At 53.5% G+C, this 207,750-nt stretch overlaps 9 protein-coding genes and 2 long non-coding RNA genes across 36 annotated transcripts; 4 read left to right on the top strand and 7 right to left on the bottom strand.

The window, feature by feature from the left end:
* Window positions 1-7,748: 7,748 nt before the first annotated feature.
* On the bottom strand, window positions 7,749-8,702 carry LOC128336833 (hemoglobin subunit alpha-D-like). Its single transcript, XM_053277094.1, has 3 exons — window positions 8,535-8,702; window positions 8,219-8,423; window positions 7,749-8,023 (listed from the first exon to the last, which is right to left on the bottom strand). The coding sequence occupies exons 1-3, from the start codon at window positions 8,627-8,629 to the stop codon at window positions 7,895-7,897; spliced, it is 429 nt and encodes a 142-aa protein (XP_053133069.1). The 5' UTR covers window positions 8,630-8,702; the 3' UTR covers window positions 7,749-7,894.
* A 3,130-nt stretch (window positions 8,703-11,832) lies between these two features.
* On the top strand, window positions 11,833-30,780 carry NPRL3 (NPR3 like, GATOR1 complex subunit). Of its 5 annotated transcripts, none has more exons than XM_053276331.1 (13): window positions 11,833-11,999; window positions 13,687-13,756; window positions 19,398-19,527; window positions 20,817-20,891; window positions 23,237-23,390; window positions 23,844-23,925; window positions 25,951-26,088; window positions 26,991-27,147; window positions 27,852-27,958; window positions 28,513-28,642; window positions 28,790-28,979; window positions 29,705-29,897; window positions 30,245-30,780. In XM_053276331.1, exons 1-13 carry the CDS (start codon window positions 11,882-11,884, stop codon window positions 30,408-30,410), a joined length of 1,710 nt encoding a protein of 569 aa, XP_053132306.1. In that variant the 5' UTR covers window positions 11,833-11,881; the 3' UTR covers window positions 30,411-30,780. The 5 variants fall into 5 exon arrangements, with proteins under 5 accessions (XP_053132306.1, XP_053132307.1, XP_053132308.1 ...); XM_053276332.1 differs by lacking the exon at window positions 11,833-11,999 and adding an exon at window positions 12,116-12,525; XM_053276333.1 differs by lacking the exon at window positions 11,833-11,999 and adding an exon at window positions 13,546-13,566.
* Window positions 30,781-32,080: 1,300 nt separating this feature from the next.
* On the bottom strand, window positions 32,081-38,568 carry MPG (N-methylpurine DNA glycosylase). Its single transcript, XM_053276336.1, has 4 exons — window positions 35,843-38,568; window positions 34,903-35,128; window positions 32,926-33,130; window positions 32,081-32,592 (listed from the first exon to the last, which is right to left on the bottom strand). The coding sequence occupies exons 2-4, from the start codon at window positions 35,104-35,106 to the stop codon at window positions 32,210-32,212; spliced, it is 792 nt and encodes a 263-aa protein (XP_053132311.1). The 5' UTR covers window positions 35,107-35,128; window positions 35,843-38,568; the 3' UTR covers window positions 32,081-32,209.
* Window positions 38,569-41,608: 3,040 nt separating this feature from the next.
* Window positions 41,609-67,050, top strand: RHBDF1 (rhomboid 5 homolog 1). Of its 6 annotated transcripts, none has more exons than XM_053276326.1 (19): window positions 41,609-41,918; window positions 52,713-52,854; window positions 53,824-53,954; window positions 55,897-56,001; window positions 58,030-58,243; window positions 59,677-59,883; window positions 60,593-60,715; window positions 60,814-60,977; window positions 62,418-62,672; window positions 62,777-62,888; window positions 63,190-63,264; window positions 63,381-63,542; window positions 63,733-63,833; window positions 64,501-64,564; window positions 64,715-64,809; window positions 64,985-65,060; window positions 65,149-65,249; window positions 65,703-65,856; window positions 66,375-67,050. In XM_053276326.1, exons 2-19 carry the CDS (start codon window positions 52,735-52,737, stop codon window positions 66,792-66,794), a joined length of 2,679 nt encoding a protein of 892 aa, XP_053132301.1. In that variant the 5' UTR covers window positions 41,609-41,918; window positions 52,713-52,734; the 3' UTR covers window positions 66,795-67,050. The 6 variants fall into 6 exon arrangements, with proteins under 6 accessions (XP_053132301.1, XP_053132302.1, XP_053132300.1 ...); XM_053276327.1 differs by lacking the exon at window positions 41,609-41,918 and adding an exon at window positions 42,889-43,444 and having other exon boundaries at window positions 55,900-56,001; XM_053276325.1 differs by lacking the exon at window positions 41,609-41,918 and adding an exon at window positions 42,889-43,444.
* Window positions 67,051-67,295: 245 nt separating this feature from the next.
* On the bottom strand, window positions 67,296-70,594 carry SNRNP25 (small nuclear ribonucleoprotein U11/U12 subunit 25). The gene is made up of 6 exons (XM_053276815.1): window positions 70,457-70,594; window positions 70,275-70,371; window positions 69,823-69,928; window positions 68,979-69,053; window positions 68,285-68,346; window positions 67,296-67,721 (listed from the first exon to the last, which is right to left on the bottom strand). Exons 1-5 carry the CDS (start codon window positions 70,592-70,594, stop codon window positions 68,292-68,294), a joined length of 471 nt encoding a protein of 156 aa, XP_053132790.1. The 3' UTR covers window positions 67,296-67,721; window positions 68,285-68,291.
* Window positions 70,595-70,641: 47 nt separating this feature from the next.
* Window positions 70,642-72,529, top strand: POLR3K (RNA polymerase III subunit K). Of its 2 annotated transcripts, XR_008312047.1 has the most exons (4): window positions 70,642-70,772; window positions 70,876-70,963; window positions 71,698-71,940; window positions 72,181-72,529. XR_008312047.1 is itself a non-coding variant. In XM_053276817.1 (3 exons), exons 1-3 carry the CDS (start codon window positions 70,662-70,664, stop codon window positions 71,823-71,825), a joined length of 327 nt encoding a protein of 108 aa, XP_053132792.1. In that variant the 5' UTR covers window positions 70,642-70,661; the 3' UTR covers window positions 71,826-72,529. The 2 variants fall into 2 exon arrangements, 1 of the variants encoding a protein (XP_053132792.1); XM_053276817.1 differs by having other exon boundaries at window positions 71,698-72,529.
* GTF3C1 (general transcription factor IIIC subunit 1) lies at window positions 72,506-100,746 on the bottom strand. Of its 5 annotated transcripts, none has more exons than XM_053276798.1 (37): window positions 100,480-100,744; window positions 99,820-100,029; window positions 98,601-98,774; window positions 98,136-98,279; window positions 97,749-97,845; window positions 96,358-96,481; window positions 95,381-95,539; window positions 94,217-94,332; window positions 93,769-94,069; window positions 93,001-93,197; window positions 91,769-91,908; window positions 90,749-90,902; window positions 89,120-89,217; window positions 88,123-88,310; window positions 87,691-87,969; window positions 86,637-86,782; window positions 86,130-86,227; window positions 85,178-85,274; window positions 84,706-84,883; window positions 84,398-84,539; window positions 83,957-84,092; window positions 83,428-83,509; window positions 82,511-82,696; window positions 82,078-82,235; window positions 81,733-81,875; window positions 81,144-81,225; window positions 79,954-80,066; window positions 79,652-79,714; window positions 78,397-78,490; window positions 77,026-77,198; window positions 76,408-76,692; window positions 75,753-76,006; window positions 75,199-75,485; window positions 74,469-75,069; window positions 74,053-74,092; window positions 73,452-73,647; window positions 72,506-72,796 (listed from the first exon to the last, which is right to left on the bottom strand). In XM_053276798.1, exons 1-37 carry the CDS (start codon window positions 100,701-100,703, stop codon window positions 72,575-72,577), a joined length of 6,381 nt encoding a protein of 2,126 aa, XP_053132773.1. In that variant the 5' UTR covers window positions 100,704-100,744; the 3' UTR covers window positions 72,506-72,574. The 5 variants fall into 5 exon arrangements, with proteins under 5 accessions (XP_053132773.1, XP_053132770.1, XP_053132772.1 ...); XM_053276795.1 differs by having other exon boundaries at window positions 91,769-91,911; window positions 100,480-100,743; XM_053276797.1 differs by having other exon boundaries at window positions 73,452-73,644; window positions 91,769-91,911; window positions 100,480-100,743.
* Window positions 100,747-100,776: 30 nt separating this feature from the next.
* On the top strand, window positions 100,777-133,752 carry KATNIP (katanin interacting protein). Of its 11 annotated transcripts, none has more exons than XM_053276805.1 (28): window positions 100,779-101,028; window positions 102,048-102,124; window positions 102,322-102,454; window positions 102,678-102,847; window positions 103,613-103,707; window positions 105,386-105,520; window positions 106,990-107,112; window positions 108,590-108,842; window positions 110,487-110,636; window positions 111,744-111,946; window positions 113,660-113,772; window positions 114,580-114,676; window positions 117,373-117,585; window positions 118,853-118,993; window positions 120,345-121,161; window positions 123,418-124,152; window positions 124,940-125,148; window positions 125,520-125,595; window positions 126,167-126,344; window positions 127,921-128,086; window positions 128,418-128,575; window positions 129,556-129,620; window positions 130,131-130,242; window positions 130,787-130,937; window positions 131,255-131,356; window positions 131,951-132,111; window positions 133,188-133,276; window positions 133,516-133,752. In XM_053276805.1, exons 4-28 carry the CDS (start codon window positions 102,709-102,711, stop codon window positions 133,572-133,574), a joined length of 4,740 nt encoding a protein of 1,579 aa, XP_053132780.1. In that variant the 5' UTR covers window positions 100,779-101,028; window positions 102,048-102,124; window positions 102,322-102,454; window positions 102,678-102,708; the 3' UTR covers window positions 133,575-133,752. The 11 variants fall into 11 exon arrangements, with proteins under 11 accessions (XP_053132786.1, XP_053132780.1, XP_053132781.1 ...); XM_053276806.1 differs by having other exon boundaries at window positions 102,277-102,428; XM_053276804.1 differs by having other exon boundaries at window positions 102,277-102,454.
* A 1,607-nt stretch (window positions 133,753-135,359) lies between these two features.
* LOC128336723 (uncharacterized) lies at window positions 135,360-157,237 on the bottom strand. 2 transcript variants are annotated; one of them, XM_053276814.1, is made up of 7 exons: window positions 156,216-157,237; window positions 148,744-148,791; window positions 147,357-147,509; window positions 144,701-144,812; window positions 142,942-143,109; window positions 137,373-137,900; window positions 135,360-136,093 (listed from the first exon to the last, which is right to left on the bottom strand). In XM_053276814.1, exons 1-7 carry the CDS (start codon window positions 156,667-156,669, stop codon window positions 135,682-135,684), a joined length of 1,875 nt encoding a protein of 624 aa, XP_053132789.1. In that variant the 5' UTR covers window positions 156,670-157,237; the 3' UTR covers window positions 135,360-135,681. The 2 variants fall into 2 exon arrangements, with proteins under 2 accessions (XP_053132789.1, XP_053132788.1); XM_053276813.1 differs by having other exon boundaries at window positions 135,360-136,096; window positions 156,216-157,229.
* A 16,632-nt stretch (window positions 157,238-173,869) lies between these two features.
* On the bottom strand, window positions 173,870-186,691 carry LOC128336727 (uncharacterized). Its single transcript, XR_008312049.1, has 5 exons — window positions 184,030-186,691; window positions 181,193-183,854; window positions 178,510-181,017; window positions 175,407-178,335; window positions 173,870-175,114 (listed from the first exon to the last, which is right to left on the bottom strand). It is a non-coding gene; the product is annotated as an uncharacterized LOC128336727 (long non-coding RNA).
* Window positions 186,692-187,160: 469 nt separating this feature from the next.
* LOC128336731 (uncharacterized) lies at window positions 187,161-188,987 on the bottom strand. Its single transcript, XR_008312053.1, has 2 exons — window positions 188,654-188,987; window positions 187,161-187,685 (listed from the first exon to the last, which is right to left on the bottom strand). It is a non-coding gene; the product is annotated as an uncharacterized LOC128336731 (long non-coding RNA).
* Between the last annotated feature and the right edge of the window lie 18,763 nt (window positions 188,988-207,750).

Here is a 207,750-nt window from a genome sequence, read left to right as displayed (position 1 = left end):
GAGAGGGCATGCCCTCAACTCCTGCCTGTAGGCTTCCAGTAGCATCTGGTGGGCCACTGTGTGAAACAGGATGCTGGACTAGATGGGCTGTTATCTCAGCTGCCCTCAGATCCATACTTTGAGCTTTGAGGGGTGAGCTAAAAAAGGCCCAGCCAAGGAAGTGGGGGACCAAGCCCAGGCTGCCGGCTGGGTCCAAGCAGAGAAGGGACATTGGAAGCTGCCTCCTACTGAGTCCATCTCGCTCAGTATTGTCTACACAGACTGGCAGCGGCTTCTCCGAGGTTGTAGGCAGGAGTCTGAATGAATGAATGAATTTATGGTTACAGTCAGTGACCAGCAAAACATAAAATGGAAAATAAAATTAAAGTAAAATGAAATAAAAAACAGGACTGGGTAATAGAGTATCAAAACATATACATACAGAGGTCTCAATGACAATTAATCAACTGCAGGAGTCTCTCTCTCAGCCCTTTCTTGGAGATGCTACCAGGGAGGGAACTTGGAACCTCAGATGCTCTTCCCAGAGCGGCCTCATCCCCTGAGGGGAAGACCTTCCAGGGCTCACACATGTAGCCCCATTCAAATGCAAACCAGGGTGGACCCTGCTTAGCAAAAGGCATGCTTGCTACCACTAGAGTGGCTCTCCTCCCCGAAGCTCTCCTGGACTCCTGGCTGTTTGCCAGGCAGGCGGTGGGGTGGTGGTGGTGGAGGAGTGTGTATGTGTGTGTGCGCATGTGTGTGCATAGAGGACTGTGCATGTGCATATCACTGCTTCCTTGTCCATGGTCTGCAGGTGTTTTGCTGGGGCCAGAACACTTGGGGTGGGAGGACACCCGCTAAATACTCTCTGCGCAGAGGGAAGCCCTCTGCTCTTTGACTTGTGTCTGCAGAGCAGTACTCAAGGGTTTATTAAACGGGTTATTTAACCCTTGATGAATAAAGGGTTTATTAGACCCTTTCTGGCTGGAGCTGCTTTTGCCCTGTCTTCCTGCAGAGGACTTGTGGGTGGGTTCACCACTGGCATGCACGTGACCCCCAATCACATGGGGGGGTTTCTTGGGGGGGGCTCCCACTCCAGCTGGGCATCTCCACTCAAGGCAGAAGGAGGCACTTTGGCCCTGCTTTTGCAGGCAGGGGCAGTCCTCCTCCCTCCCTGCCCACCCCGCCTTCCTTTCAAGCCCTCACAGGAGCCACACCCTCGCTCCTCCATATTCCCCCTGTAAGTGGGGTGGAAGGTTTCAGGCAACTCTGCCTGCTTATCCCTCGCCCCGGCCAGGCCCAGCCCGCCCTGAGGCGTTGCTGGGTCTCTCCGCCTGTGCCTGTCCCGTGCAGATATGGAGGGAGGCCCGTCCCCCCCCAAGCTCCCCCCCCCTGCAACGCCCAGCGTGTCCTGGCTGGTCACCCTGATAAGAGGGAGCTGGTGCAGATCCCAGATCCCCCCCCCCACGAAACAGAGGAAGGCAAGCCATTAGGCAAGCCCTTCGGAAGACTTGGCTGGCTAGAAGCACGTTTGGGCAGTGGACAGTGACTTGTCTGCCCACCCCCAGTGCCTCCTGTGCATGCACGGAGATCACACACACACCCGCCCGCCCGCCCTCCCCACCACCACCACCATGGCATTGTCCCTCCCATGTTTTGGTGTGTTTGGCCAGGGTCCCTCAGCTGCTGCTCTGCTGGGGGATGGGGGGGGGGCAGAAGAAGACCCAAATAATCCCAGTGGTAATTGGCGCCCTGGGTGCAGTCCCAAAAGACCTTGAAGAGCACCTCAACACCATCGGGGCCACAGAAATCACCATCAGCCAGTTACAAAAAGCAGCTTTACTGGGAACAGCTTATATTCTGCGACGATATCTATAACAACAGCAACAACATTGACAATAAAATTCAGCCATCCTAGGTCCTTGGGAAGGACTCAATGTCTGGATAAAACAAACCAGTCAATAACACCTGCCTGACTGTGTAAATAAATAAATAATAATAGCATTTATATCCCGCTCTTCCTCCAAGGAGCCCAGAGCAGTGGTACTACATACTTAGGTTTCTCCTCACAACAACACTGTGAAGTAGGCTAGGCTGAGAGAGAAGTGACTGGCCCAGAGTCACCCAGCAAGTCTCATGGCTGAATAGGGATTTGAACTCGGGTCTCCCCAGTCCTAGTGCAGCACTCTAACCACTACACCATGCTGGCTCTGAATTAAGCATCATCATCAGACCAAAGAGAGTTTGGGGGGCCGCTGGGGCTGTGAAGGCCCTGAACTTTGGCCCCGAAGACCAGGGGTAAGAGCGCCTCTGCAGAGACCTCCTCGCAACGGAGGTGGTGCAGCCAGCACCACAGACCCCCCCGGAGCCCTCCGCCCACTAGTCCCCCAAAGGGAAGAGGAGAGGGCCTCCAGCCAGGCAGCCCACTCAAGGTCAAGAGGTTTACTCCGGGGAGGGGTTACTGGGGGGTGTGGGGAGAAAGAGCGGAGGCGAGGAGGACTCCCTGGCCGGACGGCCGCTCAGGCTGCTTGGCCACCAGCACAGGCCCTTGGTAGCGGCCCCCAGGGCTCGCCTAGTGTTCAAGCAGCACCCCGGAACTGGAGGAGCCTTGCCTTCTCAAGGAGAGCTGGGCCCTGGCTGGTAGAAGCTGTGGCTGCTGCCAGTCTGCCCGTGAGGGAGGTGGTGGGCTCTGGCCCGCAGCGGCTTCTCTTCTGACTGCAGAGACTCAGAGGCTCCAGTCCAGAGGAGCCTGGGTGGCCTGAGGGGCTGAGGAGGAGAGCAGCCTGCCTGGGCCCTCTTGCAGCCAGGGGGAACTGCCTGAGAGCAGACCACATGCAGAGCTTGGCCAGGCAGGCAACACTTCATCTCCACAAAGGCCTCACGTTGGCCTTGGGGCTACAAACAGCGCCGGGGCATAACTATAATACGGCAAGGGGAGAGAGTTGTCTGGGGACCACTGCCTTGGGGCCCCCCCAGAGGCAAGTCACATGACTGACTCCCCCAGCCACGCCCCCGCCCGGGCTTCCTTCCCTTGTATTCATCCTCCGAAGCTGATGTGAGTGTGAAGCCCTGGAGCTACCAGAACAGCAGGTCTTTCTCGAGGACCATTCAATGTCTTGCACCGTCCACAGTTTACAAAACCATTTACAACATAATTTAGGGTGAGAATTTCACTCTGCTTTTTGTTACCACTATTGAGCCTCATTCAAGATTCCTTTACTTCATGAGCTGAACTTCGGTGGGGCGGGGGGGGGGGGCATTTTAACATCTTGTCTCTGGGCCCACTCCAACCTTGCTACGCCCCTGGACAGCGCCCAGGCAGCTTTTCTCCAGGGAATCGGTGGACCATCCCCAGTACTGCCGCTCTCTGGGCACCTCGTGGGGGCGGCAGGGGCGAGAACAGTGCCCACAGGCGGGACTCCCTCTGCAGAGTCTGTGAACGCCCTCACCCAGACTATGTCTGCAAAGCAAACTGTCCATGTGTGGCTGGCAGTCAATGACTATTGCCTTTGGACCCCCCTGACCCCTCCGTCTCATATCTCTGGAGCAACAGCCAGGAGGAAGAAGCCGAACAAGGGTTTAGAGGGGTTTAGAGTCGATTTCGACTCCTGGCGACCACTGAGCCCTGTGGCTGTCTTTGGCGGAATACAGGAGGGGTTGACCGTTGCCATCTCCCGTGCAGTATGAGATGATGCCTTTCAGAATCTTCCTAGATCGCTGCTGCCCGATATAGTAGCAGTGGGGATTCCAACCGGCAACCTTCTGCTTATTAGTCGAGCAGTTCCCCGCCACGCCACTTGCCTCATCCTAACGAGCCAAGGAGATGCCAAAGGAGGCGCAGCTGTCTCTGGTTCCCAGCAGCAAAATTTGCACCTCTTTCTCCCATCCCACCCAGCCCGGGTGTTAGAGAGAGCTGCGCTGCCTGCAGGCTGGCCATCCGTCAGGTACAGCTACAGAGCTCTCCCTGATGAATGTTCAGCCTGAAAGCATCACAGCTCCCGTGGCTGGACGAGTAGCAACTAGATGCATGCAAAAGTTGTAGGAAGCTAAATGATGCAAACTGTGACTGATAAGAGCCTGCTGGGGAAAGTACAGCGCCTTGTTCAGGCTGCCCTAGACGCCTCCAGCCCTGAGAAGCGTCTCCCCAACACCTGCCAAAGAGGCTTCCTGCAGACTCCACCAGTGCTCCCTCTCACAGGGATTCCCAGATGTGGTGGACTACAACTCCCAGAATCCCCAGCTGCAATGGCTTTTGCCTGGGGATGATGGGAGTTGTAGTCAGCAACATCGGGGAATCCCTGTTTGAGGGAGCACTGGACCCCACTGCTCCTCCCCACAGAGGGCCCCCTTCTGCAATAGTCCCATCCAAGGCCCAGTGCGATGTGGGCCTCTGTATGTCATGGAGGGGGCCTCTGGACAACCAAGCCCCTGGGCACAGGCAGACCAGGGCAAGGCACAGACAGGTTCCGTGCGTCTGGTGGGCACAGGTCACAAGGCGACCTGCACTCTCATCCCAGCCTGCACTCATTTATTCTATTACTTATTTTAACATATTTTATGCCACCCAGAACTCTGAGTGGTTTACGATAAAACAACACAAAGAACAGAAAAAGTTAAAAGTAAAAACATGTTAAAACATGGTTTTAGCATTTTTTTCTTAAAGTAACAACTTAATTTTTTAAACAATGCTAAAACCATTAAAACAGTCCTTAATTAAAAGCCTGAGTGAACAGGTGTGTTTTTAAGGACTTAAAAAGTTGCCAGAGATGGAGAACATAGTTACATAGGAAGCTGCCATATATACTGAGTCAGACCATTGGTCCTATCTAGCTCACTATAGTCTTCACAGACTGGCAGTGGCTTTTCCAAGGTTGCAGGCAGGAATCTCTCTCAGCCCTGTCTTGGAAGTCCCAGAAAGAAACCTTCAAGGAAACGCGGGTGCCCTCATACTAGGGATTTGGAATGTTGCCCTTCTTGTAACCAGGTTAGTAAACCTGTATGTCATTTATGCAATGCTCCTGCATAGGGTTAGGGAGGGAAGATGTGACCGAGAGGTTCACGCGGATGAGACAGTAAATTTCTTCTGGAAAAGTTAGTATGGTTATGTGCAAAAAGGCAAGAGTATCTCTTCCAAACAGCAATGGGACAAATTGTGGAAATGGACGTTGGACATAACCCCCCTGATTACCTGATGCCTTGTAATCCCCCATCCCCGAGTTACAGTACTGCCTGCATATACTTTATAACCCTGTGGGTTACCAAATCCTTGTTTGTAAATCTTTGTAGATATATGATGTACAAACAACCACTTTGTATATAATTGGCTTTGGTAATGTACTGTATGCTTTGGTAGTTTGTTGGTTCAATAAAGAAATCTTGTCCTATTTAAAAAAAAAAAAAAGAATATTGTCTTTTCTTGGAGATGCTCTCAGAGAGGGGACTTGGAACCTAGATGCTCTTCCCAGAGCGGCTCCATCCCCTGAAGGGAAGATCTTCCAGGGCTCACACTTTCTTCTAGTCTCCCTTTCATATGCAACCAGGGCAGACCCTGCTTAGCCAAGGGGGCAAGTCATGCTGGCTACCACAAGACCAGCAGCTCTCCTCTCCTTTACTGAGCTAGAACGCAGGCTCTTCTTTCAGCTAGGAGCCATTCCAAGGCTTCGGGGCAGCAGTGGAGAAGGGTCGTCTGGAGTAGCCACCATGGGAGCTGGTGGCAACCACAGAGGGACCTCTCCTGGTGATCACAATGGGCAGTGGGTTTCATTGGCGAAGCAGACGGTCTCTTTTCACATCTCTGTCCCTCCCAGGAGCCCAGTACGTGGTTGATATTTATCTCCACAACAACCCTGTGAGGTAGGTTAGCCAGGGACTGAAATGGCTGCCCAGTGAAGTTCCTTGCTGAGGGGGGATTGGAACTTGGCTTTCGTAATCCAGGCTGCTCCTGTGGGCCAGGAGGGTGCGGGGCACACCTAGGCCTGAACCTTCAGCTCCTCGGGCTGTCCTGAACCAGAGCCCCCGCCCCCGCCAACAGCCTGGGCTTCCTTTTCCGCTCCTCCTCCCCCAGACAGAGAGGACCCCCCCACACCACACCCCTATACTGCTCCAGAGTCGCAGCTGAGGCCGGCTCTCCAACACGGAGAGAATATTGCACGGGGTGGGGCTGAGGTGTACTGGAGGGCTCCCCGCCACCCATGATGCCTGGAAGGGTCTTTCCTGATGATGCCTCCTCCTCCTCCTCCCCGTAACCCAAGGAGCGGGGGGAGGGAGCCCCCCCTTTGTCTGCTGATCCTCCCAGCGGCACCTTTTGGAGGGGGGCAGCAAAGGCTTTTCATGCTGTTGGGGGCTGTCCTGGATCTGTGAGGGGGAGGCGGGAGTGGTGCCTCTGAGCAGCTGCAGAGCGCCGGCCGCTCTCCCTGGAGGTGTAGGGGGAAGGCGGCTGGGCTGGTGGTGATCCGCGTAGGCTCTCCCTTTGGATATGGAGGAGGAGCCTCAGCAGCAGCAGGGGCATAAGGGGCAGTGGGGGGCCCCACCAACACTTCCTCCCGGCCCGACGGCAGCCACAGAAGAGCGACTGTCTCGCCTGAAAGGGACGCCGCCTCTGCCTCCCCCCCCCTTTGTGTGGGACAGGCAGCCCCACTTTCACTCCCTCCCTCCCCCTCCCGGGGCAGACGTGTGTGTGTGGCGCTTGTCAAGGCAGAAGGCGGGGGGGGGCCCTCTTCTGGTCTTGTGGTAGCAAGCATGAATTGCCCCCTTTGCTAAGCAGGGTCCACCCGGGTTTGCATATGAATGGGAGGCTACATGTGTGAGTGCTGTAAGACATTCCCCTTGGGGGATGGGGCTCTCTGGGAAGAGCACCTGCTTGCTTGCACGCAGGAGGTCCCAAGTTCCCTCCCTGGCAGCATCTCCAAGATCGGGCTGAGAGAGACTCCTGCCTGCAACCTTGGAGAAGTGGCTGCTAGTCTGTGAAGGCAGTAATGAGCTAGATAGACCAAGGGTCTGACTCGGTATATGGCGGCAGCTTCTTATGTTAAGGGAGGAAAGTTGGTCCTGTGGTAGCAAGCACGAATTGCTCCCTTTGCTAAGCAGGGTCCACCCTGGCTTACATTTGAATGGGAGAACTACAGGTGTGAGCACGGTAAGATATTCCCCTCAGGGGATGGGGCCCCTCTGGGAAGAGCACCTGCATACTTGCATGCAGACCAAGCTCCCTCCCTGGCAGCGTCTCTATCTGAAAGAGACTCCTGCCTGCCACCTTGGAGAAGTCGCTGCCAGTCTGGGTAGACAATACAGAGCTAGATGGTCTGACTCGGTAGAAGGCAGCTGCTTATCTTCCTATGGCGTTGGCCCCCTCCCCAGGCTCCTCTTTAAGCCTCCTCCCGGTCCATGCTCCGCCTTCTCCCCCACCTGCACTTGCTCCAACTAGCAGCAGCACTGCCTGCCCTTGAAAGGGGCTCAAAGGTAGCTAGCCACCCCCCTCCTCTTCCTTTTGGGACGGGGCCCTGGCAAGGAGGCTTGCGGGGCACGCTAGGCTGCTGCTCTGAAGAGGGTCGAGGCGGGACGGGTCCTGCCACTCTTTTGCAAGGGGGCCCTTCCTCGCAAAACTCCCTTGGGAGAGCCCCCCGCCCCGCCCTTCCTCGACAGCGTGCAGCACCTGTAGGGCCTGTCCCACCCCCACCCCCCAGCCCCCCAGCCCCACAGAGGGGCTCCGCGGACTCGGAGACTAGTGCGCTGATCACGGGACCAAGGAACGGAAGAAGGAAGGCTCGGAGAGCGGTTCAGGCACTTTATTGCTGCTCGGTGTCAGTTTCACAGCACAAGAGCGCAAAGCGCGCGGCGGCACCCCGACTCCAGCGGCGACTCCCGGGAGCGGCGGAGAGCCAGCAGCCCGGCGGGCGGTGGGCGGGTGCGGGGGGGCTCATCTGTATTTCTCGCAGAGCACCTCCCCCATGCACTCCATAAACTTATCCCAGGCGAGGTAGTTCATCGGGGTGAATTCGGCTCGGAGGTAGGTGGCCAGCTCCACCAACAAGCATTTCGCCAGCAGCTGCAAGGAAAGAGAGGAGACGGACCAAAGGGTCAGCGGGGTGGGGGCGCCTGGGAGGAGAGGGGGCCCAGCGGGGCAGGGCGCCTGGGAAGAGAGGGGGCAGGGGGCCACCCACTCCCGCCCGAGAGAGGCCGGGCGCCCGTCCCGTCGTTGGCCAGGGTCCGCCCAGAGCGCGAAGCCGCGGCGCTGACTTGCCTTGAAGTTGACGGGGTCCACGCGCAGGTTGTAGGCGTGCAGGTCGCTGAGTTCGGCCAAGCAGCCGCGGAGGTTGTCGGTGTGCTTGAGGGCGTTCTCGATGGCCCTGATCACCTTCCGGCCGTGGTTCTTGATGTCTTGGGAGCCTTGAGACAGGTCGAAGTGCGGGAAGTAGGTCTTGGTCACCGGGTACACAGTGAACATCCTGAAACACGGAGAAGAGGAAGGAAGGGCAGGCAGGGGCCCGTCAGGGACAGCCGGGTGGCAGGCCGGGCCGCCCCCGCCCCGCCCCTCCCGGTTTGCCGTCCATCCCTACCTGAAGAGGGTGTCGGCGCCCAGGCAGTCGATATGGCCCTGCACCTTCTGCCAGGTGCTCTGGAGGAGTTTGCATTCTGCAGCGGTCAGCACCATGGCGGCGGTTGTCGAGTGGGCTCAGTGGGTCGTTCGCTGGGTGTGGAGGAGGACTCGGAGTTGCGAGCCGCGCTCGGGCCGGGGCTTTTATAGCGGCGGCCGCCGCCCGCTTCCCACGGGCCCGCCCCACGGGGCTCTTCTGCAGCCCTCCTTATCTTATCGCCGCCGCCGGAGCGCTGCGGACCGGACGGGGCTGAGGGAGGGACCTGACCTGGAGAGGCCAAGCAAGCCCACAAGGGATGGGAGGGGACATGGGCGCCACGCCGCGCCACCCGCCACCCCCGACTCTGGCCTCAGCCACTGGCCCCCACCGTGCATGGGGGCTCCACGTCGCTGAGCCGCAGTGGGGGCCCCTCAGTCCAGAGCAAGTTCAGGAACCCCAGGCCAGGACTTCAGTGCGGGGCCCTGATGCGCCCGATGGAGGGGGAGCGAAGAAGCGGGGCATAGCAGTGGGGCACAGGCGCCGGCACCCTAGACGTGCCCTACCTGGACTTCTACCAAGTCCCTCGGGCCTGCCCTAGGCTGCAGGGTAACCGTCCGAGGAGCATTTGAGACGCGCGGGGGACCGCGGCTCTTGGGGATGGTTTGGAGTGGCGACAGGGCAGGAATGGGGAGAGAGAGGCAGAGGCGTATCTAGGGAAAATAGCGCCTAGGGCAAGCACTGAAATTGCGCCCCCTGTCCAAGCATCTGACACCCATCTTTCAGATAACTTTACCATAATATCAGCTGAAAAATACAAGTCAGGCTCGTTAATCTTTTAATCTTTCAAAAACTATTTTAGCAGTGGATGTAGCCAGACCAAAAAATGCTGGAAAATTACAAATTTCAGTCTGCTGGGGCTCATGAAATACCCAAATACTATGTGGAGGTGTACTTGGAAAACTAAACATAAGTGCCTGTCTAATTCTCTACTATGTATTGTAGCATCACCATTACATAAGTTTTAAAAATCAATGGAGAATTTGACTTTTCCCAGATACTCTGAAAATAATTAAAGGATATGCAGAGTAAACTGTGTCACTGTTTGGAATATATTCTAGTCTTTCAGAAAGACAGTTAAAATGAGAGAAAGAGAGCAAGAAACTCCCAGTGGGCCTTAATATTAAGGATTTCACACTGATTCAAAGACAAATTCAGCATGAATAGCCATATTAGCAAGACATCACATTTAACTCACTTATCACAAGAAGCAAAGTAATAATAATAATAATAATAATAATTCAATTTCAATAATTCAAGTAAGAGCAAATGAATACAATCCTAGCTCATAAGCATCAGCTCAGTATTCACAAGCCCTGATTCTCTGTACATAGTGACAATCTGAATATGTGTACAGTGACTTATATTATATATTATTATTATTTTACCTGTAGCCCCTTCGGGGGGCTTCCTAAAGGCTGGGGGGTTTGCAAAGGTTCCTCCTCCCCCCATTGGCCTCGCAGGGACCATTTGACCATATGCAGTGGCCATTTTTAAAAATCTTTTTTTAAATGGCCACTGAAAACAAAATGGCCACAGTGCATGCTCAAATGGCCTCTGCAAGGCCTGGCATGACCTAGGGGCTCACAGAGGCCATTTGAGCATGCACGGTGGCCATTTTGTTTTTGGCAGCCTTTAAAAAAATAATAATAATTTTACAAAATGGCCCCCCCTTCAAGTGGCGCCCAGGGCACGTGCCCTGCCTGCCCTACCCCTAGATACACCCCTGGAGAGAGGTCTCCGCCGCTGCTCCAAATCATCCCAATCATGGGTCATCCCTCCACCCTGCCCGTTTCAAATTCAAATGCACCCCGATGGCCTCCTTCAGAAGGCCCCAGGTTTCATTCCCAGCAGCATCTCCAGGTAGGACTCTACGGCTTTGTAGAGAAGTTACACCAGCATGGTGTAGTGGTTAGAGCATTGGAGACCCAAGTTCAAATCCTTTTCAATAGAGTTCTCAATCAATCAGTCACGTTCCCACCCTGTCCTCAAAGGGCTCACAGTCTAAAAAGAAACACAAGGGAGACACCAGCAACATTCTGGAAGGATGCTGTGCAACCAATAGGGCCAGTTGCTCTCCCACTGTTAAATAGAAAATAACCACAATTTAAAAGGCGCCCTTTTGCTCAGTTAGCAGGGTTTAGGGTATCTCCAGCTGCCACTTTGCGTTCCTCTTTCAGGCAGAAAAGGGAGTAGATGTTCATAAGCAAAAACTGACTTTTTCTCTTTTTTAAGCAGAGCAGTCATGCTTTGCTGATTGTACATCACGTTCCTGGTCTGGCTTTCACCTTGTTGCCTTTTCACTGGGATGCCTGGGCAGTGGCAAGTTCTTGCAGGCCTCCCTAAAAGCAAGGGACAGAGAACCATGCTCCACGCAAATGCCTATTCTGGTGGCCTTTGCAAACTGGCCAGGGTGCAAATTGGCAAAGCAATTTTTTCTTGCTGCAAATTGGAAAGGGTGGGGGGATTTTGCATGTGGACTTCACTCTCCCCCACCCCCCCGCCTGCAAGCCCCCAATGCTTGTGCTCTCCACCCCTACGAATGTCCCACAAGGGCCTCTGGGTTGGCATCAGTTCTGCAGGCACACCTGAACCCACCCAAGTGCCCTCTGTGGAACCGGTCTCTAGCCCAGCGAGTAGCTCTGGCAGTTCCAAGAGTACTAGAGGGGGCCGGAAGCTGCTCCAGGCAGACGGCTCATGGCGGGGGGACTTCTCCCAGGGGTTGCTTGCCTGCCTGACCGGGCAGGCCCTCCAAGCTCCCTCTCCCCCAACATTGTTATTATTAGGGAGCTCCATTCGGGTTGGAAACGGGCGGGGGATCAGCACAGCCAGGCTCAGCCCTGACTGAGCGGATCAAGAACGAGGCGCCAAAGACTCTCCGGCGCTTCTCCCCCTGCCTGGGGTCTGAAAAGGCAGGAAAAGGGGGCACACAGAAGCAGCAGGTGCAGGTTGGGGCCAGAGGAGGGGCGGCCGGATGGCAGATCCAGCAGTCTTTCTCCTGCTCGCCGTCGCTGCTTTGCCCGGTAGCCTTTTATGAGTGCTTATGGTTTTCACACTTTTACGTAAACCGCTGAGAGACGCCGTCTGAAAAGGCTACTTGTACTGCCTTTGCGGGCAGAGACCCTGCGTCCAAAAAACCCTTATAAACTACAACCCGCGCTGAGCATGCGCAGAGTACTGCCGCCGCCCGCGGGAGCAGGGACAAGAGCGCAGGCGCGGCGCTGGAGTCCACCCCTCTAGCCGTCGGGTCTCTATGGTGGTACGCGGCGAGGATGGGGGAGAGCTCGAGCCCCATTAGCGTTATCCTGGTCAGCTCCGGCAGCCGCGGCAACAAGCTTCTCTTCCGTTTTCCCTTCCAGCGGGGCCCCGGCAGCCCGGCCGCACAGACCGGTGAGGGAGGGTATCAGGGACGGCCTACGCGAGCGAGTGCCTCAGCCTGGGCTAGGCCAGGCCACGCCCTCTGCGGCCGGAAGGAAGCAATGGCGAGAGCCAGGCTCTGTTGCTATGGAGACGCCCGCTTGGCGTGGCCCCGGTGGGGGGGGGAGGGCTCGAGGTGTTGTCGGAGTGCGTTCGCGCGTGTCCTCCACGCCCCCTCAACACGCAAGGCGGGGGAGGAGAGAGAACTGGGGAGTACCACCTACAGGGAAACGGGAAAGATCCCTGCATGCTTCCCCTGAAATCATTTTCAGAGAAAGCTCACCGAAGTAGACAGGCCGACTTGGAAGGCCCTCCCTGCCGGGTTCGGGGGTGGACTGCGCTCCCCAGTAGGGTGCAGCCCCAGCCGGCGGGAGGCCCCCCTCTTGGGATATTCTGTTCCCTTAAAATACACGTCTCGAATATTGGTGCCCGAGCCTCGAGGACAACGAATAAACAGCATGAAATGGGTCCACTCTGGCCTCACCCTGGTTGCTAAAAGGCAGGTCTCCCCCCCCCCCCCACGTGTTCCCTCTAACAGGGATTCCCAGAGGTTGTTGACTTGATTAAGTGCCCTCAGGTTGGTGTCGACTCTTAGATTCTCTCCAGGATGATCCGTATTCAACTTGGCCTTTAAGGTCTCTCAGTGGTTCATTCATTACTGTCATAATCGTGTTCATCCACCTTGCAGCTGGTCGTCCTCTTATTTCCTTCCACTTTTCCCAGCATTATGGACTTCTCAAGGGAGCTGGGTCTTCTCATATGTGTCTGAAGTATGATAGTTTGAGCCTGGTCATTTGTGCCTGGAGTGAAAATCCTATGATTTGTTTTATGATCCATTCGTTTGTTTTCCTGGCTGTCCATGGTCTCAAAAGTCTTCTCCAGCACCAAAGTTCAGAAGCGTCAATGCTTTTTTTATCTTGCTCCTTCAAAGTCCAGCTTTCGCATCTATAGAGTGTCATGGGAAAAACCATTGTCCGAACGATTCTAATCTTTGTAGGGGTAGACATGTCACAGCATCTAAATATCCTTTCCATGGTTGTTGACTACAACTCCCATAATCCCCAAGCAAAAGCCATCGCAGCTGGGGATTCTGGGAGTTGTAGTCAACAACACCTGGGAATCCTTGTTAGAGGGAGCACTGACCCACACCCCCATGGATGAAGGCTGCAACCAAGGCTGTATCTCAGGCCTCAACCTCCCTGTGACTCAAGGCTTTTGGGGGTGATCATGTTATTTTTAGGGCAGCTGTTTTAGGTGTTCTGGCATTGGTCAAAGACCACAATAAAGACTGACTGACTAGGGCAGTTGGTTGCAATTTGAGATGTCCCTGGGACCCCAGTTTGAAAGTCCATGGGAAAGTACCACAGTGTCAAGAGATAGGGACCTGCTATCCCTATCTCTTGACACAGCCTTGCCTTTCAAACTGTGAGCAATCTCAGGTGATCCCAAGGGTTACCGTGAAGCACTAGGAAGATACAGAGGGCCCAAGATATGTTACAGGCCCTAGAGGTCAAAAGCAGCACCTTGAACTGTGTCTGAGGTAATGTTGTATAAATGGTTTGTTCAGATTTAACAGCAGATGGAAGAGAAATTGGGTTGAGGGCTGGGAGATAAATCCCACACCCCTCCAGCCTTTCTGAAAGTTTTCCATTTCTTCTAGGAAAACCGAGGAGTAGGTATGCTGTGAACAGTATTGGTGACCATGTGGAAGACCCCGATGGAGACTCCAGGTATGTAGGGCTGCTCAAAAAGCCCCTTCTGTTTAGCTGAATGAGGAGATCCGTTGGCCCTAGCAAAGAATGTAAGCTCAGATCCTTTTGCATGGAGTGTGCTGAGCTTTATGCTTTGCTTAAAACACAAAAGAGCTTTGGGCACCTTTGTAAGATAATCACACGCGGATTGTGAAAGTGCAGCAGCCAGAGCCTCATTTTAAATGTCCAAAGCGTGTTCCGGCAAAGCAGCTGGAGGAGAGTCTTCAGGGCTGGACATTTTAGGCAGAAATAAAATCTTTTGGCTGGTTCCCATCCCAAGCAGCCTGGGACCTGGGAGAGTCCCTAAGAAAAGGAACTCTCTTGCACTACCTGAGCTGTCCTCTTGTCTGGTTGGAGAGTTCTTTGCTAGAGTGATGCAGCTTCCCCTTAGGAGCAGTGTTCCCTGTAACTGATTTCCAGATGCTGTTTACTGCAACTCCCAGAATCCCCAGCTACAGTGGTCTTTGTCTGGGGATTATGGAAGTTGTAGTCAACATCTGGAAATCTTTGTTGCAGGGAACACTGTTCAGGAGCACATTTCTGCAAACAAGTTTCAGATGCAAGACAGAGTTCAGGGAAGATGACTGGAAAATGTGCCCTATCGACTAACCAGAAGAGATCTGTCTGCTGTCCCTCTGATGGTTTATTTCTCTGTGATGTCTCCCTCCTGCCTCTCTTCCATGGTGGAAGTCAACATGGGGCTCCAGTCAGACTTCCACCTGAGCACCAGCCCAACCAACCTGCTTTCCTTTGGTGAGGCTGTGCGGCCTGCATTGATTTAGGCCTCCCCAACCTGGCACAGGGAGCAGGAAGGAGGCAGGGCCTCCTGCTGTGTACCCTTGAATAACAGCCAGCCTTGGCACTTTCCTGGTTTACTTGAGAACTGCACAGGGCTTTGTGGGCATTGGCTGGCTTCTGTGTCAATGGGCTGGCAGGCCTCTAGGCAGAAAGGTTGTCTTGTCCCTTGAAGCCGCTGCTCCGAAGCTGAGCCTGGACTACTGCCTGCCAGCTTTCCAAATGAGGAGGGTAAGCAGGTTCTTCTTCTCTCTTGCACTGAGAAATGCTCTGCAAGGCAAGCTATGGGCCTGGCCAAGGTGTCCACCTTGCCCCTTTGTTGCCAGCTTGACTTGCCAGTCTGCCCACGGGGGCAGTGGGCAGACCAGGAGCAGCTTACTGTGACTGGGTCTGAACTCTAGCATCCAGTTCATCCTCCATTCTCATTAGGCTGCTTGAATCCACAGCTAAGTACTGTAGGTCTCGGTGAGCATGAGTCCTGGAGCCCTCTGGAAATCAGCAGCTTGCCTGGCTTGGACTGGGTAGGTCGTTGCCATTGTGAGAGACTCTGTATCTGTCCTCCTGTTGCTCACAGGCTGGATTTGGACATAGGAAGCTGCCTTCGGCTTAGGCCCTTGGTCCTCCTTGTTCAGAATTATCTGCATTATCCCAGGGTTCATCAAGGCCAAGATTCTGGCTCCAGCAGCATGTGGCCTGCCACATGCCCCACAGAACTCACAGGGAGGTCCTGGAGGTGCTGGCCATCCCTTGTTGATTATCCCAAACGCGGGTATTAGGTGGTTCTGTTGAGCTAGTGGGGCTGGTGACCATTGCTAGCTCTCTTCTCCACAAATGTGCTAAATCCTCCTGTATGGTTTCGATGGTGCCTGTTTGCATGGTGAGCAAGCCCTCCTTGCAGGGCGGGTCTCTCGCTTGACAAGCTCCAAAGGGGGAGGGGTGTTTCCTCTCTTAATATAGGGACAGATTTGTAACCTTGAGCCATCCCATTAGACAGAGTGTGTGTTAGCAGGAATTTTGTTCCTTTGCCTGGTTGATTCTTCTCTTCTGTTTTTGAGTGGTGCTTATGGTTCCCGTTCCTGTTTCAGAGAGCCATGTCCTCTCACTGATGAGCAGGTGGTGTCGGGGTAAGACCAAACGTTCGGAACCAGCAGCGCCTCTCTCTCGAATGGCTTCCCTTTCTCACCATCTTCTTGCGCTTCGTCTCTGAGCTCTGTTTCCCACCAAGCTGCAAATTCATTGAGTGACAGGCTAGAATGCAGTGAGGTAGCCGAGGTTCTGGGTAATGAAGGCAGACACATCAGCCCTGGAGGCCACAAGGCAAGGAGGATGGCGGTGTCCTTCCTGGGGGCCTCTCCAACCCACAGTCTCCGGGCAGGATAGACAGTTGTGTTGCATTTCACACGTGTTTCGTTTTCTCTTGTTTGGGGGCAGTAACTAAAAGCTTGCTGGTCGGCTTCAGTTCTTCAGGATGCAGCATTCTGTGCAGTACTCAGACCATCTATGGCCACCACAGTCTCCCTCTCCTGCCTGCCTGTGAGAGAAATGTACATGACTACCCCCCTGAGCCTCGTGCTCCTGCACGCTTTCCCTGTGCCTGAGTTTTGGGGAAACTGCACAATTCTGGATCTTCTAATGCAAGCTGGGAATGGCTGAGGTCATATTTTCCATACTGGGGAGGGGCCAGAAGGTGGTCTCATTCCCACGGGGCAGAAAGTGAAAAAGCCTCCACCTCTACCAGGGAATTAGTAAGCAAAAACATTAGCATTAGTAGTAGCAAAAACCTTGGAATTTGTGCACATCTTCCCTTAGAGAATCTCTCAGAACGGCAGCACATTTCAGACAGAAATTCCCAATGTTATCTGGAGTAATGATTGCACAGGGGAGAATTGCTGTTGCTATGGGGCGGCCTTTCCCCCTCTTCCTAAGGTGGGGCACTCTGTGATAGTCTGGTGGAGCTGGCTTCAGCAGAGACCTTTAGGAACTGTGCTGAAGGTTCAAGGCCTGAGCTGCTTCTCGGACACCTCAAAGTTCTGTTGTAGCTGTCTCACATTAGTATCTGCTTTGAGTATTTTTTATTTAAAATACTATGGATTCAAAACATTTTTATCCTGCTTTTCCATAGTTGCTCAAGATAACTCTCAAGGCTATTAAAATAAACTTGCCAGAAATAGTGATTAAAAGAACAGTTGAAGTCGTTGGGGAAACCCATTTTCAACATTCTCTCTCCACAGACCCTTCATGAACCCAGCAAAGATGTCTTTAAATTGGCGGGGGGGGGGGGAGAATGGGGAGATAGAAAGCAATGTTCTTTTTACTTGCAACCAGACAAACCCTTGTCTATGCTTAGCTACTATTGTTTCCTGTTTTCAGAGAGAGATTTGGGGTGAGACAAGAGTCTCGGATGTTTCTGTCCTTAGTGCCAACTTCTGTTCCAATGGGAAGTACATTGGAACAGGGTTGACTCAGCCTTCCATCCTTCCGAGGTCGGTAAAATGAGTACCCAGAAATGTTGGGGGGCAATATGCTAAATCATTGTAAACCGCTTAGAGAGCTTCCAGCTATAGAGCGGTATATAAATGTAAGTGCTATTGCTGCTATTGCTACATTGGCTGGCCCGAATTTGGACTTCCAAGTGCAAGAATAGAAGACCGGAAGGAATTTACATATTTCTGGTTCTTAAAAGTTTAGCTTCAAGAACCAAGTGTCCTCACATGGCAATTTCATTCCCTCCCCATCATCCATGATCCCTTACAGTGAAGAGGAGGCCCTTACACCTGGCAGGATTCCTCAGTGCTGCCAGGGAGCTTGAAATGAGCATCACCAGCTTTTCTGGGAGGGGAGGCTGCAGACCTCTTCTCGTACTCTACTTGGCTTCATTATCTGACAAGCAGCTGCCTCCTGCCTTTGCTGCTGAAGCTGATATACCAGCAATCTCCCTGAACCACATTTCGAGAAGCTTTGGAGTCCTGCTTAGTGGAGGGACCATTTTCCCTTTCTGCATGAAGGTTAATATAATGTTGAGAAAAGCATGCCACCTGGTTAGAGTGATGCCTCACTTTCTCCCAGATCCCAAGGGTCTGGAAGTTGGTCTCACATGTAATGTGGAATCGACTTCCTCCTGAAATGGATGGCAAATCTGCCATTGATTTTAGCATTTGTGGATTGTAGTGAAAGGCACAGGTATAGCCCTTCTCACCTCCTATACTAGGCATTTTGTTTTCTGACATGTGTTAACTGCTAAGTTAGAAAACAGGTCCTCCTCCAGATTCTCATGCCATTTCTTTCAGGACAACTCTTGGAACAGATTCTGAGCATGTTATAATAGCCTTTCTGAATCCAGAGCCTTTTGGCATAGACAGGGCGATCAAGTCATAGAAAGGGCAATAAAGTCTTTTTAAAAAATGCTTGTGCTGTGAGCTTAGTGGAGGGCAAATAAATGTGTTCCTTCTACTACTGGTCAGTTCAAGGATGGCCTCAGAGATGTGACCAATTAGGCAGTTCCTGGGTCTTCCCTGGAAACCGTCTTTTAGAATGGAAAGCTAAAGAGATCTGGGTAGGGAGGAGATGGCAGGTAGATGAGACTGTAAAATCAGGCATATGAGAGAGAAAAATAGGGGTCTTGGAAGAGGGTTGGAAGAAGAGTGCTTAGAGTGATGAAAAGAAGAACCCAGAATTCCAGGCATTTTGTGTAATCTCCCTTTATATTAAAAAAAAATATCCATAAATAAACAAACAAATAAATGTTTTATACTGCCTCACCCAGATGGTGCTAGGCAGTTCACAAATATAAAAACAGATGATAAACAAATAACTCATTAAAACTAGTTTAAAATCATTTCAGTACTCACTCCTGAACTACAGTACTGGGCAAAATCATTTGCCCAGGAGACAAAGGAAACTCTGTGAATTATTGTCCAGATACTCTTTCCCACCATCTCTGAGCTCAGCAAGGCACAACTGTCTAGAAGATTGACTCCTGTTAGTATCTTTGGGGAAATGGGGAGGCAGTTTTGGCCCAATAAAATCCTGCCTTTTGGGGAACTCCAGGAGCTTTCTGGGAACTTGAGGCACAACATCTGTCTTCGTGACACTGTACAAATTACAATAAATGCTGATTTTCCTACATGGAGATTATTTCCATGGAGGAAAATTAGGCCTCCATGAGATGGCCAGTGCAGGGAGAGAGGAAAGATGTGGAACTTCTGTGGGTGGCTCTCAAAGGGGAACTGGGCCTTTCTGAGGCGTGGCTTGGCCACTGGCCTGGACTGCGCTGTGGCCACCAGGTGCAATGGGGCGGTTTCTCCTGCCCCAGAAGCAAAAGCTCCAGCTTTGAGGGCAGGGGAGCTGAAGGCCGCCCTCTCTCCACCTGATGGAACAGGAAGAAGTCTCAAGCCCTCTCAGTCCTCCTTGTGGGGAGGGCCTTGCCATTCAAGCACCCCAGTGGCTGTGTTCAGACGATCTGCTTGAACTGCCGCAACTCCTTGTTGCTTAGCGAGCGACTCAACCTGTAGTGAAATCCAGGGACAAGCAGCTGAAGGGACTCGCGCCTAATCTTTCCATGTCCTTCCAAGAGCATGTCCTTAATGACAGACGCATGCGCCCCTCCATCTCTGCCTTTGATGCTTCTCCTTTTGATAATTCTGGTGATTTGAGAGACGTGATCTTTACAGCATCTTAATTTTCCTAACTGATGGAATCCAAGGTGTTCACGTACGTGTGTGTGTGTGTGTGTGTGTGTGTGTGTAAATGTAAAAAAATTGCAGTCGAGCTCTGGGTCACTTTTAGGGCAGGATGAGTGCAGTGACGACTGCTTCCACTCTTGAAGGTTTTCCGATGTCATCCTGGCAACAATTCTGGCTACCAAATCGGACATGTGTGGCAAAAAGTTTGAGCTGAAGATTGATAACGTCCGTTTTGTGGGACACCCGACTCTGCTGCAGCATGCCTTTGGGCAGGTATGGTAAGAGTGCCATTCTCTGGGTGGCCCCTGGAAGTCCTTTTTTTTTACTGGGTCACCAGTCAGGCTGAGCTGGGTTCACTGCAGGACACAGACACAGACACACACAGACACACACACACACCCTTGCCATGAACAAAGTCTTTCTGCTGAATCGGGATGGGAAGGTGTGGCTTCTAAATTAAATGCTTGAATCCAGGAGACACACACACACACACACCCCCTTGCCATGAACAAAGTCTTTCTGCTGAATCGGGATGGGAAGGTGTGGCTTCTAAATTAAATGCTTGAATCCAGAGGACACACACACACACACACACACACACCAATAATTTTCACTAGACATCAGCAGGGAAAGCTTGGGCAGGTCCCCTCTGGCTCTGCTCAGTTAGGCCTGGCTTGTCCTTCGGGCTCTCCTGCTCCTTCTAGTGGTGACACGTGGCCCCTGCAGGAATTGAAAGGCTATGTGTCTTGGTGTTCTGTACTGCTTGTCTTTCCCTTCAGCTTGGAAAGCCCAAAGTCCTTCAGAATGTTCTCTGGCCTGGAAGTGATGTCCCACAGTCCCTGCGGGGTGAGGTCTGGAGGGAGGTAGTGCTGAGGGGGAAGTGCTCTGCATGTGCTCAGCTGCACTCTTCCTTCCTCATGTCCCTGGCCTAAGCACTGCTGTTTGGAACAGGTTTGGGGTAAGAAAGTGCACATGATGAGTTCTTTGTGCAAACATGACATTTCTCTCCTTCCCCTTCTGTGGAGGGAAGAATGGCAGCCTTTTCTCAAGGGTTTTCAAGTCCCTTGTGGTTCCTCAACAGCAGAAGTTCAGTGATGGCAGACACGCTGGCCTGAAAGGCAGTTGGCCTGTCCATTGCATGGATCTTCCCTTGCCACGTGCAGCCGCAGGGGGGACTGAGCATCTTCCAGGGCACTGTTTCCATTCATATGGGGTGCTGATGAGACCCATGAGGTATCTCATGCGCCACCGCATGGGCACTAGACAAAAGGCATGGCCTGCCCTTGACAGAGGTTTCCAGCCCAGTCTCTCCCTCCCGTTCCAGGCTCCTATCCCTCCCACAGTGGTAGCGGCCTTGTAGCATGGATTGTTAGGCCTGCCCTTGCCTTTCGCCTAATGAGCTGTCATGTGCTGTGGCCTCCTGCCGCCTCAGCTGCCCTCCGGTCCTCTTAGTCTTCCTTTCTCTAAGCGGAGCAGATTAAGCCCTGCTCTCTTCTTTGCGCCTGTTCCATTTTTTTCTTTTGCTGCTGCAGCATGTTTTAATGTTCTTGTTTACTTTGCAGATCTCCAAGACGGACCCCTCCCCGAAGAGGGAGATGCCCACCATGATCCTCTTTAACGTGGTTTTTGCCTTAAGGGTAAGAGCATCCTGGGATGAATACTGTGGGGCCAGGTTGCATCTGACACTTCACCAGTGTCTGTGTTCCATAACGGGATGGGGGGGTCAGCAGCAAGAGCCAAGACCGTTGGCCATTGCAGCCTGTCTCCTGAGCTCTTCATGCTTGTGGCACAGGCAATGGGGCTGCTGTCCCGTTCACAGCTCCCAGTGGCAACCCCATGTGTCTTGTGAAGTTGGCCACTGCAGAGGTTCCTGGAAGTGACTCAACAATTTGGTTAAAGATGGGAGCTGTGGGTCATCTGGCCATCTTCGGCCAGCTGCTTTGGGGACTGTGTGCCAGTTCCCTTGGTGTTTCTGAGGGAGCTTGCAACACCTGCCTTGCCTTTTCGAATGAGGCTGCTGAAAGCTCCGAGGCCAGAGGGGCTTAGAACATAAGAAAAGCCCTGCTGGATTATTTTTATTTTTATTTATTCATTCATTCAATACATTTCTATACCGTGCAAAACGCAAGTTCTAGAAGTTAGGCTTTTCTAGTCCAGCTAGAACCACCTAGTCCAGCATCCTGCTTCACACAGTGGCACACCAGATGCCTCTGGGAAGCCCACAGGCAAAAGCTGAGGGCATACCCTCTCTCCTACTGCTGCTCCCCTGCGACTGAGATTTGGAGGCATCTTGCCTCTGAGGAACATAGGAAGCTGCCATATACTGAGTCAAACCATTGGTCTATCTAGCTCAGTATTGGCTTCACAGACTGGCAGCGGCTTCTCCAAGGTTGCAGGCAGGAATCTTTCTCAGTCCTGTCTTGGAGAAGCCAGGGAGGGAACTGGGAACCTTCTGCTGTTCCCAGAGTGGCTCCATCCCCTGAGAGGAATATCTTACAGTGCTCACACTTCTAGTCTCCCATTCATATGCAACCAGGGTGGACCCTGCTTAGCTAAGGGGACCAGTCATGCTTGCTACCACCAGACCAGCTCTCCTTTCCTGAGGCTTGCGGTGGCCTATAGCTCTCGGACTAGTAGCCATTGATAGACCTGACTTGTCACCCCTCCAGTAAGTAAGGCAAGGGAAAGGCCTTTGCTTGTGTTGGCCTCTGCTGCCTGCATGTCCAGGCATTGGGTGGAGCTCCTCCGCAGCAGGCGGGTGGAGCAGGCAAAGGCCCAAAGGCTGCAATCAGCATGCAGGCAGCTGCTCTGAAGCCTTGGGGTCCCGCACAGTTCTGTGACTCAGCAAGAATGCTGGTGCTCTGGAGTGCTGAGTCATCGTTTGTGAGCTGAGGTGGCAAATCTTATCAGCTGCGGGGCCTTAGCATCTTAACTGGTGCTCAGCAGATGCTCGCGGCACCCCTGCACTTGCCTGTGGAGCCGCACCTTGATAGCTGCCTGTGGCTGATAGCAGGGAGCAAGCAGCCTCTTGGAGCCACTGACTTGTTTTGGCATAAAATCTTCCAGCGTGGAAAGCGCCTTGGGCTGCTAGCCCTGGTGGGTGCCAACGAGTGAGATGCCCAGTGCTCTGGGCACGTGTTCTAGCCCCTGCCTCTCCAAAGGCGCAGTGAAGACTGTGGCCCCAGGCTTGGGCCTGGTTTTGCCCAAAGGCCCCCTGTGGCTCTCCATGGCTAAGAAGGGAAACATGGGCCCAGGGAGCAGGCGTTGCAGAAGCAAGGCAATGGCAGGCCTGGGTGCCGGCCTCGCTGGGAGACTGCTGAGCCCCACAGAGTGGCGGAGGGTGTCTGCCGTGTGCACATGTTTTTAAAAGGGGGCAGGCAGTATGTCCAAAGGGGGTCTCAAACTTGGGTCCCCAGGTGTTGCTGGACTACAACTCCCATCATCCCTAGCCCCAATGGCAACCCACGTTTGAGAGCCCCTGGGTTAATTCTTAGTGGTAGCCCTGTTTGTTGCAGCAAAGTCCGCAAAGACTCTTGAGCGTTGGCTGGAGGCAGCGTGGTGTAGTGGTCAGTGTGTTGGACTAAGTCCGAGGAAACCAGGTTCAGCTCCCCACTCCTCCACAAAGCTTACCGAGAGACCCTGAGCCAGTGATTTTCTCTCTCAGCATTACCTACCTTGCTGGGTGGTTGTGAGGATAAAATGGGAGGGGAATGGATTATGCTGCTCTTTGGAGGAAGCCCTGAGACGCAGCCCTGGTCAGACTTCCCTCAGGCTCTTCTTACAGAGCAGCCGCCTTCCCGGGGCTGAGCAACAGGCTCCAGCGATGGGGAGGGGAGGCTGAGGTCAGTCTGTGGAGAAGTGTGCCTTTGAGCGGCCTCCTCTGGTCTTGGACAGAGCACCCTGGCTGGACCCTTGTGGAGTCTTGGCTCTCTCTGCCCCCTCCAGGCACATAGGGGGCTGACCGCTTGCTCTTGCCCCACAGGCGACTGCAGACCCCTCAGTGATCAGCTGCCTGCATAACCTCTCACGCCGCATCGCCATCGTCCTCCAGCACGAGGAGCGCCGCTGCCAGTACCTCACCAGAGAGGCCAAGCTCATCCTGGCCATCCAAGACGAGGTCTCCGCCATGTCCGAGAGTGAGCATGAGGCACCCCGTGCTTGTCTTTGCCCAGCCCCTCTCAGGCCATGGCTCCTCTGGGGCTCGGCACTGGCGAGCGCTTGGGAGGAAGGCGCAGGCCCAGAAGGGCCACCTCCAGGAGCCAAGAGGCTGCGCCGGAGCCCAGCCCTTTGAGAGGCCTCCTTCTCCAGGTGGCAGGCACCCATGCGCCCCTCTCAGGAATTGCCTCCTCTGCCACCTGCGTCTGGCCTGCTGCTGCTGCCACCTCAGGAAAAGGGCAGAGCTGAGCTTTCACCGGGCCAAGTGGCATCTCTGCAGCTTGGTGCCTGCCTGCCTGCCTGCCTGCGGTGGGTGGTGGCTCCCAGGGGCACTTTAAAAGGGTGGTGGGTGAGGTTCTCTGTTCGGTCTGACTGAAGGAGTGTCTCTGAAGTGGGCTGAATGCTCCAGAAATGATGGGCCTTCTCTTCCTCAGCAACGGAAGGCCCCCAGTCGCCTTTCCTCCACATCCTTCCGAAGTGCAAGCTGGCCAGAGACCTCAAGGAGGCTTATGACAGGTAAGATGACAGCCCTCTGGAGGCCTGTGTGAAGCGCATCTAACTTCTTTGTCCTGGTTGGAGGCTCAAACCTGCCTCTTCCGGAAGGAGGAAGCAGCCTTGGCATCCCTGGCCTCTCTCCCTGCCACCACCTCTCTGCCTCCCAAAGGGTTAGGAGGAACGTGGCCTAGTTTCATGTCAAGGAACCTGTTACTGCCCATCTCCCTTAACCTCAACCAGATCTCTCTCTCTCTCTTTCTCTCTCTCTCTCGGCAAACATTCCCTTCCAGAGCATATCTAACACCAGTAGGTCACATAAAAACTAGCAATCTATCTATCTAAACTAGCAATCTCTCCCTACTGCAGTGGGAGAGCACATGTCGGCTCTAACTGCCCACCTCCTCGCAAGGAGGATGGCTGAACAAGCGGCGGCATGGGGGGCGAGGGGTGCAGATGCTCTGCGCCAGGTCAGCTAGTTCTGTTTTATTACTATAACAGGAACAAGGGCAAATGGGAGGAAATATTTAAGTACAGCAAGGTTGGGGGGAACCCAACATAACTAAAATAGAAAATTGGCAACACTGTCATCTGTCTTATAGCTAATACTGGCTAATTTGATACTAGTTAACAGTTCCGCAGGAACTTGGCAGGAACTGACAGGCTGCTGGGTTTGATGCTGTGGCCTAGAGCCCCGGTTGCACCCAAGCATTCTGGCGGGATATGAATCCCTTCGTGCCTCAACTCCAGAGGGCTCTCTACTCCTTCATCTTCCGCTGGTGGGCTCCCCAGTGGCATCTGGGCGGCCACCATGGGAAGCAGCAGGATGCTGGACGAGAGAGGCCTTGGGTCTGATCCAGCAGCCAGGCTCTTTTTAGCTTCTTATAGCCATAGCTGCTTCTTATGTTGGAGAGATTTCCTTTGCCTTCCCTCAGCCTGGCAGCAGTGACGGGCCTGAAAGCAAGTCTGCCATCTAGTGGGGAGCAGTCGCCCTCCCTCGGGCTGCTGCTGGAACTGCTTGTTGCTGGCGTTGCAGCAGGACAGCCAGCTACTGCTCAGCTCCCAGCTGCCATCAGAGGTGGGGGAGGATGGCCAAGCTGGGGTGGGAGAGTACTGAGGGCCGCCTGTGCAGGCCAGATGGGAAGCCCCAGCTTGGCCGTCCTCCTCGCGAGGAGACTCAGCAAGGCGTCAGAGTCCAGTGGTTGGGGCTGAGGGAGTCAGTGATGCCGCGGCTCTTTCTTCGGCCCTCCTGCTCCCCGGCGGCAGCTGCCCCTCCATCTGCTCCTCAGCCACCGCCTCCGCGCGCTCTCCCTCTCCCTCTTTCTCTCTCTGTCGTTAGAACTCTCCCGAGATATGCCACATGCCACGGGATTTGTTGCATACGTCCTCAGGCTTTTCAATATAAAGAAGATAACAATAAAACGTTTAGATACTGCTTTTCAGGGTCCTGCTCTGTCCCCCTTGGCCACAAGGGGGCACTGGATATCCTGAGTTGCCCTGTGAGGCTCCCAGCCAGGGCTGGAATCGGAACTGAATGTTTCATTCACACCACCCTAATATTTCTGATCTTACACCACTCTGCCTGCACCTTGAATTCCCTGAGAGAAGGAATCACGGAGGAAGGGAAGCCGGGCAAGAGCAGAGGGCTGCCGGGGCTCTGTGGGTGTTCAGCCCTGGCAGCCGGTGGAGAACAGGGAGCTCTTGGGCCAGCATCCCAGGAGGGGGTGGAGCGGAGTGCCCCCCTCTGTCTTCCTTCAAGGGGACCCCAGCCTCTTTCACCTGCCCTCTTTGCTGCATCCCCTGTTTGCAGGAGTCCCTTTCTCCCCTTGGCAGCTGAGTCTAGCATGCCATTAGCCGCAAGAGTGGCTGACGGGAGCTGGCCCAGCCCTGCTACAGGGTGTGTCTCCTGGGCTTGGCCACCCTTATTGCCCAGGCCCCTTGCAGCTGTCGGAGGCCTTCCTTCAGGACCCCTCGGCCGCCCCGAGCTTTGAGGCATGGGAGCTTGGAGGGCAGTGCTGACTCTGTCCTCATCGCTTCTCCCCCTCCTAGCCTCTGCACCACCGGAGTGGTCCGGCTGCATATCAACAACTGGCTGGAAGTGAGCTTCTGCCTGCCGCACAAGATCCATTACGTCGCCTCCCACTTTATCCCCCCGGAAGCCATCGAGAGGAGCCTGAAAGCCATTCGGTAAAGATCCTCCTGGGGCGTCTCTTAATGGTAATTTTGCTGGTGCTTTCCAGGCTCAGAGTGCTTTAGGATTCTCTCCTTGTAACAGGTAGGTGAGGTTAGGCTTATCCAGGGCTGCCCAGGAAGCCACAAGACTGGGGGTGGTCCTGAGAAGAGCCCCCCTCCCCCACCAGGCCCTACTCCCCTGCCCATGAAGGGGACCATTCAGAACCATTTGCAAGAGACTGTTGCCCAGTTATGTCCAAATAGGACCTTTGCCAATATTTATTTGGTGTACTTTCCAGAGTATCCTTCTGAGTCTTGAAAAAAATTCCATCTCATTATTGTCAACACAGCTACAAGTCTTCCACTCCAGGGGCTTGCTGTGACCCTCACATTTAACAGAGGTGCTTTGGAAAGGAAGTCAGAGGCACTCGGGAGAAGTTATGGCCTTGGGCCTGGTTCCTCTTCCCAGCAGACCTTCTGCGAGGCTCCCCTCCTCTAGGTCTTGGCTGCCTTAATGGCCTTGGACAGTTGGGAGCGAAGTTTACTGCAAGCCTAGTTCCTGTTGGCTTGACCCTTCACTGCTTGTTTGCTCTGTCCAGCCCTGCTTGTAAGCTTCAGGTGTGAGGAGGAGGGTCCCAGCTCTTTCGGTAGTGGGGTGGGGATGTGAGTGGGACGCACCTTCTTGATCTCCTGGGAATCTTGCTGGTGGTGTGAGAAGTGCCCTGACAAGTCCTGTGAGATCTGTTGGCATGTCAAATTGGCTCATTTGTGCCAGGCTGTTCTTGGTTCCACAAAGAATTACTGAGCAGAGCTGCAGTCCTTTGGGGCTTCCTGCACCTGCCTGGGGAGGCTGTGCTGGTTCTGTGCTGGGATCTGATGCCCCGGCTCTCCTGGGGGTCCACTCTGTCTTCTTGCAGACCTTACCACGCCCTGCTGCTGGTCAGGGATGAGAAATGCCTCCTCGGCGAGCTCCCCTTGGACTGCTCCCCTGCCCTGGTGCGTGTGATCAGGACCACCTCTGCTGTGAAGAACCTTCAGCAGCTGGCACAGGATGCGGACCTCGCCCTGCTCCAGGTACTTCCTCAGCCCGAGAGGAGCCAACTGGGTGCCCCATTTGCCCCCAGCACGTATTGCCTGAGCATAGATCTTCAAATGTGCTCTATGTTGCAATCTGTTGGATTCGAGTCAAGTCTTCCTCCACTTGCGCTCCAGTTGTCTACCTCGCTGCTTCAGCCCCCGTAATTCTTCCATATATCAATGGGCCAGTTTTGAAGCGGGTTGGAAAGGACGATCATGTCTATTGCCCCGGTGAGTTTGCTGTTCCAGTTCTCCACCAGGGCATCAACAGGATCGCTGGCAGAGCTGACACTAAATCCCTCCAAAGCTTCTTGAAATCCTGTTAGATCCAATAACCTTGGGCAGACCATCCTAATAGCAATAGCAATAGCACTTACATTTATATACCGCTCTATAGCCGGAGCTCTCTAAGCGGTTTACAATGATTTTAGCATATTGCCCCCAACATTCTGGGTACTCATTTTACCGACCTCGGAAGGATGGAAGGCTGAGTCAACCTTGAGCCCCTGGTCAGGATCGAACTTGCAACCTTCTGGTTACAGGGCGGCAGTTTTTTACCACTGCGCCACCAGGGCAGGTCCCTCACCCCTGCGAAGGTGCTTCTTCACACCGTCTTGGCCCAAGGTGGCACGCAAGGTTCACACGCCTCTTAGAGGTGCTGCTGCTGAGCGATGCTGTCTGTCTTCTCTCCCTCATGGCAGGTGTTCCAGCTGGCTGCACACCTGGTGTACTGGGGGAAAGCCATCATCGTCTACCCCCTGTGCGAGAACAATGTCTACATGCTGTCCCCCAACGCCAGTGTTTGCCTGTAAGTGTCTTGCTGTTCAGCACTCTGCCCTAGTTTGCATTTGAATGGGAGGCTACATGTGTGAGCACCGTAAGATATTCCTATTAAGGGATAAGGCCGCTCTGGGAAGAACATCTTCATGCTTGCATGCAGGAGGTTCCAGGTTCCCTCTCTGACAGCTTCTCCAAGATAGGGTGGAGAGAGATTCCATGGAGAAGCCTCTGCCAGTCTGTGTAGACAGTACTGAGCTGGGTCTGAGCAATACTGAGCAAGGGTCTGATTTGGTGGAAGGCAGCTCCCTGTGTTCCTAGCCCTTTGGGAAACGCAAAGCCCCTGGTGCCATCCCAGACAGACTCCTTGCTGCTTCCGTAGGGTGGTGTAGCGGCTGCAGTGTTTGGCCCTGGACGTCGCTGTCTCTTGGCCTCACCTACCTCGCAGGGTGGTTGTGAGGATTAAAATGGGCAGCCCCCCCTCCCCCCACAATGCCATTCTGAGCTCCTTGTAGGTCAGGCACAATATGCACACGAGAGAGGAAGAATGAATGAATGTGATCCCTCATATGCTCTCTTCTGTAGTTATTCCCCTTTGGCGGATGAATTTTCCTGTCAGTTTCCTGGCCACGATCTGCCTTCTGTCCTGTCCAAGTTCTCCTTGCCCATTTCCTTATCGGAGTTTAAGAGCCCGCTTGCACCCCCAGTGCAGGAGGTAAGTTGGGCTCTGTGCATCGGAGGCTCTGGGCCCCATCCTTGGCTTCCTGGGTCTCTGCAAAGCGGCCCCTGAGATGCCCCTTGCACCACCACCACCACCACCACTAAGTGCCTCTTTTCTTTCTTTCTCTCCACCCGCTCCAAGACGCAGCTGATCCAGATGGTGGTCTGGATGCTCCAGCACCGGCTTCTCATCCAGCTCCACACCTACGCTTGCCTGATGGTTCCCCCGAAGGAAGAGGACATCCGAGCCCGAGCAGAAGAGCTGCCCTTTGCTGCTCGCGTGGGCAGCCGGAGCCTCAGCACTCCCAATGCGCTCAGCTTTGGCTCTCCAAGTATGAAAGGGCTCCTTGGTCTCCAGGGAGGGGCCTGGCGGGGGCGGGGTGGGGCTGTGCTTGGGCCTGGGGAGTGCTAAGTGGGCTCTGGTGCCCAGAACCTGGGGCAAGCCCCATTTCTTAAAAGGGGCCACTGTTTGGATCCATGGGGTAGCCTTTCTCCAGGATCAGAGTTTGCCCCGATGGTGTGATACACCCCCAAGTGTCGGGCTGGAGTGCAAGATCCTGTAAGTCTGTGCAGAATAGATCAGGCGAGGGTGGAATGGGGGTTAGAGCCATATCTGTCCCCACCTCCGTCTGTGGAAGAAATGTCCCCGTGCTGCCCTGCAGGAGAAGAGTGTGGAGGAGGAGAGTGCAGAATGCCTTCAAAGTCCCAGGGTAGCACTCCCCCACCCCACCCCACCCCTCCGGCAAGCCCGTCTTCCCTCTGGCTGCGGTCCAGAAGTCCTTTGGCTCCTGGGCACTCTGCGCTGAGGACAAGGGAGACTCCACAGTATATGCAGTAGAACTGTTTGGAGCTCCTTTTTCCATGCCAGATGGAGGACAAGAGCAGGAAGTGGTGAAGTTGTCCTGGCGGGTAGAAGTCCCGGCAGCCTCCTCTCTGTGCCGGGCGGACAGCCGCTGACTCTTTCCTGCCCCTTGGAGGAGGCAGGCAGGCCCAGCAGGCTGAGTCCAGGTGGGCTGACTCGTCCCCCCCCCCCGCCGTGGCTCTCTCTGCCCTGCAGCCAGCAGCGATGACATGACCCTCACGAGCCCCAGCATGGACAACTCCAGCGCAGAGCTGCTTCCGGGGGCTGACTCGCCCGTCAACAAGCGCATGACGGAGAATCTCCTGACCAGCCTCTCGGAGCACGAGCGGGAAGCCATTCTCAGTGCCCCAGCAGCCCACAACCCAGAAGACCTGCGTATGTTTGCAAGGTAAGGCGGGTGGGGGGCAGCGGCAAGGGGCGGGCAGGCTGGCTGCCTTTCTGGCTCAGCCCCACAGACCCCCTTGCAGGACGGTGGGGGTGTTCAAGATTTCCAGGATATGGTGCAAACCTGCCTCTTGGTGTGGGGATGGGGACAGGCAGGGCTGAGCAGGAGAGCACCCCATGGGTGTCTCCTTGCAGCTCACGGTCCCTCCTCCGGCCTCTCTCCCGAAAGGGAGAGAGTTCGTTTCCGTGACCTTTGGCTTTCCACCACTCTGTCCTGGCTGCAGAGCCTCAAGGGCCAGGACCCAGGCTCCCCTGCCCTGCCGGCTCACCCTCCTCCCTCCTGCCCTGCAGGCTCCTGCATTACTTCCGGGGACGTCATCACGTGGAGGAGATCATGTACAACGAGAACATCCGCCGCTCCCACCTGCTGATGCTCTTGGACAAGTTCCGAAGCGTGCTGGTGGTGACCAACCACGAGGACCCAGTCATCTCCGTCTTCCAGTCCCTCCAGAAGTGAGGAGACCCTGCCTGCTGTCCTGGATCCCGCCCCAGAACATGGGGGCAGGAGCCCTGGCCGTCTCTGGGCCGTCCCTGGCCTTGCTGCTACTCCCCCTCTCCGAGACCTGTGTGAGGCATTGTGGGGGCCCTTTTTCAGAGGAGGAGGCGGGCAGCGCTGCCCAGGCTGTGCCCATAAACAGCCTCCATTGCCTGAGCCCAGGCAGAAAGTGTTCTGCCCCTGCTCCTGCTAGCGTTGTGGGCAGGGGGAGACCCGGTGCCCCCCAGCAGGAGTCTGAAAACAGGTGAGCCAGGAGGGCCTTCTCGCGGGCTTCATATCACTGTAGATGCTGCCAGCCTGCTGGTGTACAATTAAAACACGTTGGGAAGTATTTGTTACATTTTATATAGAGATGAAAGTTTGGGCAGTATGGAAATGTGATGAATGAAGGAATGAATATCCTGCTCTTCCCAAAAGGTTCAGAGCAGCTCACAGCATTCCTTAGACTTAATGATCCTGTCCCAAAAGGACTTGCAATCTTTTTTTTTTTTTAATCAAAAGTTAAAGGGGGTGGGATGGGGCCAGATAACTGTTGGTTCTGCTCAGGCCGATGCTGCTTGCCTCGCCTCGCCTCACCCTCTGCTGCAGCAGAATGCAAATATGGCCCTGTGTCTCCAAGCCAGGAAAGTTAATTGGCCTGTGTGGAGAATACCCAGCCAATCGCCACCTCCAGCAGCTGGATGGAGGAGGGTCAACAAACAGCATTTCATCTGCGCCTGCCGCCGCCCACCCCTGGCAGCACAACTGCCCTTTCTCTAGCGGCTTCTGTCGGTTCAAGTGAGCATCCTGTCCCGCTCTTGAAGGATCAGGCTCTGTAACAAAGTGGGGGGGTGTATTTAAAGGGCGATGGCTTGAAGACCTTCACAGCAGCGGCACTGCAGCTCGCTCCCCAAATGATGCCGGGGGGGGGGGCAGCGTTGTCCTGCTACTGTTGCTTTTTAACTAGTGGTGTGCGCGCGCACAGGAATGCCCAGCCTCCAGAGAGAGGGGAGCCGGTCCCCCACGCAATGCTGCTGTATTCTTCCCCACTGCTGAGCAGCATCCCCTGTTCCATGCTCACATGACGCTGAGCCAGGCATCACTGCCTCTCGATGCCCCCTAAGCCCCCCCCCCGTCTTCTCTCTGATTCCTTCCACTCCTGGCAGCCAGTTCTAGTTGCTGCAACACAAAAAGTGACTCTCTCCCCAACCTGCCTTCCTGGCAAGCCTATGCCCACAACCGCTCCCTTGGCTTGGTGCCGGGGGTGGGGCTGGGCACCCCCCTGCCAACCACTCTCCCCATCTGCTAGCAGAAAGGCCGCTCCGGGACTTTCCTTCCGCCTGAGGAGAGCCGGACTGAGCAGGAACTGCAGGGCTTGCCTTGGCTTGCGTCTGGACGGGTGCCCACACGTGAGTGCTGCCTGCTGGAAGAGATCCCCCTTACGGGGTGGGGCCGCAGTTCACGAGAAGAGCACCTGCCTGCTTGCACGCAGAAGGTCATGCTTCAATCTCTGGCAGGACTGGGAAAGACGCCTGCCTGAATAAACCCAGGAGGAGAGCCACTGCCAGTCCGTGCAGGAGATATTGAGCGAGGTGGAGCAGGGGCCTGACTCGGTATGTGGCAGCTTCCGATGTTCCCGAGCAATCCATCCGTTGGGCAAAGCAAAATTCATTTATTATTATTTTTTTAAAAACCCGTAAAAGTGCCAGTCTCTCTCCCCGCCCCCCGCTGCCGTGAGTGTTCGTTTCATGTGCCGACTCTCGTGCCCGCCCTCACGGCGGCTAGGCTCTGCGCTGGCCCTCTGCCTTCTTGTCCGCGACGCTCACGCACTTGTTGCCCCAGAGGTAGAAGCGGAGAGGCTGCTGGGCCCACTCGCCGCTGATGCCGACGCGGGTGGTGCAGACCACCCTGTCCTCCTCCTCCTCCTCCTCCGCGGGCGGGTCCGGGCTGGGCTCCAGCCACAGGGCTGCGTTGCAGGCCAGGTCCTGCTGGTCGAAGCGCTTGTCGATGGCCAGAGCCTGGCAGAGCTTGGAGGGCCCGTTGCACAGCTGCCAGTCCTTGAGGGCCCGGGCCGGGCCTTTCCGGTGGGCGAGGCGCAGCTCCTGCATCGTGTCCAGGCCTTGCAGAGGCTCCAGGGAGCGCAGCAGGACCGCAGCGCCTTCTCCTGCCAAGAGGGAGGGGTGGGTCGCAGTGGGGCCCGAGCTGCTACCTACCAGGAGCCGTCCCTGGCTGCGTGCTCACCAGGGCCCCTAGGGAAGTCTGTCTGGATGGGCAGGAGGTGCTGAAAGGGGGCAGCACAGCTCCTGGGCCACAGCCTTTCCCAGCCCCTTCCGGGTGCCAGAGGGAGCCGGAGCCGCCTCGGGTGGGAGCTTGTGCTACAGCTTTAAGAAGAGAGACCGGGCTGAGGGCAGGTGCTCCGTCCAGGCTTCCTGCCCCAGAGCTCGCACCAAAGAGCAGCCTGGGCCCGAGAGGGCTTTCTGCCGCTCCATCTACTCACCCTGGCTGGAGACGTTCATGCAGAAGTAGACCCCGTAGATCTGGTAGACGTACAGAGTGCCCGGCGTCATGAACATGGCAGCGTTCCTTGCTGTCTGCCTCCCGCCGCTGGAATGGGAAGCAGTGTCTTCCCCTCCCAAATAAGCCTCCGTTTCCACAATCCGTCCCCGGAGCTCTCTACCATCTGGGAGCTTCCGAACTAGGATCTGAACAGCAGATCAAAGAAACAGCACTAGTCAACTCTTCAGCCAGGGGTCCATCAGATCCAGGGCCCCCCACCACACGCTCCCCCTTGAGGACACTGGGTGACTGCTATTCTAATGGGAAGAGACCTGCCCTGGTTCAGGCTCCCCTTGCTTGACAGGGCATGGGAGGTTAGGGGAGCTGGGTGTTCTTTTGGAAGAATACAGGAGGGGTTTGCCATTGCCGCCTCCCACACAGTGTGAGATGATGCCTTTCAGCATCTTCTCTCTCTCTCTCTCATTCATTCTTAAGCCTGCCTAGGGCTTGAGCAAGAATCCACATCTCTTTCAGGCAGTCAAACATTTCTTGAGAGATTCTTTTCCAAATGCGTTGGAATATATATGTTTTTCGTCAGCTGGCTTTGCATTGTTGTTGGAACCATCCCAGCTGTTGTTGATCCTTTATTTCCTTCTGCTCTCCTCCAGTTAGCCTGAATGCTGGAGAACTTGGGGCTCCCCCCCAGTCTGGCCTGCCACCTGCCAATCCTTCAGCGCAGCTGCTGGCTGGCATTCGTCTTGGCTTTCTGAACTGCAGCAGGTTGCCTCCTGTGGCGGATTGTGGTAACCATTCCCAAACCACCTCCTCCATAATTGCCACTCTGGGAAAGCAGAGAGAGACCTCCAGGGTGGCTGCCAAGGGTAGGCAGCCTCTCCAAGTACAGAAGAATTGCTGGCTGGCTCTGAGGACGTTCTCAAGCTTTCCTTGGAATTGGAGGCAGAGAATGCCGGGAGCAGAAAGCCCAAGAAATGAGGGCTGGGAGGGATGCTCAGACAGCTGAGATCTCGAAGACCTTGTCTCAGTTCTGGGGAGGGAGAAAGCAGGCCCAAAGCTTGCAAGAAACATCCCACTCAGGCTAAACACAAGGCCAAGAGCCAGCTGTGCCTTCGTCCCAGAGGCCTCTGGTTCTCACAGGAGCTTGGCTCAGAAGGCGCACGAAACGCGATTCGGAAACAGAATTGCGGCATATCCCTTTAAAACAAAGGAATTGCACATCCCCTTTAACACGGAGGAGAGCAGTTCCATACCTGCTCGCCACCACTTCCGTAACAGTGGCGCTCCCACAGCTTTGCTCCTGGGCTGGCAGGGCATCTCCCAGCTACCCCTGTGTGATGCCGACACACACATGGCCTCCGTGCCTCCACTTAGAGGGATGTGCCGCAATTCGGTTTCCAAACCACATTTTGTGCGCAGCCCTAAGTCAGGCTAGAGAAGTGTTAACCAGGGTTCATAACATTGATTTAAAAAATAAAAATGGATTTTTAAATTTAAATCAGATTTTAAAAATTTAAATCAGCTTCAATTTTAAATGGATTTTTAAAAACTGAAATTGGATTTTAATTTTTTTAAGTTTATAAGAGAACCTAGGTCAGAGATCATCATGAATATTAATCATAAATTCTAATTTGTATTTTATGAACCTGTTAAGAGCAGTATATGGGGAAGAGAGAAAACTGACCCGATCAATCCTATTCAAATACTGCAACGCCTGGTTGCCCAAATGAAATAGCACTATGAGAAGTGTGTGCCTAGCTTCTAAAAAAAGAAACCTACACCTCTCTCTGAATACATATTAAGGTTATATCAGACAACAAGAATATACTTTTACAAGAAAGTGCTGATGAAAGAGGATCTTCCTGACTCGGGATTTAAATAATTAAAACAGAGTCATCCAATGAAGCGATCAGAATCATTCTTTAAATCGATTTGCTGTAAATCAAATCAAGCCTGGCGTTACCTGTCCTAGGAAGGCCTTGGCCAGGCTGACACAGGGCTGGTCAAAGTATTCTGGGCCCAGGTGGGGTGACGGGCTGCCCTGGGCTGAGCAAAAATACTTGCTGCTTCTGGGCAGGGAGTGCTGTTCCGGTGGTGGTGACGTGATCTCAGAGATGGCCGATGCAAAGGTCGCCTCTGGAGGAAGCCCCCGCCGTTTCCCTGGCATGGCTGCTGCTTGCCCAAGGAATCTGCCAGGGAAGAAGGAAAGAGAAAGTAATCGGGGTGGGGCATGGGGGCAGAGACTGAACATTTGGATAATCATCCAGGGCCCGGGGTCGGGAGGGGTTGGCCAGCCAGTGCAGTACTTGTGGGGTGGGGGAGTGGGCCTAACCCGCTTCGTTTTTGCTTTTAAAAGGGTGGGCAGGGGGCATTTTGCTCTGTGGCTTCGCAGGCCAGGAATTACAGGGCTGGCTCCAAACATTTGTTGTTTGTTTGTTTGTTTATTTATAACTGTTATTTATTTATTATTAAAACTTTTATACCAGCCTTCCAAAAGGCTCAAGGTGGTTTACATTAGAACTGTGCATTAATGTTCAACTTCCTTTGATTGCCGGGATTCTCAACCGTGGATCCCTAGCTGCTGTTGTACTACAAATCCCATCATCCCATGGCCACAGGATGATGGGAGTTGTAGCCCAACATCATCTGAGGACCTCAAGGTCGAGAACCATTTGCGTTAGCCATTTAAAAGCAGAGAGAGCCCAGATAAACCAAGACTGCATCCCAAAGGCAAGGCATGGGATGCCTTGAAACCCATCCAAGGCTTTGCAACCCAGTCAGCGCCCTTCGCTTCACGCCGCAAATTCTGCAGGCGCCCATCAAAGGGGGTGGGGTGAAATCCGGCAAAGATTTCTTTGCGGGAAATCTTCTGCAGCACCCGGGTGGTGGTTGGTTTTTTTTACCTGATAAGAATGGCTCGGAGAAGGAAGCCGCTCGCTTAAAAGGCAAACAGACCCGACAGGAATGCAATCGCCAGAACGTCAGCGACGCGGTGCAACGTAAGAATAATCAGCGAATGCCGTGAACGAGACGCCCCACCCCGGGGCCAGGGGGAGAAGCGGCGGCGGCGGCGGCGGCTCAGAGAGAGCTGAGCATGAGCAACCCGAGGAGGGGGAGGAGAGCCGGTGCGGGCCGCCCCACGCCGAAGAGGCCGCCCCATCGCCTTCCCGGGGAGGGCGTGCCTTGGCTGCAAGCCGCCCCCGCCGCGGAAAAGGAGGAGGCGGCGGTGGCCTGCAGCAGTCGCCCGCGCCCGCCGCCGACCCAAGAAACCGGGATTTCTCCCTAGCCCCTCCAGCTGTTGTTGGGCTGGACTTGGACTACAACCCCCATCCACCCCCCCCCCCGTTAGGCTCCTGCTAGCTGGGCCAAGAGGCGACCTTTTGCGGGGTGGTGGTGGTGTCTCTTCTTTTTATACGAATACGATAAATTTGTATACCGCTTTCCAACCAAAGTTCCCAAAGCGGTTTGCATTCAGAAATTGATTGATTGATTGATTGATTGATCAATCCTTGATCACACCTTGTAGCAGGTGTGGTTTGGGGGCAGGTGTGTAGTACAATATGTGGGTCCCTCCAGGTTTGAGACAGGATGCTTCTGAATATCAGCTGCAGGGGATATTCAACAGTAGGAAAGTGGGGTCTGCCTGCATCTGGTGGGCCACTGTGAGAAACAGGATGCTGGACTAGATGGGCCTGACCCAGTAAGGCTGTTCTTATGGGTGAACCTTCACAGGAATGACGTCAGCCACCAGCCTAACCCTACACGAAGCATGGCTCTTATCATTGGAGCCTCTGTGATCCCAGACATGGCCATCTCTTTGTTTCCTGGGGCTGGAGAGATGCTGTCCTGCTTGCTTCTCCTCTCAACAGCCACGAAGTTGACCCTGAGCATGTGCAAAGTGCTTCCAAAGCCCACCAGCCTCTTTGCACAAGGCCTGCTTCCTACTTTTGTGCAGGCCTGGATTCCTGTGGTTGGATGAGCAGCCCAGAGGACCCACGCTCTTTCCAGCTCAGAGCATTCCTGGCAAAAAAAACCAAGGGGCTCCCAGCAGCGGGGGTGGGGGTGGGTGGGTGGACTACAAGTCGGGTGCGGCTGTGGCTGTGCTGTGCCTGTGGAATGTTCCTTCCTGGCCGGGCAGGTCAAAAGCAGAAAGGCAACGCGAGCTCTTGACGAGATGCCGGTCACGGCAAAGGAGAAAACATGGAGACACGAGGGGATGCCCCCAAGGAGGCAAATGTGTGTTCAGGCCCAGCACCAAAAGGAGCATCAAGGCCCAGCAGCTGCTGCTGCTCTGCACACCCTGGCTGTTAAGCTGGAAGTCATGAAATGATGTCATGAGAGCTAAATATAGCTGGAATGGAAACCACCCATCACCACCTTCACACCAGGCAATGTGCACACATCTGGGGTGGTGGTGGGCGATGTTTCCTGGCTGCTTCCCTCAGAAACGCGCCCTGCAAGTGGAGGCTGCCTTTCCCTCCAGCTGCATTTATGGAGTCCCTCGAGCCTGATTTCTCGCCCTCCTCTGCACTGGAAAGCCTGGGACTGCTCACTGCTGTCTCCTCCAAGCAGACCGACTGGAGCCAAGCAAGAGGCAGCCTGACGTCTGATCGGGAAGCGGCTGCCTCTTGGGAGATGCTCAAGTTCCATCCTCTTCAGCTGCAAGCGTGGGTGCCTTGTGGCTTCTTCTTGTGCCAGGACGGTGCCCTCCCTCCTTACGGCAACTCAGGCCTCTGGGAAGAGAAGCCCAAAGGATGCTTCTCGCCCCCTCCCAACATTGGCCTCACTCCTGAGAATGCCGACGCACACCCCAAGAAGTGACTCCAAAGCATATTCTAACTTGGCAACCCCTGCTAACTTGGCAAAGAGGCACCTTTTAACGTGGTGATTCTCTGTATTTAGCAGGGGGAGAGTAACTGGCCCTATCCACCCCCAGCACAGGACCTCCAGTGACTGTTGCTGGTGTTTATCTTATGTTTCTTTTCTGATTGTGAGCCCTTTGGGGACAGGGAGCCATCTTATTTATTTGTTATTTCTCTGTGTAAACCGCCCTGAGCCATTTTGGGAAAGGCGGTATAGAAACTGAATAAATAAAATAAAATATTCCAGATATGGGGCACTACAGCCATTTCCCTGCCAGGCACGCCTCACTTCATGGAGCCAATAATTGCATCTGTCTGATATTACCGATCTCTGCCTTGAGCCAGGATGGACCACAAATAGCAATCAAGGCAGGACCACCTAGAAGACCCTGTCCCTTGACAGGTCGATAAAAGCCTCCACTATTTCCAGAGGAGGACAACAATGGGTCCAACAGCTGGCATTAAATTCATTCCATGGGGAGAAATGAGTGCTCCCCCCTTGCTGGACCAGAAAAGCTCATGGGGGGGGTGGCGATGGTACATCCGTCTGCCTCCCTCCCTCTGAAGAGCTTGTGCCAGAAAAGAGCCACCTGGAGAGGAAAGGAGAGCTGGTCTTGTGGTCGCCAGCATGACCAGGGTCTGCCCGGGTTGCATATGAATGGGAGACTTGATGTGTGAGCGCTGTAAGAGATTCCCCTTAGTAAGGGATGGAGCCACTCTGGGAAGAGCATCTAGCTTCCAGGTTCCCTCCCTGGCAGCATCTCCAAGATAGGGCCGAGAGAGATTCCTGCCTGCAACCTTGGAGAAGCTGCTGCCAGTCTGTGAAGACAATACTGAGTTAGATAGACCAAGGGTCTGACTCAGTATATGGCAGCTTCCTATGTTCCTATGGATAGAGCAGTTCAATCAGGGGCTGGGGGCGTAGGGGCTCCGACATGTCCCAGCCCACTGGTCGAGGCATGCAGGCCAGCTACCCTCCCTGCTATTGAGACAGCTCTCTAAAAATGCACAAGGATAAAAATGTCCCTGGAGTGCCGTGGAAGCCTCTCCCTTGCTGCAGTTAATAGCCCAGGATGCCAGGCCCTGCTGGCAGCCAGGGAATGCCAGCCGAACATGGGGACTGGAATGCTTAGCAGGCAGGGACTTCAACCCTGCTGCAGTCTGGTTCTGGCTTGCAGGTTCCTGCCTGGCACCCCATGGGCGGCTGCTGTGGCCCTCTTGCCCTGAAGGTCCCCCACGCTCCCGACTGCTGTTCTCGGCCATCATTCTTCAGAGCATGATGAGCATGAGCCCAGATGACTTACTTTTGCACACAAGAGTTGCAGGTAACTGTGGTGCAGAGAGAAAAAGAACCCCCCCCTCCCAAAAAAAACCCCAGCCTTAGGATAATATATTTCTCTCCAGCGTGACACCTTTTCCAGCAGTTTTTTGCTTGTGCATCTTGTGTCCTTTAGCCTTGTTCTTTTTAAACAAGGCGGTGAGCCCCTTTGGGACAGGCAACTATTAGAAAACAAAAACCCCTTGCTACGTTAACGACTTTGTGAACATGTCTGTTGAAAAGTGATTTATAAATAATTATTTCGTTTGCCTTTTCCCTCCCTTTCCCAATGGCTGCTTTCCCACCCCGTTTCTATCTGGCTCTATCAAACCTGCATGTTCTCCCGCCCCAGAGACGCAGGGTGACGCCCCACCTAAGCAAACGAGCCCCGCCCCTGCTACCATGATGGGGTCAGCAGAGAGTGACAGGGGTGTGGCCAAGGGGTAAACCAGCATAGCATAGTGGTTAGTGTTGGACTAGGACTGGGAAGCCCCAAGTTCAAATCCCCATTCAGTCATGAAACTCACTGGGTGATCCCGGGCCAGTCATGTGTATCTCTCAGGCTAACCTACCTCACAGGGTTGTTTTGAGGGGAACAAATAAGCATGTACTCGGAGCTCCTTGGAGGAAGAGCGGGATATAAATATAATAAATAATAAAAAATAAGCCCTAGAAGACACACACACACACACACACACACACACACCTACCTGGTTTTTCTCTCTCACCTTGAAAGGTGTCTTGGGGTGTCAGGGTCACTTGGGGCCTTGCAAGGGCTTTTTTGGGGGGTGGGGGTGGGGAGTGAGGACCCACAAAGCAGCGGCAAATGTCTACAGGCTGCAGCCGTGAGCACCAGGGGGGAGGCCGAGAAACAGCCCGCATTCTCTGCACTGCCTGCCCTCTCTAGAGCCTTTGCTGGATTGAGGGAGAGACTGAGGTGCAGGAAAGGGGTCCCGGGAGGATAAGGGGAGGGAACCAGCACCACCAGCAGCACCTTCTCTGCTGCAAAGGCTGGCCGCTCTCCATGGGCCATGCTGGACATTTCCACGACCTCGTGGACAGGAAGAGGGTCCTCTGCAAGGACAGGAGTCGCAGCTCAACAGGTCTCTCTGGAGACTCTGCCTGGGTTGTGCATCTGCAGAGCCCCGGCAGGCTTGGCTCAGCTCCTTTGTCGGCATACGAGGGGGTGACCTCTCCCATGCCGTGGGGGAAATGGCCCCCGAGGGGATCCTTGCTGCAGAGGCTCTGTGAGTCCTGGGATTCACAGGCCATAGGCAGCTAGGAATAGCCTTCCCTGCCCAGGGTTTTAAAATAGCCTGCCACAAATGCTGGTCTGCTCAGAAGGGAGCTGCCACTCAGAGGGGGCTATTCTGGTCTTCCCAGCGTGCTCGGGAGCTGGTCTCCCGTGAGGAAGGAGGACCAAGTCCTCCTGAGGTTGGCTTGGTCCGTCCCACAGAAGGGGCTGGGAGGGTGACCAGTCTCCTTGGTTCCTGGGTCGGGGCTTGTCTCTGCTTTCCCTTGGCCAGGCTCCACTGAACGGTCTGGCCAGGGCTAGCCACGCCTTGCAGAGTGAACCAGTTGCTTGTGGGCCAGCTGGCCAGGCCAGGAGGTCTTTGGCTACATACAGGCAAGCATTCAAGGGATTTGCCTCAGGGAAGGATAATGCCTTCCTTCCCTTCCACATCTGATGGCAGGCCAGGCCCCAAGGCAAGCAGGATGACTACCCTGGGCCCCTGCTCCTTTAATCCCCATCAAAATCAGCTAGAAGCCCCCCACCACGGCCACCACACACTGGCTGGTTTGCCCCAGGCTCCACAAGACCCCTCCAGGGCTCTCTAAGGACACACCTGCCCGGACTCATCCTGGGGAGCCTTTTAAGAAGCGCCCCTTCCCCTCCAAGAAGTCCCCACTTTCCATGCACTCCTTCCTGTCCCCTTCGCTTCCTCTTTCCCAACCCCAAGTCTCTTGCCTCTTGACCTCAAGAGGTCACTCTCGTGGGGACTGGAAAGGAGTGGGGCGTGGATCACGCAAGGAGGACTCCTGCCTACTGTGGCAGTGTGTGTGTGTGTGTGCGCACACAACCCAGAGCTGGTTGGAAAGCACTAGCAGAGGGGCAGAACCAAGCCAGGCAGGTCCCACAGCGCACAGAGCAAGCCTCTTGAGTGATGGGTCACACTGCTGAAATTGGGCATAGTAGCCACCCTGGGAGGGAGGGAGGAAAGAAAAAGAAAGAAAGAAAGAAAGAAAGAAAGAAAGAAAGAAAGAAAGAAAGAAAGAAAGAAAGAAAGAAAAGCAAGCAGGCTGTCCCATCTCTCCTCTTCCAGGAGAGGGAGAGGCCTCGCCCCTTGTAAAAGGGCAGCTGACGCCACTCTCAATGGCGACATTCTTGCGCTTGTCACTGGGCCTCTGTCAGTGACCGCCGTGGTCACAAAGGGGCATTCAAGCCGCTTTCCTTCCTCTGCATTCATCGGCTGGAACCCAGCGAGGGCAAAGCCCCCAGAGGACTGCAGCAGCAGCTGGCTGCCAGCTTCCTGTTGACAAAGCAACCGGAGGGTCTCGGCACGTCCGCAGGGGAGCACGGCAGTGGCGCTGCCCAGGCAGGCAGACCCTGCTTCGCGTTGCTGCCACATGGAGAACCAGCAGGTCTCAGGAGGCTGCCAGCAGCTCAGCCGGGCGGCCTCGTGACCAGGACGGCAGGGGAGCACCTGCGGAGCCAAGGACCAGCTCTGATGGACAGCCCGGCCCCAGCAGCAGGCATCGGGCAGTCCCTGGCCTAGGGACAGGCTGGCGAGGAAGCAGGTGGGCTTCCCCAGCGGCTCCCTTGGCCCGGCCCCCCTGCCCCTGGCTTCCTGGGCCAGGATCGGGCTGGGCCCTTGGGCAAGGCTCCCTCCTCCTGGCGGCAACGGCCAGCAGCCCCCACCTCCCCCAGCGGCACAGCCGGCTCTAGCTGGCATTCTGCACAGCTGTTCTCAAGGCCAGCAAGGTGCCAGGAGAGCCTGTGCCACGGGGGGAGCGGGTGCAGGCGCCGCAGGAGAGCAGCCGGGCCCAGGCCCCAGTGAGGCTCGAGGGCCAGCAGACTTGGCTTGGGCCACTGGGGCCTGGCTGCCTGCTCCTCTCTCGGCTGTTCCCCAGGCGTAGGCCTGCCACCGTCAGGAGGGGAGCGCTGGCCTGGAGACCTCTCAGATGCGCCTAATCCGGAGGCACGGGGACCCCAGGCCAGGCCCAGGGGCTTCAGCTGCGGATGCTCACCAGGCCCCGGGGTTGGGGGGTGGGAGGACAGCAGGTTGGAAGGCGCCTCTTGGCGCTACCGTGGCCTCCAACAGGGACTGCAGAAGGTCCCAAGCTCCCTCCTTGGCAACATCTCCAAGACAGGGCTGGGAGAGACTCCTGCCTGCAGCCTGGGAGAAGCCGCTGCCCGTCTGGGTAGACCGTGAGATGACCAATGGTCGGATTCAGTATATGGCAGCTTCCTAGGTTCCTAGGGCCTCCACTGCCGAAGGGCCATCAGGATCCCGGACCATAAAGCGAGTTTCCCCGAGAGAGGCCGTCTCCACCGTGGAGGCGAGTGACCAGAGAGCGGTGAAGACTGATGGCACCCGAGCCTGAGCCAGGCAAGGCGGGCACGGGCTGCGGCTCCCTCCCTCCCTCCCTCCCTCCCTCCCATCCCAAGCTCCAGCAGGAGGACGGGGACCACCCTGCCGGGCTCCACTGCAGGGTCGAGGGAGAGGTTTGGCCTCGACCCAGACCCGCCGCCCCCGCCCCCGCCAGCCCACACGGCTCGGAGTGGCCGATGCCTCTCGCGGCCCTGAGCGCGCGGAAGGCGCCCGGGCCAGCTCCGCTCAATGCGAGGGGACGGTCCGCTCCGTCCCTTCTCCGGGCGCCGCTAGCAAGAAGGGAGGATCTTGGAAGCGAAGCCGCTCGGCGTTGCGGAAAGGCCCTCGCGGGCGGGCGGGCGGGCGGGCGGGCGAGCCGGCAGGCAGCCCCCGCCGCTGTCTCGGAGGTGAGGCCGGGCGGCGGTAACCTGCCGCGGAGAGGCACGAAGAGGGAGCCCCGCCGGCCCGGCCATGGGCTCCGGCAGTGCGCCGCCGCGCCGCGCTCCCGCCTGGCTCTTCCGAGGGCGCATTCCTGAGGCCTGAGTCAGCGCCCTGCCCGCCTTCCAAGCCGGGCCGCCCTTCGGTCTCCAGGCCGGGCCGCGCCGAGCCCGGCCCCCTCTTGAATGGCCGCCCGGCCAGCGCTCGCTGTTCGTCTCCACTCGGCTTGCACCCTGGACGGCAGCGGCGGCGGCGGCAGCAGCACCAGTCGCAGCGGAGCGCCTCAGCCCCGCGGTGAGTTAGCGGAGGAGGGACGCGGGCAAGGCCGGGCAGGCCCGGCCAGTCCCCTTGGCGGAGCCCCGCTCTCCTCGGCCCGCGCAAAGGGCGCTCCCGGGAGCGAGGCCCGCCGCCCTCGGGGGCTGGGGGCGGGGTGTGCGAATGCGCCTCGGCCGTGGGTCCCTGTCGCCGGCGGGCAGCGCTCCCGGCTAGCCTGCTGGGCTCCTCCCGGTTCCAGGGCTTCGCATCCGAGGGGCCTGCGGGCGGAAGAAGGGACCCGTTCGGGGGTCTTGTCGCGCCTCTCGGGCTGCGGGAGGGTGAGCCAGGCGCTCCCCGGGCCAGGCGCTCGCGTGTCGGCTTCGCGAAGGGCTGCTCCCTGCCTGCCGCTGCTGCTGCTGCTCCCAAGTCCCCCAAGTGAGCCGAGCAGGGAGCCCGCTCCTCCGCCCTAGCACGGCCGCCGGGTGGGGATGTGCTCTTGAGGCGAGCCTGACCGGGCGCACCTGGCTGGCTGGCTAGCTCGCGAAGGCAGGTCGGGTCAGATGCAGGAGGATGGGCTGGCGGGGGGGGGCGGGTGCGAGAGGAAAGCGAGGCCAAGGGGGGCACTAGATAGGAAGGAGGGCTGCGGTTCTCTGGGGGCCTCTCAGGACTCTTTTGGTTCCCGGGCGCGGGGTGGGGGGAGGAACAGGTGGGTGGGGCGGGCTCTGTTTCTTCTCCTGTCTTCTGCTGGAAATGGGGACTTCCTAGGGAGCCTGTCCCATCCTGGCTCTGACCAGCCTCAGCAGCTTAGCTTCACCCAGGCCTCATGTGTGGTGTAGTGGCGAGAGTGCTGGACTAGGACTGGGGAGACCCGAGTTCAAATCCCCCTTCAGCCATGAGAATTGCTGGGTGGCTCTGGGCCAGTCACTTCTCTCTCAGCCTAGCCTACTTCACAGGGTTGTTGTGAAAGAGAAACTCAAGTATGGAGTACACTGCTCTGGGCTCCTTGGAGGAAGAGCGGGATAGAAATGTAGTAATAATAATAATAATAATAATAAACCCATCCCGATACCAGCTGACTTGACATTTGACCTCTTTAATGGTCAGCAATAACAACTATCTATTCACCACTTTTCAACCAAAAAAAGTTTCCAAAGCAGTTTACATAGAGAAATAACAAACAAACAAATAGATAAATAAATAAAAGGGATCCCTGTCCCCGAAGGGCTCACAATCTAAAAAGAAACAACAGCAACAGTCACTGGTGCAATTTAAGTATGTAGTACACCACATACTGGGTTCCTTGGAGGAAGAGCGCGATATAAATGTAAAATAAAATAAATAAACAGTTAGCAGGGGGTGCATTTATCTATGTATTAAAACATTTCTATCAGGCAGTCCTAAAAACAGAAGATTATTCCAGAGCAGATTGCTCCTGAGGTGCAACTGAACCATACTGTGTTTAGTGGGCACCTGAAGGGCACAGAGAGAAAGGGGCACCCAATCAAAAACAGGTGGGGCTCCAGGGACCAGTTTCCTCCCTCCAGCTGCCCACCTGACCCTTTATAGCCCAGCTCAGCCAATCAGGGGGCAGCGGGAAGGAGCGTGTGGTCCGGTAATCCATTGCCCAGATTCATGTCAGTTACTGCCTTGCGCGCAATGCTTTCTGTAAGGCAAGCTGCAAATGGCTTCCCCCAGCCTTTTATTTTTCTTTCACCATGCCACTTGGCTGATGCTAACTCCCACTGAATATAGTGACACTTACTTCCTAGTAAGAGCATGTAGGACTGCAGCTTTAATCTGTTGACCCAGCACCAGCAGATTGAGCCATTTCCTTCCCAGCTCCTCCTACCAATGTTTATTCTTTTGCACTTCTTGTAGTTGTGAATTCTGATTTTCTCCTTCATGAGCTTTGCAGCTCTTCCTCCTTGAGGAACATTTCATGCAGATTTCATGAGCTTCACCTAAGCCAGGGCTGGGCAAACTTGTCCCTCCAGATGTGGTTGAACTATGATGTCCATCATCCCCAGCCTCAGTTGTGCCAAGGTAGTTCAACAAGATCTGGAGGGACAAGTTTGCCCAGCTCTGCTCTCAGCCATTCATGAAGTGTGACTCCTGTGGATGACCACTTGTTAACTCCTCCTAGCCTGACAGCACAACAGTTTGGGGGTGTGGTTCCCTGCCACTAGTGCCTTACAAGGGCACTGCCTGACGTATGGGATTGCACCCAAAAGGCCTGATATAAATCGAGAGGGCTCCATTTGAACCTCAGGAAAAGCTGCCGCCTCCTCCTCCTGTGTGATTGGTTTTGATAGTGACAGCAGGCCCATTCACACATTATGTCCAGCCCTTGTATGACGAGTGTACAGTGTGCACAAGGGCAGATCTGTACACTGGTACCGTCATTCACATGTTATGCTGAACCCAGGCACAGAAGTACACTTCCCATTGGAAGGGCCTGTATTCAGATTCACTGTTCAAAGGGACACAGGTGCAGTCATTCACACAAACACGTGTATGAGCATATAGACATCTGTACGCTTGTACAGCGTAATGTCTGAATGGGGCCAGTGGTAGGGCTGAAAGGTTCTGGAATGCTTTGGGGTCAGGAAGCCTTCTTCCTCCCCCCATCCCCATGATACAGCTTTTTGCTTGGTTTCCTCTGGGTATGCTGCCGGCCCCTCCCTGCTACCCACCCACCCACCCCACCATGCTGCCCTCCTCAATGCAGACCACCGTTTGGCCACTTCCCACTCCGTTCCTAAGTACTGGCAAAGAGAATGTTGACACCCACATATGGAATTAGGCTAGCAGCCCCTCCTAACGTGCCCCCCCATGATTCCAGAAAGCCCGAGGGCAGGGGGTGTATTTGCTAGTTGTAGAGTTGGATGTGGCCACCACGTGGAACTCCTCCCAGGATGAAGCGCTAGTGTGGTCAGGCAGCTAGGGACAGCCCCATAGCCTTTGCCACTTGGCAGCTTTGCCATATTCTGGCTTTCCAAATCCGGGTGCGTAATTTGCATATTATGTAAATTGGATGGAGAATAATTTTTGAGCAGAATAGTGACCACACGTTTTGTTCCATAACTCCGCTTCTACAAAGGCTAGAGCTTAGCTTAAAAAAAAATGAAAGCTGAAATCCAGGCAAATCTGGGTGGGCTAAACAATCTGGGGTAAGATGCTTAAAATGCAGGTAAAACCTGGAATTTGGGGGCGCATGGCAACTCTACCCCTCGGCCTTCTTTGCTGTTCCTTGACTCTGATCCTTTAATGAGAAGAGCTCTGCTTTTCTAGCCCAGCAACCTGCTTCTCCACACAATGGCCCACCGGATGTCCTGGTGCAAAACCCAGCAGCAGGAGATGAAGGTAGACCCTTTTAGTGTTTCCTCTAACAGAGATTCCCAGATGTTGTGGAGCACAACTCCCAGAATCCCTAAGCAAAAGCCATTGCAGCTGGGGATTCTGGGAATTGTAGTCCACAACATCTGGGAATCCCTGTTAGAGGGAACACTGCTCCCTTTCCTGCCCTGCTCTCCTGAAAGAGACAATCGGGCAATTCTTGCCACTGGACCTGGAGCCGCTGAGGCACGTGTGTCCTTCACGGACTTCTCGAATCCCCTTGGAGAGCCATCTGGGCTTGTGGTCCCTACCACATCTTGGCTCTTGTCTGTCCTCAGTTCCTTACCAGTCCATTTCGTTGAGTAGCCTCTGGTTCATGTGTTGTGATGGGGAGAAAGCTTCTCTCTGTCTGCTTTCTCCACCCCCGGCACAGTTTGGTGAACCTCTTTCATTTCTCCCCGTCAGTCACCTTTTTCTAAACCCTTCGTTTGGGCACAACATGGATTTTCCTTCTTGCTTTCTCTGGCTTCCTTCTCGACTTCTTAGCCAAGCTGGCATCTTCTGGTAATCCCTTTCCTGCCTGTGACGTATATTCTACCTGAGCTTCTGGTGCTGGGGTTAGAAATAGCCGCCACACATCCGGGGAGATTTGCCCCTCTGGACCTTATGGCAAGGAGAGCTGGTCTTGTGGTAGCAAGCATGACTTGTCCACTTAGCTAAGCAAGGTCTGCCCTGGCTGCATATGAATGGGAGACTAGAAGTGTGAGCACTGCAAGATATTCCCCTCGGTAGGGGATGGAGCTGCTCTGGGAAGAGCAGAAGGTTCCAAGTTCCTTCCCTGGCAGAATCTCCAAGATAGGGCTGAGAGAGATTTCTGCCTGCAACCTTGGAGAAGCTGCTGCCAGTCTGGGTAGACAATACAGAGCTAGATGGACCAAGGATCTGATTCAGTATATGGCAGCTTCCTATGTTCCTATGACCTTCTCTTTCCGCTTCCTTTTGGCTCGTCCCTTCATTTTTGAGACAGGTCTCCCTTTAAAGGACCTTGCCAGCAGGGACACTCCTTCTGCGCCCGATCCCGCCAGCTCCAGCCCCCAGCAGCCTTTCTAGTTTCTTCGGGGGTGGTGTCTGGCCAGGATGGGCATGGGGAGGGGCAGAAAAGTGGCTTCCAGCAGAACCAGCCAGGGCTGCCTCCACATCAGGCGATGCGGCAGACAGGAAGTCTGCTCCTTTCTTCCCGCGCTTGTCCCTGTGGCTGTGGTCTTCCTCTGGCAGGAAATGCTCCTGGCCAGCAATCTGAGAACAGGACGGAGCTTACTTAGGGGAAGAGCCAGATCCTGAGGTTGCTCTGAACTGCTCGTCTTCAGCATTTCCCGACACAGTTGCAGGGGGGTTGGGACTCTGGGCAGCCGAGCGAGGCCCACAGCAAATCCCTCCTGCACTCTGCCTGGCCTCGGGCAGTGACCCATGGCCCTCCCCTCTCCTCTGAATCCTGCACGCTGCAGAAGCCCCGGAGCTGCCCCCTGCCACAATGGAGAAGGCCTTGAGAGAGAGCTTTCAGGCTTGCTGCCAGGATCCAGCCCCAGGGAGCTCTTGCCAGCCTGGAGGCTGCTGAACAATTCCGCCCTGCCAGGGAGAGGGACTTTCCAGCACCAGCTGTGTGTGCCATCGAGGCATGCAGCACATCTCCTGGCCTCTCTGGGAGGCAGAAGAGCTGGGTCAAGTGGCCTGGGAACAGAGTGAGCCGTCGCAATGGGTTCCCGTTGTGGGACAGTGAGCTGTATCCCTTTGGTCTGCTGCCCCTCGGCACCTGCTCTGTGGAGATCGTTCAACTTGGACTCTGTCTGAAACCCTGCTGTGCTGTTCTGGGTATTTGGCCTCCCCCTGTACAAAGCTTTCCCCCCTGGAGGTGGGGACCGGGTCCATCTGAAGCAAGCGGGTTGGGGGGAGAAAAATGACACAGCACCAACAAATCGGAAGCAAAAAGGGCAGGGAGAGAAAAAGGTGCTGATGAATTATTTATTTATTTATTTATTTATGTATTTATTTATTTATTTATTTATTATTCAACAGTCGGACAGGTGTTATTGACTGGTTTGCTTTATCCAAACATCGAGTCCTTCCCAAGGACCGGGGATGGCTGAATTTTATTATCAATATTGTTGCTGTTATTATTATAGATATCGTGGCAGAATATAGGCTGTTCCCAGTAAAGTTGCTTTTTGTAATTGACCGATGGTGATTTCTGTGGCCCCCTGTGGTGTTGAGGTGCTCTTCAAGATCTTTTGGAACTGCACCCAGGGCGCCAATTACCACTGGGATTATTTTAGTCTTTTTCTGCCACAGCCTTTCAATTTCAGTTTGTAGATCTTTGTAGATTATTATTATTATTATTATTATTATTATTAATTCGCTTTCTATACCGCCCTTCCAAAACTGGCTCAGGGCGGTTTACACAGAGAAATAGCAAATAAATAAGATGGATCCCTGTCCCCCAAAGGTTCACAATCTAAAAGGGACATAAGATAGACACCAACAACAGTCCCTGGAGGTACTGTGCTGGGGGTGGATAGGAAAACATATTTTCTCAATATGTTTTTATGGGTACACTTTCATAAAATTGGTTCAGTGTTGCCTTATGTGTTTCGAGGCAATGTTCTTCCCCAGAGGCCATTCTTGGGTAGATAAAATTAGCAGGAAAACAAACATTGTGAATAATTGTATCCACCCAAGAATTGCCTCTGAAGAAGAGCATTGCCTCAAAGCATGTAAGGCAACACTGAACCGATTTTATGAACGTGTACCAATAGAAACCTACTGAGAAAATCCATCAGCACCTTGGGAGTTCTTCTTGGCTTCCGTTTAGGGTGCCTGCAGGTAGTTGTCACATCAGTCTGCTGGGCAATAATCGCCCTTTGTCTTGTTCTGGGCCTTTCTTTGTGATGCAACTGCAGCTGGGGAACAACGGGGTGGGGGGAGACGAGGTGCCGGGGAGGACGCAGAAGGCCTCGCCTCCAGGCAGCAGTCACAGCTTCCCACAACTCAGCACTTCCATCCACAGGTGTCTGTGCAGAGAGAGAATTCTCCTCTGGAGCAGGAAAGGCAGGTGCCTCCGGCTGGGAGCCAAGGCCTGGTCTGCTTTCGGGAAGAGGAGCTGACAGGCCTGCCCGCCCCATTCCTGCTCGGTGTCATCCAGGGCTCCATGGGGCTCTCCGTAGCCAGGATGCCTGTGGGAACATTTGCATTCCAAACCGGCTTTTCTGGTCCCAGATGAAGGCTGGGGATGCCGGTTCTTAGGAATGTCTCCTCTTTGCAGGCGGCTCCCTTGTGGGCAGCTGCTCTGAAAGGGAGAGGAAGCAGCGACTGTGCTGCTGGGGGCAGGGGGTGGGCAGGGAAGAGGCTGGCCCCCTGCCCGCCCCCTTCTAGCCCCCTGCTAGCTTCGGTGCCTGTCTTGCTTCAAACAGTGGCCTGGCTGTCCTGTGCTGAGATGCTGCTCTGGAGGGCTCTGCCTGTGCCGGCTGCTGGTTTGGTCCGAGGGGATCAGGCCCCTCGGCCCTGGTGCCAGCTTGTGCTTTCCCCCTCCCAAGCGCAGGCCTGTGGGCAGGAATGGTGCGTGCGCCCTGCGGGCCTCCTAGGCCAGAGGCAGAGGGGTTGTGGCACCTCAGCACACCTGCAAAGGCCTTCCCCAGGGTGCCTCCCAGGAAGAATCCCGGCCACTGGCTTTGGGTTGTGCAGAACTGTGGCGTGATCAGCGCTGAACCACGGAGGGAACCGGCCGCGCCCCGGTGCAGCTGGGAGGAAGAGTCGTGTCTCTAGCCAGCAGAGGCTGCCAAGGATTCCCACCCGCTTCTCAAGGAAGAGGGGAATGGGTAGGGGGGGAACCCGTCAGGAAGCCAGAAACTCCCACGACAAGGAGGGGCAGGGAACAGTGGGTGGAAGTGGGCTTCTCTTCTTCCCCAGGAGCTGGCTTCCCTTTCCCACCAGTCTGGGCTCAGCCAGCCTAGAGAGCTGGGGCTAGAAGCTCCCCAAGAGGCATCGTGTGGCAGAGAGATGGCTTGTGTGGAAGGCCAGCTGACGGCCTGCCAAGCCCTCTGCTCTCCCGCTGTCTCCGTCTGCTCCAGGCCTTCTGGTTCCTTGTTTGGGGCAGCTCCAGCTTCCGCTCGCTTGTTCCTCTGCATGTGCAGAAAGCAAAGCAGAAATACCTTGCTTGTCTGTCCGGCTGTGGCTTGTTCCAGCCCCCAAAGTCCTGTGCACAAGTGCTTTTTGTGTAGGAATGTTGTCATGCGTAAATCAGCCGGAATTGACAGGAGGTCCGGCCAAGAAGGGCTGCCCGGGGTGGCACCACCACCAGCAGCAGCAAGCAGCAGCAGGAGGGCCTGGGGAAAAGGGCCCCATAGAGGTGGCTGTTCGAGCCACAGATGTGGGTCTGGGTTAATAGGGTTGCCTTATTCTGGCTTTCCAAATCTGGGTGCTTAATTTGCATATGGTGTAAATTGGCTTGAAAATAATTTTTGAACAGGAGAGTGATGGCACGTTTTGCTCCATAACTCCGCTTCTACAAGGGCCAGAGCTTAGCTTATGCATGCACACACACGCGCGCGCACACACACACACACACACACACACGCTGAAATCCAGGTTAATCTGGGCAGGTGAAGCAATCTGGGTGAGATGCTTAAAATCCAGGTGAAACCTGAAATGCCAGGGGGCATGGCAACTCTAGTCTGGGAGGAGAAGCTTGCAGGCCTTGGCTTCAGCGTGGGATGGGAGGAGTCCAAGGGGACTGGGAGGCGTCCGGCCATGGGCACGTTCATGCTGGAAGAGACAGACAGATGCGGGCTGGACCACAGTTGGGAGGCTAAAAATAGAAGTGGGAGTCATCAGGGTGGAGGGAGCAGCAGAAGCTGTAAGAGCACCCAGAGAGCACACATATGCAAACTGGGAGTCCCAGAATGAACCGCTGTGGGGAGCAGGAATTCCCCTCCCTCCTCTCCCCTGTCACTGAGGCCAGTCTCCTCTGAGTGAGTTTGCTGCCGAGGAGATCCTTGGCAGAATATTGCAGACAGTGTGGTGGGGACTCCAGTCTTGGGGGCAGGACTAGCTGCAGAGTCCTGGTCTCTGTGTGATGGAGTGCCACTTGCTTTCTCTCTGGACATGCAGAGGGCAATTTGGGCTTTCAGGCAAATTCTGGCTGGCCCAAGCAGGCAGCCCAGGGCCTGACAGCCCCAGTGGCAGATGCTTTGGTTTGGCCTGGATGGCCGGAGAGGGAAGGCTGGCCCTGTGGCTGGAAGCACCGCAGCTTGGCTCTTGGGGCAGGCGGCCTCGGCCTCGGCCTCTTGGCCAGCGAGGGGCTCCCCTCCCCTTCCCAGGTTCCTCTTGCTCGGCCAGAACAGTGGGAGGCCTTCCTGGCTGGCCGCCTCCCCTCCATCCGGCCAGCTCGGTTGCTGCCCTTCCATTGGGAGGCCTCGATGGCTTCTCCAGGGCTCTGGATGAGGCCCGGGCCACCGGTGCCAAAATCCCACCGTGGAGGCTGCAAAGCTCCTGTGCAGAGCAAAACGGGCTTGTGGCAGGCAGCCACTTCTGAGGCTGAGTCAGCTGCCAGGATCTGGCCATTGCGGGCGGCGGCAGGGCAGGGCAGGGCAGAGCCGCCAACTCCAGGTCTGCGGAGGGCTATCCAGCAGACACGTCCCCTTGTCCTGGTGTGTGCTCTTGGCTTGAGGACAGGGCAGAGCTAAAATTGAACTGGGGGAGTGGGGAATGCCCCGGGCCCCTGAGGGAGATGGGGCTGCCAGTTGAGTGACCGCTTGTTCTCCCTGCTCTTCTCCCCCCCAGGCCCTCAGAAGAAGAAGAGGGGTGGGGTGTGGGTGGGTGGGGGTGGGGGACATCTCGTGGGTGGGGCGCTTGCTGCAGGGAGTGCTTCGTCCTGCCAGCCTGCCTGCCTCTGAGCTGCGCTCTCTGTCCTCCCCTCCAGGCCCAACAGCTGAGCCTCAAGGATGTCCGAGGAGCGCCGGGACAGCACCAGCAGCCTGCAGAAGAAGAAGCCGCCTTGGCTGAAGCTGGACATCCCCGTCCCCATGTCCGCTACTGCCACTGAAGAGCTGTCCTGGGCACAGGTAGTGGGCTGGGCCACAGGGAGGGGGGCTCGGGGCAAAGGCTCGCCGGCCTCCTTGATTTGCCGGGGGGGGGGGGCTTGCTCCCTAAAGCAGCTGCGGGGGCTGTGCAGTGCTCCCTCTGACCGGGTGTCAGAGGGAGCACTGCACAGCCCCCGCAGCTGCTTTGGGGAGCAAGCCCCCCCCCGGCAAATCAAGGAGGCCAGGATGGAAGAGATTTGTAGGGCTGGGTGGAAGGAGTGCTTGTTGACCTCCGGCAGCCTAGCGGAGACCTTTGCTGTCACCCGAGTTGGCGGGGACCCTTCTGAGCTCTGAGCCCGGTGCTTGCGCCGGCCCCCTTCTTAGCTGGCTGCAGGGCTCCAAGCTGCTTTTTGACTTCTCCACTCAGAGGCGCTCTTCCCCCTGGACTTCCGGGCCGAAGTCCAGGGCCTCCACACCCACTGGGGTCCTTCCAATCCTCCTTAGGAGAGGAGAGCTGGCTTTGTGGTAGTAAGCGTGACTTGTCCCCTTAGCTAAGCAGGGTCCGCCCTGGTTGCACATGAATGGGAGACGAGAAGTGTGAGCACTGCAAGATATTCCCCTCAAGGGATGGAGCCACTCTGGGAAGAGCATCTAGGTTCCAAGTTCCCTCCCTGGCAGCATCTCCAAGATAAGGGCTGAGAGAGATTCCTGCCTGCAACCATGGAGAAGCCACTGCCAGTCTGTGAAGACAACACTGAGCGAGATGGACCAATGGTCTGACTCAGTATATGGCAGCTTCCTATGTTCCTGGTCTGTCCTGAGTGGTGCTGGCCTGCTACTGTGCCCGGCGGTCACGATTGTAACCTCTGCTTTAAAGACAGAGCGGGAGTGGGGAAAGAAATATGCGTGGCGGGGATACTGCGTGTGTCATGGTGTGGGTCTGCATGAGGCCTCCACGGGCCTTTTGGTCCAGGCTCCAGAATGACCTAGGGGCACCCCTGTCTCCACCAGCCCTTGAGGCGCCAGACCTTCCTGCGGAGCGTGAGCATGCCTGCGGAGAACACCCGCTTCCCGTCCCCCCACAACGAGCTGCGGCGGCCGGTCCTCCAGAGGCAGATGTCCATCACCCAGACCATCCGGAGGTGAGACTCCGCACCCGCAGCAGCTTGGCCTGATCCTGTCCTGCTGTGGCCCTTGTTCAGGAAGGGGTGGCAGAGCCCATCAGCCAGGCCCTTCTCAGTCTTCCCAGCTGCAGCCCCCTCCGCTTGCATGGCAGGGCTGCCCTTGCTGCCAGGCTTGCCGGGTGACCCCACCGGGGTTCCCCAAGTGGCAATGGGCTGGTTTCTTTGGAAATGTAAATCCTGATTGATGGAGTGAATACTGGTGGGGTTAGGACTGGGGGGAGGCGGTGCAGCTTCGTGGGGTTTCCAGGGATGGGGTCACCAAGGCCCTGGCCAGGGTAGGAGCCATCACTGCCCCCCCTCCAATGGTCATTGCTGTATATGTAGATGATGCTAATGGTCAGCTTTGTTCACCCAGCCCACCTAGGGGATGCTAGTGCCCTTAAAGGGTCTGGATGAAGCAGAGGTGTTACAGGGCTGATGCACAGGGTCTTTGAAGATTAGGTATTTTGAGGCCACGCAGCCCCTTTAGTGCAGAAAAAACTCCAGGGGGCTGCAGGATCAGGCCTTTGGATCAGGGCTGCAAGTAGGGCGGGGGGGGGGGGGTCTCTTGTCAAGAGTGCTCACATCCCCACCCTCAGCCTGCTGCCTTGTTTCAGACAATATTCATGTCAGCAGTTCGGTTTAACAAACATCCAGTGCTGTTAAATGCTTCAGAAGTGGATTTAAATGAGGAGGGGGTGGAGGGTGGGGCGTGCAAGACCCTGCTCGTCCACATGAAGATTGCCAGGGTGGGGGCCAGTGTTCCCTCTAACAAGGATTCCCAGATGTGGTTGACTACAACTCCTAGAATCCCCAGCTGCAATGGCTTTTGCTTGGGGATTCTGGGAGTTGTAGTCAACCACATCTGGGAATCCCTGTTGGAGGGAACACTTGGTGGGGGCCTCCCTATCCCTGCGCCACGGAGAGGGAAGGACTGTGTTCTTCCTGAACAGGATAGTGGCCTCTGGGGTCTCTTCCCCTGGCGTCACCGGAAGTGGCTGCTCTGGTGAAGGAACAGGGGGTGAATGTGCTCTTGGGTGTCAAAGTGTGTGTGTGACCAGTGAGATGTGCACTCCCAGCTGCCGTGTGCAGCTTAGGTGCCCCTGTCCTGGGCCCGGGGACCTATGAGGCTGCCCCCCAAGGCCACTTGGTCGCCTTGGTCCACCCCTCCTGCTGTTGGATTCCCCCCCACCCCAGCCCCCGAATGAGCCAGGCCACTCTGCTTCTCAGCCTTCCCCACAGCAGAGGGGTGCTGTGCCCTCCTGCTGCATGGTGCCTTCACAGGTGTGCCTCAAGCCACCCTCTGGCTTGGCGGTGCCAGCGCTTCTGCATCGAGGAAGAAAGTGTGTGTGTGTGTGTGTGCGTGTGCTGGGGGCAGGAGCTTGCCAGTCCTGGAGGCATTCATTGGGTGCCAGGCCATGCCATCGGGCCTGCTCTCCACCCCTCCAGAAGTCCCAGAGGCTCCCCAAGCCCTTCCCAGACGGAAACTGAGTTCCCGCGGGAGAGACGGGCTCTCAGCTTCCATCCCTGACCCCATTTCCAAGGAGCAGGACCTTTCTCTGCCTGGAAGCCTGCAGAGCGGCTGCTAGTCAGTGCAGACCCTCCGGCATTAGGTCAACCCAAGGCCTGACTCCGCAGAAGGCGGCTTCCTATTTTCACCGCTCTGCAGAAGAGCCTCTGCTTTGCATGGTCCTCAGTTGTCTCCAGGCGGGGCTGGGAAAGACTGAGACTCCGGAGGGATGCTGTACGGAGCGGTGGCCTGAGGGTCTGGCTCAGTAGAAGGCAGCTTCCGGGGTTCCAGGCTGTTCCAGCTGTGGGCGGCGGCGGCGGCAGCAGCAGCGGCGGGACCTCCTGCTTGCCTGGCCTTTCCCTCTCCCCGTCACCCGCCTGGTGCCTGCCCTCAGCTCTCTCTCCTTTGCAGCAGGCAGGTGCGTTTTGAGAGGACTCAGACCCTGCCCATTCAGGGGCGCCAGGTGGGCAGGAGGCCCCTGAGAAAGCGCCAGTCACTGCCCAGGACGCTCTTCAGGTACCTGCAGTGCTGGTGTGACTCCCTCCCTCCCTTGCCAGTGCATGCGTGTGAGGTGCATGAAAGACCCGGCAGCGATAGCGGCCCCCCCCCCCGCCCTGCTCCAGTGGGTAGCCCTCCTTGCCACGACTGCACTCCCCACACGCCCCTCAAAGCCCTCCAACACAGGGCCCCTTATTTCCAAGTGGCAGCCTCTCTGGCCTGCATGAGCTCAGCCTGCCTTTTCTTCCCAGTGCCCTGCCGTGTTGCCCGTAACAGGGATGCCCAGATGTTGTTGACTACACCTCCCAGCATCCCCAGCTGCAATGGCCTTTGGCTGGGGATTATGGGAGTTGCGGTCAACAACGCCTGGGAATCTCTGTTACAGGGAACACTGGTGCCTTGGGCCAGCTGGAGGCAGGGATGGATCCAGGCAAGGGCCCCGGCTGCAGAGCCATCCCCGGCGGCTCCGCTTCTGATCCTGTGGTGGGACCCCCCATGGCTCACCCTCCCTGTGTCCCGATGGGGCTCACCCGCTCTGTGTCCTCTGGCCCTGGAGAGGGAGAAAGGAAGACTATAAAGACTCTGCCTACCCAGCGAGAAAGCACAGCTCTGTAGCAGCACACTCTCTCTTCCGCTCTCTCACACACGCTCTGGTATTTGCTGGCCTGAAATCCTTCTCAGGCTAGGGGATCGTGCTGTCTCATGTCCCATATTTTCTTGCATAGTCCCCTCCCACGACAGGAGCCCATACGTGCCCGGAGCCCTCCGTTCATTAGCTTCCCTGTTCTATTTCAATTAGAAAGCGTGCACCCAGCTGCACCTGCACATTGAAAACCCGCACATTCATCTACTTGCTGCACTTGCTGCTTGCTGAGAAGTCAACGGGTGAGAGGGCTGCTGCTCCCTACAGGGCGAGAGAGCAATTTACCTGCCTCCTCGCACCTGTGTGATCCAGGGATGCGCTAAACATTTTCCAGTATCCCCCCCAAGGAAAAGTGCTCGACAGCCAGCAACAGTCTCTGTGAATGTCTTTCTAGGAAGCCTGCACTAAGTCGCTGCAACCCCCTCTCCCATTGGCAAAAAAATGGATAACCCGTGGGTTCTTGGTGAGAAAATACGGTATATACTTGGCAAAGATTAAAACGGAACTCAAGATCCCAGAGTCTAACTTATCTGCACCAAATTTCTCATCCAGGATCCGACTTCTGTTTTGAGATTTTATTTCTGTACAGATTTATAAATTCAATAATTATGTGGCCATATGTGTATATTTTTTTCCTATCAAAAAACCTGCTTTATAGTCTCTCCCCCGCTTTCGCCTTTATTTTTCAACCAGTTAATATAAAGCTCGAAGTTTAGTCATAATGTGAGGCCTTAAGCCAGGGGTTCCCAACCAGGGTTCCTCCAGATGTTGCCAATCTACAACTCCCAGCACCCCCAGCCACAATTCATTGTAGCTGGGGATGCTGGGAGTTGTAGTTCAACAACATCTGGAGGAACCCTGGTTGGGAACCACTGCTCAAGCTGTAAACCCAGCACTAAATCCAGTGCTGGGTTTAGCACTGTGCCTAAACCCAGCACTCAGAAAGGTTGTCCCTCCCGGCCCCTCCCAACATGGCCGCCTCTGCCTCCAGCCTTGTGAGCTGTCTGCATCCCTCCGTGTTGTGAATAACCGCCACTAACAAGGGCTCTCCCACGACTAGGCTCTCCTGTCACAGGGGCCACTAACAGCAGTCGCTCTCCGGCTAATCCCCCTGCTCCTGACTAGGCCGGGGCCTTGGCGGCCATCTTGGGGCCTGTTGCTATGGTTCCTCCAGGCTCCATCCTGGGCCCGGCTTGGCCACGCTGCTGGGTCAGGCGGCAGCGGGTCTGGCACGAGGAGCGTGAGGCCACGTGGGGGAGAATTCAGGTGGGTTTTGCAGCAGCTGCGAGGTGGTTGTGGAGGGCCAAGATGCGGGGTTGTTTGCGGAGGGGTGGGGCCCAGCCCTGGAAATGGCTTTTCTCTGCCTGACTGCGGGCTCTCGCCCTTGTGCTTGCTCTCCTCAGGGGCACGGCCGACTGGTTCGGAGTCAGCAAGGAAAGTGATGCCACGCAGAAGTGGCAGCGGAAGAGCCTGCGCCATTGCAGCATGCGCTACGGGAAACTGAAGCCTCAGGTCATCCGTGAGCTGGACCTCCCGAGCCAGGACAACATCTCCTTGACCAGCACGGAAACCCCACCGCCTCTCTACGTGCCCCCTTGCCAGCTGGGCATGCAGAGGGTGAGCTGGGAGCCCTGGCGGGGCCAGGAGGAGGACCCGGGGAGGGAGATGCTTCGTAGCATTTGGCCTGGCCCACAGTCCCCCAGATGTGGTTGACTGCAACTCCCATAATCCCCAAGCCAAAGTCATTGCAGCTGGGGATGCTGGGAGTCGTAGTCAACAGCGTCCGGGAGTCCCTGTTAGAGGGAAAACTGGTCCACATGTGCAGTGGAATGAAGTGGCTGGATCCTGAGGGGTAGAAAGAGGATGGTGGGGAGGTTATGTCAAGTTTTGCATGTCCCCCCGCCCCCCAATGTTCCCTCTAAGGTGTGCGCGTGTGCATGCGCTCACACATTTTCTGACGTCCGCTCAGTTCATTTTAGATCCCGCTCAGGTTGAACCAGGAAGGCCCCACTCTGAATGCAGGTGCGCACACAGTGCCTGGATACTGCCGCCTAGAACAAAACTCATTCCACACAGAGATGAAGAAAATGAGAGAGAACACCGCCCCCCCCCATAAGAAAGGATCCCCTGTAAAAGTTTAAAAACCTAGAGCGGTCCTTGGCAGGCCATTGTGTACATGTGGGAGCCAAGGTGGTACCTGCAACCTGAAGCTGTGCAGCCTGCCTTGTGCTGCTGTGTGTGGACGTTTGCCTGGAGTGTCTGGGGTACAGATGGCAAGGGAGGGACAAGGCGGTGGCTTATAAATGGCGGAAGCTGCCTTCTAGCGAGTCAGACCCTTGGTCCATCTAACTGACCCTGGCAACATCTACCTGGAGATGCTGGGATTTTCTGTGTGTAAAGCAGGAGTCATGGGCATCTTCAGGACGTTTTCTAGGGGTGGGGTGAAGTGGAGGCAAAGCCAGCAATCCAATATCCTCCTCCCTGGGAATATGCCCCACTGAATTCAATGGGAACTGGCTCAATCTGGGGGCAGGGGCAACTGCCCCCTCTTGTCTCACACTCTGGGTACTCATGGCAGGGGCTCTGCCAGTGGTCTATGGCTGCTCCTGATGAACACGGTAAGCTGCCATGCCGAGTCAAGCTCCTGGTCCATCGAGCTCAGTATTGCTTGCACTGACTGCCAGTAGTCTCAGGCAGGGACTCTTTCCAAGTCCTGTCTAGAGATGCTGCCAGGTGTGTCATGGCGTTAGCTGCCCTGAAGTTGGTTTAAAACAAAGTAGAAGGAAGACTATAACGACATCGTATTGGGCCTGGGCCCTTTTGCATGCAAAGCTGCTACGGGCTTCCGGATCCTCCTCTAACCCTTTATGAAATTCATTTTGCAACATATGGCAGGAGGGGGGCATCTCCTTTGGGGCTCCTCTGTGGCTTCATGGGCTCCTCTCCTCTCCTGTCCCTGTCCGCTCCTGAGGCCAGGCAGCCTCCCAATCCTTGCAGGGCTGCGTGGCCTTGAGGAGCGCCCCCTGACCAGAGGCCTCTCCTTGTGGCAGATCATCGACCCCTTGGCTCGAGGCCGGGCTTTCCGGATGGCCGAGGAGAGTGACGGCTGCAGCATGCCACACACGCCAGTCACGCCGGGGGCCACCTCCCTGTGCTCCTTTACCAGCTCCCGGTCGGGCTTTGGCCGCTGGCCCCGGCGGCGGAAAAGGGAGTCTGTGGCCAAGATGAGTTTCCGGGCAGCAGCAGCTCTGGTGAAGGTAATTGCTGGCTGTGTCTGTGTCAGTGTGCACGCATTTGTACAGAGTGAGGAGACTCTGCTTGTGAAGAAAAGCAGTAGGTGCAGGGTTTAGGGGCCACCAGTGAGGGAGGGGGACTTTGATTTCCTGTCCTTTTTGGTAGAGTCCTTTGCTGCTCTGCCCAGGGACCACCTTCAGGTGGGGAAAAGCGTCCCATCTTTCTTGGGAGGTGGAGGGTGGTGGTGAAGAATCTGCCTCTCTGCGAAGGACCCCCTGCCCCAGCTGTTTTCGATCTGGAGGAAAATGGTCGCTTCCCTAGGTCTGTTTTGCTTCTCTTCTGCCGGCACGGCCTTTTTCCCCACGGAGAAGCCCATGTGCTACATGTTGTGCCCGAACTGGATCTCTCCTGCCCCAAGGATAGGCTCCTTGGCTTTCCAGGGGCGAGCTGATCTTGGCAACAGGAGTGTCTCAGCCATTTGGGGTGGAGAGAGCATCCTGTGCCACTGCTCACCTGTATCCCATGACAAATGGACCATGTGGTTTTATTCTTTGCCGTCTTCCTTTCCTCCACAAAGTGGCCTGGAGCCTGTGCCTCCCTCTGCTGGCCTTTCACAAGGCCCCCTCAGGCATCTGTGCTGCTGGCCTGCAGGCCGGGCACATGGAGGGGCTTCTGTCCCCCTGCTCCTCTGGGGGTTCCCAGGCTCTCGCAAGCTGCATTCTCTCCTGGCAGGGCCGTTCGGTGAAGGACAGCACCTTGAGGAGGGCCCAGAGGCGCAGCTTCACCCCGGCGAGTTTTCTGGAAGAGGACACGGTGGACTTCCCGGAGGAATTGGACACTTCCTTCTTTGCTCGGGTAAGCAGAGCCCAGCAGCTTCTTTGCAATCCAGGCGGGAGGCCGGAACACCGTCACTTCTGGGGCCCCAGCTGATGGGCCTTCCCTTTCTTGCCTAGGAAGGAGTCCTCCATGAAGAACTCTCCACGTATCCCGATGAAGTCTTTGAGTCGCCCTCGGAAGCTGCCATCAAGGAGATGGAGGCGAAGCCCCAGCAGTCTCAGCCGGGCCTCACTGGGGGCGCCCTGGACAGAAGCGAGCTGGAGAGGAGCCACCTGATGCTGTGAGTCCAATGGGGATGCAGGGAACACAGAACTCTGCACATTCTGCTGTTCTCCTGGGTTTGGCATCATTTTGCCTGCCGTTCTGGCTACCCTGCATAATCTTCTGGCTGGCCAGGTGAGTGGCCAGGAGCAAAGCTGTTCCCTGAAGCCCTCCCAGAGCCCCCGTGGCTCTCTGGTCTGGACACATCCAAACTCACTTTTGTCACCCAAAGGGGCTGAGAAAAAATGCTCTTCTTGTCTCAAATGAAAGTGCAGCTGCTCAGGCAATGGAGGATGCCTGTGGGCCTCTCACAGAGGACTTTTACTATGACCCGTTTCGCTCATCACCATTTTGTCTGCGAGTTGCTTTTCCCTTTGGTCGAGGGAAGGCATCTTGCTGCTGCCTCTGCTCTCCTCCTCACCTAGTTGCTCCAGTCACAGCAGCCAGCCTGGGTGGAGCCCTCGTCTGGCCAGCAGGAGCCAATCCAGGGAGGCTTTCAGTAGTCTGGGCCTGCTGGGTGCTACGATACGATATGATACGATACAATACGATACGATACGATGAATATTTATATGCTGCTTTTCAACAAAAGTTTCCAAAGCAGTTTACGTAGATATAAATTAAATTAAATTAAATTGCTCCCTGTCCCCAAAGGGCTCATAATCTTTAAAAAAAAAAAAAAACCCCAGAAAACATAGCAACAGCCCCTGGAGAGATTCTGTGCTGGGGCTGGACAGGTTGCTCTCCTGCTGCTCAGTAAAGAGAACCACCATTTTTAAAAGGTGCCTCTTGTTCAGTAAACAGGGCACTCCTCCTGCTGTGCCATCCAGCTCCCAGGGCTCACCCGGGCTCTCCGGCAGAGGGGCAGCTGAGGAACCAAGGCGGCAGGGGGGTCTGTCAAGCACCTGGGGGGTTATCAGCAGACCTGGAGGGGCCTCTGGGGCCTGCGGAGGATGGAGGGAGGTCGCTCAGCCGGCTGGCAGGGAGAACCCTTCCCTTAAGAGCCCAGCGGCCTCTCCTGAGGACAGGCTGCTTGCTTCCAAGCAAGCCCACAGGCGGGCGGGCGGGCGGGCACCGCGGCCAGAGCCAAATGCCGGCCTGGCTGCCTTGGCTTCCCAGGGCTCATCTGTTTGCCTCCCAGGCTTGGCCACCCTGCAGTCAGTTGGAGGCCGAGCCTGGCAGCAGTGCACGCCCAGGCAAGGGTCTCCCCAGGGTAGGGGAGGGAGCCACGGGCCATGACAGCGCAGGCTGGGGAGGGAAGGGAAGGGAAACCAGCATTGGCCCAGAGTGGCTTCCGCGCTTGCCGGGGCCACATCCTTCCCACAATTCACGCCAAGCAAGAATGCCTCTGTGTGTGTGTGTGTGTATTGCAGGGGGAGACTGCGCCCCCCCCACCGCCCCGCACTCTGCTTGCCAGGCAGGCTACGTCACGCCCTGTCCCTCCCCCCTTGCCTTGCAGCCCCCTGGAGCGCGGCTGGCGCAAGCAGAAGGAGGGAGCCGTGGGGCTGCAGCCCAAGGTGCGTCTGCGGCAAGAGGTGGTCAGCATGGGGCTGCAGCGGCGGGGCCAGCGCATCACGGTGCCTGTGCGCAAGTTCTTTGCCAAGGAGAAGCGCCCCTACGGCCTGGGCATGGTGGGCCGCCTGACCAACCGCACCTACCGCAAGCGCATCGACAGCCACGTGAAGCAGCAGATCGAGGACATGGACGACCACAGGTGGGTGCCAGAGGGAGGGCTGGCCCCGGGCCAAGGCTGGGTGCCACAAGCTGTCCAGCGGCCATGCCCTCCCTCGCCTCGGGCTTCTCCCTCTCTCTGCACAGGCCCTTCTTCACCTATTGGGTCACCTTCGTGCACTCGCTCATCACCGTCCTGGCCGTGTCCATCTACGGCATTGCCCCTGTGGGGTTTGCGCAGCACGAGACCGTCGATTCGGTGAGTGGGGCAAAGTTGCTCCCTGGGGTCCCTTCAGCAGCATTTGTGCCCCCGTCTCTGGGCTAGCCCGCCCCCCGACTGCTCCCCTTTGAGAGAGCAGGGGCATGGTGGGGGGCAGGCCTTCCTGCTGACACCTCTGCCCAGCTGGGCCCATCCCCTCTCTCTCAGCTTAAGCTACCTCACAGGGCTGTTGTGAGGATAAACATAGCCACACATACTGCTCTGGGCTCCATGGGGGAAGAGCGGGACAGAAATGTCTAAACCAGTCAATCGAAGTCGGCCTTGGCTCCCTCTCCGGCAGGTCTTGAGAAACCGCGCGGTTTACGAAAATGTGAAATACGTCCAGCAGGAGAACTTCTGGATTGGGCCCAGCTCCGTGAGTGCCCGCTGTGCTTTTGGCAAGCTTTGGGGAGGGGGACTATCTCCGGGCGGGGAGGCTGGGGTGCCCAGCGGGCCTGCAGAAGCTTGAGGTTGCTGTTGGTCCCCCTGCAGGAAGCCCTCATCCACCTGGGGGCCAAGTTCTCCCCTTGCATGCGGCAAGACCAGCAGGTGCACAGCTTTATCAGTGCCGCCCGCGAGAAGGAGAAGCACTCGGCCTGCTGCGTGCGCAACGACAAGTCCGGCTGTGTGCAGACGGCTGAGGAGGAATGCTCTGTGAGTCCCAGCTGCTGCTGGCGGGCGGCCCAGCCCCGCTTCCACCTCTTGGGGGCAGCACCCCCCCACCCCAGTTCTGCCACACACACCCCTCCCTATCCCCACCGCCTGCTTCTGGGCAGGAGGACTCCTGTGCCCCCTCCCTGGGGGAGGCTGTGCCCCCTCTCACCTGTGCCCCTCTCCTTTGCAGTCCACCCTGGCCGTGTGGGTGAAATGGCCGCAGGACCCCAGCGCCCCCCTGCTGGCAGGAGAGAAGCGGCAGTTTGGCTCTGTATGTCACCAAGACCCCAGGTAAGTGCTGCCTGGGGGGGGGGGGCTAGACTGTCTCCACTGGGCAAAATGCCCAGGTGACCTGCCTTCCTGGCCCTCCTCTCCCCTGAGCCTGCTCGCCTATGAATTATATTGCCTATGAATGGGAGACTTGATGTGTGAGCACTGGAAGATATCCCCCTCAGGGGAAGGAGCCGCTCTGGGAAGAGCAGAAGGTTTCAAGTTGCCTCCCTGGCTTCTCCAAAGATAGGGCTGAGAGAGATTCTGAGAGAGATGCCTGCTGCCTTGGAGAAGCCGCTGCCAGTCTGTGAAGACAATACTGAGCTAGATAGACCAAGGGTCTGACTCAGTATATGGCAGTTTCCTATGTTCCTAAGTGCCTGCTCTTTTGTGTTTCTGCCTTATCAAGCTGTAGGTAGCCTCAAGTATCCTGGAGTTGGGCACCAAATATGTTGTTGATCATTATTTGAGGACTACTGCTCTGAACACAATCATGCAGTTGTAGTACTTTAATTATTACTACTAAAGCAAAGTAACATCTCAATGCAGTATGGCAGGGCTTCCCCCCTGACATCATCAAAGCTGTCATGCATTTAAGCCTCACATAGTCGGTGCCCTCTCTGGGGCCGCCCCACAGCTTCTGCCCCTGCCCCTTCCTCTGAGCACAACTGGGCTCTTCCTTCCGCAGGGTGTGTGAGCAGCCGGCCTCCACGGATCCCCATGAGTGGCCAGATGACATCACCAAGTGGCCGGTATGTCTGCCAGAGGGGTCGGGCTGCAACCCTCCCCGGCTGGCCAGCTCAGGGCCTGAGGGCGAGGTGGTGTCGGGCTGAGGGGCCACGTGCGCCAGACTGCTGTGGAAGGATGAAAGCCCCAAGCCCTGTCCCTCTCCTTCCTTCCAGATCTGCACCAAAAACAGTGCCGGGAACCACACCAACCATCTGCACATGGACTGCGCCATCACGGGCCGCCCCTGCTGCATCGGCACCAAGGGGAGGTAGGGGGGGCAGCCAGATGCCGTGGGGCTTGGGGCAGTGGCGGGACCCATGGCTGCTGAGAGACAGCGGCACCTTTCCTGCACACAGATGGGATGGCCTGTCTTGGCTCCCCACCCAGCTGCCCCCAGTGTGCCTCCCATCACCTTCCCTGATCTCTGACCTCTTTTCTCCCAGGTGTGAGATCACCTCGCGAGAGTACTGCACCTTCATGCACGGCTACTTCCATGAGGAAGCCACTCTCTGCTCTCAGGTACCTCACTAACATTTGGGAGCTCCTTGGAGGGCTGGGCCAGGCCAGAGTCCTGCTGGTGCTGAACGCAGATGCTTTGTCTTGTCAGGTGCATTGCATGGATGATGTCTGTGGACTCCTCCCCTTCCTGAACCCAGAGGTCCCAGACCAGGTCTATCGGCTCTGGCTCTCACTCTTCCTCCATGCAGGGTAAGGTGGCTGCTGCTAAATGGGGGATGGCAGAGACCCAGGGCAGATCAGCATGCTTGGGTGGGCTGCCACAGGGCCTGTAGCTCAGTGGCAGAGGCCCTGCTTTGCACGAAGAAGGCCCCAGCTTCAGACCCTGGCAGCAACTCCAAGAAGGGCTGGGAAAGATCCTTCTCCGTCTGAAAGCCTGGAGAGCTGTTCCCAGTCAGTGTAGATCAGGGCTGCTCAACTTCGGCCCTCCTGCAGATGTTGACCTACCAAGGGTCTGACTTGGTAGAAGGCAGTTTCCCGTGTTCCCAAATAGGAAGGCAGTTCTTTTCTCCCTCCCCCACTTTCCTTGCTAAGACCCCCGAGTCTCCTTGGCCTATGCCCCAGGGTTTTGTTTCTGGGACAGGCTCACAGTGCTCCCCACCCCCCCAGGGCTTGGTGTCACAGCCCTCTTTCTCCTGCTGGCAGGATTCTCCACTGTCTGGTGTCAGTGTGTTTCCAGATGACCATCTTGCGCGACCTGGAGAAGCTGGCCGGCTGGCACCGCATCTCCATCATCTACCTGCTCAGTGGAGTGACGGGCAACCTGGCCAGTGCCATCTTCTTGCCCTACCGGGCTGAGGTATACCTTGCTGGGAGCTGGTCTTGCCGATAGGCTCAGCCAGGATGGAATGGGGCCTCCATCCACAGCCTGCTCTGGGGCCAACCCACTCACGGCTCCGTGGCCCCGAGACACGGAGGCAAGAGTCCTGCTTGCCCTCCATCCCAGACTAGCCCTTCTTCCCCTTTCAGCCTCCTGCAGTCTGTTCACTTCAGCGGTGCTAGAGGCCCTCCGCCTCCCTCCACTCTCTGGAGACCCCTCTGCATGTTGGGCCAGGGGCTTTCTTGGCCAGCCCCCCCTCTCCTAGGCATTCCATCACAACCTGCCAAAGATGGATCTTGGCAACAAGCATTCAGGCTAAGCACGTGCCTTGCAAGGCCTTTTACAAGGAGTGAACAGTACCTCCCCCCACGTCTGCAGGAGTCTGGCCCAGGCAGGGAGGCCACCCCAGAGTAGAAAGAGAGAAGGGGCTGGTGGGAGGAGAGGGGAGGGCAGATCCATGCCGTCTGACTCACAGAAGTGTCTTCCCACCATCTCAGGTCGGCCCGGCAGGCTCCCAGTTCGGCATCCTGGCCTGCCTCTTCGTGGAGCTCTTCCAGAGCTGGCAGATCCTGGCTCGGCCCTGGAGGGCCTTCTTCAAGCTCCTGGCGGTGGTGCTCTTCCTTTTTGCCTTCGGCCTCCTGCCTTGGATCGACAACTTTGCCCACGTCTGTGGCTTCATCAGCGGCCTCTTTCTCTCCTTCGCCTTCCTGCCCTACATCAGCTTTGGCAGGTTTGATCTCTACCGGAAACGCTGCCAGATCATCATCTTCCAGCTCGTCTTTGTTGGCCTCCTCTCCGGCCTGGTGGTTTTGTTCTACTTCTACCCCATCCGCTGCGAGTGGTGCGAATTCCTCACCTGCATCCCCTTCACAGACAAGTTCTGCGAGAAATATGACTTGGATGCACAGCTCCACTGAGGAGTTCGGGCGGCGGCGGCAGTGGCTTCCTCCTCTTCCCCTCCGGAGCCTCCAGCATAAATCTTGCCCCACCTTAGCCCAGCAGCTGGGACATTTTCTGCACACACATCTGTGCCTTGTTCAATTTTTCTGAAACTTTTTCTGCTGCCATGTTTTTATTACGCTAGTTTCAAAATGGCCTTTTTAACGAGATTTATTACTTGTTGCCCTGGTGGTGATTAAACACACAGGTAGCGTTTTAGCTACATTTTCAAAACCTCTTGGGAATTTCTGGCTGTCCAGGGTTGTGCGGTCCAAGGTAGGGGAGAGTAGATCTCTAGCAAATTCAATGCTACACAGCTCATTCAAAAGCCCAGGAAACTTCAGGGCTACAGTTAAAGTTTAGGGATACTTGGTATCGGGAACACATCTACCAGTAGATAGTGTGTGCTTTCAAACTTGTTTTCCTCTAGAACTTGTAGTGTTTAGGCTGGGGCAGGGACAGGACAACACAACAGCCTCTTACCAGACTCAACACTTTATTGGAAAGCCAATGGTTACAAAACGGCACCTTCGGTATTGTCAAGTTAAGGCTAAAAACTGACTGCTTGGAGGCTTGGGCTGCTTCTCACGTTTCTCCAGTGCTGCTACCCACGTCTATTGCTCTCCAGGCAACCAATCCCTTTCTAGATGCCATTTCTCCAGTTCTACTCAGGGAGGGCTGGTGGTTTACACCTGCATAGGCTTGGGGTATGTCTCTATACCCCCCCGTTTCTGACAAAAGCCTAGTGGTTAACTCAAGATCCTGCCAGTAGAGAGCCAGGGCAGGCTTGCAGTGCCTCTACGCTCCCTTCTTTGCAGCGGTGTCTGTCAAGAGATGGGCCTCCTTCCAACTGGAAATGCAAAGCAGGGCCAGATTGGTCCTCCAAAGGCCACAACGACCATCACCTGTAAGCAAAATCATGCCACTTATAGACAGAGTCATGGCCAAAGACTCCCAAATGCAACCCCTCTCTTCCCAGGCACAGGCAGCCACCACCTGTTGCTACAGAGGCCAGCAAAGCCTTCTGGCCTCAAAAAGGCCGCCAAGTGTTCATTCAAACTACGACAAAAAGGCCTCCTACTTTGGGCTTGGGAAGCTATCCTAGTGGTCTCCTTTTGGCAAGGTGGTCCTGCATCTCTCAGGTGGTCCTGCATCTCCCTGGTATTTTCTCTGCTCTGCCCACCAGGAGGCAGGCTTGGCAGGGGTGGGAGTAGGAGGCTCCTCGCACTTCCCCTCTGGGATCCAAGGATACTGGCCTTCTTGCAAAGCAGAGCTCTGGCACCAGGCTGCCACAGGGGAACTCTGTCTAGCTCAACTACTTTCCTCTGCCCAATCACCTTCTCAGTGAAGAAGAGGGCAGGTAGCCAAGGGGGAGGCAGCTGTCTCCTGCCCATAGCTGAGAGTTGGAGAGGGCAGCCAAGAGTGAGGCCAGATCTGGCTACGGGAAGACCCAGACAGGAAGACTTGCCTGCAGCTCACTTCCGAAGCTTTTTTACGAAGCTGACTTCATCCCGATTACGGATGCCGTACCTAAAAGGAGCACAGCAGATATTGCATGTCTGACACACTTCGTAGCAGCTCGCCTTTCTAGCTGACCCCTGGGCCAAGGGCCTGCCGTATGCTGCTCCCCAACTCCTTCCTCCTCCCCAGGCCACAGCCTGTGCCAGGTCCACCCTCTCAGCTTCCCAGAAGAGTTTCTTCCCAACAGGATGCCTCTGAGTACCAGTTGCAGGGGAGTAACAGCAGCCTGTAGGCTTCCAGCAGCATCTGGTGGGCCACTGTGGGAAACAGGATGCTGCACCAGATAGGCCTTGGGCCTGATCCAGCAGGGCTGCTCTTATTTTCTTATGAGAGTCCTAGGTGGCTGTTACGCCACATTTGAGTTATTTACAGATCTCTATCCTGCCCTTCAAGTAAAAGTTTCCAGGGTGGCCCTCATCATAAAAAACCAAGTAAAGGGGAAACCGCAGTTTTGGGCTGTGTCCTGCAATGAGGCAGTTTTTGCTCACCAAGCCTCAACGTGGCTGGTTTTCAGCCCCCTGCCCTCTCACAGTGCCCCACACCGCCCACATAGATCCCAGTTGTTGAGTTGCCCTGGAGGATCTGCTCCAAACTGGCACACTTAGGCTACTGAAACTAGTCAAAGCCTGCTGGTAACTCACTCTCTCAGCTTCTTCTGATCATCTGTCAGCTTCTCTCCACCAAAGGTTAAGCTGTATGTCCGCCACACGTACTTCCTGCAAGCGTTGTGATATGAGGTATACAAATACAAATATGAACATGCTTTTTAGCAAGTGTGCCCAAAGCGGCTTACATAGATATAAATAAATAAAAATAGCTCCCTGCCCCCAAAGGGCTCACAATCTAAAAGAGAAACAAAAGATAAATCCCAGCAACAGCCACTGTAGGAATGTTGGGCTGGGGGGTGGATAGGGCCAGTTACTCCCCCCTGCTAAGTAGAGAATCACTACTGTAAAAAGGTACTTCTTTGCTTAGTTAGTAGGGGAGAGAAAGAGCAGAACTGCTGCCCTTCCCTCTGCTCTCAACCCCGAGGCCATGAAGCTCAGACCAGTTCCATCCAAAGTGTGGCGTTTCAGCAGAGACATTCCTTGGGCTGCCTGCTAAGGGCTGCCCTGTTGCCCTTAGCCTCAGGGGAGGTTGGGGGTACATAGGAAAATAAGAAGCTGCCATATGCCAAGTCAGACCATTGTTGCATCTAGCTCAGGATTGTCTACACAGACTGGCAGTGGCTTCTCCAAGGTCACAGGCAGGAGTCTCTCTTAGCCCTATCTGGAGATGCTGCCAGCGAGGGAACTTGGAACTGTCTATGTGCAAGCAGGCAGATACTCTTCCCAGTGCTGACTGGCCCGCTTCTTATAGTACTGACACATGTAATCTCCCATTCAAATGCAAACCAGGGCACCCCCTGATTAGCAAAGGGGACAATTCATGCTTGCTGCCACAAGTCCAGTGCTCCTCCCCTAGGGTGGGAACTGCTTGACTTACCAGCTGATATGCTGGATGCCCCCTTCTCGCTCCTGCTTCAGCTGCACAAACCGCTGGATGGCTTTCTTCAAGTCCAGGACACTGGCGTTCTGCACCACCACCACAGCTGAGAGAAAAGGAGACGGCAACCACTGTCATGGCTGCCTTGTGCCATCCCCCACCCAGCAATGGCCTACCAGGACAAACACGGTCACTCCTCTGCCATGAGCAACCACAGCAAGCTGTGTTCAGAGGAGCAGGAACCCCAAGGAGATGGGGGGGAGACAAGGAAGCCTAGTGCGTGTCCCCTAGGGAGTCTATTGGAGGCTTGGCCGCCAACTGGCCGCCGCCACAGCACCCTTTGCCTGCACTGAGCGCAGGGGTGCAGCACTAGTCCATTCAGAGCAGGAGAGAGAGAGGGAGAAAGGGCGCCCTCTGCACGCGCTCAGGAGCCTCCGCCTCCGTCCACTCACGCCTGGGCGCCTGGGGGGCGTCTCCTCTGCGCACGCGCACCGTCATGGCCTGGCCGTACTCCAGGGCCACCTGCGAGCTGATCTCCTCGGGGGTCACCTGTGGGCGGGAACCGCAGAATGAGACAGTGAGCGGCCGCCCCGCCCCCAGCCCCGCCCCCTCTCGCCTTCCCGGCCACACCCACCTGGGCGGGGAGATCGCAGAGCAGCGGATCCCTCACGAGCCGCGCCAGCGCCGCCTGCCACCGCGCCAGCACTTCCGCGTGCGCCTCCTCCTGATCCTGATCCTCCTCCTCCTCCTGCGTCACCGCCTCCTCCGCCATCTTGCGCAGAGAGCCCGAAGCGGAGAGAGGGTCTCGGTCCTCCGGAGGAGGAAGCTGCGGCGCAGCGATGCTGCTCTTCTGCCCAGCCTGCGGGAACGTGCTGGTGGCCGAGGAGGGCGCGCGGTGCCACCGCTTCGCCTGCACCACCTGCCCCTACGTGCGCAACGTCACGCGCAAGGTGCGTAGGGCCGCTGGCATCACTTCCGGCCCCTTCCTACTGCCGCTTCCGGTCTCCGGCTCGCTCAGCTCTCTCTCTCTCTCTCTCTCTCTCCCGTTGCCAGGTGACCAGCAGGCGCTACCCGGCGCTGAAGGAGGTGGACGACGTGCTGGGCGGAGCCGCCGCCTGGGAAAACGTGGACTCTACTGCAGGTCTGTCCCGGCCGCCGGGCTGCCCCGGGTGGCGCTGTCCCCGCTTCCCGGTGCTCCACGGACTCCTCTCGCCCGCGTGCCGCCTGCAGGCTGTCCACTCGTCAGGTAGAGCTTGGCCGCACAGCTCTACCTGACCAGTGGACAGCCTGCAGGCAGCGCGGCTCCCATGGACTTTTCGGGAGGTAGAGGTCCCGCAGGCGGGCGGCGGAAGTGACGGCATCAGCAGCCTCCCCAGGGGAAGCGAGGGAGGGCGTTTGCTGGGGTGGGCGTGGCCCGGTTGCTTGCCGGAGGAGCAGCAGCGCAAGGGGGGCCCATAGAGGACTTTTCCTGTACCTGGCTGCGGGAGGGTAGCAGAACTGGCCTGCCAGCAGCAAGTAGCGCGAGTGGCCCCTTTTGCTAAGCAGTGTCCACCCTTGTTTGAATTTGCAATTGCCTTTGCTTGGGGATTATGGGAGTTGTAGTCCACAGCATCTGGGAATCCCTGTTAGAGGGAATACAGGAGACTACATGTGAGTACTATAAGATATTCTCCTTTGGGGATGGAGCTGTAGTTCAGTGGAAGAGCACCTTCCTGTTTGCGTCCCAGGTTCACTCCTTGGCAGTGCCTCCAGATAGGGCTGGGAGAGCTGCTGCCAGTCAGCTTAAGCGATATTCAAGTAGATGGTCTGCCTCGGTAAAAGGCAGCTCCCTGTGTGCTGGTGAGAGGGACCAACCTGGCCTTCCTTCCCTTCCAGAGCCGTGTCCCAAGTGCGAGCATCCGCGAGCCTACTTCATGCAGCTGCAGACACGCTCGGCTGATGAGCCCATGACCACCTTCTACAAGTGCTGCAGCCTCCAGTGTGGACACCGTTGGAGGGACTGAGTCACCAGTGACCAGGAGGGAGAAGGTGGTAGCCATCACCCTGTCTGCTTACCTGGCAGGGTGGTAGGGCTTAGACCTGGTCAAGGGAGCTGAGCCCGACTGCCCCACATTTAAGGTGTGTGGTGAAAATCACAAAATTAAGTCATAGGCCAGATCTGTAGTGAAAAGAGAGTTGGGGGCAGTACCAAGGGAATGCCGCTTCTTCTCTTCCCAACCAGAAAACCAAAAGTCAGCCGAACTGGTTAAGGCCTATGTAAGACCCTTTCTCCCAGGGTGGACTAGCTATCTAGTGGCAGGGAGGAAGAGAGCGTGTGGTTTTCTTTACATATGCTAATATGATGCTTGCCATTTGTAGCCCAAAGCTCTGCAGTGTTTTACCACCACCTGCTCCAGGGGCAGGACTCAGCTGGACTCCAGTAGCAGCTGAAAAAGAAGCCAAGGCTAAGAGGAAGCAGCAGTCACTAGGATTTCCCTCCATTAATCTCCATGTCTTTGTACAGCTTATTACACAGCCCTTGAGCTAGCATTGCGCCGTCTTTCCATATACCTAGCCTTTTGGCTTTGTGGCTTACTTCATGGCAGCTCCACACTTGGATGTGAGGCACAGAAGAGGCCATGCAGGTTGCCCCAGGAGCTGTGGGTGCTCAGCTGGTCCATACAGAAAAGACTGAGCCAGGAGATAAATAAACTTAATTTTATTTTAACCAAGTGGCATAAATGCATTAATCACTACTGTACAAGGAGCATATTCACAAGGGAGCCATTTGCACCCACTTGTTCCAGTTCAGTTCATAGGGAAAGACTCTGCTCATCTTCAGGGCGCAGTCAAGGGTTGGCTCATAGAATACTGTTGGGGTGTCACTCAGCTTGGGGCTGCTTATTTCCTCCTCAAGGACAGGCGGTGAGAAGAGAGACGTTGGACTCTGCTTCTTCAAGTAGTATCTCTTGATGCAGCCCAGAGCTTCGAGGCCCTGTAAAGGAGAAACAAATCACACAATGGATTCCAGAAAACTCTTCTAGGCATGAGAAATTGGGCGTGATCTCCATTTGAAGCAGTTGCCTTTAAAATACTTTTATTAGATTTGCCCATGATGCAAGAAAACACCAGCAGCTAATTTACAGTGGGGGTGGCAGGGGGAATTCCACATGCTTTTGCAATGCGGTAAATAGGGCTGTGGCTCATCTCTGAGCAGAGAGTGCCAGCTCCTCCCACAGTAGGCCAAGGGGAGGCTCGCTGCTTGGACTCTGCACTGGCTGGCTGAGGGAGCCTCATCTCACATCTGGCCTGCACCTCTTATGGAAGCAGAAAAGTCTATAAAGGCATCGGATATAGAATGCCATCTCTGAAGTAGAATGGGCATGGAGATGCCAAAAAGCCTGTGTCTTTTTCAGTCAAGGGGGAGGGGTCAGGAGGGAAACTAAATAGATGAGCTCTCCTATTTTAAGACTGGGACTAGAACTGACAAACCCACCCACCCCCCAAAATCTCCATAGGTGGAGGGCATTCAGTGTGGGTTCCCTCCTTCCTTCCACTTGTTCCAGATACTGCCCTGAGACCTCATCCCTCCAGATAAACTTTTACAGCAGGCAGGCCAAATCTGCCTTGACCTAAGAGGCCCAAGATACCTGCAGTATCTCCAGGAGAGCTACCGGCTGGAGGACGCCAGTGTAATGATGATACAGAGCTGCTTCTGTTATGCCAGGCTTGGTCATGATGTGGCAGAGCACCCCCTCCATGATGCCCTTGCAGACTGGCTTGTTCAGACTGCCATCCACGATCCGCCATGGCCGCCCAACAAAGCAAATGTTTGCGCTGGCTCTGCTTTGGGGAGACAAGGGGTTCAGTGAGAGCATCTGTACAGCAGGATAAGGCCACTCCTTGTGCCAGCAAAGCACAGTGGCACACATTCTCTTCAGAACAACCTATTGCTATCTCCATTTGGTGGCAGCTTGTTCACACCCTAGCCAGGGCCATGCAAGCCTCCTGACTGACTTAGGAAGAAGCCACTCTGAGCAGATCTTGTGGGGAACAAGACCCAGGCTATGAAGCCTCAGTTTTGACTCTTCCATCCATATTCCACAACAAAAAAAGCAGAAGGTGGCAGGCTGCGTTGCATGGAAATGGGGAATTTTGTCGTTCTGCTAGGCATAGGAATGGGTAGATAGCAGGGCCCAGAAACACCCCCCCACCCCACAGGCTCAAATTTGAAAAGTCCTGCACACTCACCTGTCTTGATCAGGCTGCAATATTTTCCCAGTGGAACATTCTAGAGAAGAGAACAGTAAATCTGAACAGCAGAACACCCGCTTTCCCCAAGACTGCTCGACTGCATGATCATTGCAGCTGCCACTGAACATCTCAGCTGATCAGCAGAGCACCCCCCACCAAAGCCCCCACAAGTGAAAGTGCTATGTGGAGACCAAGAGGAGCACGACACTGTGATGGCCATCAGAAGAGAGCAGGCCTACAGCGTGAGAGAGCACTGCCGAGGCCAGGTCAAGGTGGCATATGAACTGGGTGCTGTCTTTGCTTATGCAGGACCCTGCAGGCTGGGTTTGGCTAGGTGGTCTTTCGTATCCCCTTGGGCAGTATGAGCTGGAACAGGGGTCTTGGTCCCTCTCAGTGAAGCGCCTCACACTTACCAGTGTTGCTGCCAGGGCCTTCCTCCAGTAGCAAGTCCTCCCGGCATGGCTCCTTGACAGGAGCTCCACTGTCCAGTCCTTCCTGGCAGCTCAGCACAGCTGCCTCTTCCCCAGAGGTATGGCTTCCCTCCTCTTCCGCCACAGAGTCTGCAGCACATTCTCGTGTGGAGCCCAGCTCTTGTGCAGCGTTTCCTTCCTGTGCCACGGGAAGAAGGCATGGCTTCCCTTCTCTTTCCCCACCGCAACACTTTGTGTGGAACCCAGCTTTTGTACAGGATTTCATTCCTGTTCCACCAGCCTCCAGAACTTGGCTGCCAGCTCCCTTCACTGGCAGGCTCTGGGGAACAGTATTTGTAGCCGGACTCCCTTCCTCCCTCTTTTGCCTTTTTCTTGCTGGTTCTTCCTCTGCTAAAGCAGGTGAGGTGGGGGGTTCCTTGGGCTCCAGCTCCTCTAGCTCAGCAGTGCCTTTGTCTTTCATACTTCCGCTGACCTCCTCCCTGTGACACACAGAATGCAGTAGCCATGGGTTGGCAAACCTCCTTGCCACCAGCCGGGGGCTGTGGCCTCCTACTTCCAACACCTGCTCCAAATCAAGAAGGTCCTAAGGGGGAAACACACACCACACCTGAGCCTGTGGATGCACAAGATCCTCAAAGCGGCACCATTTGCAGAGAGATGGTGCGCCAAACAGCTAAACTGATCTGGATCCACTCCCTGCCCATGCACTGACCTGAAGGTACCGCTGCAGTCCTTGGGTGTACTTCGCACCAGGCTCTTCGTAATTCTGGAACTGTCTGGCAAGTTCAACCTTGTCCACCCCAAAGTGGGAAGCTGCCTCAATGGCACTGTGGATTTCAAGGACAGCGGCAGCATCTCCAGGGCTGGTACAGTAACGCTCTAGGGACTGCAGGAGAAGCTGGCCTGTGTGGTGATCTTCTTCGTGTACACTGAGACGTCTGGTGAAGGAGCTGGGGAGGCAGGAAGCTCCAACTGGCAGGCTCTCCAGATCGAGTGGTTCTGCAGATGCAAAACAGACAGCAATTCAACTGCCTGACAGGTCCAGCCCTTCTGCTCTGCAAAGACTGAGCAAGCCCCAAGAAGCCACAGCCAGCTGTTGCTCTGCATAGAGGCAGCCAGCATCCTTCTCCTGCTTCTTGGCTCAGGTGCAGGCAGGCAGGGTCAGAGGAGCACATGAAGGCCCCATCCTGCACATGGGAAAGGCAAGGATGAACGCCTTTGGAGCCTCCAGCTCAGGGGCTGCCACACCCAAAGCAATGGATTGACCTTGAGTCCGGAGGCCTTCCGGGGTAGGGGTCTCTCTCAGCTTCACCCTCACTTGACAGGAATTGACAACAATGTTGTCTGTGGGACTCAGGTTGCGTGTGCTGACGATGCCTGGTGCGTAATAGCCTCTCATCAGCAAGTAGTTGGTGTGTGAAGCCTGGCGGGCCTTCACCTCTATCCGGCGCTTATCTGTTCCATTGTCCTCAAGGTCATCGTCGTCCTCTTCCTCCTCCTCCAGACCTTCCTTCCCCAGGCTGCAAGAAGCAGATGGGAGGCTGTCAGGATCTGCTCTGCCCAAGGAGCAGGCAGGTGGCCCACAGGACGGCCCACACGGAAGCTGCTGACCAGCCCAAACACCCGACAGCAAGAGGCAGAGTAGCTGCCAGGATGGTTTTGTTTCCCAGACAAGCATCTGAAGCGTCCTGTCAGCAGATGACAAACCTTGTTGCTGCTGGAGAGGTGAAAGGCCCCCCACCACAAGCCTCTCCCTGTTTTCATTCAAGCTGATCAGTCAGGACAAGCCAGTATCAAAGTGAGGAGAGGCTCTGGCCCTTCCCCAAGGCCTTGCACAGGTGGCTACATCGGGGAAAGGCCCACCACTTGCACCCTGGAATACTCTGCCTCCACCCGCTCCCTTCCACGGCCTTTTCTGTACCTTTTGGTGACTTCGTTCTCCACCAAGGTGCTGTCCACTACCACAATCTGCTCTGGGATCGTCACGTCCACAGAAACCATGCCAAGGGAGAAGAGGGCCAGGATAGCTGAGCAGTAGCCACCGGGCCCATCCAAGGGAAACGTCACCATGTCCGAGGCAGGAGAGTAGTCTTGGTCTCGGAAAGAAAAGCTGGTCGCCTGGTCCTGCTTCCCAGCCTCCTTGAGCTTCAGAAGAAACTGGTACGATTCGCTGCAGAGCGTGCTGGGAAAACGCCACGTGAACAGCCTAGGGAGAGAAAGAAGGGAGCTTTGAGTGCCTCATGGCTGGACCTCCATTCACTGCAGCAGAGGAACAGGTGAAGTCCCTGCTCGCCGCCTGCATCGGGCCAGGGCTGGGTCTCGGCACAGAGGTGCAGGCTGATGACCGGCATGGGCAGCTCCCATAAGGCCACCGGCTGCCGGGTTTCTGGCACCCGCCACTTTGGCAAAGTGAAACGGCAAGGAGGCTTCTCTGCAAGTCCCCAGGGCTCCTACTCTCCAGCCTCCCTGGAGACAGACAGTTGTGCTTGCTCTCTTCGCGGGCTTGGGTCGGAGGGAGGCACCCAGCCAGGGCACTCACCGGTAATAGCTCTGAGAGAGCTGATAGGACATGGGCACAAAGGGCAGGGCCCGGTACTTCTTGGGGCCAAGGCAGTGGTTGACCCGGCGGCGGTTCACCAAGCTTTTCCTCTGACAGTCCAAGAAAGCCTTCACAAGGATGTCGTCCTGATACTCCCGGTAGAGACGGAAGGTCTGGATGCAGACACACACGCACACACAACATACAGATATTAATTTGACTGGGTAAAGATTGTAAAGGCAGGAGAAAGGTAGCTTGGTCTGAAAGCCAATTTATTTATTCTTTCTCTGTGTAAACTGCTTTGGAAACCTTTGTTGAAAAGTGGTATTTAAAGATTTGTTGTTGTTGGGGAGAACTAATGATCTCTGCCTGGTTATATTCCATTAACACCAATATTTCACGTGCAAGCCTACACATGGTGAGAAAACTGATAGCTGCTGAATGTTTGAGGACGTGTTTGCACCAGAGAAATCCTCCTTCGGCCCCCACTTTTCCTGGGTTAAAAACCAACTTGGAGATCCATGTAAAAAAGAAAACTAAAAAAAGTTTTATTCAATTACTACAGACTACTTCCATCTGAGGCTTTCTCAGCTTTTAGATACAGTTAAGAATACTTAGTAGGATTACAAAAATAGGTTGTATTAATGCACACTTAAATGTTTATAGTCTTTTGCAACACCCTAAGTAGGATAGGCATAGGCAAGTGTTTATTTTAATTACATTACAGGTAAACAATAATAGAACAGTATCCAGAATATGCAGAGCACGTGTGTACACACAACAATATAACATCCCTAATGCCCAGTCTGACTAAACAAACTGTTCCCTATGCTAAACTTCCCAAAACCATAAGCCCTGGCTCCTTGCCTTGAACACACCAAACACCTGATGAAAATGCAAGCTTCCTGTCCTCCTGTCTTTCAAGGATCTGCAAAGTTATTCTCCTGCAGCCAGTCTCCATGGCCACATGTCTTCCTATGCACCTCCAGCCTAGCTTCTTCTGACAAAGAACTTTCTTCCTGGCAACAGCTCTCTAGGTCCCACCCACCTGGTGTGCTGATTGGCTGAGCCCTGGAGTTTATCAGCCTGTCTGTCAAGACAGGGCTAATTTTCTGCCAACTCTTTAGAGGGAGGGGAGGCTGATCACTACAAGTATTAGCTAATGAGTACAGTTGAGAGCAGATTATAAAGTGAAATGCATTGATAATCCTCAGTTTTTTGGTTCCTTAATTTTGTAATTTGAAAATGCTTGTTCCTCAAAAGGTTTTTTTTTAGAAACCAAAATAAAAAAGTTTGGGGGGGGGACCACAGGATGAGGATAGGAGAGGTTATACACTTTTCAGCAAGCAGATTAGCCAGGATTCCTCCTACCTGGAAGGACTGGCAGGACTTCATCTGGCTGTCTGAGAGGGCCAAGGTGCTCTGGATCAGATTCTGCAGCACCAGGAAGTGGATGTCAGCGATGCTGAAAGGAAGAGGATCCTGTTAGCTTGGAGGGAGGCCATGAGAGAGGAGAATGGAGCACTGGCCACTTACCATGAAGGCTTCTTCTGGTTGCTGCAGTCAAGGCATCTCTGTGGGTTATTCCCGTCACTGCTCCTGGGCAGGACTATGTAAAATAGCTAACAGAAAGCCTTTTAGAGCCCAACGGGGATGACCTCGCCCAGTTCTTATAGTCCTGTGTTGCTCCTGGCAGGTTCTTTCATCACTCGCTGTGGTTAGATCTTTATTATCTCTCCTTCTTTGCCTTTTCTGTCTCTTTTCACATATCTCCCTTACTCTTATCTCATCCTTGTCATCAATTTTTTTAAAAAATTGTCTCTTGCCGTTTTGTGTGTTGTCCCCCACCCCCCGTTCTCCCACTTCCCTGCCCATCTGTTCGTCCTTCTGTGTATGGAGCACGCAGGGAGTGTGGTAAACGTTTTTGTCCCGAAGGGCACAAGGGGTCATCCCCATCGGGCTCTAAAAGGCTTTCTATTAGCTATTTTACATAGTCCTGCCCAGGAGCACGTGACAGGGATAACCCAGAGAGATGCCTTGACTGCAGCAACCGAGAAGCAGCTTCCTTCTGGAGCTCTTCTGAGTCCTCCCTAAGCCTTGAGGCCCCCACAGCACCTGCACTCAAAAGGATGCTGCACTGCCATCCAAAGGCAGACTTGCTTTGTAAAAGGCCAATGCATTTAGTGCCAAAGGGACACAAGATGGAGCAACATGAGTTCTTGAATCCTGACTCTGGCTGTCTCACTCACACCCAAAAAGCTAATTTCCAAGTGACTGGTGGGGTTTGTCTAAGGGGATTCCATTACTGGGGTGGTGAAAGCAGATGAGTGAAGTAGCAGGTGGAATTCTGGGATGTGTCTCTTTCAAGGAGACTTGTTTTTTTAAAGGCAAGTTAATAAAAAATGTGGATGTTGAGATTGTGATGGCAGCACCTCCCACCGTTAAGATGCATCACAGATCACATCTCTCCAGCCAAGCAAGGGAAGCAAAGTGATGAGGGTGAGTTAAGGAAGGGGGATTTTTTGTAGGGCAAAATGCTGAAAATGGAGGATGACACAAGGGGAAAGGGAGGGAAGGGGGAAAAACCCCTTCAGGAGGCCTCCTGCACAGACCATCTGGGCCTCACCTGTTGAGCACGTCCTCCTTCTTGCTTTGGCTGGTTTCGTTTCCAATGGCCAGAACGCGGAACCTGGGCAAGGGGAAGGAAAATGCCTTTGGGAATCCTTGCCACCATCCATCCATCCCACATGACTCTGGGCTGAGGCTTTGCCCAAGAAGTCAGTCCACTCCCCTCTTTGGGCTGGGTTTTGGTAGGAGAGCTGCAGCTAGAGGAGATGGGACCGCTCCCACAATTTCCCATGAAAGAGCAGAGGGAGAGAGGAAGGAGGCTGTGGCCTGGAGGGTGGAGTGGGGAAGGAGGAAGTATACCTGAGGAAAAGCTCCTCCAGTGTGTCCGGAATCAGAGGCCTGGGAGTTCCTAGTGTGGAGCTGAACTTTTCCTTAATCCTCTCCACAAAGTCCTTAAACTCTTCTGCACAAACCTTTGAAAAACAGGCCAGGTCACATCACGCTTTGAATGTAACAGTTCTAGGAGCCCACAAGGAAGAGAAAGCAACACAGCTGCACCTTCACACAGCACCAGAGAGATACTTCCCTAGAGGGTCTCTTTAGCAGATCACTTGCCTGGATGGTTGAGCAGGCTAACTGCCCCCGCCCCCCCTGGCCAAATGTCCTCTGTCTCTAGCACATGCATGCTAGCTTCAACGTCTCCTGAAAACATGCAGGGCGTGGACAGGAGGCCTCCGGGTGGCGGGGGGGTGGTGGTCATATACTGTGAGCCCTTTCAGGACAGGGAGCCAGCTTCTTATTTATTATTCTATGTATACCACTTTGGGAATTTTTGTTGAGAAGTGGTACAAGAGGTCCAAGGCCCACCTCCTCTGAGCCTCAGCAGTTCCCTTGGGTCAGACACACACTATGCTGGGACCAGTTCAGCCCTGTTGGGGCCCAAAGGAGAGATGCCACCACTGAAGGCTGCCGTGCCCCAGGAGATCCCGTCGTGGGCAAGGCAGACTCCTCTTCCTCCCCTGCTTGTATCACGCCCCACTTGCTAGCAGGGCAGAAGGGACCAGGGCACCGGCAGAAATGCCGCACTTGGGCCACATTTCAGAAGGAAGCACGCAGGGCAGGGCCAGGTAGGTGCTTCAGAAGGATAACTGTAAACTGCCCTGAGCCATTTTGGAATGGCGGTATAAAAATAAAATAAATAAATAAAATAAAATAAAAAAATATCAGGAGACAGACAGCCAGTGTAGGGCAGAGGTCAGAGTGTTGGACTAGGACCGGGGAGACCAGAGTTCAAATCCCCATTCAGCCATGAAACTCAACTGGGTGACTCTGGGCCAGTCACGTATCTCTCAGCCTAATCTACCTCACAGGGATGTTGTGAGGACAAACATAACCATGTACACTGCTTTGGGCTCCTTGGAGGAAGAGTGGGATATAAATGTAAAAATATATCCCAGCTCATGTGCAGGAGGAAAACAAAGGCAAGGCCCAGGAAAGCCTGTATGGAGCCCCAGTCCTGCCCCTTCCTGCTCCTTGGGGGAACCTCTCACCTTGGGGTCTTGGTAGTTCCTCTTCCTGCTCATGAAGTCATCGATGAGGGCTTTGTCTTGGTAGACTTCAGCCAGGCAAACCCTGCAGAACACAGTCCCGAGTTCAGCCTTGCAGCAGAGTCTCCACAGAGAGAATGTCAGCTTCTAGAGGGACCCTTCCCGGCCCCTGGACTCCAGGCTCATCTCCTCCCAGCAGAGAAGAGAGAGGTGTACTCAAGGAGGGGCATTTTGCTGCCTCCACTTGGCGCCACGCATATGGCCCTGCCTCTTCTCCTCAAGGAGGGGTAGTAACCCCACGCGGAAATTGCCTGCTCTCTTCTGCGAAGATGGGGAAATCATTTATGGATCTTGTGGGTCTGGAGTTCTCAGACCGTCACCCCAGAAGACAGGCCTTTGGGAGAGCAGCTCTGAACTCTTCCTCCTCAGCACATTCAGCTGGGGAGGGGAATCCCTGGGCAGGGAAATGGGGACAAAGCAGAGGACGGGCAAGGACCAAGCAGGGGCATGCTGGCCATCCTGTGCCACTCGCCACAGGCCCCCTGCAAGCAGAGCAGTCACTTCTACACTCAAGAAAATGAGACCATCTCACTTGTAATTGAGGTACGTTTGTGGGTTTTTGACAATGTAGCGAGCTCTCCTCCCAACGGAATGAGACGTCTTGTCCAACGACTCCTCAAAGCTGGCATGCATGATATCTCTGACCACCTGCCATGGGACAAATGGCCCCTTCACCTGCACAGGAGTAGGACAGGGGAATCTCAGACAGAGCTCGGCTTCTGGGGCACACCCCCACTCCCTCCCTCTGCGCATTAACACACAATTGCATCATAGTTGCGGTTCCCCTCCACCAAAGAGGCCACCTCTTCCTTCCCCACTCAGGTATACTTCCAGAGCACCAACGTGTCATCTTCCTCCCAAGAGTGGCTCTCTTCACCTTGGCGTTGAGGACGTTGCTAGCAATCCGGCACAGCATCAGCAGGCTGTCCTCCTGGACGGTCCACATGACCCGTAGGCGGGTCATTCTCTGCAGGGCACTCTGGTCTGCTTCGTCGTGGTAGCGTGGCCTTTTGCTCTTTTCTCCAGGCCTCACCTCTTCACAGCCACCAAAGGGGGAGACAGAGAAAGCAGACAACATTTCTTTAGTGGGACCATTTGTGGCTCCATTTCACTTGGGGGTTCCTTGGCCAGAGATCACACACAGCCTCACAAGGGGTTCCAGGCTGTGCTGGGTATTAAAACCTCACCCAGGTGGGCAACTTCACCACGGACAGCAATTCTGGCCTCCCTGTGTCTGGAAACAGCCATCAGCCCTCAGCTCCCACGTGGTGGCCTGCCACCCTGCCCCAAGAACAGGGCCAGTTCCTTACCCTTCTTTCTTTTTTTCTTTGTCTTCTTCATGGTGTCCTTCTTCAGCCGCCGCCTCTTCTGGCTCTTCCCACCCTTCACTCTCTCGGTTCTGTTCAGTGTGGCTTCTTTTTCAACCTCCAAGTCCTCCTTCCGGACAGAAGGGTCGAGCGCCACCGGTGCATCTCCCCAAAGCGTGGTGTTGCTGCCTGAGACACCGAGGGCAGTTCCAAATCAGTGCAGAACAGACAGGAGCAGCACAACGCAAGACCTGCCCAGCATGCAATTGTTTATGTTGTAAGGTGCTTTGAAATTTCTGATGAAAGGCGGTATGGAAGTTTAATAACAACTAAATGAAATAGATTTCCTATCCAAGAAAGACACCCTGGCCCCAGGAAGCACTGGAGAGAGGACTGTGAGGTTCTCTGGCTGAAGCCCACAGGTGGCACTCTGAATTGTGGGACGGAAGAGATTCCCTCCCCCTGCAGGACCCCGCGTGGCTAAACATGCGTCCATGTTTTCCTTGATTCTAGCACTTGACAGCTTCTGAGAAAACCGGAGTAAGCCATGTCAAATTACTGGATGGTTCAGAGTCACAAAGATGGACTGTTCCAAGTCCCTGATCTTTAAAAATAAATAAAATTAAAAAAAGACTACAGAGATCCGCTATAGGTTCAGGTGATTTGGAAAAGCAGCCATGCAGAAAACCTGCACCTAATCCAGTCTGCACAGCCCAGATGTGTCAAATGCTTTTCTGTTTGCCCAGAAAGCAATTCTCACTAGATCTGCACAAGTGTTTCGTGATGGCTGCCCGCGCCCACTGCTTCATGTATTCAGTGAGGGCCACGGGAAAGCTGCCCCCGCCCCCAGTAAAAACCAAGGTCATTCCTGCTGGCTGAACTGGGGGCGGGGGTGGGGGCGCCCTGCTTCATCCTATTACCTCTAGTGCCAAGCGGCAGAGGGTGCTTCCTCAGCATGGTCTGTAGCCTGACAGCGTGCCGAGCCTCGGAAATGGCGGTCTCCTAAGCAGGAAGGCAAACATTATCAGCAGTGGAAAGACAAAGGCTGTGCAGGTGACCCAAGCCCAGACTGGGGGGTGGGATCTCTTGTTGCTCAAAAGGGTTTTCATCACAGCTGAAATGGGCAGCATCCGAAAGTGCCTTCCAACTGGGAAGCCAGAGCTTGACACCCTGGGCCCAGCCAAGCAACCAGGTTCCCAGTTCCCTCCTTGGCAGCATCTCCAAGATAGGGCTGGGAGAGACTCCTGCTTCTAACCTTGGAGAAGCTGCTGCCAGTCTGGGTAGACAATGCTGAGCTAGATGGACTAATGGTCTGACTCGGTAGATGGCAGCTTCCTATGAAGAAAAGCAGCTAAACAGATTTCTATGAATTGTTGAATTTCTCTCTTCTCTAAAGATAGTCAAAGCAACAACACATTTACCAGAAAATGCTGTTTTAAGAGTACTCACCTTCCTTGTCTTATTAATAATATAGCTTGTCCAAATCCAGTTGCGTTTTAAATGGCCATAGAAGCTGGAATCCAGACCTCCTGCACCCAGACCGTCCCCAGGAATCGAACCATCATTGTCCACCTCCCAGCAGCCTCTAAGGAAAAAGAAGAAAGAAAACCCTCAAAAGAGCAGCTCTGGTAACAGGCAAGAAGGGTTCGACCACACCCCTCTTCTCTTGAAGCGTAGAGGTTGGATTCAGCATAGTGACCACATTACAGAGAGTCTCAGACCAGCAGCCCCACTTCCTCAAAAGAGGCAGGGCAAACCCAGAGAAACCTTCCAACCTTGGGGAAGCCTGGAGCCACGACAAGCCCTGCTTCCAGGGGAAGCCAGGAGAGGCAACGGCATACCCTTGCCACACAAGACACATTCCGGCCCCAAGCAGGGAAGGAGACCTACGTCGTGTACTCCAGCATGGCGCACTTGCGCTCCAGGTTGTGCTTGTGCACTGCCGATTCTTGCTCCAGCGTTTCATCCAAGGCAGCGCCAGCCTCATCAGCTTTAGCTCCACTCCGCCTGGCACGGGGATGGCGCACAATTCCTGAAAGCACCAGGGGAACCGGTCAGCAGCAGCAGCAGCCCTAACAAGGGTTGGATCTGGCAAACGTTGGCAGCGGCAGCAGCAGAAAGCAGCAGGGGACAGAGAGGCAAGGGGACAAAGGCAGCAGAATAGAAGGGAGGGAGGCCAGCGGCCAGCAGCCTCATACCGAGGGGGGTGTTGAGGCAGACACACTGCAGATCAAACCAGAAATTCTCCACGTCTTGCAGGGTGCTCAGAGCATACAGGCGCCTGTCAAAGGGGCGGCTGCCCTGGGCCAGATTGTAGTGGGGCTCACACGCTGTGGTGTCCACAATCATCGCCTTTTTCTTCACATAGACAAACACCTGCAAGAGAGAGACACAAGGCTCAGGCGAAAGGCCTCTGCCAGAGTTGCTGTGTCAGGACAGGAAGGCTCACACTTGTGCTTTCGGAGGGCACACAAGGGGGCACAAGCCCCAAAGCTTTACTCCTCAGGAAAGCCAGAGGAGCCGCTTGGCTCAGGCAAGACACCGTACCCAGTGCATCTGAGCACCATCAACCTGCAGAGCTCCTTTTCACCATGTGTTACCCCCGAGGAGTGCTGGGAGAGGAGAAGGGTCAGCTAGAAATCGAAATAATAATAATAATAATTGCTGTACCTGATCTTTCTCCTGGAATTTCTCTGTGGGGCCAAACTGCACCAGCCCCATGTAACACAACCGCTGCAGATTTTCCACCACGGAGAAGATGTACCTCCTGCAGTGAAGGATTCAGGTCTTAATGTAATACAAAGGGATGACTGTGCCAGTTAGCTTCAGAGGGGCACCGTGGGCAGGTTCGGGTTGAACGCTCAGCCATGGCTTGGGATACCTGATATATCCTGGCTTGTTACACTGTGGTTAGTCCGAGCTGAGATGTGCCAGGCTCAGATGCAACGGCAAGCCATGGTGGGTTCCAAACCATGAGCAGTATCTACCCCCTCCCCCCGCAAAATCTGGTCATTACTGTAACACGAAACATTTCATGACGTGCCCCACATTCAGACAAATCCAGCTGCACCAGAGGGTACCGAGGACCCTTCGCAGCCAGGACTCAGGCCAGGCCCTAACATTTATTTATTTATTTATTTTATTCGATTTCTGTACCGCCCTTCCAAAAATGGCTCAGGGCGGTTTACACAGAGAAATAATAAATAAATAAGATGGATCCTTGTCCCCAAAGGGCTCACAATCTAAAAAGAAACATAAGATAGACACCAGCAACTGGAGGGAAGCTGTGCTGGGGGTAGGTAGGGCCAGTTGCTCTCCCCCTGCTAAATAAAAGAGAATCACCACGTTAAAAGGTGCCTCTTTGCCAAGTTAGCAGGGACAAATGAAGTTTTCTTGGCAAAAATGGCTATTATTATTAATAATATCGCACTGAATGTTAGCAGTGATTTCCCCCTCATCCTTAGGAAATCGATTGTCTAATTTTGCCCAGGTGCTGCTGTCAAGTACCTGGCTTTTACGTACCTGGTGTTCACCAATCTCAGTGTTCTTCAGTTTTAAAATTAGGCATTCTTTAGGACTCCAGAACTAAGCTCTCAAATAAAAGGTCAAGAGGAATCCTCACCTCTTATAAAGGAGCTTCTGTCGAATTGGTCTTGGAAGGTATCGGATCAGCATGTGTTTCTTTAGAGGATCATTTAAATAATCTTCCAGGTTATCCACCTAAAAGTCCAGATATATGGGGTTGAGTTTCAATGTCACACAAGAGTGGCTCACCCTCTAGTCAGGCTGATAAGAGCCCTGGCAACTTCCTCTGGAAACTGACCGACGGCAACCAAGACGGCAACCAAGGGGGCAGGAGAGGGAAACTGGCCACAAGCCACCTGGAAGAGGTTAGCTGTGCCTCCACAGCTTGTGGCAACTAGCACGTCAATGCCTTGACCAGTAGCAGCTGCCAGCAGATGGTCCCTCTTCCACCACCAAAGGTTTTTAAAACACCAAAACAAAGGCACCCCCCCACCCCCCAAGGCTTGGGTGCCATCTTGTGGCCACAGTACAGGAGAAAGCTCAACTGCCTCCACCCCCTGCACCAAGAGGCCATTCTGTGGCAGCCGGAGCCAGCGTCCCCCACCTTGTAGCTGACTTGCACTATCTGGACAAAGATGGAGAGGGGCAGGCAGAGGAGGATGTCGCTCACGAGGGCCCAGCCGCGGCCAAGCTCCCTGTGGATGGGGAGGGGAGGGATGTGGCGCATCCACGAGGCTTCGTTCACGTACACTGCAGAGAGAGAGAGGGAGGGAGAGACACTTTGTCCTCACTGTTGCCACAGATCAAAGACATTGTGGCTTGGCACCATCTCTGTCCTTTCGCTCGCTGGCGTTGGCCATCACAAGTCTACAGAAGGAGGTTTGCCCTGTGCTACACTGTACTAATCTAAGCTAGTCTAGAGAGGAGAGCTGGTCTTGTGGTAACAAGCATGACTGGTCCCCTTAGCTAAGGGTTGCATATGAATGGAGACTAGAAGTATGAGCACTGGAAGCTATTCCCCTTAGCAGGGGATGGAGCCGCTCTGGGAAGAGCATCAAGGTTCCAAGTTCCCTCCCTGGCAGCATCTCCAAGATAGGGCTGAGAGAGATTCCTGCCTGCAACCTTGGAGAAGCCGCTGCCACTCTGCGAAGACAATACAGAGCTAGATGGACCAAGGGTCTGACTCAGTATACGGCTGCTTCCTATGTTCAAACTGCCAGTGCTAGAGGAGGATAGGAATGTCCAGGTTGATGCCACTTCCCAGACATCACCAGTCCAAGAGAGCAGCTCAGGGAGGGAGGGAGAGGGAGAAAGTAGCAGAGTGGCCTTCTCCCTTGGTACCAATGGAGGGAAGAGTCCACAAGGAAGCTCTGGGGTGCCCTCTTGCCTCTAATTCTGCTGTGTGAACGGGCCTAGGTTGTGGAGGGGTCCGGCTCCAAGACGAGGGCACTCTGGCTACACAGGCAAGCCCAGAGTCTGCAGCCTGCTTCCCCTTGCTGAGCTGAGCTCCGCCTGAGGAGATGCCTGTGGTGGAGGGCCTCCAGGGATGCTTTCCCAGTGGTCTGCAGCCTTCTAAAGGACAAGCACACTTCACCTGCCCCATCTCTTCCCACCCAGCAGTGAGCAATCCGACCGGACCCTTGTCGCCAAACCCTGACCTGTTTGCTCGCCAGGCTCCGTTTCGACGTCCTGTACGGGGCCCTCAGGACTCCCCAAGCGGGCCATGTTAGGCTCCTCTTCTCCTGCTGTGCCAGGTGGGGCCCCAGGGGTGGTACAGCCTGCGTCAAGGTCTGGCATGCTACTGTCGGGACTGCAACTGGCCTTCTCCTGCAGAACATTGAGTGGATGCCCATAGGCCAAGTACCAGAGGAAATGGTGGGCGATCTTCAAGCGAGGCATTTTGGGAAGGAAGCCCAGGGAGCGCCCAAGACCTGGCACTGGGGGAAGAGAGAGAAAGGGGGGCAGAGGAGCTGACGTCAGGAAACACCCAGAAGCCTCTCTTGCTCCCTCTGCGAAATGCAGAAGCGCCTCCCTCCTCTCAGTCTGCAAGTCAGAAGGGCAAAGCAAAAGCAGGAGAGGCCCTTCTTTACCTGTGATGGGGTGGTAGTTGAATTTCGTGATGCGCACCTTCGCCCCGGGCTCCCTCCCCCTGCCAGCCGCCTCCATTTTGCAAGGAGAGGAGCGGCCTTCCATTTCCCTCAAGGCAGGCCCAACACCTGACTCATGGCTCCCTTCATCCAGGTGCTCCTGGGATTTGGGGGTCTGCGGAATTTTAATCCTGTAGTTAGAGAGATGGGGGGGAGGGAAGAAAGTATACTTCAGGAATATGGAAGGGCTGCGCAATACCTTGACAGTTTAGGAGACTGTAAGGGCTGCAGAATACAGTCTGCGATGCGCCATTCCAAGGGAACCCACACTTAAAGTGCACCACCAGCTAGGAGCCCAGCCCTCTCCCATTCTGCCCTGGAAGCTGCACAGTCAGGGCTCTAAGGGGCTGCCAAAGGGGGATGTTTGGGGGCCTGACAGGGGGAATGGGAAGAGTCTCACAAAGCCCCAAGTGAGCAGTGTCCTCCTGGAGAAAAGGCCAGGCAACTTGAGGAGAGCTGGTCTTGCGGACCAAGCTTGAATTGTCCCCTTTGCTAAGCAGGGTCCACCCTGGTTTGCATCTGAATAGGATACTATATGTGAGCACTGCCAAATCTTCCCCTTCGGGGATGGGGCCGCTCTGGGAAGGGCACCTGCCTGCTTGCATGCAGAAGGTTCCAAGTTTCCCTCCCTGGTGCCATCTCCAAGATAGGGCTGAGAAAGACTCCTGCCTGCAACCTTGGAGAAGCCACTGCCAGTCTACGTAGACAATAGTGAGCTAGATGGACCCATGGTCTGACTCCGTAGAAGGCAAGCTCCCTATGAAGAGGCAGAGGACTCCACTGGCTGGGCTTCTGCTGAAACTGTGGGAGGAGACAGCGAGCTGCACAGCTCTGGAACTCCCTCTGGAAGCCAGCCAGAGGCGGAGCCAGACCACCCCCAGGAAGCCTGGAAGCCATCACTCTGCTTCCCATCCCACCCAATGGCCACCCTGCAGCTTGCCTGATGCTGGAGTTGGAGATGCGGAAGCGCACTTGCTCAATGGCGCTCTTCACCAGTGGGTCACTGGGATTCACAGATGGATCGACGACAAACTCAACCTGCCCACAAAACAACAACAGACAAGGACACTGTGAGGTGCTGGCGGGGTGGGAGGAAGAGGTGTGTCCCACTGTTCCTTCTAACAGGGATTCCCAGATGTTGACTACAGCTTCCAGCATCCCCAGCCACAGTAGCCATTAGCTGGGGATTATGGGAGTTGTAGTCAACAACATCTGGGAAACCCTGTTAGAGGGAACACTAGTGTGTTCCTGGCCTTTCTTGAACCTGGAATCACAGGATGGGAACAGAAGGTCAACCTCAGAGAAGGCCAGGGAAGGGGGTTACTTCATCACCTCAGCCCTCCTCCTGGCTTGCTACATCCAACCGGCTCCCTTTCCATGGAACTTCTGACTCTCATGCCCAAGAGCAGTCCTCATCGTTGGCTGCCTTGGCTTTAAATGCCCCAGTACACAGCTGACAGGGCTTAAAGCAGGGCTGCTCAATTTAGGCCCTTCTGCAGATTTTGGTCTACAGTTCTCATAATCCCTGGCTAATGACTGCTGTGGCTGGGGATAATGGGAGCTGCAGTCCAAAAACAGCTGGAGGACCAAAGTTGAGCAGCCCTGGCTTAAAGCCAACTCTAAGCCCCACCCCCTCCCTGGCCTCATTTCCTGCTTCCTGCCACGCCCAACATGGCTGCCCCACTGGAGCTGTTCCCTGCAGCTCTCCCTGCCTAGAGTTGCCATACCCCCTGAAATTCCGGGTTGCACCCAGATTTTAAGCATCTCAACCAGATTCGCCTGGATTTCAGCTTTCATTATTTTAAAAAAAAAAAAAAAAGCTAAGCTCTTGCCCTTGGAGAACCTGAGTTATTGAGCAAAACATGCAGTCACTATCCTGCTCAAAAATTATTTTCAAGCCAATTTACATCATATGCAAATTAGACACTCGGATTTGGAAAGCCAGAATATGGCAACCCTATCCCTGCCTCTCCTGCTCAACCCCCACCAGGACCCGACCGACCTGGAACCATTTCGCCCCCGCTCCCTTTGGGGGAAGGCAGAAGCCCCAAAGGAGGGATGCCGCACTCTCAGCTGGACTCCACACGGCCACAGAGGCAACCAGGTAAGGTGGCATCCTGACAGACACTGAGCGAGAGGCTGGCCACAAAGCAGCATTTAGGCATTCGGAGTGGTCGTTTCCCACTCCCACTTGCAGATACAGGCAAACTCTTCTTGCTACAACACTAGTCTTCAGGCAGATTTTTGGGCAGGGCCCAGCACTACCCCTTGATCTCCCAGGAAGGCCAAAGGCTCCGAGAACAAACTGTGTGAAAATGCAGGTGCTGAGCAGCAGGGCAAGTCCTCAGAGGAGGGCCCTTAGGATGCCAATTCAAAAGTGTCGATGTGTACACAATATAGCACGCACGCACACACACACGGACACGGCTCATGTCTTTGAAAGGGCCTCACTTCAGCATCCTGGTGAATGAGGAAAGCTAGCATGCCAGGGAGAACACCCATCCTTTCCACCTGCAGGGAGATTCAACCCCAGCATTCTTGACAAGTGGGGCTTGTGGGTCTGAGTCACCTTTCTGCTGATGCCGTCCTGGATCACGGTGGTGCGGAAGAGGCGAAGGAGCCCTTCCTGGGAGAGCTTCTGCACTATACGGACGATGGACTTCTTGCAGCATCTGGTGGAGACCCCTTCTTGCTTCTCCTGATCCATGATCATTTTCTGAAGCCTGGAAAAAAGGAACACGCTGCATCAGGCTTCTCTGCAGTGGGAGGAGAGGAGAGCTGGCCTTGTGGTAGTGAACATGAATTGTCACCTTTGCTAAGCAGGGTCTGTCCTAGTTTGCATTTGAATGGGAGACTACATGTGTGAGCACTACAAGATATTTCCCTCAGGGGATGGAGCTGCTCTGGGAAGAGCAGAAGGTTCCAAGTTCCCTCCCTGGCAGCATCTCCAAGATAGGGCTGATAGAGTCTCCTGCCTGCAACATTGGAGAAGCCACTGCCAGTCTGTGTAGACAATACTGAGCTAGATGGACCAAGGGTCTGACTCGGTATAAGCTTCCTGTGTTTCTGTGAGGAGGAGTCTCGATTGTTTAGCATTCCACTAAGCATCGTATCATGGAGAGACCAGGCAGGTTTTCACCTGCCTAGAAGCAGGTGAAATGAATGGCCTACAAGCCGGTAGAGGCAACACAAAAGGAAGGCTAGAGAAGAAAAACTCCTCTGGGTTCATTAAAGTTACATCACAAAATGGTGATTCCAGCCTTAAGGAGCTGGTCATTGAACCCAAGCGGCCTTTTTGGAATGTTATGAGCAGAGGCTGGAAAAAGTGATACCAAGAACACCAACTAGAAGACGGGATCCGCAGCTATGAAGCAGCCTGGTGACCTGCCAATGGAATCCCTTTCTTTGGTTCAACCCCCAAGCTCTAGTTTGACCAGCTAATGATGAAATATTGGGTGAGAAGGGGCGAGCAAGGGACATTCCCAGGCAGAGCTGGAAGACTCTAATTCAGCAAACTCTGCACTCTGGGCAACCCGCCAGGGCCAGTCGGGGAAGGAGCTGACCAGCCTCCTGCAGCCCTGCCACTTACGCAAACAAGCTTTCGATCAAGCGGAGGTTCCGGACAGCCTCTATGATGAGGTTTCGGCGCTTCAGCAGGCGGTAGGTCTCGTGTGATCGCTCACTCACCAAGGCTCGTGAGCACTTCTCCTTCCTCTTTTCATCACTGCTCTTCTGGGACAGAGTTACAAACGTGCCTGTCAGAGGCGGGGCGGGGAGCTGCGAAGGCAGACACTGCTCCTCCTCACTCAGGACAAGGAGCCCACAAAAGGTGCCCCAAATGGCAACCCAGAGGCCAGGCAGGAAGATTCCCCCAACACTCCCCAACAACCTCCGCCACATCTATCTGACATCCACGGAAAACCCTCCCAGCCGCCCCTCAGGAGTGAGAGAGGCAGCTGCAGCAGTAGCTGAGGCCTTCCATGAGGGGCGGTTCACAGCTGAGGGACCAGGAAGCCTCCGCAACAGTAATATCGCGGTCATTGGCATTGCCAAGATGTATGCCAATGCAAGCTTTCCCAGCGTGGGACTACCCCAAGCAGCATCCTGTCAACTGCCAACTGTCCCAAGCAGCATCCTGCAAATAGCCCACTGATCCTACCCAATTCTTTCTACAGGCTCCAACCCATTTAACTCCAGGCCAAGGGCCAGAGGGGCACTTCTGGGAGCTCCAGCAGGCATCGTGCCCGGCTGCAGGAGAACAGACGGCTACCCTGCCGCCTCCCAATACCAGATTCACAGGCCAAGGGAAGCCCTCTGGAGCCCACAACTGCTTCATCCCCCTGTTCGCTGGTGCCAGACCAGTGGAGCTGGGCTCCACCATCCTTCTGAGAGGGGAGTCAACCAACATGCTGTTGTGGGTGGCGGAGAAGAGACAGCAAGTCCTGCAGGACACCTGCAAGAGCAGGGGTAGGCAAACCTGGCCCTCCAGCTGCTGCTGAACTACAACTCCCATCATCCCTGGCCACAATGTCTAGTGGCTGGAAATGACAGGAGCTGCAACAACAGCTGGAGGATGATGGGAGTTCAACACTGTGGCTGGGGGTGATGGGAGTTGTAGTTCAACAACAGCTGGGGGGCCAAATTTGCCAACTCCTGCACAGGAGCATCCGCAAGGGAGGCAGGGGCTGAGCCAAGTATCAGTGGCATCACGCACCACTGCTCCAGCCCAATGAGATCTCTGGAACGAGATCCCCGGAGCCCCACCCACCCCGCAACTGTGCCGAGACATGCACACCAGGCGTGACGATGCAGGATCCGTACTTTGGGCGTTTCGAGCCTGACTTCCTCCACCAGAGCCACATTGCCAGTGGCATCTGTAAAATGGGCGCACGTTGAGAGGCCGGTCTCCTCCTCCACCACCTCCAAAGTCGAGTCGTTGCCTGCCAAGTGATCCGCAAGCTCTTCTGGGGACTCAAGCAGCCTCCACCCCGGGGTTCTTGCGGCTGGCGCTCTGTCGGCTAGTTTAACAAGAAACACACACACACACCCCAGCTGGTCAGCCACACTGTGGAGCAGCTCCTGAAGTCCTGGCGACAGCACAAGCCCCATAGCAGACGACTGGAGCCCCGTCCAGAGCACCCCTGAGCTGGACGCCTGCACTTTCCAGCCCCCCAGTTGTGCAGCAGATGGCACAGGGGGCCTCCCCTCACCATTGGCAGAGAAGCCTCCGAGCAGCCCCCTCCTTGGGCCATCTCCCAGCTCCAGAAGCACAACAGCAGGCAGTCCCCACCATGGCACCCACCTGGCTTCGTGATGCGAAGGGGAGCAGGCCCAGGAGCCCAGCCAAGCATTAACATGCAGGAGGGTGGGGCGGGGAGGAGCTGCAGGCTCCCGGTGCAGTGTGGACGTGTCAAAGGGGGCTCCTCTCAAAGGCAGGAGGGGGCCAAGCACGGTAAACAGAGAGAGTGGTCCCGGGAGACACAAGGCTTCCTACAAAAGAAGCCGCAGCAGCCACATGGTCTGCCTTGGCCATGCTCTTGCCACCCTCCTGGGCAACCTCTACGCAGCCTGCCACAACCCGCTCTGCACCTTTCGTGGGCGTCGACTGGCACGGGTCTCTCTGTGGCAATCTGGGGCTGGCCTTCCTGGGCCGCACACCTTCTTTCTCCTCTTCCTCATTCTCCGACTCGGAGAGCAGAATCTCTTCCTCCAGCAGAGAGAGCTCTTCCCCAGGCAATGAATCCTCGTGGGCAGCAGCCACACCGGCCAAGGCCAGCTGCTCGCTCCGGGCCTTCTCCCTCCTAAGCTGCTGGTTCAAGTCACTCTCTTCCACGTACGCACACGTCATATACTTGGTGGTCCGCTGTCTGCCTTCGTCTTCCATGAACCCCTAAGAGCAAGGACAACAACCGTCATCCTCTCTGCATGGCCAGCACTTGACCGGCCCCTTGCTCCAGCTCTGTACTTGGGCCGACTCCCTTGTACTCTCGGAGCCAGGAGTCGCAGTGGGGCCTGGATTGGACGTCAGGAGCCTCACCTTGACCACTTTGTATCTCTCCAAGAGGCGACACAGCATCCGAGCTTCCAGCTTGCCCACGTTCATAGCCGCTCGGAGTTCAGCCTGAGAGATGCCTTTGGTCCCCCAGCTTTCAACTGAGGGGGAAGGGGAAGGAGGGGGCCTAAGTTCACAAGTCACGCTACAGCAGGCCTGCTCAACTTTAGCCTCCTAGCTATTTTTGGACTACAGCTCCCATAATCCCCAGCCTCGGTGGCCCGTAGCTAGGGATTATAGGAGTTGTAGGCCAACATCTGCAGGAGGGTCGAAGCTGAGCAAGCCTGCTTTGCAGTACACAACAGGGATGTGCACAGAACCAGAAGGGGGTGGTTCAAAGACAGGGGTGGGTGGGTCACACTTTAAGGGCAGGGGAGGGTGCACCTATCACTCCCTCTACCAGCGCTCCATTATTCAATGCTTCTTCAGGGCGGCACCATACCTCCAGGTCGCCACGTTCCCTCTTTGCCCGGAAGTACCTGGTGTGCACAACAGGGCTTGGATGCATGTGCTGGCACCACAGGGAGGGTGACAGACCACATTGCCAAATGCCAGAGGACCCTGCCAGGAAGTGCCTCCTTCAGGCCTGCTGCTTTATTTGCAGAGGAGTGGCTCTTCTGAGGTTCAGAAGTTGATCCTTGCACAGAGCACACCCCCTGGAATCCGAAGGGACAGGCGACGGGGCATGCAGCAGAACCCAAACTGACAGACACACACACCTGCTCTGCTGCCTCTGCTCTCACATACACCCTGGAACCAAAGCAAGGTCAGGGGTGCTCTGCTGCCGAGGATCCTGCAGCAGCTGGACATGCAGCCTTCAAGTCCCTGGCTTAGTCACTAGGAACTTGTGGTCCTCGTCAGACGAGGTGGAGGCTGAGGAGAGACTCGGCTCCATTTGGAAGGAGTCAGTCTGTCTCCCAAATACAAACTCTGAAATCATCTCAGTCTCCCACAAGCCTTAAATGGAACACAAAACTGAACGTGAAACAGGGCCAGATTTCTCTTGTCTGCGGGCAGTTAGAAGAGGCCTGGATCCTCACAGCCCAGCTGCTCAAAGCGCTTCTGCCAGGCAAAGCTGTTTGCTCCAGAGAAGAACAACCCCATGGGGAAGGGGCTGCAGCCCAGGCCCAGTCTGGCCGCATCACCTACTCAGCTCATACGTCTGCGTCAGCATATCCTTCTCGAAGACAATGTCCACCGGCTGCACAGTCTTGGTGATCATCTCCTCGTCGTCGTCATCATGGTAATCGTCCACCTTCTTCCGGAATTCCTTCACTAACTTCATGCAGCGGACCATGATGTCGGTTCCTGGGAGCAAAGGAACACACGAGCCACTCTGTCAAAGTGCCAAGAGACACCAGCTATGTGGGAAAGTGGCAGCTGAAGAGGAAGTGCAGAGAATGGGTCAGTCCCCACAAGGAACTTGCTGCAGTTTGTTGGGCTCGGGAATGTAACCTGAAGGCAGGCCTGCTTTTTGAGCAGGGCAGTCGCCCCAAGCCCCGCGGCCAGACCCAACCACCCCCGCAGACGCCATCAGCTGCCAATCCTCACCCACCCTGCTGAGTATCCAGCAGCCCAGTGCACTAAGGAGTTTGATCGCCTTCCTCCTCGTTCCAGCAAGGAGAGTATCTACCAAACTCCCTACAAGCTGACTACTCCTGGGAGATATGGTCGGCAGCGGCTTTGCCTTGAAGATGGAAGTTCTGCCTACGAGGGTGAAGGAGGAGTGAGTGGAATAGAGCAGGGTGCAGGGAAGCATCCCAGGGATGTTTTGAAGCACGGAGCACAGGGAGGGACGGGGTTTGCCAAGACAGACTGAAGCCTTGGGAACGCAGTGCTGGCTTCTCCTCTAGGCAACCCATCACCATCCTCGCGGGGCTCTAGCCTCTGGGGGTCTAGCACCTTGGCTTCCTCTCAACCTATTCAGCAGTGGTTTCCTGGCTCTGACGACTGGCCGTGACACTGGCCCTCCCCATCATTATTCCACTCACCCAGGGGGCCCTCCAGGGATGCAGTGGCAGGCCTGGATCCAGAGGAGAGCTCTTAGAGATGGGAGAGGAGGCGATGTGGTCTTGGCTCTGCTCAGAAATGATGCTGCCCTAGAGTTATGGCAAGAACACCCTCACCTTTCTTGGTCTTGAAGGGGCCTCTGTCGGGGTGAACGTCCTGTAGTGGAACAGTGACGATCTTGCCCAAGCCAGCATTCAGCATATACTGATAGAGGCGCTTGAATGTTTTCTCACAGAGACCCTGCAGTGCAGTGGGAGAGACAGAGCGAGCAGCTTTAACTCTTCTGGCCCAAGAGCTGCAGGACAGGCCTTGACTGGCAAGACAAATCAACTCAGTTAGCCCTTTCCCTCCTGCAAAGACACCTGTCCTGTGTTTCGGCCTCTCCAACCTTTCCATCTTCCCACCTACTCCGAGAACATCTTGTCTGTGACTTGATTCAGAGCAGTCCCTCAAGCACACATCAGCCCCTTCCAGCCAACTGTGAAATGCACGGGGAGCCAGTCTGTGGCCCCAGGAGTGAATCTTTGCATGCACTCCTTTTATAGGCTTCCATCCAACCACACAGCTCCAGAGAGCCCTCAAGGAGGCAGATCAGGTTTGCCTCAGTGGCTCTGTTTTGTCTTGCTTCCCTACTGCCCTCTCTGTTCCAAGGTCTTCTGGGTCCCTTTGGATTCCCTGGCCCGGGTTTAGCTGTTGCGGTGCCAGCTTAATCAAGATTCTGGGCGGCTAACCTTCCCACCGCCCTCACCGCTGGGCCTCCCATGGAGCACTGCCTGGTCAGAGCATGAATTAAGGGAAGATGCCTCAGGGAGAGAAGGTGGCCATTTGGTGGCTTGCTCCCGGCTGCTAGACCTGTGCAGGCCTGGCCCACGGGCAAGTGAACGGAAGCCAGGCTGCCCAGACAACTCTGCTCGTCGGGGACAGGCTCCTGGAAGCAACCCCCACCCCGTTACAGGCTGGTCCGTCCCCAAGGAAAGCCAGTGAGAGAAAGCAAGGACTGTTGTTTCGGCTTAGCAGAGAGGCTCATGCTGCAGTTCCAGGACCAAACGGACAGGGAAGAGAGCTGCTCTTGTGACAGCAAGCATGAATTGTCCCCCTTTGCTAAGCAGGGTCTGCCCTGGTTTGCATTTGAATAGGAATATACATGTGTCAGCACTGTAAGATGTTCCTCTTAGGGGATGGGGCTGCTCTGGGAAGAGCACCTGCAGGCTTGCATGTGTGCATGGCTCACATCCAGTTCCATCCTGGGCAACTCCAAGATAAGGCTGAGAGAGACTCCTTGGAAGCTGCTGCCAGTCTGTGCAGACAGGTCTGAGCTAGACGGACTAACGGTTGGACTCTGCAGATGGCAGCTTCCTATGTTCCTAAAGCCAGGCACCTCTAAATGCTGAGAAGAGTCTGTCGGAAGGAACGAGGGCTTCCAACAATGGTCAGGCAGCAGACACTCCGATATGCCAAACCCAAGTGGATGTGAGGCTGATGTGAGGAAGATCAGCAGGAGGCTCACCAGTTCCTCCCGTATGTGGCCCAACGTGTCCATCTGACCCGGCCGAGTGCTCAGTATACCAGAGAGCTTCTCCATCAGGATGTCATATTTGCTCCTCCTAAATCTCAGGAAGAGGCAACAGTGAGTGAACAGCAAACACCTCTTCATACCTCCAGAAACACAATGGAATGCCTGTAGCTGGCCTGCATCACAAACTAACAACGATGCTGGGGAAAGGGGAAGCAGTAGGGGAAGAAAGTGTCCAACACCCTCTTCTCCCGGCACCATTTCCACAGTCACAATAGCAGCTTCCCTAACCCACTGGCAGTTAAAAACACAAACCCCAGGGAGCTCCCGATTGCGGTTCTCCCGCCTCACAGCCAGCCAGGCCCTCTGTCCAGAACACACCTGTCAATATGGAAGCGGGTCAGCAGCAGAAGGATGGAGTGTTGCTGGGCCCCCGTGGGCAGCCTGATGACATGGGACTGCATGGAGATGAGCCCGTTTCGGTCCAGCACCCGGCGGTGATAGTGAAGCTTCCCAGCATCCACTCTACAAAACAACAACAACAGGCAAGCGTTCCAGAGTGCTTGCTAGAAGAGGAAACAAACCCTGCCAGGAGGATCAAAGCCTAGAGAAGACAATTCAGAACGTGCATTTCTGGCATTACACTGGGAACCAATCAGGTGTCTTAAGAGGATGTACTTCAAGCCTGCTTAGAAGTTTTAAAAACCTCTTTATAATAAGGCGGCCATATGCCACCCCCCACAGCAGCACAAGGCCACACATGACAATATGATAGCCAGCAGGAATGGCTATTGGGGCCACCACTATTTGTGAACAAGTGCGCAACACAGAAGTCCCGATACTTACTTAAAAGCCACACTGAGGTCTCTCTGGAGCTCCCCCTGCCATCGAGCACGCCCTAGCCGCTCCAAAATACAGTAGGAGAAGTCAGGAAGTTTTAAGTCCGGATCCCCTTCCCAACCGACCAGAGTTCTGTGGCGAAGCATCTGGGAGGCCACAATGACCAGCTTCTCTCCCCACCTGCAAAGCAAGAAGCAGAGTGCCACATGCCACTTCTTCGAGGGTACTTGGTTTGACTCGTATTTAGAGAAGCCTGGCAAGATCCCCCCAGCCGCACAAGCCTAATGGGTATGCGCCTTTGCATTATCTTGCCCCATTGTGGTATCAAAACAGAAAACAACAGGACAGCACAGCCAATCAGTTACTTGATCAATAGCATGGATGAGGGGTGTGCACAAACCACTGTTCAAGCACTTTTTGGGAGTGGGAACTTGAAGAGAGAGGTAAGCAGGTTCCTACCTGCTCTCTGCCACCCCATGCAACTTCCTGCTGGAGTGGCACACATCTCAAGAAGCCTCGTGCGGCATCAGCATGCACATGGTTTGGTCAACACCATGCTGACCACGCAAATGGCGCATGCATGGATGTCATGTGTGTGCTGGTGCTGCAGGGGGTACTTGGGGTGTGTGTTGCCCCAGCTAGGGATGTGCACAAACCTGTTTGGAGGCCCTTTTATGGGCAGGTTCAAACACTGGGAGGTTGGGAGGCGGGGTGTGTGTTGGACTTTAAGGGTGGGGGAGGGTGCACTTTCCCCTCCCTCCACTTTCCCCCCACTGGTGCTCCATTATGCAAGGCTCCTTTGGGGTGGCAACATACCTCCCTGCCGCCCTGTAGGAGCCTTAACGTCCAACACCCCCTGCCTTCGAACCACCCCCGCCCGGTTCGGTGCACATCCCCAGCAGGAAGCTGTACGAGGTGCTGCAGGGGGTACTTGGGGTGTGTGTTGCTCCAGCTAGGGATATGCTAGGGATGTCCTTTCCTGCTCTCCTCTTTCTTAAAGCTCCCACTCCCAAAAGGTGCTTGAACTGTGGTTCTTGTACACCCCTAACATAGATGATCTCCAGCATCAGGGACAAGAGGCTGTTTTCCAGGTTCCCCAAATGAGCTGCCCAGCTGGATCAGAATTGCCACCAGGCCAGGTTTTTCCTCTTGCCCATTCTAAATTCCAATGACATCCCGCTGGCATCGGAAAGGGAGGAACATTCAGCAGCAATAAGTTACTCACTTGTCATAGGCCTCTGAATATGTGAAACAGGGCTGCAGATTTTTTGTCCTGACCTGATCAGTAATATCCAACCTCTCTTTAAAATATTGGCATGAACCCTGAACGCCATTGCTGTCATCCAAAACCATGTGCACAGGATAAATATCATCCAAAGGAACAGGATCTCGCTTGGTCTCCAGAATGCCTGTTTCAAGATCAATTTCTTCATACCTGAAACAAAAGTAAGAGCGTGAGCTCTACTGAGCCAGGCTCTGCCTGGGATTTGCAGCTTTTAAAATGCACACTGCTCCTGTAGTCAAGTGAGATGCAGATGCACAGAGGGCTCCAAAGTATGTTTGCTCAGACTTGCCTCCTGGTGTGTGTGTGTGAACAGTGAATCACACTCAGGCTGAACCCAAGCCAAAATACAAAAGTGGTTCAGAGAGGTTTTTTACTGAGCTAGACGGATCAAGGGTCTGACTCAGTATATGGCAGCCTATGTTCCTATCTCACCCTATAACAAATACCTTCAGACTTTCATTTATATGTAGATTTTAATTGTTTGTAACTGTTTCAGTTGTTTTTAGATTTTAGTTTTATGTAAGTAGCCTAGAGACGTTTTATTAGGCGGTTTATAAAGGCAATAAGCCAATAAATAAACCCATCGATCACGTCCCTCACCGGTCATAGAGGCGCAGCGGGGGCCGGGGCTCCTCCGGGAGCAGGTAGAAGCGGAGTTCGGCATGGCCGGCGAGGGCGGCCCAGAGGAGCTGCCGGACGGCGGGCTCCAGAGGCAGCGGGAAGGGCGGGATGCGGCTGGCCAGTCGCTCCCAAAGGGCTCCGGGCGCGACACCATCCAGGCCCTCTAGAGCCACCTCGTCCAAGGCAGCCCACAGCGCCTCCATGGGAACCGCTGAGCCACGGCGCAGGCGCGCTCCGAGGGAGGAAAGAGACGGCGGTGCGCCGGAAGTGACGATGAAGGCTGCGCCAGCTTCCCTGCCCGTAGGGTAACCACGGCAACGGCTCAACAGGGAGAGGCGGTGACCGCCTGCAGCGATGTTGACGACGGAGTAGGCAGGCGAGCGAGCCCCGGAAAGGGCCCGGAAAGCGCTCTCCGCCTGCCTCGTTGCATCGGATAGAGCTGTCCGGAAAACGGCGGCGGCGGCCCTGGGGAGGGGAAGACGGTGCTCGGCGGGAGCCTCCGCGTCCCCTGGGAGACGCCTTAGCTAGGTGCTGAGACGATGCTGGGTTCGGCTGGCCTGCTGGCAAGCCAAGGCGCTAGCGAGTCGGGAAAAAGGCCGCAGGGCAAGCCCAGGCCCCGGTGGGAGCCCCGCAGAAAGAGAGTCAGGGTTTGGGCGGCCCCTGGGTCGGCGCGGCCGACGAAGAGCCTGTGGGTGGGAACGCGGAGGCAGCAGCTTCTCCGCCAGGACTTGCAGAGGCTGGGCGGCCGGGAGCCTCTCCTGTTCCCGCGCTGGGTGGCGCGGCGGTTTCCTAACTGGAGCATAAGAAGCTGCCCTATACTGAGTCAGGCCATTGGTCTTTCGAGCTCAATATTGTCTACACTGACTGGCAGCAGCTTCTCCAAGTTTGCAGGCAGGAATCTCTCTCAGCCTCTATCTTGGAGATGCTGCCAGGGAGGGAACTTGGAACCTAGATGCTCTTCCCAGAGTGGACCCATCCCCTGAAGGGAAGATCTTCTAGTGCTCACACATCAAGTCTCCCATTCATATGCAACCAGGGTGGATCCTGCTTAGCTAAGGGGACAAGTCAGGCTTGCTACCAGAGTCTACAGCTGAGATGCTTGTTGCTGCAGCACATTCAGGTTGAAGAGGAGCCTGGCAGCCCAGTTGGACACCTGTCTCAGCCCATTCACTTCCATTCATCTGAGCTGCTTGGCAGCTTTTGAATCATCTTGCTCTGGTTCCTTAAATGGGCACCTCCCGCAAGGTGTCCTTAGATCACAGCTGCCTAACAGCTTAGCTTCAGCAACATTTTTCCAGTTTGCAAAGTAGCTGATATTTTATCAGGAGCTCTGCTTTGATCTAATGCCTTGAGTTCAGCAAAACATGTTGCAGTCCAAGAGCTAAGATTCCTTGCTGAAGGCTGCAATCCTAACCACTTTCTAGGGAGTAAGCTCTGTTGAATTCAGTGGGAGGTACTTCTGAATAATTATGGTTAGGATTCTGCTTTAGCACTTTTCCAGCACAGCTCAGCTTGCCTGCAAAGCTTATTTCTTCTTTTTGTTTCAGACTTGATTTAAGGACATGGTGACAGACTTTGATGAGAAACATGATGAACATATAGTATTACTTCAACAGAGAAACAGGTAGGCAGAGAGATGACTGGCAGGTCAGATGTTGTGGGCCGTTGGTTCTGGTTTTGAAGTCTGTTGGAGCTTCAAACACCAGATCAGTCTCTGATAGGAAGGGATCTGCCTTAGATCTTGAGGGCTCATTGAGTTTTCTTGCGTCTCTTTAGGCAAGGATCCTCTACCTAAGCATTCCTATTTTTCCTTTCATGAAGGCAAGGCAGTGAACTTGATATTGGAGTATAAGAGCCATGGAAGGTGGTATGAAGCTGCTTTAGAAGGAAAAGCAGCTTGCATGTGTAAACCTCAGTAAAATAACAGGGTACGAATCCATGATCAGATAGAAAAGTAAGTAGATCAGTGTACTCAGCTGCTCATGTTAGCCTTTCCTGGCACTGACACTTTACTCAGTGTGGAACCCATCTGCAGTCCCATTCTAAACAAGAATCTTGTCATCCTCCCATTTCCATGCAAGTTATTAGTTTCATTGCTGAGTATGGCATTTCTTATTTGTAAAAAATGAGATCTCCAGGGAAACCCCTAGAAGAAATGGGTATGCTTTCTGTTCTAGGATATTGAGACAACTCAGAAGAAAAGACCCTATGCATATCAGGTTGGAGCAGCTGGAACAAGGATTTATTTTGTATGTTAATGGAGCCAACTCAGAGAAAAATAACTATCGCAAGAAAGCTGGCGCTCTCAGCATTTTCAGAAGTGGCACGCGCACAGCAAGAACAAATTGTGAGTTCAGGTCTTTCTTCCTCATAACTGTAACTAAAGGCTCTTGGGTAACTGATGGGTCAGTTGGGTACCCCATACCTGCTGCCATGGGAATTTTCACAAAGCATTCTGGGCAAAATGGACCTGACCTGATCCAGTCAAGCACTTGCTGATCCAGCAGTTTTCTTCAGCAGAAGTGCATTCTCAGGGGCACCTAACACAACAGAGCATGTTTCCAGGGAGGGGAGAGGAAGGCCAGAAGTGATTCCTGCCAGCGGAGTCCCCTCTTGCAAACTGGGGGTCAGAAAGTAGCAGGGGAGGACATGGCAAGCTGCTTCTCCAAGGCTCTCCTGAGCTAGACCTCACAGCCGGGCATGGCAGTGTTGAAGAGGGAAATGAGGAGAGGAACTCCCCTGTGTGCATACATACCACCATTTTGCAAACACACAGCACTACTGTTGATGCACAGCATGCTTTTTTTGCATAGTGTATGGCCAGGGACTCAGACACCATATGGCCCAAAGGTTTGCCTCTCTAGCCTTGCTTGCTTGGCTTGGGTGTCTCTTCTTCACTCCCTTCCCCTAGCTAGTCCAAAGTATGGCATTGCCTGAACCATTTGGCATCCTGTTTAGCATTTGGCACCTTGTTCCCCATCTGATCTGTGCTTAACAGGAGATGAGCTGTAAGCAGCTGGTGTGTGTGGGGGTGGTCTACTTTAGGGCAGGGGGTGGGGATGCGCTTGTCTTTGGGCTCTTCTAGTCACTGATCACCCCCATTTTCTTTCAGATGCTCGTACAAGAGCCCTGTTAACAGGAGAAGACTCACAAGGCAGAAGCACACAGAGTGCGCCCAGTAAAATCCAGCGCAGAGAATGGTTCCAGGTAGGGAAAGCCAGAAGGGGCTGCATATCTGTTGCCCCAACTTCAATTTCCTCTTTCTCTCCTACCCCCATATTTGGGGCAGCAGAGCTAGACAAGGCCTCTCTCATCCTTGCACCCTGGAGAGCTGAGTTTAAGACCAGCTGCCAAGCAGAGTGGACAGCATCATGCTCAGCACAAAGCAGCTCAGTGCCTTTTGGAGTCTGACTCCTAGCCTGACAAGGAACAGGAGTGCCTTTTCTGACTTTCCCCACAGCACTGAGGGCAAATGATTTGTCTGAGTGGATGGGCTGTTCTATCGTCTGTCCCAGGAGGGATGGCCATTTGTGGCCATTTCCAGGGCTAATTGCTCAGTTCCCTTTGTTTGCTTTCTGAGTGCAACAGCCACTTTCTGATTCCTTCTTATGGCTACCACTTTTGCTGCTGTGTTTGCCTAAAAGAAACACAAATATACATTTCCTTGGGAAGGTGCCATGAGTGATGTTTTTCACCTACATAGTAATGGTGAGTGAGAATGATTAATGGTTGAATAAAATGAAGCTGAGGAACAGAGCAGCTAATGATGAATTTGTGTTCAGGCGCTGGTTTTATCAGCATACAGGGTGTCCTTGCCTTCATCTTTGATGATGGTGTGGTGCTCAGCAATGACTGGACAGTGATGCCAGGTCTGGGGAATATGTTGAGACCCTGGGTATCTTTGGGAATGGACTGGAGCGTGTCTGCCAGGAATGTAGTGGTATTGCTGACTTCTGGTGCATGCTGGTCAGTGGGACAACGAGATGATCTGCCATTAGGCTGGTGATGTGTTGATTTTGAAATACAGGCTGACATACTGGCCGGCTGCTGCAGGCATCTAAAACCAAGCTGGTGTGGTTGCATAAGGGTGCTTTTGGGTTAATATAGAAAATGGTGCAATTGGACTTTCACAGTGCTATGGCCATGGTTTCCAATGAGCATAGCATTGCACAAGCATGATTGCACAGTTGCCTGTATTGGCGACACAAGAGTGCTCTTATGCAACAGCACTGGCTTTGTATTAGATGCCCACAGCAGTGCAGACCTGCCTGTGCTACACTGCGTGGCATGTCGGCCATTGACTGTATCCCACCTTTTCCCCAAGGTATAGCTTGCCTGGGAGGGAGCCCATTTGGACTTCACAACAGCCCCCTTAAGTCAGTTATGCTGTGATCCCGCTGCTTGGTCCAAGGTTACTTAGTCTGCCAGCTAGATGTTGTTCATATGCCACACTGGCTTTGTAGTGCACGTAAAGCATTGTGTAGCAGTGGTATACTGGAGGGGCAGGGTAGAAATATTTTAAAAAAATAAACACAAACTATATCACATGTAAAACATTGCTAGGCTGTTGGGTTGCCTTTGGGGGTTCAGCCAGTTAACACAGGCATAATAAGACCCTGAGAGACAGAAACTGGCACTTAACAAAGGCAGGCAAGAGAGAAGATAAAAGCCATGGAAATGGGTGCCTCTAGGCATGGATCAAGTGATCCCAGAACGAAGAGGGAAGCACAGACCAGACGTCGAGATCACCCAGAGAAATGCTGGTCAGGTGGCCTTGGATTTGCCCACATAATGGCTGTAAGCTAGTTTGTTGGTTCGAAATACTATTCATTCCCCAAGATAGACTCGCTAACACGCTTGATGGACTTTCCCTCCCTTTTTCTAGAAAGCTGTGCAGATCAAAACAGAAAGCGGATCAAGGCTCTGCATTGCTCCTCCTTCTGAGTACTCTGATGACTTTGAATCCGATGAAAGTCTAAACTTGGAGCCTAGTGACTGTGAGCAGAATGACACTTCGCAGGTGTGTTTCTCTTCTGGCTTGTTTGTCAAAGCAGGAGGCCAGTGCAGAGGGCAGCAGGAAACTCTTTCCACCATCCAGAAAGGAGCGTAGGAGATGGTTCCTTGTTTCTCCTCCAGCCCAGAAGCTGAGACTTCATTTGCCAAGGCCTTCCAGCAGTTCTTCAGAACTGGCTTAAAGTAGTGATTTTACTGCTTCTGCTGGTTTTATTGCTCTGTGGTGCTTTTTGCTGGTTTGGCTGATTTACTGTTGAGTTTTATTGTATTTTATGTTGGTTTGTGAATCACCATGTAGATTTTGTAAATTGAAGGGCAACGGGTCTGTGTATTTTAAATAAATGACGGCTCATGTACTTTTGTACTGGCAGTCCTATAAGACATTTGGCGTAAGCTTATCTCCTCATATATTAGCATATATCCAGGCTGTACTTAATCTTTTTATCTTAATTTCCTCTTGACAGATCAGAATGACTTTAGATCCTGTAATGTGGCCAAGTTCTGCCTCAAAGCAAGCAAAATTCATTTAGAGTTTAATAAGAACTAAACACTTTAGCGCCTGTATGTATGTTGTGTCCATTTGTTGGATATGCTGATGCCATACATAGTATAGAATACAATATGGAATGAGATTTAACACCATTCTGTATTAGGCACACAATTTTGCTGTCTTGCTCTCTTTATACTAGGTATCATTCTGATACCAGTGTTGATTAATTTTTACATATAGTTTTATGTTCATAGTCTTAACTTTTAGCTTCTTCTACTCACTATACTAATTTTTAGGTAATTTTATAGAGATCCCTATTACTTTGTAGGAGTAGATTGTCTTAACTATTTTTGTTTTGTTTTGCTGTTATGCTAGTCAAAGACCGAAATAAAAACTATGCCTATGCCTACATTTCTAGGCAGTGTACAAAATTTAAAAACAATATAAAAGTTACTTATTAGAATCTAAAACCACAATAAAAACAATAGTATAAAAGCTATGAGAACAAATTATTAAAATAAATCTGTATGTATATATTTTAAATAAACAAATCCCTTTGCATTATTTATCTCCTCTCAGAGCAAAGGGCAGCTGTGAAACTGACTATACTTCTCCCCTCCTCTGCAGTGAGACCAGAGAAACTCATTCACTGTCCTGGTGAAATGGACAGTGTTATGTCTGTTCTTAGTAGTTTTGCCACAGACTCCAAGCTTGCATAAGATATCGCACAGCATTGCCTCTGCGTGTAGCACATGCAAACAGTTTGCATATCCAGCCATATATTCCCTGACAGAAACTGAATCCAATACAACTGGACATAAGAGGGTCTGGCATTTTTATCCACACCAGTAGAATCACAGTATCCATGCTAGAAAAGGCACCTGGTGATTCCAGCAGCACTTCTGCTTTTCATCTGTGGCTGTTTTTCTACTTAAAAGAGGCATCCCTAAGTGGACTTGCAGTGAAGACTGTCTCTTTGTTTCCAGAGCCTCCAGTCTCCTGAAAGTGCCATCCCCAGTGACGACACTTTATCGGATGCAGAGGCGGAGCTAAGCGTATGTGATGATGCTGAAAAAGAAAGAATGCTTCTCAGCATGGATGACGTAAAGGTGTGGTGCAGCTCTCCCTTTGAGAGTGGTAAACAACTGATGGACAACAGCATAGAAAACCAGCCTTTAATGCAAATCTGCTTAGTTAATGGTCATGATTCCAATTTAAGATATTATAAATGTAGACTTGTTTGTGTTAAATTCAGGTTTTGTTTTAAACAAAAAATATTTTTTAGATCAGTAGCACAGACTTTGAGCCCTTCAGAGTAGATCCCTCCTGTTTTTGTCCTGTCAGCTCTCAAGATGGGCACTTCATGGAGCTTGCTCCACATTCGGGCCTTCAAGGCTTGCCTACCTTATAATTTTTAAATTGCTTTTCCTCCCTGTCTCTGGGGCCATGGGCAAGAACATCATTGTGGGGGGGGGGATGTTACTTTGAACTAGAATTCCTCAAACTGCCATCTCAGAAAGCCAAGGCCAATGATGATGATGATTAATAATTAATAACAACTTTATTTGTTAGCCGCACCATAATAAAGTGTTCTCTGGGCGGCGTACAACACAGCATTAAAACATGAGATTAAAAACACGCAACAGATTAAATCATAACAGAACATAAAAGGTACAAAATGCAATACAAATCATCATACTTTATTTCGATCATTGACCAGAAACATTATCACACGCAACAGAACGTAATTTACATAAGATATAACAAAATTTAGCCACTGTATTGGAATATTTATAATTAAAATTTGACAATAAAATTTTTAAGAGAGACTCATCTGAATAACCAGGAAACATCACAAGATAAGGCAAAATAAGTGTTGATCGATCATCCTTGTAGAGGTCACAATGTAAAATAGCATGTTCAGTAGTCTCGATATCACCAGACCCACAAGGGCAAAGTCGGGATGCATAAGGAACCCCTCTAAACCTCCCTTGAAGCACCACTATAGGGAGCGCATTTAATTGAGCTAAACATAGCGCCCGCCTGAACTTGGGAAAGGAAATATTATTTAGGTATACAGCGGATTTTGTGTTAAAAAGCTGATCTCCAAGGTAAACACCTTTTGGGATTTTGGCAACTTCTAACTGTAAATCAGTGTCAGAAATACATTGTTTAATAGACTTCCTAGCACGATCATAGCCCAAACTAATAAGCATATCCAGCGAAAACATTTGCATACAAATCAGTTTAAAACATTTTTTAAAAATTGGTTAAAATCAGATCAAAATTAAAAGGCCTAGGTGAACAAAAAGGTCTTCAACTGGCATCTAAAATAACAAAGTGATGAAACCAAGCAAGCCTTACTAAGGCTATTCCATAAATGGGGTTCAATCACTGAGAAGGCCCTCTCCCTAGTAACCACCCACCTCACCTCGTTTGGAAGGGGCATGGACATACTTGTCAAAATACTGCCTCTTTTTGTTGCTCTACCTGAGAGGGTCATGTTGGATATAAAGCAATGCTGAATTATTTTTTCAAAGCCGGTGTGAGACTATTGACCTGCCTTTCTGGCATGTGTGCTTCCAGGAACTCCGGCGGAGCTTGGAGTTCAGTGTGAGTCAGAGAAGGATAGAGGAGGAAAGCTCTGATGGGGAGGACTCTGACACTGTCGAAGAGGATGTCCCTGCAGAGCACTCTGAGATGGAAGAGCCCCTGGAACCTGCCAGAGAGCGCACCGAGCCATTCCTTAGGGATGCGGTCGCCTCTCCACCAGTGGAAGGATGCTGCAGTCGGTCTGCTGGGTCTCTTGTCGTGCTGGAATTCAAGCCAAACTGCCCAAGTAAGTCTGACATTGCCCTAGCTCTCTAGCAGCACAGCACATTTCTTGAGAGAGGACCTCAGACTCTGAGGCTTCTTGCAAAAGCTTCTAGATTGGTTTCGGATAGAAAAGAGAGTGCTTGTTTTTATGTGGCTGGCAGATGAGCCTGCAGCTTTGTCTTGAGGTTCAGGTAGTTTTAGAAAAATTAAACACGATTAACATTTTTGCCTCTTGTTTATTGGGAATTTTATGGTGGCCGCATGCTGGGCTCTGCAGTTAGAGGGTGACCACCACTGAAGAGACTCTGAGAGTCCTCTGCTCACTCCAGTGAGGACTCTGATCAGGAGTCTAGGCCATCCAGATTATCTCGGGGGGGAAATGGAGGCACCCATCCTCAAGCCTTTCCAACCCCCTCCCCTTGGAAAAAAGATGGGGAAATCCTCAATTACAGAAGTCTCAACAGTGACACTGCTGTAACAAGGTCTGCAGGTAGAGGACGACTGCCTCTCCAGAAAAGCAGAGAGGCCTCTGTTCACGTCTATGATCAGGGATCACCCCAGCTGTTTCGGCTGCTCAGATGACCCAGAGGCACCCACCCTCTCTCCTCAAGGCTCTCCAGCCTCCAGAGGCCCATCCTTTTCTCCTAAGGGTTTCCCAGCCCCTAGGGCGCCACTCTAGCCTGATCATATTGCTCTCTCCCATCACAGGGAGGCTTCAGACAATTCCTCTTCAGGCATGGAGGAGGGTGAGCTATGCGAGGAGGAAGCTGGCCCGGCACATTTTCTTCCAGGGAGATTTTGCCGGGTTACTGCACAAGGCCCACAGGACCCTCAGTCTAGAAGGGCAAGGGGCCTTCTCCACCTACAGAACCAGAGGGTAGCCAGATGGTCTTTCCACTGAGGATACTATCCCATGCCCACAGCTTTTTACACAGATCATCCATTCAGAATGGTCTAACCCGGACACGGGCAGGGGCCCTTCAGGTACCATGAAATGCTTTTATCTGGCCCCTAATGTGATCATAGACATGCTGGGGGTTCTTTTGGTCGAGGTGCCCATGGCTGCCTCGGTTAATGGCCAGGTGCCGCCCTAGGTACCTTAAGTGGCATGTAAGTGCCCTACCTTAAGTGGTGCAGTGGGGAAATGCTTGACTAACAAGCAGAAGGTTGACAGTTTGAATCCCTGCTGGTACTCTATTGGGCAGCAGCGATATAGTAAGATGCTGGTAGTGAGGCCCCAGAGGAGAGGGAGGCCCTCACACTGTGCGGGAGGAGGCAATGGTAAACCCCTCCTGTATCCTACCAAAGAAAACCATAGGGCTCTGTGGGCGCCAGGAGTTGAAATCGACTTGACAGCACACTTTACCTTTTTACTGCCCTGGGAGGGGAACAAATTATGGGGGCGGGGGAATCCAGACCTTTGCAATGGTCTGGATTCCCCCAGGCAACTCCAAACTGAGACAAAGGTTGAACAAATTGGGCAAAAAGCTACTGCCTTCATTGCAGATGCTACACTGGATGCCATGTAGATTTCTGCCAGAGCCCTGGCATGCAATGTGGCTATTAGGAGACCCTTAAGCCTCAAGAGTTGTCGATCAGAAGTCTCATTCCAACTTGGCTTTTGGTAGCTGAACGTGTCCTCTCTTGCTTATTTGTTTTTCTGCAGGTGTGAAGAAGGAGCGGATTCTCTCTGCAAGAAGGAAAGGCAATGCTGAAACATTCATCCCTACCAAGCCTGTGATGGTGAAAAGCCCAGTAGGAAGGCCCATCTCTGCAGGGTCACTGCACCAGGAGGATCAGGAAAGAGCCTCCTCTAGTAAGGGGGAGGAAGGGTTTCTCTGTGGTAGCAGCTCCTAAGGGCTCAAGGGAAGGCAGAAGCTGAGCTAAGACCTGCTGGACTGATGAGAAGGGGAAGTGGATATGGTGGGCATCTTTCCGGTTTCCTCAGTGGGAACTGGCTGGGGATGCTGTTTGCTCAGGTCGAGATTGGGGTTGTCTTGTGTTACTCTCCGGGGCCAGCAACCTCTTGGGATCTCATTAGCAAGGCATGCCAAGATTCCTGCAGAGAGAAGGGGATGGTGGCTTGCCCGTACCTTCCCTGCTGGTGTGTCTCTGAAGCAATCACACGTCTTTCTCTTCTGACATGTCACGTCCATGCATTGCAAGGCTCAGATGTGTCACTCGCTGGAGAAGCAGCCTCCCACCACCCAGAGCTGCCATCTTGCTTGGACCTCCCTTCAGACTGTTCTTCCACAGTCTTAGTCAGCTCTTCCTAGCCTCTTGATGACTCCTGCTTCTCTTGCCTTTCTCTTCTCTCAACTTTCTCCCCATGTATCCACTATTGTCCAAGAAAAGGCAGCTGGACTCCACGTGCCTCTCCATCTTGAAAACTTCCTGAGTGGCTTCTTCGTTGTTTTTATTTCCATTCTCTGCCTGTCATTTCCCTCTAGCTGGCTTTGGCCCACTGAATCACTGCTGCCTCAAATGGCTGCACCTTCCTCTGTCTGCTTGATCTTCTACTGCTGTCTCTACCTGGATGCATCCTCAGGGTCTCGTTTGCCAGCTCTTTCCCCCCTGTGCAGAGATGACATGGGACTCTTGCCTTACTCTGCTGCTGTGTGGCCCTTGCTCCCTGATCGATCGGGGCCAGGTCCTCGCATGCTGCAGCCTTTTACTTAGTGGTGTGTGTGGCTAATGTCAGGTAGTCATTGCTTCTCAGGGGCTGGAGGCTTGCACCAGGGAAAAGGTTGCTCCTCCTGTTATGTGGGGAATGAATGTTCCTCTTTTGCATCACAAATAAGTCTCTGCCCCCCACCCCTAAGTTGTTTCAGCCTCAGTTTGCGGATGTCTGGATTAGACTGGCTTGCGCTTTGAGCCTTTATAAGGAGGTCACCAGATATTTTCTGCTTCTTTTGGATGTCAGGGCCAATCAGCCGATCAGAAAGGCCGCTCTCGGCAACTCGAAAGAACGTGTGTGAGAAGAAGGACCCTGAGCGCTCTGCTTCCATTGTCCTGAAAGCCATGCAAGCAGAAAACGAGACCCTCCAGAAGGAGATTCTCTGGAGACAGCTGGAGGCCTCTGCTGGCTCCCACAGCACTGAGCTGGAGCAAGCAGCCTCTGCAGAGGTCAGTAGCAGCAGCAGCAGACGTTTCTCTTCCCACCAAGCAGAGGCAACAAGTCACTGCTCCCCTGGTCTGCCCGTTGCAAGCTCTGCCTGTCAGACTGATGGCCAGTGTGAAGCTTGGAGCCCCTCCCTGTCCTGAGACCCACTCCCTGAGGAGGGGGTGCTAGTGGGAGAACGGAGCCTGAGTGCTTCGGCAAGAAGCAGGGCTGCTCAGCTTTGGCCCTCCTGCAGATGTCGGCCTAGAACTCCCATAATCTCTGGCTCTTGGCCACTGTGGCTGGGGATTATGGAAGTTGTAGTCCAGAAACAGCTGGAGGGCCCAAGTTGAGCAGACCTGAGCAAGAGGGACCCAGGCTCTGCTGGCTGAAGGGAACAAGCTGCTGCTCATTCTTGGGAAGGTGCAGTCAGGAAACCGAGATGAGCAGGTTCCAGCAATGGGTGGGGAGCACTTCCACAGTCAAAGGTTGATTTCATCGGATGCACTGGAATGGGAGTTAGAGAACACGGGGATATTTTGTGGGGACTGCTGGATAAATATCTGCCAGCGTTTCTGAGGCCGTCCTGTCTTGGACTGGCTGACCCACAGAGGGGACTGCTTCTCCAGCAGTGAGGAAGCAGCTGCCTGCTTCTTCCAGCAGCACACGTGCCAGTTCATCCATAAACCTGGGGAGCACTCTTCCCTGCTTAGGCAGGCCCACCTTTCATCACAGAAGGGGTCTGAGAGACCCAGATGGCTCTGCTGAAGCCTTGCTTTGCAAACATTGGTCTCGGAATGGGCGGAGAATGTGCCATAGCTTTTCTATTGAGGGTCTCTCTTCTCTAGCATTGGGGTTCTGCTCATTCTCGTAGCAGATTCTTCTCTCGGGCTGCCTCATGCCTTTTTGCGTTTCCTTGCTCACACCTTTGCTCATTTAAACTCTGGTCAGCATAAGGTGAAACTCTGCAGAAATGGCTTCTACAAGCCCAAGGATGACAGGCGCTCTTCCTGGAATGTTAATGGCTCTGCTTTCATCCTGTCTGTTGGATGGTGCTCAAGTCTCTTGGTGACTGGAGCCAGATAAGACACTGCTTTTCAAGTGGAGCCTTCATGGAGCATCAGCCATTGGGAAGGAAAGTGCCTAAGATGATGGGCAGGGAATAACTAGTGTTCAGAATAATGGGCCTTCACTGTCCATTTGGAAAGCGGGGTTTGTGCAACAGGAAAACAGCCCCATTTAGCTGCCAGATTCCTTGGTAAGCTGAATGTGAGGAAAGTGTTGCCTGAGCTCTTGAGTGCCCTGGGGTACTTTCTGGGCCTTTCCAGTTGTGACTGCAGTGAGATTCCCTGGGGTGTCCAGTGCACTTCAAATACATGAATGGGTTTTTTTGTTTTGTTTTTAAATCTACATTTCTGTCCTGCCCTTCTTCCAAGCAACTCAGGGAAGTGTATGAGATACTCACTGCACCTACACATACTTTATCTTCTCACAACCCTCTGAGATAGGCTAGGCTGAAAGAGAGTGAGTGAGTGAGGGGCCCAGAGTCACCAGATTTGAACCCGGGTCTCCCCAGGCCTTATCTGACACAGTAACCAGTACACCGCCTGACACAGGTTGCCATCCTGGATGCCTGTCTGATCAGAGCGTGGCCCAGGCTCCCAGTCCTTGCAAAGCCATGCGGGAGACCCTGGGGATCTGAGTGTGACAGGGCTCTTTTCTTTCCCCCTCTTGCACAGCTGCCATTGTTGTCGCTGTCAGCTTCTGCAACAGCTGAACCTTCCAGAAAGCAGCAGGAGGGAACAGGCCCAGCCGCTGCAGCCATTGAAAGGATTGGCCTTCTGGGAAACAGGTGGCTGTCCAGGTTTCCTTGCATCCATTCTTGCTTATATAAAGGGTGGCTCTGTGGGTGGTGCATCCCTCCCGATGGGTCTCCGTGCCACTTAGGGCACACACAGTCCCATGACACTTGTTCTGGTCTGCTGGAAACATTTAACCTGGGAATTCTACCCCTGTAGTGGCAGCTAGGAGGTGGGAGTCTGAAGGGCTGTTGCTAAGGCTTCCTCTAAAACCTGTGGGGAGAGGGATGTGCTTATGAGCTTGGAGGTCAGGTGAGTGCTTGGACCATGGGCTCCCTCCTGAAAGTCCAACAGGGTGTTGAGGGTGGGGGCTGGGCTATGTGGTCTGAGGACTGGTGATGGCTACTTGTGTAAAGCCCTGAGTCAGAATGCCAGTAGCTGGGCTGCGGGGAGGAGGGGGGAGCTTGGTGCTCTGCTTAGGGTCTCCTCCCTGCGGGTAAAAATGTCAGAGGCTCTCTTGAAACAGGCCTGGAATGACAGCTTAATTCAAGAGAACATTCCATGTTTATTTTTTGTGCGACAGCATGGGGCTTGCCACTCAGTTGAACCAGCAGAGCTGTAGCGCCAGTGGCTGGATGGCCCATGTCTTGGCCTCAAGGGTCAAGGCAGACAATTGTGTCCAGTTGCTGAGGATGCAGGAACCCCCATCGGCTCTGCCCCCTCCTTGGGCTCTTGCACTGTTCGTCCAGGGTTTCATACAGCTTGCATGAATTTGAAGGCTGTGTCTTCACTCTGTGGACTTCGTTTGCACCCTCTCTGGGTTGCCTGTGGTTTCCTCAGCATCCAACTCCTTCTTTCAGGCAACAGAAGAAGCTCTTGAAAGTGCTGCAAGCAATTGAGAGCCAGTCTGCCTGCCGGGGCCCTAGAACTTTGGAACAGCCAGAGGCTCCCATTCTGGTAGGAAATGTGGCTTTCAGGAACTATAGACATCCTGTGCTTGAGTTATGGGGGTAGAGATGTAGGGGGCCCCACCATGAAATCTATAAGCCCCACCTCTGATTTTCCCCACCCATGATAGCCAAACCATAGCCTCTTCCAGGCTTGCTGAAGGCTTCGGCCACCAGGCTAAGCAGCAGCAGGACCATCCATGTGTTGAGAGGCCTTGAGCCAGGAATGTTGGGGATGAGTTTTCTGGCCAGAGGAACTGCTCTCTTGGAAAGGAAACCCAGTTCAACCAATCTTTATTTCGGTCATAGACCAGCATAAAGTATAAGGGTGATTACACGTTAAAAGTGAGAATCGGTAAAAAGTGATCACATATAAAACGATACATATTAATACTAAAAGTAGTAGATAATACACCAAAAGCCTGAGAATAGTAAAAGTAATAAAAACGCATGAAAGGCATAAAAAAGGAGGTGGGGGGAGGCATAAAAATGGATGTAATAAAGTTAAGACATGAGAAGACAGAAATACATAAAAGCCTGATCAATAAAACTGGAAAATAGCCAGATTAAAGGTTATAAGGAACAGTAAAAAGGGAGACGCGTGAGCAATTACAGGGTCTGCCCAGAATCACCGAGGGTCAGATTAAGGCTGATAGGACTCACTGCCTGTCATCCGCCGACGAATGCTGATTGTAGCCTCACAGTACCTGGCAATGCTATATGTGATGGCAGGCCTAGAGTCAGAGAGTAGCAAGGAGCTGTAGAATTGGCTTGGACGACCTGGATACTTGCTTAGTGCAAATGTCTCTACAGAACAAGCAGCAGAGGAGAACGTGCTCTGTAGTTTTGATCTGCCCTAGGCCACAGGGGCATAGTTGCTCTGCAAATGGGGTCCTTTTATAACAGCCTTCTAGCACTACTGAAGGGAGGCCATGACAGAGAGCCAAAGTGAATGCCCTTCTGTGCTTTGGAACCTCCAGATGGGTGAGGTATCCTGCTGGAGAAGCAGAATTTCTCGGTTGCTGCTATCAGGGACATCTCATGGTGAATATCTAAGCAGAATATCTACGCCCGTCACTGAAATGAAATTTTGGGACCCTGCTGAGATCAGTTTGGCGCTCAATGTCTATAATGTGCTGCTTGATTATTGCGTCTGTTTGATCACAGCCCATGCTGAGCAAGGTCAAGGGGGAAAGGCCCAGGATATCTATTTTTGTCTGAATCCAGCTAGATTGGTGATCATTGCATAGGGTTAGGGGGGGCAAGATAAAGGATAGTCTGAGCCAATAACAGAGGATGGCCATCCACACCCTAGTCTCCAACTTGATCAGGCCTGTCTCCAGGCACAGAATGGCATTGGAGACACATCTCGATACTTGGAGCGCTGCCTGCAGGAATTTAGATTGTACAAGTTCCAGTCTCACAATGTTGGAGCTCCAGTTGAGCATCATAGAGGAGCTGAGCTAGCGACTTGGCCGCCTGTAGCCCTATTGGCCACGAACCTGTCTGCCGAGGGGCTGGATCTTTTTGTGTCGGCAGCGGCCACTTCCCAGCCACCCATCCTGACCGCCTCCGGGGCCGTGTCAGGTCTCCCTCCCTTGGGCTGCAAGACCTGCGCTTCTTTGGCCCGTCGTCCCAAGCTACATGGGGAAGAGACGATAGCCTTCGAGGAGTGCTTCAGAAGGCTCCCTTTTGCCAACGACCCCCCCCCCCGACTTCTGAGGAAATTAGGCGGATCAGTGAACTGGCTTGCAGCGTGGTCGGCATGGCAGCAGCTTCACCGGCTGCCACTTTGACTCCCAAGATGGTGCCCGCAGCAAAACAGCCTGCCATTTGGCCTGAGGGGACGGGTAAAGTACTGCAATCCATAAAAGGGTGCGGTAAGGCTGGGACTAAGGGGATTAGCCAGCAGAGGGAGGGTTCTGTGGCCTCCAGTCCTAAATCTGCTAACTTACCCAAGACTGTGCCCCTTGAGTGGCAGGCAGAGACCTGCATAATTTGAGCTTTGGTCCTTTGAAAGGTGAGTAAGAGGGAGCCCATCTGCCTCAGGGCTGGGTGGATAAACCCTCTGTTGAGTGTATCAAGTATGATCATCAGGACAAAGCCTAGCACTTAAATTACCACCCATCACCACATTTGCACCAGGAATGGAGAGGAGGAGGTCTGCTATGTATTTCAAGTTCAGCCCACACTGATTTGACCTATAGCTTTCTCCATTGTGGAGGGAGAGAAATATTAATTATAAACAGTTCGCAGCAGCTGAATTGAATCAAAACTGCCATAGCATATTCTTGAGTGGTGGAAGCAGTTTTGAGGATGTGCGTAGAGAGGTAGCAACAAGCACACCCAGGCCTCCTTTGCATCTGCCACGACCTGCCCCAGGTACAGCTCCAACTGTATATGAATGAAATCCATTGAGTAAATAACTCCCCGGTTGTCCAGGATTCCTGGATCTGAAACCCAGTTCGTGTATTTGTAACCCAGGAGTGCCGGTTAACTCCATGTGTGGTGCCAGGTGGAGATGCAAGGAGAGCAGGGTTTTCCTCTTGACCTATGGGAAGCAGAAGGGCCCATGTGCTCAGCCTTCTCCTTGGGGACGTGCAGCCAAGACCCAAGTGGGTGACTGCAGCTCCGCTCCACCTCTTGCTCACGTGTTGTGCTGCTCCCTGGGTGTTCTACGGTTGGTGTCTCTCGTTTTCCCTCTAGGGCCAGCTGGAATTCAAGCGATACGTTCGAGATGCCATTTATATCACCATGGAGATCCTCTCCAACTGGGGACACGCCACGAGGGTGGGCCTGAATGAAGTGGAGTTCTTTGACCTGCACCATGGGAAAGTGTTTGTGTCTCCTCACGATGTGGACATCAGACACGCCGACTCACCGGGAGACCTGCGCTGCTTGGTCAACAGGACCCTGACTGTAAGCCTCCCACTGCTGTTCTGGGTGTGGCCGTCTAGCTTCCAGCTTCTCGTTGCACCTCCACCTCCTAACCAGTGTCTGTTCCACTGCAAGGGAGGCCGGTTTTACTGACCTAGGAAACCTCTAAGTGGTTTCCTCCAAATGGGCAACTTCCTTAAGGAAGATGGTTGACCTGGGATTCTGTCTTTGCCGTGTGTTGGCACTCCTCTGGGCCTTGTTGTGGGGCAGGATGAGGAGCTTTGAAACACGTGTTTGCCCGATCTAGTGAAACGCTCGGCTGTGGAAAGTGGTGGCGAAGGTGGTTAGAGCGAACCTCCTTGGGTCCTTGAAGGGGCTGTTGTGAATGGCCAAGGTGGCAGCAGCACCCACTGCTGGAGGAGGCAGGGCTGGAGTGTGGTGTGGCATGGCGAAGAGCCCTTCTGGGTTCAGTTCCAAGTGGGTTCCTCCAGACCAGCATCCAGTGGCCAATTAGGAGCCCCAATAGTGGGAGCCGCCAAGCAGGGCCCCAAGGCGTAATGGACCCTCTCCTGCCCTTTCCTCCCCTGCAACTAGCACTCAGAAGTATTCTGCCTTTGAACCTGGAGGGCACATCTAGCTAGTGTGACGGGCAGTGCTGGATCTGGGTTTGCCACCTCCTTTCCACGTGGCCCTCTCCCCACAAGCAGCTTAGTGACCTTCAGGTCGGACTGTTGACCGGGGCCCATGGAGCAGGCGCAGGTGAGGAAGTTGTACCCTGAGGGGATGCGTGTTTGACCTCCAGCAGTGAATGTGAGAAACCCTTGAAAAGCAGCTCCGGGGGTGGGAGGGCGAGTGACAGGTTTTTCTCACCACTCGAAGTGCCGCAATCTAAAAGCCCTTCAGTGTTTAATGCTCTGCTTAAGAACCCTTTGGATTCCCGCCAGGTGGCCTGATTGCCTCCTTCTGATCTCTCGAAGGAGGCGCTCTGCTGTGCCAGCCTCTCTCGGAGATTCGCCCAGCTAATCTGCATGGCAGTGCCCTGTTGGGACCCTGACAGGCTGGAAAGCTGATTAATTTGATTAGAGGGAAGCAGCCCTGGGTCTGCCCTGCCTGTTGCTCTTCAAGGCAGCATCCCGTGGCTGTAAGGAGGCAGCAGCTTCCTCACAAGCAGAGACCGGCTGGGGCTCCCTTGGGGGCAGTTAGGAGCAGGGTGGGTGGGGCTGGCTTCTTTCTTCTCTCTGCTCTCCCAGCGGGGTCAAGGCAAAGGGAGGGAGAGGCCTGGTGAAGCAGCTGCTTCTCCTTGTTGCAGGTCAGCAAGAGCCATTGCCCCTGGACATGCTCCTTCCAGCCTCCGGTGCAGCTGTACTTTGTGGTCCGAAATCCCAGCCTGTCAGATGACTTTGGTCTCTCCCGGATCAGGATCTGGAATTACGACACGCCTGTCCTTGGAGTGAGTGGCTGTTTCTCTCTCTCTGATCCCTGCAGGGTCTTCCTTTGCTATCAAGTCACTTTGACTGGTGGGAAGGAGCGGGGAGGGCAGCAGGGTGCCTGGGGAGGGATTAAATGCCTTTTGTGCTTGTCGTTGTTGGTCCTTTAGTTCTCTGCTGCAGAGAGGCATCTTTGAAACAAGACCAGAGTTGTCCTTGAAACTTGGTGGTGCCTTCCCAGTGGTGGAGGGTGCAAGCAGAGCTTTTCGGCAGGGTTCCTGGAAGTGAGTGTTGTGTGGCTTTAGGTCCTGTTCTCTTTGGACTCTCCCCGCCCCCCACACAAGATCAGGCTTTGGTGCATGCTCCCTCTATTCAAAGCTACGCGAGGGCTTTTATGTTGGCTGTTTGGCCGCAAGTGGGAAGAGAATGCTGGGAAGGCAGCTTGGCTTCTTCCTGCACACATGGACTTGGTCACACACTAATCCGACATGCGTAACAGTGCTGTCAAATATTTGGTGTAACACAAGCCACAGCCCACAGCAGATGGCAGCCCCTTCCTGGTTCTGAAATGCTCTGTGAAAATTGCTCTAGAGAGTCTGGGGGACAGATCTGTGCAGAATGGCTGCAGGTACTGAAGCAAAGAGGATTTTCTCTTCTGGATTAGAGACGAGCTAAGCTTGATCCTTTCGGATGTGTTCTCATCTGTGCTCCTGTGGAGGTGCTCATATGGCAGCACAAACGATCTTGTCTGCTGGGGAAACCAAGAGAAATGGGGACATCTCAGGCAGTTTTCTGAGCTTTCAAAGCAGACTGCAAGCTGGGGAATAAGACCCAGAAGCTTCCCCTCAGTGGCATATGGCATGTCACAGCAGCAGTACCGGTGGTGGTGGTGGTGGTTGTCCTGGCTTGGCAGGACCCCTTTATAGGTTGGCTGGTCAATCAGGTGAACAGGCCCTTCAGTCCAGATGGACAAATGCTAAGAGAGATCATGCTAAGAGACATCTCTGATGCCAAGAGAGATCATGCAAAACAAAACTGATAAGTTTAAGGAAGTCCACATCAGAAGGCAAGGCGGGGGGTAAGAACACTTGGCCAGTAGAGATCACAGAAAAACAGCCCAAAGGTCACAGTGCCATGTGCATAACTCTTCAGCATTTCGAATATTTGATTCCCAGGGAGATCTGACCAGGAACCTGAAGAAATGTTGGAACTGAAATGTTTTTAGCATTCTATTGATTGGATGTGTCTCTCTGCACAGTGTAATTTGGGCTTCCTAAGGAGGAAGGAAATAAGTGTTATAGACAATCAAACATTTCTGGTGTTTGCCCGCCCCCCCCAAATGACGGTCCCTATTTTGTTTCTCTGTTGCTTCAGGATCTTGACCTAGGAGCCCGAAACATCATTGTCTATGTTGACGGGAATCTTGTCTTTGCTGGTGAGCTGCAGAAAGGCTGTGGCAGTGCTGGTACTGATGGCAGCAGCTGCATTGTCATTGACCTCCAGGAGAGCAGCTCCCTTCCTCCAAAGGGAACGGGCTGGCCCCCTGTGGACCAGATCCAGGAGCCAAGCAGGGGGCCATTAGATTGGAAACCTTCCCCAGAAGATAGCTGCCCGGAGGAAAAGGCCAGCAAAGTCAGTCTCATCCAGGTAGAAGAAGGTCTCCAAGCAACATCGAACTGTGTTTCAACGGAAATTTCTCAGAGCACCCTCCCAGTGGAGGCTGCAGAGTTTGTCCAGCCTGAAGATGAATGTTCTCTGAATGAGCAAATGGAAAAACTCTCTGGCAGAAAACTGTCTCAGTTGCCCAGTTTAACTCCCCCCTGGATTCTGCCCCCTCCCTGTGCAAAGGAAAAGAGTAAGATCACCTCTGTGAAGCACAAGCCGCCCCCATGGCTTGGATCCGAGACCTCTTCAGAGCTGAGAGCTGAGAGCTTTGGGAGAGACTCTCTGGGAGGAGCTGGTGGGAGCCCCCGTCTCCCACTCACTGACCTCGAGAGATCCAGCAGTGCAGATGAGAAACTGTCTCCAGGAGCAAGGAAGGAGCCCGCCACCAATTTAGACTTCTTAACTCCCCTGTCTGACAACTACAGTTGCACTCCTGAGCATCTGTCCCTTGGGAGAAGTATTGGAAGCAGACCAAAAGAAGAGTTTGGCAGTGTCTCTTTCGAGGAAGAAACTCCACTTGACAAAGGTGATTGGGTGTGTTTGATTCAGTTTTTATCTTGGCCTTCCTCTAGAGAGCTCAGGGCTACCCTTTGAGGTAGAGTGAACTGCGAGGGGGTGACTGGATCAAGGTCAGTACCCCATGAGCTTCATGGCCGAGGGAGGGATTTGAAACCCAAACTCCCTGGTCTGTATCCAACATCCCCTCACCACATGGGCTCTAGAAGTAGTCACATGTGCCTCGCTTGGAGCTGGCCTGCATCACCTGGCTGGCCGGCCAGCCCTTCACTTCTTGGAACTGAGTGATCCTTATTGACTGTTAGTCCTCGACTGCCAGCCACGTTCCCTCTCACTCTGCAGGCGATTGAGGGGGCTCTCTTCCTCTGGTAGCCACACAGTCTTAGATAGCCTCCATCTATTCCGCAAGAGTCAGCTGCTCGTGACCACACGCCAGCCCTTCTAAGGTATACCTCTGTGTGTGGCTGACGAAGAGCTGGAGTGCACGTGGCTCCCGCTGAGGAACGTCTCCACACCACATTCCCTCAGTGGGAGCTTGGCAGTGGCTCTGTGTCACCACTGCAGGGATGGTGAACATGAGGGCACTGGCTTTAATAAGTCTTCTGGCTCTAAGGCAGAGGTTCCCAAGGGCCATGGTGGCTGGGAATGGCAGAATGTGTAGTTCCATATATTGGGAGACCTACAGTTGGGAACCCCTGCCCTGTGGGATGGCATACCTATGTTGACCCATGGGTGTGTGGATTGAACCTTCTTGAACTGCTAGATAGGCAGGCCTCCAGCCCTTGATTTGGTCCCTGCTGTATGCAGGGATCCAGGAAGTGTGTCTTCTTCCTTCTGCTTCTGGTTGCTGGCTGTGGCTTCCAGGAGGGTTGAGAGGGACTGATCCCATAGGCACAACCGTTGGAGGAGCAACTTGAGCTGTGCTGCCTTTGTTGCTGAAATGTCAGAGGAGCACAGAAGGGAAGGAGGAAGCAGCCGTTTAGCATGGCTGTTGGTACTTTCACGAGACCAAGCTGGTTCTCCTGGATCAGATGCGCAGCCCTAGGAATCCCATGACATGAAATGTACACATATATTCTCTCTCTCTCTCTCTCTCTCATTCACACACACACACACACCTCTCTCTGTGCTATATTTCCAGAGACTTGTAGGACAGTGATGTTTGGAGGGGTGGGGGCTTTTGCTTGGAGGGGGGCACAGGATGGGACTAAGCTCTCAGTCGCATTGAGCAGTGGTGTTTGTTGTCATGAGCTCCAATCGGAGAAGTGTGTAAGTAAGAACACTCTATATTTGGAGGCCGTAAAGCTCTCTTCATTTTCTGTCCTTAAATTCTTTTTGTTTAGTTCAAGGATGTATTTTATCCTATATAAATCCTTTAATGAGATTCCGTCATCTTGCGAGGAATTGAAACCCGCTGGTCCTGGGCGCATTCATCCCTTTAGCTCAGGGGATGTGACCATATGAGACCAAATTGACGTCCCTGCCCAGTTTGTACCAGGGGCTTGTAAAGCTTCTGTGATTGGATTTCCTGCTGTTCACGAAGCATCTCTTAAAACCTTGTCCAGATGTGAGTTTTACGCCGAAGCAGTTGGCCAACTGTGTCACTGTGTGGCTGTCAAGTCTTGACCTGAGCAGAAACGCACTGTGGGCTTAGGAGTCAGAAGCGCTATAGAAAATAAAACCTCCTGGTGTTGTTTAAACTGTATCATCCCGGCTCATTTGCCACAAAACCCAACCTTGTCTCAGTCTCAGTCTTTATTGTTACGGTCACTGACCAGAACCAGAAATCAGCAAAAAAAAATATTAAAAAATAGTTAAAATACAATGTATCAATAACAATAAAATAGATAATATTTTTAATAATATTATTAAATAATAATATTATTATTAGATAATAATAAACCTTGGAAAACATCAGTTCATTTTGACACATGACTTTCAAAAACCTGTGAGAGTCCTTGTCGTAGTTCAATCCAGCATGACCCAGAGTCACTGAAGGCCGGGCTTCCCCTTTGCCTTTTGGGCCCGCCTCCCAAAATGAGAGCAAGGCTTTGGCTATAGCTAGTGAGTTTCCTGGGTCCCCAGAGGCACAACTTCCTGTGTTCCCCAACTGAGCACCTGGGCTAAGCACTTGGCAGTTGTGTGGAGTGGAAGTTGTGGTGTTTGGGAGCCACAACACTAACTCTAGGCTACTGCAGGAAATCCCCACAAGATGAGCCCAGGCCAGTGACCAAGGGTGAAAGCTCCTCTCTGGTTTCCTTTTCAGACAAGGCTCCTCCCACCAAGGCCACAAGGCCCTCCCGTGCCAAGTGGGGCAGTTCTCAGGAGCACGCCCTGCAGGAGTCCTGGAATTCTCTCCTGAAGTTCAACCATTCGCACCGTGGCCGCATCTCCAACCTGGAGTTCCAAGGTGACATCTTTGACGAGTTTCTCCATCAGCAGAAGATCAGCCGGCAAGGGGATCAGCCACTCAGGGCAAAGGATGGGGCGCAAGCACTACCCAGGCGCCAGGAGGGCGAGACTAGCCTGGAGATAGAGGATGGGAGTGACTTCAAGATCCCTGTCTTGCCTTATGGACAGCACTTGAAAATCAACCTCTGGTCCACGTGGGGCGACAGGCACTATGTGGGTCTGAACGGAATTGAAATCTTTAGCTCCAATGGAGAGCCTGTGGAGATTGCCAGGATCCAAGCCGACCCACCGGATATCAACATCTTGTCTGCCTATGGCAAAGACCCCCGAGTGGTGGCCAACTTGCTGGATGGGGTGAACAGGACGCAGGATGACATGCACCTCTGGCTGGCTCCCTTCACCCCTGGGAAGGCCCACTGCATCTCGCTGGACTTTGTGAAGCCCTGCGAGGTGGCCATGATCCGGGTGTGGAACTATAACAAGTCTCGCATCCACTCCTTCCGGGGCGTGAAGGACCTCTCCATGCTTCTGGACGAGCAGTGCATCTTCCGAGGGGAGATTGCCAAGGCTTCGGGGACCCTTGCAGGAGGTGCGGCCGGCTTTACGTTCCTGCTCTTCTCTTGGATGGGGAAGGGGACTGCCACGTCCTGATCTAGTCACCTGCCGCTCTGGCTTGCCTTGGGCCCTGGGAGCCCTTACTTGTGAATGCACAGGTTCCTTGGGAACAGGGAGGGCAGACGAGAGGCACCGCAGAGTCACTTACGGTAGTTGGTCCCCCTCCATTGGACAGTGCTGGGCCTTCAGGGCAAAGCAGCTTGCAAAGATGTCAGCAGCAGCAGCTCTGTTTCCGAGGCCTTGTGTCCTGCAGCCCCTTGACTGGGGTTTCCCCACCCCACACCCCCACTTCTTGAACGTAGGCTGTGTGTCTTGTGTATTTTGCCCTTCCTTGCTCTTGCTCCTTGCTACTTGTAGTTCTTGAGGGCTCTCTGCAGCCGTATGGTTTCCCTCTCCATTGGCCAGCTTTGCCCCAGGCCTGTTGCCCACCTCAAATGCATCAGTGCTGTGTTGGACAAAGCATCTCCTGATGCTGTTGCTATTGCCTCCTCATCTTCTGAGTGCGTTCTGTTAGCTTTGGATTGACACACTCTTCACCTGCCTGCTTCTGCCATTGGTGTATTGCCTGCTATGTCATGTAGAGTTAACTCTGTTAGAAAAAGGGACGGCCCAGGGCTCTCTGTTTCCAGCAGTGGCTGCGTGTGAGCCCATCCTCATAGGAGCAGGGAGGTGTTGCTTGCAGAGCAAAGTGCATGGCGGGAGGCTTAACATTTCAGGTTTGGGGCTTGAGCATCTGATCACCCTAGAGTTGACCATTTCAGCTCCAGAGCAGTTTGGAGACATCATTTTGTTCACGACGGACGATGATATTCTGGAGGCCATCTTCTGTTACGACGAGTCCTACGATGAGGACGTAGAAAGCGTGTGCAGCCTGAGGCATGAGGAAGAGCTGAAGAGGCCGAGGACCGCAGATGGGGAGGGGGACGAGAGGCCCTTCACACAAGCTGGTTCCAGGGTGGAAGAGAAGCAGGTATAAGAGGGATTTTCTCTAGCTGGAGAAGGGAGTCAGGGGGTCCATGTATCCCTCTGAGCCAAATGCTGTGGAAATGTATCTTTAAACATACCAAGAGGGAAATGGCGGGGATGCTGAGGAGGGGCTTTCCTTGTGCCAACCACAGCAGCCCTGCTTTCGCCTCCAATTGCTTTTTCATCTCATGGCTGGGGGCTGAATGGGCAGCCCACGAGGTTTCCTGCACCTTAGAGAGAAGGAGCACCTGCAGGAGCAGTTTCCCTCCCTCCCTGGCACACAGAGGTCTGCATGCAAGCAGTCCTCAAAGGGCTCTAGTTCTTGTGGGGTGGGGTCGCCTTCATTTTGCTTACTGCAAACCTGACCTTTTCCAGATGCAGGAACAAGCAACTGGGCCGGATTCTGTCCCTGAGAGGGTGACCAAGGAGCCCGGCATCTATACTGGAAAGTGTAAGTCACATCTCTCTTCTGTTCCCCAAAAGTGCCCCATGTTGCTGTCGACCACATGCCACAGTCGCCACAAAGCTGATCTTCTCGGAGTATGATGAGGAAAGCCATGAAGCTCACTGGGTGCCTCTGGGCCAGTCACTCTCTCCCGGCCTGACTTATCTCACAGGGGTATTGTGAAGATAAATGTGGGGGTGGGAAGAATAAAGCACATGCTCTGAGCGTCTCGAAGGAAGGGTGGGAGGAAAAAACTAAATGCCCACCCTTGCTGATCCCTTGGAGCACTGATCCATCTCCGTCGTGCCAGGAGGTTTTGGTGTTCCCTCTGCTGCTTTCTGCTCAGTTGGTTGCTCCTGCACATTGCCCAGCAGGCTGCTCTGTCACTCCTTGGGGTGCAAGTGGAAAGGGAGAGGCTTTTGAATGCTTTAGGTCCCAGCTGGCACGGGCTAATGGCCCCACTTCCCCAAGAGTGGAGGATTTATGAAGGTGCCGCAGTTGCGGCCAGCCCCTGCAGCCAGCCAGGAACACCTTCTCTGACAGTAGCTGATACCTTCCCATGTCTGCCTCCGTTTAGGCCTTCTGCTGAACTTCACTACTTCCTGGGGAGACGCACATTATCTTGGGCTGACGGGGCTTGAAGTGGTTGGAAAAGATGGCCAGCCAATTCTGTTCTCTGTGGACCAGCTCTCGGCCTCTCCTCGTGATCTGAATGACCTGGTGGAATACACGGATGATTCCAGGACATTGGATAAGTGAGTGCTGCTGGGAGGACAGCAGAGACTGCTGGTGAGAGGGTGGGCGATGCTCCTATGTCTTCAGCATGGCTGCTTCTGGCATCGGAGGTGAATGGGTCCCTAGAGAAGGACCAGAGGAACGCTCAGATGCAAGACCCTGAGGCTTATGGCACCAGAAGGTTGGTCCTAAGAAACAAGTTTGTGAGGGATTCAGGAGAAGAACGATGAGCTTGAGCTCACTGACTCAGAATATGGGAGCAGAGCTGGTCTTGTGGTAGCAAGCATGAATTGCACCCTTTACTAAGCAGGGTCCACCCTGGTTACATTTGAATAAGAGACTGCATGTGAGCACTGTAAGATATTCCCCTTAGGGGATGGGGCTGCTCTGAGAAGAGCACCTGCATATAGAAGGTTCCAAATTCCCTCCCTCTCATCTCCAAGACAGGACTGAACGAGACTCTTGCCTGCAACCTTGGAAAAGCTGCTGCCAGTCTGTGTAGAACATGGGTTCTCAACCTTGGGTCCCCAGATGTCGTTGGACTTCAACTCCCATAATCCCCAACAGAAGGCCGCTGGGGCTGGGGATTATGGGAGCTGAAGTCCAGTAACTTCTGGGGACCCAAGGTTGAGAAACCCTGGTGTAGAAGATACCGAGCTAGATGGACCAGTGGTCTGACTCAATATATGGCAGCTTCCTATGTTCCCTAATTTCTGTCCCATCTTATTGTTGCACCAATGATTTGGGATCAGAGCAAGGCCAATCTCCTTTCCCTCCAAAAATCAACTGTCAAAATGCTAAACCAAAAGTGAAACTACAGAAAAACAAGAAAGCTTTTGACCCTGTCATCCTTCTCCATAAACAGAGATTTGCAAACACAGAAATCCTATTTACAATACTGCAGAGCTTTTATGAATATAACATAACACAATTCATTTATCAGGGCTTATTTACAAGTAGAGGTTTGGGAAGATTAATACATGATACAGTACAGGGGCTTATTTACAGAAACCCAGGAGGTCTAGGCCTCGTTCCTTCACACCTTCCATTGCAGGAGACCCTCAGGCACCTGAGCTTCCTGTCTCGCGGTGGTCCTGCTGGTGAGATGCCACGACAGATGGGTAAAGCTGCTGGCTGTGGCACAGGAGTGGCGAAAGGCCTCTTGCAGCCTTTTCCAAAGGCCAAAGCAGATGGCCTGTGGGTGAGAAAAACAAGTCCCCTCCTGGGATTTTGAAAACCAGACAGAAATTTAACTGCCGCAGGGAGGAGGCGGTTTGGGGGTGTTTGCAATTGTAATTGCCGAATGCTGAAGAGCAAGCAGATGCCCACTGAAGCTGGCCAAATGGAAATCAGCATCTGAGCAAAAACCAGGGATGAGGCCAACAAATTAGCCTGCTGAAGTAAGAGGCTCTGTCATCTTCCGTTGGAATGTTAATACATTTTTCCATAGATGCTTAATGTAAATACATCTGTTTTCCTCCTCTCTGAAGTGACAACACTTCATTTATTCAGAATGTCCTTTTCTGGGCTCTTTTGGGCTGACGTTTCCTGCTTGCCAAGCCTGTCTCTGAGGAGTTTGCTGTGTTTTTTTCTCAGATTAATCGATGGGACCAACATCACGATGGAAGATGAGCACATGTGGCTCATTCCCTTCAGCCCTGGAGAAGATCACATCGTCACCATCCATTTCACTCAAGCAGAAACCATTGCAGGCCTTCGTATCTGGAACTATAATAAATCTCCAGAGGACACGTACCGAGGGGTAAGCAGAGAAAATAGGCAGCCTCACAGGAAGCATCAAACTCTCCATATGCAATCAGGGCTAATGAGTTTCACACCCAGCAAATAAAGAGAAAAGAGTAGCTAAATTTGCCCGTTGTCTCACCACTACTCTCTGAGGGTCCTCTGAAGACATGCACCCTGGCACTGCAAGGTCTCTGGAAAAACCAGGTCTTTATGGCTGCACTTCCATCAAGGTCAGGTGAAGGCCCCAGCTGAGGAGTGGTCCTCCCTTTTCTTAGTGGCCTTCAGCCATCTCCTCCAAGGGAGCTGGTTTGCACACAGGGCCAAGTCTCCCTTCTCTTTTTCCCCAGGCAAAGGTGGTTCACCTCTCGCTGGATGGCTGCTGCATCTCACCCCCTGGAGGCTTCCTCATCCGCAAGGGGCCCGGCAACTGTCACTTTGACTTTGCACAAGAAATCCTCTTTGTGGACTACCTGAAGGACCCAGCAGTGGCACGAGCACCAGAGCGGTAAGGAGGCTGGAGGAGGAGGAGGAGCTGGAGCTCCTCTCGTCTCTGCCTTTAAGGAACTCTGTGGGAAGCTTCCTTGGACCAAATCAGACCATTGGGCCATCAAGCACAGTATTGTTAACACCAGAGGTTCCCAACCAGTTGGTGCAGTTTAGCAACATCTGGAATACCACTGGTTGGGAGCCCTGGTCTATACTGACTGGCAACGGCTCTCCAAGGTTTTGGGCATGAGTCTTTCCCATCCCTACCTGGAGACACTGCCACAGAGTGAATCTGGGACCTTCTGTATGCAAGCAGGTGTCCTTCCACTGAGCCAAGACCCCATCCCATGAGGAGGATATGTCACAGTAGTCAGTGCTCATGTGCAGTTGCCAACTAAATGCAAAACAATGTGAATCGTGCTTAGCAAAGGGAACAATGCTTGTTTGTTACCGCAAGACCAGCTCTCTAGCCCTTAACTTCCCTCCTGGAGTTAGTTCTATTCCCAGGAAGATGTGCTCTGTTCTGGTGATCTTCCATGTTCAGGACTTGAAGGGCCCAAATGGAAAGGAGAGAGATTAAATTCAAGTGGGGAAGATAGGCTAGAGCAGGAGTCAGGCTGAGATATCCAGCAAAGGGGTGTGCAGGAAGGGACCAGGTTGGCAGATAGGAACATAGGAAGCTGCCTTCTCCCAAGTCAGACTATTGGTCCATCTAGCTTGGTATTGTCTACACTGACTGGCAGAGGCTATCTAAGGTTTCAGACAGGAGTCTTTCCAGCCCTACCTGGAGGTGCTGCCAGGGACTGAACCTGGGACCTTCTGCATGCAAAGCAGATGCTCTGCCACTGAGCTATGCCCTAAGGGGGATATCTCACAGTGCTCACCAGAGCAGGCCCTGCTTATCAGAGTGGGCAGTTCAGGCTCCTCCCCACAATCCGAGTGCCTATGGAAGATGCCTGTCTCAGGATGCTGTTTTTTGTGGGCTTCATATTTTGGCAGAACGAAAGCAAAGAAGACTGAACAAGCTAGCATGGACTACGAAGCACCATTAATGCCCTGCGGCTGTATCCTTGGGGGGCCTTTTCTTCAGGGCCATGTACATGTCCTGCGCTTTCCATTTTCACCTCAGTGGGCAGTCTTAGTGAGTTGACATGGCATCTGCAATAGCCTTGGACTGAACCGGCCCCTTAGTCTGGTCAGCCCAGCCCTGTTTGCACTGACACAGTGGCTCTCCGGGGTTCGGGCAGCAGGTCTTTCCCGGGGATGGAACTTGGGGGCTGCTGCTGGCAAAGCAGGGGCTCCACTGCCAAGCTATGGCCTTACCCAGTGTGCTCCCCCAGAACAAGGCGGACCTGTAGATTGGCGCTCCCAGCAAGGGAGGCCTGTGCCACCCTTCCTCACTGGCTACCTCACCGAGCTGCAAACACATTTCTTCCAGCAGGTATAATCCATTGTTTCACATTCTTGTTGCAATTATTGTTTTACATCTGTAACCCATCTAAAGAGGCCAAGGATTGGAAGGCAGGATAGCAATGTTCTTCATCCACAAATATTTCCTTAAGATTCTCCTTCAGTCATCTTCCAGTTCCAGCTTCTAACAAGTTGGGGTGATCCGTACTACATCGGTTTGAATGGACTGGAGCTGTATAATGACCACGGAGAGAAGATTTTTCTCAATGAGAATAGTATCCTTTCCAGAAAGCAGCTGAAGTCAGGCAAAAGAGGAGGTTGTTCCACAAATGGGCCACCTAGGCTGTTGGCCTGCTAGCCTTCCCGCCCCGCCCCGCCCGCAAGGCAAGCCAGCCACTCATGGTCCCAACTCCAAGACCATCAGCTGTCACCCGATTGCCTGCAGCATCAAATCTCCTTGTGGATTCAGGAGAAGGGAGGGTCTGCCATGGCCCAGAATGGCCACCCCCATCCCTGAAGCCACTGCTCTTGACTTGGTGTCTTCCTCACCTGCTAACCCTTGGATGGCACCCTCTTTCTGAGAGGCTCCACAGCCAGCAGCTTTGCATGGCTGTTCTTTCTCTCATTACTTCCTGGGCTTTGCAGGAAGAAGCGTTTGTAAAACAGCCAGCTAGAGCATCCTACTGGCTAGGAAGCAAGCCCCATTGAAATCTGTGAGGCTTCTTTCTGAATAAACATGATGAAGACCCAACAGAGGGAGGGTGGATTGCAGAACATGTTGGCATGCTGTGTGGCGGTTCATGGGTTATGCTTGACATGGCTGCGCACCAGACATTGCTGCTTTCCCAGACAGCGTCAACATCTTAGAGGGTGGCCGTGGCGATATCCGAACGCCAGACAAGCTAATTGATGCAGTGAACGACACCCATGACGGGAGGCACATGTGGCTCGCCCCAATTCTTCCTGGCTTGGTAAGGACCCTGGGGGGTGCTTCCTGTGCTTGTGGCACATAAGAACAGCTCTGCTGGATCAGGCCCAATGAGGCCCATCTAGTCCAGCATCCTGTTTCACACAGTGGCCCACCAGATGCCGCTGGAAGCCACAAGCAGGAATTGAGGGCATGCCCCTTCCCCTGCTGTTACTCCCCTGCAGCTGGTACTTGGAGGCCTTCTGCTTTTGAGGCTGAAGGTGGCCCACAGCCCACAGATGTGAAGACCTCTGAGCTGTGGATATTTATTACAGTTAGAGGCATTCAGCACTCACCTGATTTTCTTTGTTTTGATGGCAGGTGAATCGAGTGTATGTGATCTTTGACCTGCCCACTACAGTCTCCATGATCAAGCTGTGGAATTACACAAAAACTCCCCAAAGAGGAGTCAAAGAATTTGGAGTAAGTGTCTGTAAACTGCTCTTGTGAAACCTTATTTTCTTGCTTCCATCTTGGAAAGAGATCTCCTGTTAAGCTGCCTTCTACAGAGTCAGACGCTTGGCCTGTCTGCCTACTACTACTACTGCTACTATTACTACTTCTGCTTATATACTGCTCAAAAGTTCCCAAAGCGGTTTATGTAGAAAAATAAGACTGTTCCCTGTCCCAAAAGGGCTCACAACCTAAAATAAACCTATGGTTGATACCAGCAACAGCCACTGGAAGGATGCTGTGCTGGGGCTGGATAGGGCCAGTTGCTCTCCCCCTATTTATTATATCCACCACTTTAAAAGTGCCTCAGAGTATTGTCTGCTTTGATTGACAGCAGCTCCCCAAGGCTTAAAGCAGAGGGAGACCTTTTCCATCATCCCCTACCTGATCCTTTGAGTGGGAGATGCTGCCAGGGATTGAACCTGGAACCTTCTAAATGCAAAGCAAAAATGCAAAGACTTCAGTCCCACCTGGAGTTTTACAAAAGATGTAGACTCAGAGCCATCCTTCAGGGTGATGGACAGTAACACTGGAGCCTTTCTTTCTTTCTTTGTCCATGTCCAGCTCCTCGTTGATGACCTGCTTGTGTACAATGGCATTCTGGACATGGTGACCCACCTCGTCCAAGGCATCCTTCCGACCTGTGAGCCTTCAGTCCCCTATCACACCATTCTCTTCACAGACGATGAAAAGGTTTGCCGACAAGAGAGGAACACCATTATCAGGTAGGTAGGGGTGGGTGTGTGTGTGCATGCGTGCACACACGTACACGTTCCTGCTTTGTTGGCCAGGCATTGAAGACCCTCGATTTGTGAGGTAGATGAAAGAAAGCCTCCGTGAGCTCAAAGCAATCTCCTCCACCCACTGTTCAGCCCCAGAGCACAGCTGCTTCATCCTGCCCAATCCTCTAGGAGTCCTGAGCTGCATTAACTGCCTCAGTAGCACTCCCTGGGTCTGAAGATACACCCTTGGTGGCATCCCTCCAGTGTTAAAGCTCTGAGCAGAACTGCTTTTCAGCCAGTTCCACACCTGACTGCTTCTCCTGTGGAGGGAGTCATTTCTTGCTGAGTTTCATTCAAATCCTTTGGCAAGATGGCTGAGCACAGCCATCTCTGCCTCATGTCCAGTACTGTGTTCATCCATATCTTTAGTAGTTAATATTAAATAATAATTAATAATAATGTCATCATCAATAATAATAATAGTCCTCCTCTCCATCTCTGGACCATCTAAAGGCTAATGTTGCTGAAAGCAGAGCTTTAGTAAAGGCATTTGTACCTGGAAGAAGAGAATAAAAAATAAAATCCTTTCTGACAAAGGTCAAATGAAAGCAAATGACAAGGAATAATCTAATTTGACAAGCGTGTTTTGAAGAGAGCTCTGCATTGAGCATCTCTGGGGCCAGATAATCCTCTGCTTATGCAGGCACAGAAAGGATGTCATGGCCTGTGGCAAAGAACAGCCGGGGAGGGACCCTAAACACCAACCCACACCCATGGAAGCAGGCCCATTTCACATGTTTACTGGCCAAATACTGTATTAAAGGTCCAAGCTGTTTTTATTGTATTGAAATCACCAAGCTGTGGGATGTGATGCCAAAAGGGGAAGGATAGGACAGGCAGGTGGTAGGAACTGGACCATCCTTCATGGAAAAAGAAACTGGGTTTAGGGTGAGAGGAAGAAGAGTGTCTCCTAGTTTCTCTTAATGGGCAGACAGGCAGATCCTCCCAGGCCTGACATGGTCCAAACGGTTCCTGTCCTGGACATCAGCTGACCTCCCCACTCTTTTATGGCTCAACAGCAACCACATCGAAGATCAGGACGTACGGATGATGAACGAGAACCAGATCATTTCCTATTCCAAGAAGAAACAGGTGCCTGCTGACCCAGGTGGGTTCCACTCTGCTACTCCCACTTCCTTTAAATACAACTTTGGGGTGGCAGGGATGGGGGAGAAGTGGATGCTTTTCAGAGAACAGGATAAACCCCTTGTGCCAGGCAGTAGAGGTGCCTCACTGCAGGATCCTGCAGTCTTTGTTGGCCTTCTTTTCTGGAAGGAAGGAGCAAGAGGCTCTCCCCACCCCCGACCCATGCATCAGGATCTGACTGTCTTCCTCTTCTCCCAACAGCGCTTCGTCCCAAGACGTGCATTCGGGAGAAGGCACTGTTGCGGCGGATGAGGCAGTGATAGGAGGCGGTGGCAGCGGCAGCCACCGGCTCCTTCTCTTGCAGGTAGCCCAGCCTTCAGCCACAGGCTACCTGAGCAACCAGCAGATTTCCCAAGAGGCTTGAGGGTAACTCTTTGGGCCTCCTGCATACAGAAGCCCCTTTTCTCAGTTGCAGATCTATTAAATCTATTCACAGGAGGAGCTGCCTTGCCTGGTGAGGACTTGGAATCCTGGGTTAGCTCAGAGACCGCTCTGTGGCGGTTTTCCCTGGCAGGAGGGAGACACTTGCAGGCAGCTCAGGGTGCTGCTGCTCTGAGGTAGTGGGGAGGCTCTGCCCACTTGTAACTACAGTGCCCCCACCCTCTGTCTTGTGTTCTGACCTTAGAGCTCTAACCAGAGAGTGGGTGGGGTGGGTTTGCATAGCTGGAGTCCTTGCTGTGGCCACACACTCTGAATGGAAAGAGGCCTTCAGCACCAGGCGCCCGCCCCTTGTTCTGCCCTTCCTCTTGGCTCCCCCCTCCCCTGCTCGCACAAGTAGATGAGAGGGAAAGCCCAGGGCTGGCTCAAGAGCCCTCCTCAGCAAGCAGTGGGGCTCATCTAACCCCCCTACACTCCATTGCCATGATGAAGCTCTAAGCCTGTGCTGCTGAAGGGGTCCCTGCTTGCTCGAGGCTCCCTGGAGCAGGGTGCATAAAAACTACACGGGAAGCAGAGCCAGCATGGTTTGGTGATTAAAAAGCAAGCCCGGGTTGAGGCTTGCTGTGCTGTGTTAGGGGAGCAGGCAGGGCGGTGTCCATGTATTTCCCCCTCCACCTTTTCAGGACACCTTCCTGCTGCTGCAGACCCCAGCCAGAGAAGCAAGGCCACCCTCTGGCAGGAAGCAGCTGCCTCCTTCCCCCAAAGGTGTGTGCGCGCATGTGTGCAGGCTGGGTCTGGAGGGTCAAAAGCCCTCCTCCCTCTCCCCCTCTAAGCTGGGGAAATGAATCAAGCTGACATTTCCATTCCCCGCTGGAGAGCAGGCCGTGACCATAATTCACGGGGGAAGGAAATGAGCCCAGGAATATGTGGTTCATTTAGGGCTGCCAGGGAAACGAAATTGTGTCCTCTGAGCCATATCCAGGAGACAAGGCCGCCTCCCTCTATCAGCGCAGCTCCAGAGCGGCTGCCCCCATGGCCTTGCCTGTCTCCTCGCTGAAAGACATGAATTGTGAACCTGAGAACAGCAGCCAAGGGCTGGGTGGCCTGCAGAGACGCACACGCCTCCCCCCAGTGCCTGAAGCAGCTTATACAGTTAACAGGCAAGAGAGTCCTCAAAGCCAGTCCTGGGTGGCGGGGGGGGGGGGGAGAGACTAGCTGAGCCTTATGGCTGGTGTTTCACACCAGTAGCAGCTCATCTTAATGAGCCAGGGGGCTCCTCCTCCATGCTGCCTACAGACTGGCCATTCGTCAGGTAGCTCTACCTGATGAATTGTCAGCCTACAAGCAGCACAGCTCTCAGGCAGGGTGGGGGGAGCGAGAGAGGAGCCACCCACGTTGCTGCAGGGAAGTTGAGGCCATGCTGTCTCCCTGGGGGCTTGTGAGGACAAGCTGGTGCTACTTCTTCACCCAGAACACACACAACCCTGCCTTGCAGCCTCTCCAGAAAAACAAGCAGCTGCCACCAAGGTCCACTCTACACAGCAGCTTGGCAGAAGAGAGTCTGTCTGAGCAGGACACCACCCAGGAAGCAAGCCATCATCCTGTTAAAGCCCTGAAATGCTGAATAAATCCCAAGAGCTCAGAAGCCAAGAAACAAACTTTACACCCCCCAAAAAACATGTATTTTTTATTTTTTTAAAAAGGCTACACTTTGTATGCCAGTCTTTTCAGGACGTGTGGGGCTGGCCCTCCCTAGTCCTCCGGGCGCATTAGGGGCCTCCTTCCACGCGTGCCGCCCCCTGGAAATGCTCCTGCTGTCTTCTGGCAGCTGCAGCAGAAGGGATCTGTGGAGGAGGAGAGGCCCACTGGTCCTGGGCCAGAGAGTTTCCTCCCTGAGAAACGTGGGATCCCTCCAGAGCACCTGCCTGCTGCTCCAGGTGATGGACACCTGTGGGCTTGCACAGACAGGACCTGTTCCTGCATCTCTTTCTACACCTGCTGCTGCTGGGTCCTCTCTGGCAGGGCTTGGCTGCTGCTGCTGCTCCCAGGGAAGATGCTCTGCAGGATGTCACAGTACACAGTGTACAGCTCTGGGTCAATCTTGGGCCTGGGGGGGCTCTTGGAATTGCAGGCCTGCTCACCCACCGACTGCTGCAGCAGATAGACGTCGCTGAAGAGGGCCTTGAGGATCTTGTGGGCAGCTTTGTAGGGGTCCTTCTCAAACTGCACCATGGCCTTCAGCTCAGTCAAGGTGTAGCCATTGTAGCGCTTGCTCTCCTCCGCCAGGGGCTGCACCGTCTCGCCAATGTGCCGCACCTTCCACTTCAGGCACTTGAGCTCCTCTCGGACTTCCTCCAGCTCTCTCTCCACAGCCAGGAACTCCTGCCGGCTCACAAAACCCCTGCTGAGGAAGGAGAGGGGGTGGGAAGCCATCAGCAAGGCACCACAACAACTCCTTGCATTCAGATTCGGAGGAGCTGCAGGGGCTTGCCCCTCTTTCTTCTCACAACAATCCTGCCAGGTAGGCTAGAGCAAGAGAGCAACCAGCTTGAACCTGGGGCTCTCTCCATTTGCCCCTCTAGCACGATTGATGAGCAGGTCAACCAGATGAGGGCAAGAGTGGCTCTCTGTAGTACAAGGCGGGGGCAGGCACGCAGGGAGGCAAAGGGACATCCCCCCTGCCAGGAGCAGAGACACCATTACATGAACAGGTTCAAAGAACCCGGGCCACCACCCTTCAGGGGCCGCACCTCACTTTAAAAAGGCAGGGAGAGCCACTCCCGGGCATGCTGCGAATGCAGCGCTGGCTGATCTAAACTATGCCCCCATGTCTGATGTCAGATGCAGGGGGCGTGGCTAACCTTTGCTCCCGGCATCTGTCCCTGCAGCTTAGGGGGTTGCAGTGGTGGGCTGAACCCGGGTCACTGCTGGCCTCCCTCCACGCCTGCCTCCTCTACCGACATGTGAACCTGCAGCCTGCCCTACAAGATGATGACGACTGAGTTCCTGGATGGTATTAGACTAGTCCAGTCACAAAAGAGAGTTGGGCTGGGTCCTAGGGGGACCCTGGCAGGGTCAAGACAACTGCTTAGCTCAGGGTGTGTTTGGTGGTGGTCCTGGGGCCCTCTTGTGCCAGATGAGGGTCGTAAGAACAGGCCTGCTAGATCAGGACCAAGGCCTTTCTAGTCCAGCAACCTGTTTCCCACACCAGATCCCTCAGAAAGCAAGAGCTGAGGGCATGCCCTCTCTCCTGCTGTTGCTCCCCTGCAACTGCTATTGAGAAGCATCGTGTCCCTGAGGCTGGTGGTGACCTTTAGCCACCAGACTAGGAGCCACTGACAGACCTGTCCTCCATGAATTTGTCTGAGCCCCTTTCAAAGCCATCCAAGCTAGTGGCCATCACCACATCCTGGGGCAGAGAGTTCCATTGATTACAAAAAGTACTTCCTTCTCTGAGTCCTGGCAGTCAGTTTCATGGGACGGCCCCTGGTCCTAGTGGGGAAACTCACTCTCGCAGTCATGCATGGAGGTGCCTGGAATCTCTTGTGAATGCTCCCAGAAGCATTCCTTGTTTCAGGACCAAATTAAGCCTGCTCCTCTATGGCTACTGACACTTGAGTGGTGACCGTCTGAACACAAACAGACGAACACACACACACAGACACACACACACACCCTACCTCTTTAAGTCCTTCTCCTGAGTCCATCCAAAATCCTCTTCTGCAAGCTTGGCATGCCCATCAGGCTGGTAGGTGCTGCCCGGTTCTTCCAGCTGGGTGCATCTTCGGCTCAGTGTGTCGCCCACCGGGGCAGCCGGAAGCTCTTGGCTTGTGGGAGGCTTGTGTGCCCTGCGAGAGGGCAATGTGGCTCTGAGTGCCGGGTTCTCCAAACCGGGTGCCAGGTGTGGTCTGGGGGCAGCTGGGTGAAATGCTGGCCTTAACCTCGGGTGAGGAGCCGGGCGTCTGGGCCCAGCTGCCGCCGCCATGTGTGAATTCAGGGCCTCCGTCAACCGGTGGCCAGGGGCCCCTCGAGGAGCAGCTGTTGGGTGCCGGGCTTCAGGGGAGGAGATCTGGCTGGGGGGGCCCGACGAAAGCAGTGAGGAGTGGGCTGTGTTGGTGGAGGAGCTCGACAGAGACAAGGAGAAGGGCTTGTGCCCGTCGGGGCCCTTGGCGTTGCTCTGAGGCTTCACAGCTGGGTATTGCGCAGCCCTGCAAGAGAGAGAGCATCAGTCTCCTCCTGGCCTGGAAACCCGCTGATGCCCAGGCCGGGCTCTGGCTGTGGAGGGCAAGGGGGTGTCCAGCCCCTGCCAATTCAGTATGCACGGCTTCCAGCCAAACGCCGCATGCCCTCCTCTCCAAGCTTGCTGTGATGACAGCAGAGGAAGCCATCCGAGTTTCCAGCTTCCCTTTTGCTGGGGGCCACCAAGGAAGCGCAGCAGCCGCCCTGGAGAGTGCCCAAAGCTCAGCCAGTCTCTGGCAGATGCTCTGGAAGCTCAGGGCTCCCACAGGGAACAAAAACAGCACGGCTGCTCGAGAGAGAACGAGAACCAGCAGCCTTTTGGTTCTGCTTCCAGCAAAGTCTGGGCGACAACAAATATTTATATACCACTTTTCAACAAACGTTTCCAAAGCGGTTTACATAAATAAGTAGGATAGATTTACAGACGCTCCGCCTGCCTGCTCTGGACAAGGTCAGCAGGCCCAACAAGCTCTCACCTGTGGAGCCAGAGAACCATCAACAAAGCATCAGCTGAGGTTTGCAAGCAGTCCCAGATAATTCCCTGCTATGGCCCATCTTTTTTTAGGTGAGAAACAAGGCAGGAAGGGCAGCACAACGGGGGCTCCTTCCTCTCTGAGGAGCAGCCTGCTCCCCACTGGTGTTCCCTGTAACAGGGATTCCCAGATGTTGACTACAACTCCCATCATGCCCAGCTGCAATGGCCTTTGATTGGGGTTGATGGGAGTTATGGTCAACATCTGGTAATCCCTGTTACAGGGAACACTGGTCCCCACCCCGAAGAGGAAGCACACAGCACTACCTCACCAGGATGTGGGGGCAGTTGTGCCAGGCCCTGCAGGGGCAAAGGAGGGATGTCCATTTTCTCGCAAGGCTGCGTTCTGCCCGCAGGCAGCCTGGAGAAGCATCAGATACAAGCAGCATATGGTGATGCAGGACGCAGACAGCAAGACAAGAAACTAAGTGCAGGCGGAAGTTTATAGCAGCAGCTCAGGAAAGAGAAAAGGCGGCAGAGTTCATGGTTCCCATTTGGAAGCAGCTCATTTGGGGGTGACTATTAAACAGATAGCTTAATAGCTGCGCAGCAGGGAAGTAACCTGCCTAGAGAGCAGGAGGCTGTTGGCGTGAATCCCCGCTAGTGTGTCGCCCAGGATATGGGAAACTCCTATATTGGGCAGCAGTGATCTAGGAAGATGCTGAAAGGCATCCTCTCATACTGTGCGGGAGGAGGCCAATGGGAACTGCCTTGGGATTGTTTTAAAAAATTAAAATAACCTCCCTCCAGAATTCTACCAAAGAAAACCACAGGGCTCTCTGGGTACCAGACGGCACAATTTTTGCTTTATTAAGCAAATTATCCTCATTGCCAGAGCAGCTGAGGAAGTGAAAAACATCCGCCCCACAGAAAACAAGAGCCTCTCCCCCCACCACTCACACTGGACCCCACTGGCCCTGAGGGAGTCAGCTGACCTCTTAGTCACCTGATGCTCTTTCTGCCTCCCTTTATGGCCAGTACCAGACACACCTCTGTGCGGCAGGGACAGGAATGCTTGGGGCTGATGCTGGTTGAATCTCTCATACTGCTCGGGTGGACCAAGGGAGCCCCTGAACATATGCACAGAACTCTGCTGGATCATGAAAGGAAGTCAGTCTGAGGACTCCTCATCCTAGAACTTCCTAACCCAATTAAAATTCATTTATGGAACTCAGTGCCACAAGAAATGGTGATGGCCACCAGCTCAGATGGCTTTCAAAAAGGCGATCAGACAAATGCATGGAGGCCTCCACCCTCTGAATACCAAATGCTGGTGGCAGACACGACGACAGCTGCCATCTTCACATCCAGAAGCCCGTGTTGGAAATGGGATGCTGGACCTGGGCCTAATCCAGCAGAGCTTCTCCAAGGGTTGGATCAGCTCCTTCTTCACAGAATCTTCAGCCCCACAGCTCATCTGTGGTTCCCCAGACTTCCTTACCACACAGCAAGCACCCTCCTCCCCCGCACCCTGCGGCCACCATCAGCTGGCCAAAGAGGGCTTTGCAGTGGGCAGCAAAACCCAGTAAGCAGAAGTTTGCACAGCCAGCCCTGCTCAAGTTGTGGCAGAGAGATCCTGGACAACATCTGCCTCAATGGGGTCAAAAAGCAGGCAGCGAAACAAGAACGATGACGAGGTAACCAAGAGGGCGAGGAGGAGGACAGGGCCACAGAGGGCCCGGCAGCAACGGGACAGCCACACTGCACAAGATGGAAGCCGATGCTGTGCAGGGCCATGTTTCTCAGGGCGCCGATTCAGCTAAGCTTTGCACAACCTGATCAGCAAGATCAGAGGAGGACTCCTTGGCTTTACTGATCCTGAGCTGACCTAGAGAGCTGCTCCCTGCCTCACTGGCAAGCTGAGCAGAAGGCACTGCACCACAATTCAGATACACACACACACACACAGCAGGAGCGGCAGCAGCATAAGGAGACAGACGACACTCTTGGCCAGCAGGCCTTTGTAATGGCTTTTCACTCGGAGCAACAGAAGACAACCCTCAGTACACACACACACGCATATGCACAAACAGGTTGCTGAAGCTTTACTTTTAGTCCAACATGGGTCCAAGGAACAACCGAGACCCCCCTCTCTCAGAGAGCGACATGCAGGCACACCAGTAAAAGGCTGTGGGGGGGTAGGCTCTGCCCCTTAAGAGGTTTGCTCAGTCAGATTAAAAGAGCCTCCAGCCAGGGGCCTAGGAGCGAAAGTGAAGGCACAGCCCCACCACCCCTTCACCTGTGGTTGTCATGCAAGAGAGAGAGAGTCGGAGACTCATGCAAGAGAGAGAGAGAGAGAGTCAGAGACGGGGGTTCACTTACTCTTGGAGGAGTACCCCTGGAGGCACTCTAACCTCACGTCCCCAGCCTCATCCCTCTCCTCCTCCAGCCTGGAAAAGAGAATATACAAGTCGCACCTTGCAGAGGCTGCTCCTCACCACGCAGAAGCTCAAGGCCACACTTCAGCAAGAGCACCGCCAGCCGCCAGCCAGGGAGAAAGGGAAAGCCCTGCCTGCCTCACTTCTCTTTCGAACAGAGGTGGGCAGAGAGCCTTTTCCCCCACTCCGTCCCTCACGAAGCAAAGGGTTGGTTTACCCTCCTCACTCACTCTCACACGCTTTTGAACCTTGGCAGGCAACATGGGAAAGCAGATCCATCCGAGACAGTATGCCCATTCACACGTTACGTTCAGTGCTCGTACAATGTGTCTACACAGCATACACCGGTAGAGATCTGTACACAGGTACAGCCATACACACATTATGTTGAACACAGGGACAGAAGTCCACTTCCTGTCTGTACCATGCATTTGAAGGGCCTGGATCCAGGTTCACTTGTAAAATGAACACAGGTACAACCACACAAACACCTGTATGAATGTACAGGCATCTCTACACTCGGACAGCGTAGTGTCTGAATCAGGCTAGTTAGAGCTCCACTTGTCGTGTGACAAGAGAGCAGCCACAGACTAGCCCCTTCCAGTACTGGGCTGGCCTACCTGTTCCTAGGGCAGGGAGTGGGGCGGGTTGCAGTTGGGAAAAGGAGACCACTGGGACAAGCCTTCGGGATCCACTATTACCAGGAAGTGTGGCCACGAGGCTATACTTCCTCCTCATTCATAGATGGTGATAGTCCACCCACCGTCAGCATGGGAAGATCCACTAGGAACAGCCAATTGTGGGACGCAGTTCACCAGCGGCTCCCACAAAGAAGGGCAAGTGAAAGATCTCTGTAACAACTCATCCTATAAAGGCATTTTCCTTATAAGTAACACCAGTCCCTAGATCAGGAGTGGGGAGGGGGGGATCATGCTGCACGGTCAGCTGAAGCCATTCGAAAACAGAGCACTGGATGCCCAACTGAGAGTCCCCTGGCCAAAAGTCATTGTGGCTGGGAATGAAGGGGTTTGCAATCCACAAACATCTGGAGACCCACAATGGGGAACCCCAGCCATAAGGCATAGAAGCCGTTTAGGTCCGCAAGTAGAGCTTCTCCATGCCTGCAAGAGGACAAGACAAAGACGCAGAACTGCACAGCAACAATGCTGCTAAAGGCAAAAGATCTCGGAGCCCCCAGGCCAGAACGTCCCACTGGGTCGCAGCGCAGGAGGAAAATCTTTGCTTTGCTAAATGTATTCACCAGAGACGTTCTGAACACCTGGAAGCCGACAAAAGATTCCTAGGCGTTCAAAGATGGAGGGACAACCCAAAGTGCCATTTTTTTGCCAGACTTCCAGCCAGCAGAAGTGATCTCCGGTCACATGCTGTGATCTCTGGTCACCAGAGCAAGAATTGGGGTGGGTGGGGAAGCCACTGACTGAAAAATGGGCCGGGGCGTCTGCAGGGATCCCCCATGCAGTGCCCCCACCCCACCCCATACTATCTTCCAAGTCTCTTCCACCATGCTTGACCCTCGACCAGCGGGATCAAGAGTGCAGAGCAGGCGTTGCCAGAGTGACCGGGCTCACCTGCCCCTGCCCACCCCTCAAGCCAACCCCACACTGTTCAGGGACCAGCCCTCCATGCAGCCTTCTGACCACCCCACACGCTCCGTGCATTGAGACAAGCCAGATATCTCATTTTGTCAGCTAACTAGACCAGCTAGCCTGGTCTCAGGCACTGCAAGCCAGCAGCCTTCCTGCTGGTGCACGGGAACAGGAGCCTTTGGTTGACCTCTGCCCAGGAGCATCACTGGGTTCTGCTGCCCCCTGACTGGGACTGCCAACAAGTAAAACTGTTATAGGAGGTTCCCTCCAATAAAATAGAATCCTCACACTACAATCAAGCCATTTAAATCTCCTGGATTGCTCTCGTCACCAGGAGGATCAGTTTCGGTTCAGGCAGATTCCAGACTCATCCACCTTGGGTCCGGCCACCTTGCTCCCAGCTACAGGGCAGGGGAGACTTGCGCGGCAGTTCCAAACCAAGGATGTATGCTCGCCAGCTCCCCACAGAGCCCCCCAGCACCATTGCACTGACCTTTCCCGGAAGTACTTGATGGGCTCATGGTCGGCGTAGACGGGGTCTTCCTGGAAGCCCTGCTCAAAGACTTTCCGCTTGTGCCGGAACTCAATGACTGTCTTGGTGTAGGAGTTCAAGGTGGTGACGGAGGCAGCCATGCAGCAGGTAAAGGAACCCCAGGCCAGGCTGTGGAAAGGAGGAGGGACCCAGTGGAGTGGTTGTTCAGCCAGCATTACGCCTTATCCCAAACACTGCCAATGAGACAGCGCCCCTCCTGGACAGTCAGGCTGGAGATTGAGCAGAGACCCCTTTCCTGGAAGCCACCTAATGGCGCAGTGGGGAAATTGGGTAGCAAGCCAGAGGCTGCCGGTTCGAATCCCTGCTGGCATGCTTCCCAGACTATATCGGGCAGCTGCGATACTGGAAGATGCTGAAAGGCATCACTGAAAGATGCAAGATGCTGAAAGGCATCATACTGCACGGGAGAAGGCAATGGTCAACCCCTCCCGCATTCTACCAAAGACAACCACAGGGCTCTGTGGGCACCAGGAGTCTACACCGACTCCATGGACCTTTACCGTGTACCCCAATACAAGATGATGCTGTATTTAAGATGAGCCCCTTTAAAAAAAATTAGAAGTTAACGATATTTACATATACCACTTTTCAACAAAAGTTCCCAAAGTGGTTTACACATAAATAAATAAATAAAACTGCTCCCTGTCCCCAAAAGGCTCACAATCTTAAAATACAGGTTATATCTATATTTACCCAAAGGGAAGAAGACTCTGAATTTAAGATAACCCCTCAATCTCTAACATCAAGGAACTTGGGGAAAACCTAGTCTTGTATTCAGGTAAATACAGTATGAACAGTAATTTTCTCAATAAACCTTTACAAGTATTTTGGATCTTAAAATGTCTGTCTCAAGAGACTTTTAAAGGTCTTGGTTCTTCTCACACACTTAGTTACTCTGTATAACTCGGTTCAATGAAATCCCTTTCCTACAACAGGGTGTTCCATGTTTTCTGCCTGGAACAGCAAGATCTCTTGTTCAGACTGGCTCTGGTTTTCTACCCTGAAAAATCTGGCCCAAAACAGGAAGGCCAACCAGTGGAAATCCTCAATAAGGGGGATAGGGGAAGACCTTTTCACTGAAAGAGCTCTCTCCAGCCAGAGATTTCCTAAGCCTCTTTTATGCAGCCCCACAAGCTAAGCACCAGTGTGGTGGAGGGCTTGAGCACTGGATTAAGCCCAGGCGGTTCTTGGGTTGACCCTCTCCCTCCTTGGTTTTAGACGTCTCGTGAAGACGGTCCTGTTTAGACAAGCTTTGATCTGGTGGGCTGACTGCTTTTGTTTTTATCTCTCAAGGACTGAGGACAAAATGACATTTGCAAAGATTAAAACCCACTCCCATTTCATTCTATATCTATTCTGGTAAAATGCACACCTTCTGTCGAACTTTACTCGCTATTAAACAAAACCAAGCGACATTTAGAAAGATATCATATCATTCAACTGCTAAAAGGCAATTAACATCTCTCTCTCAAGGATTGTTTGGGATTTTATCTTTGCATTGTTGATCAGTGGTTTTTTTTAGATTTTTTAAAAAAAGAAATATTGGTACTGTTTTATTGATAGTTAATATTGTTAGCCGCTCTGGTACTCTTTTGTGAAGGAGTGGCATATACATTTTCTGAACAAACCAGCTCTGTAACGGGATTGGGACAGCTGCCATAAGCAACCATCTTTGACCAGACACCCCCCAATGACTCACCAGAAGGACCAGCCGTAGTCCCAGGAGTGAGGCCTCCAGTCCTCCGGCCCAAGGCTGACGGTCACCTGGAACACTTGCGTGTACATCATGTGGGCCACCATGCCCAAGAGCCCTGAAAGACACAGACCCAGCGGTCACACGACCTGGAAAGGTGGCTGTCCAAAGCCCCGGATGGGGAAGAGCCTTCCCATCTTCTGCCATCCAAGACCCCCCAAGAGATTGCTTTATTTTTTCTTATAAATATACCACCTAATGTACACTTCTCTAAGTGGTTTATAAAAGTTTTTTTTTTTTAAGTTAAACACATAGGCAGCTGCCTTCTACAGAGTCAGACCATTAGTCCATCTAGCTCAATATTGTATATACAGATTGGCAGAGGCTTCTCCAAGGCTGCAGGCAGGAGTCTCTCCCAACCCTATCTTGGAGATGCCACCAGAGAGGGAACCTGGAATCATCGGCATGCAAGCAGGCAGGTGCTCTTCCCAGAGTGGCCCCATCCCCCAAGGGGAATATCTTGCAGTGCTCACACATGGAATTTCCCATTCAAATGCAAACCAGGGCAGACCCTGCTTAGCAAAGGGAACAAGTCTTGCTTGCTACTGTAAGACCAGCTCTCCTCCCATGAGAGTAAAGCTACACATAAGAGTAAAATGATTTAAAATGTAAGTGAAAGCCTGAATCGACAGGTGTGTCTTGAGGAATTTTTTCAAGACAGGCAGAGATGGGGAAGCAGAGCAGGCAAAGAAAAGATTTCAGCTTGGCTGGTGCAGAGAAACTGGGCAGAGGGACCACAAGGGCCTTCCCAGTTGTGGAATAGGAACAGGTGTGGGGCAGGGTGGTGGCAGAATGACACTGCACCAGAAAACCAGCGGGGAAAGGGACTCAAAGCTACTGAATCAGTTGATAACTTTATTCTATAAAGCCTGATGGTTTCGAGTATTTTACAGTTGCCTCTTCAGAGGCAACTGTAAAAGCATATTACATGTATGAATAATCATGACCAAAACTTATATAATTATAAAATCCATAAGGTGCAAAACTACAATCCTCAGGTACAGGACATAATTCCCAGTAAGAGAAGAAGAAAATAAGTAGATTTATGATTATTGGTAATTACTTTTCTTATTTTTAGTTTCCGTTTTCCATCCTTTTGATTCTAGAAAGGCTGGTGTGCCATTGGATGGTTAAGAACGTAAGAACAGTCCTGCTGGATCAGGCCCATCTAGTCCAGCATCCTGTTTCCCACAGTGGCCCACCAGATGCCTCTGGGGAGCCTATGGGCAAGAGGGGAGGGCATGCCCTCTCTCCTGCTGCTGCTGCTCCCCTGCAACTGGTATTTAGAGGCATCTTTCCTCTGAGGCTGGAGGTGGCCTACAGCCACCGGACTAGAAGACAGTGATAGACCTGACCTCCATGAATCTGTTTATTTATATACCGCTTTTCGTTGCTTTTTTTTTTTTTTTTTTTTTGCATCGCCGACATAGCGACTTATACCACTTTTCAACCAAAGTTCCCAAAGCAGTTTACATAGATAGAAATAAATACATAAAATGGCTCCCTGTCCCAAAGGGGTTCAGTCACAATCTAAAAAAGAAACGTAAGATGTACACCAGCAACAACCACTGGAGGGATGCTGTGCTCTAACTCAATAAAGAGAACCACCATTTTTAAAAGGTGCCTCTTTGCTCAGTTAGCAGGGATAAAGTTTTTATCAACTTATTCAGCACCTTTGGGTTCTCCTTCCCTGCTTTTGTTTCTGGCCTTCCTAATTGCCCCAGGCACTATAATAGCACAGGGGCCCAGACCACGTGCACGGATTGGGGTGTGCATCCAACAGAGCTACCAGGGAGACAGAGCGCAGATCCTCCTTATTTTATTTTATTTATTTATTATTATTGTTATTAATTAGATTTCTATACCACCCTTCCAAAAATGGCTCCGGGCGGTTTACACAGAGAAATAATAAATAAATAAGATGGCTCCCTGTCCCCAAAGGGCTCACAATCAGAAAAGAAACATAAGATAGACTCCAGCAACAGTCACTGGAGGTACTGCGCTGGGGAAGGATAGAGCCAGTTACTCTCCCCCTGCTAAATAAAGAGAATCACCACGTTAAAAGGCGCCTCTTTGCCAAGTTAGCAAAGGTCCAACATTAGCATTTTCCAACATTAACCGACTGCTCCATTTGCGGCTAGCTCACATCCTGCTATTAGTACGTGGAATGCTGTGGAAACAGTTGCTTAATAGGTTCATCGTTAATTAAAAAAGAGAATCTTTTAAAAGAGAATCTTTCAGGGTCAGTCTACCAGACCCTGAAAGAAAACAAGCCCCAAAGCCGAGCTAGAGAGCTGCTTCTGCCTCTTCCCAGCACAAGGAACTAAGCGGCTCAGCTATTTCCTGGACTGTTACAAATACAGCCATGCTACCCCACCCTTCCCTCCCTCCACCCCGCCACACTTTTGCCAAAGGAGGGCAGGAATGAGGCCACCCACCCACCAGTGTTCCCGCCAACAGGGATCCCCAGATGTTGTTGCCTACAACTCCCAAGCGCCCCAAGCAAAAGCCATTGCAGCTGGGGATTCTGGGAGTTGTAGTCAACCACATCTGGGAATCCCTGTTAGAGGGCACCCGGCCGCCCGCCGCCCACGGCTGTTACCTGACAACACTGTGAAGACAGCTGCAAACGCGTTGAGCTTGAGCCCATCGATCACGCTGTTGGAGTGGACCAGCTCCAGGCACATGAGGCTGAATCCGATGACCAGCAAAACGATGTAGAGCACTTCTGACACCACGGACAGCCACAACACTCCTGGAAACAGGAAAGGAGGCAACCGTCAGCACTGGCACGCCTCCCCATCCCAGCACTAAGGCACCCGAAAGTGAGGGGGGCTGCTAAGAATGAGGGACAGTGGTTGCCATGGCGACTATGGATGGTATGGGGGGGTCCATCTCCTTGCCTGAGCTGCTGGGCCGATTCCAGTTCAAACAAAGCCGCCGCTCCCAGAACAATGGACCTGACACTCAAGGACGTGGCAGCAGACAGGCCCCCCGTCCACCCATCTTGCAGACGTCTTGGCTGCCCTTTAGGCTCGTAAGATGATGCACGATCTATCTAGATTGATTGCCATGGTTTAAAGAGGAGCTGGATGTCCGAGGGTAATTTGTTCTGGTTGTTTTTTTTTAGTGAACTGCACATAAGAGCCGTTGGGACCGAGATGTGACGCAAACGTTTGCCTCTTAGAAAGATATCATTTGTGCGTCACGTAGAAAGTCTAAGACTTCCATTCTTTGGATGCACCCCTGAATATGCTGCTTCTATGAATAAATATGCTGCTTCTATGTGTTTCACTTGCGTATAGTTTTTATGTTTGTATTTTATAGATTTTAAATTAGATTGGTTTTATATTTTTAGCTTATTTTGATTGTCATTTTGATTGTATGTTTTTAAAACTTTTGTAAACCGCCTTGAGATTGTTTGTAATGTTTGATTGTAATGGGTAAGCCGGGTGGTTTTATAGGACTTACAACAGGGAGGTCAGGGTGCCGCCCCCCACCCCCGCAGTCCCCGCAGTCTTCTTGACTCAAGCAGATTTCTAGAGGTCTGCAGAGAAGGGAGAAAGGAGAAGGGAGAGTCCCCACATTCAACACAGGCAGGCCAGGCAACAGCCCTGGGGGGCTGAGCTGCAGGTTCCCTCCTTAAGCATCCTTAAGCTGGTTACAGGCACACACACCCTCCCCGCCACCCCAAGACCACCCCCTGTAAAGGAATCACTCAAAGCCATGATTCTGCCTCTCTCGGAAACCCCAGCTGTTTTGCAACTGCCGTAGAAAGGGGTATGCTTGTTTTGCTCTCAAGGAGGACACAGGAGTCTGCCAGGGCAGTAGCAACAGCAACCGTGCTGCTCTCTCCTGGATCTGCTCTGAATGGAGACGGTCCACGTTCCAAGAGCCAGAAAGAGACGGATGCCCGCCCACCCCACCCCCCGCCTCTCCAGACGTGGCTGACGTCATGGGGAAACAGGTGACACAGTGCGCAGCCTTACCTCTCTCAGAAGCTGGAGCAAGGTCAATAAAGCTTCTGCATTTTTCGCCTTTAAAAGAACAAGACAAAAAGAGATTATTGAGAGACCCGGAGCTTTGCTGCAGGCCTCCTCTTCCTCCTCCTCCACCCCTGCCTGCAACATCCTGGGTTCCTCCTATTGAGGGCTCTTCTTGCCCTCACCCCCTATTCCTTGGGAGCTTCCCTGGCCCACCAGGGGCAATAGAGTGCCCATTCGCAAGTGGCACCATCCAGCCTTCTCGGCACAGAGCACTTGCCCAGTACCCAGGCCAGGCCACCTCTCCCCTGCCCTGGAATGCCCATCAGCACTTTCCGATATGGCTGCTCCAGGAAGGAAGGCACCACGAGGCACCAGGAGGTGGTAGGCCGGCTGCTGGTCCTGCTCCCACAGTCACCTCTCCCCTCCTCTTGGCTTCAGTTCAGTGTTTTCCACCATGGGGCACATCTATCAATGGGACATGTGCAGAGGCAATTGCTCAGCAGAAGAGCTGAGCACCTGCTTGCCATGCTGAAAGTCTCAGGTCTAACATCCCTCCTGCCTTCAGCTAACAGGCAATTCCCCTGGGACAGATTCCAGCCGGAGGCAGGCGGTGAGCATTGTGATCAGGGTGGATTTGATTTAAATCAAATCGATTTCAATCACGAGAGTTAAATCACTAGTCAGTAAGACTAGATTTAAATCATAGTTTTTTACATAAAGACTCATTCTTGCTGGTATAATCTTAATATTTAATAAACCAGATGAAGGTTTCATTTTTGGTCCTCTTCTCGATAGAAAAATTGCCCTAAATAATCTTACAGAAACCTCTGGAAGAGCATGACATTGTGAAGGGATTAATGGAATTTAAACATTGCATATATTAATAATAATAATAATTCAATTTTTATATCGCCCTTCCAAAAATGGCTCAGGGCAGTTTACACAGAGAAATAATATAAAAATAAGATGGAACCCTGTCCCCAAAGGGCTCACAATCTAAAAAGAAACATAAGATAGACACCAGCAACAGTCACTGGAGGTACTGTGCTGGGGGTGGATAGAGCCAATTACTCCCTCCCTGCTAAAGAAAGAGAATCAGCACATTAAAATTAAAAGGTTTCTCTTTACCAGGTTAGCAGAGGTATAACCAAGTTATACAGCCTCATGCTACACAGTTAAAAACTAATCCGTATTTCATGACAAATACCTTTAGAAATAGAAAACTAGACAGAGTTTTTCCTCAAAAAGCATTTTATTTTTTAAAAATCCAATTTAAATTTGATTTAAAATTGATTTTTCTCCACCCTGATTGTGATTGATTGATTGGATTGACTGAGTGCCGTCAAGTCAGTCGACTCTTAGCAACCACATAGAAAGATCCGCTCCAGGATGATCCGTCTTCAACTTAGATTTTAAGGTCTCTCAGTCAACACTGTAGTGGCCAGTATCCCTCATGCATGCTCTCCCCCCACCAGAAACTTACTTCTGTGCTTTGTCTGCTCCTGAAATGGAGGAAACAAAAGCACAAAAGTTTAAAGAGACCGACCAGCTGACAGTGCTTAATGCTGGTGTGGGGCAGCGCTGAATGCCTCCAGGAAGGTGGTGATCAGTGTGGGGATTCGAACCCAGAGGCAAGTCCAGTGGCTGGAGCCATGGCCAGTGATGTGGGGGTCAGAGCCTGGGCTGATGTGAGCTAGTGAGTGAGCCCCACTCCTCTAGACCTGCTGAAGATTTGGCACACCACGTTCAGAAGTGGCTGCTGGCCTGTACTCTTGATGGGCAAACGGTCTGGCTCAGCAGAAGGCCGTTTCATATGTTTCCACGGACTTCACAGAAACATCGCTTGCCTTCAGGCCAGAAGTTCCCAACCTTGGGTCCCCAGGTGCTGCTGGACTATGACTCCCACCACCCCGCACAACAGCCTTTGGGAGTTGTAGTCCCACGCGGGGCCTGCACTGAGGATGGGGAAGCCACACAGATCTATCCACTGAGCCCCCAGGCCGTGCTGCCGTCGCCAACTGGCTGCGGGCAAATGAGGCCACGCCCTACTTCTAGACCGCTCTGCTGCACATCTGGACTGCCTGCCAATCTTCCAGGACTCTGACTGCTCCCATAAAGGCTGACGTTTCCCAGCAATCCAGCCTCTTAACCACCAACAACACAGCACACAATGCAAAATTATGTAAGCATGAATAATTCCATATTGCAGAGTTATATAACAAAGTTATTCATGCTGTTATTAAGAGTTTATGCTATTCATAGAGAGATAATAATAGTAGAAAAGGGAGCAAGATGGACCAGCATTCATCTCCCCCGCTCCGTCCCCCTCACTAAAAAAATCCCAAGAGGCAGAATCGCATGTCTACATGAAAGGACAGGAATAAATAAAGAGTCCCTAATCCTGGCATTTTGCTACCATGATCTTATCCATTGGTCAGAGGCAGGCTCAAAAGGCACAGCAGCATCAGACTGAATGCAGAGGCACGCACCATCCCGATTCAGTGGGGCTTCGCTTTGCTGCTCCACATCAAAAGAGCCGCTCCGAATTCCATGGCACATCCATGCAAGCCAAGGAGCCAATTCCCAGCGGCAAAGTGGCCAGAGCAAAGGACGGCCTTGCCTTTGGCCAAGCAGCACACGTGAGCTTGCCTTCTGTAGCCGGACAGGGCGGCTTCCCTTGGCTGCCTGTTGAATTGACAGCCACCTGCCGTCCTGCAATCATAACATGGCAAGCAACAACAGAGAAACACAGCTAAACATCTACAACAGGGAGTCATCAGGAGAGACCCTTTTGAGCCACAAAAGAGATGCTGTCCTGCCTTGCCTCGCTGATGTCCTTGACCAATTGGGAATGGAAGCATGGCACGGCTATGACAAAAGCACCTTTTACCCCAGATTTCTGCTTGAGTTTCAGATCAAGGACCCCCAGCTGGATGGGCACTATCCCACCTACTACTGCTGAAGCCACAGCATGCCCAGGCTCCAAAATTAAAATTACCTATGTCCTGTTGGGGCCCCTGGAAAAAGCTCCTCTACAAAACCCACGTCTGGGGACCACCAGGCCCTGCTTGTGGGTGGCCTCCTACCGCAGATTGCAATGCCACCCCCAGAGTCCTACTCCCTGAACCTCCTTAGCTAGCATCTAGCAAGCCAATCAATCCATCTTTATTTCAGTCAATGACCAGCAAAACAAAGCAACAACAAAATAGTAAAACAGACTATACAAGCCGTCAAAAAAACCCAAACACTATTGTATGTTTGATCTAAGATCGTAAATAAACAACTAACTAACCCCAAACACTAACATCTCATTTCCCCTCTGCTTACTGAGTGAAAAGGCAGCTTTTAAAAGTGCTGATTCACTTTACTGAGCAGGGGGAGAGCAACTGGCCCTATCCATCCCCCGCACAGCATCACTCCAGTGGTTGTTGCTGGGGTCTCTCTCATGTTCCTTTTTTAAAGATCGTGAGCCCTTTTTGGGGGACAGGGAGCCATTTCATTTATTTATTTCTGTGTAAACCACTTTAGGAACTTTTGTTGAAAAGCAGTATATAAATATTCATCATATTTGTCATATATCTGTAAACAGGATTAAAATGTCCTGTTATTCAAACATTCAAAACTTTAACCAAAACCTGTAAACTTACAACCAGCAAGTCTTCATCTCCTTTGCATCTTCCTGTAAAGTGCCTGACTGAGCCCCCCGAGAGGAAGGCAGGAAAGACCAAGAAACAATTGCCCCCAGCCCCTAAAAAGACCACCAGTGCCCTGAGAGACCAACACTGCTTTTTACATCTGTTATAACATGCCTATTTTTTAAAAAATATTACAAATTTAAATACTACATGTGGCCTGGAGTACCTGGAGCAGGGAGGAGAGCTCGTCTTGAGGTAGCAAGCAGGAATCGTCCCCTTTGCTAAGCAGGGTCCACCCTGGTTTGCATTTGAAAGGGAGACCACAATGTGTGAGTAATGTACGCTCTTCCCCTCAGGGAATGGGGCTGCTCTGGGAAGAACACCTGCATGCAAGAGGTTCCAAGTCCCCTCCCTGGCTTCTAGGGCTGGGAGAGACTCCTGCCTGCAACCTTGGAGAAGCCGCTGCCAGTCTGTATAGACAATACTGAGCTAGCTGGACCAATGGTCTGACTCAGTATATGGCAGCTTCCTATGTTCCTATAGGGCTGAGAGATTTTCCTGCCCGCAACCTTGGAGAAGCCGCTGCCAGTCTGTGAAGTCAATACTAAGCTAGATGGACCAATGGTCTGACTCAGTATATGGCAGCTTCCTATGTACCTTGTTCAAGGCAGAAAGGCGAGATAGACGCACAACAAAGTGAAGTCCCTCTGAAGCTGCAAATCTGCCCCGGCGTAAAAATGCACCCAGACACAGCACCACGCCTTTGCTTCCCCTTCGCCGCTTAGGATTTATTCCTGCTATTTTCGAACATATTGTATAACTGATCTTCTAAGCTTTTTAGATTTAATTTCAGACTTGGCACGGGTTCCGGGCTGCTGCATGTCCTTTTCCAGTTCCACCTACATTTGAACTTGGAGAGAGTCCACGGGCACCGACAAGCAGCCCACAGTTGACTCTGCTGGCCTCTTCTCACGCTCCCTGGCCTCGCTCCTGCCGGAGTGGGGGGCGGGGGGGCAGAGGCTCCGGGAGGAGCACAGTTGCCATGAAAAAGGAGACAGAGGAAAAACTGCACAGGGTTTGTGTGTATGTGGGGTGTGGAGGAATAGCTTGCTTACCAGCCTTGCTTGTAGTGCCTGCTTCTTTACCTCCCAATGCAGACACGTCTGCAAGAGAAAGACGCACAAGAGGACGCAGAAGCTAATGGCTGGCATGACTGATTGTCAGCCTGTCTTGCCTGTGGCAGAGGAAGGAAGCTGGTCTTGCGGTAGCCAGCATGACTGGTCCCCTTAGCTAAGCAGGGTCCACCCTGGTTGCATATGAATGGGAGACTAGAAGTGTGAGCACTGCAAGATATTCCCCTCAGTAGGGGATGGAGCCGCTCTGGGAAGACCAAGATATGGCTGAGAGAGATTCCTGCCTGCAACCTTGGAGAAGCTGCTGCCAGTCTGAGCAAGATGGATGAAGGGTCTTACTCAGTAGAAAGCAGCTTCCTATGTCCCTATGAAGAGAGACCCATGCCTGGTCTCAAGCCTACAGAGTACAGCGTTACAGAGCCAGAGAGGGGTTTCCCTGTCACACAAACATGGTGAATATTTATATACCGCTTTTCAACAAACGTTCCCAAGGCGGTTTACACAGATATAAATAAAGAGGCTCCCTATCCCCCAAAGGGCTCACAATCTTCAGGAAGAAACAAAAGACAGACACCAGCAGCCACTGGAGGAATGCCGTGCTGGGGATGGACAGGGCCAGTTGCTCTCCCCCTGCTAAACAGAAGCATCTCCCCTTTTTAAAAGGTGCCTCTTTGCCCAGTTAGCAGGGACCATGCCAGGGCAGTGACCCTTGGCTCCCTTTCTCAGACGTTCCTAGCTCAAGCCTTGGATCCTCACACTTGCACTGAGGAAGCTTGACAGCAAAGACACTGAGCAAAACCAGTGTGATTCTGAATGAAGAGAACCCTTCTTAAGAAGCACAATCGAACAAGCAGAACGCCCTGGAAACTGCAACTCCTCAGAAGAGAGCTGCTAAGAGATGCCACTCTTGATGAGACAGGAGTGACAAGCAATACCCAGCAATGTTCTACATGGTGAAAATGCCTCTCAAGGGCAGAGACATTGGAGCAGCTGGGGACATTTCTGTGCCAGAAGTCATCACGGGCAGGCTCTTGCCTGGGTCTGGGAGAGCACCGATCTGCCATGTAAAAGGTCCCCAGTCCAGTCACTCCCTGGCATCTCCCGTAGTAGGGCTGGGAACAACCATTCTTTGCCCGAGAAGTTCAGTTGCCGCTGCCAGTCAGAGTAGGCAATACTGGCTTAGACAGATCATGAGTCACCTCCTGATTACATCGGGATGCTTCATAACCACCCAGATGGGGAAATTGCTATGCCTGATGATCTTGGCTTTGTGATTTGAAGTGAGGACTAGGGCAGACCCACCAGGCGGCTCTGAAAAGGGTTTCTAGCCCCAAGGGACATTTAAGAAGAAAAACCTGATCTCCCACAAAGTGACCGCTTTACCAAGAGCCAGGGCTGAGTTATGGGGTGGGGAAGGGGGGGAACAGCCCCATGGCTTGGCATACAAGGAGAGGACAGAGGCTGGAGGGAGACAGACCCCAGGGCTGGAGAGCCCCCCCCCCCCCCGAAGAAGCAAGCAGATTCCTGCTCTGGGGTGGCTCTCCAGAGTTGGAGGCTTGCCTAAGGAGGGGGCCGGCCGGCCAAGGCATTTGGCTGGCAGAGAAGAGCAACAGGTGTCCCTAGCAGCTCCGGTCCCTGCCCCTGCCCCCTCCCTGCCACAGGAGCCCAAGCAAGGGAGACCATGGATGTAAACTGCTGGGCACAGGGAGCCCACAGCAGTGGTCCGCTGGAGGGAGAGGGCCTGACGACAACTACCATGAATATTTACATACTGCTCTTCAACCAAAGGTCTCAACACAGTTTACACAGAAACATCCACAAAGAAGGTGGTCTGTTCCCCAAAGGGCTCACAATCTAAAAAAAAAAAGAAACACAAGGCAAATACCACCAGCAGCCACTGGAGGGATGCTGTGCTGGGGCTGGATAGGGCCAGTTGCTCTCCCCCTGCTACATAAAAGAGAACCGCCACTTTTAAAAGTGCCTGATTAGTTATGGGGGGGGGCATAGTGAAGCCTCCCCCTCCTGCCGCTAGCCTTTCAGAAGGGAGCCCAGGATGGGACGCCTCCCTGACTGGCCTGACCCAGGAGTAGTAGCACTAGCCAAACCACGGTGTGCGGGACCCAAGGCACGATCCTCCAGGCAGCGCAAGAGGAACGTAGCTCCCTGGGGATCTGGCCCACTTACCGGGCGATGCCCTTGCAGTCTTCTGCCCCCTGCCCAACGGCCAGGATCGGCTCCGAGTCGGACTTGGTCAAGCAAGCAGGAGCGTTCGAGAACGGAGTGGGGGTAGAAATGTACCTGGGCCCTGATGGATGAGTCCTCCCCCCTGGCTGAGTGGCAGCTTTCCCCTTGCGCCTCTCTGGAGGAGGCGGCCGGCGGGGTGGGGTGGGGTGGGGGGCAATCTTCGCTTTTGATCCCAGGGTGGTCCACGGCATCCTTGCTGCGCCAAGCCAAAGCAGTTTCACGGCCCCAGCCCGCCCCGCCAGCCCTGAAAAGGACACTCTCTCCCCTCCGGCCGGCCGTGCTTCAGCCGGGGCGGAGGAGAGAGCCAGCCCCCTCCGCTCCAAGCCTCTGGGGGGGGGGTCTGCGCGCCTGGTCACGGACTCCACCAACCCCGCTTCTCCAGCTTGAGCCGTGCAGACCGAGGGAGCCGTCGGGTGTGGGGCCGGGACGGAGGGCTGGTTGGCCGGCGGGCGGCCGGACTCACCGGGCGTGTTGATGTTCTCCTCGCAGGAGTACCAGATGCCGGCGTGGAAGTACCTGAAGAGGAAGCGGTCGTCGCCCGTCTCCCAGCTGTAGTGCACCACGTTGGAAGAGGCGGCGGCCGAGGAGGAGCTGTTGCCCGCGGCCGCAGTCTCGTTGGCGGCGGGCTCGTAGCCGTAGTCGAGGCAGTTGGTGCGCTTGTGGGGCCCGCAGGTGGGCTTGGGCACCCGCTGCGTCCCCTCGCACCAGTGCGTGGTGCCGAAGGCCGTGGCCGAGAAGAGCAGCGCCAGCAGGTTCAGCCCCACCGCCAGCAGCGCCCGCGCCCGGCGGCCCCCCAGGCCCCCCGACGCCAGCCGCCCCTCCGCGCCGTCCCCGGGAGCCTCCTTCATCCTGGCCCGCAGCGGTGGCGGCCTCCCATGGCGCGGCGCCTCCAGCACAGCCGGCGCCCCACTGCCCATCTGCCGCCTCTGCCGGGAGTGGGGGCGGCGGCGGCGGAGGAGGAGGAGCGGGAAGCCGGCTCGCCCGCCCACCCCTCGGCGTGATGCTGCTGCTGCTGCTGCTTGTTGTTGCCAAGGAGAACTGGGGCGGGAGGAGCCCGGAGAAGATGGTCCGCGGGCCGGGAGCTTGGCTTGGCCTCCCTCTCCGCCAGCCCGGAGGAAAGACTGCGCCACTTGGCGAGTGGGATAAGGCTTACTCGCCCACCCGCTGCCAGCCTGGGAAAGAGAGCGTGGCGAGCCTTGGGCCGGGCGGGCAGCACCAGTGCCTTTGACGCTCTCTCTCCTGCGGCGCTGTGTGGCCCAGAGCGCCTGCTGCAACCCCGGCTCTCTCTAGCACGCCCCGCTGGGCATCCTGGGAGACCAGTTGGGCACGCTCAGGAAGGAACCCTCCCGCCGCAAAGCGCCGCTGGCCCCGATCCCAGCCCCTCCTCTGTGTGAGGAAGCCCGAAACTGCTGTTCTCAGTCACTGTCTTTCAAGCAGGCGTAGTAATCCTGTCCTTTCCTCCTTCATCGTTTCCCCAAGTGTCTCTCAGTAGCAGGCCTGCCCAGCGTAGACCGTCTGGCTCTGCCCTAGCTTCCCAAAAGCGTGCAATGCCCAGTGGGACACCCGGAGCACGCCCTGCTTGGCTGCCACCGGTCTGAGCGCCTCGCAGATGAGGAGGAATTTCCTCCCTTGTCGCCTTTGTGTATCGTGCGCTTTACACAGAGGGAGTGGATACGGCTGATGCCACAACAACAGTATTGTTTAGTAACCGAATAATAAAAAGATGAGTTTTCATAGCTTTAGAAAATGTAAAGGGATTGAAGATTGCCTGATTAGGCTGGGCTTAGTCCTAATCTCCACCCAAGTCATAGTTTGAATAGCTTTCCCCCACCCCTATAACATACACACACACACTCAGGCACCTTGGAGAGACAAGCCTTTTTTTAACCATTAGTCTCTGGGGGCTTTTGAGGCTTGGCACAGACATTGGGACCCAAGGGAGAGTTCTGCCACAGATCTCCTGGACCTTTGCCTTCTCAGCTGCATGAAGTCTTCAGTCTGGTTCTCCACACCATTGCTGGGCAGTTAACCACTTAACTGCCAAGCTCCCAGAAGATGAGCTGTCTTCACTAGCCAGCTGCTGTGTAGAGATATTTACTTCATTCATTCATTCATTCATTCATTCATTCATTCATTCCATTTATAGACTGCACCACCCAAGTGTCCTAGTGGCCAGCTCTCCTCCCTGGGCTGGCTGCCTTCTTCCTCCAGAGCTCTCTAACACCCCAGCCTTCTTCGGCCCTTTGGAATGTTGAGGTAGGCCTGACTAGCTCCATCTGGCATGTTTCCTGCTTCTGGTGTATTTAAAGAAGTTTGTGTTATTCCCCTTGATGCTTTTTAGCTAATTAGCAATAGCAATAGCACTTACATTTATATACCGCTCTATAGCTGGAAGCTCTCTAAGCGGTTTACAATGATTTAGCATATTGCCCCCCAACATTCTGGGTACTCATTTTACCAACCTCGGAAGGATGGAAGGCTGAGTCAACCTTAAGCCCCTGGTCAGGATCAAACTTACAGGGCGGCAGTTTTACCACTGTGCCACCAGTGTTCCTCAGACTCTCTTTTCACCTCCCTTATTGTCTCCTTCCATTTCCTTAGCCAGAGTTTGCGTTTCTTTCCATTCTCTTCATTTGGGCAGGCCTTCCAATTTCTGAAAGAATTCTTCTTCCCCTACAGCTTCCTTGACTTTGCAGCCATGCTGGCATCCTCCTAGATTTGGTTATACCTTTCCTCCTTTTCAGTATACATTCTAACTGGGCTTCCGTTATTGTGGTTTTAAATAAACTCCATGCATTCTGAAGCAAAGTGACTCTCTTGAGATTCCCTTTCAGGTTTCTTTTAACCAGACTCCTCATTTTAGAGAAGTTTCCTCTTCTGAAGTTCAAAGTGTCTGTAGTAGACTTCCTTGGATCCCTTTTTTGGAACATCTGTGCTCCTGCAATGTCAGCCGAGTTGAAGCCACCAATCACATCCTTCTGCTCATTCTACAGAGCAGTACCAGCAATACCCTCATTCTTCCATTATTCATCAGGCTGCCAGGACCTTCTGGCCAATTTTATATCTTCCTCTTATTCTCTGATTGTAACTCATTCATAACACATGATGTCAAGTTCTGCATGGCAGCATGCAAAATCTGTCAAGGTTAGCAAGAGTTAACTTGACCTGACACAGTGCATACCTGTACTGTTGCCTAATTTCCAGTTACTTAGTATGATCACCTTTCCTGTTACAGCCTATCTAGCTTCTGCTGCTATAGTTTATCTTTTTAGTTTTTTAGAAGCACAGCGAGCATCATCCTATTATTACACTTTATTACTTCTGTTATAGCTAATGGTACTCTTGTTATAGCTTGTTATTGTTCTAATTTCACAGCCTTTCGTAGGTTTTCTCAGATGTTAGTTTTAGGGCCATTTTAATAGTTCTTATGCTACCACCTTTTAATTCTAAAGTGATTGTTTCCATAGCCTCAGGCAGAGGTTTTACTGTTTTTAATATCATCCTTGTTTATAGCTTCTCTGTTCCCTCTATGTTATGTTATCAAAGACCAAAATAAAGATACGGATTGATTGACATCCTTGGCGATTCTCTCTTAACATATATGCTGAATTTGATCACCCTATGGTCACTGTTCCCTAAAGGTTCCACAACACAAACATCACATACCAGGTCCTGGGCACCACTCAGGATTCAGTTCAAGACCACCTTCCCTCACTTGGTTCCATGACCAACTGTTCTAGGGCACAGTTGTTCAGCATTATGAAAGCTGAGAATCTGGGGGGAAATTTAATGAAAGCTGGGAATCTGGGGGAATTAATAGGACAGATGCAAATCTCAAATCGATTCAAATCTAATCAGGCGTGATTTGATTTGTACCCGAATCAATTTGCACATCCCTACCATCCAGTCCATTTTCCAGGCTAGTTTTCTCTTCCTGCCGCCTCCTCCTCATCTACCAAATATAACATGCTGGAGAACATGTGGCAGGAAGGTCTGGGGTGGGGAGAGAGGCCAGTGCCAGGCCAGCTGAAATCTGAAGGCAGAGGACTCTATAACCCCCCGTAGACATGGTCTTGCTCAGCCCACTTCCTGGCCAGGACGGAAGCCAAGGGGTTGGCCCAGCTCCTGGGAGGCTGCAGGAGTCTCTTCCCTACCTGGCTGCACTGGCACAGAAGAGCGACTGTCTCGCCTGGAAGGGATGCCGGCTCCCCCCCCTTTGCATGGGACAGGCAGCCCCACTTTCCTGTTGGAGACTCTGTTGCCAGATTTGGCTTTTTTAAAGGCAAATTTTGGGTTACGGCCCATTTGACTCATGAGTACCCTTTAGGTCCTGGCCACACTGGACTTGGAGATGAACTTCCAGTGCATCGACCTTTTGCACCAACTGTCCGAATGACCACTAGGGGCACTGGGAGTAGAGACAGTGAGTCAGGGTCTCCCTATCTGTCCCTACTCTATGACCCCTGAACGGACTCTGCAGCACTTCCTGTGCTGAGTCACAATCCTTCCTTTCCTCCTAGCGAGTCAGCAGATGGAAACATCTCTCTTTCCTTACCTATCCATTATGTAGATATAGGTCTTTCCTATCCAAGTGTATTTAACCAATAAATATTTAGTGTTTAGTCATACAAGGATCTCCATGTGTTTTCTTTAAATAGCTGCAATATCCAAACCATCCTCTGCTACCTACTCTGTAACTGGAGTGTGTGCTCATTCCTTAGTGCTCTGCTGTTTTACCTACTGTGGGTAAAAATCAACAACCTCTAACATTTCACTCACTCACTCCCCCTCCCGGGGAGGACCACTCTGTGTGTGTGTGTGTGTGTGTGTGTGTGTGTGTGTGTGTGTGGCGCGCTTGTCAAGGCAGAAGGTGGGGGCTTCTCTGCTCGTGGTAGGAAGGAAGCATGAATTGCCCCCTTTGCTAAGCAGGGTCCACCCGGGTTTGCATATGAATGGGAGGCTACATGTGTGAGTGCTGTAAGACATTTCCCTGGGGGACGGAGCCCTCTGGGAAGAGCAACTACCTGCTTGCATGCAGAAGGTCCCAAGCAGGGGCGTAACTACCATTAAGCAAGGGGAGGCGGCTGACTGGGGCACCCACGGCTGGAGGGGCCCCCCAGAGGCAAGTCACATGAGGCAAGTCACATGACTATATATTGTGAAGTGTGTGTGTGCATCAGCGAGGGGGACCACCCTAGTCCCAAGTTCCCTCCCTGGCAGCATCTCCAAGATGGGGCTGAGAGAGACTCCTGCCTGCCACCTTGAAGAAGCTGCTGCCAATCTGAGTAGACAATACAGAGCTAGATAGACCAATGGTCTGACTCGGTATATAGCAGCTGCTTATGTTCCTTTGGCGTTGGCCCCCTCCCCAGGCTCCTCTTTAAGCCTCCTCCCGGTCCATGCTCCGCCTTCTCCCCCACCTGCACTTGCTCCAACTAGCAGCAGCACTGCCTGCCCTTGAAAGGGGCTCAAAGGTAGCTAGCCACCCCCCTCCTCTTCCTTTTGGGACGGGGCCCTGGCAAGGAGGCTTGCGGGGCACGCTAGGCTGCTGCTCTGAAGAGGGTCGAGGCGGGACGGGTCCTGCCACTCTTTTGCAAGGGGGCCCTCCCTCGCAAAAATCCCTTGGGAAAGCCCCCCCTCCCTCGACAGCGTGCAGCACCTGTAGGGCCTGTCCCACCCCCACCCAGGGGCTCCGCGGACTCGGAGACTAGTGCGCTGATCCCGGGACCAAGGAACGGAAGAAGGAAGGCTCGGAGAGCGGTTCAGGCTCTTTATTGCTGCTCGCTGTCAGTTTCACCGCACAAGAGCGCAAAGCGCGCGGCGGCACCCCGACGGCAGCGGCGACTCCCGGGAGCGGCGGGGAGCCAGCAGCCCGGCGGGCGGTGGGGACAAGGAGGGCTCATCTGTATTTCTCGGAGAGCGTCTCCCCGATGTCCTCCGTAAACCTGTCCCAGGCGAGGTAGTCCAGTGGTACGGCTGGGAGGTCCACCAACATGCCGCCACCTTCCTCGAGCAGCAGCTGCAAGGAAAGAGAGAAGAGGGGCCGAAGGTCAGCGGGTCGGGGCGCCTGCGAGGAGCGCGGCCGAGAGTTCCAACACGCACCGTAACATATTCCCACCCCGCTTCTTTCTTTCCCGGCTCCCCGCTGCTCCCGACACAGGTCACAGTCACACTCAGCTGGCCGGGCCAGCAGCAGCTACAGCACCCAGGAGAGACCCAGGAGGAGCATTTGGGGTCCCCAGGCTGTGTGGAGGCCCTGGACTCCAAGCCCCCAAATCCAGGGCGAAGAGCGCCCCTCCCCCCAACCACCAGGGGGGTTGGGGGCGCCCCTCCCCCCCACCTGAGACTTGCCTGCTGGATCAAGTTGGAGATGCTGTTGTTGAGGCTGGTGGAGGAACTGGCCAGAGGCCTGATGAACATCACCATCATGGTCGCCATCCTGTGGTGGGGGGCGAGAGCAAAGAAGCCGGCGCTCAGAGGAGCCGACAAGCTGCCGCTGCCGAGGAAACTGAGCCGCCCGAGAGAGCCCAGGAGCCGTCGGGGAGGGCGGGCGTGCGGGCGGACAGAGCTCACCTGGGCGGGAGGGCAGAGCTGCTGCTCCGGAGGGCCACGTGGTCGTCGGTTGCTCTGGCAGCCTTCTTGGCAGTTGGGAGTCCCCGGTGGTGCCGCCGAGGATGGAGCCCGACAGCAGCAGCAGCAGCCCTTTTATCCCGCCGGGGAGGCTCGGCGCCCCGCCTCCTTCGCCACCCCCGCCGCGTCCGTTGGAGGCTGGCGGGAGGGCGGGGAGGGCCAAGCAGGCCGGCGGCAGGATGACGCCCCGCCTCCCGGGAATGTCCCGGCCCGGGAAGGCGTCCGCCTGGCCTGGATCCTGCTCCCACGCCTCGGCCGTCGGCCCCTTCGGGCTTCCCCTAGGCTTGCTGCCACGCCGCGTCTAACAGGCGCCTGCTGCCTGCCATACTCGCGTCAGGAGGGAGGATGAGTGCCGAGCTGGCTTTGGCTGGCCGGCGGGGCATCCAGCACCACCGCTGCTGCAGCCTGGACGGCAAGAAGGTCGCCCGACCGGGAGCGTGACTTGGGGGGAGCAGAGGTGGCCAGCGACTCACCCGCCCCCTGCCCTGCCTTGCCCTGCTGCTGTGGGACCCCTTGCCAGCCAGGAACGGGGCTTCTTCCTGCCCAGGCTCGTCGCGCGTCAGGCCCTCTGCCGGGGACCCTCCGCCTGCAAGAAGTTGGCGGAGGACAGCCCGACCCTCACCACGATGGGTGGTGCCCAGAGTTCAGATCCGAGGAGGGCCCGCAGCAGGGCCGCAGCACCTTGGAGTGGGCCCAGAGACAAGATTTCAAAATGCCCCCCCCCCCCACTGAAGCTCAGCTCATGAAGTAAAGAAATCTTAAATGAGGCTGAATAGTGCTAACAAAAAGCAAAGTGAAATTTATATATTTATATATCTCCTATGTGCTGCAATAGAACATCATCCTAAATTATTTTTTTAAAGGTTTTGTAAATCGTGGACGATGCAAGTCATTGAATGGTCCTAGAGAAAGACCTGCTGTTCTGGTAGCTCCAGGGCTTAACACTCACATCAGTTTCGGAGGATGAATACAACTGAAGGAAGCCCGGGCGGGTGCGTGGCTGGGGGAGTCAGTCATGTGACTTGCCTCTAGGGGGCCCCCCAAAGCAGTGGGTCCCCAGACAACTCTCTCCCCTTATGGCGCTGCTGCCTTCAGCGGGGCTGTGGGCTTCCTCCTCCCCTGTTCAGCGCCATCCCTGCCGCAGAGCTGGAAAGCACTCCCTGCTTCGAAGGGTGGCTGGTTTCAAGCAGGGCTGCTCCACTTCTCTGCCCCCCCCACCTCCTGCAGATATCGGCCTCCAAGTCCCATCATCCCTGGCTTTTGGCCACTATGGCTGAGGACTATGGGAGCTGTGGTTCCAAAAGAGCTGGGGGGGCCTAAGTTGAGCAGGTCTGGCTTAGAGCCCTTGGACCAGCGAACTTCCATATCCTTCAGTCAAGTTGGAAATGGACTGGGCAAAAGCAGACTGATTCCTCTGTGTGTGTGTGCGCGCACACACACACACACACACATATGCCTCTGTGCATGTGCATGGCTGTGCACACACACACACACCACCAGGAGAGAAGACAGTGGTGCCTGCGCCAGCATTTCTGGAAGCAGAAGAAGCCACCTCTGCCATTGGCTCATCCTGCCCCTTCTAGGAAGGAAGGAAGCCCTTCACATTGAACGCTTTGCTGGTGTGCAAAGGTGCTTCCTGCGCATGATCTGGATGCAGGCCCGACAATCAGCCTCTGCCACTTAGTTATTTATACTCTTCCTAAGTTGCAGTTGGGGGGGGGGGGTGAGGTGTAGCTGAGAGGGAGGGGTGTTTCTCAGGCCAGCTGGTCAGAGGTGAGGCTCAGCTAGCAGGCTGAGTTCTGGGCAACTACACGTGACACCGCACTGGCCACCTAGGAGGAGGTGGGACATGCCTCTGGGAGATGCCAACCTGCTTTGCTCCCTTCAGTGGAAATGGCCAGAAATTGCAGGCATCTATCAACATGTTTCTCCTGCAAAAGGCAGCAGGAGACGGAAGGCATCCGAGCACTGTGGTTGTGAAGCCAACATCCAAGCTGAAGGCAGAGATGTCTGTTTGGAGAGCTGTACAGACAGATATACCAGGAAATTAACAAATAAATGGAAATGCAAGACAAGAGAGATTCATCAGCAAGGAAATTCACAGCTCACATTCCCTTCTTAACTGGGAGTTGTAGTGCAGCTGGGTCTGCAGAGTCAAGATTCAAAATAGAGAGTCAAAACAGCTTGGGCCATGGGTATTTAAGAGAACTTCTTAAATACCGTCATGAATACTTTGTCATGAACCCCACCGCCCACTGAGATCATCAGGAGATTTCCATCTGCTTTTGCCACCGGCTGGTCTGGCAGCTACTCAGGGAGGACAGACCTTCCCCAATGTGCTCCCTAGTGAAATAAGAGCCTCCTCATCTCTGACAATCTATATATTTAATTCTCTTGGCACATGATTTGGCGGCGGAACTCTCAAAACACGCTGCGAGAGTTCCAAAGTGAGGACTGAGGAGGAGAGGGGGAAGAAAGTGTCGGGAGGGCAAGGGGGGGAGAGAAAGGTGGTGGCAGGCAGTGGGCAGGGGAGAGAAAGGCAGCAGCGGGCAGGGGGGAGGGAAAGGCGGCAGTGGGCAGCAGGCAGTCAGGAGGGAGAAAAAACTGGCCCTTCTTGGTCCCTTGGTGTGGGGGGAGGAACGGGAGGGGTGGAGGGCTGGAGAGCACAGCCGGAGGGAAGGGGAAGAGGGAAGAGAGGAGAGACCGGGACAGGAGGAAGAGGGAAGGGGAAACAGCCAGCCCCAAAGCGCCACACAGATGCTCTGTGCAGGGGTTGGCTAGTTTTTAAAAAGTCTTTAAAGAAATGTGCTCAACCAGGCTTTTAACTGATATTGTTTTAATTGTTTTAATGTTGTTTTTAGAATATCGTTTTTAAAAATTGTTTTTTTGTTTTGTTTGTTTCTAACTAACGTTTTATCTTTGTTTTTAATCTGGTGGTAAACCACCCAGAGATGTATGTTTTTGGCGGTATAAAATATGTTAAACAAACAAACAAACAAACAAACAAACAAACAAACAAGATGGCCTCTCCCTGCTCTAAAGTGTGAAACAGGAAGTAGAAGACGCAAAGGAGGTTTCTATTGGTCAGCTGTTCACACACATCCGTAGAAACAACATCGCTGTCTGACAAGCAGAGAATAAAGCCATGGTCTTCTTGTGGTCCCCTTTGCTAAGCAGGGTCCAATGGGAGACTACATGGCACTACTGTAAGATCTTCCCCTTAGGGGATGGAGCAGCCCGGGGAAGAGCACCTGGAAAGCCAGGGAGCTTTCCTTCCATCACTTGCATCCATGGATGGAAATCAACAAGGCTTGACGCACCCTTAATCACATGTACCAGGTCACTTCCCTATGACTGAGGGCTTCTTCCACACAGGAGATAATAAGTGGAAATGTGGCTCCCAGAGCACCAGCTGTTCCTGGAGCTGGGCGGGGTGTGTGCCATTAAGGCCTTTGCCGAGGATGCCTTCTCCTTCTGTAATAGAGACAGGTCGCCCTTGCCATGAGTGGCTATGAGGCCATGAGGGTGGGGAGGCGCACCCTGGCACCTGTGGGCATTGGTCTCCTCTTAGCAACACTTGGTTGGAGTCTTGCCATGTTCAGTCATTTAAGCTGAAACCCTCTGGGGGCTCCAGCAATTCTGGGCTCCATTTCCATACAAGCACAGGTGTCCACTTGTCAACTTGCAGTCTGTTCTGTCTTCGCCTCAGTCTGCATCCATGTATCCCACTCGTTGGGGATTGCTGCTCGCTGGAATCTCCCATACATAGTGTGCACTGTGCAGTACCTTTTAGGTCTCTTCTCAGTCTTTTGACTGCTATCCAAACCTCGTTGGTTGGTGCACTTACTTTTCTGCTCCCAATTCCCACTGCTGAGGCAATATCTGGCCTTGTCACTGTGGCTATGGAAAGCAGCTTTCCAATTGCCTTTTGGTATTGATTGTTGGTTGGTAAAAAGGCTCACTGTCTCCATCTTGCTTCCAGAAATGAGCATCCATTGGTGTACTGACGATTGTTGGCATCTGTCAGTCCCAGGCATTCTAGAAGTTCCTTGATCTTTTGCTTCTGCTTGAGAAGGAATGTCCCTTTCTCTCCTCTTTCTATTTGGATGGCAAGGTAATAATAGGAGATGCTTCTGAGTTCCTCCCCCTCGATTTCCTTGTTCAGGTGCTCTACAATATCATGACTGTATTGCTTTCCCCCATGTGCAAGAATCAAGTCATTAACCTAAGTCAGGATGGAAGTCCATCTATTGTCTCTGGATCTTGACTATAAGCAGGGCTCAGTTTTTCCTGGCATGAACCCCTCCTTAAGCAGCAGTGGGTTCAGCTTCTCATCCCATGCTCTGGCTGCTTGCTTTAAGCTCTAGATGCTCTTCTGTAATTTGCATACTCTCCCCTTCTTTCCAGGTTCCTCAAAGCCTGGTGGCTGCTGCATGAAAATGTCTTCCTCAATTTCCCCTTTAAGACAAGGAGAGTCACTCCGGCCCCACTGCCAATGCAGTGCGGGCCGATTTCGGCTCGAAACAGTGCCACGCAGACCTGGTTGGGACAGAAATAACGCCCCCGCGTCTGATGTCAGACACTGGGGGCATGTCTGGGGCAGCACTCGCGGCCCCTGATTGGTGGCGGCCCGGGTTCTTTGAACCCGTTCGCCCAATGGTGGTGCCACCACTGGTCTCCAAACTATGAAGAAAAACTCATTTGATCCAAACTATGAGGAAAACTAGAAGCCTCATGGATTGACTGGCACCTGCAATGCTTCATAGTCTGCATAATGACACATCCCTGAAAGATAGATGCAACCCTCAAGGAAACTGATCTAACGCCATCCCAACCCATAAGAGCGTCAAACAACATTGTGCACGTACTTCTCTCCTGTTCAACTTCTACATTAACAAATGTTCTTGAAGAAAAATACAGGGAGATCCCTTTCCTGGAACCTCTGTGCCCCTGCGACTTGGGACAAGTTGAAATTATTCAGCATCTCCTACTTCACTGCCTGTTCTACAGAGACGTATGAAACGCCCTTATTCTCCCACGGCTTGACAGATCGCCAAGACACTCAGACCAATACTATGCCTCCTTATTACTGTAATCCATCAATAACATCTTAGAGAGCACCTTCTTCTACATGATCCCCACCGCACGTTAAGGTCATCTGAGGAGGTCCATCTCTAGTTACCACTGGTTCATTTGGTGGCGACTCAGAGGCGGGCTGTGGAACGCGCTCCCAGCAGAAATTCGCAACCTTAATTCCTTACTGACGTTCAAAAGAGCCCTTAAAACCCATCCGTTTAGCCTGGCCTTTCAGGGTTTTTAATTAGTTTTAATTGTTTTAATGCTAACCTGGTTTTCAGGGTTTTAATTGTTCTGATAGTTTAATTGTTTTTTAAGATGTTTTAATAGTTAATTGGTGTTCATATTTATATTTCTGTTTTAATTGTTGTTGGTTTTATGGTTTCTGTTTTAATTGTAAACTGCCCTGAGCCGTTTTGGAAGGGCGGTATGAAAACTGAGTAAGTAAATAAATAATGTACAGTGTTGCCAAGTTCTGCACGGCAGCAGACAGCATTCTCCAGGCCCTAACCACCAGCAAGAACTAACTTCTTAAATCATTCAGCCCTACTGCTTTTCAAGTCTGGTGTGTGTGTGTTTACATAGCTTATAGCATGTACGCTTCAATATCATCTCATGGATCTTGGCCCTACCATGACTCCGTAGCCACATGCTTTTGTTCTACCAGTTTTATAGTTCCTTTATCGCTCTTTACAGACCTTTGTCATTTTTAATCTTATAGTAATTTGTTTCATACAGTCTCTATACAAATAGGCACAGATTCTATCACTTTTGTCAGCTTTGAACTCCTGCATGCTAAGGATAGATGGAAAGAGCATGGCGGTCTCAGTGGTGTCCAAAAAAAGGAAAGGAAATGTTGGGCTTTGGTGACAAATGGCTCTTATGAGCACTGCTCCCCGCCTGACGCTCATGTTCCTGCAGAGACATGGGTCCATCATTTCTCAGCTATATACAGTCATTCTCAGAGAAACTTGTAGACTAACACCAAAGACCTAGCCTCAAGAGGTCAGTGATTTACCTGTATGGCCAGCTGTCACAGTGACCGAGTACAATCAGCTTATTGCTACTCTGTCCCTTGGAAAGGCTCCTGGCAAGGATATGGTGCCACCTGAAGTGCATAAACTGAATGCTCATTGGTGGTCTCCAATCATAGGAACATAGGAAGCTGCCATATACTGAGTCAGACCATAGGTCCATCTGGCTCAGTATTGTCTACACAGACTTGCAGAGGCTTCCCCAAGGTTTCAGGCAGGAAGCCCTGTCTGGAGATGCCAGAGAAGGAACTTGGAACTGAGATGCTCTTCCCAGAGTGGCTCTATCCCCTAAGGGGAATATTTTGCAGTGCTTACGCTTCCAGTCCCCCATTCATATGCAACCAGGGTGGACCAGAATTAGCAAATCCTGATTAAAGGAAGAGAAGGCACATACTAACCCCCTCACAACCCTAAGCAACTCTGCTGGATGTGAACTCTCAGAGGCAATATGGGCAGAAAAGAACTGCTTCTTTGCTGCACGTATTGCCCGAGCATAGATCTTTAGATGTGCTCTATGTCATAATCTGTCAGATTCAAGTCACATCTTTCCCCATTTGTGCTCCAGTCACCTACCTTGCCACTTCTGCCCCCGTAGATCTTCGGTATACCACGGGGTCAATCAGGAGCATAGCAAGGTTGGAGTGGGCCCAGAGACAAGATTTTAAAATGGGTCCCCCGCTGACTGAAGCTCAGCTCATAAAGTAAAGATATAGCTTTACTATATAGCCCCATCCATTCCAAGCTTCCTAAGAGCTCTGTGGACACAACCACTGCCACTGAACTGCAGGAATCTAACCATGTGCTGCTAAGAGGCACCAAATGTCTGCACATCCCCAACCCAATCCCTTATTGTTGAGACAGCCAGAGAACAAGCTGTAATGGGATGCCCAACAAATCAAGATGATCATTAAGTAAATGCCCAACGCAACCGAATAGCCACTAATTGCATGGTCTGCTTGATTGCATTGCAGCTCTGTGGACATACAGCCACTGCCATTAACTTAGCTCCTCATCATCTGAATGACTGAAAACAGCATCTAACCAAGGGGTGCTAAGAGGCTCCTAAGAGGCCAGTGTCACACATCCCCAAGTTAATCTTCTTAATATAGTGTTCTTGGAGTGTCACTCCCAACTTAATCTTCTTAATATACTGTAATATAACATCTGTTTACCCAGGCTTTTAATTAAATACCATTTTAATATTCACCTTGCCCAGCTAGGAGAGGCCAAATTAGTTAGGGCAACACAGCTGAAAGGAGCCAAAGCCCTTCCACCCCCCACCCACTACTCCCTCCCTCACCCATCCCTCTGGATGGAAAGGATGTCCACTCCACAGGGCTCAAGGAACTGCCAGGGGATGCCGAACGCTTCCTAAGAGCTCTGTGGACACAACCACTGCCACTGAACTGCAGGAATCTAACCATGTGCTGCTAAGAGGCACCAAATGTCTGCACATCCCCAACCCAATCCCTTATTGTTGAGACAGCCAGAGAACAAGCTGTAATGGGATGCCCAACAAATCAAGACGATCATTACGTAAATGCCCAATGCAACCTAATAGCCACTAATTGCATGGTCTGCTTGATTGCATTGCAGCTCTGTGGACATACAGCCACTGCCATTAACTTAACTCCTCATCATCTGAATGACTGAAAACAGCATCTAACCAAGGGGTGCTAAGAGGCTCCTAAGAGGCCAGTGTCACACATCCCCAAGTTAATCTTCTTAATATAGTGTTCTTGGAGTGTCACTCCCAACTTAATCTTCTTAATATACTGTAATATAACATCTGTTTACCCAGGCTTTTAATTAAATACCATTTTAATATTCACCTTGCCCAGCTAGCAGAGGCCAAATTAGTTAGGGCAACACTGCTGAAAGGAGCCAAAGCCCTTCCGCCCCCCCCCCACTGCACCCTCCCTCACCCATCCCTCTGGATGGAAAGGATGTCCACTCCACAGGGCTCAAGGAACTGCCAGGGGATGCCGAACGCTTCCTAAGAGCTCTGTGGACACAACCACTGCCATTGAATTGCAGGAATCTAACCATGTGCTGCTAAGAGGCACCAACTGTCTGCACATCTCCAACCCCATAAATTTTTATTGAGCCAGCCAGAGAACAAGTTGTAATGGGATGTCCAACAAATAAAGTGTATCATTCAATAAATCCACAACGCAACCTAATAGCCACTAATTGTATGGTCTGCTTGATTGCATTGCAGGAGAAGGCATCATTCCCCTTAATGGGACACAGCCACCCCCTGCTTGTAGGGACAGCTGATACTGTGGGAGTCATATTTTAACTTACTTTCTGCCTGTGAGAAAAAAGCCCTAAATACTTAGAGGGCCCAGTACCTGTCTTTAAATTTGCTTCAAGCCTTGTTGATCTCCACGGGTGCAAGTGATGGAATGAAAACTCCTTGACTGTCTTTAAGGACAGAGCCTTTTCAGTTTGATCTCAGCCCTTCTATAATTCAGTGATGAGGAAAAAGTAAGGTCTTCTCCATTACTCATCTTTAGAGTTTTGTTTTGTTCTGAAGATGGAAGGGACCATGGAGGCCTTCTGCATGGGGCCTGCCAGAAAACCTATCCTGCTCCCTTTCTCTCTCATTCGCTGTTCCTAATACATTGATTTCTGGCAAGGGGAAAAGGGAGACCAGGGACAGATTAGGAAAGCTCAATCACATTTCAAGTTCATTTCCTCTGGCTGAAGGAGTTCAAAACCTAAACAATCATTTCCACCCTTTCCTGTGATGCAGTTGTAGAGATTACACCCCAAAAGAAAGAAAGAAAAAAGGCAGTGGGTGGGGGATAAACAGGCCTGCTTGTCAGTCAGCAAGCTTTTACTCGAGTATGAAGGAAGGCCTGGCAAGAATATTCTCCAATACATTTAACAGAATGGGTAGAATAATCCTCCAAAATACTCTCTTCTGTTCCAAAGAGTGCAGAGTATTGCAACTCTGAGTATTACAACCTTACAATAGGCTGAGGTTGCCCAACTCTACAGCAGAAAGCCAGCCAGAGAGTGGCCCTTCCAAATGGCCAGAGGAACGCCTTGCCACTGCTTGCAGTGTTCCAACCTAAAGTGAGACCTGCAGAGTAGCGTGCGCAGCCCCCTCCCCCGCATGGCTCTGCGGGGCCAAAGCCCATCCCTGCAGCAGGACAGGAGGAGCCCTTCAGAGCAGAGGGACCAGCAGCAAACCTGCAGAGCAGGGGAGCGGAGAGCATCGTTCGACGCCTTCCTGCGCCGATCCTGCGGGGGCCGGCCTTCCAGCCTGCCGGAGGGAGCGGGCTGCTGCTCTCGCCCTCCCCGCCTCCCGCAGCAGACGCCCGGAGGCAGCAGGGATGGGCGGGGCGCCTCCGGCCGAAGGAGGAGCGGCGATCGAGGCGCGGCCTCCCATCCCAGATATAAGGGCTGCTGGTGGGGCTCGCTCGGCATCGGAGTCTGAGACCAACTGCCAAGATGTCTCTGATCGCTGCCGACATGCTCAGCCCGCTGCGAGTGGACCCGACCAACTTTGGGGTGAGTCGCCTCTCTCCCTCCCGGGGCCAAGCGCTGCCCTCTGCACTGTCCCTCCTCCTGGGCTCCCCGGAGGGCGCGGGGCGGGGGCGGTGTTCCTGGCCGTCCTGCTGCTGCTGGCTCCGTCTGGCCGGACGACGCTCCCTTGTCCGCCTTCGCTGCCTGCCTGCCTGGCCTCCCCCCCCCCCCAGCAGACAGTCCGGCAGTCGCTCTGGGGCCAAGCCTGGACGGCGCGGGGCGAGGCATTCGTGGCCGTCCTGCTGTGCTGGCCCCGTAGGGCGGAGAGGCGTCCCGGTGATCCCCCGCCTCTGACGCTCTTCCTCCTCCCTCCGCAGTCACCGCGCCAAGTCCTCCGGATGAACATCGCCCTCGACAACGGAGGTCCCATCATCCCCGAGCTGCAGCTCTCCTGCGACGCGTTCCTCAGGCGTCTGAGCCTAGAGCTGACCACTAGGCACCGCTAAGCGGAAGGAGAGCGCCGCGCCGGACACCGAGGCCTCCCTTCCCTCCCTCTCCGCACACCAGCGGCAGCCGCAGCAATGCGCCTCCCAGTCGGCAGCAATAAACTTGTTGGCCTCTGATGCGCGGCTCTCTGGCGTCTCTTTGGGCTGCGGGTGGGGTCAGGGGAGGGGAGGGGAGTCGGCCTACAAGCCTGGCCAGCCTCGGCCCCCTCGGCGCGGAAAGGGCCTGGAGGAGGACACGACCCACGCTTCTGCCTCTCCCGGGGGTTGCTGGGTCGGGGTGGCGAGTCACGATGTGGGACGGCCCCTGCTCGCCTTCCTTCTCAATCTCAAGGGTTGCCTTCAAGTTACCTGGAGATGGAGGTCAGTTCCTGGAACTTCCAGGGCAGGTCTGGAAGGTGGCAACCCCAGCGACAAAGATTTTACTGGTGGGGATATGGAGTGATACGAGGCAGGTGTAACTCGACCCTCAAAGCATGGCAGAGTGTGCCTTGAAGAAGGACCACAGTTACTGCATCTACGAGAAGCACCTTGTGTGGTTGGGAGGTCAATTGCCTTTGGAAAGAGAGCACTGGAGACATTCCCCACAAAGATGACTGGAGAGAAGGGCCTGTCCTCCTGCTTGGCCTGTTACTCTTTCAAAATTGCACCCAGGGGCACTCTGACCCTGGACTCTGAGGCCAGACACCAGGGCCTCCACCCACCCCGGGGCCCCCCAAATCCTCTCGTCTGTCCTGGGTGGAGTGGTTGCCACTGGCCCCTACTACGAATGTGATTGTGGCCAGTGCCAGATGCTTCAGAGACAGAAGAGTGGGGAAAGCATGATGTGGGATGGGAATACCTTGAGTGTTTCAACTGTTTCTGCTCATGCATAAATATACCTGTTCTATATTCTTGTTGGTCCAGTTGCTGTTTGTACCCTCAACCCACATGTTAAAAATAGCGTGTGTGGGGTGAGTGACGCTTAACGGGCAGGAGTGGAAGAGAGACAAAGGCCTTTAGGTCCAGGCTGCAGAGAGAGCAAAAAATGGAGGAAGAGATGTAATTATATGGTCCAGTCTATTCCTCTTGTGCTCTGGGCAAACTGGGACTGAACTTGTTTTGACCAAAATCATTCATTTAACCCAATTTAACCATTAGGCGGGGGAGAGGTCTCTTTCCTAACAGTCTGCATTTGATCCCAGCAGTGCCATTTTTCAAAATGTCCTTTGTTTCCAAGAAAGTGTATCTCACTCCAGATCCTCCTCGCCTTTATTTCATGAGCATCTGTTCTTCATCAAGCAGGATCTCAGCCTCAGTTTCTCCAGCAAGAGCTGCACCAACTCTAGCCCAGGACAACAGTACTTCTTGAATGCCACAACTCTTTCAACAAACTATGGCAATCTTTGATTCTAGCAGACAATACGGAGAGTTTTTTATTTAGCAAACCTCATGGCTCTGGGCCATTTACAAAAAAACACAGGTTAAAACAACTTGAAATAAGAATCAGTTCTGGGTGCTTGACAGAAATACCCTCTTCAGCATCCTATAAGCCTGTCAGTAAGCAAAGCTACACAAAGACAATATTGATCTTCATTTCTACATCAAATTGCCCAAGCACCCATCTTTGCATCAAAGGGGGAATAGTCTGTAAGATGCTAGCAGGAAGAGACTCGGAGCCACGGAAGAGCTACATGAGCGAGTGGTGGATGGGTTCTGGCCTTTCAGACTTTCAGTAGCAAAGTGCTTTTTCTCACCATTCCCATATGCTGCTTTGAATATTATTTTAATACACTAGTTGGTCTAGAATATCTAATCTACGTTGAAAATGCTTCATTTTAGTTCCTATTAGCCTTCCTAATTAAGTTAATAGATCTGTATGTCTTATATTATACTACACTTGTTGAACCTTTTTAGATTTTATCCTAATCTTTTAGATGTTATCCTACTTATATTATACTACACTTGTTTATTCTTTTTAGGTTTGATCCTATCCTTTTAGATGTTATCCTATGCAACAGCTATTTTTGTTTTAGTTTCTAACATATTTTAAGTTTGTATTTAAACAATATTGCAAGCAGCACACAGAAATAATGGGGGGCAGAGAAGCCATCTAGGATAAAACCCTGGACACACCCAAGGCCAGTGGCTCTCCAGACATCTCAGTGGAGGCTCTGAGCAATCTGAAGCAGAGATATCAAGCCAGGAATGAAGAAAACCACACTCCAAGTACCTTGGGGATTTCTCAGAGCAGGAAGCAGCCGAGACACAGGGTCAGGCATGAAGACTGAACTGCCAGAAAACTGCCCCTCAAGCATGCCGCTCTTTTGAGACCCCCACCAGCTGACAGGCCAAGCAGATTCACAGGGCTGTGCCAATATTTAGACGCCACCAAAAAGTGAAGTCCTTTGGAGATGGTCGCCATCTTGGGTTGAAACAGGCTCACAGCAATGTGGGGATATTTCTATGTGACAGAATTGCTACTCAGTCGTGAAGGAGGCAGTCAGCTCCGAGGAGGGAGCCTGCCTGTTTCTTCTCTCCTGCTTCTTGTTATCCGGTCTTCTCCTCCCACTTCTCCAGTTAGTCTTCAGGGCTCCTGTTGGGACTTTCTGATGTTCTTTCTCCTTGTTCTGCAGTTGTTCCTTCAATTTTTCTCTTATTCTCTTTTAAAAACACGGAGAACCAAAAAGATTCAGAATCTTTATCCTCCTTATCCTTACCCACTTGTGTTCTTTTCTGCCTACCCGATGTGCCTAAGCCCAGATTTCCACACTTTATTGTCCCCCTCCCCTTTGTCTTCTAAACAAAGACAAAAGCTTGTTCTTTACTCTTTTCTCTCTTAAGAAGGGCATGTTGAGGACAATCTATGTTCATGCAAGAGCCCAAGCCAAAGGGAATGAGACCACAAAGCTTGAGGTTTCACGACACATCTCCTTGTCTGATCAGTCCACTCACCGTGTGCTTTCAGCCAGCAGAGCGTGCTCAGCATACCACGCGGCTTGAAGAGGTCAGAAATGTCGCACCCCTACTGTCGTACCACGCAAGGCCGGAGGTACCACTTCATCACCATTCAGAAAAAGAAGAGCAAAGTCATATAACCAGGATTGAAGCTCCCCCAGACATTGAAATGTAAAATACAAAGAAAAAAATGTAAAATCCAATTGGAAAAAGTGATACCCGAAACCCACTGTATGGCCACTAAGACAGACAGTGCAAAGACGTGAAGTCCAACATGAGAAACACGCCCCCCAGACAAATCAGGGCTTCTCCAGTATACAGACACCAAGAAGGCCACGCTCCCACAGTTGTAGGGCTCCCCAGTGCAAAGACATAAAGTCCAGCACGAGAAAGCCACACCTCAGGCGAAATGGGGGCTGCTCCATGTACGGCACCTACAAGGGCCACCCTCTCACTATTTGTAGGGCTCCCCAGTGCAGAGACGTGAAGTCCAGCACGAGAAACACGCCCCCACGCAGCATACAGACACTCAGGCTCGTCTGGGGAGGACATACTCCCACCGCTTTCGGGGCTCCCCAGGGCCAGGACGTGAAGTCCAGCATGAGAAAGCCGCTCCCCGGCCAAATCGGGGGTCCCCAGTATACAGCCACTACGATGGCCATACTCTTACCATTGTAGGGCTCCCCAGTGCAAAGACGTGAAGTCCAGCACGTGAAACCGGCACCACAGCCAAATCAGGGGTTCCCTAGTTTACTAGGACCGGGGAGACTCGAGTCCAAATCCCCATTCAGCCATGCTACTAGCTGGGTGACTCTGGGCCAGTCGCTTCTCTCTCAGCCTAACCTACTCACAGGGTTGTTGTGGGAGGGGGGGAAACAAGTATGCAGTACACCGCTTTGGGCTCCTGGGAAGAAGAGCGGGCTAGAAATGTCAAAATAATAATAATCAAAAAGAGGCCACGCTCCCACAATTGTAGGGCTCCGCAGTGCAAAGACGTGAAGTCCAGCACGAGAAAGCCACACCTCAGCCGAAATGGGGGCTGCTCCGTGTACGGCCCCTACGAGGGCCACCCTCTCACTATTTGTAGGGCTCCCCAGTGCAGAGACGTGAAGTCCAGCACGAGAAACACGCCCCCAGACAAATCAGGAGTTCTCCAGTATACAGACACTTCCCACAGTCGTAGGGCTCCCCAGTGCAAAGACATAAAGTCCAGCCCGAGAAAGCCACACCTCAGCTGAAATAGGGGCTGCCCCCTATGAGGGCCACCCTCTCACTATTTGTAGGGCTCCCCAGTGCAAAGACGTGAAGTCCAGCACGAGAAACACGCCCCCAGACAAATCAGGAGTTCTCCAGTATACAGACACTTCCCACAGTCGTAGGGCTCCCCAGTGCAAAGACATAAAGTCCAGCCCGAGAAAGCCACAGCTCAGCTGAAATAGGGGCTGCCCCTTGGATGGCCCCTATGAGGGCCACCCTCTCACTATTTGTGGGGCTCCCCAAGTGCAGAGACATGAAGTCCAGCACGAGAAAGCCGCAGCCCAGTTCAAGAAAGGGCCACTGAGCGGATGGACACCGAGTCCATCCTGTTCTGTCCACGCCCCTCCCAAACCAGTGGCTACTCAGGGGGACAGAGCAGAGAGAAGGGCAGCAATGAGGCCCTCCAGCTGGTGGGAGCGGAATCTCCCCCTTCTTCCTTCTGTGAAGCTGCTTGAGAGCCAGTCTTCTCCGCCTCCTTCTTCCCCGTCCAGGTCTCCTCCTGTTGCTCCTTGCGGCTTCTCTTTCGCCAGCCTGCGGCACTTCTTTCTTCTGCCCTTTCTCTCCTTTGCCTCCCAAGGCAAGAGATCAGCTTCTCGCAGCTCTTGACTCTTTTCCCTCTTCAGAAGGCCTTCTTGAGGAGCAGCCCTGCTCACGCAAGAGCCCAAGCCAAGGAGGAGCGTGAGCACACCAAGCGTCAGGCGTGTGCCTTCAGCCAGCAGAGGCTGCTGCTGCTGCTGGAAGAGGTCCGGGAGGCCACACTTCTACCGTCCCGAGCTTGCTCCGTGGGCAGGCCGGAGTGGCCAGCTCAACACCACTGGGAGCATGAAGGGCAAAGTCAGGCAGCAAGGCTTGGAGAGAGCCACCCCCTGGCCAAATGAGGGGCTTCTCAGAGCAAAGACGTGAAGCTCGTGGCGAGAGGAAGCAACGCCCCCAGCCCTCACTGGGGCGGCTCAGTGCAGAGACATAAGGCCTGGCAGCACAAAGCAACGCTCCCAGCCCCAGCCCGGGGCGGCTCAGCGCACATACCCGAAGGCTCGGCGCGAGAGGAAGCAACACCCCCAAGCTGAGCCCAGCCAGGGGCAGGCTCAGCGCACATGGCATCAAGCTCGGCGTGAGAAAGCTAACGCCCCCAGCCCCGACCAGGGGCGGCTCAGCGCACATACCTCTAAGGCTCGGCGCGAGGAAGCAACACCCCCAGGCCAGCCTACCCAGGGGCAGCTCAGCGCACATACAGAAAGCAGTGGCGCGAAAAAGCAATACCCCCAGTCCCATCCAGGGGCGGCTCAGCACACATACTTCAGGTCCAGCAGGAGCAAGCCACCTCCCACCCAATGGCAAGGGACTCGGTGCAGAGAGATTCAGGGCGGCCTGAGAAGGCCGCACTCCCACCCCGTCAGGGCTCCTGAGTGCAAAGACATGAAGTCCAGCACCAGGAATGCCACGCTGCAGGGCCAGCTGCAGCCCCACGCAGAGTGATCAGTGGCCGAGAGAGGGAGCGAAATGAAGCCGTCCGCCCGGTGGAAGCACAGCCTGCCCGTTTCTTCTGCTAAGCTCCTGGAGAGCCGGTCTCCTCCTGCTTCTTTTCACGTCTCCTCCGCTGGCGCCTTCCTGCTTGTTCCTCTTCCTCCTCCTGCACCTCTTTCTTCTGTCCTTGCTCCCCCGTTGCCTTCTAAAGAAAGGGAAAAAGCCTCGTCACTTTCCAGAGCTTGACACTTTCCCCTCTTTAGAAGGGCTTCTGGAGGACCCGGGAGCCCTGTCCATCCAAGAGCCCAAGCCAAGGAGAAGGAGACCTCAAAGCGCAAGGCTTCGGGCCGCGTCTCCGGCCCGACCGGAGACCACTCACCGTGTGCCTTCTTCAGCCAGCCAGCAGGGCCCGCTCCTCGGCACACCACGCTGCTTGAAGGGGTCATGGATGCCGCACTTCCACCATCCCTGGCTTTCTCCGTGGGCAGGGCGCGCCAAGCTGAAGACTAGGGACGGGGCAGTTGGGAGATGCCAACTCATCACCACTCGCAAGATGAAGGGCAAAGTCACGCAGCGAGGAACGGCACCCTGCGGATAAATGAGCAGCCACGCAGCATACAGACACTCAGGCTCGTCTGGGGAGGACATACTCCCACCGCTTTCGGGGCTCCCCAGGGCCAGGACGTGAAGTCCAGCATGAGAAAGCCGCTCCCCAGCCAAATCGGGGGTCCCCAGTATACAGCCACTACGATGGCCATACTCTTACCATTGTAGGGCTCCCCAGTGCAAAGACGTGAAGTCCAGCACGTGAAACCGGCACCACAGCCAAATCAGGGGTTCCCTAGTTTACTAGGACCGGGGAGACTCGAGTCCAAATCCCCATTCAGCCATGCTACTAGCTGGGTGACTCTGGGCCAGTCGCTTCTCTCTCAGCCTAACCTACTCACAGGGTTGTTGTGGGACGGGGGGGGAAACAAGTATGCAGTACACCGCTTTGGGCTCCTGGGAAGAAGAGCGGGCTAGAAATGTCAAAATAATAATAATCAAAAAGAGGCCACGCTCCCACAATTGTAGGGCTCCACAGTGCAAAGACGTGAAGTCCAGCACGAGAAAGCCACACCTCAGCCGAAATGGGGGCTGCTCCGTGTACGGCCCCTACAAGGGCCACCCTCTCACTATTTGTAGGGCTCCCCAGTGCAGAGACGTGAAGTCCAGCACGAGAAACACGCCCCCAGACAAATCAGTTCTCCAGTATACAGACACTTCCCACAGTCGTAGGGCTCCCCAGTGCAAAGACATAAAGTCCAGCCCAAGAAAGCCACACCTCAGCTGAAATAGGGGCTGCCCCTTGGATGGCCCCTATGAGGGCCACCCTCTCACTATTTGTAGGGCTCCCCAAGTGCAGAGACATGAAGTCCAGCACGAGAAAGCCGCAGCCCAGTTCAAGAAAGGGCCACTGAGCGGATGGACACCGAGTCCATCCTGTTCTGTCCACGCCCCTCCCAAACCAGTGGCTACTCAGGGCAGGGACATCCTAAGCCTCCCGAAGCAGCCAGGCTCCAGGTAAATCATCCTCCACTCAGGGAGAGAGAGCAGAGAGAAGGGCAGCAATGAGGCCCTCCAGCTGGTGGGAGCGGAATCTCCCCCTTCTTCCTTCTGTGAAGCTGCTTGAGAGCCAGTCTTCTCCGCCTCCTTCTTCCCCGTCCAGGTCTCCTCCTGTTGCTCCTTGCGGCTTCTCTTTCGCCAGCCTGCGGCACTTCTTTCTTCTGCCCTTTCTCTCCTTTGCCTCCCAAGGCAAGAGATCAGCTTCTCGCAGCTCTTGACTCTTTTCCCTCTTCAGAAGGCCTTCTTGAGGAGCAGCCCTGCTCACGCAAGAGCCCAAGCCAAGGAGGAGCGTGAGCACACCAAGCGTCAGGCGTGTGCCTTCAGCCAGCAGAGGCTGCTGCTGCTGCTGGAAAAGGTCCGGGAGGCCACACTTCTACCGTCCCGAGCTTGCTCCGTGGGCAGGCCGGAGTGGCCAGCTCAACACCACTGGGAGCATGAAGGGCAAAGTCAGGCAGCAAGGCTTGGAGAGAGCCACCCCCTGGCCAAATGAGGGGCTTCTCAGAGCAAAGACGTGAAGCTCGTGGCGAGAGGAAGCAACGCCCCCAGCCCTCACTGGGGCGGCTCAGTGCAGAGACATAAGGCCTGGCAGCACAAAGCAACGCTCCCAGCCCCAGCCCGGGGCGGCTCAGCGCACATACCCGAAGGCTCGGCGCGAGAGGAAGCAACACCCCCAAGCTGAGCCCAGCCAGGGGCAGGCTCAGCGCACATGGCATCAAGCTCGGCGTGAGAAAGCTAACGCCCCCAGCCCCGACCAGGGGCGGCTCAGCGCACATACCTCTAAGGCTCGGCGCGAGGAAGCAACACCCCCAGGCCAGCCTACCCAGGGGCAGCTCAGCGCACATACAGAAAGCAGTGGCGCGAAAAAGCAATACCCCCAGTCCCATCCAGGGGCGGCTCAGCACACATACTTCAGGTCCAGCAGGAGCAAGCCACCTCCCACCCAATGGCAAGGGACTCGGTGCAGAGAGATTCAGGGCGGCCTGAGGAGGCCGCACTCCCACCCCTGTCAGGGCTCCTGAGTGCAAAGACATGAAGTCCAGCACCAGGAATGCCACGCTGCAGGGCCAGCTGCAGCCCCACGCAGAGTGATCAGTGGCCGAGAGAGGGAGCGAAATGAAGCCGTCCGCCCGGTGGAAGCACAGCCTGCCCGTTTCTTCTGCTAAGCTCCTGGAGAGCCGGTCTCCTCCTGCTTCTTTTCACGTCTCCTCCGCTGGCGCCTTCCTGCTTGTTCCTCTTCCTCCTTCTGCACCTCTTTCTTCTGTCCTTGCTCCCCCGTTGCCTTCTAAAGAAAGGGAAAAAGCCTCGTCACTTTCCAGAGCTTGACACTTTCCCCTCTTTAGAAGGGCTTCTGGAGGACCCGGGAGCCCTGTCCATCCAAGAGCCCAAGCCAAGGAGAAGGAGACCTCAAAGCGCAAGGCTTCGGGCCGCGTCTCCCGGCCCGACCGGAGACCACTCACCGTGTGCCTTCTTCAGCCAGCCAGCAGGGCCCGCTCCTCGGCACACCACGCTGCTTGAAGGGGTCATGGATGCCGCACTTCCACCGTCCCTGGCTTTCTCCGTGGGCAGGGCGCGCCAAGCTGAAGACTAGGGACGGGGCAGTTGGGAGATGCCAACTCATCACCACTTGCAAGATGAAGGGCGAAGTCACGCAGCGAGGAACGGCACCCTGGGGATAAACGAGCAGCCACGCAGCATACAGACACTCAGGCTCGTCTGAGGAGGACATACTCCCACCTCTTTTGGGGCTCCCCAGTGCCAGTCCAGCATGAAGTCCAGCATGAGAAAGCCGCTCTCCGGCCAAATCGGGGTTCCCCAGTATACAGCCACTACGATGGCCATACTCTTACCATTGTAGGGCTCCCCAGTGCAAAGACGTGAAGTCCAGCACGTGAAACCGGCACCACAGCCAAATCAGGGGTTCCCTAGTTTACTAGGACCGGGGAGACTCGAGTCCAAATCCCCATTCAGCCATGCTACTAGCTGGGTGACTCTGGGCCAGTCGCTTCTCTCTCAGCCTAACCTACTCACAGGGTTGTTGTGGGACGGGGGGGAAACAAGTATGCAGTACACCACTTTGGGCTCCTGGGAAGAAGAGCGGGCTAGAAATGTCAAAATAATAATAATCAAAAAGAGGCCACGCTCCCACAATTGTAGGGCTCCGCAGTGCAAAGACGTGAAGTCCAGCACGAGAAAGCCACACCTCAGCCGAAATGGGGGCTGCTCCGTGTACGGCCCCTACGAGGGCCACGCTCTCACTATTTGTAGGGCTCCCCAGTGCAGAGACGTGAAGTCCAGCACGAGAAACACGCCCCCAGACAAATCAGGAGTTCTCCAGTATACAGACACTTCCCACAGTCGTAGGGCTCCCCAGTGCAAAGACATAAAGTCCAGCCCTAGAAAGCCACACCTCAGCTGAAATAGGGGCTGCCCCCTATGAGGGCCACCCTCTCACTATTTGTAGGGCTCCCCAGTGCAAAGACGTAAAGTCCAGCACGAGAAGGCCACTCCCCAGACCAATCCGGGCTTCTCCAGTATACAGACACCAAGAAGGCCACGCTCCCACAGTCGTAGGGCTCCCCAGTGCAAAGACATAAAGTCCAGCCCGAGAAAGCCACAGCTCAGCTGAAATAGGGGCTGCCCCTTGGATGGCCCCTATGAGGGCCACCCTCTCACTATTTGTAGGGCTCCCCAGTGCAGAGACATGAAGTCCAGCACGAGAAAGCCGCAGCCCAGTTCCAGAAAGGGCCACTGAGCGGATGGACACCGAGTCCATCCTGTTCTGTCCACGCCCCTCCCAAACCAGTGGCTACTCAGGGAGACAGAGCAGAGAGAAGGGCAGCAATGAGGCCCTCCAGCTGGTGGGAGCGGAATCTCCCCCTTCTTCCTTCTGTGAAGCTGCTTGAGAGCCAGTCTTCTCCGCCTCCTTCTTCCCCGTCCAGGTCTCCTCCTGTTGCTCCTTGCGGCTTCTCTTTCGCCAGCCTGCGGCACTTCTTTCTTCTGCCCTTTCTCTCCTTTGCCTCCCAAGGCAAGAGATCAGCTTCTCGCAGCTCTTGACTCTTTTCCCTCTTCAGAAGGCCTTCTTGAGGAGCAGCCCTGCTCACGCAAGAGCCCAAGCCAAGGAGGAGCGTGAGCACACCAAGCGTCAGGCGTGTGCCTTCAGCCAGCAGAGGCGGCTGCTGCTGCTGCTGGAAGAGGTCCGGGAGGCCACACTTCTACCGTCCCGAGCTTGCTCCGTGGGCAGGCCGGAGTGGCCAGCTCAACACCACTGGGAGCATGAAGGGCAAAGTCAGGCAGCAAGGCTTGGAGAGAGCCACCCCCTGGCCAAATGAGGGGCTTCTCAGAGCAAAGACGTGAAGCTCGTGGCGAGAGGAAGCAACGCCCCCAGCCCTCACTGGGGCGGCTCAGTGCAGAGACATAAGGCCTGGCAGCACAAAGCAACGCTCCCAGCCCCAGCCCGGGGCGGCTCAGCGCACATACCCGAAGGCTCGGCGCGAGAGGAAGCAACACCCCCAAGCTGAGCCCAGCCAGGGGCAGGCTCAGCGCACATGGCATCAAGCTCGGCGTGAGAAAGCTAACGCCCCCAGCCCCGACCAGGGGCGGCTCAGCGCACATACCTCTAAGGCTCGGCACGAGGAAGCAACACCCCCAGGCCAGCCTACCCAGGGGCAGCTCAGCGCACATACAGAAAGCAGTGGCGCGAAAAAGCAATACCCCCAGTCCCATCCAGGGGCGGCTCAGCACACATACTTCAGGTCCAGCAGGAGCAAGCCACCTCCCACCCAATGGCAAGGGACTCGGTGCAGAGAGATTCAGGGCGGCCTGAGGAGGCCGCACTCCCACCCGTCAGGGCTCCTGAGTGCAAAGACATGAAGTCCAGCACCAGGAATGCCACGCTGCAGGGCCAGCTGCAGCCCCACGCAGAGTGATCAGTGGCCGAGAGAGGGAGCGAAATGAAGCCGTCCGCCCGGTGGAAGCACAGCCTGCCCGTTTCTTCTGCTAAGCTCCTGGAGAGCCGGTCTCCTCCTGCTTCTTTTCACGTCTCCTCCGCTGGCGCCTTCCTGCTTGTTCCTCTTCCTCCTTCTGCACCTCTTTCTTCTGTCCTTGCTCCCCCGTTGCCTTCTAAAGAAAGGGAAAAAGCCTCGTCACTTTCCAGAGCTTGACACTTTCCCCTCTTTAGAAGGGCTTCTGGAGGACCCGGGAGCCCTGTCCATCCAAGAGCCCAAGCCAAGGAGAAGGAGACCTCAAAGCGCAAGGCTTCGGGCCGCGTCTCCCGGCCCGACCGGAGACCACTCACCGTGTGCCTTCTTCAGCCAGCCAGCAGGGCCCGCTCCTCGGCACACCACGCTGCTTGAAGAGGTCATGGATGCCGCACTTCCACCGTCCCTGGCTTTCTCCGTGGGCAGGGCGCGCCAAGCTGAAGACTAGGGACGGGGCAGTTGGGAGATGCCAACTCATCACCACTTGCAAGATGAAGGGCAAAGTCACGCAGCGAGGAACGGCACCCTGCGGATAAACGAGCAGCCACGCAGCATACAGACACTCAGGCTCGTCTGAGGAGGACATACTCCCACCTCTTTTGGGGCTCCCCAGTGCCAGGACGTGAAGTCCAGCATGAGAAAGCCGCTCTCCGGCCAAATCGGGGTTCCCCAGTATACAGCCACTACGATGGCCATACTCTTACCATTGTAGGGCTCCCCAGTGCAAAGACGTGAAGTCCAGCACGTGAAACCGGCACCACAGCCAAATCAGGGGTTCCCTAGTTTACTAGGACCGGGGAGACTCGAGTCCAAATCCCCATTCAGCCATGCTACTAGCTGGGTGACTCTGGGCCAGTCGCTTCTCTCTCAGCCTAACCTACTCACAGGGTTGTTGTGGGACGGGGGGGAAACAAGTATGCAGTACACCGCTTTGGGCTCCTGGGAAGAAGAGCGGGCTAGAAATGTCAAAATAATAATAATCAAAAAGAGGCCACGCTCCCACAATTGTAGGGCTCCGCAGTGCAAAGACGTGAAGTCCAGCACGAGAAAGCCACACCTCAGCTGAAATGGGGGCTGCTCCGTGTACGAGGGCCACCCTCTCACTATTTGTAGGGCTCCCCAGTGCAGAGACGTGAAGTCCAGCACGAGAAACACGCCCCCAGACAAATCAGGAGTTCTCCAGTATACAGACACTTCCCACAGTCGTAGGGCTCCCCAGTGCAAAGACATAAAGTCCAGCCCGAGAAAGCCACACCTCAGCTGAAATAGGGGCTGCCCCTTGGATGTCCCCTATGAGGGCCACCCTCTCACTATTTGTAGGGCTCCCCAGTGCAAAGACGTAAAGTCCAGCACGAGAAGGCCACTCCCCAGACCAATCCGGGCTTCTCCAGTATACAGACACCAAGAAGGCCACGCTCCCACAGTCGTAGGGCTCCCCAGTGCAAAGACATAAAGTCCAGCCCGAGAAAGCCACAGCTCAGCTGAAATAGGGGCTGCCCCTTGGATGGCCCCTATGAGGGCCACCCTCTCACTATTTGTAGGGCTCCCCAAGTGCAGAGACATGAAGTCCAGCACGAGAAAGCCACAGCCCAGTTCCAGAAAGGGCCACTGAGCGGATGGACACCGAGTCCATCCTGTTCTGTCCACGCCCCTCCCAAACCAGTGGCTACTCAGGGAGACAGAGCAGAGAGAAGGGCAGCAATGAGGCCCTCCAGCTGGTGGGAGCGGAATCTCCCCCTTCTTCCTTCTGTGAAGCTGCTTGAGAGCCAGTCTTCTCCGCCTCCTTCTTCCCCGTCCAGGTCTCCTCCTGTTGCTCCTTGCGGCTTCTCTTTCGCCAGCCTGCGGCACTTCTTTCTTCTGCCCTTTCTCTCCTTTGCCTCCCATGGCAAGAGATCAGCTTCTCGCAGCTCTTGACTCTTTTCCCTCTTCAGAAGGCCTTCTTGAGGAGCAGCCCTGCTCACGCAAGAGCCCAAGCCAAGGAGGAGCGTGAGCACACCAAGCGTCAGGCGTGTGCCTTCAGCCAGCAGAGGCGGCTGCTGCTGCTGCTGGAAGGGGTCCGGGAGGCCACACTTCTACCGTCCCGAGCTTGCTCCGTGGGCAGGCCGGAGTGGCCAGCTCAACACCACTGGGAGCATGAAGGGCAAAGTCAGGCAGCAAGGCTTGGAGAGAGCCACCCCCTGGCCAAATGAGGGGCTTCTCAGAGCAAAGACGTGAAGCTCGTGGCGAGAGGAAGCAACGCCCCCAGCCCTCACTGGGGCGGCTCAGTGCAGAGACATAAGGCCTGGCAGCACAAAGCAACGCTCCCAGCCCCAGCCCGGGGCGGCTCAGCGCACATACCCGAAGGCTCGGCGCGAGAGGAAGCAACACCCCCAAGCTGAGCCCAGCCAGGGGCAGGCTCAGCGCACATGGCATCAAGCTCGGCGTGAGAAAGCTAACGCCCCCAGCCCCGACCAGGGGCGGCTCAGCGCACATACCTCTAAGGCTCGGCGCGAGGAAGCAACACCCCCAGGCCAGCCTACCCAGGGGCAGCTCAGCGCACATACAGAAAGCAGTGGCGCGAAAAAGCAATACCCCCAGTCCCATCCAGGGGCGGCTCAGCGCACATACTTCAGGTCCAGCAGGAGCAAGCCACCTCCCACCCAATGGCAAGGGACTCGGTGCAGAGAGATTCAGGGCGGCCTGAGAAGGCCGCACTCCCACCCCTGTCAGGGCTCCTGAGTGCAAAGACATGAAGTCCAGCACCAGGAATGCCACGCTGCAGGGCCAGCTGCAGCCCCACGCAGAGTGATCAGTGGCCGAGAGAGGGAGCGAAATGAAGCCGTCCGCCCGGTGGAAGCACAGCCTGCCCGTTTCTTCTGCTAAGCTCCTGGAGAGCCGGTCTCCTCCTGCTTCTTTTCACGTCTCCTCCGCTGGCGCCTTCCTGCTTGTTCCTCTTCCTCCTTCTGCACCTCTTTCTTCTGTCCTTGCTCCCCCGTTGCCTTCTAAAGAAAGGAAAAAAGCCTCGTCACTTTCCAGAGCTTGACACTTTCCCATCTTTAGAAGGGCTTCTGGAGGACCCTGGGAAGAAGAGCAGGCTAGAAGAGCTCCTGGGAAGAAGAGCGGGCTAGAAATGTAGTAATAGTAATAATCAAAAAGAGGCCACGCTCCCACAATTGTAGCTCTCCCCAGGGCCAAGACGTGAAGTCTTGCAGTAGATAGCCACACACCAGCCCTGTTAGAGTCTCCCACGTGTATGGCCACCAAGGACATGTTCCCACATTTTCAGAGGTTCTTAAGTACCTTGAGTCCAGCACAATCAAGCCAGGCTCTAGGAACTCAGGAGTTATGCATGGCAGAGAGGAAGTCACCAATTAAGCCTTCTAGTTTGTAGAAGCAGAACCTGCCTGATTCTTCTGTCAAGCATCTTTAAAATCAATCCCTCCTCCTATTTCTTCCTTTTTTATTCCTCTTGTTTCTCGTTTCTGCTTGTTTTTCTTCCTCCTTCTGTACTGCTTTGTCTTTTCTCCCCTTTTCCTCCTAAACAACAACAAAAAAAGCTTCATAAGTTTTAAGACCTTTACTCTTTACTTTCTTTTGAATGGTTTATTGAAGAACATCTTTGTTCATCAAGGAGCCCGATCCACGATTGAGACACTGAGACCTGTTTGGACAGAGCAGCATATAAATGTCATAAATAAAGAAGGAGAACCAAACCTCAAATCTTAATCCTTCAGGACTTGTTCCCTTGCCTTATCACCATGTCCCTTCAGCCAGCCAAGCCTGGTCAGCACACCACACTGCTTGAAGAGGTCAAGGATGCTGCATTTCCACTATCCTTGCTTCCTCCATCAGCAGGGCAGACCAAGCTGATCATCTGTGCAAGTCAGATATGCCATCTCACCAATATTCAGAGCATGAAAAGTAAACACAGAAAGGTTTGTACATCAACACTCACCAGCTAAATGAGGGGATCCTTAGAGGGAAAGTGTAAGATCTAGGAGAAAGGCACACTGCAACTTAGTGAGGCCATGTAGAACAATGCGATACAGTCTAGAATGAGAAAGCTATTCTCTAGCTAAATTAAGGGTTATTCAAAGCAAAAACATGGAGTCCATATAAGCAAGTCATGTTCTAGCTCCTTTGTGGGCTGCTCTGAGCAATGTGTGTCAGGGCATCCAATCTGGCTGTGAGGGGCTACAGCCAAGCCATCTTAGGGACTGCTTTGAGGAATAAATTCTGTGCTTTCTGGGGTTTCAGGCTTTTATTATGGATATACTTTTTTCATTATTTCTATATGCTACTTTGAATATTATTTTAATACACTAATTGTTCTAAAATACCTAACCTGCTTTTAGAATGCTTCACTTTTCTGTTAACTTTCCCTGTTATATTAATAACCTATATTTCCTTTATTATACTGCACAAGCTCACTATTTTTTATATTTTATCCTATTCAGGATTTTATTCTCTTCTTATTTGATTTTATCCTATTTAAAGCCTATTTTAGTTTTACTTTTTACAAATATTATAAGTTTGTATTTAAACAATATTCCAAGCAGCATACAGAGATAATGGGAGTGGGAAGCTATCCATAATAAAACCCTGGAAACACCCAAGGCCAGCCACAGAATTGCTATTAACAATTTAAAGGCTCTTTTAAGGAGCCACCACCGTCCAGACAAAGGAGCCTCCTCACAGGGTTGGGGGTACATTTACAGGCTACCACGTTGCCACTGAAGCACCAAGGTGCTCTTTTGAGGCAGCCCCTATCTCCCAGGGGAAGCTGCCTCTCAGAGCTGTGTGGGGAGCTCTAGAAATCCTCTCAACAATCCCCCTTCCAGCATGCGCGACTCTCGTGGGGCTCCTTGCTCGTTCTCTCAGTGCTGCTTCGCGAGGCTGAAACGAGAGTGAGAAAAAGAAGGCATGCCACTGAGTGTGTGTGTGTGGGGGGGGGCGCAATACATTGCAACGGAGGGGCCTTGGGCTAGCGGCCCGCCTTGGCTTTCCACCCCTGCCGGCGTCCCTGCTCGCGCCTTGAGGCGACACTGAGGCCCTCTCCCTCGAGCCTCCCTCCACGTCAGGCGCCTAAATTCAAAATGCGAGGAGACAAGCAGAAATTGTCCAGTTGCCTGGGCGGAGCCAGAAGCTGGCCAATCAACGGCGAGCAAGCAGGCTCGTGCTGTCTAGTCCTGGAGTGGCATAACCAGCAGCCAGCCAATCAACGACCGACCAAAGTTTGCGCGCGGAGACTTGACAGAGCCGTTAAAGAAAAAAGAGGGCTGCTGAGGGGAAATGGGTGGGGGGAGGGGGAATGCCCAACTCTAATGGCCTTTCCCGCTTTTACCGCCCCCCCCCCCAAACTGAACCAAGTTTCACCTCTTTCAATCTGCAATTCTCAGGCCATGACTGGCCCGAGTTAGCAACTCTTTCTGACAGGAATCGTTCCTGGAGATGTTGTTATTATTTTATTCTTATTATTTGAAATATTTATACCCCACGCCCACAGTTCAATACTGCTCAGGGTGCCTATTCCCTTCAATATTTCTCCAGTGTCCATTCATTTCTCTCCAAGCTCCCCTACCTACAAGGCACACACCAGAGTTAGCAACTCTTTCTGACAAGAAATCGTTCCTGGAGATATTATTTTCTCCAATATTTCTCCACAGTACCCATTCCTAGAGACCCCAGTTTGGAGTGGGCAACCCTACAGCAGCCTGACTGGAAGGACTTGGGGGCAGCTGAGGAGAAAAAGAGCTCCCACAGATACTGGCAGGCTCTTTTGCCCAATCTACCCACTCCACAAGGGAACAGGGGGACCCCTGCATCTGAAGACATTTATTTTGATGTGTTTCGATAGTATATATTTTCCAAGGCTTGTTTTCACTCGACTGCCTGAGAGAGATGTGTTCTTGACACATTTCTCTCAGGCAGTCAAGTGAAGAGATTCCTTGTAAAAGATGTGTCCTCTAAATTGGAATAAATATTGCTTCAGCAACAGCTCTTGTACTGTTTTTGAGGCCATCTCAGCTGATATTGATCCTCCATTTTAACCCCCCGCATATCTGTCATGAAGAGATGCTTGAGCTGCCGTTTCCACTGCTAAGAACTTCTGGAAGTTATCGGTTTATAATAAAAATGTGTTTATATCCCGGTTTTCTACACACAAGAATGCTCTGAAAGCAATGTTCACAAAGTATGAGAAAATTGTTCCTTGCCCCAAAGAGCTTACAGTGGGGCTTGGGGTGGCAGGGGGGAAGATGGAGACAGCAGCAATAGCCACTGAAGACATGCTATACTGGGCTGAAAAGGGACAAACACTTCCCCCTGCTTAATATCAGACTAGAGCACCACAACTTTAAAAACATGCCCCTTTGCCTGAGTTGTAGGCAGAACAGTTCCCCTTTTGCTCTCTGGGCTTTTCAAAAGATGTAACCAGACACAAAACATTCAGTTTCAAACAAGCAAATGGAGTAGTTCTAAAAGAACATTTGTGTATTTCAAAAACTGAAGCCATGCACAAATTATATTATGTTAGATGGCGTAAAGAAGTGGCTGGTAAGAACGAGAAAAGTCAGGTTTTTGCCAGGCACCTCTCAAGCCCAGAACCCCATTTCCACCAGAGATGCTTCCCGCAAACCCCACTGTTACTCTCCACAGAGTCTTCACCAAAGACTAAACATTGTTTTGCAAGAGTGTATCAGGAGTTCAGTTCTGAGGGGATCTCCCCCCCAGTCTGTGTAGGCTTCTAAATGTCGTGCAATAGGCTACACAGCCTGTGTGTACAGAGAAGGAAAAGGCATAGGGCCACATCACGCCCCCTTTCCCTTGCAGAGCAATTGCTTTGTCCCAAACTGCTGCCGCTGGGGTCAGGCGGGGAGGGGAGTCGGCCTACAAGCCTGGCCAGCCTCGGAGCCCTTGGCCCCTTCGAACTGGTCCCCTCGGCGCGGAAAGGGCCTGGAGGACGACACAACCCACGCTTCTGCCTCTCTCCCGGATAATTTCAGAATTCTGACTGTCCTGGTGTGTGTGTGTGTGTGTGTGTGTGTGTGTGTGTGTGTGTGTGTGTGTGTGAAATCCTTTAAAATATTTTCTAAAAAAAACCACAAAGAAAATCCAACTAAATTCCAATTTTCAAGTAAATTGATCAATTGAAAGAGAGCTGGTCTTGTGGTAGCTAGCATGACTTGTCCCCTTAGCTAAGTAGGGTCTACCCTGGTTGCATATGAATGGGAGACTCAGTGAGTTAGCACTGTAAAATATTCCCCTTAGGAGATGGAGCCACTCTGGGAAGAGCATCTAGGTTCCAGGTCCCCTCCCTAGAATAATCCGCCAAAATATTCTCTCCTATTCCAAAGAGTGCAGAGTATTCTTTCCCACAGAAACCCCACCTCCTTGACTCCTATCACCCTTGGACCAGGGGCAGGTAACCTTGACTCTCCATCCACTGAACCACAACTGTGAGTCTGATGATGCTGTGAGTTGTCATTCCAGCACCAACAGGGAATCGAAGGTTGCAGTGCTTTAAACTACCCATCTCAAGCTCATGTGTTTTATTCTTCCCAGTTACTTTTATCCTTCACAATTCTGTATTTTTGCTAGCAATCCAGTCGTGTTGGGGTTTCCACCTATCCTGTAACCCACCTACCCCTTCAAGAGTCTGAGCAGCCGCCTGCTTTTCTGCCCTTCTCTGCTAAACCAGGCAGGCTCTGCTCACCCCTTCCAGGGCTCTTGCCAGGTTGAGGCTGCTGCCACAGACAGGTACATGGCTTCTGGCCCAGTTTCCTCTCTATTACTGCAGACATATTTCTAGGCAATAAATAGTGTTTCATCCTCAGGAAACTGCCCCCCCTCCTCGCATTATTCTCTGGTCTGCAGTGGACACCCTTCCTTCTATACAGTCCAGTGGCCAACAAGAATACTTGACTAACGCTGTGGCACAGCAGGGAAACACTCGACTAACAAGCAGAAGGTTGCCGCTTCGAATCCCCACTGGGATGTTTCCCAGACTATGTTTCCCAGACGATGGGAAACACCTATATCAGGCAGCAGCGATTTAGGAAGATGCTTGAAGGCATCATCTCACACTGTGTGAGAGGAGGCCATGGTCAACCCTTCCTGTATTCTACCAAAGACAACCAGAGGGCTCTGTGGGTGCCAGGAGTCGAAATCAACTTGACGGCACACTTTACTTTAAGCTGTAGAGCAATCTTCATATTTGAATTTCTTCTCAGAACCTGTCCCAATACATTCATGTGGGTTTCAGTTCCTCCAGAACCCTTTGGCCCAGCAAGAGACCTTCATAAAATATTAGTACCTAGTTTCTGGAGGGCTCTGATGCTGGCCCGGCGTAATGCCTTAGGAGCGGCTGTCCAGGAGGGGAGATACGGTAAGATCCCCTGCAAGGAGCGTGTCTGCCCTTGTGGTTCTGCGGAATTGGTGTCAACAGCCCAGGTTATCTTGAGTTGTCAGTTTTATCGAACTTTGTGGGAGAGAGATCTAAGTCCTTTTTTAACAGCATAGCCCAGTTGTTCTGAGCAGTTCTATCTGGAATTACTTTTGACAGACCATTGGGATGTAGTATCTTACAACATGGCGAAGTATTGTTTTCTGGCTAGTAAGACTAGGATAAGAAATGTGGAGAAGCAAGATATAGGGTTAAATTTTAGATGATTCTAATGCATGGAGCCCTCTGTTTTATGTAATGGATGGACTCAGGTGTTATGGCTCTGTTGTATGTTTCAACAGTTTCTGTTGTATGTTTCAACAGTTTCTTACTTTATTTGACCAAGTTCGCTTTATGTAAAGCTTTTGTAGTTTGTGTATTGCTGGTCGAATGACAGTAACAATAAAGATTTGATTTGCACTGTGGCTGCTGCTGCTGCTGCTGCCACCTCAGTCACGTCCCCCCAAGAGGCCTGGCTGTAGCTCAACTCGGCAGCCACAGGGGAAGGCGTGTCCCCATGCCACAAGAAGCCAGAACTAGGGTCCTCCTGATGATCCTTGGTGTCTACAACATGACACAACATTCCCCTAAGATGAGGGAGTCCAACTGGGGGTCCAGCGAGAAACACAACCAGAACAGCCTGATCCTCCACATCTTTATTCAGAAGCAATTCCACCGAGTACATGGCAGTTACTTCAGAGTCTGACTCGGTATATAGCAGCTGCTTATGTTCCTATGGAGGCTGGCGGCCCCCTCCCCAGGCTCCTCTTTAAGCCTCCTCCCAGTCCATGCTCCGCCTTCTCCCCCACCTGCACTTGCTCCAACTAGCAGCAGCACTGCCTGCCCTTGAAAGGGGCTCAAAGGTAGCTAGCCACCCCCCTCCTCTTCCTTTTGGGACGGGGCCCTGGGAAGGAGGCTTGCGGGGCACGCTAGGCTGCTGCTCTGAAGAGGGTCGAGGCGGGACGGGTCCTGCCACTCTTTTGCGAGGGGGCCCTCCCTCGCAAAACTCCCTTGGGAGAGCCCCCCGCCCCGCCCTTCCTCGACAGCGTGCAGCACCTGTAGGGCCTGTCCCACCCCCACCCCCCAGCCCCCCAGCCCCACAGAGGGGCTCCGCGGACTCGGAGACTAGTGCGCTGATCACGGGACCAAGGAACGGAAGAAGGAAGGCTCGGAGAGCGGTTCAGGCTCTTTATTGCTGCTCGCTGTCAGTTTCACAGCACAAGAGCGCAAAGCGCGCGGCGGCACCCCGACGGCAGCGGCGACTCCCGGGAGCGGCGGGGAGCCAGCAGCCCGGCGGGCGGTGGGCGGGTGCGGGGGGGCTCATCTGTATTTCTCGGAGAGCACCTCCCCGATGTCCTCCATAAACCTGTCCCAGGCGAGGAAGCTCAGTGGTTCGGCTTGGAGGTAGGTGCCAGCTCCACCAACATGCCGCCGCCTCCCCCAGCAGCGGCTGCAAGGAAAGAGAGAAGAGGGGCCGAAGGATTCTGTTCAAGACCACCTTCCCTCACTTGGTTCCATGACCAACTGTTCTAGGGCACAGTTGTTCAGCATTATGAAAGCTGGGAATCTGGGGGGAAATTAAATGAAAGCTGGGAATCTGGGGGAATTAATAGGACAGATGCAAATCTCGAATCGATTCAAATCTAATCAGGCATGATTTGATTTGTACCCAAATCTAGCCAATGGACCACAGAGGTGATTTGCTTTGTCTCTAGATCACCTGAATCAGCTAGATTCAGGTACAAATTGATTTTGTACATCAATTATTTTGTACAAATTGATTTTGCACATCCCTACCATCCAGTCCATTTTCCAGGCTAGTTTTCTCTTCCTGCCGCCTCCTCCTCATCTTCCAAATATAACATGCTGGAGAACATGTGGCAGGAAGGTCTGGGGTGGGGAGGGAGGCCAGTGCCAGGCCAGCTGAAATCTGAAGGCAGAGGTCTCTATAACCCCCTGTAGACATGGTCTTGCTCAGCCCACTTCCTGGCCAGGACGGAAGCCAAGGGGTTGGCCCAGCTCCTGGGAGGCTGCAGGAGTCTCTTCCCTACCTGGCTGCACTGGCACAGAAGAGCGACTGTCTCGCCTGGAAGGGACGCCACCTCCCCCCCCTTTGCGTGGGACAGGCAGCCCCACTTTCATGTTGGAGACTCTGTTGCCAGATTTGGCTTTTTTAAAGCCAGATTTTGGGTTACGGCCCATTTGACTCATAAGTACCCATTAGGTCCTGGCCACACTGGACTTGGAGATGAACTTCCAGTGCATCGACCTTTTGCACCAACTGTCCGAATGACCACTAGGGGCATTGGGAGTAGAGACAGTGAGTCAGGGTCTCCCTATCTGTCCCTACTCTATGACCCCTGAACGGACTCTGCAGCACTTCCTGTGCTGAGTCACAATCCTTCCTTTCCTCCTAGAAATGAGATGGAAACATCTCTCTCTCCTTACCTATCCATTATGTAGATATAGGTCTTTCCTATCCAAGTGTATTTAACCAATCAATATTTAGTGTTTAGTCATACAAGGATCTCCATGTGTTTCTCTAAACAGCTGCAATATCCAAACCATCCTCTGCTACCTACTCTGTAACTGGAGTGTGTGCTCATTCCTTAGTGCTCTGCTGTTTTACCTACTGTGGGTAAAAATCAACAACCTCTAACATTTCACTCACTCACTCACTCCCCCTCCAGGGGCAGACAACTCTGTGTGTGTGTGTGTGTGTGGCGCGCTTGTCAAGGCATAAGGTGGGGGCTTCTCTGCTCGTGGTAGGAAGGAAGCATGAATTGCCCCCTTTGCTAAGCAGGGTCCACCCGGGTTTGCATATGAATGGGAGGCTACATGTGTGAGTGCTGTAAGACATTTCCCTGGGGGACGGAGCCCTCTGGGAAGAGCAACTACCTGCTTGCATGCAGAAGGTCCCAAGCAGGGGCGTAACTACCATTAAGCAAGGGGAGGCGGCTGCCTCGGGGCACCCACGGCTCGAGGGGCCCCCCAGAGGCAAGTCACATGAGGCAAGTCGCATGACTATATATTGTGAAGGGTGTGTGTGCATCAGCGAGGGGGACCACCCTAGTCCCAAGTTCCCTCCCTGGCAGCATCTCCAAGATGGGGCTGAGAGAGACTCCTGCCTGCCACATTGAAGAAGCTGCTGCCAATCTGAGTAGACAATACAGAGCTAGATGGACCAAGGGTCTGACTCGGTATATGGTGGCAGCTTCTCATGTTAAGGGAGGAGAGTTGGTCCTGTAGTAGCAAGCATGAATTGCCCCCTTTGCTAAGCAGGGTCCACCCTGGCTCACATTTGAATGGGAGAAATACAGGTGTGAGCACGGTAAGATATTCCCCTCAGGGGATGGGGCCCCTCTGGGAAGAGCACCTGCATACTTGCATGCAGACCAAGCTCCCTCCCTGGCAGCGTCTCTATCTGAAAGAGACTCCTGCCTGCCACCTTGGAGAAGTCGCTGCCAGTCTGGGTAGACAATACAGAGCTAGATGGTCTGACTCGGTAGAAGGCAGCTGCTTATCTTCCTATGGCGTTGGCCCCCTCCCCAGGCTCCTCTTTAAGCCTCCTCCCGGTCCATGCTCCGCCTTCTCCCCCACCTGCACTTGCTCCAACTAGCAGCAGCACTAACCCTTGAAAGGGGCTCAAAGGTAGCTAGCCACCCCCCTCCTCTTCCTTTTGGGACGGGGCCCTGGGAAGGAGGCTTGCGGGGCACGCTAGGCTGCTGCTCTCAAGAGGGTCGAGGCGGGACGGGTCCTGCCACTCTTTTGCAAGGGGGCCCTCCCTCGCAAAACTCCCTTGGGAGAGCCCCCCGCCCCGCCCTCCCTCGACAGCGTGCAGCACCTGTAGGGCCTGTCCCACCCCCACCCCCCAGCCCCACAGAGGGGCTCCGCGGACTCGGAGACTAGTGCGCTGATCCCGGGACCAAGGAACGGAAGAAGGAAGGCTCCGAGAGCGGTTCAGGCTCTTTATTGCTGCTCGCTGTCAGTTTCACCGCACAAGAGCGCAAAGCGCGCGGCGGCACCCCGACGGCAGCGGCGACTCCCGGGAGCGGCGGGGAGCCAGCAGCCCGGAGGGCGGTGGGCGGGTGCGGGGGGGCTCATCTGTATTTCTCGGAGAGCACCTCCCCGATGTCCTCCGTAAACCTGTCCCAGGCGAGGTAGTCCAGTGGTACGGCTGGGAGGTCCACCAACATGCCGCCACCTTCCCCGAGCAGCAGCTGCAAGGAAAGAGAGAAGAGGGGCCGAAGGTCAGCGGGTCGGGGCGCCTGCGAGGAGCGCGGCCGAGAGTTCCAACACGCACCGTAACATATTCCCACCCCGCTTCTTTCTTTCCCGGCTCCCCGCTGCTCCCGACACAGGTCACAGTCACACTCAGCTGGCCGGACTAGCGGCAGCCACAGCACCCAGGAGAGACCCAGGAGGAGCATTTGGGGGTCCCCAGGCTGTGTGGAGGCCCTGGACTCCAAGCCCCCAAATCCAGGGCGAAGAGCGCCCCCCCCCAACCACCAGGAAGAGCACCTGAGACTTGCCTGCTGTTCCAAGATGGAGATGCTGTTGTCGAGGCTAGTGGAGGAACTGGCCAGAGGCCTGATGAGCATCATGGTCGCCATCCTGTGGTGGGGGGCGAGAGCAAAGAAGCCGGCGCTCAGAGGAGCCGACAAGCTGCCGCCGCCGAGGAAACTGAGCCGCCCGAGAGAGCCCAGGAGCCGTCGGGGAGGGCGGGCGTGCGGGCGGACAGAGCTCACCTGGGCGGGAGGGCAGAGCTGCTGCTCCGGAGGGCCACGTGGTCGTCGGTTGCTCTGGCAGCCTTCTCGGCAGTTGGGAGTCCCCGGTGGTGCCGCCGAGGATGGAGCCCGACAGCAGCAGCAGCAGCCCTTTTATCCCGCCGGGGAGGCTCGGCGCCCCGCCTCCTTCGCCACCCCCGCCGCGTCCGTTGGAGGCTGGCGGGAGGGCGGGGAGGGCCAAGCAGGCCGGCGGCAGGATGACGCCCCGCCTCCCGGGAATGTCCCGGCCCGGGAAGGCGTCCGCCTGGCCTGGATCCTCTTCCCACGCCTCGGCCGTCGGCCCCTTCGGGCTTCCCCTAGGCTTGCTGCCACGCCGCGTCTAGCAGGCGCCTGCTGCCATACTCGCGTCAGGACTGAGTGCCGCTGGCTTTGGCTGGCCGGCGGGGCATCCAGCACCACCGCTGCTGCAGCCTGGACGGTAAGGAGGTCGCCCCACCGGGAGCGTGACTTTGGGGGAGCAGAGGTGGCCAGCGACTCACGCGCCCCCTGCCCTGCTCTGCTGCTGTGCAGACTCCGCTGTGTTATGCCTCTGTGCACTCTGCTGTAATAGAAGGGTATCTCTTACCAGAGAGATTTCCCAACAGAAAGAGGAGAGAAAGGGACATTGCTTCTCAAGCAGAAGCAGAAGATCAAGGATCTTCTGGAATGCCTGGGACTGACAGATGCCAACAATGAAGTCAGTACACCAATGGATGCTCATTTCTGGAAGCAAGATTCACAGTGAGCCTTCTTACTAGCCAACAATCAATGCCCAAAGGCAATTGGAAAGCTTCTGTCCATAGCCACAGTGACAAGGCCAGATATTGCCTCAGCAGTGGGAATTCGGAGCAGAAAAGTAACTGCACCAACCAACGAGTTTTGGATAGCAGTCAAAAGACTGGCGGGGGAGACCTAAAATGTATTGCACACTATGTATGGGTGATTCCAGAAAGCAGCAATCCCCAACGAGTGGGATACATGGATGCAGACTGAGGCGAAGACAGAACAGACTGCTAGTCGACAAGTGGACACCTGTGCTTGTATGGAAATGGAGCCGTCAATTGGAGGAGCCTCCAGCGGGTTTCAGCTTAAATGACTGAACATGGCAAGACTCCAACCAAGTGTTGCTAAGAGGAGACCAATGCCCACAGGTGCCAGGGTGCGCCTCCCCACCCTCATGGCCTCATAGCCACTCATGGCAAGGGCGACCTGTCTGTATTGCAGAAGGAGAAGGCATCCTTGGCAAAGGCCTTAATGGCACACACCCCGCCCAGCTCCAGGAACAGCTGGTGCTCTGGGAGCCACATTTCCACTTATTATCTCCTGTGTGGAAGAAGCCCTCAGTAATTGGGAGGTGACCTGGTACATGTGATTAAGGGTGCGTCAAGCCTTGTTAGTTTTCCATCCATGGATGCAAGTGATGGAAGGACAGCTCCTTGGCTGCTTCGGGGGAAGTCAGGCTGGGCTGGGGCAGGACAGACAGAGCCTTCTTGGTTTGTTCTCTGCCCTCCTAGAAACTAGTCACCACCAAAGGGCCCGAGGGGAAAGGAGGGCCCTTTCCAAAACCCATCTCCCTAGATCTTTTTCTGAAGATAGAAGAGACTGAGGAGGAGGTCTTCCGAATGAGGCCAGTGAGTCTCCCACTTCAGCCATTATCTCCCCCCGCCCTCATTTGCTGCTCCTAAAACACTGGTGTCTGGCAAGAAGGAGGAGGGAGGGAGAACCATGATCATGGACAGACGAGGAAAGTTCAATAGCCTTTCAAGTTCACTTCCTTTCCCTAGAGGAGTACAAAACCTAAACAACCTCCTCCCCCTACACACACACACACACACACACATTTACTTGTGTGAACAGAGAGAGGGTGAGAGAGAGGGAGAGCGAGAGGATGGGGGAGAGAGAGGGGGTGGAGAGGGGTTGGAAGGGGAGAGAGAGGTTGTGAGAGAGGGAGAGAATATGCACAAAAATATAAATGTTACATTGATGGTCTACTGCACTCACTGGCTAACATCCAGACTTGGTTACTCGTGAGTACTCCCACTGAAAGAAACCTTTTGAAGGCACTTCCCTCTGAAATAAGCTTGTCTCATTCATGTAGACGAGATTGGTCAGGGGCCAATTGTGGGGAGACAGGTGGGTTCTGAGAACCCCCTGGGAGGCCTGCAAGTGCTGCCAGAGGGACTCAGATCCCCTGTTGGGACCCCCTGGTGTAGACAGTGCTGAGCTGGAGTAGGGCTGGAACAGAAGGTCTGTGCTGCTGGCCCTTCTACCTCCAAGCAGTAGCACTAGCTCTTGTGGTTCAACAGAAGAAGGACCATTTTAGTGGATGCAATTAGTCCTGGAAACCTTGTCCAGGAATGTCATCCAGCGCAGGGGAGGAAAACTAGGCCTGGTGCATGTGTGTAGGAATAAGTGTGTCCGAATAGCAAAGAATGCGTCTAGAGGATGTGTGCTGTAGTGAAGCTCATTGTGAGGAGCTCCAAAAAGATTTCTTCCAACTGAGGGAGTGGGCAACAAAATGGCAAATGCAGTTCAATGTAAGCAGGTGTAAAGTGATGCATGTTGGGGCAAAAAAATCCAACTTCACATATACACTGAGGGGATCTGAGCTGCCGGTGACTGACCAGGAGAGAGATCTTGGGGCCATGGTACACAGCTCATTGAAAGTGTCGAGTCTGTGCAGCAGCTGTGAAAAAGGCCAATTCCATGCTAGGGATCATTAGGAAGGGGGGATTGAAATAAAAATGCTAATGTTATAATGCCCTTATACACATCTATGGTTCGGCTGCATCTGGAGTACTGTGTACAGTTTGGCTCACCCTATCTTCAGAAGGACATTGTAGAACTGGAAAAGGTGCAGAAGAGGGCAGCCAAGATGATCAGGGGCCTGGAGCACCTTCCTTATGAGGCAAGGCTACAACACCTGGGGCTCTTTGCTCTGGAACTTCTTTCTTGAGCCTTTGAGCCGACTGTCAGTGTCAATCAATCATCTTTATTATGGTCAAAGACCAGCACAGGATATAGTACAGATACAATGAAATTAAAAAATAAAATAAAATAATTATAAACCCAAAAGCTTACAATGCTGCAAATCCATAGCTATAATTAGCCTATATTATTATGATTACATTATGATTATTAGTGATATACAACTCTAAAAACTGTGGGGTGATTAGTAGAATAAGATAAAGCAGGAGTAAAATTGTGCTTAGGGAGATTAATAGAGAAGAGATAAAACAAGGGTAAGTATACAACTATCTTTAAAAGTAGGGCATCTAAAAATATAAAACAGTTAAGATAACATATAAAATCTAGCATGTGGAGCAAGTAAAAATTATACAATCAGGTAAAATGATCTGTAGTTAAAAATCTACAGCAAGGGGTATTGACTGGTGACCAGGACCCGAAGGATCTTGCATGCTGCCCCACAGCAGAACCTGGCAGCATTGTACGCGAAGGTCCCATTGTCATCTGAGAACACCACCTTGGTGTAGACCTGACGAGAGCGACCAGGGTATTTGAGAAGCCGGGGAGATATGAGCTTGTCACGGCTGTCTTTATAAAAGGGACGTGAGAAGAGCACACGCTCTTATGGTTTCCACTTCCCCAAAGCCACAGGGACAAAGCCTTTCCATGAGTGGGATCTTCCTCCTGTATTTGCCTTCCAGAACGGTGGAGGGAAGGGCATGACACCGCGCAAGAGGGAACGCCCTTCTATGGCTTGGTATTTCGCATTGTGACAAATATGCAGAGGGGGAGACGATGAATCTACGACTATCCGACTATCCGGGGCCAATGCCGGTGTCCTCAACTGTCTTTCATCATGATGAGGCTTAAGCATTTGCTTTCTCCTCCACCCCACCCTCATTTTGGAAAGGGTGGCTCGATTCTGAAGAAACTTCAGAGTTCTGGATGAGAAGTCCTCATTCATGCTCTGTGTGTGGTTGCAGCTCCACAGTCCCCAGGCACAGGGGCCAAGAGCCAGGGGTGATGGGACTTGTAGGCGGGCATCTGCAGGAGCGGGGGCCAGAGAAGTGGAGCAGCCCAGCTCGAAACCAGCCACCCTTCAATGCAGGGAGTGCTTTCCAGCTCTGCGGCAGGGATGGCGCTGAACAGGGGAGGAGGAAGCCCACAGCCCCGCTGAAGGCAGCAGCAGCAGCGCAGCAAGCCCGCGGTGGTCGCCTCCGCTGCCCGCCCTCCTCACATCTGTACTCTGGGCACCACCCATCGTGGTGAGGGTCGGGCTGTCCTCCCCCAACTTCTTGCAGGCGGAGGGTCCCCGGCAGAGGGCCTGACGCACGACGAGCCTGGGCAAAAGAAGCCCCGTTCGTGGCTGGCAAGGGGTCCCACAGCAGCAGGGTAGGGCAGGGGGCGGGTGGGTCGCTGGCTTCCTCTGCTCCCTGGAGTCACACTCCCGCCGGGCGACCTCCTTGCCGTCCAAGCTACAGCCAGTGGCGGACAGGCCCGGGTGTCAGCTTGCCCGATGGCAAGTGGGCCCTGTGGGCCCATGATGAAGTGGCCCCCCTTAAACATTAGACAATATGTTAAAAATGTTAATGACCTTTTAGTAGTTTGAAATTATAATAGAAGTTCCAATATTACTGTATTGGAACTAAAATTTATATCATATTACTATTTTAATAATTTTTTTGAATAAAATAATTTTTCGAGGATACTTTATATTTAAGAATATTCCGCCCAGCCAGCCGGGGGTGCCTGGCGGAGGGCAGCAGATTCAGACAAGTATGATGCAAAAACAAAACAAGAAGTAAATGTTTTACTTCAAAGTCTTCTAAAGTATGAAACAATAAAGTATGAAACAGCATTTACTTACTTGTATGTATCTGAAACTACAGAGACATTATCAAGTTATTTACAGACAAGTAGTTTAGATATGTTTACTGCATGGAGTTTAGTAGATTCAGCTACAACAAAGTTGAAGGAACAGATAAGAACATTTGATAACATTCACAGCAAGGCACTGGAATTTGTAAACAAATGTAATGACAAAATTTCACTGTTGAATATGGATGAAAATCAAACATTGGAAATTGACTCTTTGGAAACAGCATTGCCAGTTAAGAGGCAGAGGAAGAAGAAAGGAATGGCAGATGAGCTTATAGATGATGAAGGAAATTCCTCAGATTCTCTAGCTGATTTTCAAGTAAATGTGTTTAACCTAATAATGGACTGCATTGTCCAGTCACTAGATTCACGCTTTGTATACAACAAAAAGTTGTATAAAGATTTATTTTGCTTGGACCCAGCAAAGTTTAAACTATTGCAGAGAAGGGCCTTGAAGATGAAGCATTGGAAGGTATTATTAAGCTGTCTCCACAAATCAGCAAAGATCAAGTAATATTGGAATTGTTTTCTTTTGCTTCGAACTTTGATGTATTAAAGCTATTGCTTAATGATGGTGAGAATATGGATTCCAGTTGCAACAAGTGTAAAATTTGTAGCACTTGCCCATCGTGTGTACTAAAAATCCTGGCATCCAACAGACTTCATTAGAAGGCATATGATAACCTTTATGAACTTTATAAAGTCATCTGCACACTATCAGTTACTCAAGTCCAATGTGAGAGGACATTTTCAAAGCTAAAGATCATAAAGACAAGGCTAAGAAATTCACTGTCTGAGGAGAACTTGGAATCATACATGTTGCTATCCACTGAAAAGGAATTGTTAGATGAATTGGATGCAGAAGCAATTATTGACAGATTCGCACAATCATCCAGTGAACTCAAACGATTGCTCTTAATATAGTGGACTGCATGAAATATGCTTTTGAACTACCTGTTAATGTGTAAAATGTTCAGTACAAGCAAACTATTTAAAAATATCCAACATTTATTTAAAAAAATTAAAAAATTAAAAATTCAATTATAACAATTTGTACTGTATACTGCCAGTAATATGTACAATATATGTACACTGTAATTACTAAAAAGTATATTTATTTCACAAAAATTCTAATTGTACCTTTTTTCCCACTTATGTATTTTTGAAAATTTTATTTATTTCTTATAAAAAGTAAATAATAGCCTTACAGTTGTGGGTGGGCCCCCTTTGTCTCCTGGCAACCAATATTTTTAGTCCCAGCCCGCCACTGGCTGCAGCGGTGGTGCTGGATGCCCCGCCGGCCAGCCAAAGCCAGCTCGGCACTCATCCTCCCTCCTGACGCGAGTATGGCAGGCAACAGGCGCCTGTTAGACGCAGCGTGGCAGCAAGCCTAGGGGAAGCCCGAAGGGGCCGACGGCCGAGGCGTGGGAAGAGGATCCAGGCCAGGCGGACGCCTTCCCGGGCCGGGACATTCCCGGGAGGCGGGGCGTCATCCTGCCGCCGGCCTGCTTGGCCCTCCCCGCCCTCCCGCCAGCCTCCAACGGACGCGGCGGGGGTGGCGAAGGAGGCGGGGCGCCGAGCCTCCCCGGCGGGATAAAAGGGCTGCTGCTGCTGCTGTCGGGCTCCATCCTCGGCGGCACCACCGGGGACTCCCAACTGCCAAGAAGGCTGCCAGAGCAACCGACGACCACGTTCCTCTGCCCGCCGCATCGCGCCCAGGTGAGCTTGCCTCCCGCCCGCCCCGACGGCTCCTGGGCTCTCTCAGGCGGCTCGGCGGCAGCAGCTTGTCCGCTCCTCTGAGCGCCGCCTTCTTTTCTCTCGCCCCCCCACCCCAGGATGGCGACCATGATGGTGATGCTCATCATGCCTCTGGCCAGATCCTCCACCAGCCTCGACAACAGGATCTCCATCTTGGGCCAGCAGGCAAGTCTCAGGTGCTCTTCCTGGTGGTTGTGGGGGGGCTCTTCCCCCTGGATTTCGGGGCTTGAAGTCCAGGGCCTCCACACAGCCTGGGGACCCCCAAATGCTCCTCCTGAGTCTGTCCTGGGTGCTGTAGCTGGGTGCTGTAGCGTGACCTTTGGAGGGGCAAGTGGGCTAACTTGTGAACCACTTCGAACCAAATTTGCTACAGCTGTAGGGCCACATAGGGACACCTCAAAGGCATAGTTTGTGATGTCAAGGCGATTCTTTGGAAAGGCTTTGAGCTCCAGGCTGCAAAATTACCTAGGTAGCGCAACTCTCTCATCCTCTCACTCCCTGCCCAACATGGTAGACCTGATGCTTCTTTCTAGCCTGGTGGCTCCCTCTCCCCCCTGCCCCATCCCTTGAGGTACCCTCCTTTATGACCTGCCAGCAGAGGTGCTTCTACCCCGGGACTTCTGGACCCTCATCCAGGGCCTCCACACCTCCGGGGCCCCCCCAAATCTTCCTTAGTCTGTCCCAGTGGTGGTGTGCCAGGTGGCCAGGCATGACTCTGACCTGGGCTAGGCGGTTGAGTGTGACTTCTGGCTCAGAGACAGGGGGGATGGGGGAAGGAATAGGTGGGATGGGAATAGGTGGTTGAAATGTTTCTGCTCGTCCATACTTGCATCAATAGACCTGTTTTATAGTCTCACATTCTTGTGAGTTCCGTTGCTGTTTGTGCCCTCAAGAACCCAGGTGTGAAAAATACTGCGTGTGGCACCGTGTGTGTGCGGGAGGGTTGGGGGGGTGAGGATGCTGAACTTGCAGCATGGGGCTCTGGGCGGGAGCTCCAAAGGCCTTTAGGTGCAGGCTCCAAAATTGGGGGGGGGCTTCAATTTTTGTCCCAGAGCCCCCACCAGCCTTGCTCTGGCCCAGCTCCTAGAGGCTCATGGGGGAGCAGAGGTTCCTAACTCCCCCTCCTCTGACGCTGTGCTGTCCCTCTTCTTTCCACAGATGCTGCTCCCAAGCCTGCAGGTGATCAGCTCCACCCAGAACGGGGAGGCCATCGAGAGAGAGGTTATTCTCCCTCTTGACAGGTTCCTAAATTTAGTGGCCCAGGTGCTGGCGGACCCCAGAAACATCTGAAGGGAAGGAGAGCGCCCCGCCTGCGCTGGGCTGGACAGCTCCGCCTCTCTTCGCCAACAACCCCCCCTTCCACCCCCCACCCCCGTCTGCAATAAATCTGTTGGCCCTGAATATGCTGCTCTGGTGCCTCTTTCCTTTGCAGGTCAGGATGGAAGAGGGTGGGGGTGGGGACCCCCATTCCAGTTGTCAAGGACACAGAGCATGGGTGCAGCTTGTGGGACCCCGAAGCAAGGAGCCCCACATGGCAGGGTGGGGGGTTTGAGCCAAGGATGAAGGTGGGGTGTTATGAATACAACAGAGATATGTACCACTTTTCAACCCAAGTTCCCCAAGTGCTTTGCATAGATATAAATAAATACATAAAATGGCTCCCCTTCTGCTCTTCCCAGAGCAGCCCCATCCCAAGGGGAATATCTTGCAGTGCTCACACATGCAGTCTCCCATCCAAATGGAAGCCAGGGCTGACCCTGCTTAGCAAAGGGGACGATTCCTGCCCGCCAGCACAAGACTGGCAGCAGCTTCTCCAAGGTTGCAGGCAGGCCGGACTCTCCTGCCCTGATGGTGGGAGAAGCTTCTGGGGGCCCGCTTGGCCATGGGAGGTATATTCCTTCTAGCTACACACAGAGACTCTGCAGCAGGGCTGGGCCTCTCCAGTCTTGAACTTGCCCCCTGAGTGTGAAGCCCTGCTTGGGATGGGGAGTCCCCATCTTGGAGGGGGCAGGTGCTTGGGGGTGGCATTGAGGAGCTTCCCTCCATTGCACTCAGGCACGGGGTGTGTGTGTGGCTTAGCATGGCCCTTCTCTCCCCCTCCCCAGCTCTTCTCTTGGCCATTCATCCTTCACAGCAGTTTTCTGGAGCAGAGGAGAGCACCGGCAGAGTGCTGCTGCTGCTGGTGGTGGCCACTCCGCCATCCCCTGGGCCCAGGCCGGCAGCTCCAGGTCAAGGTGCCAGCCAGGACAAAGGGTGGGGCTTTGGCCCTGCTGTTGGAGGCAGGGGCAGCCCTTGCGTCTCCCCCCCCGATTCCTGTGGAGGCCCCACAAGCCATTCCTGGACCCCTTGTCCCCTTGTAAGTGGGGTGGAGGATGCCTGGCAGTTCTGCCTGCTGCTTATCAGTTAGCAGGCCAGCCCCAGCCTGCTCTGAGCTACTTACTATGGTCTGGGCATTGCTGGATCTCTGCCTGCCCTGTGCAGAGAGGGAGGGAGGGGGGTCCCCAGTCCCCCAACCCACCCCCACCATGTGCCCTGCCTAGTCACTGTAATGGAAGGCAGAAGAGCTGGTCTAGCACAGAGGAAGCTGCCATACACCGAGTCTGACCACTGGTCCATCTAGCTCAGTGTTCTCTTCACAGACTGGCAGCGGCTTCTCCAAGGCTACAGGCGGGAGTCTTTCTCAGCCCTGTCTTGGAGATGCTGCCAGAGAGTGGACTTGGGGACTTCTGGATGCAAGTGCTCATCCCAGAGCGCCTACATCCCCTGAGGGGAAAATCTTGCCATGCTGACACATCTCATTCAAATGCAAACCAAGATGGACCCTGCTTAGCAAAGGGGACAAGTCATGCTTGCTACTACATGACCCGCTCTCCTCCCATAGACCACCAGTTCTCCACAAGAACAGCAGGAGAGCTGTTCTTGGCAGTTGTTCTCAGGCAGAGAGCGGTGCTCATAAGAGCCATTTGTCACCAAAGCCCAACATTTCCTTTCCTTTTCCGGGACACCACTGAGACCGCCATGCTCTTTCCATCTATCCTTAGCATTCAGGAGTTCCAAGCTGACAAAAATGATAGAATCTGTGCCTCTTTGCATAGAGACTGTATGAAACAAATGACTATAAGATTAAAAACGACAAAGGTCTGTAAAGAGCAATAAATGAACTATAAAATTGGTAGAACAGTAGCATGTGACTACGGAGTCATAGTAGGGCTAAGATCCATGAGATGATATTGAAGCGTACATGCTATAAGCTATGTAAAAACACACACACACACACACACACACACACACACACACACACACACCAGACTTGAAAAGCAGTAGGGCTGAATGATTTAAGAAGTTAGTTCTTGTTGGTGGTCAGGGCCTGGAGAATGCTGTCTGCTGCCGTGCAGAACTTGGCAACACTGTATGTTATTTATTTACTTATTTATTTACTCGATTTTTATACCGCCCTTCCGAAACGGCTCAGGGCGGTTTACAATTAAAACAGAAACCATTAAAACCAACAACAATTAAAACAGAAATATAAATATGAACACCATACAAGCCATAAACACCTGGGCTATACCTGTTATCAGATACACTGCAGTAATAATAGACTGGTCCCAGGCAGAGCTAGAGACGCTAGATCGTAAGACCAGGAAAAGCATGACCATCAATTATGCTCTGCACCCCCGCAGTGATGGATAGGCTATACCTCCCTCACAACTCAGGTGGAAGAGGGATGCTGCAAGTCCATCAAACAGTAGAGGAGGAGAAAAGAGGCCTTGAAGAATATAAAAAGGTCAATGAAGAAGATGCACTTAAAATGGTCAAGAACGAGAAACTATTCAACACCAATGAAACAAAGCAGGCCTACAAGAAAGAACAAGTCAAGAACCGAGCAGAAAAATGGAGAAATAAGCCCCTGTGTGGTCAATATTTGCACAATATAAGTGGAAAATCAGACATCACCAAGACCTGGCAATGGCTTAAGAATGGCAACTTGAAGAAAGAAACAGAGGGTTTAATACTGGCTGCACAAGAACAGGCACTAAGAACAAATGCAATAAGAGCAAAAGTGGAAAAATCCACAACAAAAAGCAAGTGCCGCCTTTGTAAAGAAGCAGATGAAACAGTGGACCACCTAATCAGCTGTTGTAAAAAGATCGCACAGACTGACTACAAACAAAGGCATGACAAGGTAGCAGGGATGATACACTGGAACATCTGCAAAAAATACAAGCTACCTGTAGCCAAGAATT

Source organism: Hemicordylus capensis, chromosome 13 (assembly GCF_027244095.1).
Source record: "Hemicordylus capensis ecotype Gifberg chromosome 13, rHemCap1.1.pri, whole genome shotgun sequence".
Lineage (NCBI taxonomy): Eukaryota > Metazoa > Chordata > Lepidosauria > Squamata > Cordylidae > Hemicordylus > Hemicordylus capensis.
This window is presented reverse-complemented; position numbering and strand designations above follow the sequence as displayed.

Excerpts from the sequence above, each read along its gene's own strand:
- NPRL3 (XM_053276331.1), top strand. The coding sequence starts at position 11,882 with ATGGGGGAGAGCTCGAGCCCCATTAGCGTTATCCTGGTCAGCTCCGGC. Across the intron at positions 13,757-19,397 it reads GACCCCGATGGAGACTCCAG|GTTTTCCGATGTCATCCTGG; the intron begins GTATGTAGGGCT and ends CCACTCTTGAAG. Across the intron at positions 27,959-28,512 it reads CCCAACGCCAGTGTTTGCCT|TTATTCCCCTTTGGCGGATG; the intron begins GTAAGTGTCTTG and ends TCTCTTCTGTAG.
- LOC128336833 (XM_053277094.1), bottom strand. The coding sequence starts at position 8,629 with ATGGTGCTGACCGCTGCAGAATGCAAACTCCTCCAGAGCACCTGGCAG. Across the intron at positions 8,424-8,534 it reads GGCGCCGACACCCTCTTCAG|GATGTTCACTGTGTACCCGG; the intron begins GTAGGGATGGAC and ends TCCGTGTTTCAG. Across the intron at positions 8,024-8,218 it reads TGGACCCCGTCAACTTCAAG|CTGCTGGCGAAATGCTTGTT; the intron begins GCAAGTCAGCGC and ends CTTTCCTTGCAG.
- MPG (XM_053276336.1), bottom strand. The coding sequence starts at position 35,106 with ATGCCAGGGAAACGGCGGGGGCTTCCTCCAGAGGCGACCTTTGCATCG. Across the intron at positions 33,131-34,902 it reads CCAAGGCCTTCCTAGGACAG|ATCCTAGTTCGGAAGCTCCC; the intron begins GTAACGCCAGGC and ends TCTGCTGTTCAG. Across the intron at positions 32,593-32,925 it reads CATGAACGTCTCCAGCCAGG|GAGAAGGCGCTGCGGTCCTG; the intron begins GTGAGTAGATGG and ends CCCTCTTGGCAG.
- GTF3C1 (XM_053276795.1), bottom strand. The coding sequence starts at position 100,703 with ATGGAGGCGCTGTGGGCTGCCTTGGACGAGGTGGCTCTAGAGGGCCTG. Across the intron at positions 93,198-93,768 it reads CCAGTCGACGCCCACGAAAG|CCGACAGAGCGCCAGCCGCA; the intron begins GTGCAGAGCGGG and ends TTGTTAAACTAG. Across the intron at positions 80,067-81,143 it reads GGAACTACCAAGACCCCAAG|GTTTGTGCAGAAGAGTTTAA; the intron begins GTGAGAGGTTCC and ends TGTTTTTCAAAG.
- KATNIP (XM_053276801.1), top strand. The coding sequence starts at position 102,063 with ATGGTGACAGACTTTGATGAGAAACATGATGAACATATAGTATTACTT. Across the intron at positions 111,947-113,659 it reads AGCAAGCAGCCTCTGCAGAG|CTGCCATTGTTGTCGCTGTC; the intron begins GTCAGTAGCAGC and ends CCTCTTGCACAG. Across the intron at positions 128,087-128,417 it reads CAGAGGACACGTACCGAGGG|GCAAAGGTGGTTCACCTCTC; the intron begins GTAAGCAGAGAA and ends CTTTTTCCCCAG.
- SNRNP25 (XM_053276815.1), bottom strand. The coding sequence starts at position 70,594 with ATGGCGGAGGAGGCGGTGACGCAGGAGGAGGAGGAGGATCAGGATCAG. Across the intron at positions 69,054-69,822 it reads GGCATCCAGCATATCAGCTG|GAAGTACGTGTGGCGGACAT; the intron begins GTAAGTCAAGCA and ends CAACGCTTGCAG. Across the intron at positions 68,347-68,978 it reads GATCAGAAGAAGCTGAGAGA|GTACGGCATCCGTAATCGGG; the intron begins GTGAGTTACCAG and ends TGCTCCTTTTAG.
- POLR3K (XM_053276817.1), top strand. The coding sequence starts at position 70,662 with ATGCTGCTCTTCTGCCCAGCCTGCGGGAACGTGCTGGTGGCCGAGGAG. Across the intron at positions 70,773-70,875 it reads TGCGCAACGTCACGCGCAAG|GTGACCAGCAGGCGCTACCC; the intron begins GTGCGTAGGGCC and ends TCCCGTTGCCAG. Across the intron at positions 70,964-71,697 it reads AAACGTGGACTCTACTGCAG|AGCCGTGTCCCAAGTGCGAG; the intron begins GTCTGTCCCGGC and ends CTTCCCTTCCAG.
- LOC128336723 (XM_053276813.1), bottom strand. The coding sequence starts at position 156,669 with ATGGGCAGTGGGGCGCCGGCTGTGCTGGAGGCGCCGCGCCATGGGAGG. Across the intron at positions 147,510-148,743 it reads TGCTCCAGCTTCTGAGAGAG|GAGTGTTGTGGCTGTCCGTG; the intron begins GTAAGGCTGCGC and ends TCCTGTTTCCAG. Across the intron at positions 137,901-142,941 it reads ATCAAGTACTTCCGGGAAAG|GGCTGCGCAATACCCAGCTG; the intron begins GTCAGTGCAATG and ends TCTCTCTTGCAG.
- RHBDF1 (XM_053276326.1), top strand. The coding sequence starts at position 52,735 with ATGTCCGAGGAGCGCCGGGACAGCACCAGCAGCCTGCAGAAGAAGAAG. Across the intron at positions 62,889-63,189 it reads AGCACGAGACCGTCGATTCG|GTCTTGAGAAACCGCGCGGT; the intron begins GTGAGTGGGGCA and ends CCTCTCCGGCAG. Across the intron at positions 63,834-64,500 it reads GTATGTCACCAAGACCCCAG|GGTGTGTGAGCAGCCGGCCT; the intron begins GTAAGTGCTGCC and ends TTCCTTCCGCAG.